This window comes from Prionailurus viverrinus, chromosome A1 (assembly GCF_022837055.1).
Source record: "Prionailurus viverrinus isolate Anna chromosome A1, UM_Priviv_1.0, whole genome shotgun sequence".
NCBI lineage: Eukaryota > Metazoa > Chordata > Mammalia > Carnivora > Felidae > Prionailurus > Prionailurus viverrinus.
The window spans coordinates 158,030,104-158,287,251 of record NC_062561.1 but is presented as its reverse complement, the minus strand read 5'-3'; the positions used below and the strand labels follow the sequence as shown (position 1 = coordinate 158,287,251).

Here is a 257,148-nt window from a genome sequence, read left to right as displayed (position 1 = left end):
AGACCCTTTCTACCTTCTCACTCCTTGGAGCCAATCTGCATCTTCCCCTATAACCTTCCTCCATTTGTTCTCTCATCCTTTCCTTTCCTGCTATTGACACCTAGTGGTAGCCCTGGCATGAGTTTTGTTACCTACCATGGAAAACTCCAGCTTTTCTTCTGTGAACTTGCTCACCAATATCTTGCTCTAAAAATAGTTTTTTGTTTTTTTTTTTAATGTTTATTTATTTTTGAGAGAGAGAGAGAGAGAGAGAGAGAGCATGCATGTGAATGGCTGAGGGGCAGAGAGAGAAGGGGACAGAGGTTCTGAAGCAGGCCAATGTGGGGCTCAAACTCATGAACCAAGAAGAGATCATGACCTGAGCTGAAGTTGGATGTTTAAGTGACTGAGCCACCCAGGAGCCCTAAAAATAGTTTTAAATGTCTCTTCTCACCATTGTGAGCCCCTGTTCTGTCCTCTGAGCAGCAGGCTGTTTCTAGGCTGACTTTTCTAGGACTAAGCTCTTCCTCTCAGAGAAGTTCAAAAACTGCCTTCAATCCTAAACCATCATCTATTTTGTGAATAATGAAGACCTCAGTGTGCTGATAGTTTCACTACAGGGTGATTTGAGGAGTATCAACCAATCAGGATTTCTTACTCTTTCAAACCTGAAAAGGGTGATAACATTGCCCTTATGAGGCCATTGTGATTCAGATAAGAGAAAGGGTGGCTTCAAATACAACCTATCTGCTCATAACATAAGTGAGAGTTGGTTGTGGATACCTATGTGACATTCCTACTTGTGGCAGATGTTCACCAAACATCCCATCCACTACCCCACATTTCCCACTCTGTTTACAGTTGGTTGAGGTCATGTGTCCCTTCTAGATTGAAGCATAGAAGAGTTCTTAACTCCACCTCCCCAGTCTCTCTCTCTCTCTCTCTCTCTCTCTCTCTCTCTCTCTCTTTTTTGTCACAACCACAGACATTATAGATGATGGACTTCTACTGACCTGGGTCCCTGAGTGACTATGTGAGACAGAGACCACCCATCAACCCCCACTCACTACCTTCCACCAAGCCATGAAAGATACGTAACTTAAGTGAGAAATTAACTGTTGTGTTAAACCACTGAAATTCTAAGGTTGTTTATGATTACACCAAAGCATAATTTAATTTGACGTCTCATAGCTATCATCAGTTTTATGTGTTCGAGGTTGAAATATTAATTTTCTCCTATAAACCTGTACTTCTTTTTTTCCTCCATCTCTATAAGTGACAACCCTGTTCATCCACATGCTTAAGGTAGAAACCTGGATGCCATACTCACATCTCCCCTTTTCTTCTCCTGTGCAGAAAAGAGTTAACATAGCTGACCAAAGATGGCTCTCCTTATAAAGCTCTGCTTGTAAAGTTGGCCCCTGGCTGACATCTGGGAACGTGGCTGGTAAAATAGTTCTCTCTACTGAAATAAGATTTCCCCTAAATAGTAAGGATACCTCGCTGTGACTCATCTGTTTGTACAAACAATATGGTTTATGCTGACCATGACCTGCTTTCCTTCTGGGAGTCAAGAACTTTGGTGCATGCTAAGCAGAAGTGCTTGCATGACCAGCCCTAATAAAAACCTTTGGGTACTGCGCCTTTAACGAGCTTCCCTGGGCAAAAACATTGCACACCTATTTTTGCATTTTCGTTGCTGGCAGAAGAGTCAGCTTTGTGTTATCCCTCCCCAGAGGGAGAGAACATAAGGAAGCCTGCACTTGGATTCTTCCATTTTCCACCTGTGTCCTTTTTCCTTACCATCCAGCTCTGTATCCTTACAATATCACTCTAGTAATCTTAGCATGAGAAGGACTATATAATGAGTTTCAGGAGTCCTTCTAGTGAGTGAATCCCCAAACACAATGTTGCCTTAGGACCCCTTGGGCTATCCCCCCATATCTAATCCAATTCTGAGTCTTGTCAATTCTACTTCCTAAAATGTACTTCAAATTACTTTTTTTTAAATTTGTTGCCACCATTCTGGAAGGTGCCATCATCTTTTATTTGTATTGGACATTAAGAGGACCCAATAGAAACCACCTTTTTTCCCTGCCTGAATTTGGAACCAACTCAGAGATATAGTAAGAGATCAAAGTGTAAACTTTAGTTAATGATAAAAATCTAGATTGGGATAGCTTAGATGTGCAGTCAAATGGATTAACATCGCCTGAACTAAATTTATGTGCCCAAATTGCTGCCCTCTACCTTCAAGCTATCTATCTTGAGAGGATGGACCACATTGTACTCTCTTTAGGAACACAGATTTGTAGAAAGGAGAAGGGAAGGACTGAACTGAGTATACAGAAGAAGGGAGTGAAGGTTGTAGATTTTAAAGATTTCTTGTTCACTCTGAATTTTATCTTCCAAGTGGAACTCCAAGTCTTGGGCATCCAGCAAATGATACACATGCTGACCCTAACTCTAAGTAGGCAGTAGAGAAGGGAGTGTGGTCAGTGAACACCAGGTTGTCTGCGGTGAGCCTCAAGCAAAACACTGGCCATTAGTAGTACCACGCCAGGCTGGGCAAATAGGCACAGGCCAAAGAGCCTTCAGTGATGTGAGCTTCAGAGTGCAGGTTGCCTTTCCTTGACCTTGAAGCATGTTTACAACATCTTCATTCCACTCCATTCATTCTCAGTAAAGGTAGGAAGGCCAAAAAGACCTCAGAAAGCAGGCATAGCTAAGGCAAGGATTAAATTGCAGAAAAAATGCCTTTTGGTACATTGACCTTTCAGACGGTACTGCCTAGAATATTTGCTGCAATTAGAGATAGTGAAGTTAATGAAACATAACTTCAGGTCCCCTCACACGTGTGGACCCTTTCCAAGGTCCTGAGCAACCCTAGTAACGTGTTCACATGGCCATCCTTTATATCCTTTTAATATAATTTGGAAGCACTCAAAATTACAGAAAAGTAGTACAGGGAACTCTATCCCAACAGCCATTTAAGAGTATGTTGCCAATCTGATCCCACATCAGCCCTTCATGCTCTAGTATGTGTTTCCTGCAAGCAAGGACATCCTTCTACGTAACCACCATACAGCCCTCAAAATCAGGAATTTAACACTGACATGTTTCTACCATCTAATCCTCAAATCCAGTTCAGAATCAAGTTGCATTTAGTTGTGATGTATGTTTAGCTTCCTTGTGTGGGACAGTTTCTCAGTCCTTCACCAGCATTCATGACATTCACGTTTAAAGATTATAGGCCATATATTTTATAGAATGTTCCCTAACTGAGGTTTGTCTGACACTTCTCTATGATGAGATTCAGATTGTGCATCTTTGGCAGGAACTTCACATAGATGGGGGCCTGAGCCCCTGTATGGCTGTACTTCTGTTCCCTTCTCACTCAGCTTGAGCCAACTCACTACACTACCATGTTGTCATCTACCTCACCGGGGCTCTGTCACTTCTCTCTAAGCCACTGCATGTCCTGCCAGTCCCCTAGCCAGCATAGATGTCTATCTACCCTGCTCTGTCCTTTCCTGCTGGCTTTAAGACTGAATTGTTCATGAAGGAAAGAGAAGAAAGAAAGGAATAATTGTCATATGTTTTTGTAAAAATGTTCAAAAGTAAGACAATTTAACTTCAGTGGATTAAGGCCATTGTCTCTTTTCCTTCTGTCACACAGGCATTTTGGGAATTTGGCTAAGAGGCATTTGAATTGGAAATGCATTTAGTTTGTGTTTGGTGGGGTATATTTATATGGTTTGCAGCCAGTTGTGGTGTATAGCTAAGTTTCTGCTGGCTGTCCCAGTGTAAAAACAACCTCCAAATATATTCCCAGTGCCCATTGTGATGGCTCTCCTTATATGCTAGATGCAGGCTATGGTTCTATCAAAATGTGAGTATGGGCTCTGGTGTCTGGAACAGGGAATATGAAACTCCAGGAGGAGAAATAAGATTTGAACAGATAGAGCTAGAAACTATTCTATGGAAATTTTTATCTTATCATTACATTTTTGGTAAAATGGCAAGCCCAGGATTCTGTTCTCATAGATAGTACACATGGGACATGCTCAATAATACAACATTAAAAACTATAAATTCATATATCTTTCTTGATGGGAAGCATATGACATAGAATTTATCATGATTCCCATAAATACACAAACCTGAACCAGGATTACCGTTTGTTTTATGCTTTCTGTCAATTAAAAAAAAAAATTATGCTATAAGAAAGATCGAGTTATCGTTCTATCCTCTTTATGTAAAATGTTTTAAAATTGTTATCATGTGAACAGATGAGTAAAGAGCAGGGAGCCAAAACTTGTAGGCAGAAAGTACGATAGTGGTGTGTGTAGCAATTAATTAATAAATGTCTGCTATTCTGTTAGGTTTTTAGTATTTGTGTTTTTTTTGTGATTATTTGCCCATTCTGAATATTCACTTTAATACCTAATTATTTATTTATTATTTTGTCTTCTTTTCCTTAAAGAGAGCCTCCCCCTCCCACCCATTGTGACCTAGATCTACCCTGAGCTACATTTAAACTGCAAGGCGGCTGAGCTCTGTGCCCGCTACAGAGCGCTAATGAGTATCTAACTGGAAATTGTCCATGACAGCGTGGGCAAGCGGCACTGCCTGGGCTGCTCCAAGTTCCATTTGCATTCTGGTCCAGAAAGAGAAGCATGGTAGAACTAGCCTTGGATTCGTGTAGATGTCACATGCTCAGAGTCATTCCACACCATCTCTTTCAGTCCAGATGGTGCTGGAGAAAGCATACCTAGAGGCAGATTGCTTAGCCAAAGTCGCTGAAAACAGGCACTGAGGCACAGGAGTGAAAATACATGCTCCAAGAGAGCTCCATGGCACGACATAGAGGCCCTGTTCCATGAAGTAGGAGGATTCAGAATGGAAATGGCAATGAAGAGATTTTTAATTTGTAAGAAGGGAAAGACACCTGGAGACTGGGACCTCCATCTTTGCAAATTTCTAAACTTGTGGGAAGGTGGATTCACTTGCTTCTTTTTTTTTTTTTATTTTATTTTTTATTTTTTAAAATTTACATCCAAATTAGTTAGCATTTAGTGAAACAATGATTTCAGGAGTAGATTCCTTAGTGCCCCTTACCCATTTAGCCCATCCCCCCTCCCACAACCCCTCCAGCAACCCTCAGTTTGTTCTCCATATTTATGAGTCTCCTCTGTTTTGTCCCCCTCCCTGTTTTTATATTATTTTTGTTTCCCTTCTCTTATGTTCATCTTTTTTGTCTCCTAAAGTCCTCATATGAGTGAATTCATATGATTTTTGTCTTTCTCTGACTGGCTGATTTCACTTAGCATAATACCCTCCAATTCCATCCACGCAGTTGCAAATGGCAAGATTTCATTCTTTTTGATTGCCGAGTAATACTCCATTGTGTGTGTGTGTGTGTGTGTGTGTGTGTGTGTGTGTGTGTGTGTGTGTATACCACTTCTTCTTTATCCATTAATCCATCAATGGACATTTGGGCTCTTTGCATACTTTGGCTATTGTTGATAGTGCTGCTCTAAACATGGGGGTGCATGTGTCCCTTCGAAACAGCACACCTGTATCCCTTGGATAAATGCCTAGTAGTGCAATTGCTGGGTCGTAGGGTAGTTCTATTTTCAGTTTTTTGAGGAACCTCCATACTGTTTTCCAGAGTGGCTGCACCAGTTTGCATTCCCACCAGCAGTGCAAAAGAGATCCTCTTTTTCCGCATCCTCGCCAACATCTGTTGTTGCCTGCGTTGTTAATGTGAGCAATTCTGACAGGTGTAAGGTGGTATCTCATTGTGGTTTTATTTGTGTTTCCCTGATGATGAGTCATGTTGAACATTTTTTCATGTGTCAGCTGGCCATCTCTTCCTTGGAGAAGTGTCTGTTCGTGTCTTTAGCCCATTTCTTCACTGGATTATTTGTTTTTTGGTGTTGAGTTTGATAAGTTCTTTATAGATTTTGAATACTAACCCTTTATCTGACTAACCCTTTATCATTTGCAAATATCTTCTCCCATTCTGTCGGTTGCCTTTTAGTTTTGCTGATTGTTTCCTTCGCTGTGCAGAAGCTTTTTATTTTGATGAGGTCCCAGTAGTTCATTTTTATACTTGCTTCTGTCTTAGGCAAATGCATAGATGGATCTTCTCCCCACCCCCAGGGTTAACATGATGCCAAAGTAACCTTTTATGAGAAGGTGTCTCCCGATTGTTATAGATTTGGACCTGCATCCACCAACTGACAGCCATCCTGGGTAGCCGAGACTAGGGTTTTTTTTATCTCCTATCTTAAGCCTATTCTAAAGAGTCTTTGGTGATACCAAGTACTGGGTTCTGGGAGTACGGTTTTGCTTGGCCATTGTTCCAGGAGTGGGGAGTGGGTTGTTTCCTAACTTAAGTAGGTAGATGAGGAACCAGTACTGCAATACAGTTCTGCTTCCTCTTAGCACTTTGAACTCTTTAAAAGAGTGAGGCTCATCATGAAATGAGAACTGATCAAGAGAACCTGAGAGGTCCTAAAGGACTACTCTGTTTCAAGGAGAGCAGTCTGCAGCTACCTCTACTGAAGGAAGGATTCACAAATCCTCATGCTTCAGGGAACTCGCCAGCAGAGGCTATGTGGAATTGGCAATCAAGGAGGTCTTTAAGTTTTTCAGATGAGATAGGAAATTTTGCTTTTTGAACCACAGTTCTTTGGATTTTGTTATCTTTGGGCTTTAACCTGCAAGAGGATTTAAACTCTGAACCTCAGCTTCTCCCCTAGACATTGGTTTAGAACTCAAATAAGGAGAATGTTTGTTTTGTTTTTATTTTTTGTTTTGTCTTTAACTTGGCCCCTCCAACCCCAACAGTGGAGGTAGTCCAGCAGTGCTGGTCTAATTGAAGTCCCTTCACATAGGCCAAAGGGTAAGGGCTGTGTGGTCCCCTCTAACACTCTGCTGAGCCTGATATTTCTGGCATGTGTGTGTTGCATTAAAGGTGGCTCTATCTAGTGTCAAAATCCCCATATCCCTTGTGAGCAGCATTTTAAGTCTTGAACATAGTGTCTGACTTCTCCCCATCTTGTTACAGAATTGATTAGGTTCATGCAAAATGCTGCTAGGGATGATTCCCCAGTAATCCTTACCTCTGCTCCACCTCAGGTATCCCTTGTGGCAGTGTTCTGACACTGCTGTTGATGCTTCTGATCTGGTTCCCTCAGGTCTTAGGCAGCAAGAATACCTCTGCCACATGCTCTTCAAAACACTGCTTTATTTCAAATCTGGAATATTCCAGGCTTTCCAAAGTGAGATCTATCTTCAATGCTTCCATCCCTTCAGCTGTGCCCCTGTTCCTTCTAGGGAAGCTTGGGTGAGTTTCTAACAGGTTAATTTGCTTCTTAGGTCGGTCTCTTTATCTGCCATATGCACTGCTTGCCAAAACTGAGTGCCTTCTTTCCTTCCTTTTACTTTCTCCTTGCTTTCTAGCATAGATCCCCCCCCCCCCCCAGATCTTCCCATAAGAAGCACTGTACAAAAACAAATGTTCTGGATGCCAAGAGAAGATAACCTTCCATCAGATCAACATATCTAAGCCAGACCTGTGCTTGCTCTGGTATTGTCCAACCTGGCTCTACTTTGACATGTGTCATCGTGGTTGTGCCTTTTCTAGGGCCCTTACTCAACACATTTCTGTTGCCCACTTCCTCGAGTTGTAAGCCTTACCAATATCCACAAGTGCAATAACTGTATCACTTCTGAACTCACCTAAAAAACTGAGTATTTTATCCTAATTTTCCTAATCTTTTCCCTTAAATCTGCATTAGTCTTCAAGGAGGTGTTTCTGATGGATTGCCCCAGAGGTCAGGCTACAAAGTCCATATGTGACTGCTGGAAGCCCTGTGTGTGTGTGTGTGTGTGTGTGTGTGTGTGTGTGTTGATGGTGGGGACAATTCCCAAAGAAAGGGTTATTGTGAAGAGGGCAGAGGTTCCTAAAAGGTGTTCACTTAGAGGGTCATTTTGCACTAAGCATATTGAAGCCTCTGACAGGTACTGCTTTAACAAACCTGGTTTTGAAGAGAGGAATCAGATAGAAGATATCTCTGAGGCAATACTCAGAAAAATGCAGAATGTGGGATATTCTGCAAGGCAACTGACTTGGTCTTTTCAAAAAACAGTAGTTTTTTTTAAAAAGGTCATGGAAGCTGTTTTAGAATGGAAGGGACTAAAGAGACATAACAATCAGAGGCAATGTATATACTGTAATTAGATTTTGGTTCAAAAGTAAAAAATCTATTCAAGTTATGTTGAGAAAATTTGAATATGGACGGAGTATTAGATGATCTCAGGGAATTGTTAATTTCCTTAAGTGTGGTATTGCTCTTGTGGTTATGCAAGAATGTCTTAGGAGATGCATGCTCAAGTATTCAGAGATGAAGTGTAATGATATCATGTTTGCAGCTAGTTTTCAAGTTATTCAAAAACAACAATATATACTGATGTATAAAAGCAAAGATGGCAAAACGTTAGCAACAGTTGAATCTCGGTGAATATGTGGGTGTTCTTTTGTATCCTTCAACTTTTCTGAGTATTTTATAATAATAAAAAACTAAAAAGAAAGACCTATTTAACCTAGTGTTCTAAACATTTAACTCTGAAACTCTTTTTTCCCTGATGATATATTAATATGGAAGCATCTGTTGCTTCACAAAATATACCCTGGAACATGTTGGCCTAGGTCAGGCTTTCAATGGCTACATTTAAAAAATATTCAGTAATGATAAATGCTCAGTGAAGAATACAGATCTTTTTTAAAAAATTCAGAATGCACTTAAAAAATTCCATCTGGGGGTGCCTGAGTGGCTCAGTCAGTTAAGCGCCCAACTCTTCACTTGATCTTAGCCAAAAGGCCGAGAAGCGATAAGCGCCCAACTCTTGATCTCAGTTCAAGTCATGATCTCACTGTTCCTGAGATCAAGCCCCGTGTCGGGCTCTGTGCCGACAGTGTGGAGCCTGCTTGGGATTCTCTCCCTCCCTCTCTCTCTCTGCCCTTCCCCTGCACACACACACTCTGTCTCTCTCTCAAAATAAATAAACTTAAAAACAAACAAACAAACAAACCATGAAACTCCATCCAGCTAGCTAAAGAAACGTTTGCTACCCGTTCGCTACATTGTCTACGATGGGGCAGTTCTAATACTCTGTTAACACAGTGGTGTGACTGGCCAGAGGAAGGGAAGTTCACAGCTTGCATAGGCATTCTTGCATGTCTAGAATTGCACTGTCCAAATCCTTTTAGTATAACCTCATGGTTGATGATCCAGGCTAAATTTTCAATCATCGGTATCCTTCTGTGCTTAAAGAATTAGCTGAAATAATAGATAGCTTAGAGCACTTTCAGGAATAGAGAGAAACAAAAATTTGCATGCATAATTGACAGTTCCTATCTGGGATGAAGTTTTAAGGAAACCCAATAGCTTCTTGTGATAGTTCATTTTATGTATCAAGTTGAGCCATGGAGTGCCTAGATATTTGGTTAAACATTATTTTGGGGTATATCTGAGGGTGTCTCTGGATGAGATTAGCATTTGAATTGGTAGAATGAGTAAAGCAAATTGCCTTCCCCTGATTTGGCTGGTCATCATCTAATCAACTGAAGGCTTCAATAGAACAAAAGAAGAGAGAGGGAGAATTCACTCTATTTGCCTGTTTGTGCTGGGATATTGGTCTCCTGTTCTCCAACTGGAACTTCATCACCTGATCTCCTGGGTCTCCAGCATGTAGATAGCAGATTGTGGGGCTTCTTAGCCTCTATAATTGCTTGAGCCAGTTCCTTATAATAAATATGTGTGTACATACACACTGTTGTTTCTATTTCTTTGGAGAACCCTGACAAATACATTCCTTATTTCCATTTGGATGACTTTAGAGAAAACAACAACTCAAATTTATTAAACAATGAGGAAATTTACTATTTCACATAGGACAGTCAGATTGGATGGCTTAAACTTTGCTTAATTCAGCTGCTCAACTACATAATCAAAGACTTAAGTTTTTTTTACCTTTCCATTCTTTGAGCCACAGATGTTGGCCTTCTCTTAACATTATCTCCCCTCTGTGGGTTACAAGATGGCTATAGAAGCTTTAGGTCACATGTACAAGCTACACCCTCCAGAGGAAGATAAAGAATGGCCTCTACTGATATCTCCTATTTAAGGTTACAAAACCTTTGCCAGAAGCCCTTACTTCTAGTTTGATTGTCCAGAACCAATCAATCAATCAATCCCAGGCATAATGGGATTATCATGGTTGATTTAGGTATCTCCCAGAACAGGGGCGGGGAGGATAGGGGTAAGGTTATCTTCCTTGATGGCTGGTATGGCAGTTGTGAAATGTGATAAAGTCTTTAACACTTCTTCCATTAGAAGGGGGGGGGCTTATGTCTTTGAATCTGGGCAGGTTTGTGACTGCTTCAGCCAATAGAGTACAGAGGAATCCATGTGACTTCTGCCACAAGACCACACAAAGCCATGTGGCTTCCACCTTGCCCATTAAAACATTTGCCCTTGGAACCTTGAGCTGCCTTAGGAGAAGTTTGACTGCTCTAAGGCTGCCATACAGTAAGAAAGCCAAAGCCACATGGAGGGCCAAGTTTAAGCACTCTGATCAATAGTTCTTGATGAGCCCAGCCTTTGAATATTCCAGCCAAGGCAGCAGACATATGAGTAGAGAAGCTCCCAGATGATTGCGGACCCCAGTCATTTGAGTCTCCCACTAAGGCCCCAGATCATGGAAGAGACACAAGCCAGCCCTCCTCTACTCTATCGAAATCCTGACCCACAAAATTCATAAGCATAATTAGATGGTTGTTATTTTATACCACAAGATTTGGGGTAGTTTGTTGCATAACAATAGGTAATTAGAACATGTTAATTTTGAACAAAATTTGGATTCTTTTAGTAAGGCAAGAGAATAATCAATGTAATTGCAGGCAACCACGGAGCCTGCTCCTTTTTTGATACCTGCTCTTCTACTGATGTCCATGGATATCAGGCTTCTCTAACATACTCAACTTTTAGCTTTTTTAGAAAACGAAAGTGTTCCCTAAGGCTAAATGACTTCCTTTGGGGCAAATAAAGGACATCCTACAGGCATGATTTGGCTTGGAATTCTTGGACCTAGGGTCCCTCCTCAAGCTTCTGAAGAGTTTCACATTCTAGACTTGGTTTAGATGCTACCATCATTGCATTAATCTTCCACAGATTGATTCCCCAAGATCCCCTGCTTCCCTTCATGTAATATACTGGATTTTATCCCTCACAGCCCAGTGTTAGAAAATAATAGTATCATATATTGAGTACTAGGGTGAATCTGAAGGCTGACAGGATTCCCCCCCCCCCCCCGACCAATCAAGTATTTTACATACATTAATCCTATGAAGTAGATAACATAAACCCCATTTAAAAAAATTTTTTTTTCAACGTTTATTTATTTTTGGGACAGAGAGAGACAGAGCATGAACGGGGGAGGGGCAGAGAGAGAGGGAGACACAGAATCGGAAACAGGCTCCAGGCTCTGAGCCATCAGCCCAGAGCCTGACGCGGGGCTCGAACTCATGGACCGCGAGATCGTGACCTGGCTGAAGTCGGACGCTTAACCGACTGCGCCACCCAGGCGCCCCACATAAACCCCATTTTTACTGATAAGAAAACCAAGACTCAGAAAGATTCAACAAACAGCCTAAAGTCACACAGCTACTAAGTGGTAGAGATGAAATTCAGGTCTAGGTCTGTAAGCTCTACAGACTACTCTTTTCTTCATTATACTGCCTCACAACTCAGCAAATTTAATTTAATTAGACTTCATTTTCTTTATAATATCTTTCCTTTGATCAATCAGAACATTTTAGGAATAAGAGGGAAGCTCCTCCAATTTTCTACTTTCTTTTGTGTTTCCTAGGAAGTGGCTTAGAAAAAAATCCACCTCCTCTTCCACAAATGAGCTAGACTCTTCTATTTTTAGTAAATGAGTTATAGCTAGTCACTAATTGTAGTTTTAGTTACACTTCTGGCTGTTTTCTTCATACTATCTGCTTCAAATTATGTAATAGGTCATATTTACTTATTTTAGCTGTATGTTACCATGCAGCTTTTTTTTTTTTTTTTTTTTAATATAGAATTCTTTGTATTTAAGCTTTAAAGTTCAGGTGCTGACATTTACATTGTCATCTATATGAATAGTGCCTCCTGGAGTCCTGCAGTCTGGGCCTGTGTGTGGCAGCTTAGTTAAAATCAAATTCCAAGGGGAACTGTGTGAGGGAAGTGGGCGAGGAGATGTAATTTGATTCCTCCCAAACTCCAGTGTGTGGTTTAATTTCTCCTCTGGTCATATCTTATTTGAGTGATACCTAGAAAAGAGATCAAGTCAGGGTCAACCATTCATTTACCTTTGCTGTGAAGTTTGAATGGTATGTCCCACTCAACTGAGAGTGTAAATTTAGAATAACCCTTGGGGCTTCCTCTATGGGGACAGAACTCAATCTCTGTGTTGTCTATAGCAATGCAGCTTCCTGGGATTGATGCTGATCATTCTGAGGGAATGCTTCAAATTTCTAATCTACAAATGCCACTAGAGATGGGAACTAAATCACCTCGATCTACCTTCAAGTGTCAGATTTAATTAAGGTTAGAGAAAGCTCCTTAGCCATTGAAGTATTTCAGTATGAATTGGGCTTAACCAAATCTTCCACAAAATCTAGGGAAAGTACAGTTTAATTTCAAATTAATTACATGAATATGTACTCTGTATTTGTTTTTAATGTTTTATTTATTTTTGACAGAGAGAGAGAGCATAAGTGGGAGAGGAGCAGAGAGAGAGGGAGACACTGAATCCGAAGCAGGCTCCAGGCTCTGAGCTGTCAGCACAGAGCCCGATGTGGGGCTCGAACTCACAGACCACAAGATCATGACCTGAGCCGAAGTCAGATGTTCAACCGACTGAGCCACCCAGGTGCCCCTGTATTCTGTATTTTTGACCCAGAGGGAGATTTCTCATAATTTCCAGATGGCACAGATTAACAGCTCTAATAGAATAAAACTCATCTCTTTAACAGTTTGGCAATTATATAAAAGTTTAGTCTTGCCCTCATACACATTTCCCCTTCATTTTTCTTCTTAAAAGGAAAAAAAAAAATGGAAGTCTCATTTTTTTCACCCCTTTCCTGTGCAGCTCATCTTCAGCTCCAGGTCTAAACCATTATGGTGGCCCCATTTCCCTTGCAATGGTCTAGATATGGATATATGATATAGTTCTGGCCAATGAGCCATGCAGGAACATCTGCTTGGGACTTCTGAGAAATGTTTCTTCATTCCTATAGAGTGAAGAAAACAAAACAAAACAAAACACAAGAGAAATCCTTCTTTTTCTGGATACTGACACATTTGAGTGTGATGCCTGGAACCATAGCAGTCATTCTGTGACTTCAAGGGATATCAACCTTAATGTCAAGTCCACCAGCTCAGGATGGCAGAATAGAAAACTGAAAAGGAGCTAGGTCTTTGATTGTGAAGTTATGAAGCTACTCAACTAACCACCTCTGGAGCATTCCTACCACTGGACTTATGCGAGAGAGCAGATTTAAACCAGCTGAATTCATTTTTCTGTTAGGGTGCTCTCAAATTACAGATGACAGAAAAGGTGACTTAGCTGGCTTAAATTATCTCAGTTGCAAGCATTCAAAGTGATACAACATACCAGGTCATATTTTTTTTTTTTTTTAACTTTTTTTTTTTTAACGCTTATTTATTTTTGAGACAGAGAAAGACAGAGCATGAACGGGGGAGGGTCAGAGAGAGGGAGACACAGAATCTGAAACAGGCCCCAGGCTCTGAGCTGTCAGCACAGAGCCTGACGCGGGGCTCGAACTCACGGACCGCGAGATCATGACCTGAGCCGAAGTCGGCCGCTTAACCGACTGAGCCACCCAGGTGCCCCACCAGGTCATATTTTGAGGTCTCTCAGAGCTTCTGTCTGATCCCTCCCTTTACACATTCCCCCCTTCCCATTACTTGGTCCTTCATACCATCATTGGAATGATGGCTTCAGTCTCCTGAGGTTGTCAGATGTTCTTTTTCATGGTGATGTGACACCATGACTGGGACCCTTGTTAAAACATATGTGATACTGTGTGGTAATTTTCAGATTGTCTCCTACATACGATTATAGGATCTTTGAGGGAAAAGATGTGTGTTATTCATCTTAGCATGTTCAACCCCTAAAACATTGCTTGGCACAAAATAAGGAATTAATGTTTATTAATGAAGAAAAATAATGATGAATAAAAATGTCCTAAAGACCACTGTGTTCTCTCTTTGACTGACTTATTCCCGGTATATTACACCCCATGGTATCCTAAGCAGGGTGGGGATGATTAAAAAGATGAAGGAAAACCTGTAACTCTAACATTTTTTGACAAAACTTTGGAGGAAGGTAAATCAAGCTTAATGAAGGTTTTTGTAAATCTTGTATACATTCTATCTTTGCCTGACTCATATTATGAGTCATTCAACATATATGTGTTGAGTGCCTAGTACACATTAAGCATTGTTTAAGTGTTGGGGATACATATGGGGTGCCTGGGTGGCTCAGTCGGTTAAGTGTCCGACTTCGGCTCAGGGCATGATCTAGCAGTTTGTGGGTTCGAGCCCCGCGTCGGGCTATGTGCTGACAGCTCAGAGCCCGGAGCCTGTTTCAGATTCTGTGTCTCCCTCTCTCTCTGTTCCTCCCCTGCTCATGCTCTGTCTCTCTCTCTCTCTCTCTCTCTCTCAAAAATAAAGATTTAAAAAAAAATTTTTTTTTTTTTTAAGAGTTTGGGATACATAGGCGAAGTAAACAAAGAAGGCTCTCAGAGAGCATTGGCCCTACAAGTGAACTCCAGCAATCATTTCCCCTTTCTGCATTTTAGTTTGACATTTGTGCTTAAACAGGAAACACTATCATGGAAAGCATGCTGATTCTCAGATGAAAGGCAATGGTAAACACATGGATATATTGTTGATAAGTGCTGCCACTTCTCTCTAGGACCAAGGACAGTTAAAAGGAGAAGGTCATCAATTAAATCTGCTTCTTTACCTTGTTCTTAGCAGCCCACACCAATAGGCATTGCCTTCATTTTTTTAAAGGTAGTTTTCTGCGTACATGCAACATTGGGTGGTTGCAGCGCCAGCCGGGACAGTGAGCCCCGCCCATAGGCACCACCTTGGTGTTTCCCTTCGCTAGTTTGCTGGGGACTCTGCTGAGAGGTTACACCGGAGCACAGCGTCTCAGCTGTAGAGGCTCGCGTGGGTAAGGGCACAATTTCCTACAGAAACTGGGCAAATTTGAAAGGGGCAAAGGGAAGCGTTTTTGTGTCCCTCCAAAACCCCAGCTTCTATTGAAGGGAAGACTGGAAATAAGTGCCTCACTGCTTTTCTTCTGCGAAAACGCATTACCATGTAACAAAAAGTACTAATTGCTCTGTGGGAAATGTTTTTATTTTACAAATACTCTGTGGCTCTGAAGTGACAGCACGATTATAGTTCTGACAGTATCGCTGGTACAATTTCCAGGCTCCTCAGGGAGAGCAATGTGGGGATTTTCCTCCTGGAAGCAAAGGCAAATTCTCTGGTCTGGAAGGTACACTTGATTTAAACACGATTCAAAATAAGTAAAAGCAGATGATAACACAGCAAATAATGAAAGCTTGGCAATTTCGCTAAAACAAATTATCTTATCCAGAACACTATGGGAGCGTCAAAGAGAAATGCAAAAATAACTCTGTGTATCTTTGACTGTTCTTAAAATTTCCAGTGGCTCAAACTCTCATCTCCAAACTGGGAAATGTGAGAGGAACTGAAAGGGAGAGAAGAACCTGGAAAAGTGTAGGGAAATGTAAACATTAGAAAGAGAGAGTGTAGGAAGGGGACAGCTTCAGGGTCAATCTGAGACTCTCCTGCCCGTTGTGATCTGGATAGACCCGGGCCCGCCGCGTGTTCCGTGGAGGCCGTGCGGCGGCGACGGTGACCTGAGTGGCCATGGAGCAGCTAGAAAGCGCTTTCGCAGGAGCAGGGCAGCGGCCGGGGGCGAGGCGGAGGTGGGCGCCAGCAGCCCTCTTCTGGCTGCTCGCGTCTAGCGTGGTGATAATGGGGGTGGGGCCAGCGGTGGCGGTGCAGCGCTTGGTGGCCCCCCGTCCCCTCATCGTCCTCCGCTGTTCCCTCCCACGAACAGCAGACTGCGCCCAGGCGCCTCCGCAGCCGCCGCAGGAGCCGGCAGTCGCCTGCCTGGAAGAAGAGGTAAACGAAGGGATCGAGAGCGCTGTTGGCCACTCCCACGAGGTGCAGCGCGGCCGCCACTTCCTCGGCCTCCCAGTCTCCCACCTGTCCCGACGACCACACGGCCGCCAGCCGGGCAGCGAAGTAGGGAAGCTCGCAGCTCACGAACAGCAGCGCCAGCGCCAGGCTCATCTTCAGACTCTGTACCTTAGCGCGTGGCAGCGCGCTGGGCGCAGGGGCTCGGCCGGGACTCGCCCACCAGGGCGCTGAAGGCGGCGGGGCCTGGGGCGGGCGCTGCCACCAGGCGCAGAGCAGGCGGCTGCAAGCTACGCCCATGACCGCGACCGGCGCCACGAAGCCCGCGACGGCCTCGTAAAGCGCATAGACCTGCAGGTGCCAGCGCGGCAGAGGCGCGAAGATGTCACGGCAGCGACGCTCCCCGGACCAAGCGCGGGGGGCCGAGGGCGCGGCGGGTGGCGGCGAGGGGGCGCCCCCGCGCACCACGAAGGCGGGGGGCAGCGCCAGCAGCAGCGCCAGCAGCCAGCCCAGGGCGGCGAGGGCGCGCGCTGGCAGCGGCGGGCCCTGCGGCCGGCGCACGGTGCGCTGGCGTTCGAGGGCAATGAGTACCACGAGGTGGGCCGAGGCGCCTCGGCCGGACGCCTGCAGCAGCTGCACGAAGCGGCACGACAGGTCTCCCGCCGCCCGGCGCGGCTCGCCCAGCAGCTCCCAGGCCAGCTGCGACAGCGCGGTGCCTCCGCACGCGTACAGGTCAGCGAGGGCCAGCTGCACGAGCAGGAAGTCCATCTTGCGACGCTTGGGGCCTGCCCACGGCCCGGCACCCCCGCACAGGCGGCACAGCACAGTGCTGTTGCCGGCCACCGCCACCACCAAGATGACCCCCAGGAAGACCAGGCGGACGCGGCGGCCGGGCGGTCCGGGAGGCGGCGGAGGCGGCGGCGGCGGCCCCGGGGCCGGGGCTCCCTGTTCCGAAGTGAAGTTGAGACCCCAGCCGGGAAAGACGGGTACGGAGACGTTGGGCGCCAGCGAGAAAGTTGAGGGGCTGAAGGGATCCTCCATCCTTAGCCTGGGGGGAGCGGAGGTAGGAAGCGAGGGAAACCCAGGTGGAGGCGAGGCTGCGAGGGGCGCTCAAAGTTTGTTGAAAACGCACACGCAACAGAGAGGGAAATGGATTCGGGTAGACTCGCGCTTAGTTGTTTTTATAGGTTGTCCTCGTCATTTGTCACTCAAATGTGGGTTGTACACTCGAGGAACACACATGATTCCTATTCTCCACCTTCTCCGTGGCTCTCCTCCCAGTCCCGGTGGATGCCCTTCCAATCTCTGCCGCGGCTCCCACAGCGCGCTCGCAGTGGCGGCGGGGACCACTGAGTTCTGGGTGCCTCTCCCGTTCGCTATTCAATTTACAGGAAGAGCACAAAACAGGGCAGAAGGTCGCTTTGCTCGGCCTTTGCAAAAGCGCATGCTAACCGGGACTGACACACCAGAGAGGAGGGTCCTGACCGAGACTGTACCTCTCAAAAACGGTTATGGATTACGGTTACGGATTGCTAGTAGGAAAAAAAAAAAAGACTAGTTTTGATTAAAAAAATAATAATAATCAGAAATGGTATGGATCTACATGCACTAGCATGAGACAAACAGGAACACAAGAAACCCAACAGCGTTTTGGGCAAAGAGGAGCCCAAGAGATGAATCTTTGATAAACATGTATCTTCCTCTGGCCATCAGTGAGAGTATTTACTTGGAGAGAACTAAAGTAATGATGTTGCTTGGCAATTAGAAGGAGCAGTGATTTGCAGATGTTTCAAATACTCCTCATTACTTGAAGCCACGGTTCACAGCTGCTCTCTCGGTGATGTAAAATTTGCTGCATTAGTCTGAAGGGGACATTCATAGGTTTTATGCATATGGTAGTGCATTTATTGATTTTCCCCTAATATTTTCATCCAGTGGAGGATGTGTCATCATGGCTTTTCATTCTCTTGATTCTGTTTTCCAAGCAGATGGAGGTTGCTGGGAGGGAGTACGCCCCCAATAAGCCTAGAGAAAAGGTGACTAAGAGAACGATAAGGCGGCCAATTTTCAAAAAAGAAATTCAAGTCACAGGAAATGGTTTAGATTAAATTCTGTCTTTTATTTTAGTCCTATCTCCTCCTCACAAACAAATTTTACTTTTCCTGTTGGAAACATCAATTTGTCTTTTATGTACCCTCTTATATTATTTTAAAAAATTTTTTCTTAATGCTTTATTTTTAATCAGAGAGAGAGAGAGAGAGAGAGAGAGAGAGAGCGAGAGAGAGAGACAGAGAGAGAGAGAGCGAGCAGAGGAGCAGTGAGAAGGGGAGACACAGAATCCGAAGCAGGCTCCAGGCTCCGCCGAGCTGTCAGCACAGAGCCCAACGCAGGGCTTGAATTCTCAAACTGTGAGATCAAGACTTGAGCAGAAGTCAGACGCTGAACTAACTCAGCCACCCTCTTACATTATTACAGTGTAAGTAGATTTCCTGTGTTTCTGGCCTGGGCATCTGCTGGGGTTCATATTCCCAGACTGAGGACACATTTGGCACTTTAAGATGCTCAGGATAGGAGGGGTTGGTAGATGCAGATGACAGTGCTGTTAGTTGCCTGGAGGAATCCTAATTCCTAAACTGTTGTCCTTTGGCCGGAGACCTTTGTCATTTTTATTATCCTATCTCCAGTGGCTAGCACTGGGCCTGATACAGGTTAGGTATCAGTAAATATGTTTTGAATTAATGAACTAGACGATATATGACACATTTCAGATAATTTTGAGCAAATGTTCCTGCTTTGACTATAAATCCATCAACCTAAGAAAAAACTACCTTTCATACCTATGCCAGTATCATCCAGAGGAGCCCAAGGAAGCTCTGGAAGAGGTGTAGGGATAGCCATTCTTGATGGAACACTTAAGGGAGAGGAAGAGCAATAGTCTTGGGAGATCAGACTCTTGGTTTAATTTTCACATTCTCCCCTCAGAGGATTTTGCTGGGGCCTTTTTCTTTGTAACATACACCATCCCAGCTTATGATCCACTTCTTCCAAGGTGCTGTCTGTGAGCAATACCCATAATTCAGTGATTCCTCTAAGCAATATCAGTTTAATATTTCTCAAGGTAATTCTATAATTTGTCTCAAATTTGTTGAAATGCTCTCGTATAGCAAAATAAGACTCTACCAGTGACATTACATTTCACAGAACTTTACTAAGACCTGATAAATCATTGATTAAAGAAAATGATTCTCAAAATGACACATGCACACGGTTTGGAAAGTCTAACAGAACTAGAGGGCCAACAACAATATCGTTTCCTATACACACATCCTCACTCCTCCTTCTAGAGGGAACCAATTTAGAATCTATTTGCTGTTTCTTCTGGCATTTACTTAATTCCAGAATTCTAAATCACAAATGTGTAATGCTATTTATTGACTCAGTGATTTCAGACACGATTATCTTCTCATGAGATACAATAATCTTGTAATTTCAGGTTAGATCTATGTTTAGTGTTTACATTATTATGAAATGAAAATATTCTCAGCTGAATGTTATAGTATATTTTGAGTATCAGTTTTTTGTTTTCTTGAAGTTAATAACCGCCTTAATTTTCCTTGTTATACAGCTAATTCTTCCTTTAAATGGTCCCTCAGTTCGATTTGCATAAGTTTGGTTTTGTAACATAATGTAGCAATTCCAATTTTTTTTTTTTTTCCTTTGGAAACCTTCTTATCAGAGACTCCCTTCTCTCTCCTATGTGGGCTGGTTTATTTCCAGGCCTGCTACACACTTATCATCCTGAAATATGTTTGTTGTCAACACTGAAACTCTCTGCCCTTCTCTTGGGTTGGAATTCCTGCCTCTTGGGTTTCTGGTCTTTTTTCTTGGTTTCTTCCTTTTTGGTAGAAAACATCACCTGACATGTTGTAAGGTTAAAAAGACTGTGCAGAGGCTGAGGACGTAGCTGCGAGAGTCTCACTGTGCCTATTATACCTGAGTCACGTAGATTCAATCACGTTTGCCCTCCAGGACACCTGTTACCCAGGCATCTCCCTTTGCCATCATCCTAGAGACTCCTTTCATTATCTCATGCTGTTTTTTCTGCTTTCTAATTTCATGGGTATTTTTTGTTCTTTATTTCCCTCCTTGGGTGGAAAGCATCTTCAGTGGCTTCTTGAGAAAGGGTATATTTGGGGGATCTTGTATGTCTGAAAATTTCTTTATTTTACCATCATGCTTAACCGAAGTCTTGGCTGGGGTTAGAATTCTATATTGGAAACATTTTCCTTCTGAATTTTGATGGCATTGTTCCATTACCTTCTGGATTTTAAGTGTGTTGAGAAGCTTAAAGCCACTCTGGATCCTCATTGGTGTAAACATGATCATTGTTTTTTCCATTTTTGAAGTTTGATTCTTTTCTTCTCTCTGAAAAATTTCACAAAGATGTGTTTATTTGATCCACTGCTGGGCATAATCAAGGGTCATGGGTTGTATTAAATTGCATTATGCCTCTAGTGGCCTTTAATCTACAACGGTTTCCCAGCCTTTCTTTTTCCTTTCATGATTCTGACAGGTCTGAAGGGTCCACGATACATGTTTAGTAGAATGTCTCTAACGTTGCTTTTTGTTTCCACATAATTAAATCTGAGTCAGAGTTTTTGGGCTGAAATACTACCTAGGTAATAATGTGTCCGTAGTATGTCATTTCAGGGGCATATATAGTGCTAGTTTGTCTCAATACCAGTGATGTTAAACTTGACATATGTTTTTTAAAACCTAAGGTTCTAGGTTCTGTGCTTGTCCTCCAGAGGTAGCCACTCTGCATTTGTCCACCTGTCCCACTGAGGGGCTCCATTAGGTCTCCAGCCCTGCCCCCAATCTTTCTCATGAGTGCTGCTTGAGGTCTATGACAAAAAGTTCGTGAGTGGAGGTGGTTTCCCTTGTGTGGGGGCTCCCAGAATTTGTGTTGTTATTTTCACACACATTGGGCTTTAAGAATTTGTCAAAATGGGGCGCCTGGGTGGCACAGTTGGTTAAGCGTCCGACTTCAGCCAGGTCACGATCTCGCGGTCCGTGAGTTCGAGCCCCGCGTCGGGCTCTGTGCTGACAGCTCAGAGCCTGGAGCCTGTTTCTGATTCTGTGTCTCCCTCTCTCTCTGCCCCTCCCCCGTTCATGCTCTGTCTCTCTCTGTCCCAAAAATAAATAAATGTTGAAAAAAAAATTAAAAAAAAAAAAAAAAAAAGAATTTGTCAAAGTATCCGTTGTTTTGTTATCCACTCTTTGGGCTACTGGTTTCCACCTCCACCTCCCCTGATGTTCTGCCAAAGGTGGACCAGTTTGAGTGTATCACCTTCCCAGAGGGACTTGCCACCCTTTTGAATTCAGTTTACCAGTTGCCTTGCAACCTTAGTCACTGATAGGCTCAAAAAAAGTTTAGATGATCTAGCCTTTTTTTCTTGATTTTTGTTAATGTGGGAGGAATATTCCTTGCAACTTTCCCTTTCCTATGGGAAAGCAAGACTCTCAAAATATTATTGAAGGATGGCAATCCTTTACTATAAATATTACAAAATTGATACTTATTTTGTTGTTTAACTTCTTGAACAGTTTATTTTTATTTCCTCTTAATAATTAAAAGCCTAAGGCCAAAAATATTCTTCTGAATATAGTTCTGATTGTGTCATATGTTCTATGTTTTCTTATTTTCATTTTAAAAGTAGCATAGGGGCACCTGGGTGTCTCAGTCGCTTAAGCATCTGACTTTGGCTCAGGTCATGATCTCAAGGTTCTGAGTTTGAGCCCTGGTTTGGACTCTCTGCTGTCAGCACAGAGCCTGGAGCCTGCTTCAGATTCTGTGTCTCCCTTCTTCTCTTCCCCTTCCCCACTCGTGCTTTGTCTCTCTGCCTCTCTCAAAAATAAACATTAAAAAGTATTATAAAAATAGCATAGAAGTATAATTTTTTGACCTAAGAATTCTTTAGGATGCTGCCTTATAATTTTATTTTTTTAAATGTTTATTGAGTTTTTTGTTTTGTTTTGTTTTGTTTTGAGAGAGAGAGACAAACCACAAGCGGGGGACAGGCAGAGACAGAGACGGAGATGCAGAATCTGAAACAGGCTCCAGGATCTGAGCTGTCAGCACAGAGCCAGATGCAGCGCTCAAACCCACGAACTGTGAGATCATGACCTGAGCCGAAGTTGAACGCACAATGTGACTGAGCCACCCAGGCGCCCCTAAAAAAGAAACTCTTACTGAGATTAAAATCAGGATTGTATGAAATTTCTACATTAGTTCTGGAGCAGTGACATTTTAAGATCTTCCCATTCAAGAACATACTATCATTCCATGTTCATATCTTGTTTGTACACTTCAGTAGAACTTTATAATTTTTTTTATCTAGGTTTGGGCCTCTTGCTAAAATTTATTTTATAGACTGTCCTAATGTGAGTGAGATATTTTTCCTAATTCCCATTTTTATCTAGTGATTATTCTTATGTATTGATTTTTATATATGTAGCCATTTAACAAGTTTCATCATTTCTAGTAGTTTTTATTAGGGTGCCCTAGGTTTAATGAGATGGAGACCTACAAAGAGTAGAAAGGATAAATACAAAATCCACCATTTTATTTTATTTCTTTTTTTTAACAGGGACAAATAAAAATGTATAAGGCTCCCAGTTGATGTGGATGTTTCTGGATTATGGTTTGAAGAACAAGTTTTCAGAACCTTGTTTCCCAAATCTGACTGCACATTAGACTCACCTGGGGCGCTTTGAAAACTCTCAGTGGTTGGAGGTGGGAGCCAGGCATTACTAGACTTTAAATAGCCTCCAGTAAATCCAGTTTGCAGTAAAGTTGTGAACCATTGTTCTACACTAGCCTTAGCAAACTATGGCCCGCAGGTCCAATCCTATGTTTTTGTAAACAAAGTTTCATTCTAAAGTAGCCAGGCTCCTCTGTTTACATATTGTCTGTTGCTGTTTTCATGCTACTAGCACAGTACTGAGTAGTTGTGAAAAAGACCATATGGTTCACAAAGCCTAAAATAATTCAGTATCTGGCCTTTTTCACAGAAAAAGACAAACATAGAGGGATAGAAAGTCCCTCTGTTGACCCTTTTGTTCAGGCTTTTGCTAGAATTTACTGTTTTTGGAAGGCTCTGCTTTATTGAGAAGGGTACTCCTTTTCAGCTCTGCCCTGCCATTGCCTAAAGTGTTGGTTTTCTAATCCATTGTGTTATCTGAAAAACTCAAATTCCTAGAAAATTAATAAGACAAGTATTTACTAATCTTCTACTATGTGTCAGGCACTTGGGATACCTTAAGCAACAAAAAGGACAAAAATCTGCGCCTGTATCGAACTTTCATCCTAGTGGGGTAGGAGGGGTAGGGGACAGTATAAGCAAATCATATATATAAAACATATACTATGTTGGGTGGTAATAATTTCTATGGAGAAAAATAAAGCAGGGAAGTCTGTGTGAGAAGGTAGCATTGGAGCAATGACCTGAAAGACGTAGCAAAGACAGCCGTACGGAAATCTGGAGAACCGTATGCCAAGCAGGAAGTATTGACAAGCACGAAGGTCTTGAGGTGGTGCATGCCTGGCATGCTGGAAAACAACAGGGATGGATGCCAGTGTGGCCAGAACATAGTGAACAAAGTGGGAATATGGAAGGAGAGCCGGTCTGTGAGGTAACATGCAGCGAGGTAGTTCAGGTGCTGTAGGCCTTTGTAAGGATTTTGGCTCTTACAGAGTTAAGAGGGGACACCAGTGGAAGGTTTGGAGTATCCAGTGAAGGGATGTGATGTATCTTAATAGAATCACTCTGGCTGCTCTGCTGAGTACAGACTGAAGAAAGTTCAGGGGCAGACTCAGGGAGACTTCTTAGGAGGCTATTGCAAAATTCCAAACAAGAGACTATGGCTGACAGGAATTACTGTGGTAGCGGTAGAGGTTGTAAAAAGGAAGCCCAAAGATTGTCTTCAATCTAGTTTATAATTGGTGTGGGTTTCTCTCAGATTCTGGCATTAAGTTTTTCTTCTTTTTCTGTTTTCATGGTTGTTAGATACCATTTTGAATTAGCTTTTGTCCTTAAACACTCAGTTATACCTAAGTATGATTCTGTATCTAATATGCTTAAAACAATGTGTATGCTTGGTAAATCGTAACAATGAATGTATCTTGAAGAGTTTGGGTAGGACAAGATGGATTATATTTATCTTCACATGCCTATGTTTTCAGAACCACATTGCTATTATTATTGCTTTATTTTTCCCCTATAATTAGCATATTCACCCACACAGTAGCTATTTCATGTTCTTTAGGCTTAACTAGGGAGGTAGATTTGTGTATTTTCATCTTAATCGCAACAGTTTAATATTGAGATCTTTTCCATAAGGGTTTTACTTCGAAATGTATCTGAAGTGAAGTTTATTTCTCAGAAATTCATACATAACTGCAAAGATAAGTTCATACTAAGTCACTGAAGAATAGCAAACAAAGGAGATGAACTGGCTTATTAAGAAAACTTCAAAGGCAGTTTGAAAAGGAAGTTAGGTAAAATTATTATTTGCAGATCAGCTTTTTAACTGAAAAAAAAATAAGATACCAACTGAAAAACTATTGGTACCAAAAAATATCATATTTTTGGCATAAAATAAATATATAGAAATAGAATTTGTATACATAAACAACCAGTTAGAAAAGATAATGGAAGAAAGGTCCACTTAAAATAGCATACCACCAACAAATGATGAAGCAACTAGGAATAAATTCATCTCTGCCTACACTTCAGGATCATCAGCTGGAGAGCTTCACAGAACAATAAGAATAAAACAGTGCCCAGGTGCCTTCCCTAGAATTCTAATTCTATCGGTGTGGGGTAGGGCCTAGGCAGTATCTTTTTAAAAAGTTCCTACTTTTCTAAAAATCTCTGAAAAAAATCGATCCATATGAAGAACGCTTGCATATTATGAGAGAGGGCAAAGAAGCCTTGAAGAAAGGGAAAAGTGTGCTATAGTCTTTAAAGTAACTGAGGATTATAAAGAGGTCAGTTCTCTCTAAACTAGGTGACAAATTTAATATGATTTCATAAAAAGACTAAAAAGATTTTTCACTTTTGAACTGGACAAACTTATTCTAAATTTGTGTGGGAAACGTAAGTTAGCAAGAGTATCCAGGGAAACTCTGAAAAAGTATTGGAAAAGGACTAGTTTGGCCAGATATTGACTACCACATTAGTAAACAAAGTAGTCGACTGGAAGATAAAAAATGTTCTGAAAGGACACAAATATAAATGAGACTTTGGAATATGATAAAATGGCATTTCAAAACAATAGAGAAAAAGATGATTTATTCAATAAAAGGTGTTATATAATGAAGTGGCATTTTTTTAACTAATGGGACAAATGTTAGTTTACTCAATAAAAGGTCATTTGGGTTGCCATCTTAAACAACAAACTAAAGTTAGATCTCTACTATGGAAGACATTCCAGATGGGGTGCAGATCTAAGGTCAAAAAATAAAACTCTAAAAGAAGGTAAATGGGGAAAGTGGAGAATACCATTCAGAATATGTATGACATAAAATCCCAAAGCCATAAAAGCAAAGATTCATAAATTTGATTGCATGAAAATACCAATTTCCACAGGTTGAAAATACCAATTTCCACAGGTAAAAAACACCAGAACTCCATCAAAAGACTAATTACAAAAAGGAAAAAAAAAAATATTTGCAGCTTCTCTTACAAGAAGCTAATATCTAAAAGCATGCCTAAAATAAAAAAGACCACCGGGAGTTCGAGCCCTGCGTCAGGCTCTGGGCTGGTGGCTCAGAGCCTGGAGCCTGTTTCCGATTCTGTGTCTCCCTCTCTCTCTGCCCCTCCCCCATTCATGCTCTGTCTCTCTCTGTCCCAATAATAAAATAAAAAACATTGAAAAAAAAATAAAAAAAAAATAAAATAAAAAAGACCAATAACCAATAGAAAAATAGGCAAAGAATAGAAATAGAAAGATCACAGTACAGTAAAGGAAATTCAAATGGCTGTGAGATATATGAAAATATGATCTTACTCATAATTAAAACAATTAAAAATAATATATATTCTTATCAGGTTGGCAAAGGATGTGAGGAAGTGCATTGCTGGTGAGAATTTTAATGGGTACAACTTCTTTAGGGGTAATTTGCTGTAATTTTGCTAGATACAATCCTGCCCCAGCAATTTCACTTTTAGGTATTTTTAAATGGGAGAGAAAAAAACAGAGCAATATGCAGAACATTTTGTATAGTAAGCTACTTTATGTGTGGGGGGAAAAATACAAAGTTTGTTTATAGATGTATGGTATGTCTCTAAAAGGATACTTAGGAAGATGGTTACAGTAGTTGCCCCAGGAAGGGGACCTGGGAAAGGAGGGAGACTTTATGCTCATTGTTAACTCTTTTGTGCCTTTTAAAACTTTTACCTTGTGTATATATTACCTATTAAAAAAAAACAAACAGTAATAAAGTCAGCCATATCCAAGATCTGTGTCCCACCAAATACTCTAAATACTCCCACCACAGACATCTAAATGGTCTATGTCCCATCAGATACAAATAACTCATCAGACACCATTAGATACTCATAGATAACTATTTAATGGTTTGTAAGTAATTCTAATTGTTAAGATACTCTATATTCCGTATTATTCACAGGAACATAACTTTATATTATACTACTTGCTTCCATCTTTTTAATACCTCCATTAAGTTGTTAAAAGTTGTTAAGAATGAAGTCTGGATAGTAATCATTTTTGAAAATATATAATTCTATAATGGTTAGTATTTTATTTTAAAATAGAATGCATTCTTAAAATTTTTTTAATGTTTATTTATTTTTGAGAGAGAGAGAGAGAGAGAGAGAGAGAGAGAGAGCGAGCATGCACATGAGAGGGGGAGGGGAGAGAGAGGGAGACACAGAATCCGAAGCAGGCTCCAGGCTCCGAGCTGTCAGCACAGAGCCTTGATGTGGGGCTTGAATCCACAGATCGCGAGATCACGACCTGAGCCAAAGTCGGATGCTTAGCCGACTGAGCCACCCAGGTGCCCCTAAAATAGAATACATTCTTTAAAAGTAACCAAAAATCAGTAAGTATTAGAACAGACATAAAAATTAATCACGATCTCTTAGCATATCTCCGTATGTTGCTCTAGAACATTATTTTCTAACCCATGTTCAGATTTTTTTTTGGATTAGAGTGGGTGTTAAGCCACTGATCAATTGCACTTTCATACTTCCTTGGTTTTTTCAGCCAGTCCTGATGCCACCTGAGGTTCCCTATAACATTTGAATAGTTTTGCCCTACACTTCGTCTCCACTTGAGAAACTGTTCTTTGTTGTATTGGTGGACAGAAGCAGAAACCTTAGGGTAGTTGATAATGGAACGAAGTTTTTGATCCAAAGAATAAGTAATCTCTGGAAATTTTGTAGCAATATTTGTTAGTTCATCTGGATCCGAGGAAAGATCTGAAAGAAAAAAATTAAATACCGGTCAAAATATTTATCTGCTTCAGAAACATTTTTTAGAATGTCATTACTCTATGACAGATAATGTATTTGAATTTATTTTTATTTTCATTTCCTTTTAGTATAAGATGAAAGATAGTATTAATGGTAAAATAATATACCAAAAGTTAAACACTCCTCTAAATGCATGTCCAGATTATCTTCCTACCACCATCCTACTGTCCCAATCTTTTTCTTATCCATTCCTGGATGGCAGAAATAAGTCAAACTCTTATCACTAGTAAGCTGGCTTAGCCCTAATTCTTCCTGGTTTTCATGCCTTGCTTACTTTGACATACATAGAAAAAAAAAAATAGTAATGCTTATATTGTCCCATTTCAGCAGTCCCAAACTTGCCAGATATAAGAATTCTTTATATGGTCACGGCCTATTTTTCCCAACTTCACTTACTCCTAGTTTTCTATATATTTTAGCATCTCTTGTGCTCCGATTTTTGAAAGTTAGATTTGTCAATACTGTCCACGGAGCAAATAGCCATGGAAATAATGATGTATCTTAACTGCTACCATCAAGAAAATAATGATAAATATTTTCAGAACACAAACATCCTTTTTACCTAGGTAAAAGGAAGACATAACTGGGATGCCGATCTAATTGGAAAAATACTAAGTCAAAGATCTTATGACAATTTACTTGAGATAATAAATGAACATTACATGTTGAGGAAAAAACCTCTCTGGGCCTATTTGAGTGCATTTGCCAGAAGAGCCCTAATGACATTTGTGACTTTGTTAGGTGACTTCAGATGACACCTCTTTGGTCAGGGAAAGTAGTCAATAAACCCGAGAATATAGGAAAGGCAGGCTCACTCACTGATCCTTGACTGTTACATCTGCTTTTTGCACAACATGGCCAATGAATGAGCAAGACATGCCCAAGACTCATCAGGATAAAAATTTAAGGACTTCCTTTTGAAGCCGAGAATCTCCTGCTCTTACAGTTATGGGGAGAGGCATAGGCCAATCAGTTTGGTCCCTGAAGAATTATTTGGAATTAATAATTTTGACATTTATAACTGGAAAGGAAACTTAGGGAGAAAAGAATATTAATAATGGTGTATTTTGTGTGAAAAGGGGGCAAAGGGTGAGTAAAGCCTTAATTTAATAATGTTGTTTTAAGATTAATTCATAGAGTAGTGAAGCTAGCAGGCATCTTTGTGGAGTGGAAGGAGCATGGATTTTGAAACTTAGACCTGGGTTAAAATCCCAGCCCTGCCACTTAGCTATGAGATTTTTCATTGGTATCTGAGTCCATTTAACCCCTAGTCTTCTCTACAAAATAAGGATAATGGTGTCATCTTGTAGAGTTGAGGCAAACATTAAATGATAGATGTAGAATGTCAGGCTCCACAACATATAAGGGTTATTTCTCCAGAATAGCTGAAACCATGGTATAATGAGAAGGTGATGACCACTGTTTGAGACAGATAAGCATGAATATGAGAAGACACCTTGATCAGAGAAAACAGTGGTTTCAATCTTGAAACTCAGATCAGAAGTTTTAGGGCACTTGCTATGGAATTCAGATGACTTACAAAGAAGCTTCACCTCAAATGGGCAACCATTTGTAGACTGTCCTGCCACAAAAAGCAGCAGAGATTTATGCATTTAACTAAAGATTACTAGATCTCTTGAACAACACTGTATAGGTCAACTCATTACATATAATACCACACTTACAAAAACATATCAACAGATTTACCAAAGAGTTGAGGCAGTACTGAAGTACCATCAGAGTATGCTATATACTTCCACTGGTTAGTCCGAAGCATGTAGGTGGAAGCATTCACATTGCATCCATGGAATTCACTTAGAATCCAGGGTGGATGTAGGTTTCTGAATTCATGTTCATTCTTAAACGTTTCTGATGATAATGGCAACAACGAGTATCCACTCAGGTTCTGAGGCAGAGGAACTCCAGCAATATCTATGTAACAAAATAACACAATATTTTAAAATAACTTTTCTTTTACTAGTTATTAGTTGAAACATTCACATATGACATCATCAAAGATTGCAGAGACAAGAGACCATATATGGATTTTGTAAATAGACTGCGTAGGTCTATTTGAAGTAAATGCTTACTTCACTACCCATGTGACCTTGGGCATGATATTAACCACTCCAAAACTCAATTTCCTCATTTGTAAAAGGGGAATAATAATCACACTTGTACTTCAAAGGCTTATATTAGGTGTAAATGTGATACTTATGTAAAATTCTGAGAACAGTGCCTGATAGGAAATCCTCAACATATATTATTTAATCAGTCATTTATTTCCGAATGATAAATGATCACAGTTGCTTCTCACATTTGTTCTACCAGATATTAATAAGACCTATATGAAAAAGGGGCTCAGAAGTCATACATGTTTACAAACAAGGATTAAAATCAAATAGGTAAATTTTTTGTAGATGTAAATGTATTGCTGATGTATCTCATAAACCTTTTTTTTTAAAATTTTTTTTAACGTTTATTTATTTTTGAGACAGAGAGAGACAGAGCATGAATAGGGGAGGGGCAGAGAGAGAGGGAGACACAGAATCTGAAACAGGCTCCAGGCTCTGAGCTGTCAGCACAGAGCCCGACGCGGGGCTCAAACTCATGGACTGTGAGATCATGACCTGAGCCGAAGTCGGACGCTTAACAGACTAAGCCACCCAGGCACCCCTCTCATAAACCTTTAATAGTGGCATGCCATGTGTCTCAAAGTTATTTGATGACATAATATTTTACTCTCAAGTAGCATCTTCAGGGGCTAGTATTTTGCAGAACATATGTTGGAAATCCTGGATTATACTGATTTAGGAAAAAATAACTTATTTTTCCCTTATCAAATATAAATATATAAGGCATGAGAGATGTCTAGTGTAAAAAGAAGTCTTTTTGGGGCATCTGGGTGGCTCAGTCAGTTGAGCGTCCAACTTTGGTTCAGGTCATGATCTCATAGTCGGTGAGTTCGAGCCCCGTGTTGGGCTCTGTGCTGACAGCTCAGAGCCTGGAGCCTTCTTCAGATTCTGTGTCTCATTCTCTCTCTGCCCCTCCCTCACTCATGCTCTGTGTGTCTCTCTTTCTCTTAAGGTATTTGGAACTCAAACTGTCTTTTTCCTATAGAAAAATTACCATTAATTATGGCTGGTACTTGGGACAGTTCCAAAATGATTTGTACTTGCCTCTCCACCCCTTTTCTAGTTTCCATGTTCCATAGTTTTTAAGTATAATTAAATATTTTCAATAAAAAATAGGAAGTAATATATCTGCAATTCTAGGAGTTAAGCAAAATTGATTAGGAAAATTAACTTGACTGTAAGTATTTGAGGAAAAATAGGTTAATTAAAGGAGAATAAGGAAGTAGACAAAAACCTCTATAAATTTTCTGAAGGTGCATGTTTTACATATGATGGAATTTAAAAATCTGTATCCTCCATTTCCTTGGGAGGGGCATTTTATAAGTACTGATCTTCTGCCAACCAATCATAATTATGGATTTTTTTTTTTTTGAGGAAGAAAGTAAGAAAGAAAAAGAAAGATCAGAGATAACTGGTTAAAAACAAAAGGAACAAAGACATTAAGGAGGATGTGCATGAGAAAAAGGAACAGCCTGAGATAAAACTCACTTGAGCTACAAGACAGTAGGCTACTACTGTGAGGTCTTACCGTAAGGAACCCAAGTATCGAGGGAACAGGCTGGGTCAGGCTGGTCTGCATGGCAGCCGTTGGGTGGCAACAGAAGAGGACTTGGAAGATGATTGGAAAGCAAGGACCAATTGGCATATACCTAGGCCCATGAAGTCCCTGTATTCAGCATTTTAATAACCTTTGATACTTAGAAATACCTTGTTTCAGGGGTGCTCAGTGGGTGGCTCAGTTGGTTGAGCGTCTGACTCTTGATTTCAGCTCAGGTCATGATCTCATGGTCGTGAGATCAAGCCCCACATTGGGCTCTGTGCTAAGTGTGGAGCCTGCTTGGGATTCTCTCCCTCTCTCTCTCTCTGCCCCTCCGCTGATGCAAGCATGCATGTGTGTGTGTGTGCGCACGCATGCGTGCACATGCGCACGCTCTCGCTCTCAAATTTAAAAAAAAAAAAGAAGAAATACTTTATTTCAGATTTATTCCAGGCTGAATTCTCCCAAAGAAGCTCGTAAGACTAAGAAAATTTACATGGGTCTCCTATGTTTATGAGAAGTCAGTAGTAAACTGGGATAAGAGTGCATTTAAATATTTTTAAAATTCATTCGATAAACTAGGTGCTATTCCAGGTGTAAGGAAACAACAGAGGACAAAGCAGTTAGCTCTCCTGGAGCTTACCTTCTAACATGGTGAGACAAATAAACATGTCAGATGGTGCTAGGTGCAATGAAGAAGAAGAAAGCAGAGGAAAGGAGACAGAGAAGGATGTCGAGTATGTGTTCAGGTGCTATTTTATATAGTGTGTTCAGGGAAGCCTCTCTGAGGAAGTGCCATTTAAACCCTGAGGAAGGGCTAGGCTGAGTCCTAAAGATATCTGGGGGTGGGGGTGGGGTGGGGGATGAGGGTGGTAGAGCAACCCCCCAGGGAATAGCATATGTATAGACCCTGAGGCAGGAACCTGCTTAGTTCATTCCCCAGACACCAAGGAGCCCTGAATGGCTGCAGCAGAGTCTAAGTGATGGATGAAATTGTAAAAGAGGAGTTAGGAGAGGGAAGATATCATGTTAGAATCTCAAGCGCAATAAGAGATTTTGAATTTTCACTCTGTGTGAAATGGGAAGCCAGTAGAGAATTCTGAGTAGAAGCATGACATGTCTGACGGTGACTACTGCGTGGTGAAATGACTGAAGGTGGTATGAGCAGGAGGTAGGTAGGCATCGGGAAGCTACTGTAGGAGTCCAGGAAAGAGAGAATGGCGAATTATTTCCAATCTATTAGTAGTAGTATAATATACCTTTGTAAACTGGTGAAGAATAAAAGCCATATCAAATATCCACCGTATTTAATAAATACATATTTATTTACTTTTCTGTGCCTCAGGAAACTGGGTATTCACTTCTCATATATTAATGGTTTCCTCAAAAGCACTTTAGTTTAAACTGCATTTCCAAAAGCTCTTTGATCTTTGCTTAAAACTATTTTTCGTAATTTTTTTTCTTCTAGCAAATCTGTCATTCTGATTACATTTTAGTAAGTTTCATCTTTCTTGGTAGCGTAAGAAAGATTAAAAGTAACTGCAGAATTCTTAATAAAGTGTCTTAAAATTAAAATAATAAATAAATGGGGAAAAATGCAGACCTGGATATATATATATATATAATGGTCTCCTGAAGAGAGATAAGATTATATATTTTTTTTAAGTTTATTTATTTATTTTGAGAGAGAGAGCACGCACACTTGAATGTAGGAGGGGCAAAGAGAGGAGGAGAGAGAGAATCCCAAGCAGGCTCTGCACTGAGCATGGAGCTGGATGAGGGGCTCGATCCCATGACCATGAGATTATGACCTGAGCGGAAATCAAGAGTTGGATGTTTTTTTTAATTTTTTTTTTTTTCAACGTTTTTATTTATTTTTGGGACAGAGAGAGACAGAGCATGAACAGGGGAGGGGCAGAGAGAGAAGGAGACACAGAATCGGAAACAGGCTCCAGGCTCTGAGCCATCAGCCCAGAGCCCGATGCGGGGCTCGAACTCACAGACCGCGAGATCGTGACCTGGCTGAAGTCGGACGCTTAACCGACTGCGCCACCCAGGCGCCCCAAGAGTTGGATGTTTAACCGACTGAGCCGCCCAGGCGCCCCGATATATTTCTTCCTGACCATATGAGTAGATAAAGTTTTAGACTGGTATGGCAATGATGCCAACCATGTACATTTTTGAGGGCATACCTAGGAATAAAAAATACTAATGATGATAATGTCTAACATTTAATTGTTTACAGTGTTCCAGTCATTGTTCTGAGCTATGCATTACCCACTATTATTTACATTTTATTGATAAGAAAACTGTAGACCACAGATGTTAAGTAACTTGCCCCAGGCCAACACTGAAGGAGGGATTTGAATTTAGGCAGTCTGACTCCAAGATCTCTGGATTCTTCAGGACTACAACACAAGTCTTACTTTACTGTAGTTATTCAACTTTGCAATATTTTTTAGGTAAAAAAAAAAAAAAAAAAAAAAAGTCTGTGTAGAATGCTTCTCCCAACCCTCCATTAAGATCTTGTAACAAGGACGGGTTTGCAGTTTGAATCCTTAGCAATTAAGTATTCTTTCAAACACAACCGCATTTTTATATAATTATATTTTCACAATCCAAAAAACATGGGTTTATCTTTCATATGAGAGGAAGGCAGGTGTTTTACAAAAAAGATCAACTTTTAAAAGAAAAAAAATTCACATGAAAATAAGTTTAAAGTTAAAACAATTTTAATTTACTTTCATTTCTGACTGAGCCAAAAGTGTTGGTACTAGGTTATTAGAGAAGAAAATATTGGGGAAGTAATTTTTAAAGAATAGTCTCTGAAATGGTATCAACTTTAATAGTATAAAGACTTCTTGTCCATAAAAATGGCACTTTTCTGCCAGTATTAGAAAATGATAATATGAGAGTATACCACAAAGCACCTACTAAGATAAACACACCAAGAATACCCACTTTATCATAAAATATCATTTTATAGAAAAGAAAAAAAACTCTTTTAAAGTAACTCTTTTATATTTTTCCAAGTTTTAATTTAAATTCCAGCTAGTTAACATAGAGTGCAATATTAGCTTCAGGTGTCATTAAATACCTTTTAAAAACTATTTGTATATTCAGACTTTTTAATAAAAGCATTGTAGCCTCTTAAATTTGAACAGCCTCTTCATAGTAAGGTAGGTTTATTAAAACAGGCAACCCAGCTGGTTTTTCCTATTGAATATCCTATTTGAGGTTTTTTGAATCACCAACTTTGATATGATATTTATGAGATCCAATAGACTGGAAGGGAAGAGGATGTCTGGCTTGAGGCTTTGCTCTAAAAATTTAATCCCATACTCTGTGTGTAATTTAGATTCATGCAAGATAATACACCTATGGTTAAGCTAATAAAGTGAGGGCTTTTCGAATCCTAAGAATAGATTGTCTTGTATCTATTGTAAACTCCTAATTGGTTAGCAAAATCACAAAACAAGAAGTGACTTGTAGATACGTTATTCCAATTTGTGTATATTATTTATTAAGCAGAGGTGAAATAGAATTTACTCTCCCCACAAATCTAATTTTTAAGTTAATTCTCACTGAGGTAGCTTTAAACTCCTCTAGCCCTGACCAATTTTATTTTACTATTTTTTGATATTTATTTATTTTGGGAGAGAGAGCATCTACATGAGTGGAGGAGGGGCAGAGAGAGAGGGAGAGAGAATCCCAAGCAGGCTCTGTGCTGCCACTGGAACCCCCCCATGGGGCTTCATCCCATGACTGTGAGATCATGATCTGAGCTGAAACCAAGAGTCGATTGATTAACCAAGTGAACCACCCAGGTGCCCCGATAAATCTTTGTATATAGTTATAGGTTATTTTCTAAAATTGGAATTTTTAGGTCAAAAAGTATGCACATCTCTGAGTAATTTGGAACATAATGCCACATTGCCTCCAGAAAATCTGTGCCAGTTTATACTCCCAAAAGCAGAATAAGAGAAGGCCTATTTCCAAAATAAGATTTTTTAATTCTTTTTAAACTTTGCAAACTCTATATGTGAAAGAAAATTGATATCTTTTCATTTTAATATTTTTCTACCAAGCTTGAATCTTTAAAGTATCTTGGCCATTTGTCTATCTTCTATTGTGAGTTGTTTGTTTATATCTTTTCGTCAATTTTTTAGTAGGGTATTTCTCTTTTTCCTATAGATTTGTAAGGGCTCTATAAATATTAACCTTTTATCATTTGTAAAAAGGTTAATCTTAGATAAATGCTAATGTTGCCATGTTGTTTCCTGGCTCCAACATAAGATTCTTCCTGTACATCTATGCTTCATTCTCTTTCTACCTTATCTCTGGCTAACATCCAGTCCGTAGGATGTTTCAGTGTTTTATATAAAAAGACACATACACAGATATTCTCCTTCCTGTCTCAACCACATAAATGTAAATTTTCCCTTTTGATAATAAAAATATTTTAATGACACATATTATAAACTGTGCTAAGCCTTAAGATGTTAATTTCCACTTTAGAATTAGACACTGATTTTTGCCTTCACTTCCTTTACTCTAGTTGGGCAGGTCTAATCAACACATGATCTAAATGCTGTTAATAAAATATATTCTGTAGGGAAATGTGATTCAGAGGGAGTCTATCACGAAGAATCAGTAAAAGATAAAAATAAGTAAAAATCTACACAGAACAGTAAGTTTTAAAAAACTGTACTAACTGACAAATAGTAGGGAAAAAGCTTGCAATCAGAGAGAACTTACATAATTTCCAGAAGAGTAGGGAAGGAATGAATGCAAGGAGTTTCCGGGAATGTTTGGTTTTGGAAATGCTTATTGTCATGCAATACAAAGTAGCCAGGGATAGGCAGGTGTTCCTCTAAGTGGGTAATAAATTCCCTCATTCTAACCAACTTTATTTAGTGTTTTCTTATATAATCTGTTAGGTAAATACATTGTGAAATCTTGCAGATGACTTTTAACTTCTATGATGCATGAAATGGCAGGTAGTAATAATGGTGTATCAAAATTATAAAGTAGAAAATTTGTGCTGTAGGCAAATGTAAAAGAATGTTTAAAGAAAATTGAATTAAGCAAAGCATATTAACCAACTAATATATTGGATGATAGAGTGACTAAGCATAGATTAAGACTCACTGCAGATAGTTTCCTATGCATAATGGTCTATTGAACTGCTAGAGTCCAAAAGACAAACAAAATGTCAAATATCACTATGAAACATATTGAGGGAACATTGATAATGAATCATCCCAACCTTTCATAATCATTTGGACTTTTGATCACTGTACCTCAAGAAAACAGAGAAGGCAAATTTGGAAGTGGGGTGGGGAGACCTCTGCAGGAGAGAAAACTAGAGGAGGAAACTATAAAGATGTCACCATCAAGAAGCACATATTCACAAAACTATAAAGATGATAAAAAGACACAAATATACATAATCATACATACATTTATTATCAAAACAGAAATGAGCAAGTAATAAGGGTTGCCTGAAAACTGATAGAGCAAGAAAGTGGCAGAGATATGACTAAGTGTGATAATTGCTTTGGGATAAAGGGGAGCCAGCAAATGACAACTAAGAAACTGAAGAGATTAAAAATATCACCAGACAAAAGGACAACAAAGAAGTGTGTTCAGATACAAGAAGTGATGTGAAATAAAAGAGAAAAGAAAACGATGAAAACAACTGTAAAGAAATTTAAGACCCTGGAGTAGCGTTTACTTAAATGAAGGGAAATACTCTGTACCAGAAGGAAGGAGAAAAAAAGAACTTTTCTTCTGTCTTTGCTTTTCAGATATATGTTTCTTTCACATTTTGATATATACATATTAAACATATGTTGTGTTATCTTTTTCTTTCACCAAAATCTATTTATAAATAGATGGTACTTTTTGCAATTGATGGTGCCTTAGAACAGAAGAATTTCAGTATTTAAATGTTATTTAATTTAAAGTACTCTGCTAAATTAGAAGAGACTAACAGTTCTATATAATTTCCTCTGAATTTGATGATGGTGTTGTTCTGTTATCTTCACAAAAACTGTTAACTACCTCTATCCAAATGTTGCTGTTCTTGACCTATCATTATGCTTATAGACATTAAGAAGCTAGTAAAGCACATAGCACAGAAAAATCTAAAGATTCTGAGGAGAAATATGTGCATACATTAGAATTAAGAGACTTTTCTATAATACTGTACAAAATTAGTAGTTTCAAAGTGGATGAAATAATCCAGAAGGGAAATGCTTATACTTTTGAGAGGTAGTGGTAGAGAATCAAATGATACACAAATCATATCTATAAAGTTATGAACCTGAATATCTTTGGTGCCTACTGTATAGTCATGTCCTGATTGTGAATCTTTTGAAGGGAAAAATAACTGTAGAGTATGAAGGTTACAGGATCCTGAGGAGTATTATCCTCATTTTTTAGATGTGGATTTGACTCACTTAAAATTGCTCAAGGTTATGAACAAGTCAGCAAAGCCTGTATTTTTGCTTAATCATTTTCCAATATCATTACAAATAAATATTTACAGAATTATGTTACTTACCAAGCATAGTAGGGTAAATATCCACAAGAGAAACCACATTTGATACTTGTAGGTTGGCCTTAATTCTTGGTCCCATTATCAACAGTGGAACATGAGCACTAGCTTCATACATACTCATTTTATAAAACTGACGATGTTCCATGGCCAGTTCTCCGTGGTCTGAGGTGTATATGACAATAGTTTTCTGAAGAAGGTCTAACTGGTGAAGAGCTAAAATAATTTCTCCTACAATACAAATCAAGTCTTAGTTAGCTTTTAGTTTGTGTCTTATCACAGTAAGTTTATAACAACCCTAACTTGCAGGAGTTTGTTAGGATAATTCTTAACATCTGAGTGTCATCTAGTAAGTTATGCCAAGTTTCATGTTCCTGCTCCTCAGATGACAGACTAGAGAGAGGAAGGAGAAAATATAGAACCAATAGAATAAGATTCTTTATCTGGAGATTATGCTGGCTTGCTTTCTATGTTTCTGTCAGAGATTGGGCAATTTTTTTCCCCCTTAGTGACTTGAATGAAAAAAGAGAAACAACTCTAGATGTCAGCACCACACATGTCTCAGACAATGAAAGGACTGATATTACCGCCACTCCACAATTTCTGCCCAGTGGGAAATCAGAACTCCTCCCTGCTACCCTTTCTCGAAATCCCCAATTTGCAGGTCAGACTTAGCATATTCTTGGATAGGGAATAACTGGACAGTACAATTCCTGTGACTAGTCCCTGTCTATTAGTGTCCTCTTAATCATAGATCACTGTTTTTTGAGAGAGAGAGAGAGAGAGAGAGAGAGAGAGAGAATCCCACAAGGGGTAGAGGAAGGGAGGGGGAGAAAGAGAAAAAGAGAAAGAGAGAAAGAGAAAGAGAGAGAAAGAGAAAGAGAAGCAGGGCTCAAGCTCACCGGATGTGGGACTCAAACTCAACGAACCATGAAATCATGACCTGAACCAAAGTCAGATGCTTAACCGACTGAGCCACCCAGGTGCCCCCTCTCCTCTTCATTGTAATTAAGAGAATTGCAGTAAGGCATAGTCCAGGGAGGAATCCTCCTGCTTTTGACAGTTCCTGAATCTGGCCTACAGGGGTCTGTATTATTAAAAACAAAATCCACAGGTGATTTTGAAGTCCAGTCAGAACTGAGACCCACTGCTCTATGGAGTTATTTACCGAATACAGACCATCAGGATCTTTCAACTGGACAACTGTGATGGCTTCCTAATTGGTCTCCTTTGCCCCCATCCCCCCTCCCCCCCCCCCCCACACCTTGTACCACTCTGGTGGCTATCTTTCTAAAATATCTGATCATGTCACACCTCACCTTAAAACTTTTTCAAAACTTTCCATTGTGTAATTCCCGAGCAAGCTCAGCACCTTCAGCTACCCCTAAGCCTTTACCTTTTATAGTCCTAAATTACTTAGAATTCCCTGAACTAATAATAATTAGTTAAGACTTTCTTGCACACACTCTGCCTTCATCTGTGTTGAATGCCTTTTCTCCTGCCAGCTACTTGGCAGATTCCCATTCTTCTTTTATGACCTAATTCAAGTATTATCTTCCTGGTGAAACATTCCCTCCTCCTCCAGGTAGACTGAATTGCTTTCCTCCAAGGCCCCAACAACTTGTATACAACTGTAGTTACAACAACAGGTTATAAATGATGTTTATCCTCATTCAGTAAATGTTTCCTGAGTTCTTACTATGTGCCAGGCATCATGGATACAAAGCTAGGCATGGATGTTGCAATTCTGAATAAGACTGAAGTCACGGCCCTCATGAGGCTCTCATTGTTCAAGGGAAGCAGATGTAAACAAGTAAATAAACTTAATAATTAAAGATTATATAGGGGCGCCTGGGTGGCGCAGTCGGTTAAGCGTCAGACTTCAGCCAGGTCACGATCTCGCGGTCCGTGAGTTCGAGCCCCGCGTCGGGCTCTGGGCTGATGGCTCAGAGCCTGGAGCCTGTTTCCGATTCTGTGTCTCCCTCTCTCTCTGCCCCTCCCCGTTCATGCTCTGTCTCTCTCTGTCCCAAAAATAAATAAAAAACGTTGAAAAAAAATTAAAAAAAAAATTTAAAGATTATATAAACAATCAGGATGATAAGGTATAGAGTAAGCAGGATGGTGGGGCTGGTATACTAACTTACGGTGGTGGGGAAGACATCCCTGAGGAGGTGATACTTGAACTGAGAACTTAAGACTGAGAATAGCCAGCCATGTAAAAAACAAATGGAGGGGCACCTGGGTGGCTCAGTCGGTTAAGCGTCCAACTTTGGCTTAGGTCATGATCTTGAGGTTCGTGAATTTGAGCCCCACATTGGGCTCTGTGCTGACAGCTCAGCACCTGGAGCCTGCTTTGGATTCTGTGTCTCCTCTCTCCCTGCCCCCTCCCCTACTCATGTTCTGTCTCTCTGTCTCAAAAATAAATAAACATTAAAAAAAAAATTTTTTTTAAACAAATGGAAAAGTATTCCAGGCAAAGGTGAAAAGCAAATATAAAGGCCCTGAGGTGGAAAAAGAGCTTAGTGTTTTTTGTTTTAAGTTTATTTATTTATTTTGAGAGAGAAAACATGAGCACATGTGGGGGAGGGGCAGAGAGAGAGGAAGAGTGAGAATCTCAAGTAGGCTCTGAGCTGTCAGGGCAGGGCCTGACACAGGGCTGGAACTCACGAACTGTGAGATAATGACCTGAACCGAAATCAGGAGTCAGTGGCTTAACTGACTGAGCCACCCAGGTGTCCCAAGAGCTTAGTGTTTTTTGTGGATTTAACAAGATACACCATATTCCATAAACTTTGTAACTAGAAGTCAGCTGCTGCTGCATTTTTTTTCTCTGAAGAGACTTCAAGAGGTATTCCCACACTCCCTGCAGTGACATTATATATATAAAGTATTTCACCTTAGTAGATACAGATGAATGGATAGCTGCAAACTTTAAGAAGCAATTTCCAGGGTGCAAATGGGTCAATATTCATAAACATCAGAAAATGTGAGGATGAAAGAAATTTACTTAAAATCTCATTTACATTTAAGATTGAGTACTTGGAAGATCCTTAGGACTTTTAAATCATATTATACTCACTATATATAAATAATTTACCCATATCTTTTTTGCTTTCTGTTTTATACTTTTCTATTTTTTCCCAACGAATGCTTTTTTTTAATTTTTATTTTTGCCCAATGAATGCTTTTTAAGAAACAGCCACTCCTTCACTCTCAAAGTATACTTTGTACAGAAGAGGTGCTTCCCGCATTTCACTAAAGCAATTCTGCTCCACTCCACAGTATAGCAAAATATGAAAAATAACTTGTTAGAAAAATATTTTTTTTTTAAACCAAGGGTTCTCCAATCTAAATTAGAAATGGCCATCAAGTAACTCTACAAATGAGTAGGCAAAACACTTTCTTGATAGGCATCTTATGGAAACAGGTAGGGTCTTGAAATGAGCTAGGGAAGGAAACTCCATATGATTCTGGACCAGAATACACTGATGGGAAACTGATGTCAGGTTTAGTTAAACCTTGCTCTAAAGGGCCTGGGAAGAATGGTTTTGTTTCGAAGTTATTACAAGCTCCTGGGAGAAGTCACAAGAATCTGTGACTAAATACTTAGGGCCACTTAGAACCTAAGCTGTCTTACAATTACCTGTCACATGGATCCCTCTGTTTGGTTAAACACTGATTCCTGTTTAAAGCAGGTAAAAAGTTTTGTTTCAAGCAGATACTAGCCTTGTATGCTCCTATCTTTATGAACAAATCGAGCATTTCTTAATTTATGAATAATCAAGATAGAAAAGGCTTTTTATTCCACAATTAATAATGCACATTATCCAATTTTTAATGTGTCAAGATTTTTATAATTTTAAGTTTTTAGCATCTAAGCAACTGTTACAAAACACTATCTGAGGAAGTTCATACAAGTCACCAACCAGCATGATCACAGTTTATTGGAAAAATATTATACATTTTCTTCATTTAATTGCTTACTAAATATACCACCTACCAAGCATGGCATCTGTCTCGGCACACATAGCATAATAAAAGGCCCTAATATTCTTAATTTCTTTTTCTGTAAACTTTCCAGTGCAGTTTTTTGTATAAGAAGAGTAATAATCTACAGGGTGCATTTCAGACAGAGGTAACCACTTGGGGATTTTGATGGCATCATAAGATACCTAAAAAGGAGAGAAAAACAAGGTAGTAATATTCTTCTCCTCCAACAAGTATGTATGGTGAACTAGACTGACTTAATTACTTAGGATAGTAGAAGAGAATAATTATGACTTATGTAAAAGTAAATCAAATACATAATTAGGAACAAAGTGTTAATATTCATAGTAACAACAAAAGGTGTATACTGATACTTGCATATATAGTGAGACAGTTATAAAAATTATTTTATAATTATACATGACAATAATAAACATGAGCTATATTAGGCATTATTCTAGTCCAGAAAAAGTATTCAAGCTTTTTAACATAGTGTGTGATCAACTCAAAATTCCAGAATCAGCAACCTGAGAATCTAGATCATTTTCCCAGCAGTTCACTAGAAAAATGCAAATATCGAGTGAGACAGCCAAATGTTTGCTAAAAACAAATACAACTTTTCAATACATATAAATGCTTACAGTTTTGGTGAAAAGATAGACCTAAGTCATACATTTCTTTTTTTAGTCATGTAACTAAAAAATCTCAAATTTCTACTTGCAATTTACTTAAAAGTTATTTGATTCAGTTCATTAGGCTAGTACTAATTCTAGACAAAATTTTCAAGATAGAGCTAGATACAAGTTTTTCAGAAGACATAAAGTATCTAAAAATTTTACATTGTTTCCTTTGAAACAGGGTTCACTAAACATTCCTTTTTTTTTTTTTTTTTTTTTTTTTTTTTAAGATTTTAGTTTTAAATAATCTCTACACCCAATGTGGGACTTGAACTTACAATAACAAGATCAAGAGTCACATGCTCTACTGACTGAGCCAGCCAGGTGCCCCTAGCATTTTTGATTAGAGATTTTGTTTTTGTTTTTTAATTTTAGAGAGTGAGAGCCAGGAGGGGCAGAGGGACAGACAGACTCTTAAGCAGGCTCCGTGCTCAGTGCAAAGCCTGACATGAGGCTCGATCTTATGAGCCTGGGATCATGACCTACGCCAAAATCAAGAGTCGGACTCTTAACTGACTAAGCCACCCAGGTACCCCCTGATTAGGTACGAACTTAAATTTAACTTGACACGTTTCATAACACAGGTAGTCCTCATTTGCATGGTCCAGATGTGTATGGATTTCAGTTACCACAGTTTAAGGAATACCAGTCCCTCAACACACAGTTCAAATTTTAGTTACCAAAGCACATTAACTGTAATTATACTGCATAAAGCGCAAAATTTCACAAATACTGCTAGCTCTTTAGTCTACAAATCACTATGTAAATTACAGATGTGTATCAAATCAGTGACTAATCAGGTCATTTTTAAAAGCGTCTGTCAGTGATTGGTCACTGCATATCTTTTCTTCAGTTATGTACCCTCAGCAAAGTGTATCCTTGTGCTGCCTCCTTGCCTCCCAGCGATAAATCCACGTGACGTTTTGCAAAAATGGATAATCAAAAGAGGGGACTTACCAAAAAAGATAAATGTAGAGTAAAAAAAAAAAAAAAATGAAAAAGTGGTAACACTAGACGTGAAATTTGAATCAAACATTAATTAGAGTTATAGAAAAAGTAACCAATCTGAGAATGCTGACACTGCTGCCATTTGATACATTCTAGCTGTGCAGCCAGAGGAGCTTGGCGAAGACACACTGGTGGATATAAAGGAGGAAGGCCGTTGCAAAAAAGGATGAGCGTGTCCTAGGGAAAGTGACACTAGCAAAAATCTGTACCTTAAGGGAGCTCTCAGAAATTTATCATGACATTGAAAGTGCAAAGGTAAAATGTTGGAAGGTGATCCATGTTTAGAAAGGAATATGACAATCTGCCAAGACGTAGAGCTGCTTGCTCCATGTCTTGTTATACAACGAGCAGGCAAGCACTGTTCAAACTCCTGATTTGTTTTTTTTTTCACAAAGACACAAAATACTTTAATTCTCAGTTTCTAGTGTTTTTAGTTATTAAACATTAGTGCATTAAACATTAGTGTTACTATTTTTTTTTCATTTCCCTATATGTTTATAACCCAGAAGAAGAGAGGTTTAATGTTTTGACAAATGTATTTAGGAGTCCTAGAAAAATAGTCATTTTCTCAGTTGATTATTGAGATCTCTTTGTACAGTTTCAGCTTGCATGGTCACTTTTACCACCCTGACCTGTGGCAGGTGAGGACTGCCTGCACTCTTAAGAGAGTATCTTTTAGTTTCTCTCTCTCTCTCTCTTTTTAATGTTTATTTTTATTTTTGAGAGAGACAGAGACAGAGACAGAGACAGAGCGTGAGTGGGGGAGGGGCAGAGAGAAAGAGGGAGACACAGAATCTGAAGCAAGCTCCAGGCTCCCAGCTGTCAGCACAGGGCCTGACTGGGGCTCAAACTCATGCACCGCAAGATCTTGACCTGAGCAGAAGTCAGATGCTTAACCTACTGAGCCATCCAGATGCCCCTAGTTTCTCTTTTTATAGATAAATTATATGCAAATGTGTTCAACTCAGAAGTAGTTTCCTGAGTTTTAATACTTATTTATTTCTGTAAAATTGTCCCTTTGGTTTTTGTGAACCAATTATTGGTCAAGTTTGATTTACTAAGGTAAACAATTTTTAAATTTTTCTTTAAAAGTGATAATAAAAAAAACCCTGGGCAAGTACCAATAACATACAGCTTCTAATGTTAACTTGTACTTTTGAGCACACAATAGTGTACTTACCTTTTTAAGCCAGTAAAGAGATGTGTGAAATGTTGAAGATCCAAAATTTTCTCCTGACGATGGTGAAGGATATGGATGTGGTAAATTTAATCCCAAGTATAGAACAAATGGTTGAGTGTAATTACTTGCTTCCTTTCTTAACCAATTTACTGCTCTGTCTGTATTCTTCCAGTCTTCTTCCATTATTCTGACTTTAGTCTTTTTAGGGATAAGATTAACCATAGGCCTGCCTTCTTGTCTGAGTAAGAAAGCAACATCTCTTGTCCATGCTTCAACGCGATTGCTGAGGAGGTCAAAAGACAGGTGTGTTAGAAGGTACTAAAAAAGATTTTAAAAAAACTGACTAAACATAAATATAAGAAATCAATATGGAAAACAATTTTTAGACTAGTCGTGTAAAGAACCAGGCTCACTACACTAGATCTCATTAAGAGGGTTACTGAGGCTTGCAAATACAAAAACCAGGAAAAAAAATGACAAAACGCAAATATTCACCCGTGTGTTCTTTAAACTAAGATAGATTATTTAGAAGGGTTACTTTTTCTTTTTTTTTTTTTTCATTTTAAGTGTACAATTGACTTTTAGTAGATTGGCAAAGTTATGCAACCATCACAACAATCCAAATTTTTTTTTTTTTTTTTTAGTGTTTATTTATTTTTGAGGCAGAGAGAGACAGAGCATGAGTGGGGAACGGGCAGAGAGACAGAAAGAGACACAGAATGCAAAGCAGGCTCCAGTCTTTGAGCTGTCAGCACAGAGCCTGATGCAGGGCTTGAACTTATGAACCCGTAATACCAAGCTGAAGTTGATGCTTAACCGACTGAGCCACCCAGGTGCCCCACAACAATCCAATTTTTTAAAGTAATTTCTATGCCAAGTGTGGGGCTTGAATTCACAACCCTAGATCAAGAGTCACATGCTGTACTGACCTAGCCAGCCAGGCACACAAACAATAATTTTAGAACATTTCCATCAGCTCCCAAGCAATTTTTGCTTTATTTGAAGTAACTCCTCATTTTCAACCCCAGCCCCAAAGTCTCCAAAGCCCATCATCAGCCCAGCTGTTTCACCTCTGACCTTAACCAGGATAACCTTATTGCAAAGCTCCAGGGGATAACATTCACTTATAGAAGGGTTACTTTTTCATATAAGATATTTAGTAAAATAAAAAAATGTTTCAAGTTCCTAATATCTCTCCTAAATTTTCTAGCATTTTGTCTTTTTTTCTGTCAGAAGAAGAGAGGATTTTATTTTTATTTTTGTTCCAGTGTAGTTAACATACAGTTTTGTTTCAGGTGTATAATATAGTGATTCAACATTTCCATATATAACTCAGTGCTCATCAAGATCAGTGTACTCTTTAATCCCCTTCACCCATTTCACCCATCTCCCTACCCACCTCCCGTATGGTAACTGTGTGCTTGTTCTCTATAGTTAACAGTCTGCTTTTTTGTTTCTTTCTCTCTCTCTCTCTCTCTTTTTTTTTCCCTTTGTTGATTTGTTTCTTAAATTCCACATATGGGTGAAATCATAGGCTATTTGTCTTTTTCTGATGGACTTATCTTGCTTAGCATTATACTCTCTAGCTCCATCCATGTTGTTGCAAATGGCAAGATTTCATTCCTTTCTGTGGCTGAATAATATTCCATTGTATATATATACCACTTCCTTTTTATCCATTCATCTATCAATGGACACTTAGGTTGTTTCCATAATTTCACTATTGCAAAGCTTCAATAAACATAGGAGTACATGTTTCCCTTTGAATTAGCTTTTTGGTTTTTGGGTAAATACTCAGTAGTGTGATTACTAAATCATATGGTGGTTCCATTTTTAACTTTTTGAACCTCTACACTGTCTTCCACAGAGGCTACACCAGTTTGCATTCCTATCAACAGTGCACCAGGTTTCCTATTTCTCCACATCCTCACCAACACTTGTTTCTTGTGTTTTGATTTCAGCCATTCTGACAGGTGTAAGGTGATATCTCATTATGGTTTTGATTTGCGTTTCCCTGATGATGAGTGATGATGAGCATCTTTTCATGCGTCTGTTTGGCCATCTGGATGTCTTCTTTGGAGAAATGGATACTAGAAATGGATACTAACCCACAGATTTTGGATATGTCATTTGCAAATATCTTCTCCCATTGAGTAGGTTGTTTTTGTTGGTTGTTCTTTTGCTGTGAGAAGCTGTTTATTTTGATGCAGTACCAATAGTTTATTTTTGCTTTTGTTTCTCTTGTCTCAGGAGACATATCTAGAAAGATGTTCTTATGGCCAATGTCAGAGATATTATTGCCTGTGCCGTCTTCTAGGATTTTTATGGTTTCAGGTCTCACATTTAGATCTTTGATCCATTTTGGGTTTATTTTTGTGTATGATGTAACAAATTGGTCCAGTATTATTCTTGTGCATGTAGCTGTCCATTTTCCCCAGCACCATTTGTCAAAGAGACTGCCTTTTTCTTATTGCATATTCTTGCATCCTTTATCAAAAATTGTGGGTCTATTTCTGGGCTTTCTATTCTGTTGATCTATGTGTCTATTTTTGTGCCAGTACCATATTATTTTGATTACTACAGCTTTGTAACGTAACCTAAGTCTGCAATTATGATACCTCCAGTTTTGTTTTTCTTTTCCAAGATTGCTTTGGCTATTCAGGGTCTTTTGTGGTTCCATACAAATTTTTTGATAGTTCTAGCTCTGTGAAAAATGCTGTTGGTATTTTGATAGGGATTGTATTAAATCTGTATACTGCTTTGGGTAGTATAGATATTTTAATAATATCTGTGGTTCCAATCCATGAGCATGGAATGTCATCCCATTTCTTTCACCATTGTCACCTTCAATTTCTTTCATCAGTGCTTTATAGTTTTCAGAATATAGGTCTTTCACCTCTTCAGTTACATTTATTCCTAGGAATTTTATTATTTTTGGTGCAACTGTAAATGGGATTGTTTTCTTAATTTCTCTTTTTCCTGCTTCACTATTAGTGTATAGAAATGCAATGGATTTCTGTACAGTGATTTTGTACCCTGCAACCTTACTGAATTCATTTATCAGTTCTAGTAGTTTTTTGGTGGAGTCTTTGGAGTTTTCTATATATAGTACCATGTCATCTGCAAATAGTGAAAATTTTTCTTCTTCTTTACCAATTTGGATGCCTTTTATTCCTTTCTTTTTTCTGGCTGCTGGGGCTAGAACTTCCAGTACTAAGTTAAGTAACAGTGGTGAGAGTGGATATCCCTGTCTTGTTCCTGACCATAAAGGAAAAACTCTTAGTTTTTCACCATTAAGTATGATGTTTGCTGTGGGTTTTTCACATAAGGCATTTATTATGTTGAAGTGTGTTCCCTTTAAATCTACTTTGTTGAAGGTTTTTAAAATAATGAATGGATGACATACTTTGTTATGTGCTTTTTTTTGCATCTACTAAAAATGATCACGTGGTTTTTGTCCTTTCTCCTATTGGTGTGATGTATCATGTTGACTGATTTGCAAATATTGAACCATCCTTGAATAAATCTCAGTTGATTGTGGTGAATTATTTTTTAAAATGTATTGTTGGATTTGGTTTGCTAATTTTTTTTGTTGAGGATTTTTACATCTATATTAATCAGAGATATTGGCCTGTAGTTTGTTGTTGTTGTTGTGTCTTTCTATGGTTTTGGTTATCAGGGTAATGCTGGCCTCATAGAATTAATTTGGAAATTTTACTTCCACTTCTTATTGTTGGAAAAAGTTTGAGAATCGGTATTAACTCTTTAAATGTTCAGTAGAATTCACCTATGAAGATGTCTGGTCCTAGACTTTTGTTCATTGGGAGGTTTTTGTTTTTGTTTTGTTTTGTTTTGTTTTGTTTTGTTTTGTTTGATTCAATTTCATTGCTGGTAATTGGTTTGTTCAAATTTTCTATTTCCTCTGGTTTCAGTTTTAGTGTATGTTTCTAGAAATTTATCCATTTCTTCTAGGTTGCCCAGTTTTTTGGATGTAATTTTTCAAAATATATCTCTGATTGTCCTTCGTATTTCTGTGATGTTGGTTGTTAATTCTCATCTTTTGTTTCTGATTTTGTTTATTTGAGTCCTCTCCTTCTCTCTCTCTTTTCTTTTTTGATGAGTGTGGCTAGAGGTTTGTCAATTTTGTTGATGTTATCAAAGGGTCAGCTCCTGGTTTCATTGATCTATTCTATTGTTTTTCAGTGTCTATATCATTTATTTCTGTTCTAATCTTTATTAGTTCCTTCCTTCTGCTGCTTTTGGGTTTTGTTTCTTTTTCTTTTACTATCTCCTTTAAGTGTAAGGTCAAGTTGTTTATTTGAAATTTTTCTTGCTTCTTTTTGTGGGCCTGTAGTGCTATAAAATTCTCTCTTAGAACCATTTTTTCCGCATCACAAAAATTTTGGACTCTTGTGTTTTCATTTCCACTTGTCTCCATGTATTTTTATTTTCCCTTTGATTTCTTAGTTGACCCATTCATTGTTTAGTAGCATGTTATTTAACCTCCATGTATTTGTGTTCTTTCCAGATTTTTTCTGGTGTTTTTAAAAAATTATTTTTAATGTTTGTTTATTTTTGAGAGAGAGTGAGCGGGGGAGGGGAAGAGAGACAGGGAGATACAGAATCCGAAGCAGGCTCCAGGCTATCAAAACAGAGCCCAATACAGGGCTTGAACCCACAAACTGCAGGAAGGAAAAAATCTGCTGACCTGAATCTTGTGACCTGAACCAAAGTCAGATGCTTTACCGACTAAGCCACCCAGGCAACCCTCTTATAGTTGATTTCTAATTTCATTGTGTTGTGATAAGAAAAGATATGTGGTATGACTTCAGTCTTTTTGAAATTGTCAAGACTTATTTTGTGACCTAATATGTGATCTATTCTGGAGAATGTTCCATGTACACTTGAAAAGAATGTGTATTCTGCTCTTTTGGGATGGAATGTTCTGAATATATCCATATCTATTAATGTATCTATTAAATCCATCTGGTTTGTCATTCAAAGCCACTGTTTCCTTTTTGATTATCTGTTTAGATGATGTGTCCATTGATATAAGTGGAGTGTTAAAGTCCCCTACTATTATTGTATTATTGATTAGTTCATTTGTACTTATTATTAACTGTTTTATGTATTTGGGTGCTTTCATGTTGGGTGCATAAATATTTACAATTATATCTTCTTTTTGGATTGTCTCTGTGATGATTATATAGTGTCCTTTGTCTCTTGTTACATTCTTGGTTTTAAGTCAATTTTGTCTAAGTATTGAAACCCTGGTTTTCTTTTGACACCTGTTTGCATGATAAATGTTTTTGCATCTCCTCACTTTCAGGCTGCAAGTGTCTTTAGGTATGAAGTGTGTCTCTTGTAAGCAGCATTTAGATGGTCCACCACCCTGTGTCTTTTGATTGGAGAATTTAGTCCATTTACATTCAAAGTAATTATTGTTAGATATGTATATATTTATTTTGTATTTATTTTATTTATTGCCATTTTGTTATTTGTGTTGTGTTTGTGGATCTTCTCTGTTCTTTTCTTCCTTGCTTTCTTTTGTCACCATAAGTTGGCTTTTCTTTAGTGATATATTTGGATTCCTTTCTCTTTATTTTTTACATTTCTATTACATTTTGTTGGTGGTTTCTATTAGGTCTGTATGTAACATCTTCTGCATAGAGCAGTCTATCTTAAGTTGATGGTTGCTCAAGTTTGAACCCATTCTTTACTCCTCTCCTTCCCACATTTTAGGTATACGATGTCATACTTTATTTCCTTTTGTGAGTCCCTTGGCTGATTTTTTCATATAAACTTATTTTTACTACCTCTGTGTTTCTCACTTTTCATATTCCTATTCATGGTCTCTCCACTCAGAGTCCTCTTTAATATTTCTTGTAGGGCTAGGTTAGTCATGAACTCCTTTAATTTTTTAATTTGAGAGAAGAAAGAGAGAGAAGGAAGAGAGAGATGGAGAGAGAAAGAATCTTAAGGAGGCTTCATGCTCAGTGAGGATCCCAATGTGGGGCTCCATCCCATGGCCCTGAGATCATGACCTGAATCAAAATCAGGAGTCGGCACTTAACTGACAGTGTCAGCCAGGTGCTCTAATGAACTCCTTCAATTTTTGTCTGGGAAACTCTTTATGTCTCCATCGATTCTGAATGATAGCTTGCTGAATAGAGGATTCTTGGCTGCAGATCTTTTTCCTTTCAGCACTTTAAATGTATCATGCCACTCCCTTCTGCAAAGTTTCTGTGGAAAAATCCACTAAGAGCCTTATGGGTTTTCCCTTGGATGTAACTGTTTTCTTTTGCTACTTTTAAAATTACTTCTTTATCACTGCTTTTTGCCATTTTAATTAGTGTATGTCTTGGTGTTGATTTTTGGGGGGGAATGTCTGGGCCTCCTGGATCTGAATTTACTTCCTGGGAAGTTTCATCTATTATTTCTTCAAATAGATTTTCTTCCCCCTTTCCTCTATTCTTTTCTGGGTCCCTATAATGCAAATATTATTATGCTTGAGTGAGCCACTGAGTTCCCGAAGTCTATTCTAATTTTGCATAAGTTTTTTTTTCTGTCATCTGCTCAGCTTGATTACTTTCCATTACTCTATCCTCCAGGTTGCTGACTTGTTCTTCTGCTTCTTCTAGCCTGCTATTTATTCCATCTAGTGTATTAAAATTTTTTTAAGTTAACTTATTTATTTTGAGAGAGTGTGTGTGCAAAAGAAGGGGAGAAGGAGAGAGAGAGAGAGAGAGAGAGAGAGAGAGAGAGAGAGAGAGAGAGAATCCCAAGCAGGCTCTGTGCTGTCAGTGCAGAGCCTGGCATGGGGCTTGATCTCACAAACCACGAGATCATGACTTGAGCCAAAGTCAGACACTTAACCGACTGAGCCACCCAGGTGCCCCCTCTAGTGTATTTTAATTTTTTTTTAATTTTTATTTATTTTTGAGAGAGAGAGAGCATGAGCAGGGAGGTGCAGAGAGAGAGAGAGAGAGAGAGAGAGAGAATCTGAAGCAGACTCCAGGCTCTGAGCTGTCAGCACAGAGCTCAACATGGGGCTCAAACCGCTAGATCATGACCTGAGCCAAAGTGGGACACCCAACCGACACCCACCCAGGAGTCCCCATCTAGTGTATTTTTAATTGGAATTATTTTGTTCTTTATTTCTGATTCTTTTTTTTTTTATGTTTATTTTTGAGATAGAGAGCATGTAAGTGCACATGTGCACATGAGTCAGGGAGGGGCAGAGAGGGAGACAGAAGATCCAAAGTAGCTCTGCATTGACAGCAGCAAACTTGACACAGGGCTTGAACTCATAAACCGTGAGATGATGACATAAGCCGAAGCTGGATGCTCAAGTGACTGAGCCACCCAGGTGCCCCATGATTTGTTATTTTTTTATCATTTTGAATTTTTTAATGGTCTCACGTCCTCTTCTCTTTTCTCAAGTCCAGTGAGTATCTTTATGATCATTACCTTAAATTCTCCATCAGGTGTAATACTTAGCTCTGTTTCACTTAGGTTTCTTGTTTCTCTTGCTGTGATTTTTGTCCTGTTCTTTCATTTGGTACATATTTCTCTGTCTCCTCATTTTGCCTAACTCTCTGTCTGTTTCTCTTTGTTAGGAAAGTCAGCTATGTCTCTTGCTCTTAAAAGTAGTGGTTGGGGTGTGCAGTTTTAACAAGATGGTTCTGGATCTCTTCCACAGGGTATTTACAGCTGATCCCAGAGACCCTGCAGAGACCTAGCAGATCCCAGAGACCCTGAAGGGCTGTCGGGGGGGTCCACGAGGTCAAAACTACTGCCATAACAGTAAGATGTTATTTGCTTTTTTCACATTCAATCTCACATGAGTGGACAAAGGGACACAAAATTATCATGTTTCTGATAAAGGCATTCACAATATGTTATAACTTGTCCATCCTCTACCTGAGGTCCAGTTCTTTATATCCTCACTACTCCAAAGTGGTCTATGGACCAACAGCATCAGCATCACCTGGGAGCTTGATACAGATGCAGAATTTCACGTCCCTCCCAGACTCAATGAATCAAAAAGGATATTTAACATGATGCCCAGGTGATTTATATGCATATTAAAATTTGAGATGTGTTGTTCTACATACCAGTCTAAGAATTCTTTTATGCAAAAACTTCTCAGTTTTTAGACAGGATAATCAAAATAGTATCTTCAGTAGCCCATCAATGGACTACCTTGGTTCAGTTCCAGAAACAAGGTGACGGCTAAATGCACTATCCAATTAGCAGTTTGGTTAATTCTTTTTAACAATAAACTATCCTCCAGTATGCATAGAAAAAGAAAACCCTAACACAATACCAACAAATTTTTGCAGAAATGTACATGTGTGCCATTGCTGTGCAGGTTTTCTGTGCCAATATGCCAAATTATGCTGCAGCACTGGATACAGTCCGTCTGCAGGTAGCACGGGATTAATTAACATAGCAATCACATGTGAAAAAATATGACACACTACAATTGATTACATGACTGTTTTCCTTCAAGATGAATTTGGAGAGGTTAGACTAACCTGCAGCTACCTAAGATAATTAACTCTCAGACTTCAAGAGTTCTATGGAGATCTCTTTCTCTCTCTCTCACACACACACATACAATTATTGTTTCTGATGGGATTTAAACAGCTAGATGTATCTCAGATAAGTCTCCTTAATGAAAACATTACAATTGTGAATAATCCCCTTGCAAATTTTGGTATCAGCCTAACATATTCTGTAAAAGAAAAAGAAATCCATATTCCTTTCCATTAAATGTTCTTTTCTCAAACTGGTAAGAAATACACATACCATCTCTTAAAGGACTATTATAAGGCTGTCATGTATCTTCCTCACATATACAAACACTCAAAAAACAGTCTGTTTTAGTGTAATGAATAAACTCTGGCAAATTTAGGTTGGAACATTCCTTTTTAATATATGTTATTTAAATGCTGAATATATGCATGTTTTTTCATTGATTACTTTTATTAATTCCAACCATTTTACTTTTTTGGTGAAATCAAAGTATCTAGTGCTCTTTAATCTTTTATTCATAGAGCTATTTGTAAATAAGATGAAAATTATAGATTTTTTTTGCCACTAAATAATATTATTTTTATTAATATTTATTATATGTAACATGAAATACTGATCTAATAATGTTAACATAATACTGTACTTTATATTCTAAATAATTTCATAATTACAGTTTTTATTATAAACACATTTTATACTAATAATACTAAATAGTCAATAAATTCTCTATTTTTCATGGCTAACTACAACAGAGTGTAGACAATATAAAAGACAACTGGAAGGATGGAAATACTTAAAGGAACACAAGGAAACTTGGAACAGATGACAAATTAGATCAATCAAGAAATTACATGAGAGGCACCTGGATGGTTCAGTCAGTTGAGCATCTGACTTCGGTTCAGGTCATGACCTCATGGTTCATGAGTTTGAGCCCTGAATCGGGCTCTGTGCTGACAGCTCAGAGCCTGGAGCCTGCTTCGGATAGAGTGTCTCCCTGTCTTTCTGCCCCTCCCCTGCTTGTGCTCTGTCTCTCTCTCAAAAATAAATAAACATTAAAAAAATAATAATAATAATAAAAAAGAAATTACATGAACTCCAAAAAAATTCATGTAAAATAATCATGGGACTTGATCAGCAAGCAAAAAATCTGTTCAAGAATGAAAAGAAAAAAAACAGAACCATTCCAAAATAGTTGTTGTTGTTGTGTTGTTGTTGTTATTTACAGAACCACACCTTTATGGAGATTCTCAAATTTAGCTTACCAGATGATGAAACATGCAGGCTATTTTCTGTGAGCTGCCTGAACCTGTTTCTGAAGCCTTTCTCACATATGAAAGCCTTACCTTTCATTGCTTCCCTGCAAGAATTCTGGTTTATCCAAAGTTCTCCAAAAGGTTTTTACCTTCCTACTTGGATGGCTTTGTTCAGAAGTTTCTCCCTCCTGTCCATTTTAGTCTAGTAATGTTCTACTTCTATGAGTTTATTAAATTTAAAATGCTATTAAAACTATACTGTTTATGTGTGTATGCGTGTGTCTATATACACATATACACTATTAAAAGTATTGCCAATTAAACTAAACAGAATTTTGTAGTCAATAGTAAGATAAATTGCAATTTCAGAGATAAATTAAATACAGTACTTTACAGCCTTTATTCCCATCCCCTGAAAAAAAATTTGAATGTGATCACTTCCTCTTTTAAACAGAAGACAACATATTTTGCCTGTACTTTAGTTATCTAGGCTTTTTTTTTTTTTTTTTTTTTTTTTTTTTTAACCTCCTTATTTTGAGTCTCTCCAGCTAGGTCATATCTGGCTAATGCTAATGTTAAACTGAAAAGTTAAATCTCCACATTATTAGAGAGCTTTAGGCTCTTCTCAAATAGATTGAGATAAATTTCCACAAATGGCTAACGCTGGCCAAAGTAGGAGATATAAACTTCATTACAGGCAGCTAAATACATAGTGCATTAAAATTTAGTAATTAAATAGGAAAAAATCCAAGCACAGTAATGAAGTTGTAGGCTCAGAGGTATCACTAGTGTTTCAAGAAACTGATCTAGGAATTATGGTAGATAGCATTCTGAAGATAGCTCTAGGGGCTGCCTCAGCTCGGTTAGTCATCAGAAGACTCTTCCATTGGGGCGCCTGGGTGGCGCACTCGGTTAAGCGTCCGACTTCAGCCAGGTCACGATCTTGCGGTCCGTGAGTTCGAGCCCCGCGTTGGGCTCTGGGCTGATGGCTTAGAGCCTGGAGCCTGTTTCCGATTCTGTGTCTCCCTCTCTCTCTGCCCCTCCCCCGTTCATGCTCTGTCTCTCTCTGTCCCAAAAATAAATAAACGTTGAAAAAAAAAATTAAAAAAAAAAAAAGAAGACTCTTCCATTATCATAAATTAATCTGGGAATGCATCCAGAATAATGCAAGGTGTTCTAGATAGTAAATTTCATTAAAGATAATAAGATGGTGGTAGTAGTAGTGTGGGTTCTACAAAGGCTTCTAAGATGACCAAAGGAATAGATCCCTTTCTCCGTTATAAGAATAAAACACTTCTTTGATATGGAGAAAACCAATGTAAAGATATATGTGATCTTAGATTATAAAATAATAGTGGATGTGAATGAGATATACACATGCTTACCACTAGGCTACAGAATTGAAAGGGGCTGAGAGAGGGCTCTACAGTTGCTATTCTGAGTTCTATCTCTTCCTTCTTAGTCGCTCTGATTCTGTTGAGAAAGTCTGTGCTTCTGATCTGAAAGCCTAACTGGGGACAGGAAGGGTGATGTCATCAGCTCATGATTTGCTTCACTTTGCTGTCTGCCAAGAGGTTCAAGCTTAAGAATTTTGCAAAGCAAGTCTCTCATTTTGGAAGTAGGACTTTATTTTTCATTTGTTTCAGAGGAGTGAAAATTGCCTATTCTGACTTGGCTTCAGAAAAACATGACGTTACATGAATTGAGAATGTAGATAAATTTCAGTAGTAGTAAGATAATAGAGGATTTGATTTTAGGTTTTAAACTTTTAAACTTTTAGCTGGGAAAGAGAAAACAGCAGCTTATTTAAATTGTCTTGTGATGCCTTTAGAATGTAAGTTCCACGAGTTTAGAGATTTTTGTGTTTTGATCACTACTCTACTCCCATCATTTAAAAATAGAGTCTGGGGTTCCTGGGTGGCTCAGTTAGTTAAGCATCTGTCTCTCGGTTTCACTCACATCATGATCTCATGGTTTGTGGGATCGAGCCCCATGCTGGGCTCTGCACTGACAGGGCATGGGATTCTCTCTCTCTGCCCCTACCCTGATTTCTGTTTGGAAAGTGGGGTGTCAAAACTGCCCTTGGTTGAGAATCACTGTGTTTGATATTGAGAATATACTGGCAAACAGTTTTACCTGATAGTAAAAATTACCAAAACACCCTATGAATTAAATACAAATGTTTCGGTTCAGTTGCTAATAAGATACAGCATATTTGAACTTAATCATATTATAGGTATAATACATACAATGTGAGGGGTGTTAAGGAGATACATAACTTGCATAAAGTCTTATAATTAGTAAGTAGAATCTTAATGAGTACTACCACCACTACTTGTTTAACAGTTGTCTGGAAGATACAAGTGTGAAGCCTTTAAAGATCCCAGGATGGTGTAGTATATTATGTACAGAAGGGACACATAGCTGGACTAGTGTTCCTAAACTGATACAAGAAGAAAGTATTACTTGATGCCTAAAAAAGAAAGATGGGATATTGTAGTAATAAACTAAAGAAATTTGTAATGCTGCCTGAAAATACAAGTAGGTTAAAAAATGGCCAATTTCAGTGGGAAAGGCAGCAGAGTTATAAAAACAAGTTTTGACTTTGAGAGTCAGTCTATCACAATAGTAAATACCCCTATTAAATTTGACATTGAGAGACTTTTTTTTCTGAGACCAATTTTTAAAATGGAATGGAAAATATAAAAGATAATGTAGCATAATTCATATAACTTTTGCAGATACACTATTAACAGCTACCTTGACCTATCTGTCAGCGAAATGACTGTGTGGGTACATACAGCACTAACACAAATAATCCTGAGAGGTTATTTCAATTTTCTAAGCTCTGGTGAGATATGAAAATTAGCTACAAGCAATTATTTTACTGGAAACCATCTTTGATGTCCTAAATATCAATGGTGAAGTGGCTCTTTTCCTTTTACTGATTTTAAACCATAATTTAAACAAAACATCAATGTTTATCAAATAATAAGCTATAGATAGATCAATGTAACTTTCTATCTCATTCATTTCAACAATTAATTCTGTGCCTACAATGCACTGGCACCATATTGGCAGTGGGAATAAAGCAATGAAAAAGAGAAACAGGGTCTTTATTATCCCACTGAGGAGTAAAATTAAAATCATATTTTAACTGTGTCACATACAGAATGATAGTTACAGGGAGTATGAGGCATTCAATCTTAGATTCTTTTTATTATGGGATTGGCTGAGGAAACTGAGAAAACAAGAGGACAATAGGATAGGATAGGATAATAAGAATAGTTACATTTTACTTTGGATTAAGCTTACTTTCTAGAAAGTAGAAGAATTTTAAAAAGAAATTTGTGAAACTGCACCAAATAATTAGCAGTGCAACACACTTTAGAAAAAAGAAGGCATTATGTAAATATTAAACTATAATTCTAGTTAAGCCATTTTTATAATAATTTTCCTCTTGATTAAACACTTATTCTGTGCCAGGCATTGTTAAATACTTCATATTACCTCATTGCATCTTTTTAAAATTTTTTTAATGTTTTATTTATTTATTTTTGAGACAGAGAGCATGTGCATGTGTGTACACAGAGGGGGTGGGGAAGAGAGAGAGAGACAGAGAATCCGAAGCAGGCTCCAGGCTTCAAGTTCTCAGTGCAGAGCCAGATGCGGGGGCTAGAACTCATGAACAGTGAGATTATGACCAAAGTTGGATGCTTAACTGATGGAGCCACCCAGGTACCCCCCCCCCCCCCGCCTTATTTAATCTTTTTACATGATCTCTTATATTAACTCATTTAAAACCCTAATCTTCCAATGAGGTAGGTATTATTATTATTTTTTTAAGATTTAAAAAAGTTTGTTAGTAATCTCTATACCCAACATGGGGCTCAAACTCATGACCATGAGATCAAGAGTCACATGCTCCACCAACCGAGTCAGCGGGGTGCACTCAGGTGTTTATTATTAATTCCAGTTTTCAGAGAAGCACACTGACACTTAGAGAAGTCAAGTAACTCTCCCATGATCACAAGGATGATAGGCAGGGAAGTTGGAGGTTTAACAGTTCTGGTGGGACTCAAAGTCTGTGCTCCTTCCACTACATTTACCTCTGCTTCCACCCTTTTCTTCTGCCGCATTACTGGACAGAGTGGGGGAAGAGCTTTGTGCACAGACTTGTGCGGTGGTCCAGAGCTAGTGAAGACACGTGAAAGAAATGAAGGAGCAACTGCATACTGAGGAGGAGAGCATGAGGTATGAAATGAGACAGGAGGCATGCAGGGACTGGATCATGTAAGGTCTTACAAACCATGTTGTGGATTTGGGATTTTAGCCTACTTACAGAGGGGGGAAAAAAAAAACACTGAAAGATTTTAAGCGGATAAGTCACTCGATCAGATGTTTATTTTAAAAAGATCACTCTGGCTGCCTACAAAAGGGTGAGATAGGGGAAACGTTAGAGGGCCACTTCAATATTTTAGGCAGGAGAGGCTAGTGGCTTGGTAGAGATTGTAAGTGAATTAGCTGGAGATCTATTTTAGAAGTAGAGCTGACAACATCTGGTGATGGATTACAAGACAGAGGTGGGGAGGAGATGTGAGGGTCCCTTCTGGGTTTTCAGGATGGGTATCTTTCAGATTTTGGAGGACAGAAAAGGAAAGAAATTTGACATTACCCAGAAGAGCAAGACTAATAATACTCAGATTATTCTATTTTAGTATCTGTTTACCCAAAACTCATTGTATTAGTTTCCTAGGGCTGCAGTAGCAAATTACTGCAAAAAGTGTGGCTTAAAACAACAAACTTATTTTCTCACGGTTCTAGTGGCTAAAAATCATAAATCAAGGTATTGGCTGGGCCATGCTCCCTCTGAAGGCTCTTGGGAAGAATTATTCCTTTTTTTTCCTCTTCTGTGGTTTATAGCTGTGATCATCCCAGTCTCTGCTTCCATCTTCATTCACACTGCCTTCTGTGTGTATTTATGTCCTTTTCTTTTCTAATGAGAACACTAGTCATTGGATGTAGGTCTCACTTTTAAATTCAAGATGACTTCATCTTGAACCGTTAATTAATTGCATCTGTAAACAGGATCTATTTCCAAATAAGGTCACATTCTGAAGTTCCAGGGGGACATGAAGTTTTGGGTAACACTATTTACCTCACTACATTCACTATTATTTTATTTAATTTATTTTCTGGTTCTTACCATAATCATTAGAATTATCATCATCACTACTACCACTGCCATAATCCTCAATTAGCACCTGGTAGGCAAGAGGTACTGCTCTAAGCCTTTAATAGGTATTTATGCCAGGGGTCAATGTGTTGGAAGACTCTAAGATCATACCCAAGTTCGCTAGGAGGATTCACAGGACTCAGCATGTAGTTGTTCACATGGCTATGATTTATTATAGTGAAAGGACACAAAGCAAAATCAGCAAAGGGAAAAGGTATTTAGGGTAAGTCCATAGCAAACCACTTACAAGTTTCCAAGTAGAGTCACAAAGAGCACACTTAATTCATCCAGCATCAAACATGACAATGCATGTGAAGTGTTGTCTATCAGGGAAGCTCATTAGTACCCAAGTTGTTATTGAGGCCGATCACCCTCTGCCTACCACATACCAAAATCCCAGACTCTCAGAGGGAAAGCAGGTGTTCAGCACAAATCACATTTTACACTCTAGGTACATAATAAGTCACTTTTATCAGGGAATAGAGGGAATACTCCTGAAATTCAAGTTACCAGATATAAGCCAAGGGCCATTCTTGGAAGCAGGCCTTTCTAAGGATAGCCATCTCAAATCTGCTGTGTTAGCCTTTTTTTTTTTTTTTTTCTGCAGATCTCATTCCATTTAATCCTCACAATAAAGAAATTAAAGTTAAGTTAGCTTAGATAATGTTCCCAAGATTGTACTACTAGAGGTCAGCAGTAAACAGAGAAACCAAGATTTGTAAGTATGGAATCTGATTCCAGATCTCTGCTCTTACCCACTATGCTTGGCCACCTGGTTTTTGAGGACTTAATAAAATGGAAAAAAAAAAGTTATAATAGGCTGACATTGGAGATAACTGACAAAAGCAAGTACCAAGAAGATTATGGTCTTTAAAAAAGAATGTAAAGTGAATAAGAAAGTAGACATTGTATAACAAAAACTCAGAATAAATTTTGGACTAAACAATTTTAAAGACCTTTGATGTTTAAGAAAAACAAAATTACTAGCGTATTAGCAACTTAATATTTTAAGAAGATTAAAGAAAGGTGAAATATTAGCCAAATTAACACAATCAAGGGATTAAGAGATTTACTTTCACCTTTGTAGAAAAATAGAAAACGAAAGTCAAAAAAGAGTACATGTATGTGCTATAGCAGAGGGTAGCATATTAGATTATTTTGTTATATATTTTTTTACCTAATGGAGTGATGTCCTGAAGTGTAGTCCAGTTTTCCAAACTTTTGTGTTCGGTAGCCATGCTTCTGCATGATATCCATCCATGTTGTATAATTTGGATCTAGGCCCTTAAAGTTATTCCATGATTCTGTTAAGTGAGTGAAGAGGCCACTCCACATTGCTGGGGGGAAACAAAGAAATTGGGACTGGTGTAAAGCTTATTGATTTGTTTTAATTATTAAGACAATTATAGCAAGAGAAAGAATCTACTACTTTAGAGCTCATGCTGTGGAGTCAGACATAACCTGTATTAGGTGCTTTGCATAACATCTCTGGTTGTTACCTCATATTATCAAGTGGAGAATTCTGCAAGGAGTTACTATTTCCATTTTACAGGTGAGTGTCTAAGGCTTACAGGTTAAGTTGTTTAAGGCAAATACAGCTGGAATTATGTATAAGGCCTGTTGGACTATAAAGTCTTCTTTCAATCATAAAAGTAATCACTAAGTATTTATTTTCCAAGTTAGTCAATTGAAGTATAGATCTTTTTCCAACATCATGATGGATTTTCCCCCATCCTTGTCTATGTACTATCTTTCTATGAAAAATTTAAGTGTACTATGTCTTTGTTCTTAATTTCTACAACTATGATTGTAACCAATAAATCCTTTTTCAAGTATTAACAGACCTACAGGGAGAAATAGGCAGCAATACAATAAGAGCAGGGACTTCAATGCACCAGTTTCAACAATGTATGGATCATGCAGGCAGAAAATCAATAAAGTAGCACTGGACTTAAGAATTACACATTAGGCCAGATGGACTTAAAAGACATTTACAGAACATTCCATCTAAAAGCAACAGAATATACACTCTTATTAAGTGCATGTGGAACATTCTCTAGGACAGATCATATGATAGACCACAAAAAAAGTCAATAAATTTAGAAGGTGAAATGTCAAGCATCTTTTCTGACCACAAAGGTATGAAACTGGAAGTCATTTATAAGAAGAAAATCAGAAAATTCACAAATATGTGAAGATTAAACCACATGCTACTGAACAACCAATGGGTCAAAGAAGAAATCAAAAGAGAAATTAAACAATATCTTGAGACAAATGAAAATGCAACAAAATATCAAAACTAATGGCATGCAGAAAAAGCATTCTAAGAGGGAAGTTCGTAGGAGTTAAATACCTACATTAAGAAAAAAGAGCTCAAATAAACAACCTAACTTTATATCTTTAGGAACTAGAAAAAGAACAAACTAAGCCCAACATTAGAAGAAAGGAAATAACAGAGATTAGAGTGAAGATAAATAAAATAGATACTAAAAAAGGAAATGGAAAAGATCAATAAAATTAAGATAAACATTTAGGTCAATAAACAAAAGATCGATTAAACAAAAAGATAAACATTTAGCTAGACCTACCAGGAAAAGAGACGACTGAAATGAATACAATCAGAAATGAAAGAGAAGTTACAACTGATGACACAGAAATATAAACAATTATAAGGCCACTACAGACAATTATATGCCAATAAATTGGAAGACCTAGAAGTGATATATTCCTATAAGTATACAACCTACCAAGACTGAATCATGAAGATATAGAAAATCTAACAGACCAATTATGAATAAGGAGACAGAATCAGTAATCAAATGCCTCCCAACAAAGAAAAGCCCAGGACCAGAAAGCTTTACTGGTGAATTCTACCAAACATTTATAGAAGAACTAATACCAATCCCTTTCTCCAAACTCTTCTAAAAAAGAGAAGAGGAAGAAACACTTCCACACTCATTTTATGATGCCAACATTACCCTGATACCAAAACCAGAAGAGGCCACCACAAAAGAAGAAAATGACAGGCCAATATTCCTGATGAACATAGTGCAAAATCATCTACAAAATATCAGCAAACTTATTTCAACAATACATTAGAAGGGCCATATGCCATGATCAACTGGGATTTATTCCAGGGATGCAAAGATGATTCAACATCTGTAAATCAATCAACATAATATACCACATTAACAAAATGAAGGATAAAAATCATATGCTCATCTCAATAGATGCAGAGAAAGCATCTGACAAAATTGAATATTCATTCATGATAAAAACTCTCAACAAACTGGGTATAGAATGAACGTAGCTCAATATAATAAAATCCACGTATGGCAAGTCCACAGCTAACATTATATTTAGTGGTGAAAAGCTGAAAGTTTTTCTTCTAAGATCAGAAACAAGACAAGGATGCCTACTCTCACAATTCTTATTCAACATAGTAGAAGTCCTAGATAGAGTGATTAGGCAAGAAGAAGAAATAGAAGGCATCCAAATTGTAAGAGGTAAAACAGTCTCTATTTGCAGATGGTGTATATATATATATATATATATGTGTGTGTGTATATGTATATGTATTTATAGAAAACCCCAAAGATTCCACCAAGAAACTGTTGTAACTATTCAATGCATTTAGTAAAGTTGCAGGATACAAAATCAATATACAAAAAATCACTTACATTTCTATATACTAATGATAGACTATCAGAGAAGTTAAAACAATCCCACGTATAATTGCATCAAAAAGAATACATTACCTGGAAAAACTTTAACCAAGGAGGAAAAGATCTGTAACCTAAAAATTGTAAGATACTGATGAAAGAAACTGAAGACACAAATAAATGGAAAGATGTTCTGTGCTCACAGATAGGAAGAATTGATATTATTAAAACGTCTGTACCACCCAATGCAACCTACAGATTCAAGGCAATCCTTATCAAAATTCCAATGGCATTTTTCCCAGAAGTAGAATAAACAATGCTAAAATTTGTATGGAACCACATAAGACACTAAATAGCCAAAGCAATCTTGAGAAAGAAGACTAAAGCTGGAAAGATTGCAGTTCTCAATTTCAAACTATATTACAAAGGTATAACCATGAAAAAAACATGTTGGCATAAAAACAGACACACAGATCAATGAAACAGAATAGAGAGCCCAGAAATAAGCCCACCCACATAATTCAATTAATTTAAAATAAAGGAGCCAAGAATATATGATAGGCAAAGGACCGTCTCTTCAATAAATTGTGATGGGAAAACTGGACCCTTGTCTTACGCCATACACAAAATAAACTCAAAATGGATTAAACACTGAAAGTAAGACTTGAAACCACGAAACTACTAGAAGAAAACAGGGGGCAAGTTCCTTGACATCGGAATTGACAATAATTTTTTTGCATTTCACACTACACTTGATCTTAGCCAAAAGGCTGAGAAGCGATTGCATTTCACACTAAAAGCAAAGGCAAAACAGGTAATATCAACAAGTGGAACTATGTTAAACTTGAAAGCTTCTGCACAGCAAAGGAAACCATCAACAAAATGAAAAGGCAATCTGTGGAATGGGAGAAAATATTTGCAAATCATAGATCTGATAATTAATATCCAAAATATAAAAAGAACTCATATAACTGAATAGCAAAAAAAAAAAAAATAGATTAAAAAATGGGCAGAGGAAATGAATAGTTTTACAAAGACCTAGAAATGGTCAACCAGCTACATGAAAATAGGCTCAGTATCAGTAATCATCAGGGAAATGCAAATCAAGACCACAATGAGGTATTACCTCACCCCTGTTAGAATGACTGCCAAAAATAACAAGAGATAACAAGTCATGGTGAAGATGTGGAGACAAGAGAACCCTGTGCAATGTTGTTGGAAATGTAAATTGATGAGGCCACTGTGGAAAACAGTATGGAGGTTCCTCAAGAACATTAGAACTAGAAGTACCATACAGCCCTGCAGTCCCCACTTCTAGGTATATACCCAAAGGAGAAAATCATTATCTCAAAAAGATGTCTGTACCCCTATGTTCATTGGAGCACTATTCATAATAGTCAAGACATGGAAGCAACCTAAGTGTCCATTGATAGATGAATGCATAAATGCCATGTATCTATATCTATATCTACCTTATATATATATGTGTATATATATATATATGTATATATATATATATTACATATATACAGAGAGAAATATTAGTCATGAAAAAAGGAAACACTGTCTTTTTCAACAACATAGATGGAACTTTAGTTCATTGTGTTAAGTGAAAGAAGTCATACAGAGAAAAACAAGTAGTGTATGATCTTACATATATGTGGAATCTAAAAAGATGGAACAAATAGAAACATAAAAGACTATGATGGTCAAAAGTAGGGGTGGGGATGGGAAAATGCATGAAAGTGGTAAACATGTACAAATTCACAGTAATAAGTAAGTTCTGGGGATATAATGTATAGCATGGCAACTACAGCTAACAATACTGGATATTTAAAAGTTGCTAAGAGAATTGGTGTTAAAAGATCTCATCAAAAGAAAACTTTTTAATTATAGGAGGTGATGAATATTAATGACACTTATTATGATAATCATTTCACAATATATACATATATGAAGTTGTTATATTGTATACACCTTAATTAATACAATGTTATATGTCAATTATCTCAAAACTGGGGGAAAATCCTTTTCTCTTTCCATTTTTGTGTACACACGGTAGGGTTAAATAAGCTTTCTGTTCTCATCCTACACAATGCTTTCTTTTTGAGAAGTGGGATGAGGGTTACCTGGGTTTGAATCTCAATAATGCCAATGACTGAGTGACCTTTGACAAGTTACTTAACCTTTTAGTACTTTTGTTTTCATATGCAAAAAGGAGGTAGTAACAATATCTACTTCATGGAAATGTTATTATTGTATAAATTAAGACATGTAAGGCACTTAGAATATTGGCAGGCACAGGGTAAGAATGCAACAAACATTAGTTTGTATTACTATTGTTCCTTCTCTGTGTTCAAACTCTTCAAAATATAGTTCTTTTAGGAAAAGCATCAGCTAACATTTCTGAAACCTTTGGAGTTCATTAATTGCCATTTTATTCATTATTTGATGCTGGGAACAACCCTGTGAGGTACACAGCATACACAACCTTTTGTAGATAAGGAAACTAAGTGACTTTCTTGGCCCACTGAAGATTAAAATCTAGGACAACACCTCACTCTAGTCCATTGCTCATTCCACTTGCTCAATAGAGAAAAAAAAAAAATACAAAACTGTTTTAATATACCTGGGCCTTCACTGAAATATCATTTAGAGTACTGGGTTTCCTTTAATCTGGGTTACTTTTAATCACTGGTAATTACATAGGTGATTGTGCTGGCAGTGAACGTGAAGGGACTTGGGACTCAAATCACAGAGAAGATCATGTCAGGAATGTCCTGACAGATGCAAACAGTTGCATGTGTTTTGTGTACCCCAAAGCAAACAACTAAACATTAGAAAGGTGGGAAGGAAAACAACTCTATCAGAGAATAGACAAAAAAAAAAAGGCATTTTCCCCTGCTTCTCCATTATTCATGGATTAATACTGCTGACATTTTGCCATTAAAACTATGCTTATTTGTTAAATTACGATAATAAAAGTGAACAAATATATTTGGGATAGAAGTGAATTGAGACTAAAGAGAAACAGTCTGTAATCTGAAATAATATGGAAAAATTCAGAGAAACCTGATGTATGAAAATTCTAACTACTTTGTGTATGCTCTGAAGTCCCTCCCAACCCCCTCTATTCTTACTGAAAATTTTCTTAAAGATACAACTTTTCTAGGAAATAGGAGTATTTCCTCACTTGCTTGGATAGTCCAGAGATTCTTAGTCACCAATCATAAGGAAATGAAACAGTAACACATGAACTCAACACCACTTTGGATAATAAAAATTACTCCTCCTGAAAAATAAATTAGAAATTCCAATAACCTCAATACATACCTTAAAATACACATCAGTTAAATTAAAATTTTTTTTTAATTAGATGAAAAATATAACTTACTATACTACTTTTGGGCATAATCTTTTAAATTGTGAGAACATTTTTATGTGTGTGGCCACTTCCATTAATCTTGAGCGTATTCATACCTGCACGTGATGGGCAACAGATTGGAGAGTTTGTGTAAGCATTCAGAAAGGAGGTGCCATGTGCTTTCATGAAGTTGATAAAAGGAAGTTTCACTACCTGACTTTCTGGATAAAATGTCAGCCTTCCATCCTGGAATAAAGAAATTTAATTAATACTGATTGTGTTAGAAAAGAATAAAATTATTTCCTTTAATTTTAACCATAAAGTTCAAAAGTAAGCAAAGGACTTCAATATGATCCTAAGGATCCTCAAAAGATAAACCAAGCAGGGGCGCCTGGGTGGCTTGGTCGGTTAAATATCTGACTTCGGCTCAGGTCATGATCTCACGTCCGTGAGTTCGAGCCCCGCGTCGGGCTCTGTGCTGACTGCTCAGAGCCTGGAGCCTGTTTCAGATTCTGTGTCTCCCTCTCTCTCTGCCCCTCCCCTGCTCATGCTCTGTCTCTCTCTGTCTCAAAAATAAATAAACGTTAAAAAAAAATTAAAAAAAAAAAGATAAACCAAGCATAGTGTTACTAGTATCATAATATTAAGAATTTAGTGTTGTACTCAGATTCATTTGAATATAATAAAGGACTCTCTGGAAAGTTCTTTTGGGGCATGATGGATTGATGGAATAAATATTTACTCAGCATTTACTGTGTGCCAGGTACTGTGAAAGATCTGGAAATTGAATGGTGAAAAGAAACAGAGTCCCTGGCCCTTGAAGCTTATGGTTTAGTAGGAGAAGCAAAAAATATACTGGTAAACAAACCATTAATAATTATAAATTGTGGGGGCACCTGGGTGGCTCAGTCGGTTAAGCATTTGACTTTGGCTCAGGTCATGATCTCATGGTTCATGAGTTTGAACCCCACATTGGGCTCTGTACTAACAGTGTGGAGCCTCTCTCTCTCCATCTCTCTGCCCCTCCTCCACTCATCCTCTCTCCCTCTCTCTCTCTCAGAATAAGTAAACTTAAAAAAAATTACAAATTGTGATATGTGCTTTGAAAAAAAAAAAACCCTAAGATACAGAATAATGAAGGATATATATTTTAAATGGAGTGAACAGGGAAAGTTTCTCTGGGAAGTGCAAGACCTAAAGAATGAGAAAAGTCCAGCAATTCTTTAGGCTGGACATAAGTGAAGATGTCTTGGCCACTGTGGATAAATAAGCATGAAGATTAGAAGAGGTGTTATGCATTTTGGAATTGAAGAAATCTTCTTGGTAAAGAGCAAAGACAGAAAAAAGAATATTTTAGGCCTGGAGTTGTATTTATTATATATTTTCACTATGAATTTAAGTAAAAATACACTTTTAAAAATGAGTTCATCCAAATATGGGATATACATAAACCCTTGATATGGCTGAGATTTCCAAATGGGTATATAAAGTAGGCTGTTGGTTACAGAGAGGAATCTGGAGCTTGGAAAGTCTACTCTGGTGAAATAAACTTGGGAATCTTAAGCATATTCATGGTATTGAAAACGATGTTACTGAATGAAAGCTTTTAGGAAAAAAGTGAAAAGGAGGAAAGCAAGGAACCCTGGGGATTCCCAAATAAGAGGAGGTGGGAAACAAAGAATGGCCAAAGAGGGAGGGAGATGATATAAGACCATGAAAACCAAGAGAAAACAGTGTGTCAAGAAAGAGGTAATGTCAACCGTGTTGAGAGGCTACCTAAAATAAGGCCAGAAAGTGCACAGTGGTATTGGTTGTATGGAGACAGGTGGTGATCTGAAGGGCACTTTAAGTGGTAGGAACAGCCAGCTAAACTAGAATGGGGAAGATAATGGAAGGTGAGACAGCAGGTAAATAAAACTCTTCTAAGAAGTGATTTTGCAAAGGTGAACAGAAAAATAGGATGGATGTCAGGAAATGGACTATTGGCTATAGGAGAATGGGGGATTAAAGTTCATTTTTTTTTTTAAGATGTAAAAAATTAGAGCATACTTGTATCTTGAAATAAAGAACCACTTCCAACAGGAGTATCACTGAATTCTAAGTAAATAACTGCTGATTTCCTGAACGATGAATGAGGAGGCCCAAGATAAAAGTGTATATTCTTCCCTCATAAGAATTTCTTTAACTCCACAAATTTAAATTCTTAGAAACTTATCTTCAGAAATCAGAAATGCCTACATGTTTTATTCTTATAATCTTTTGGACATAGGGGATAGCAACCATTTGTGGTCACTTCTTGGAATCTAGACAAATCCAGACTAATCTGGTGGGAGGACTGGAGCAGGAGATCACATGGCAGAAGCACTGTGATTCTATAGAATTCAAAGATTGAGGACTCCAAGTTCTGTAGGCACCGTTTAAACTGGTGTAACTACCACTGCAGATGACTACTGCAGTTTACCAGTAATTCATGCATCATATTAAAATCCGTGTTAGTGATTTCTTTATGCATTTATGTGACTGGCACAAGGATTTCATCTGTATTGAAAGTGTAGAGTGGTGGGGATGGGCAAGAGGGGGAAAGGATAACTGACCCATTTGGGGAAGTTTCTAATATGGAATGTGCTTAAGGTGATTAGAGCTATGGTGTCTTTGCAGATGCTCTTTACAGGTCAAGAATATTCTATTTCTAGTTGGTTGAGTGCTTTCATCATGAAGCGTTGTTGAATTTTGTCAAGTGTTCTTTCTGTATTTACTGACACGATCAGCGGCTTTTGCCCTTTATTCAATTAACATGGTGTATTATAAAACAACTGATTTTCAGATATTAAACCAACCTTACATTCTGGGGATAAATCCCATTTGGTTATGGTATATAATGCTTTATATATATTGCTAAATTTGACTAGCTAGTGTTTTTTAAACAAATTGTAGTATTTTATTTTTATTTATTTTTTTAGACAGCAAGAAAGAGCGAGCAGTAGAGGGAGAGAAAGAATCCTAATCAGGGTCCACGCCCAGTGTGGAGCCCTATGTGGGGCTCAATCTCACAACTGTGAGACCATGACCTGAGCTGAAATAAATAAAGAGTCGGACACTTAATTGACTGAGCCACCCAGGCACCCCTGACTTGCTAGTATTTTTGTTGTGGAGCTTCTATATTAAGAAGATATATTAGTCTGTAGTTTTCTTGTGATGTATTTGTCTGGCTTTGAAATCAGCAACACACTGATCTCATAGAAATAATTTGGAAGCATTCTTCTATTTTTTGGAAGAGTTTAAAAAGAATTAGTATTAATTCTTCTTTATTTTTTATTTTTAAAAATATTTTTAACATTTTTATTTATTTTTGAGAGACAGAGCATGAGTGGGGAAGGGGCAGAGAGAGACAGGGAGATACAGAATCTGAAGCAGGCTCCAGGCTCTGAGCTGTCAGCACAGAGCCCAACGTGGGGCTTGAACTCACAAACTGACCTGAGCCAAAGTCAGACACCCAACCTACTGAGCCATCCAGGTGCCCCAGTATTAATTCTTCTTAAAATGTTTGGTTGAATTAACCAGTGAAGCCATTTGGGTCTGAGTTTTTCTTTGTGGGTGTCTTAAAATCACCAACTCAATCTCTTTACTTGTTATAGGTCTGTCAGATTGTTTTTATTTTTGAGTTAGTTTCAGTAGTTTGTTCATTGGAACAAACTGGAAATTTGTTCATTTCATCTAAATTATCTAATTTGTTAACGTACAGTTGTTCACAGTATTCCCTGATAATTCTTTATTTCTGTAAGGTAATATTCCCTCTTTTTCTTCCTGATTTTAGTAATTCAGGTCTTGTCTCTTTTTTTCTAGGTCAGTTTAGCCAAAGGTTTGTCAATTTTGTTGATATTTTCAGTAAATCAACTTTTGGTTTCATTGTTTTTCTCTATTGTTATAGTACTCTTTAACTCATTAATTTCTGCTATTATTTCCTTCCTTCTGCTTGCTTTGCAGAAACTTGTCTGGTCTTTTGGATTGTCTCTCCTGGCATTAAACCTTTCCCCTACTAGTGATCTAGAGTAAGGGTGATTGGAGCCCTAGATACTATGTTTATGCTTATATATTATATATTTTTACCCAAATGTGTATAAAATATGTGTAAGTATATATAACATATACATATATTTAATAAAGTAAACAATTACATTAATGTAGAAACCAAAATAGTATAAAACAGATATAAGTGCAAAAATCAAATTAAATACATATACTTTCGGGGCACCTGGGAGGCTCAGTCGGTTGAGTGTCCGACTTCAGCTCAGGTCATGATCTCACGGTTTGTGAGTTCGAGCCCCGCGTCGGGCTCTGTGCTGACAGCTCAGAGCCTGAAGCCTGCTTTGGATTTTGTGTCTCCTCCTCTCTCTGCCCCTCCTCTGCTCATGGTCTGTCTCTCTGTCTCTCAATAATAAATAAACGTTAAAAATTTTTAATAAAAAATAAAAATAAATAAATACATATACTTTCTAGATTTGTCCATTGGAAAGGCCTGAAAGCAATGAAAAATGGGAACACCTGGATCTAGTCTCTACACACAAGATAGTACAGGAAATACACAAGAAGGATGTGGAAGTCTATCAAAGGAAGCTGCTAAAGATTATTATGAATGGGTCAAAAGGACTCAGGAACAACCTTAAGTGTCCTTCAAAAACCAAATATAGGACAGTTTGAACATTAGTAAGTATAATGAATGCAAAGGATTTAAACACAAATATATAAAAACCTATGTATTCATACTATAGTGGAAAAAAATATTTGTCATCTTTGGAAGTTTCTAGAATTCTGTGATACACCACTCAAATTCCCTCTAGGAAAGGAAGATTGCTGCTGCTAAAGACAGTTGCCTGGACCAAAATCATGTCCCTTTCCGGGAGCAGCGCACAACTAATGGCCATCCAACATGAGGGTATAAGGCCCTGGATCCCCTCACCCCAAATGGAAACAGTTCTGAAACATTTTACTAGTTTGAGAATTACCCATAAAGTCATCTGAGGCTTCTTTTGAGACAGTAACAGAACTCAAACTTCTCTATACAATCCTTCTTTCTTCCTTTCCCTTTGATCTCAGGAGCACTCTCTAAGAAACCTCTTTCATGTTAATCTCCAATATTGCCTGTTCCCTAAATTTAGATAATCATAAAGATTACTTTTAATAATTTTCTCAGCAAGTCCTACGGGCATATCCAGATTATGTGACTTTAATCTTCACAGGTTAATCAATGAGAAAACCAACAGAATACAGTGATTAAAAGCACTCTTTGGTGCAGACATGCTTAACACCAACAATCTATGTGACCACAGTAACACCCAGTGATAATAAACTAGATTTATCACTTTTAACCTAATATTTGTCCAAGCAGTAGTTTTTAAATCATGGATTATACTAAAAGTTTCAGGGAATGTTGATAGTAGTATTCTTTCGGATGATGGCTTGGGGAAGTACCAAAAACTGTTGAAGTCTGGGATTAAACAACAGCAATAACACATGCACACAATTTCTTTGTTAAAAGGGGGAGTGGGTCAAATGACAACTATTGCACTTAAATCAGCACTAACAGGATTATCAGATAACCTGGGTGATAAAAGTATTGACATTCCTGCAAACTTGAGATAAAGTGGGAAACGACCACTAGGAAGCTAACACCTTTTTATGGAGATGCAGAATGTTACTTTCCCCCACTATCGAAACAAACAAACGAGAGTATGGACAGAAAGTATTATTAGTAGTCGTAAAATAATTAAGTGGGTCGAGGCCAGCATTAATTTTTTTTTTTTTTTTTTGCAAAGATACTATCAGAGTACATTTTATTTACTGGAGTATTGTTTTAAATGTATGTGGTGTACGTGCATACGTGGGACCTCAAAATAAAATGGAATTCTTACTCTGCCTCGGGGAAAATACGTTTGGAAGTCTCAGATTCTGCTCCTCAAAGCTTGCATCACAGGAAAAGCTGTAGGACGGTCGCTAGTCTGGAGCGGGACGCCCCCTCCCTTGCCTCTCCGTACTTACGAAGGAGTCGCTCGCGACTAGCACCACGTTGGGTGCAACGGGCCAAACCCCAGCAGCTCCTCGCCTCTGCCCACCTGCCCCGGGGTCTGGGGCTGCCAGCGCTGTGGCTGCGACCACCGACACCCACAGCACCAGCATTGCAGAGAGCGGCTCAGCGGCGCTGGGCCGCCGCCTCCCTCTAGGCACGCCTCCGGAGAGAGGTGGGCGGGGATCACACAGTTCACAGTTTGGTTTCCTTCTAGCGTTTTACTGGCAGAACTACAATTCCCAGCGGGCTGCGCATGGGCACATGCGCACAGGGGGCATTCCTTAACTCACATTAAGGCCTTTTAAGCAAATACCGAGCGTGCTAAAACTTAGCTACTTTCAGTCACGTGAACGATGCCTGCGGAATGCGCATGCGCCCGGATTGCTGCCTTGGCGTTTGGAGGAGAAGCATCTGTCCCAGGTGGGTTTGGGTCGCTCGCTGTAGCTTTTGCAGAAGTTAGAGGCAGTACTCGGTTGAAATGATAACTGGCGAGAGATAGTGTCAGGGGCCGGGGCTGCTCATTTTGTGTCGCGCAGGCATGGCTGAGTATCAGCCGAGACCGTGAACTAGGCGATGATGAGGTGGCAGCGCGTCTGTCACTTAAGTTAGATGGGGCGGTTCTTTGTGGGGCTTCTGACTCTACAGCCTCAGGTACGTTGTGGATTCGTGGGGCTCTCGAATGTATTCCCTTGAGGAAATTGCTAGCCTGCCACATCTTATTGTCAGTGCAGTAGGATTGATCGTGCTCCGTGGAGTGGGGAGCGGGGCGCGGGGCCTAGTAATCATGTTCTAGACGGGGAAAAGCTTAGGTGCATCTTGCCTTCAGAGTGCAAAGGAGAGAAGGGGAACAGGTTCTCGCAGGAAGAAATGTTGAGCTGTGTGACTAGCTGGATTAATCGGCACAGGTTCAGAATACCATTGTTCTGCTGCAGAAAAATCACTGGTCTCTCTTGACTGTTGAACTACTTTGGAGAGTTCTGGAAGAAGACAATTTCTGCCCCAGAGCCAAATTTTTATTTCATTATCATAGTTTCAGTTATATAATTTGTTCGTCACGTTAGTCGTGTTAATATTTTGATAGGAAAAGGAGAAATTGCGGTACTTAACATAAAATCAACTCAATTTAATATTCTCTGTGATCCTCACTTTCATCATTTTGCAGACAGCAGAACTGAAGCTTGGACAGGTTAAATGATTTAACCCAGATTACACAGGGAGCCAGTCTGAGCGGGATTTGAACTTCAGTAGTCTGTGCCCTAACTCACTGCAGTTCTCTGTTCCTAGTTAGTTATAAAATTTCATGACTTTCTGTTGAGCCTAAACTCTATTTGTATAGACAAATTCTTAAGGAGCATTCTAAAGCCCTGTGTGAGAATACAAACATAAACATTAGTTCCCTTCCACAAGGAACTTACGCTGTAGGGAAACAAAACTAACATCCATGAAATTGTAGTTGTATGGTACGGGAGGTAATGTACATAGGCTACCTCAGGATCAGGATATGTTTCAAAAATTTGTTTCGAGTTAATTCTGAATGTGGAGTGCATCTTATCATAGAAACATTGTCGACTGACCTTTAGATTTGTAAAAACTATATCTGTGGTGTGGTACTATTTCTGTGAACAGTGTTTACTCTCTATGGCCTTGTTTTCACAGGACATATATTCTGAAGTCCTGGTTAGAATGACAGGGACACATCTCTTTTTTCCTCTCTCTCCCTTTGGCAGTGCCCGTGGGAGCAGGTGCTGCAGTGAGTTGGAGCAAGATGGATATTTTAGGGCCCCAGAGATACAGTGCTGGAAAAATCTTAAGAGGCTTCTAGTCCTACTTCCCATCTGACATTCACTTCTTCTTGCAACATTCCTGCCAAGTGAATTGTCCAGTTTGTGCTTTTTTATCTGTAGTGATGGGAATGCACTTCCTTTGAGCAGCCCGTTCCACATATGTCATGTTTAATTATTAAAAGTTCTTATTTTGAGCTGAAGTCAGTCTCCCTCTACTTTTAATCATTCGTTGGTCCATTTCTCTTCATTTTTACCTGGGTAATCGCCTTTTCAACAATACTTCTTGCTTCTTTCTTCACCAATTTTTTTTTTCCCCAAGGCCTTCCCCATTTCCTTCAGCTCATTATATAACTGTAACGTTTCTTCGTCATTTTGATCACTCTTTTGTGGACATAAAGCATTTTTACAAATCAGTAACTATCCGAAAAGGTACTTTTGTGGGGTGTTTGTGCACGTCTTTATGTGTGCACATGCCTACATATGTGTCACAGTGAGGGTAGGTACTCCATTACATGTACGTTTAAATCATCAGTTAAAGATTTGTATGCTAGAGATTTCTTACTTTTGTGAAATAACTGCAGTTCTGAAAGATCTTCAATTGAAAGGTCTTGGTATAGATTATGATTCTTTTTAGTTCTTTTAGTGTCCATTGTACCCACAGCACTATATTCTGCCTTAGGAAAAGGAGGCTAAGTGTGAAGTTAGTGAGTACATGGAATAAAATCAGGATTGTCTTCACCATTTGTGATTCTGTGAATATTTGCTGATTATCTACAATGTATTAGACACTGTAGGAAATAAAAGAGAGTAATAGAAATAGTATTTGCTTCTAAGGAACTTCCAGTTTAGTTGTGGGAAACAAGCACATTACCTTTAAATTTAATCACAGTATAAAAGGTATAAAAAATATAGTTAATTGCCAAGCATACAAAAATAAAACCCAGACTATCCCAAATTATGCTTTGGAGGATGCTCATCTGCTTCAAAATTAATTGCTGTTCGTTAAAGTAAATGTTCCATCATAACATAAGTTTTAGAAATGCTAGGTTAAAATATCTTTGGGCCTTTAGGACTTCTCAGAACCCTTAGAGTGCTAATATACATTTAGAATGACTGTAAAAGAGTGAGATATATAATGTGAGTATTAACAAAATTAGTAGATGGTGTATTGATAGCTTTAAGCATAGGAATATTCCTTGGAATACTTTTTGGAAATGTTAGTATACATTAAAAGTGTTAGAAGTTCAGGGGTGCCTGGTTGGCTCAGTTGGTTAAGTGTCTGACTCTTGATTTTGGCTCAGGTTGTTACCTTATGATTTGTGACATCTAACCCCAGGTCGGGCTCTGTGCTGACAGTGCTGAGTCTGCTTGTGATGCTCTCTCTCCTTCTCTCTCTGCCCCTCCCCTACTCATGCTCGTTTTCTCTCTCTCTCTCTCTCTCTCTCTCTCTCTCTCTCTCTCTCTTTCAAAATAAGTAAATAAACTTAAAAAAATAAAAATAAAAGTGTTAGAAGTTCAAACTAGTGAGATTCATCTGAGAAGCTTTTATGCTTGACACTTGAATTTGGCTTTGATTACGTGTACCATTTGAGTAGATAGAAGCAAGTATGAACAGGCTGAATGAGAGAAGCAAAGATGTATAAGTGGAAAGTATTGGGGGATAGTGAAAAAAGTAATGTGAGCTGATACTGAAAAGAGTTGCTTCCTTTCTCATTTTAGCAAATTGAGAACTACTGCCTTTTGGAAGGGGGAAAACTAAATATTTAGAGCAGGCCTTCGGAGCTGGATAATCCACCATTTATTGAGTACATATTACTCAATAGTTGTTGGGATGTAAGGAGCTCCGAAGATATAATACTTTTGTTTGGGGATTTATTGATCTGGGAGTCAGGAGACATCAGTATAGCATAGTAAAAAAATATTGGCTAAGTTTGAATTGAATAGCTCAACTAATAAATGTTTCAGTGGTTCAGAGGATGGAGTGATCTCTTTTGCAGGCTTTACTCTAGACTAGTAGTATTCATGTGCTTCAAAGAAGATACTTGTGTTTGGTGATAGCATCTTTTGAGGAACATTGGTGAGAAAGTTACTTCTTGATACACATTAGGGTTTTTAAATGTGTTGAGAAAGTTTGTAGTAACCATGTGGGTTAGGAATAGAAAAAAAAGTAGTGAAGTTGATTGATAAGGACAGTAAGTAGATAAGGAGAATAGAACTAATATGCAGTTGACCCTTGAACTATGTAGGAATTAGGAGTGCTGATCCCTACCAAGCAGTCAAAAATCCATGTGTAACTTTTACTCCTCAAAAACCTAATTACTAGTAGCCTACTTTTGACTAGATAATACATCGATATTATACTTATCGATAATACAAAGTTAACACATAATTTTGTATGGTATATATATTGTATACTGTATTCTTACAATAAAATAAGCTAGAGAAAAGGTTATTAAGAAATCATAAGAAAGAGAAAAAATCCATTTCTAAGTGGACCTCAAACCAGTGTTATTTGAGGGTCAACTGTGTAACATATTCAGGCACTGCATTTACATACATAAGAAGTAAGTGATAAAATCCTCACTTTACCAATAAGGAAATAGGCTTGGAGTAGTTAAGTAAGGTGTCCAAGGTCGGGTTGTACTGGAGTCCAGATGAGTTGTGGTTTTGTGAGTGGGTATGGTATCATGAAGGTGCTGACAAAATCTAGGGTATTTTGTAAGAACAGTGTTGAAGTGACTGAATAATAAATTACAGTCAGGTTGGTTTGGAGCTCAGAGAAGTTAGTATGATGGATAGAATCAGGTTTTTACTTTTATTTTACCTTCCCTCCTTGCCCATCTTGTTTTAACTTTTATTTTACTTTCTTAAACATTATTTAGATCACAATACTTTTGTTTTTGTTTTACATTGAGGCATTTTATTTGCATGCTTGTATTACATCCCTAGAAAAAGAATCTCAGAATTTTACCCTCCTGTGTATTTTCCTCTTGCTTCTTCCTGGTCCCTGATGCCAACTGAGGTTGTCAGTGCAGTGAAATAAAATTGGCAGGATGGGAGCAGATTATTCTGCCATTTTTCTAGATCTTTGAGTTGTACATCAAATCTGGAACTGATCACCCCACACTTGTTTAACCTGCTGGTGAGGTTCACAACAGTTTTCCCAGCTCAGTGATCATCAGTGATTTCAAATTTGCCAATGTAATCATGCTTCATCATCAGAGTTAGAAACCAGATGATGACTTTGGAGCATGGCCTAGTAAGAACCTGGCGTTTGTCTCTCTTTTGTCATTGTTAATGCTCTTGAGCATCTGCCAGGACATTCATGAGCACCATTGTGGTGGCATGGAAAGATGGAGGAAAGAGAAGGCCCCAGTACTTTTTTTCTTAATAGTAAGACTGTTTTCTCTGGAACTAACCACTCTATTTAAGTATACTGCCAGTAAACTCACTTTCTCTTTTTTGTTCACCCCCACCTGCTTCACTTAAATTTTATTTCCTTGTTTAAAGTAGCCTGGCTTTTTTTTTTTTTTTTTTTTCAGTTCTTTGAAGCCACTTCCATTCTGTCCATGAAACATTCTGAGTTAATTTTGATAGAATTTGTTCCAGAGATCCCATCAAAAGATACTTAGAATTATATCATGTTGAATTTGTGTGAATATTTCAGATGTTTATTTAGATGGGATTTTTGACATTTTAAAAAGTGCTCTCTAGTTTCATTAGATTATAAATTAATCTAGTTACATGATGTGGGCAACGTTTTACGTATTTATAATTTGATTTTTATTTTGATTTATTAAAATTTTTTTTTACATTTATTTATTTATTTTTTAAGAAACAGAGTGAGACAAAGTGTGAGTGGGGGAGGGGCAGAGAGAGAAAGAGACACAGAATCTGAAGCAGGCTCCAGGCTGTGGCAAGCGGTCATCACAGAGCCTGATGCGGGGCTTGAACCCACAAACTGTGAGATCATGACCTGAGCCGAAGTCGGACGCCCAACCAACTGAGCCACCCAGGGGCCCCTATAATTTGATTTTTAATTTAAAAATTTTTTAATGTTTATTTATTTTTGAGAAAGAGAGAGAGAGCGCGAGTAGGGGAGGGGCAGATTGAGGGAGACACGGAATCCAAAGCAGGCTCCAGGCTCTGAGCAGTCAGCACAGAGCCCAACATTGGGCTCGAACCCATGAACATCGAGATCATGACCTGAGCTGAGGTCAAATGCTCAACTGAGTCACCCAGGCATCCCTACATATTTATAATTCTTTACATGGCATAAAACAGGGTCACTTTAGTGTAGTTGGGCTCCACATGGGGAGTAAATAAGTGGTATTAATTGTCCTTGATTCAAAATAAAGTAGCATAGAAATAGTTGATACTCTTGTTTTGGCTCAATTTTTTATACTGTGGTTAATGTATTTTGAGTTTCTGGAATGTTTTTTGAGCATTTTTCTGATTGCTTATGGATGTCCTTTTATCACCAGAGTCTGTGGGAACACAGACCAGTTCAGAAAATTGGGGAAAGAAGAAAAGATGAAAAATTATACCTAATTATTTCTTGTGTTTTAAATTATGAATTATGAAAATTAAACCTGAATTTGGTATGTTAAAAAATTCACAGAGTTTTGGGTTATCATCCTTTTTATTTGCTTAACTACTTGATGTTTTACTTTATTTAGGTGGATAATGGTCAAGGAACAATCTGAAATTCAAGTCAAAAAGAAGGTAGAAGATAATAGGTAAAAGGTAAGTGTCCAGAATGCTGCATATGTAACAGGTAATTGGAGTCTATTTTTACTTAATGATTGTTTTTACCAATTCCTTTCAGAGGAAGGGTGGGATGATATACCTCTAGGCTGTTATGCCAGACTATAGGTCATCACAAAATACCTTTGGACTTTTGTTACTAGATTTAAAAGTATCATGTTTTGCTTTTGTGTAATTTGTTTCCATTGTCATTGTTATTTATTGTTTTGTTTTTGTTACTTTTGCTGTATGGAGTCTTTGTATGTGCACCACACAATGTAGTTGAAGGTTCCATAGCTTTAGCTGGGGTATGTAGCAATTCATCCACCTACATTTGTTAGTTTCGAGGTTTAACATTTTGGCATGTTTGATACTTTCTAACTTTTTTAAGTGCAGCTGTTGCTACTTTCTATGCTTGATATGTTGAATAAAAACCCTTTTGGTTTGGTACTATAAACCCTTTGAGTGAAAGTGTGCAAAAACGAATGCTTTTTTTTTTTTTTTTTAAAGAATGACATGAGATTGAGAAGAAAAAAATAGGAGAGATTGTCAGGGGAAAGTGGGTGCGGCTGTGGATGACCATTAAACACACTTTGTGGAAGAATATTAAAGACACTTAGAGAGCTAGATTTTACTTTGACATCTTGGATGTGCGTGAAACAGAGGGAAATGTCCCAAATACAGGTGTATGTGGTTACATGGAATCATTTTTTAAGTAGATTTTTACCTTTGTTTGTTGATACCTTGTGGAAGGTTAGTACTGAGGAAAACTTTTTTTAGAAAATGAATGGATGAGCCTCTCTCTTCTCCACCCCAGCTCCCAAAATAGGAAGAAGGTTTTAGGCCTAGAAAGGGACAGATTATTTTGTCTTCAAAAATAGGTTAATCTCCTGAAACTGATCTATGTCTATATATCTACCTTGTCCATATCTGTATATCTCTACCTGTATAAATGTTTTGTGAAGAGAGAGGGCCTCAGTGCTAGCATATTATGCTAAATTCCAAATCACGTGAAGGATTAGGAAGAGAAGAATAGCAATTCCACTGCAGCAAGAGTAATTGTAATTACATGTAGGGACATATAGGGATATGGAAGGGTATTAAACATTAATTGGTTACCAAGGGAACAATGGAGTTTATCTATTGTGGTCTTTAAAAATAACTCATGTAGAGGCATTTAACACCTCTGTGTTGGCTGCTGTATTTAAATCTAAACTTGTCTGTCTGTCTGACGTTTAAGGTCTTCTGTAGTCTAGTGCTCTACATTATCCACCAAGCCTCGTTTTCTTCTTGTCCTCAGCAAGTCCCTTTTGTTCCACACTGCTCAGTTTTCTCATTGTTTCCTACACGTGTTCATTCCTATTTCCCTGCCTTGGCTAATGCAGTTGCTTCTGACTGGAGCAATCTCTTTCCTCCCAACATTCTTAAATTCTGTGTTTTCCTAGTACCCCTTAATTACTTCACATCACACTTTTCCTTCTTTGAACTCCTATTGCAGTTGTACTCATTATCCATAGTTAGTGTTTGATTCTCTAATGACTCATGTGTTTTAGGTCTTTCTTTTGATTTAGATTATATTCTTTAGAACAAGAGCCCTTTTTTCTGTGTGTGTGTGTGTGTGTGTGTGTGTCATTTGCAGTGCATAGTTTGGGAGTTGCATGTAGGATAAGTGATGGCTGGTTTTACCTTGTTTTTATTGTCTTTTTAAATTTATTATTGTGAGAGACAGAGAAAGCAAGCAGGAGAGGGGCAGAGAGAGCGGGAGACACAGAATCCGAAGCAGGCTCCAGGCTCTGAGCTATCAGCACAGAGCCCAACAAGGGGCTCAACCCACAAACTGTGAGATAATGACCTGAGCCCAAGTTGGCCACTTAACCAACTGAGCCACCCACGCACCCCAGTTTTACCTTGTTTGAACGTGCTTCCACTCAAGTGTTGGATGATAGAAAAGATGGTGATCCTTTTCCTTGTAAAGTTGAATTTTTCCATTTGCTTTTGTTTAGACTTAAAACTGTTTTTGTTCCTTTTTAATTTTTTTTTTTCCTCCTTGGATGTCTCTTGTAATCCCTTGCTGTTGGTCCAGATTAGTTGTTATCATCATTGATTTATCTTCTGTTTTAATCTGCAGAGTTACCTAGCCAAGATAACTTTGGTGTGAGAAAATTTGAAATCAGCATTGAAATTTATTGCCTGTTCCGGTCAAAGTCTATAGGCTATAGAAAAAAGAAATACTGAAGTTTGCATCTATAAATGTATACCAAGATAAACTCAGGTAAGAGAGCAGTTTCTAAAATAAGACCATATGAAATATGCTGCTTTAATGTATAATTAACATAATTAGGCAAAAAGTCATTTTTCTGTGTATTTAAGGAGCCTGATTCTAGTTGTAGATAAATTGATTTATGACATGTTAATTTTTGTATTACTTTCCACCTAACATTTTTTAAGTCAAAAGGATTGGGTTTTTTTTTTTTTTAATTTTTTTTTTCAACGTTTTTATTTATTTTTGGGACAGAGAGAGACAGAGCATGAACGGGGGAGGGGCAGAGAGAGAGGGAGACACAGAATCAGAAACAGGCTCCAGGCTCCGAGCCATCAGCCCAGAGCCTGACGCGGGGCTCGAACTCCCGGACCGCGAGATCGTGACCTGGCTGAAGTCGGACGCTTAACCGATTGCGCCACCCAGGCACCCCAGGATTGGGTTTTTGTTGTTGTTGTTGTTGTTCTTTTGCTTTTTATTTCTTACTTTCTTAAACTCCTTTGATCTGCACTTCTGCTTTAGCCTTTTTGGGTATACAGGGTGTCACTGTACCATGTCAGTGAGCCATCTTCTTGGTTCATCTTGCTACTGTGAACATCTGCAGTCTATAATGACTTCATATTTACCCAGGTTTGTTTCCTGATGAGATTGGAGTTCAGTGGAGTTATCAAAAAATACAAGTGTTTCTTTTTTTCAACATTTAGTTGTGATTGAATTTGACTTGTTTACCCGATATCAGAGTAAGTTGTGAAATCTTAAGGTACGTTAGTTCATTTAAAATTAAATTAACTAGGGGCACCAGGGTGGCTCAGTTAAGCGTCCGGCTTCAGCTCAGGTCATGATCTCACAGTTTGTGAGTTCCAGCCCTGCGTCAGGCTCTGTGCTGACAGCTCAGAGCCTGCAGCCTGCTTCAGATTCTGTGTCTCCCTCTCTCTCTCTTCCCCTCCCCTGTTTGTGCTCTGTCTCTCTCTCTTTCAAAAACAAACATTAAAACAATTTTTTTAAATTAAATTAACTAGCTTATGAGGTACCCGAGTGGCTCAGTTGATTAAGTGGCCGACTTGGGCTCAGGTCATTATCTCACAGTTCGTGAGTTCGAGCCCTGCATCAGACTCTGTGCTGACAGCTCAGAGCCTGGAGCCTGCTTTGGATTCTGCCCCTCCCCTGCTCACACTCTGTCTCTGTCTCTCAAAAATTAATAAATGTCAAAATAATTTAAAATTAAATTAACATACCTTAAATTTAAATGAAGAAATATTTTACCTACCATTTGAAATATCTTTTTATGGTTCAAATTAGTGCATAATCCTCTAGCATTTTCATTGCCTTCATTTAAGTGTAAACATCGCATTTATTTCTCTCACAGAATTTATACTACTATAACTCTGCATGACACTTACCATGAAGAAAGTTAATTTATAATTTATAGAAACCAGTGTTAAAACAATATTTGGGCTTATTCTACTAAATCTTGCTTAATGTAGAATTGGATTGAGGTTGATGTGTATTTTGGGTCCTGTCCATTATATCATCTGTGTTTTATCCTACTATATGAAGAATGAGTATAACTCAAGTGCAACTCAATTTTAACAAATATTTATTAATGTGTCCAACTTGTCAGATAATAGGTGCTGGCAATAATACAAAGTAGTACACAACACAACTAGAGACAGAAATCCCTGCCTCCATGGAACTTATATTCTCCTGGGTTTGGGGGAACAGATAGTAAATAAAAATAAGTAAAATATATAGTGTAAAAGATGCTAAATGTTAGGGGTGCAGTTAAGGCAATATTGGGGTTGGGTGTTGGGGGTGAGGAAGTGTTGAAATTTTAATTAGCTTGGCTAACCAAGGTTTCACCAAGCAATGACATTTGAATAAAAATCTGAAGAGGTAGGGGAATATGCTATATGTACCTTAAGGTGGAAAGAATCTTCCAGGGAGAAGGAATTGCATATGCCTTTTTCAGATAATTAAGTTTGTTGGAACTATTATAATTAGGCAGGTATTATTATAGGTTCACTCAGGATTTTTATTTTGACAGAATGTCCAGCAAGGAAGTAAAGACTGCTCTAAAAAGTGCTAGAGATGCAATCAGAAACAAAGAATACAAAGAAGCTTTGAAACATTGTAAGGTAACCAATGTTTTGTTTTGTTTTGTTTTTCCTTCCACGGTGAAAGTGTGTTTCCCATTCACAAGCATTATGGATGTAATAAGTGTATCATTTATTGTCTAAATATAACAAAATGCCTGGGTTGTTTGGTAGCACCATTAGAATGGTTGTGCTAGGACAAACTACTTCACCATTCTTAATTTTGTCTCTCTCTGTATTGGTAACTTATCAAAGTCATGTTCTTAAAACCTGAATACCGGGGCGCCTGGGTGGCGCAGTCGGTTAAGCGTCCGACTTCAGCCAGGTCACGATCTCGCGGTCCGTGAGTTCGAGCCCCGCCTCGGGCTCTGGGCTGATGGCTCAGAGCCTAGAGCCTGTTTCCGATTCTGTGTCTCCCTCTCTCTCTGCCCCTCCCCCGTTCATGCTCTGTCTCTCTCCGTCTCAAAATAAATAAACGTTAAAAAAAGAAAAAAAAATTAAAAAAAAAAAAAAACCTGAATACCTCTGTGGTATCTTTTGATGGGCTGTACTATGGAGCACTACTGTATCATAAAGTTCTTCTTCTTTAATGGTATGTTGACATTGTAATTCTATTTGGTTTGTGAATGGGAGACTCAAGATTCTAAACCCCTGTGTATGCTGCTGATGGGAATGTGCCTGTCCAGAGGGAGGAATTGTATGTGCAGGAAGGAGAGAGTAGTGGTGGAAGTGAAGTCCTTGGGAAGGGAAGAGAGGATGGGATCCCAAGTTTGAGAGGAGAGTCTTGATACTTCTTCCATTTTAGCAGGAGGAAAGATAGGTGTAAATCCAGATTTGTAGATTTTCAGATTTATAGATTTGGGGGTAGGAAGAGGGGCATGTTCCCCTCTGATGTCTTCTATTTTCTTAGTGAGGTATAAGCTGAAAGTGGAAGAGCAATTGCATAGGAGGTTTGAGACGAAGGAAGGTACGAAGTAGTTGTTATTTATTGGGAAAACGAACTTACTAGTAAGGTTTGGAAAGGATTGCCAGGCCCTACTGAATGTCCATTTGAAGTTTCATGTTATTGAAGGGACATCAATGAAGTCAGTTGTGTAGCTTCTCCCTTCATGTTCAACTTCTTAGGCTTAGAAATGGGCATGTTGTGGGTCAAGTATGAATGTTGAGAAAGATGATGGAGAAGAGAGGAGAAGGAGTTGAGGATGTTTGCAAGGGAGTGATGACAGTGATGGGTCAGGGGAGTCTAAGCTGGGGAAGGAGGAATGAGAATTGAGAAGTGGGGCAGTAGTAGAAAAGAGGGTGGGGTCAACTAATTGGACATATCAGAGGTTAAAGCATTGTTAACTTTGGTAGTTACCCCATTTGTTGGGTTTTTGGGAGGCAGCATTGTTGGATAGAATGGAATTTGTGCTATATAGATTGGTGACAGGTTGCTAGAAGTGTTATGTGGATGTGTATAAAAATAATAATCTGGCTCAACTCATGTCAATATTCTTTTTTTCTCTAGAATATGTAAAATCTTAACTGATTTCATTTTAGCTACTAGTTTTGTTTTCTTACACTAGAACCTTTTGGTTTTCTATTTCAAACTTTTACCTTAGCAAATAGCTGTTATTTCTGAAAGCAGTAGCTCTACATATAATTTTTATTCCCGTTGACAGGTGGTGTTTAAACATTCATCACCACTATTTATTTTGAACATATTTGATATAGTCACATTGGGGTCAGTCTGCTTTCTTACCCTACAATTTCAGTGAAAACTCTCATCTGTCTAAGAGAGGGCAATGTTGTCACAGTGAAAGAAAATGTGGGAATTGGTTAGGGTGAAATGATATGGAAAACAGTTTTGTGAATTGACCTGTAACAGTGTGGAGTGGAAGCAGGCAGGATGGTTGGGTGGTGTGAATACTTTCACTCTTTTTACACAGCATTTTCAGGGAGCATGGGGAGGCATTTGATGGAGGCATCAGGATTACTTGGGCAGCTTTTAAAAAATATGACTCATATTTTTGACCTGTTAGATTTATTGATCCAGTTGCACTCCTCCTCTCCTTGAGGAAACTGAAGACCAGAGACGTTAAGTGGCTTTCTTAAGATTGCTCAATGGCAGGTCCAGATTTCCTGACACTCAAGTAGACTGTCTTTAGTTGCTTTTTACCCATTAGCTTCCAAAATGTAATGACCTGCTCTTTTAATTTTTTTAATCAGACAGTGTTAAAACAAGAGAAAAATAACTATAATGCCTGGGTTTTTATTGGTGTTGCTGCAGCCGAGCTAGAACAACCTGATCAGGCCCAGGGTGCCTATAAGAAAGCTGCTGAACTAGAGCCAGACCAATTGCTGGCTTGGCAGGTATGTACAAATTTTGTGCCCTATATTATAGTAAAGAAGTTTTTCCCCTTTTTTTAAAATATAGGTAACAGCTTTAAAATAGGCATTTAAACCTTTATTTAACCTCAGAAGAAAAAAAATTTTAATGTATTGGTTTTCTAAACCAGCAAGTTAGTTAAAAAAAAAAAAAAGTGAAGCTGTTTTCCATTATTTAACATCCAAGCCAATGGATTATTTCTAAATGTGAGGATTAGAATTGAAATATGATTATGTAAATCTCTAACTTAATTATGTGTGTATATGAAAGACTTATCAAGAATATTCTTTATGCTTGAGGGAAACATGTATATTAATATGTTTTGTAAAAGTAAAGTATAAAAAATGTGCAGTCTGTTTTGAATACGAGTGAAATTCTTTTTTCTTATTTAATGGTCTTCATGTTTTTTGTTGGCTTCTCCAACTTCTTCATATTTAATAACTTTGTTTCCTATCTAACCACATCTTAGAAACTGTGATTTCTAGTAGGTAGTAGGAGAACATGAACCTGTTTGCCTCATGTTATGTGAACAAGAACATGAGTGGGGGTATCTGGTGACACACTTAGGGAGATGCCTGCTTTTATTATGTATTGATTGATTTAGGATATGTGATCTTTAATTGAAGCAAAAATTACAGTCTCCACAAAACTCTTGGATTTTTTTTATTTGGCCATATAAAAGTAGGGTCATCTGGTAATGTCTTAAGAGTTAAGATTATATAATCATTCAGAAATATTTTTTGTTGTAAAACACTTCAGATGTATTTTCGGAAGTAAAGACAATGGTATAATGAGCCCCTCTGGCTATTACCTAGCTTCATTAAAAATCCACACATTTCAGTATTTTTTCATCTATACTTTCATCTATTTTCCCTCACCCTTAATTATTTGGAGGCAAATCCCAGACATATTGTTTATTTGTAAATTACATTTTTTTTAATCACGAATAATCTTTATAGATTGTCACTTTGTTTAGCAAAATGAATGTGAGAATGTTGTACTTTTTGGAAGAATAATCTCTATTGTTTCCTCTTTTAGGGGTTAGCAAGTTTATATGAGAAATGTAATCACATAAATGCTAAGGAAGACTTACCTGGTGTTTACCAAAAGCTCCTGGATCTTTATGAAAGGTAATCACTGTATGGGGAAAGGCAGTGTCTTTAAAGTTTTAATTGGAATAAACTGATAAAAACTTATATAGAAGTACTCCAGACATTTACTGGGAATTGAGAAGCATTTTTCTTTCATACTTTGGTTATAGAATTCCTTGATTGTGACTGAAACAGAATCAAAACACGATTAATAAGAGGACTGATTAATCTGGGAACTTTGATATAATTTTCAGTTAAGACCATGGAAGATATTATTTCTTAAACCTTTTATTTTTTAATGGGAGGCTCATTTTATAAAATTTTCTTATGGTGTGAAAGAGGATATGTTCTAATTTAAAGAAGATACGTTCTAATTTAAGATAATGCCTGAATGTATTACTGGGATTTATTAATTTTAGTATCTTAAGTCCTTGGTTGTTTTCAATAATCAGATTCAAAATCCTTTTTTTTTTTTTTATTCTAAGTGTTGACAAACAGAAGTGGTGTGATGTCTGTAAGAAACTTGTGGATCTATATTACCAAGAAAAGAAACACCTAGAGGTTTGTAAATGATTTGCTGGACTGGTAGGCTTCTTTTAATGAAACCATTATTTAAAAAAAGCTTTCAGGGTGCCTGAGTGGCTCATTCGTTAAAGGTCCAACTCTTGATTTCAGCTCAGGTCATGATCTCACTGGTTTGTGAAATTGAGCCCCATGCATCGGGCTCTGCTCGGTATTCTCTCTCTCCCTCTCTCTCTGCCCCTCCCCCACTTATGAGTGTGCGCTCTCTCTCTGTCTCTCTCTCTCTCAAAATAAATAAATAAACATTAAAAAAAAAGAAAACTTTGATTTTAGCTTGAGAGAAAATTTAAAAAATTACTATGTAGTATGATATTAAAAGAATATAGAGAAATAATACCAATTACAGTATTTTGGAACTTTGAAGTTTTAGTTGTCATAACTTCCAAACCCTTTTGAAACTAGGCAGGGATAAATAAATAAACAAAGGCATCATCTGTAGAATTTAGTGACGTGTTTGTAGTGCGCCCATAGTGGATGCTCTAAGTTAGGAAGTTTGGGGGGTGTAGTCTTATTCCAGTTTCTACTCTGGTATCTCAGTCGTACTTCTAAAGTAAGGGCTATGTGGATTTATCTAGTCACCTTTTTTGTAGAATTCAGAGTAAATGGAGTTCTGGGCTTTTGCTGTTTTATGTATTAGCGGATGAAAATATGGCTATTTGTAGATTTTATATTTTTTGCACTGGCGTTTTTGATATTTAAGATAAAATAATGATTTAAATCTCCCTCTTCATAGGTGGCCCGAACATGGCACAAATTGATAAAGACACGGCAGGAGGAAGGTGCAGACAACCAAGAGCTTCATCAGCTGTGGAGGAGATTGACTCAGTTGCTGGCTGAGAGTACTGAGGATCAGAATAATGAGACCCAGCAATTGGTATTAACCCATTTATTCCCTACAGTTTGTGTCATGAAAATTGATCATTGAATTGAATTTAGCAAATGGAAACATAATAGTGTAATATAGAAAAGTGCCGTATGTCAAAATTGTTATCAGAGTTCAGTTTTAAATTGATAGAAGTTCTTGCTGACACCGTCAGAATTATTGGCCTGCAGTCTCATACTAAGTCCGGACAGAGTGGAATTGGTACTTAGGGTATCATAATTTCCTTCCTTGTGTTCATAAGAATCCACAATAAATCAGTTATGCCATCACTGTGAAAAAGAAACTATGAGCTTGACTTTCACAAAACTATGGTAATTTCTAAAGTTGTACTTACTTAAAGATATGTTTCTTTATATTTTTGAAATAAGAGTACTGAATTATTTTGAGGTTTAGCAACTCGAGTATTTTGTTTATGGTATTTATTTAGGGTACTTATATCTAGAAATATTCCTTTTTGGTGTACAGTGTAGGGCACAGTGAAGTAATTGAAAAGAATTTTTAGAAAGATTAAAACAATTCATTGATTTTGAACTGTAGTTGGAAAATGTCTTATTCTACTTTTTTACACTTCTAAGTTTAAAAGTAAACTTAATTTCTTAAATAATCACTCACTGTACACTTGTAACTTGAATGGACTATTTATTTTAATTTTTTAAAAGTTTATTTTTGAGAGAGAGAGAACGTGCACAGTGGGGAAGGGGCAGAGAGAGAGGGAGACACAGAATCCAAAGCAGGCTCTAGGCTTTGAGCTGTCAGCTCAGAGCCCCATGTGGGGCTCGAACCCACAGACTGTGAGATCATGATTTGAGCCCAAGTTGGATGCTCAACCAAATGAGCCACCCAGGCACCCGAATGGACTTTTTAAATATAAGCAGTTATAGGGGCACCTGGGTGGCTCAGTCAGTTAAGCATCCGACCTCGGCTCAGGTCATGATCTCATGGTTTGTGGGTTCGAGCCCCACATCAGGCTCTGTGCTGACAGCTTGGAGCCTGGAGCCTGCTTCTGATTCTGTGTCTCCCTCTCTCTCTGCCTCTCCCCTGCTCACCCTGTTTCTCTCTGTCTCTCAAAAATAAATAAATGTAAAAAAAAAATTAAAAAAAATATATAAGCAGTTATAGACTGTAAAGGATGGGAAGTTCATTTTTTTTGTATGTTCATTTGTTCACTCATTAATTTATTCTTTTATTCAGAAAATACTTATTAAGAACCTACTATATTTGTCAGGCAGTGTCCTAAATGCTGGAGATAAAAATAACAAAAATAAGATTTGCATTTGTCTGTGTGTTGGTTTATCTGTGTATAGATTTAGTTGTGGAAAAAATTGAGCAGTGACAAAATTAAGTGGTTTGCCAACTTCTCTCTCTCTTTTTTTTAATGTTATTTATTTTGAGAGAGAGAAAGACAGAGACAGAGCGTGAGTGGGGGAGGGGCAGAGAGCGAGGGAGACATAGAATCCTAAGCAGGCTCCAGGCTCCAAGTTGTCAGCACAGAGCCTGATGCGGGGCTCGAACCCACCCACTGGGAGATCACAACCTGAGCCGAAGCCAGATGCTTAACCGACTGAGCACCCAGGCACCCTGCCAACTTCTCTTAAATGATATCTTTATATTATGACATCATGTAAGTATAGGTTACCAGAATATCAAACATATACCAAAATAAGTAAAAAAAAAATTTTTTTTTGAATTATCTGTTTTCTCCTCTATGAAAGAGAACTAATTATACTTGCCATGTTAAGACTTGATTCTTAACTGTTAAAATATGAAAAGAGGATTTTGGTGGTGGGGTTATTTTCACCTTGAATTCTAATGATAATTTTGTTTTATTTAAATGTGTTCATGAAAAAAGACATCACTTGTTTTCCAGATGATAATTTCATTACTATTTTTTTAAACCCCTTGTGCTAAACACCATAAGTTAGGCTTCCTTTTTTGCAAGATCATTAACTTAATCAGAACAGTAAAATTTTACTTATTTATGTAGACTTTATACTATACTGTACAAAGAAAATTGGAAGTAGTGAACTGTATTATGAGTTTTCAGTATGAAGTCATGGAGATTCATTTTTAAAAATGGTAGAACTTCTGTAATTAATTGAATAGTATCCTTTAAAATGCTTGATTTGGGTTCTAGTATTGCTATTCTTGCTCAAATACATTTAGAAAGCTTCTTTTGGTATTTTCTTCAAAATCACTTAGTAATACTGGATAAAAAGTGATTTCATTATAGTTTAGTCATATTTCTGGTTTTATTTTGATAAAAGCATAACTTCATAAAATTTGTTTTTTAAGACTGAAGATTTCCTACCATTGAAGATGTTCCAAAGGACATGCTGGTGATTTTGGTAGAGATATTTTAAAAATGATCTGAGCAGTAGCAGTTACACTGCTATTCATGATTATACCTCTCCAGTTGACTACTTTATAGGGAATAGCAAGCACTTACAAGAATGTTTTGTTAAATTCATAATGCTGATTTATATAGTTACCCTCATTAGTTCAGTGCAGTCTCCTGGCCAGTTGGGGTTAAACTGTATTCAAAAACCGACGTGCCATTTTTTTTTTTTCTTCATGAAATTGCCAAGGCCAGATAATAAAATACATTTGCAATTAGTTGAAGTTGTATCTTGTATAAGTGAGTCTTACATGTTCAACTGTTTACTACATTTGTCATTTCAATATGCTACGGATGATAGGTTTTTTGTTTGTTTCAGCTTTTAACTGCTTTTGAGAATGCACTGGGCTTATCAGAAAATATTCCTAGTGAAGATCACCAAGTACTTTATAGACATTTCATTCAGTGTTTATCCAAAGTAAGTTGATTTTTAAAAATCTCTGATGTGATGTTTATATTCTAATTAGGAAAGTGTTCACAAGTATATTTTACTATTACTTAGTTTATTTTACTTTGATATTTTCTAGTTTCCTCATGAAATTGCTAGGTTGAAGAAGGCCTGTGAAGGAATGATAAACATCTATCCCACTGTACAATATCCATTAGAAGTGCTTTGTTTGCATTTGATTGAATCAGGTAATTTCTTCTTTATTATATTGTGTGTCCTAAAAGTGTATGAGCATGTGAGAGTGATGTTGCTATCAATAAAAAAATTGTTTCAGTGCCTACAGTGTGCCAATGTATTGTTTGAATATTTCTGGACATAAAAGGAAGTACAGTATGAAGGAAGTACGCACATGAAGAGGCTAATAAATGTAGGAAAGTATAGTGACACAGAGGAATTATGAATTCCTGAGTTCATTGTAGATCATTGAAGTCTTTTGGAAGGTGGGAATTGAGGAGAGTCTTAAATTTTCCATACAAATTAGAAAAACTGGAGGAGGTGAAAGGAGCTCTGAGGGCATGAACAGAAGTATGGAGAGAGCTAGGTTGCAATTTTTCGGAATAGTAAGATAGTTTCACTTGCTCTACTGGAAGGAATAACTTAAGATAGATTTTGGTTGCATAGGTTAGACCATATTGCATAGGGCTATGAATGTCATGCAAAGGGTTTTGTGAACCATGCACATTCTCAGTGTTGATGTTATGTTGCAGTGTCACAGGTACATAGTTACACATGCTGTAATACTATAAAGTAATGGAGCTTATAAATGATCTCCTTTTTTAATGAAATAGAGTAGATTCAAATCAGAGATTATGTCTTAACGTATGCCTCTCCTTTCCTGGGGAGAGGAGAGAGAACTGATGATACCCAGCTTGCTAGGAGTTGTCAGAACCTGTGTCTGCCGACATCTTGTGCCCAGGGCTGGTGTTCAGTCTGTTTACAGGAGGTTGACCCAGTTGGTTTTCACACCAGTCTCTGTCCTTTCTGTCAGTATCTGTGCTAAGTAGATTGTTTTTCATATAATTTGACCATCACTTTTGTCCATGCCTGTATTCAACTGATGTGAACAAAGTTCATAGAAATTAGTCACTGAAATGGAAGTAATTTGTGTTAATGATTATAAATTATTGCAGAGCTTTACTAATTGTTTTTACTTTGTTGCTAAATGAGTAGACCTGTGGGAATGCTTTATGTATGAATAACCATCACATGTTTCATTATAGAAAAATTGTTGAAAACTAGGGCTAGAGGTAACCGAGGGAAAATGCCTGTTGGAAAAATATCATTGCATCTATCTTGGCTCTCCACTTTAAGTTTCCCTTCTAGTTCTACTTGTACTTTTTCCCGGCTGGTGTCTGAATTTAGATTCAGAACTGTTACCTTCAGTCTTATTTTTTTTGTGAGAATTAAGCAGATCCCCTTTTCTTTAACTGACTCAGAAACAGACTTGCAAGAGCACTTTTCACTAATGTGAGAGAAGAACTACTAATTGTTTCAGTCAGTCAACTTATGAAGTATAAAATCAAACTAATACGGTAGTATGCAGGATAGATTGTATAGAAGATAGACTAGATTGGGTAGACTAAATGATCTTGGGAATGAATGAACTGTGAACATATGTGAATATGTTCTACTGTAACAATAGAAAGTAACACCTGAATGAAAATAAAATAGAAGAGATTTGTTAGAGGTAAATGGAGGAAGAATATAATTTTACTTTTAGCTCTCTTGAAAAGTTGGTCTAATATAGAATGATCATCTGTAAGAAAGTTGAGTGGTGGAGAGGAGATGTTAGTGGACAAAGGGAAATGTCCATCTGGCTTACAGATGAGAGATCTATACTAAGACTAGACATAAGGTTTAGAGATCACTTGCATGTTGGTTAAAGTGAAGTGTGTGACTTCAGAGGATGACTAAAGTACAAAAAGCTGAAAACTGTCTTGGGTGGTGCTGGATGGCTTAAAGGGAAAGGGAGGAAGAAAGCAAAGAGGAAAGTAGAAAACAGAGATGCAGAGAAATCTCACAGGAACATGGAGGAAACTGATGTGAAGTAACAGAAGGCTCAAGGAAAGAACATTTCAGAAAGATCTTCATTGACATATTGAACAGCTAATTTTATGATTGGGAGGCCTTTATTTAGGGGTATTCTTTCTAACCAAGGTGATTGAATTGGAACTTAGATTTCAGTGATGGGAAAAGAGTCCAAAGAAGTGGTTAGCAGATATTAAAAGAAGCAATCTAGGGATTTGACCGATTGTGTTTAAGGGAAAGGAGGAGGAAGGATACAAAGGGGATGGTAAACTTTTAGAGGAGTAGGAGGATTATAGTCATGTTGCCTGCGAGGAGAGTTTCAAGAAGAAAGGGCTAGTTAACATTGTTAATTTGTATTGAGGTCAAGGAAGATGAGGCATAATAAGAAACTTTCAGTATGAGGAGCATACTTGTGAATTTTTGTGGGTTTTCTTTTTCCACTGACAGGAAACATAGTTCCAAAATTCACCTAGTTTCTTCAGATTTTAACATGAGACCCAATAGGTTCCCAAGATAAATGGGCTGATTTTTGTAGTTGGCCTCTGGTACCCATCCCTCCACCCCTTTTTCTACTCTTACAATTGCTATTGAGAAAGTAATGGCTATTGTTCACCCTTTTCTCTCTATTTTCTTTCAGCTATTAGGTTTTTATTATTCCCTTATTCTTGACCTGCTCATGGGCCAAATGGCACAAGACAATACTTGAAATTTCTTTTTGAAGACTGATTGAAAGCTTTCTCAATAAGCACATGTATGCCTATAATGTAGATTTGTTGAATAAACATGGCCCCTGTATTTCCAAAAGATTACAAAATTATAGAAGAAATTAGATCAACAAAGTCTGCAGTTTTGCACGTAAATTCAGTATTTGACAAAGCATTCTAGTAAAGAGAGAGCAAGTGGGTTATGCTAAATGATTAGAGAGTGTGTTGGTTTACGTGAAAAAAAATCATCCTTGGTGAGGGTATTTTGTAGAACTGAAAGAAAGAGAGGTTTATATCCTGGTAAAGGGGAGTGGGTAGGTGGATATTCACACATATGGTACATCAAGGAAGAGTTTTTTCTTTGTGGGATCTTTGGCTGTAAGAATTTGTGGGATGGAGTGGTTCAGGCTTAGGTACATTCTAAAGTAAAGCATCATTCTTGGCATAGAACTTTGACAGTTAATGCAGGACAGTAGGGAGCTGTGGTTAAAGATTTCTTGTTTTCTTTTCATTGCTTCTCTAAACCAAACTTTCTGTGTATTAAGAACTTGTGAAAATCTGTAAGGTCTTTCAAGACTGACCTATCCTCCTCCAGTGTGCTTTAGTATCTGCAGAATGTGGTACTTCACAGCAGTTAATCACTGGGTTCTCTTACACTGGGGACAAATAATATTTGGTTCTCTTTTGTCCTCCTTTGCATGTTGAGACTTGAAGATTCATTTTCAAAATGCCTCAGTTTATAAAGCTTCACATAACAAGTAGTGAATAGCTTTTACAGTTGTCAGCTGGTAAAATGTTATTTTGTGCTAAATGACCTCAATTTATTTTACTTTGCTTTATAGCTGAAATGGGGGAGGATAATAAAGCTTGGTTCTTCAAATCCAAACATGAAAAAGCTCAAGATTGTGTGCTCTGGAAATATTAGAAAATCTGTATGCAAATAAAAAAATGAGTACATGCTGTTTTGTTTTGTTTTTTCCCCAAGCTAGGTTTATTTAAAACAAAAATTCTATAGTAGTGATCAGTTTCTTTGTGATGTCAGCAATTGATTAGTTATTTTTAAAAATCACGTTGTTTTGGTGGTAAACTTTAGGAAACGGAATTCTCATCGGTATTACTGAGCATCTATCCTGAATCTCTTCAGAACACCTTTTATTCTTGGAGATTTAGCATTCATTGGCCCCAAATCTAACTTGTTTTATTGGCAAATAAAAATAATATTGTCAGACTTGTTTTCAGGTTGTTAAATCTGGAATCTTAGGCTCTTTTAAATGTTAAAAAGAGCAGATAAATAAATGATTTTCTATTCAAAAGAATTCAAGTTTATTCCTGTTTCTAGTCTCCACCTATTATTCAGCTAGTATTCTCAACAAGAGTTAGTATGGAGAAGAGGGGTGAGGATTGAAGCTTTGGAATATCCCTCATTTCTACATAGGATCAGTGATGTTGTTACTACCGTTGATGGTTTGGGGGAACACTAGAGAAAATTCCTCTTTGTCATATGTAGAGAATATGTTTCCCAAGGCTAGAACATAGTCTATTCAAATCTCTTGATTTCTGAAATTGTGCTCCCAGATGTTAAGGAAAGTTTATCTTGTTTTAAAAGTTTCTCTTGTTCATCTTAGCCTTTTAGAAACTGTTTTCATCTACCTACCCATACTTTGTTTACCTTTGTAAGTTTTCAGGTACCGCGCTTATGGATGATCTTGAAAGATGCATGGTTGGCTTCTCTTGTTTCCATCACAGGTGTGTTTTCTGTAATAAGGGCAGTTTATGTGGCCAAGGTAGTCTCTCACGAATTACATTTCTATGGAATAAGAGAGTTTTGATTCAGATAGGTAGAAATTTAAGAATTTATTTTTTTTAAATGTTTTATGCATTTTTTGAGAGACAGAGACAGACAGAGAGAGAGTGTGAGCATGGGAGGGGCAGACAAAGAGAGGAAGACACAGAATCCTAAGCAGGTTCCACGCTGTCAGCACAGAGCCTGACAGGGGGCTCGAACTCATGATCCGTGAAATCATGACCTCAGCTGTAGTCAGACAATTAATTGACTGAGCTACCCAGGCGCCCCTGTAAAAAATTTTTAAAAAATATTTATTTTTGAGAGGAAGAAAGAGAGAGAGAGAGAGCAAGAGTGTGCATGGGGGAGGGACAGAGAGAGAATGGGACAGAGACTCCCAAAGCAGGCTCTCTGCGCTGGCAGTACGGAGCCATATGCAGGACTCGAACTCAGCAACCATGAGATCATGATCTGAGCAGAAGTCGGAAGCTTATCTAAGCCACCTAAGTGCCCCTAAAGGAAAATTTTAATAGCTATTTTATTTTCTTTTCTAGAAGGGTGAACATTTTTATTTTTCCATAGTAATTCTCAGCTATTACTTATTAGCAGACTAAGTCTTTTGGAGGATCAGTTCATAATGGTGTTCTTAAAGGACCATTACAATATTTAATGGATGTCTATTGTATACAAGATACTATGCTAGTCCCTACCCTCCAGAAGTTACTGTTTAGCTATAGATGTAGAAACACAGGAGATATATATACATATGTATGTATATGTGTTTATATGACTAATAATAAAGGTGGTCTATGGTATTGAATTCTATAGGCCTGTGGTTCTTAAAGTATTGTCTCTGAACCAGTAATATCAGTATCACCTGAGAACTTAGAAATGCCAACTTTCAGGTCTAATATAGACCTACTGAAGTCAGAAACTTTGACAGTGGGGCTTAGCATTCTGTGTTTTATTTATTTTTTATTTTTTATTTTTTAATTTTTTTTAATGTTTATTTATTTTTGAGACAGAGAGAGACAGGGAATGAACGGGGAGGGGCAGAGAGAGAGGGAGACACAGAATCAGAAGCAGGCTCCAGGCTCTGAGCCATCAGCCCAGAGCCCGACGCTGGGCTCGAACTCATGGACCGCGAGATCGTGACCTGAACTGAAGTCAAACGCTTAACCGACTGAGCCACCCAGGCGCCCCATCATTCTGTGTTTTAACAAGTCTTTTGGGTGATTCTGATGTCCAGTTTAGACAATATCTCTGGTTGAAAAGGGGAAAAAATATCCCACTGGTGTGCTTGAGAGGAATAGGGTATATGGAACAAGGCATGTCTGTTTTTGGAAATTAACATTTATGGAAGCAATAGTGAGAACACATTGGGAAAAGAAAATTCATACCTAGAAGCGTAATAATAGCTGGCTCAGGTCTTTTTTTATAAGCTAACAAAAGTAGTATTTCTTCCAATTTGCTTTCATATCTCACCAAACAGTACTGAAGTTTTAATTCTTTAGCCGTTATGAATTTTTTTTACTAACTTGGACTGCTAAATCAATATATAATATCATAGATTATGTATTGGTGTGTATCTGGTTTTGAAAAATTTGAAACAGATAACCTAAATGGTAACATGCAAAGAATTTATCTTTGACATCTGTGACTGAAAGGGTGGCTCCACATGGGGGTATGTGTTTTAAATAGATTTCAAAAAAAAGCATCAGCCTGCTTTTTCAAATAAATTAGTTTAATTTAATTGTTTCAAATAAATTAGTTTAATATTTATTCTTCAGGTTGTAGTTTGTTGTAATTAGTTTTTAAGAATTTTCCTGTGTGATTAAACAATTTATCAAAGTGGTGAATACTATGCACAGTTTATTCTCAAGCAGAAGTCACATTTTCCACATGTTTTTATGCTTTTCTGGGAATGGAAATCCTGAGGTTGAGGTTGGAGAAAATGGAAATAAAACAAAATAAATAATATTTTCTAAACTAAATTATTTTACCAGAATAAATTTGAAATAAATATAGGCATTACATGATTGTTACATAAGCTTAACCATTAACGTATATAGGAAAACAAAATTTTTGAAAGAATGCAGAAAGGTGCTACTGGACTTGTAGACTTAAGAAGAATGTGACTAAGTTTTTGTATAGTGTCTTGACAAGAAGACTGTCTTTTAATCCCAGGTTCTGGAAGAACACTAGATAGGGCATCCTGGCTGTCACATCTCTAGCAGCACTTGGTTGCCCAGGGAGAGAGACTGGTGAAGACACTGTCCTTAGGGATTCCTTCATTTAACAACCGAAATTGTTAGTGCTGAACAGCAAAAGGAGAGCTGGCAAGCAGGAGGCTGTGTGTCTTAGCCTAATGGCAAGTAGCGGTAGGTTTCCTATTTGAAACCTTGAGTATGACTACAGGTTCAGTTTACCCATACTGCAGTGGGTAAAGTGGTTTCTACTTCCAAAATTTAAGATGAAGAGCATAAGTTTTTAATGAAATGTTAAAATTTTTGGTGTTTGTTGGTCTATTTAAGTTTTGAATTCCTGGAATTGATATGGTGAAAGATACGTAAAATGGTATTTGAGATTTAAGTATGTATGCTTTGGCAATTAGAAATTTGAAGTATTAGAGCCCCTGGGTGGCTCAGTCAGTTAAGCACCCCACTTTGGCTCAGGTCATGATCTCGCAGTGTGTGAGTTTAAGCCACAAGTCAGGCTCTGTGCTGATGGCTTGGAGCCTGGAGCCTGCTGTGGATTCTGTGTCTCCCTCTCTCTCTGCCCCTCCCCAACTCAGGCTCTGTGTCTCTCTCAAAAATAAAGAAACATTAAACTTTTTTAAAAAGTTTGGAGTATGTATGCTAATCATTTTTCCCTTTTAATTCCAGGCAGTCTTACTGATGAAGGACAGCAATATTGTCGCAGACTAGTGGAAATGGATTCAAAAAGTGGTCCAGGCTTCATTGGTTTGGGGATTAAAGCATTACAAGACAGAAAGTATGAAGATGCTGTTAGGAACCTAACTGAAGGCAAGTGTACAGCATAGAGCATGTAACATGAGGTGTAGCTGTAACCAAACTCAAGGGTCTCACTGTTTGGGGTGCTTTAAATTGAACACAACCCAAGGAAGTGTTGAAAGCAAAGAACTTTTATTATCACGGTAAGGAGACAGGGAGATAGCTTTCAAGGCGGTGTCTCCCCATGGGGTTTGTACAGAAAGTGTTTATTCAGTGTATTGGGCAGGGGCAGAGAGCTGGTGTAGACATTAATTTAATGTACACATATTCTCTTCCCCAACTTAAAGCTTTTCATGGGTTTCTGACTGCCCTTAGGATAACATCCAAACTTCTTCACAGGGTTTGCAACCTTCTCGAGTCTGATTTCTTGCCCCTTCCTTCATACTTTGCTAGCTCCCATGCTTCATTTTCAAATATAATGAATCCATATGCTGTTACTTAGGCACTTTGGTCGCGGTGTGCATGCTCAGTATATCAGCATGCTAGTACACACATTGTATGTTCAAAAAATGGCAGAAAATCCCATTCGAGGAAAAAAATCTTAGTATTACAATGAGCTCAAGGTAACTTCAGGATCACTCAGGTGGGCTTTGGTACAGGTCCGCAACTCCATATCTGCTCAGACTGGCTCATGCCATGGGCTGTCAGGTAAAACACCTAGCAGACTCCTGGGTAGGTAGGAACCACTGGTTCTGCAAAACAAAACACATTCTGTCCCTGATTTTGTCCCTTCCCCTCCTCTCTTCTGCTGATAGTTTTCAGGCCTCTGATCTGAGTAACTCCGCCTTGCATCCTAGCTAACATAGTCAGTAGGTGATTATCTTTGGGCCTTTCCTTAAGGAGTGTATATTTAAGGGGCATCTGGATGGCTCAGTCAGTTAAGCATTTGACCCTTGATCTCGGCTCAGGTCATGATCTCATGGTTCCTGAGATCAAGCCTTTTGTCCACCTCTGCACTGACAACACAGAGCCTGCTTAGGATTCTCCCTCTCTCTCTGCCTCTCCCCTGCATGCTCTCTCTCTCTCTCTCTCTCAAAATAAATAAACAAAAACATTAAAAACAAAAAGGAACATATATTTAAGATAGAAGTGGAAGAAATATGCTTATATATTCTGGATCTGCTTAGGTCTGAATTCCAAAACTGTCACTCACTAATTCCCAGACCATGAGAAAACTTATTAAATTATCTGTGTCTCATTTGTAAAATAAGGATAATTATATATGTTTTCACGCTGCTGCCGCCCTTAGGAATCTTTAACTTAGTTTTGCCAGGAAACTTTAACTTAGTTTTAACATCTGTCACAATGGATAGACTTACATTCAAGTAGAGATCTGAAAGACAAATGTAAGCTTGGGGTGGGAGGAGCTTTTCAAGCCAAGAGCTGAGATAGCCTGAGAGGAGAGCACAGCTGGAAATTCAAGGTGGTTCAGCAAGATGTGACAAGGATGTATGGGAGCAGGAAGAGTTAAGAAATGATACTGGAGAGGGGCCTTGCACACCTTGTGAAACAGTTTGCGTGTTAAGGGCAGCCAGGGACCTGTGGAATGTTTTGAGCAGAGGAATTTTATAATTCCATTTGTATTTTTAGAGACATTCTGGCTGCAGTGTAAAGAACGAATTGGAATGGGTGGCAAGCACTTGCAGGGATCTGGGATAAAGATGGTGGAGATGTGAAGTGAAGAAGCGATGGTAGAGAAATGGATTGGGGCGTGGAGTCAATGTAGGGAATGATCATGTATGAGAGACAAGGGAGAGGGGAGGCATCTGATTTGGGGGAGTAGATGGCGGTGCCATTCATCTCATTGGTCATAGTAAGTTTGGGTTTTGTGATTGCTTTTTTCCTTTTAGGGTTAAAAGAAAGCCCTCTTTGCACAACGGGGTGGTATCATCTGGCCGAAGCCCAGGTTAAAATGCATAGACCTAAGGAAGCTGTTCTTTCATGCAGTCAAGGTATTCTTGATATCTGCATTGGTGGCCAACTCTGTTTCTTTTCATGTTAAAGGAGAAAGTTGGTGGTTTAAAAAAACTCACATGCTTTATTTTGTATTTTAAGTTACTCACTAATTTAAATTTCATTGAGATGGTTAAATAATGCCTAGTGTGTATTTACTTTTTTTTTTTTTTTAATTTTTTTTTTCAACATTTATTTATTTTTGGGACAGAGACAGACAGAGCATGAACGGGGGAGGGGCAGAGAGAGAGGGAGACACAGAATCGGAAACAGGCTCCAGGCTCTGAGCCATCAGCCCAGAGCCCGACACGGGGCTCGAACTCACGGACCGCAAGATCGTGACCTGGCTGAAGTCGGACGCTTAACCGACTGCGCCACCCAGGTGCCCCAGTGTGTATTTACTTTTAAACTAACCATGAATATTTTTCAAAGGATTCCTTGGAATTTTGACATAGTCAGTTTAGGCTTGTGTGGAGGTGGTCTGTCTTTGTAATAAGGAAGTTTCTGGTGCATCCAGGACTTCAGGAGTTTTTGATTCCTCTCATGTAGATAAGAGCAGTCTTAGGCATCTTGGAGCCTATTTGAATGTGGTCAGATGGGTCAGGCAAGGGATAGGAAATCATAAAAAGTGATTCACTGCTCTTGACACAGCTGGTGGCCTACCTTCTGTAGTTGAGACACAGTTCACCCTGGTCCTTTTGAATCCAGCTTCTTTCCCCTTCCGGTGTTCCTAATTTGCTAAGTTTGTTACCAATGGTTTGGCTAACTTTTGTTATGTAGCAGATACAGATATAGATAGCCATTGTGTTTCAGAATGTTCACTTTTATTATATGTTATGTAAAGATAGATATTTTAAATTCAGATGTATTCTGTTTTAAGTTCAGATATTTCCTTAAAGAATTCAAGGAAGAATCTATCTTTAGCTCGGAATTATTCTTCATGTATATTATTTTGGCAATTTATTCTTACTGTATCTCCAATTTATTATTTTTTACCCTTAACGAGAAGAAATAAGTGAAGTAATATGGTTGTCTTCATTCAGATCTCCTTAATTTTGTCAGCTCTGAAGAACATAGATAATCTTGGTGTGTCTGGTGGCAGTCTTCATCAGAAGAATCTTTGTCTCCGTTTGAAAGCAGAGGCTTTGATTAAACTCTCAGATTATGAATCTTCAGTGGAAGCAATCTGTACTCTTGATCAGGTAGTCTTATCATCAGGTTTTTCCCTTCAACTTTATTTTTTCCAGTGAACCGGGCACCAACCACTCCCTCCTTCCACAAATACTTAAACAAATTTTGTGTTTGAGGTATGAATTCACCACATCTGCCTTTTCCAGATCACACACTTGGAAACTTCCAAAGTTATTTGTTTGCCTCTTGGTTAAGTACTTACAGCGTTTTTCATAGGTGTGATTTCTTTCTTTAGTATTGTTCTTATTCTCCTTTTCTCTTTTTGCCTTAAGTTATTATGACTTGATTATTTTTAATTTGGGACTCTAAATTTTTGCCTCCAGAAAAGATTTCATAGATTATTGACAAGAACAGTTAAGGACTCAAGTAGCTTCATAGTAGACAATATTATTTATTTGTTTTTCAATTTAATAAAATAGAAGGAGAATGATATTTAAGAAGGAATCCTATTTCTTAATGTTTTTAATTCAAGCATTTAGAAATTCTGTGTCAAAAAAACTATAAATTATGAATTATAACAACATGGTATTTTTAAACAGTTTTTTCAGATAAAAGCTATTTTTTATCCAAAATTAAAATTCTATTACCCAGTGTATTGTAGGATTTTGAATTTTTAAAATATCATTGTTTGATATATTTCAAAGGGCTTTACATTTCATTAAAATTAGAACAGTTGTTAGCATCCTTCAATAACTAATATGTTAATTTCTTATTTTCTACTTGCCTTCTACCAATAGTGTGTTTTTTAAATGCTTTGAGGTCTTTCCAATCTTTCCCCTGCCACACACACACACACACACACACACACACACACACACGCATGCACACACACAAAGAAAAGTTTCTTAGAGAGCTGGTGAAGTCCAGGTATGAAACAGAAGATGTATAGGATGAGCCCAGAACATCTTAGAATGCTAGAAAGCAAGGAAACTATATAAGGCTACCAGAATTATGTTAGAAAGGCTTAGGAACTATCATGGGTTGATTGTCACTGGCTAAAGGGGAGTTTGAGCACCAGTAACTGCAGTAGATTGAAAAATACCAAATATGTTTAAATCCATGTATTCAAGATGAAAAAAAATAGAACATTCTCAATAAAAAAAAAAAAAATCTTTGGAGGGTGCTGAGGAACCATTTGGAAAGAATCAAAGTATCTTACCTTTCCTTTATGAACTGTTCCTCAGGATAATCAAATAGATAATGAGGGGAGGGAAATTTTGTTGTTGTTGAAGTATTCCATTGAATAAGGAAAACCGCCATTTTGCAATCTGATCTAAGGCATTGAGGATCAGTGGTTGCTAACATTACCAAAAGAAAGTACCATACATAACAAGTGCATGTACACATGATGTAGTCTTACCAAAGCATTAAACTGGAATCAGATTAAGCTTTCAGGCCTAACTACTAATTTACAGAAGATATAGGGGACCAAGGAACATGTCAGGACCATGAGACTGCATTCGGTAAAATCCAGACTGTGTGAAAACTGTGACAATTGGCCCATATTTTTCAACAGTTAAATTGTGAGGGAGGAAAAAAGAATGGAAGGGAGCCCTATAGATTAAAAGAGACTTAATAGACATACCAGCCTTTTGAAATGTATGTACCTTATTCGGATTTGGTTAAAACAAATGAATTATTCAAATATTTTCTGAACCAACTGGGAAATTTGAACACTTGCTAATTTTTTTTCATGATACTAAGGATGTATTGTTGGTTTTGTCTAGGTGTCTATAATGGTAGTATGATTGTGTTATATAACAATGAACTTCGTTTTTAGATATTCGTACTAAAGCATTGATGAGAAGTTATCTGGGATAATCTAAGCAGGTGTGAAGTGAATTGAGTGTAGATATGGATGAGAAAAGATTGGATTTGAGTTAATTTTGAAGGTAGATAATGAGTATATGTGGGATTATTATACTATTTTCTAATTTTTTGAAATGCATTTGCAATTTTCTCTAATAAAAAGTTATAAAAATGAATGTGTTCATACTGATAGAAATCACTATGTCTTTATTTTGTGCTCTTCTATGGTTATTCTTTAATTAAAGCAAATATTGATGATCTGTGTTGAAAGAGACTTAACAGCAGTTCTTTACAATCATTTTCTAGGTTTCTGATGCAAATAATATCCCAGGACTTTTGGTTCTTAAAAGCTTGGCCTATCTGAATAAAGGCTCATTAGATGAAGCTTCAAAGGTTGGTTTTTTCCATTCAAACGGGGAATTTTTTTAAGTTACAAGTTACTTTATTTGAATAAGGAATTGACAGATATCTACTTTGTAGATTATGGAAGACCTTCTCTCTTCTTACCCTGACCTAGCTGAAGTTCATGCCCTGGAGGCTTTGATTCATTTTACCAAAAAGGACTATCCACAAGCAGAGAAATGGTAAAAATACATATAGATTGCTCATAGATCTAGTCATATCTTAATTTATTATATTTCTCAAAAATTCAAAATGTGTGGATTTGATACAGATCCATTGTGTATAAATTTGATCTGTGTATGCGTGAATATTTTTAAGAAATGTATTTAGCATGTAGCGCAGTACCTGTGAGAAAATTCTGTGAGATGGATTTGAATTCTGACTAGCTGATCATAATGGTCAGTGAGCATATATAATGTTTGGTGTGTGCTCCTAAACACTTAGCACATTGGTTAAGCTGAAAGGCCATGTGCTTTTATAAACTCCTTTTCAAATAATTTCCTCTCTCATTATAATCTAAATTATAAAGTAATAACTTGTTTCTGGTTTAGCATCTTTGAATCACTCAAACTTTGTCCCAACTAAGTTTTCTATATTGTGTGTATGCATATCTTTTTACTTCCCTTTGGTGACTTAGTTTCCAGAGAGCTCTGGAGAAAAATGCTGAAGTTGCTGAATATCATTACCAACTTGGGTTAACATATTGGTTCATGGGTGAAGAAACAAGAAAAGATAAAACAAAGGCTCTTACTCACTTTCTAAAGGTAAAACATGTGCTACTATTTAATTCTTAGTTGAAATGGATTCATTGTAAAATCATAAATAATAATCTTATAAGTTAGGTACTTAAAATTACTGTTTGTTGAATTGCTTTTTTTTTTAAACTGAAGTTTTTGGTGTTTGATCTCTGTCACATAAAGTTTTGTGAGAAAGTTATATGGGTAAGGAGAAAATAAAAATATAAAAGATACTTATCTAACTTTTTATATTTTAAAGTTTATTTATTTTGAGAGAGAGAATATGAGAGAGCGAGCGAGCACTTGAGCAAGCACAACCGGGGAAGGGCAGAGAGAGAGGGAGAGAGAGAGAATCCCAGGCTGGCTTCATACTTAGCACAAAGAATGTGGGGCTTGATCCCACAACCATGAGATCATGACCTGAGTCAAAATCAAGAGTCGGCTACCTAACTGACTGAGCCATCCAGGCACCCCTAAAAGTTACTTATGTAAGAAACAGACATTATACAAAATGAGACATAATTATCTTTGGAAAAGAATATTGTTTTTAAGTAATTTCTACTGTAGTTTTATGGCCATGTATACTTCCAGATGTATAATTTCTCATATTTAAAATGTTTAACAAGTACCAGTGTCACATTCTTACCTTGATGCATAAAAGAGGGTGAATATAATAACTCTAATTTCACATTTCTTTTTAATAAATATTATTTATATTTTTGCACTTGTTTTTTATAAGCAGTGATGACTAGGTTTCCTGTTGCTTTAAATCTTACATTAAAGGACGTGTTGGCATCTTTTTTCTATGTTTAATGAAAGTGTTCCATTTTTCTTTTAATCTGTGTATTTATCTTTTGTGTTTTTAAAGAGACCCACTCAAACAAACTTTAATTTTGTGTTGCTATCCATCTCTGTTTCAAAGGCTGCCAGACTGGATACATACATGGGCAAAGTTTTCTGCTATTTAGGTCATTACTACAGAGATGTGGTAGGAGATAAAAACAGAGCCCGTGGCTGTTACAGGAAAGCGTTTGAGTTAGATGATACTGATGCTGAATCTGGAGCTGCAGCAGTTGACTTAAGTGTGGAGCTTGAAGAGATGGTATGTCTAATAACTTAAATACCTTTTTCTTTTTATCCTGAGTATAGAAATAGAAATATTTTTATATATGTACACTTGGAAGTTATTATTTCTTTAAATTTTTCTTTGGAGATACAATAGAAATATTTTTGCCACTGTTTATGGAGAAACTTTTCTTTTCATTGACAGACATTACATCACTCCTCACTTATTGTTGAAACTGTAGTTCAGTATAAACTAGTATAAGTTTAAAGAATCAAAAGTGGTAAATGAAAATATATTTGGGTACTATACATAGGTGGTCTGTATTTTCATGATATTCACTATCTCTAATATTAGTCTTTCTTAATCAGTCTTTTCTTCCTTTTTTAAGGAAACTGCCTTAGCCATCCTAACAACAGTAACTCAAAAGGCAAGTGCTGGAACAGCAAAATGGGCCTGGCTGAGGCGCGGACTGTACTATTTGAAAGCTGGTCAGCATTCTCAAGCAGTGGCTGAGTAAGGCACCTTATTATATTTAAACTGTTAGACAGCCTGTTGGTTCCTTAAATTAAACTCCTGTTTATACCCAAAATGGACTTGACAAGTTTCCTCATTCCAGATTATATTTTGAGAGAAGAAATAGCAAAATTTATTTATAGTTGATTGGTTCTTATTATCTGGAAGGCACTGGAGAATGCAAAAATAGATTAAATGATGTCCTGTTGTTAAGGGAATAGCCAGTCTAATGAAGTGAAGTCTTCCTAGTGTTATACATGTAATAGGTTCTCAGTGGAAACTTAAGGAATGATAAAAAGCCAAGGCTGATACCTTTTTTGTTCTTCCAGTGACATGCTTTGTATCCCCTGGGGGCAGGGGATACATTTGACACCTTGAAGTCCATCTGGAGCAGCTCATTTTCAGTTATTTGGTTTGAATTATACTTGAGAATAGAGACACCTGGCTGCCTCAGTTGGTAGAGCATGCAACTCTTGATCTCAGGGTTGTGAGCTGAAGCCCCACGTTAGGCTCAGAGTTTACCTTAAAAAAAAAAAAAGAATAAAATATATTTAATTAATAGTAAATATATAATAAAATATTGTAATAACTTTGTATGATGACAAATGGTAATTACACTTAACCATGGTGAATATTTCATAGTGTCTGTAAAATTCAAGTCAGTATGTTGTACACCCAAAACTAATATAATATTGTATGTCAACTGTACTTCAGTTCAAAAAAAAAATGAAAAACAAAGGCAAGACTTTCTGTTTATAAGAAAGTGTAACAGAGCATTGGCATTTCCTAGTAATGAGATTATAATATCTATCAACTTAATTAGGTTTATAAGACCTAAGCCTTTATATAAGTTTTTTTGGTTATACTACAAGTGATAAAATTTGTTTATTACTACAGTCACCCCCAAAACTTAAAATGAATACTTAAACGTGAATGCCCACAATTAACTATAAGCCTTGTATGTTTTCTTTTTAGAAAGGATTAGAAAGTGCCTTTTTTCTGAACCTAACAAATTGTTGTAAACAGTTATTTTTTTCTTCTATTTGTGAAAACATTAACAAATATATATATATATTTGGATCAAGATAAAGTTTCTGATTTATGTAAATACCTAGGCTGCTGTGATATTTCTGTTTTGGTAACAGGATCAGTGGGAGATTACTAATTGTCATGAGGCATACTGAGATATATGCCTATTCTGGTAGGAAACTGGGATTCTTTCAGATAGTCAAGGAAGAAAATTCTGGTCAGCTCTTGTGCAAGAAAGTATTCTTATTCATTCCAAATTTGTAATAAAATTTCTTAGTATTAAAATATGAAAGTTATAAAAAAATTCAAGTTATAAAAGGAACAGGTATACCTGCTTTAAATAGCACTTTGATAAATAGAAGTAACCATGGTTGTATGTGATTCAACTGAATTCTTTATTTTATATTTTCTTGTCAAATGTGGAAGTAGTTCTTTTACATTTAGTTGTCTTACGGTTTACTGAAATTTTAGTTTACAGGCAGCATTAAGGGCAGACCCAAAGGACTTCAATTGTTGGGAGTCATTAGGAGAGGCATACTTAAGCAGAGGTGGCTATACCACAGCCTTGAAATCCTTCACAAAAGCCAGTGAGCTGAACCCAGAATCCACATACAGTGTGTTTAAGGTTGCAGCAATACAGCAAATCCTAGGCAAATATAAGGAGGCGATAGCTCAATACCAGCTGATCATTAAAAAGAAAGAAGATTATGTGCCAGCTTTGAAAGGTAATTTTTTCATAGCTCCTTTGACTTTTGTGATACTAGAGTATAAAATCCTTGTGTAAATTTCCTAAATGTATTTCATAACCTGAAAAGGACTTCTTTAGTCAACAGTGGCTTCTTTCATGAACCTCTTATAATATGGCTTGTTATATAGATTTGAATATAGAGAGATCAAATCTTATTTCCCAACAGTTAATCAATAGTAGTATGATAAAGATTTAATTTTTAGACAAACAGCATGATAGCTATTTGATCTAAAAATGGATCTCTAAAACAAGAGTTTTCCTCCTGTTATATTTTGGTAATTAATTTACCATATCTTCAAAATATCTCAATACCTTTTAATTGCTTTTTAACTTACAGAAGATTTTTTTTTTCACTTTTTGAACTTTAAGGGCAACTTACATTGTTTTGTAATTACCTAAATTAATTTAAGTTTCTCCATAGATACCTACTCCTTAACAAATGATTTTTTTTTTTTATTAAAAATTTTTTTTTTTTCAACGTTTATTTATTTTTGGGACAGAGAGAGACAGAGCATGAACGGGGGAGGGGCAGAGAGAGAGGGAGACACAGAATCGGAAACAGGCTCTAGGCTCTGAGCCATCAGCCCAGAGCCTGACGCGGGGCTCGAACTCACGGACCACGAGATCGTGACCTGGCTGAAGTCGGACGCTTAACCGACTGCGCCACCCAGGCGCCCCAACAAATGATTTTTGGTAGTACAAAGTAAAACAGCATCCATATATAATCCAAATTTTTTATGACTTTAACCATTTAAAAAAACTTGGAGCCCATTAATATGTCTTTTACTCCATTTCTTTTTACTTTTTAACTAAACAACTGCGGTTTAAATCATAAATAGTGGGGGCGTCTGGGTGGCTTGGTCGGTTGAGCGTCCGACTTCCACTCAGGTCATGATCTCATGGTCCGTGGGTTCAAGCCCCGCGTCGGGCTCTGTGCTGACAGCTCAGAGCCTGGAGCCTGTTTCAGATTCTGTGACTCCCTCTCTCTCTGCCCCCCCCCTCCCACCCTGTTCATGCTCTGTCTCTGTCTCAAAAATAAATAAACGTTGTTAAAAAAAAAAAAAAATCAGAAATAGTGTATGTTGTAAGCAATGCATAACTTAGGCCTTGAAAACTTTTGTTTTAATTTTGTAAAACTTTCCTCAAAAGAATTCACATTTATTAAATCTTTACTGGGTACTTTAGGAAATTGCTGTTTCATTTATTACATTTTTACTGTGTAGTTTGCTATCCAGTTTTGAATATAAATAGATGAAATCTTGCTTCACAACAGTTAATAAATAGTAATATGATGGAGAATAGCATTTAGGTAATATCACCATTTTCAAGGCTGAGGTTTTAAGAGTTAAGTAATCTGCCCAAAGTCAAGGAAATTCTTTGTATAGATTTTTATCACTTTTAGCACATGTTACTGCAACAGTACTAAGTGTATGCGAGACCATACTTAAAGATAATTTTTATAAAATACCGTTAAGTTTTGTTTTCTGAAAAGTGGCTTTAAAATAACACCGCTACATTTTTTAAAGTTTACTCTAAGTGTTTCTGTATGTGTTTTAATAACTATAAACTAACTGGTTTTAGGTTTGGGCGAATGCCATCTTATGATGGCAAAAGCAGCTCTAGTGGATTATCTTGATGGGAAAGCTGTGGACTACATAGAAAAAGCACTGGAATATTTTACTTGGTTAGTGTTATTCTTATTATTCATTGTGTTTATTTTCTTAGCATTATCTTAAAGCCAAATTTAGAAAATGTTTCTGTATTTTTTCTGTGAGATACAGCAATCAGTACTCAGAATATTAAACATAAAGAGTAACGGAGTAGCCAATGAATTCTATAGCACACATATTGTATTAACGTGGCACTGGAGAACAGATACAGTTTCTTGCTCTTGTTGACCTGCTGGCTGCATGGGGAAGGGTGGGAAGAAAGAAGCATTCTGCTAGAGGAGCAGCAGCTTGACTACTGTGCATCAGTGTTCCCTTGCAGGAGACCTAGAAATGCCAGTACCTCCAATGGAACTGATTGGGAACTAGGACTTGAGGTGAACAGTATGATTTATATTCAATGGTAAGGGCCGCTTCTAGGTATATCAGTAGGGTTGAAGGTGAGGGGAAACGAGCAATCTGCTCCTGGAGAGAATCTGTGTAGTAAAAAAAGTGATGTGTAATATTAAGGGAATCAGAAAAATTTGAGTAAACCTGGTATTTTTATCGAACTGTAAATTCACCAGCTAAGTAGAAGTGCTATTTGTGGTAGATGATTTTAAAAAGTCCACATGTTGCACATACGTTTGAAATTTTTTTCTTAAACACCTTTCTTGTGCTTCCCTTCCTTTCTTTTCTGACTTGTCTTCCCTTCTGTTTCCTGTTGATTTAGTTGCTCCAGAATGTGAACCAAATATGAAAAGAAAACCTTAGCCTTTTTTCTCCCACAGGTTTTTATTGCTGCTTTTCAAGTCTCACATTATATAGATCTTTCCAAAGAGGAGAGGGTATTGTGAACAGGGCATGCTTTGTTTGAACTAGTGTTTAAGAGTAATTGTGAACCTTTGATGATACTGGAGATACAAAAACTGCCTTTCTGAGAATGGGAAATTTTGTTCTGGGTAGCCCATAGCTTGTAGCATTCACAGCCAATTATATGGAGGTATATAAAACTCTTAAAGTGATAATCCCCAAATTTATATTTACTTCTGGATGTAAAAGTTCGTACTACCACAATTCTTGTGTAAAGGTGATAGAAGTTATTTCACCTTACAGATACTTTATTTTTTTATTGAAAGAGTTTAGGCTATTAAAATGCCCTCTGGTTCCCTTTTCTCCTTCTATTTTCTTCTTTCATATTGTAGATTTTATTTGCTTTTATTTTGTTTTATTTTATTTTATTTTACTCTTTTCATCACAACAAGTGTACTGTTTAACTCCCATTCTCTTTTCCCCCTCATCTCCCACCCTCCTCCCCTCTGGTAACCATTGTGTGTTCTGTATAGTTAAGAGTCTGTTTCTTGTTTCTTGGTTTGTGTCTCTTTTTTTCTTTTATTTTTCCTTTGCTCGTTTGTTTTGTTTCTTAAATTTCACATATGAGTGAGATCGTATGGTATTTGCCTTTCTCCAACTGACTTATTTCACTTAGCATTATCCTCTCATGCTGTCATTTTTAGAAGTTATGCTAAGATATTTAAGCAGAGGAACTACAAATAGTGTTGTCCTTCCTCCTGATTCTCACAGTGGGCTCTCAGTGATGACTGCAATAATTAATCTTATCTCTCAGAAAGATACTGGAAAATGATTTTTGGCTGGACTCTTTTAGTAGAAAAGGCTATGAGAAATGTTCCATCTGCTTGTCCATCTGCCAGTAACATAGCTGTTTGTGATGACTGATTATTGAGACTTGGCTTAAGTGAAATTGTCATGTTTTATTTATAAGATCTTGAGAAGAGAAAAATGAAGAGAAATAGTGAGATTTTTCTCATTTTAAGAAGAGGTGACCTTTATCACCATAATTAATATTTTTATTTACTCTTTTAAGCTTGTGCATTCAGTCATATTTCTTCAATAAATCATGAGTTTTCACATTTTCATATTTAGCTTTTTGGTAATCTTGGTCTTAGTAAAAATCCTTTGGACCACCAAATATATTTAATATAGCACACATTTACTAGTCATTTTTATTTGACCAAAGACCAACAAGCAAAAACGTGAGTTTACAATAATTAACTGAGAGAGAGCTACCAACTTTACTACTTTGGTTACTGTTTAAAAGACAAACACAGACAGCACAGTTCAAAAAAATTCAGTTAAAGGTGAATTGGTCCTGGAAAATGTATTGGTTTATTTATGTGATTTCTGCTACTTCTAATAAAAATGAAGAAGAGTACCAAAGAGGTGTTTGCAAAATTTCTGGCATTCAAAATAATCACTTCTTTCCCCTTCCCCCCTTCCTTTCTTCTTCCTAATAAGGGAGTGATAACATGTAACTTATTTGGAAAGAATTTAGTAAAGCATTCACTGCACTTAACCAAGGAAGTAATTCTTAATCAAGATTGTAATGCGAGAGATAAACTTCCTAGTTTTTGGAAATAACTTGTAAGTATAAAAATAAAATAAACACTGTTTATTTTTTTAGGGCTCTGCAGCATCGAGCTGATGTGTCTTGCCTTTGGAAGCTAGTTGGGGATGCTTGTACCAGTCTGTACGCTGTCTCACCATCTAAAGTAAATGTTAATGTTTTAGGAGTCCTCCTAGGTCAGAAAGAAGGAAAACAAGTATTAAAGAAGAATGAGCTCCTCCATCTTGGAGGAAGGTAATTTACAAAGTTTGCTAGTTAATGACATTTACTTTGAATTAGGACATTTTAACAGAACACAACATTTATTTTTATATTTCCACAGGTGTTATGGTCGTGCATTAAAACTGATGTCCACATCTAATACATGGTGTGATCTCGGAATTAATTATTACCGTCAAGCACAACATCTAGCAGAAACAGGCAACAACACAAATGATCTTAAAGAGTTGTTGGAGAAATCTTTACAGGTGGGGTTTTGAGAAATTTTTTATAACCTTTTTAAAAAAAGAAATGCAATTTACAATTTAAAAATGTTTTTAAAATGTTTTTGATAAATACTATCATGTTTTTACATAAAACCATGTTTATCTTGATATAAATACTGATGTTCCAAGATACCAAAATTAATCTAATTTTACTTTTTCAGTGTCTGAAAAAGGCGGTGAGACTCGACAGTAAAAACCATTTATACTGGAATGCTCTTGGCGTGGTTTCATGTTACAGTGGTAAGAATTGCATAACACTTCAATATTATTAGAAGATTGCCTGTTTCAGGTAATAAAGTTCAGTTTCATCAAACTCTGTATTTTTTAGGTATTGGAAATTACGCCCTTGCTCAGCATTGTTTCATCAAGTCAATCCAATCAGAACAAATTGTGAGTGTTTTATGTGTCTGTCTGTGAAAAAGAACTTCAAAATTTCATGTTAATAACTTTCTCAGGCTGCCATGTAGACAGGGACCTAATTTTATATATACATCTTTTAGAATCCTGTTGCATGGACCAACTTGGGAGTCTTATACCTTGCAAATGAAAACATTGAGGTAAATGTGTTGTCTGTTTTGTCATGTTAAAGAACATTCTTTATATATGAACGTTACCTCTTTGTAATAGCTTTATATATGAATTTTTTATATATGAATATTACTTCTTTGTAATAGCTTAGCTTCTTGTGGAGAAATACTTTGAATATTGTTACCTATTCAGTATGCTCACCTATATGCTAGATAGTTGATGGCATTCCATTTGTTATATTAAATAATGAACGTGTAAGATTTATTTTCCTTTTCATATCACTGAAGAAATTTTGGATTTATAATTATGTTTTTCATTTAAAGATTAGAACAATTTTGTTATGTTTTATTGGGGTGTTTTTCTTTTTATCTGTACATGTATAAGAAGAGTCCTGTGTGGGCTGTGTTAGGGATGGGGTGATGAAGTAAAAGAGGTGATTAGTAATGTCTAGCAGATTAAGTTTAGCCTATGTTGGGTGATTTAGATTTGGCTTTAGTGGATATTAATTCTTTTATATGCCACAATGTAATTTGTCATACTTGAACAGTTATATATTGGAGAATTAGAAATACAGTAAGTAATTAGAAGCATGCTTGTAGGTCATGTTTAGTAGTTTCCATAAATCTATAGATAATAGAACATCCGTACTATTTTGTGTTTCAGCCGTTATACTGAATATCATCCTTTTAAAATAGTTTCAGTAATACTCTCAGGGATAAAGTAAGTCATTGCCAAGATTGCTTCAAAAGCCTGTAAATAGAATGAAGGAGAATATTAAGTTAGATCTTAAGATATGTAAAAATATTTTTAAAAATTTAAACATAGCTAGATCTCAGTTAAAAAACTCTGAATGTAGTTTTATGATAGTACAACTCAGTTGCTGTCCAGGAGTTGTTGTTTTCATAAGAAAAATAAGACTGTTTCCTGTCACACATTGATTTTTGAGAAAACAGTATAAGGCAGCATATAATAAGTTTTTGTAGTAGAAAAATAAACATGCAAGTTAATGTGTCCAAGTGAGATATCTTTAAGGTTTCCTCACTGCTTAGCACATATTTATGCTGTCCATTCTTTTTTTGCCAAGTTTCAGGTACGTCTCTTTGACCTCCTTGCCGTTAGTTCTTATCAGGCCAGTTAAGCTTCAGGAGAGGGCAATAGATACTTCTGTCAAACCTGTGGCTAGCAAATGCATGGGTGATTGGTTAAAAGTTCTACAGACTATGAGGTGCATCCCTATTGCCCTTTCACTGGGGACCAAAACCCTTAAGCCTGTAGAGAGAGCTGTTGTACCCAGGAGTTTTCTAGGACTACGTAGTAAAACACTGTTTTAAGCATTGCTAATTGTGTTTAAACAATGAAGTTTTGGACTTGTAAGTATTTATGTTGACAAGTCTGACTTCTTCTTTTATGCTTTTTAAACATAAGCAATTTAATACTAAATTAATAAAATGACATGGCATGTTAATTTTTGCCTTTTTTTTTCCTAGCAAGCTCATGAAGCTTTCAAAATGGCTCAGTCCCTTGATCCATCTTACTTAATGTGCTGGATTGGACAAGTAAGATATATAACATATAGTTATTAATAATCCTAGGGTATAAACAACCAGTTAATATAAAAAATTACAAGTAACCTGTTAATATAAATAGCAATGATAATGTTGGATAACAGGTAACATACGAGGACTTCCTTTGTGCCAGTAATTGTGCTAGTCTCTTTGTATATATATTATTTTGGTTAATCTTTCATTGATCCTTTGAGATGGTGGTGGTTGTTAAACTCTTTTCACAGATGGGGAAATTGAAGATTAGAGATCCTTAGTATTGTGCCCAAGGGCATACAGCTTATAATGATTAAGCCTTGATTTGGGGGGCTTTGGGCTCCATCAGCCTGATATTATTATGCTAAAAAACCCTAGAACTCTGTTGTTTAAAGCACATTTACCAAAAAAATAAACATCGACAAAGATCATTTTGATTATGTTTTCCCATTTTCTGTAAAATCTTTATATTTGATTTGGTGCTTGTTTATGAGTATTCTTCCTCTGCTTCCCCAAAGTTCAGAGTTTTGTACTGCCAGACAGGAATCCAGATACTTGGTTATGAGTGTGAGTCTGTCACTGACTGATTTTTAACATATCACTGCTGGATTTCATTTTCTTTACCTGAAAGAGATTGGACTGAGTGGTCTTCAAGGTCTTTCTAGTTGAGAAATTGTAATGAATTAGTAAGTAGTTGATTGTTTGGGTTCAGAGAATAGCAGGAGCATCACCCGTATCAGAAAATCAGCCATCAGAGTTTAGAATCTTTTATTCTACCTTTGACTCTTGGATCTAATTCTAGTTAATTGGTGAAGCAAGCAGAGTTAGAAAAGTAACTCCTTTCTCTATGAATTGTGGTTAGCATCTGGGAGCTAATGGCATTACTACTAATCTCTGTGTAAGTTGGATGCAGGAGGCCCAAGAATTTGTATTTCTAACTGCTTCCAAGTGATGATGCTGATGCTGCTCCAGGGACTTGACTCTGAGTAGCACTGCTCTAGACCAGTAGATTTTGGATGCTAATCAGAGCCACCTCGTATTCTTTTTTTAATTTTTCAAGTATTTTATTCTCTTTTTTTAATGTTTATTTTTGAGAGAGTGTGTGTATGCAAGTGGAGAGGGATGGAGAGAGAGGGAGACAGAGAATCATTCAGAAGCAGGCTCCATGCTGCAGGTGCAAACCCTAATATGAGGCTTGAACCCACAAACTGTGAGATCATGACCTGAAGTCGGATGCTCAACCTACTAAGCCACCCAGGCGCCCTTCAGTTCTTTTTATCTAAAAATAATTTATTTCAAGAGTTAACTGGTAGATTTAATCAAAATGGTAACAACAGAAGTGAGACTTTATATTAATTTTTTGATAATATTAGTAATGTATGATAACTTAAAAAAACCTGATTTTTAAATAAAAGATATAGGAGCTTGAAAGTACTTTTATCTCATAGTCTATAAAGTTAAAGGCATAGGTATATTATTTAAATTCCTGACACACTTTTGAAAAATAAATATGTTGAGACTGTACTCCAGGTCTGTGGAAACTAGAAATCTAGAAGTAAGGACTTCCTTTTTTAAAAAGGTGAATCCCAGGTGAATCCAAGATGATCGTGTGATTAAGAACCCCTGTCCAGACAAATACCAGTATGAATGGATCAAGGGTGAAAGGGAAGGGAGAAGGTAGCACAGCTTTATCAGTGTTCTGAGGAATTTTATGTGGATTATTGCACCACTGCCTGGTTGCAGAGGGAATTCGGAAAGCATTTGTCAGTTTAAGGGCCAATTTGACAAGTTATTCTGGTCCTCTGAGCCATGGGAATGTAGTAGCCAAGATTGGAAAAGAAATTAGCTGTGCTTTGAAGCACAGCTAGTAAACCTTTGGTTCTGCCAAATAATTTCACTTTAAGAACCTCTTTTTTCCTTTTATAGGCTCTTATCGCAGAGACAGTTGGAAGTTATGACACCATGGATCTTTTCAGGCACACTACAGAGCTTAGTATGCATGTAAGAATTTGAACATTATTGAGGATTCATTCATGAATAAAGTATTATTCTTGTTAAGAAAACGAATAGAGTGGTATCAGATGTTGATAACAGCAATTGTCTCTATTCTTTATTCTATCTTAGAAATTATCTTTAAAGAACTTCTCATTTTCATCTTGTGTTATCTTTCATAAGCTCAGGAAGAAATGACATGGGATTCAATAGATACAGTAGTCATTTAGAATAGAAACTGGGACCCTAGAGAAAAATCAACATGAGATAAGGAGTAGGCCGGCATTTCTTATTTACAAATGTGTTTTAGAACTTCTTTGGTAATTATTGGTTTAATCTCTAAAAATGGTGCTTAGAGAAGGATATCAACCCATTAGGTGGGGCTCTGTTTTTTTGCACTTTATTTAATCCCATGTGATTCTCCTACTTAGGGTTGAAGCAAGTGATTTAAATATGCTCTGAGCTGTGTTGTATCACAGTGACTCTTTAATTAGAGACACTTTGCAGTTGACTTAAGACTAAGATGTGATATTTACTGTATTGAAACTTGCTGTTTTATAATTTTTATTGGTATATTTATTATCTTATATTCACTTGTTAACTTTGTCATTTTTAAAGACCGAGGGAGCAATAGGTTATGCTTATTGGGTCTGTACAACATTGCAAGATAAAAGCAACAGAGATACTGAGCTGTACCGGTACAATATCGTTCAGATGAATGCTATTCCAGCCGCACAAGTTGTTTTGAGTAAATACATAGGTAAGGTATTCAGTATTTGAATAACTCAATATTTGAATAAATTGTTGAAACAGTTGAAAGAAGTTTTAAAATTAGTTAATTCCAAGTAAAATAATAGTGTTCCTTAAGACATGAATTTGCTTTTTTTTTTTCTCCAATGGTCAGTCTCCTTTTCAAAATGTATAAGGCCTTTTGAAGAGTGATGAAAATTGCTGCTACCTAATGATCACAATAAAACTGATTTCCATGTTGTAGTGGAAAGCATTTTGGAGTGTAATGGGCCTGAGTTGTTGCTGTTCTATCTCTGCCATTTATTTCTCTACAGTCTTAGGCCAAGGATTTTACTTCTTTTAACCTCTGTTAACCTTGGAAAGTGGAGTTAGTTAATAATATCTAGATGGTAGAGATGTGAAAATTAAATGAGATAATATGCTTTAAATTCCAAAATTAGTGTTTAATCTCCCACTTTAACACCTGATTTTTCTTCAGAATACTGGAAAAATACATGTAGCCTTAGGAAAAGGACAGAATGGTGAAGTTTCATTAACCATCTATTGTAAAATTTTCCTTTCTTCCTTACTAAAACTACTAGTTTTATTACCAGCTTAATCTTGCCATTTGTAGCAACATGGATGGAGCTAGAGTGTAATAAGTCAAATTAAATGAAACAAGTCAAATAGAGACAAGAGTCAAGTAAGTCCAAAAAGAATAAGTCAATAGAGTCAAATAAGTCCAAAAATACCATATGATTTCACTCATATGTGGAATTTAAGAAACAAAACAAACTAGCAAAGTTTAAAAAATAAGAGAGGTGACAAACCAAGAAACACACTCTTAACTATACAGAACAAACTGATGGTTACCATAGGGAATGTGGGTGGGTGAATGGGTGAGACAGGTGATGTGGATTAATTAAGGAATGCACTTGTGGTCATGGGAGGTGGGGGGTGGAAAACTACCAGTGGCTTTTAGTCTCTGCTCCTCCTCTTAGCTATGATGAAACCTTGGTCATATTACCGAATTGGATTTTAGTTTTCTCATCTGTAATACAAGAATAAAAGCATCTATTGCTTAGAGTTTAAATGGGATGATTTATACAAAATGATATGCAAAGTACCCTGGATGCTCAAGAAATGTTAGTTTTGCTAGCCTTTTATTTATCCCTTGAGAAATTCTAATAAAGAAGAAAGAAGTTTAAGCAGGCATATGGGCAGTTTAGTAGTATGAAGAAACAGATAAACTGAAAAGCAGAAGAGAAAATTTCTCATCATAGGTATGGAGAGGATTGTAATACTCTTCCTGCATTGAGCCTGGGATACTTGAGCAGAAGGCAGTTAGTTTATAAACATCAGCACATCAGAGCACTAACATCTTATGCCATTTCCCAAAATGAATGACTCCAATAAATATCTAGAGCCTCTGTGAGAGTGTATGGATCAGAAGTTTTATTGATAAATTTCCGTAAGAATGGGTAACATTTATAAAGAATTTACACAGGGGTAAATATTTACCTTTCTACAAAATTTGGGTCCCTAGAACAATGAACACATAATTTCCTGACAGTTATGCGTAGTCTGGTTTTTTACCCTAGAGTGGAGTCGTATCTATTTGTCTGACTGACAATTTGCCTTAGGGTGAGTGTACTTGGAAGGCATGAATCTCTTTTTAGTGTGATTCAGTTTTGGTATTCCTCTCTTTTGTGACGTTAGGATTTTTCAAGAATAAGGTTGATTATGTGATTTTCACTATATGCTTTGATGTTAGAGCCTAACTATCATATAAATTGTGGTTACGTTGTACTTTGTTAAGCAATTTTAAGGGATTTTAAGTGATGGTTTGTTTCCCAATACTACTTTTATGTTTTTTTAATGTTTATTTTTGAGAGAGAGAGACAGAGACAGAGAGACAGAGCATGAGCAGGGGAGGGGCAGAGAGAGAGGGAGGCACAGAACCTGAAGCAGGCTCCAGACTGTCAGCTGTCAGCACAGAGCCCAACCAAGGCTTGACCTTGTAGACCACGAGATCATGACCTGAGCTGTAGTCGAACGCTTGATCAACTAAGCCACCCAGGCACCCCTCTCAATACTGCTTTTAAATAAATCAGATGTGTTTCTTCTTTGTGCATTAGTAGATAGATGATGTTTTTTGACATTAAAATTTCAAAGTTCTGCACTGAAAGTGCCCAAGTCATCCGTGTTTCCAGTGTATAATACTGAGTGAATTTTTTAAAAACACATAGAAATTGGAAGCAAACCAACAAGAAAATTTCAGGAAAGATTAAGTGATTAGCCAAAAAACTGAATTTCCTTATGAATCTCATGACTAGTGTTAATATAAGCTACAATTTCAAATTATTACACCTTTGGGGATAAAAATGTTTAGACTTTAAGCATAACGAGAAACTATAAATAATTATAAAATATTCAATAACTGAAAACAGTTATAAAATGATTACTAGTACTTTATAGTCAAGATAAAAATGAGACCATTTTTAATAGCTGTGATCTCAGGAAGTAATCTGGTGTTAAAGGCATTGAAAATAAGACTCATATTTTACAAATACGATCAACATGCACATGTAAAGAAAAGATATTTTTGGATTTCCAGAAAGAATTCAGAATTATGCTCCAGCTTTCACAATGTTGGGTTACTTAAATGAACATCTACAACTGAGAAAGGAAGCAGCAGGTGCATACCAAAGGTAAACTCTACATTTAATTAAGAGTCGTCTGTATTTATCACTTGGCTTTTTAAAATTTGTTTTCATTTCATGAAGAAGGTGCTACACAAATGTTCTGATTCCTTTCCTGATCTCTAATTATCTATCATTACATTTTTAAAAATTCAGTTTTAAATTTTCAGCTGTATTTTGGTTTCTGTTGCTCTATCTGAGAGAGACAGACAGGAAAAAAAACAAAAATCAAACTGAAAAGTCTCCCAGATTCTGTTTTAGAAAAATCTGTCTCTTTATTTTAAAAATGTGTAGGTTCATTCAGAGAAGAAATGAGAACATTATATTTGTCTGAATCGCTTTAAGATCTGTATTTTATTCATTCAATACATAGTTTTTGAATTGCTGTGTGCCAAACATTGTCCTTGACACTAGCAATTGAGCAGTGCAATAAAACAGACACAGACTCCATTTTCATGGAGCTTCTGACCTGGTGGTGGGGAGACATATCATAAGCTTATAGACATCTGTGATGGTAATTGCTAAGAAAGAAAATCAAAATGGGGTAGAGGGCCAGGGAGTGTTAAGGCAGGCAGTGAATTTGAGACAGGTTTAACAAGCATAGGCTTACTAAAGAGGCAGTTGAGGCTTGGCCTGCATGAAGTGAGGCTATAAGCCATTCAAGAGGGCAACAGCATTCCAGGCAGAGGAACGGCAAGAGCACGTGCTCTGAAACAGGAGTGCACTTGCCATGTTGAGAAAACAAGGACCGTGTGCTCGAGTGAAATGACCAACCAAGAGGGTGGTAGGCAATGAAATCGACTTGCAGGTTTATTCTCTGCAGATTAATTGATGGGTGAATAAAAAAATGACAATGTTGGGGATACTAGTTGAAAAGTTAAAAGACCTAACTGCATGTATCATTGCCTGAAAAGTAAAAAAATAGATACTTAGAAGAAACTTTGTCATACACAAAGTCATTGAGGTGTCCCAAACGCTTTGCCATGCCCTTTCATGGATCTCCTGGCAGTTCAAAGGGGTTATCACTAGATGGTACTGGAGGCTATATAATCAAGAAGTTCTTTTTTATTTTATTTTTTATTTTTATTTTTTAACATTTATTTATTTTTGAGAGACAGAGAGAGACAGAGCATGAGCAGGGGATGGGCAGAGAGAGAGAGGGGGAGACACAGAATCTGAAGCAGGCTCCAGGCTCTGAGCTGTCAGCACAGAGCCTGACGTGGGGCTGGAACTCACGAACTGCGAGATCATAACCTGAGCCGAAGTCGGACACTTAACTGACAGAGCCACCCAGGCTCCCCAAGAAGTTCTTTTTTAAAGGTATATGTGGAAGTTCATGAAAAGCAACAATTCTGTGTCTCTCAATGGCATGTTAAGCTTAATAGTAAACAAATTGTAGAAATATGGTAGAATACAACAGTGAGCAGGATTTTTAAACAAAGAAGATTAACTTCAGAGTGCTTGCCATTTTATTGTATATACTCTAATCACAAATAGTGTGAATCTAACAACTAGTTACACCTTCAAGTTCAAATAGCAACTCCACAGTCATGTGTATATGCACCAGTCTTCCTTGACCAATCACTGCTGTTGTTTTCTGCCTTAGACAAGTATTTGAGGCTTGAAACCACAAATTAGGTATAAATCTAACCAGTATAGTATAGTATAGTATAGTATAGTATAGTATAGTATAGTATAATAATGTGTAATATTGCCTTAGACTTCTTTAGCAAATATTTGTTTTTCATGTAACATCACTTGAGTGTTTCTCCCTAGATCATCCTTTTTAAACAGAAAAGAAAATAAAAAAAAAAACAAAAAAATCTTACTAAATATCCAACTCCTATTAGTTGTTAAGACATTTTTCTGCTTTCCCAAAGGGGACTGAACACAAGATAAAATGAGACATGTCACAGGTTGATGTATTTATTCTAAGCCTTTAGGGACTCCTGATAAATCTTTTCTTTCTTAACTAAGTATTGCTTAAATATTTTTCTATATGTAAAAGGTAAGTGCACATGAAAGCACTCAATTTCCTGGCTTCCTAACTTAAACCACTAGTATATAAATATTTTTAAGATTGTTTGCTGTATACTTGAGTTAATGTCAAAACTTAAAATAGTGATACCATTGTTTCCTGTATTTAGATTAAGTTTTTTTGGAATATTTAAAACTCACGTGTGATGAATGATTTCACTAAATAAGAGATCACCTTATTCAAGTTCCTTTCCTGATAGTCTAAAATCTACATATTAAGTGTTTTTGGTGTACCAACTTATTAATATATGAAAAAGTTGTTGTAGCTGACATTAAAGAATTAGATGAATGAAATGAAGAAAACAAGAATCTGTAGATTCAGTTGAAGAAGAGTAAAAGAATGCTGTTTCACAGAGCTAATTTAAAATACCTGCCCCCCCCCCCCCTTTTTTTTCCAGGGCAATGTTATTGTTACAAAGTGTGGAAGACCAAGATACTTATAATGTTACAGTAAGAAATTATGGCAGATTATTATGGTAAGCATATTTTTTTCCCCATTAATTCTGTGAATCTGTTAGACTTTTCTGGTGAAAGCTATGGGACTAGTGAGGTAGTGATGAATCCAGACTAATGGAACATGTAGAGATGAGTGGGCTGATGATTATGTCCACTGGATACATAATCTCCTCAATACTGGGCTCTGTTAATACTTTCCTGTTCCTCTAACGGTACCTAATGGCACTGTGCTTTAGTGAGAAGCAGATTTAGAACTGATGGTTGTGGACTATACAAGAGAACATTTCAAAGAGAGGCGTTGCTGTCTGTATAGTAGAACCCTTGTTAATTGGAAGAGAAATTGGACTTATTCTCATTTGCATGCTATATATATTTACACTGGGAATGGACTTTAGAGATCCGTTAATATATGTATTAATGTATGTATTACATACCTTAAATAAATTAATATGTCATTAATTTTTAATTAATATTAAATTAGTATTAAATAATATATGTATATATCCATAAACAATCTAAGGTAGCCAGCCCTCTTTCCTTCCATCAAAAAAGAAAAAAAAAAAAGGCCCTTTTAAAATTTTACAAACGGGCGCCTGGGTGGCTCAGTCGGTTGAGCATCCAACTTCCTCAGGTCATGGTCTCGTGGTTCATGGGTTTGAGTCCTGTGTTGGGCTCTGAGCTGACAGCTCGGAGCCTGGAGCCTACTTCAGATTCTGTGTCTCCCCCTCTCTCTCTGCCCCTCCTCTGCTCATGCTCTCACTCTTTCTCTCTCAAAAATAAATAAACATTCAAAAAATAAAATTGTGCAAAAAATTTTTTGTGTATGTATATTTTGGGATGGAGAGAGAGCTGTATAGCTTTTTCAGATTCTCAAAGACTTTTGACTGGAAAAGAATTTAAAAAAAAGATTAAAACCTAGGTATTTTAGAGAATAGAATTAGGTCTGGAGAACAGAAGTGTTATGGGGCAGTGGGGGGAAGGTTTTTGGCTTCAGTTAGAGAGGTGTTCCTCAAGCTGAAAACTGCCCCCAAATTGAATGATCAAAACTGTAGTTTGATATTTTGAGATTAGTGCCTACATCTTTTAAAGAGATACATGCTAGAGATCTGAGGTAGCCAGTTATTTTCATTTATATTTGTGTAACTGAATAATATCCATAGACAGGAAAATACTATTGTTCTGACTGCTCTTCCTTCCATTTCTTTTAAACTGTTTTGTTTAGGAGTTGATAGAGTGTTGTTATTTCTAAGATTTTGTTGTAGCAGAAGATAGGTTATAAGAAATTATATGGAACAAGTATCTGTTCTCTTTAGTTTTGATGTAATGTAAATATTTTAGAAGAAAATATCTCCTATTGAAAATAGATCATCTTTTTAATTTGTTTTATTATGAAATACATTAAACATGCAAAATGCAGTAAGTAGTATAGAACATAATTTAATGAATAGTCACTGCTCAAATATAACAGATCTTAAAATTGTCCATTGTCTTTAGGGTTTTTTTTTTTTTTTTCTTTTACCAAAGAAAAATTTACAAGTTGAAGCCCCTTGTGCCCTTTCTAGTTCTGTTCTTTTCTCTACAAAAGTAATCACATGTTTGAAGATAGTGTTTTTTTAAAATTAATATATGTATATATCCATGAACAATTTAAGGTAGCCCTCTTTCCTTCATTAAAATATTTACCAAAATTTGAGGTTTTTTTTTTATTTTAAAAACCTTAAATTTTTTTGCTTTTTAAAATCTTTCACCTTTATGAGAACTAATTTTAGAACCAAAGATTGTATTTTTAGCTCCCACACACACTCCTCAAGATTAAAAGGATTTTCTAAAAAGATTTCCAATAACACATTAAAAATAGAAACAGCTTGTGATTATAGTGATGGATACCAAGAATAAGAATCTCAAAGACACAGTGTATCATTTCCAGGTGATGGCAGCTTCTCTTCATCTTTAAATAAGCAAAACAATTATTTTTTTGTTGTTAAAAAGTATTGTACTTTTATCATATGTAACAAGTTTTACTTTTCTTCCTATTAAATACAGAAAAGGTAATCTATAGTTTTGTCTGTGGAATTTAGTGTATCTTTATACTTCCAAAAAAAAAAAAAAAAAAAAAAAAAGGATGTGCAGGGAAACACTTTACACAAAGGCTAGGTTTGATTTTGACTAGGTATTTTATGACTTTAGTTAAGCTTGTCAAAGATGCTCGGACAATACTCATAGGGTAATATTCAACCCACATATGTAGCTTAAAGAGTTCTGTATAGAAGTTAACTTGAAATTATTTTTATAACTTGGGATTTTAGTTCAAGTTCGTTAATAAGAAAGACTCTGTAATTTAGCCAAACTAATCACTTTCACATGTAATTTAAAGGAAGCTAATTTTGAAGTTAAATTACCCCAGTACATCTTATTTGAAATAAATAATACACCTTTTATTTTATCTTTTCTATAGCCTTAACAGTGATAGATGAGGTAGATGAAGGTATTAAAAGAACCTTAGTATCTCTCTGTATTTTTATGATGTAAACCAAAAAAAATTTTTAATATTAAAAGTAAGTTATGTTTTGCTTCTTAGTTCCATTGGTGAATATAATAAAGCTATCCAGGCTTTTAAGTCAACACCTCTTGAAGAGTTAGAAGACATCATAGGTTTTGCATTGGCTTTATTTATGAAAGGTCTATATAAGGAAAGCAGCAAAGGTGAGTATGTTGCTTGATGCTAAAGGACACATCTTACTTTTCTAGGGCTGAGTGGAATTTAATTACAACAAACTTACATATAGAAAGATGGAACATTGAAATGGGAACAGGACTTGCAATGTTTATTTAAATCTGACTAGTAACCAGGAATGACACTAGGTACTTTTTATCTGTTTCCTTATTTAATACATTATTTTGATGAATAGGCCTTATAGCAGTGTAATGAGCTGAGTATTTATCTTTATTATTTACATGAGGAAACTGAGGCCAAAGATCACTTAAGGTAGAAATACGCGTTACCACCTGAAAGCAGGTCTTTGCTTAAGTGTAAATTTCTGATAAATGAAGACCTTAACCGTTGTTAGTAATAGTGTGTTTTATTTTCTCCAGAAATGCTCATTGAGTACATTCTCATGTATATATAAAGACCCAATCTATGCGTGTGCAGCTCATTTTAAGTATCTACAGCTTGATGGAATTACTGGTATGCATGTGAGAATTTTCATGATATGTCATTGGCTACAAATCTTCACATCTCTTAAAGACTTCCTGTAAAGATAGAAGTTGGGGAATGTCCCACAATAATCCTAACGATATGCCCAGTATCACCTTGGGCCAGCTAAACCAAGTTAGGTTATTATAAATGTTTGTTCTGTCCACTTGAAAATAAGGGAACAATAACATGTAATTATAGTTAGACCTTTAAAAAGTAAGATTAGAAAGGGAGAAATTTCACTATTTGTCAATCAAAATTGTGTTTATATTGTTTTGTTTCTGTTTCCAACTCTGTGTAATAGCCTATGAGAGAGCCTTGTCTGTTGTTGAATCAGAGCAGGACAAAGCGCATATCTTGACAGCTCTAGCAATAACAGAGTATAAACAAGGAAAAATGGATGTAGCCAAGACATTGCTATTTAAATGGTATGTATGGTTGACATCACCACTTAACCAGATACTTAAACATTGGATTAAAAATTGGAACAATGTAAAATGAGGCTTTTAATGTTGGATCTTTTTGGTGAACAGAAAAGATGGGACTGAACCAGTTGTGAACTGAAAATCATAGGTGGAGCTAGAGATCATGGCTTAATTCTTAGCTCTGGATCCATCCAGTCCTTCAAAAGCATCCTGTACTCTCTGTGTATTATTGTTTTGTTTAAAGACTAATCGAGGGGCTCCTGGGCCTCGGTTAAGCTTCCACTTCAACTCAGGCCATGATCTCATGCTTCGGGAGTTCAAGCCCCACCCACATCGGCTTCTCTGCTGACAGCTCACCGCCTGGAGCCTGCTTCAGATTCTGTGTCTCCCTCTCTCTTGCCCCTCCCCCGCTCACACTCTTTCTCTCTCTCAAAAATAAACATAAAAAAAAAAAAGAGTAATTGATCACTTGATCTAATAAGATGTTAAATCTTTAATGAAGGCATTTCTAACTGGCTTTTTTTTGTTGGCCTCTTTGGTCCCCAAAGAGATTTCTTTCTCTTTCTTTTTCAAGTTAACCTGATAAAATAAAATTCATTTAAAATTAAAACTTAAAAAAAAAAAATCATAGCAGGGGCGCCTGGGTGGCTCAGTTGGTTAAGTGTCTAGCTCTTGATTTCAGCTCAGATTGTGATCTCATGATCATGAGTTCGAGCCCTGCATCAGGCTTCTGCTGAGTATGGAGCCTGCTTGGTATTCTCTCTCTCCCTCTGTCTTGCCTCGTCCGTGCTCACACTCTCTCTCCCTCTTTGTCTCAAAATAAATAAATATTTTAAAAAATAAATAATAAATAAAAATAGAAAAATTATACCAATATAACTTGTACCTATTTCTATATTTTTGGAATAAATTAATAAAATAACAGCCTATGGTATCTATGGTTATTTACACGGTTATATGGTTAATTATCTAAAACTCAAACCACAAAACGCTATTTGTACTTGTTTCTAAAACTTAGATATAATGAACAGAAAAGAAATTTGGCTGTTGCACTGTGGAAAGCTCTTGGTATTTTTAATGCTTTAGACATTCAGGGAAATTTCTGTCCCTAGAAGCCAAGGAATCTGTTTTATGTTTATCTTAAATTTGAACTTAGTTTGGTGAATCTTTAAGTAAATTGCTTTTTTACTAAATGTTAAATATGTTTTAATACTTACAGACTAGTGTACTTTGGCTAATAGACAATTAAAAATGTTTACAGCTCTATCTTAAAGGAACCAACCACAGAAAGCCTTCAAGCCTTGTGTGCTCTAGGATTGACAATGCAGGATCCTACACTGTCAAAAGCGGCGCTTAATGAATTACTGAAGCACATCAAACAGAAAGACAGTAATTATCACAAGTGCCTTCTTTCTTCAGCAATTTATGCACTGCAAGGCCGCAGTGTGGCAGTGCAGAGACAAGCATCTAAAGCTGTTCACAGGTAAGTTCTGTGCTTGTGAACTTGGAATAACTGTACTTGATGAGCTGATCTTTGACATTGGGAATATAAATATAAATATAAAATCAGGTAAACATATGTATTTGGATACCAGAATGTGGTTTTATGAAACTGCACTTAGGACCAGGTAACTAACTATACACATTATTTCATCTATAAATATATATTTTTTTTAATTCAGTTGATAAGGAGGTAAGAGAACAGAAATTTTGCACTTAGGTTAAGGCCTGAACCTCATTTTAATACAGAAGCCCTTGTTTATTCTTTCATTTATTTATTTTTGCCCTTATTTATGCTTAAGCTTGTGGTATTGCCCATTTGTTATCTGATACTGTCTACTTGGATGGTCTTAGGAATTTTTTGGCCACTCAAACATTCATTAATGTCTTCAAAATTTAGAAAATAGAAAGCTGTTATTACTAGTAACAGTAGTTATTTGTTTTATTTTCGGTAGTAAAGTGTTGTAAATGTAGTTTGTTTTCCTTCCACACTTTTCATCTCCTTGTGTTTTCCTTGAACACAACATATTAAATTTCCTTAGCTTTTCTTAGTCTCATGGCTTTGTAATCATCGTATTACTGATCTTCCCTCTTATTTTCATAAGGACTCTTGATGTATATAGGAGATATGTTTTCTAAAAATTAAGGCACTTTCATTCACACATAGACAATATGAACTTGTTTTAGATGTCGACAAGCTTTTGAACTTAGGTACTAAATAAAATGTTGGTTACTTTTACTTTTTGTGGTTAAAGTGTCTCCTATCTCTAAGCCTTCTGCTTTTGATTATCTCTGTAGTAACCCAGCTGATCCTGCTCTTTGGTCTCTGTTGTCCCGAGTAGTTGCTCAGTATACTCACCGAAGTGCAAAGGTGAGTAATGTTCTAAATTCTGGCAAGAAGATAAAATAATTTGTGATGTAGTGAATAATATAATTTTTTAAAGTATTAGCATTATCATTCTGGGAAACAACGAATACAGCCAGATTTTCGATTAGTCATTTAACAAGCAGTACACTGAGTTTTTTTCATGTACTATTATACTAGTTCTGGGCAGGCATTATGAAAGATACAAAGAAGTAGGTGGACTTTTTAATACCTACAAACTATGTTAATGGCTATGTAGTTAGGTTATGTTTATAATGTTGCTATTTAGGGAGAATTAACTATTGTGTTTCTGAATCCCAAAAGATGGTTTTATCTAAAAGTTCCTTAAAGATAAGAAATTAAGAATGAGCGGGGCGACTGGGTGACTCAGTTGGTTAAGCGTCTGACTTCGGCTTGGGTCATGGCCTCCCGGTTCATGGGTTCATGCCTTGCGTTGGGGTCTGCGCTGACAGCGTGGAGCCTGCTTTGAATCCTCTGTATCCCTCTCTCTCTGCCCCTCCCCTGCTCACACTTGCTCTCTCTCAAAAATAAATAAACATTAAAAAAAGACCTAAAAAAAAGAAATTAAGAGCTGGAACATTGGTAATGTCTAAAATCTAAAAATGTGAATCACAACATGAAGTCATTCTTTTTTTTTTTTTAATTTAAGTTTATTTTGAGAGAGAGAGAGAGAGAGAGAACATGTGAGTCAGGGAGGGACAGAGAGAGGGGGAGAGAGAATCCCATGCAGGCTCTATGCTGTCAGTGCGGAACCTATCACAGGGCTCAAACTCATGAACTGTGAGATCATGACCTGAGCTGAAACAAAGAGTTGAATGCTTAACCAACTGAACTACCCAGGCACCCCAAAGTCATTGATGTTCTATGAAAGGAATTATATATTATATTTTAGTTCACAATAACCAGATATTTTTAGGAGTCTATAAACTATTTTGTTAACTTCTGTGGTTACTAAGCCCTTTCAGAGTTACTTAACTGGTTGGTAAACATAATGGTAGTAGCTAATATATTTTGAACCTTATTACATCTAATAATTCCACTGTCTGGAGTGTGTGGGGGTCTGTTTTTATTTTTTATTCCTACTGGTTTTCACACATGGTAGTACAAAGAACCTAGAACATCATCATTATTACTAGAATAAAGTACTTATTATGCACCAACTACTGTATATATTTTGTCATTTAATCCCAACAACCATATGAAGTAGCTCCAAGTAATGTCCATTTTATAGAGGACACATGAGATGTAGATATTAAATAACTTGTGCAAAATCACAGTGTTTGTGGTGATGGATCATCCCAGATCTAACTCCTGAATCCTCCTACTTTCTGTGTTTCTTTTTTTCTTTTTAATTTCCTTTTTTAAATTTTTATTTATTTTGAGAGAGATAAAGAGAGCAAATGGAGGAAAGGCACAGAGAGGGGGAGACAGAATACCAAGCAGGCTTCATGCCGTTAGCGCAGAGCCCAACGTGGGACTCAAACTGACAAACTGAGATTATGACCTGAGAGCCAAAATCAAGAGTTGGACGCCCAACTGACTGAGCCACCCAGGCACCCCTGTGTTGTTTTCTTTTTTTTTTTTCCTCTTTTATTTTTTTTACATTTATTCATTTTTGAGAGACAGAGAGAGCAGAAGCTGGGCAGGGGCAGAGAGAGAGGAATACACAGAATCTGAAGCAGCTCCAGGCTCCGAGCTGTCAGCACAGAAGCCGACGCAGGGCTCGAACTCACAAACTGTGAGATCATGACCTAAGCTGAAGTAGGATGCACAACCGACTGAACCACCCAGGCACCCCTGTTTTCTTTTTAATCCATCTTCTATTTGTTTTATGTTGACGTATTTTTTAAAGTTTGTTTTTAGCGTTCTTTATGTAGTAAATATGATGTGCAAAACATTTCTGATACTCCAATTCCAATATAAAATGAAGACAACAGTATACTTCTGAAATAAAATGAAATCATTCTTATAATTCACTTTTTTTTTCCAGGTAAAATGTCTGGTTGAATTTTTAAAAATTAAGGATTTCAAATTGACTTTACAAAAACTATGATATATATATTTTTCTCATTTTTAGTATTGAGTTGATTATTGAATCAGTGATTAGTTTCAGGCTCTCTGAACTTTGGCTATTCATTTTACTAGGGACTACAGAAATTTTTAAAATACTAATATTTCCGTGGAGTGAAACCATGTTAATCTTAAGATCACTTTTGAGATTCTATGTCTCTTTCAATCTAATCACAATTGTTAGAAAACACGTACTTGTGTTTAGTATAAAATTATGTAACTTTTAGTATTTTAAAAGAGCAGAGTTGAGATGATCCTAGTAGAAAAGATTTTCTTTCATAAAAATACTTAACTTGTCTCTTAAAGCAATAATAAATTGATACTTCTAGAGTTTGGAAGTTGTAAATACGATAAAACTGAACTTTTCAAATGATTTAATGGAAAGAGTTTATCAGTCTTAATTTTTACTACTTGTGAAAGTTTATCTAAATAATTATTTTCTATTATAGGGAGGTGCTGTTGCAGGAAATGTGGCTCATATTTTGGACTCAAATCATGGAAAGGTTAGTTTTCCCCAGTACAAAGGAAATGTCCTACTTATTAAATAATATTATTGATAAACAATAACAATTTTTTCTCCCTAAGTTTAAGAGGTTACATTATACCCAATAGAGGCCCGCTTTTAGCCAGTTTGAAAGTCACTGAGCTATAAAGATAATTTGTTAACCCTCTTCTTTTCTCTTATGCAGAAGGCGTTACTGTATACTGCGGTAAATCAGTTAGCTATGGGAAGCAGTTCATCAGAAGGTGAAAAAAATATTGCACTAAAGACCATTCAGAAAGCAGCTCTTCTTTCTCCAGGTGAGTATAATATAATCCATTTCATTAATTCAAATTTTGTTGGTCTTGCATTTGCGGCTTATGGGTACAAAGTTTGTATTTTCATGAAATAAAAGGGAATTTTAAGAAAATAAGGTTTTGCATATTATTTGATTATCTACATTTGGCTGTTGATAATTAAGAGGTAATCAATTCTTGAAACAGGCTGAATGGAATATCTGCATAAGGATACTTTATTATCCTTGATTGAAAATCTGAATTCTGTATTTTCATGGAATAGTTTTATTTCTGTTTTGCATCTGTCTGGTTTAATGAGGTCTACCTATAGCTGCTAAATTATTTAATGAACATGTTTAGTCATTTTAATTATCTTTATGGGTAGTTAGCTACTTGAGGAGTAAAGGTGTGTTCTGTGGTAATGTTGGAATGCCAAGGTGATGGCCTCACCTGAGCAGCTCTTTTTGTGTCATGTGTATACCATTGATCACACTGAGGGAGTATATACGATTGCATCAGCATACTTCCATTATCACTGCTGGAGAAATGCCCCAGAGCACTGGAATACCTGTGGGCTTATGAGGCGTATTTTTACTAATATTATTTTTAATATGACATGTAGCATTAAATAATTTATTCCCACAGAGCACTTCAAACATTTGTTAGATCGGAATAGTTTTGCTTTTGGCTGGGGACTGTTAGGAAACAAATTGTACAAAATAAGTCCAATGTTGTCTTCACTATAAATTATAAAGATCCTAACTAAATGGCTAAATATCTAGTAATTCAGAGATTATTTTATAAAACAAGTAAACAGACCAATATCTTATTGCTTATTCTTTGTTTCATTTATGTAATAGAACAAAAAGAGACCCTAAACATTTCGATTTGTTTTTGTTATACATTGGATAAGTTTTTGACTTTTAGAGGTGTTTTCATGTAAGTATTGGGTTAAAAAAAAAAAAAAGGCAGGGGGTGCCTGGTGGCTCAGTTAGTTAAGCATCTAACTCTGGATTTTGACTCAGGTCATGATCTCAGGATTCATGAGTTTGAGCCCTGTGTGAGGCTCTGTGCTAACAGTGTGGAGCCTCGTTGGGATTCTCTCTCTCCTCTTGTCTTTCTGCCCCTCTCCTGCTTGCGTTTTCTTTTTCTCTCTCTTTCAAAGTCAATAAATTAAAAAAAAAAAATGGGTATAATTACTCTCAAGGATTTTTACTATGAATCTAGTATGATAAAAGATCTGTTAGGTTTTGATTGTATGAGGGGCATTAAATGTTAAAAAGGTGACATTGCCCATATAAGGTCTTCTGTAATGATCTTACTTTCCCATATTATCTGGAGAAATATATACTCAAAGATGCTTAAAACAGAGCCTGAGTGATGAAGATGAATGCCTGTCTGAGACTTGGTTTTGGAGTCCAATAAAAGTAAATGTAATTGTAGTTATGGGTAGTAGCATATACCTAGTCCTTGTAGCTGAACAAAGTATAGTTTTGACAGATGGTATTCAAAGGAATCTTTTTAGAAATTTAAATATAATCCCAAGAATTTAGAATCAAATTTTAAAAAATCCAATTTCTGCTAGATTAGTGCTTCTGTGATATTAAAAGATATTTTTAGCAAACTATATTTAAAAAATTTGAGGGGCGCCTGGGAGGCTCAGTTGGTTAAGTGCCAACTTTGTCTCAAGTCATGATCTCACGGTTCATGGGTTCAAGCCCTGCATTGGGCTCTCTGTTGACAGCTCAGAGCCTGGAGACTGCTTCAGATTCTGTGTCTCCCTATCTCTCTGCCTCTCCCCCTTCTCATGCTCTGTCGTCTCTCTCAAAAATAAACATTAAAAAAATTAAAAAATTGAGGCTTGTAATAAATATATTTTTATACTATCACTTTATTTCATAGGGAATTTGAAGTTGCTGAATAGTCTGGAAGACTAAATGAAAACAGCAGTTCTTTTGAAATGTGACAGAAGAAATTGCTGCCAACTAATGTCCATCTCCTCCCTCCTGTAATCTAAACTATAGAATACCCTAAGATCTCTAAGGGATTTCTTCACTTAATCTTAGAAATAAGTCAATGTTCAGAAATTATTAACTGGAATTTAAATAAAAACTTGAAACTACAAAAAAAAATTCAGAAATTGAGTCTACCTCAGTTGGAACTTTGGATTTTAGACCTGATGATACCCGAGCCATCATCCAGTTCATTTGTTTTATAGAAAAATGAGTCCTGAAGGGAAAGCTGGCAGAGTTAATTAGTGCCATTGTTAGACCTAAAACCCAGATCTAAGAGTCATGTGCCTTTCATTATACATTAATCAGATCTCATAAGTTCTGAGGGATGGTTCCCATTTCCTTATTCTAGAATTTGATTATATCTTTTGTTATTTAAATAGTCATTATTTCAGGCAGGAGTTATTTTATAATGTGGTATGCATTTAATTTTTTCGTAAAAATTTTTTATGTGCCTAAGATTTCTAATGATTCTTATACTATTATAGCAGTAATACTGATCCTCTATAAATGAAGTAGAGAAACATTTCAGACATTTGATAGGGGATATATATTAGATGGAGCAGTTAGATAAAAAATATAAAATTGAAGCTAAAATTTTTGTTTAAATGACACTCTTTTTAGCTAGCACCCCTTGTGGGATTAAAAAAAAATTTTTTTTAAGTGTAGCAGGACTAACATACAGGCCATGCAAATATTAACCTGCAAAATATGACTTATGAAATAAAAAGCAAAAAATAAAAACTCTTCTAAAGTTCCAAGTTCTTTTTCACCTTGTCTTCACAACTGCCTTTCTTAAAAAGAGGCATCTGTCTGCATAATCTCTATTATTACCATCTCAGTCTCAGTCTACTGCTTCCTCCTCTCCCCAGAAGAAGCTATCATGGTGTGAAGGAAGGAAGGAAAGATCAAATCGATGAAGAGATATATAATCATAGAATTCCTTCATTTGGAATGATAAAATGGCTTTCACGATTGGCTGTTAGAACATATGTAAATGGAGTTATCTTGAGCTTTTCCTTTGACTCAGACTTTTCTTAAAAACTGAGAAGGAGTGTTATCTTGCCTTTCCTATGATTGAACCTTTAATACAGAGATTGAATGATAAACATAAATGTCTCTTTGAGACTTGTCCTTGGTGTCCAATGAAAGTGAATATAATTGACTTTTCCTTTTTTTGTTGTTGGTTTCAGTAGTAGAATATAGTGAATCATCACTTACATGTAACCCAACAGTGCTCATCACAAGTGCCCTCCTTAATGCCCATCACCTGTTTAGCCCATTCCCCCACCCACCTCCCCTCCAATAACTCTTTTATTTTCTCTGTAGTTGAGTCTCTTATGGTTTACCTCCCTCTCTGTTTTTATCTTATTCTTCTTTTCCACAATAGAACAGTACTCTAGACAGCTGAGCTAATCAGCCATGGAAGAGCTTAATAGGATATTTCTCATCCTTTGCTGTATTTTGAAAAAAAAGCAAATCTTGAAGAATGAATATAGTAATATGCCTTCTGAAAAGAAGTATAGTTTTCCTTTAAGAAAATGATTTTTTTTTCTAGAGATATAATTTATTTTATTTTCAGTTTAATTTTTTGGTATTTATAAACTCGTACTCTCATTTTTGGTAGCTTTTCAGCAATATGTTGATATTAACAAGCCTTCTAACATTTCCTGTGTTTAGGTGACCCTGCCGTCTGGGCTGGGCTAATGGCAGCCTGTCATGCTGAAGATAAACTGGCTCTAGTGGACAACACTGAGCCGAAGAGAATGGATTTGTACTTGGCCCTGTTATCTGCTGTTTCTGCTTCAAGTAAGCTTAAACAACCATTTCATACATGATGAATTCAGGGCAAAGTACTCAGAAGGATATTGCCAAAAGGTAGTGGGCACACTTAGCCCTACACTAAAGGCTATTATGTTCTCATCAGACAAAGCTTAAAAACAAGCCTTGAAAAGATGAAATCATTTTCAAGGGGCTTAACTTCCTACAGAACAAAGCCCAAGAACATTACAGAAATACAAAAATGTTCAGCCTTCAACAAGGTAAAATTAACAATGTCTGGTGTCCAGTTAAAAACAGAATAGGCATGCGAAGAGGTAGAAAAATACCACCCATAGTGAGATAAATCACTCAGTAGAAACAGATCCACAGGTGACATGATAGAAGTCTCTTTAAAACGTAATTGTTCAAAGCACACATTACAACAATAGCACAAAGAATAAAAGGGGGGGCGCCTGGGTGGCGCAGTCGGTTGAGCGTCCGACCTCAGCCAGGTCACCATCTCGCGGTCCGTGAGTTCGAGTCCCGCGTTGGGCTCTGGGCTGATGGCTCAGAGCCTGGAGCCTGTTTCCGATTCTGTGTCTCCCTCTCTCTGTGCCCCTCCCCCGTTCATGCTCTGTCTCTCTCTGTCCCAAAAATAAAATAAACGTTGAAAAAAAAATTTAAAAAAAAAGAATAAAAGGGGAAAATGGAAGTATTCTGTTATAAAATTACACTGTAAGTGAAGTGGTATAATATTACTTAAAGGTGGACTGTGACAGGTTAAAGATGAATACTTTAAAGTTTAAAGTAGACACTAAATAGAGTTATAGTAAATAAGCCACCAAAGTAGATAAAATGAAATCATAAAAAATAATCCAAAGAAGAGGAAAAGAGAACAAAGACCAGATAAGACAAATAGAAAACAACACATTAGTTAAACCCAACAATATCGGTAGTCAACTTAAATGGTCTAAATACCCTAATTAAAAGGCAGAGATTGTCAGATTGATAAAAAAGCAAGAGCCAACTATAAACTGCCTAAAAGAAGAATAGATAAAATATAAATTTATATTTAAACATAAAGATAAAAATAGCCTAAAAAGTGAAAGGATGAAAAAAGATATTCCATGTCAACACTAATCAAAAACAGGTGAGGGGCACCTGGGTGGCTGAGTCAGTTAAGCATCTGACTTTAGCTCAGGTTATTATCTCACAGTTCTGGAGTTCAAGCCCTGCATTGGGCTCTGTGCTGACAGCTCAGAACCTGGAGCCTGCTTTGGATGCTATGTCTGCCTTTCTCTCTGCCCCTCCCCCACTCATGTGTGCACTCGCGCGCGCGCGCTCTCTCTCTCTCTCTCTCTCTCTCTCTCAAACAAGAATAAACATTTAAAAAAAAAAAGAAAGTTGAAATGGCACTGCTAATTTCAGGCAAATTAGATTTCAGAGCAAGGAATATTGCCAATGATACAGAAGGCCATTTCATAATGGAATCAGTTCATCAAGAGAACATAACAAATCTAAGCATTTAAGCACTAAGTAGCAGAGCTTCAAAATACAAAAAATCTGCATTGTATTTCACAATAAGATGGGTAGAAAAAATGAAAACTTATGGAAAAATGTACGAAGCAAAAACTTACAGAACTGAAAGGGATAGACAAATCCACAATTATAACTAGAGATTTAGTAATCTTTTGATAATTGACAGAACAATTGGACAAAAAAATCTGTAAAGATATAATAAAGACTTGAACAGCACTGTCAACTAACTTGACCTAATTGGCCTTTGTGGAATACTTCTAATAACAGCAGAAGGCCTATTGTCAAATGCATGCAGAGCACTTACCCAAATCTTAAATGGGCCATGAAACAGGTCTAAATAAATTTAAAGGGCTTCAAATCATGTATTTAGAAACTAAATAAATACTTTTAAATAATCCAGTTCAAAGAATAAGCTAGAAGGGAAGTGAGAAAATATTTTGAACTGAGTGAAAAGGGAAAAACAGCCTTTCAAAGTATTAAAAGCACTGCTTACAGAGAAATTTATAGCATCTAATGTCTACATTAAAGCCTTCAAATCAGTGATCTCATCTTCTCCTTAAGAACTAGAAAATGGAAGATGAAATTATACCCAAAGTAAGCAGAAGAAAAGAAGTAATAAATAGTAGTGATCAGTGAAATAGAAAACAAAAAATTAACAAATGTGAAAACTTGTTCTTTGAGAAGATCAATAGAATTGATAAACCTCTAGCCAGACATCAGGGATAAAAAACAATACCCATGTCAGAAATGAAAGAGGGTACATCGCTATAGCTATTTAAAGGCTAATAGGATCTTATGAACAAGTTTATGCCACTAAATTTGGCAACTTAGAAATGGACAAATTCTTTGAAAGACACAAAACTCACTTCGGAAGAAATAAACTGAATAGCTTTGTATCTCTTAAAGATACTGAATTTAGGGGCGCCTGGGTGGCGCAGTCGGTTAAGCGTCCGACTTCAGCCAGGTCACGATCTCGCGGTCTGTGAGTTCGAGCCCCGCGTCGGGCTCTGGGCTGATGGCTCGGAGCCTGGAGCCTGTTTCCCATTCTGTGTCTCCCTCTCTCTCTGCCCCTCCCCTGTTCATGCTCTGTCTCTCTCTGTCCCCAAAATAAATAAACGTTGAGAAAAAAAAAAAATTTAAAAAAAAAAAAAAAGATACTGAATTTATAGTTCTAAATCTCCCCACAAAGAAAACTCCAGGACCCAATGTCTTCACTGATGAATTCTACCAACCATTTAAGGAAGAAATAATGCCAGTTCTAAACAAATCCTTCCAGGTAATTTTAAAGTTTGGTAACTTTTTTCTATATGGCCAACATTACCCTGACACCAAAACCAGGCAAAGATAAGGATACTGCAGAACTACTGTGCAAAAATTCATAACACACTGTATCAATTCAAATGCAACAACACATAGAAAAGATGATACATCATGATCACCTGGGGTTTATCTTGGGAACGCAAAGTCACTTTAACATTTGAAAATGCATGTAATTTACCATATTAACAGCTGTGAACGTGCTAGACAAAGGGGGTCTATACTTTATGATTCTATTTGTATGAAAGTTTAGAAGATGCAGTCTGATCTATTGTGACTGAAAAGAATTAGCGGTTGCTTGGGGACAGAGGGTGAGAGGAGAGGTAGGTAGGGGAACAGAAGTGATTACAGAGGAGTAGGAAGAAACTTTTCATAATGGTGACTATGTTCATTATCTTGATTTTAATGATGGTTCATGGATAGACGCCCATGTCAAAAGTCTTCAGAATGTACTGTTTGAATACGTACATGTGTGTAATTTACGATACATCAATTATATCACAATAAATATTTAATTTTTTACAATGAATTATTTTTAATTTTGCTGTAAAGTGTTTTTTGTTTTTTGTTTGTTTTGTTTTGTTTTTATGTAAGTCACAAGTCTATAAAGTTTTAAGTTACTCAGCCACAAACATTCCTACCATGAAACTCTTCAGAAACCTGTCACGTGTCAGGATAGTTTATGGTATTTCGGTAGTACATGTAAGTTTAAAAAATTATAGATGCATGGTAAGTCTAATTGTAATACTTCTTAGCAACTAATTACTCCTTTGGGAAAATGTTATAAATCGCAGAGGAAAGTAACACTGACATTTTTGTTCACAGTTAGAGACAAAGAATTCCTTGAAAATTATAACCAATCTCTTGAAAAGTGGTCTCTCTCCCAAGCTGTCACTGGTCTAATAGACACAGGAAGACTAGCTGAAGCTGAAGGCCTCTGCACAAAGGTATTATTATTATGAAATTGAGCATTGAGATTTGTGGATTCTTATCCTACTTGGAAAATGACATTAAAAATAGAGTGCACATTATTTAAAGGGCATATGGTGATGGTGTGATGATAGTAATGATTATAATTACCCAACATTTATTGAGTACCTACTATAAGCTGGTCAGTACATTTAGCAGTTTGTATTTGAACTTCACAACAATGTATGACATGGATGTTTTATTATTATCCCCTTTTTATAAATAAGTAAACTAAAGCTTAGGGTAAGCGATTTATACAAGAGTTTGCAGCTAGAAATTGATTGAGTTGCCATTTGAACTCACATTTGTCTGATTCTAGGACCCAAGGACTTAATAGGTCTTTGGGAAGGCAGTACCATTATGGAAGCAGTATTTTCCTTTGATTTCTGGTTACTGCCTTCAGAATGCTATGTTTTCCAGCATCCCTGTATTTTTCCAAAGTTCTGAACCACATAGAATGACTGTGAGGATTAAGTGGGTGATTGGAGCTACTCAGTAGTCACCTTTTATAAACCTGGATTGTGGGCTCTGTGAGTAAATCCTTAGCACCTTGCCAGCACATAGTATGGGTTCAATAAATTTCTATTGAATGAATGAATCCATTTCATAAAGCTATTTAGAAATAATTTAATGGATAAGGACAGTTTTAAACATCTCCTTATCCTGACGTTTTCCTGAAAACATCTTTTTTCATAATTGCTTACCAGGAAGATTTTATTTTCTTTAGAAATGTGTTTTGTTTTTGTTTTTGAAAGAAAGTTCAATATAAATTTTACAGAGAAGGAAGAATGGATCTTTGAAGATCCCTTTGGTGTTTTAATTCTCCGAAAAAGCAGAGTAATAAATTTTCTCTTTTATTTAAGAAATTTCATCTATATTCAGGACAGATTAGTATTATGCAGTGAGTGTTTAACAAGCAACTGACAGTTGCTATGTTCTGTTTGACAGAATAAGGGATACTTTTATGATTTTTTTCTTGTCATTCTTTTGTTCCAATCTCTTACGTAGAAGAAAGCAATCACATACATTTAAGACTATAACTTAATTAATAAAAAATAGAGAAGCATGAGATTGAAGGACAAGCAATAAAGAAATGTTTAAAACAATAGTGGAAGGCTTGTTTAGAAAACTTTCTTTAACTTCTCCCCCGTACAGATATATATAGGAAAGGAGATGCATATACATATATATAATTATGTATGTGTGTGTTTTCATGTACTAATAATGGCTTAGGGAAATGGATAGATGGGTCATTTTTCTTACTACGTGTAGGAAGTCTTTGCCTAGAGAAGGACATCCAGTGAATATCTTTGTGAAGAGGTTGAAAAAGGAAAACATTTATAGCTCTTTTCTTCTTATATGGTCTAGTTTCTTCCAATAAGGCATTGTTTTAGCCTTCACTGTTAATATTATGTTTTCTTGGTTCAGCTATTTACATTCAGAACTTAAGTTTTTCAGGATATCACTTGAGAATAAAACAAGTCAAAGGGAAACTAAATCTAAAATAAATTCCTTATAAACTACAATTATAGCATTACCAATTTCAAAGTTTATTTAAATGTGGAGTTTTATATGTTCATCGTTCTATTTATTTTACTTTTGCAGTTATTTTTTAAATAAGAAAAAGGTTAAATTCAGATTTTTTTCCAACATTAAGAATAGCTTAGTTGCTATTTTAACATTCAAGAATCTGTGTGATATATTTGTATTTGGGGTTTAATTTTTAGAATTTAAAAAGTAACCCTAATCAGCCAGCTGTTATCTTACTTCTGAGACAAGTTCAGTGTAAACCACTCCTGGATTCACAAAACACTCTCCCAGATGCTGTACTTGAAGAGCTGCAGAAAACAGTCATGTCCAATTCAACTTCTGTTCCAGCGTGGCAGGTAAATTCTTTCCATTCTTACAATGAGTCCTTAATTAGAATACTTCATGATACTAGATGAGGTTAGGCGGTATGCTCCATTTTGTTTATCTTGCTTTTAAAGTCACCATATATGTTTCGTTTTCAATAACTGAAGCATGCTCTATTGGGATTAAGGAGACTAAGCAAGTTTAATACTAATTTAGGATCTGCAGCTACACCGCTTCAAAGGTTTTTAAGTTGTCGATTATGAATTTCCTCAATTTAAAACAATGTTGAAAATACTGCCTTTTACATAGGATTGATGTAACACACTAAAGGAGTGTTTCAAATATTTTGTCATAATGGTGCTAACTCCACCTTTAGGAAGGATGTGTGTGTTTTTTTTTCTAGCTACCTTATAGGGAACCCATATCCAGGATTTTAATGGGTGTTTAGTGCTTTTTGAAGTAGTTATGGATGCTTGAATGAATAGACTATCCTTTTAGCTGGCTCTGGTTATCTACAGTGACAAACACATAATGATCATTATATACTTTATTCTTATCGATATTAAAACACAAGAAAACATGTAATTACTTTATTCAGTGTATTATAGTTTCCTCTCTGCTCCAGAGAAAGTATCAAAGGGGCTTTTTGATATCGATTTTACAGAAGCTTATTTTTTACTGTAATTTCTTGCTCATTTTGATCTTTCATTATAACACCTTTTTGATGTCCCTGCTTAAAAAGATTATCCTATGGCATACAGTAGTTGGACTATGCAAGCTAAGCCTACTTTTTATTCTAATTATTGGAGAAGGGTGGTGCTTTTTTCCCCTCTTCTAAAGTTTGCCATATGAGAATTAAGATACTTTAATTCTAAGGTCAGATGGATAGTAATGATTTCATATTCTTCATCAAGACTTCATATGCATGTCAAACTAAAAAGGAAAAATTAAAAGATAAATTATATAGCATGTAGAGTCTTAAAAGATAGTGTGTCTTCTTTTATGATATAATTCACAAAGAATAGAGTATGAAAATCTTATAAGTACCATTCATTACATTTTTACTTACCTATATACCTATTTAGCCACCACCTATACCATGATACAGAATATTGTCAATAACCTGGTTGTCTCCCCCCTGCCTCTCTCTTTGATTTCCCCCTACCTCAAATAAAAAGGAGAACAACTATTCTGACTTCTGTCACTTCTCTCTAGTCTTTCTGCTTTTTGAACATCACATAAACAGACTCTTGTTTTGTGTGTGGTTACTTTCATTCAGCATCAAGTCTTTGGGACTCATTTAGTTGTTTCACGTAGCTGTAGTTTTTTTCGGTTTCATCTTATGAATGTATTATAAAATGTATCTCTTTTACAGTTGATGGACATTTGGATTATTAACAGGTTTTGGCTATCATAGTTAATGCTGCCATGTCCATCCTTAGATATGTCTTTTGGTGGGTGATAAGGGATATGTATGTTTACTCTAGTAGATCCTATCAAACAGTTTTATAAACCACTAACAAATTTTGAGCATTCCAATTGCTGGTATTGCTAGAAATGGTTATTATTTCCCCTTCTCAGTAGATAAGTAGATAATAGTATCTTGTGATAGTTTTAACTTGACTTTACCTGACTCATGATGTTGAGCCACTTTTCATAAGCTTAATGAACCTTTGGATATCCTCTTTATAAAGTGCCTTTTTTTTTTTTTTTAGTTTTTCGTGGGCTGCTTTTTAATTGATTTTTGGAATTCATTGTAGTTTTTGGATACAAGCACATTTTGAGTATTTGTATTACTGCACATAGTTCCTCATGTCTGTACCTTGGCTTAACACTGTTAATATTATTTTTTGATGAATAGTTGTTAATTTTAATTAAGTCTAACTTACCTTTTAATGGTTAATGTTTAAATTTCTATTTAAGAGTGCTTTGCCTCCTTTAAGCTCCTGAAGATATTTTTCGCTTTTCTTTCAGAGATTTTTGTTTTACTTTTCACATATTAGGTACATGATCCGTACAGGATTAATTTTTGTTGATGTTGCAGAGTCAAGGTTCTTTTTTTCCCAGATGTATATCTTACTGTCCCCGCATCATTCCTTGAAAAGACCATTCTGACCCCACAGAACTGTAGTGATGGTTTTACATGAATCAGGTGACTGTATATGTGGGTCGTATAGGGCTCCCTATTCTTTTCCATTCATCTACTTGTTTATTCTTACAGCTTTACAATTAGTTTTGATGTGTGGAGCTAATAGTAAGACCTCTGACTTTTTCTCCTTCAAGTGTCTCAGGTCATTTAGGTTTTTTGCATTTACATGTAGATTGTCAGTTACCCTGCTTCCTTACCGCCCCCTTCCCCCCCCCCCCCCCCAAACAAAAGCCCTGCTAGGATCTTGATTGGAATTACATGAATCTGTAGTTTAATTGGGGGAGGAATGATAAAGGAATACTACTGAATTTCTCTATCCACAAATGTGGTATATGCCTCAAATTATTTAAGTTCTAAATTTCTCTCAGTAGTGTTTTACAGTTTTCAGTGTAGAGTCTCTTACATTTTTGTGTTAAATTTATTTCTGGGTAGTTCATGTTTTTTGTTCTATTACAAATGGTATTTTTGTCTTGTATGTTAGCTCCAAACACCTAGAAATGCAGTGATATTTATATGTTGACCATCAACAACTTTGCTGAATTCACTTATTCTTTTGAAATGATTTTGGGTTTTCTGTAAACATAATTAAGTCATTTCTGTGAGTAGTAAAGTTTTACTTTTTCTTTCCAATATATTTATATTGATTTTTTCTTGCTGTATTGCACTGTTTAGAACCTTGAATAACAATATTAAATAGAAGTGGTGGTAAAATAAGTGAATGTTCTTATTTTCAACCTCACATAGAAAACATTTACTGTTTCCCAATTATGATATTTACTGCAAGTTTTTATAGATACATTTATCAGATCAAGGAAGTCTTCTATTCTAAATTGATAAAAGATTTTTTATTTTTTTCATGAATGGATGTTGAATTTTAACAGATCTTGTGAGGGGCATCTGTTAGAATGGTTCTTTTTTTATTATTCTGCTAATGTGGACTGTGTTGACTTTCAAATGCTCAACTAACTTTGCATTCTTAGTAGAAATCTTACTTGGTTTTCCTGGCTATGATGTATTACTCCTTTTATATATTGCTGGAGTTGATTTGTTAATGTCTTTTTAGAGAATTTTTAATACCTATATTCAGGAGAGAATGGCTTATTTTTCATTCTTATGAGGTCTGTGTTAGGTTTTGGCATCTATGTTGTTAATTCTCCTTTATTTTCTGAAAGAGTTTGTATGAGAGTGACATTTATTTCTTTAATGTTTGGAAGAATTCACCATTGAAGCCACTTGGGCTAAGGATTTTTTTTTTTTTTTAATTGCTGGTTAAATTTCTTTTCACTTCTTTAGCATTCATGAGCTATAGGAAATTTGTCCAGCACATCTCAATTTCATGTTTATTGGCATAAAGTTGTTCATGATATCCTCTTAAATGTATCATGGGGGCGCCTGAGTGGCTCAGTTTGTTAAGCTGAATTTGGCTCAGGTCATGATCTTATGGTTCGTGAGTTTGAGCCCCATGTTGGGCTCTGTGCTGACAACTCAGAGCCTGGAGCCTGCATCAGGTTCTGTGTCTCCCTTTCTCTTTCTGCCCCTTCCCTGCTCTCTCACACTCTGTCTCTCTCACAAAAATAAATAAACATTAAAAAATTTTTTTCACCGTTTATATAATCTGTAATGCTTTTTTTCCGTTTTCATTCTTACATTGGTAATTTGTTTTCTGAATTTTTTCTTGATAAACAATTTTGTTAACTTGTCAAAGAACCAACTTTTTGGTTTGATTTTCTTCATTATATTTTCTTTACACATTATTGATTTCTTTTATTTTTTATTTTCTTTACGTTCTTTGCATTTTGGGTTTTTTTTTTTTTTTTTTTTTTTACCTAGCTTCTTGACAGAGAAACTTACAGATTTTCTGTCTTTCTCCAATATATATATATGCATCCCCCAGGACTTTATGTAGTATTTTCATTGTCATTTATCTGAATATGTTTTCTAATTTCCATTGGGATTTCTTCTTTGATCCATGTTTTTTTCTGAAGCATGATGCAAAATTTCTAATATGGGAGAGGGTGAATTTTTTAGTTATTTCTCTGTTACTGTTTAATTTCACTTAATCAGTAAACTGTATGATTTTAGTTCTTTAGTTATATGGTTGGATTTGGTAAATATTGCATACACATTGTCACTTAATGTATATACTGTGGTTACTGAATGTAGTCTTCTCAATATGTCACTTAAGTCGAGCTAATTAATTATGTTTAAATCTTCTATGTCCTTATTGAACGTTTTGTGTTTCTTTAACCATTGCTAAGATAGGTGTACTAAAAATCTCCAACTTTGATTCTGCATTTGACTATTTTTTTTCATTTCTGTCAACTTTTGCTGCATAAAATCTATGTTATTAGGTAAATACAAATGTAGGAGTGTTATATCTTCCAATTAATTGATTCTTATTATGAAACAGCCCCTTTGTCTCCAATATTTCTTGTCTTAAAGTCTACTTTATTAATACAACTATACAAACTTCTTTTTGATTAGCATTTACATGATATGTCTGTTTTCATAGTCCATTTTGATTTTGTTCTTGACTTGCCATCTCAGAAAACTCTTTAAGACTGTCAAGTCAGGGGCACCTGGGTGGCTTAGTTGTTTAAAGCATCCGACTCTTGATTTCTTATCAAGTCATGATCTCATGGTTCTTGAGATTAAGCTGCACATTGGGCTCTGTGATGACAGCATGGAGCCAGCTTGGGATTCTCTCTCTCCCTCTCTCCTTGCCCTTCCCCTGCTCACACTCTCTCTTTCTCTGTCTCAAAATAAGTAGATACACATTTATATTAAAAAAAAAAACGACTTTCCAGTGATGTGGCTAGTAAGCTCTTGCTGATAGAATGGGCAAGATGGCTACTCCTTTCTTGACCTGTGATTTTTGTTTTTTGGGGGCACAAAATTTAGCAATAATGAAATAAAAAATTAACTTTATCAATGTGTATTGACTTTGTTGGAAGTAGAGTAGCAGGCTATGTACTAAATTGAAATCTTTTTGGTTCTTTTCTCTTTATGTTCCTCAGTGGCTGGCACACGTGTATCAGTGCCAAGGAATGATGGGTGCTGCAGAGATGTGTTATAGAAAGAGTCTACAAGTAGCATCCCAGCAGGGCAGTTGGAGTGGGAAGCTGTCAAGTCTGCTGAGACTAGCTCTACTTGCTTTAAAAGCCTGCATGGTAAGATCATGTTATAATCATGAAAAATTGATTCATTTATTTTTAAGATGATCGTGCTTTCTCTCAAGTTCCTGTTTTGTCACCTTCTCGTGAGGCCTCCTTATGGACTTTGTATTTGGGCTTTTGATGGAAATAATAGCAATGTAAATCCATAGACTCCAGCAGAACAGTGTCATTGTTTGGGGAAGAAAAGAAACAAAGATTGAAATTAAAAAGTTGAATTAAGGCAGAATATACATTTTTATTTCTTGTTGATAAGTTAGAATTAACCCAGCTACTCATCTGTGACAAAGGTGGCAATAATTAACATTTCAGCCCATTTCTCAGTTCAATTTAACATTCTGTAAGAGGATTTCTAGTAAGTTTTGATTTGACATCAGATTTTTGGTACAAAGATAGGTACATTAATCTGTAAGTCCTCTGTACTAGTATGGAAAACTCCTTAGATAAATGTTTAAGTGTGTGTGTGCTTTGGGGGGAAAACTGCAGAACAGTGTATATGATATCCTAGTTGAGTGTATGTATGTGTGATACATATATTTAAGAACATATATGTCTAAATATGTTGTGTTTGTGTGCACCTGCTTATGGGTACATAGAAAGATATAAAAAGATATAAAAAGAAAATTAATGAGGGGCATCTGGGTGGCTCAGTTGGTTAAGCATTCGAGTCTTGATTTCAACTCAGGTCATGATCCCAAGGTCAAAGGATCCAGCCCCACATGGGGCTCTGCACTGAGCATGGAGCTTGCTTATGATTCTCTCTCCCCCTCCCTGCTCTGCCCCTCTCCATCCCTAGCTCTCTAGCTGTCTAAAATAAAAAAATAAATAAAATAATAATTAAAAAAAGAAAGTTAATGACAGTTACTTTGGAGAATAGCACTGGGGGTTTTTAAAGGATGATAGAGAAGACGTTTTCATTTTATATCCTTTGATAGTATTTTAATTTTTATCATATAATGTTGCTTCTGTAATTAAAAGATAAACTGTCGTTCTTTGTTTTACATGGTTAGAAGAAATTGTCCTAGATAGGCCTGAATTAATTCATGCTTTTGTCATAGCAATCCATTGCCAATGTTATTTGCTTGCTTTAACTAAGCTTTCTGATAAAGATATATAAGGATTAGGAAATGTTTTCAGCTTTGGTGAGATGACTACAGAGCACATTTAAGAGCTCCTTAGGTCGGTGGCCATGTTTTGTTCATCTTTGCATCCTTGCTTTACCACCCTGCCTTGTACATAGGAGCTCTTCAATAAATGGTTTTGAATGAATGTGTACATAATAATGGTTGTCAAATTTGTGCTGATTTGGGTGAAAAAAAATGGTGGTTAATTGTAGACCATCAAATATTTTGTTTTGTTACATATTTATATTTAACAAATATCTTTGTGACATTGATAGCTGTGTGCTATGAAAGCCACACATAGTACTTATAAGTCTCTTGTATATGTGAACTGGAAAAGTAGAAACTCTTTTAGTCTAACATTATTTGTTAGTTAATAAATATTTTTATTTGGGGGGAGGGTGTTTTTTTTTTTTTGCCTGTTCTTAATGCTGGGAAATTAAATCTGACTTGGAATAGAACAATAGGAATAACAATAGCAAACATTATAGCACTTAGCCTGTGCTAGATACTGTTATAGTGATTTACACATATTAGTTTATTTAATATTTACAATAATCCTGTTTTACAGTTGAGGAAATTAGCTTGCAGTTTAGTAATACCCAAATACACCCTATCTCTTCTACCCTCCCTCCCCCCAACCACAAAAAGTATTTTCTCTAATAGCTTTGGTTCTGGTTCTGCCATGTATTCCTTGTGAAAACTTCAGCCAATTAAACTATTTAGAGTCTTTTTTTTTTTTTTTTGGAGTAGTAGTAGTAAAGATGATAATACTACTTTGCCTTCTTATAGGGTTAAATATCAAGTAGAATAACATTTACAAATGCCCTTATAACACTACTCATCTAACCTGTTCTTATTGTAATATTTGACACTGAACATTTATTGTAAAAGAATATAAGAGGGTCAGCTGGGTGGCTCAGTCGGTTAAGCATCAGACTTTGGCTCAGGTCATGATCTTGGGGTTTGTGAGTTCAAGCCCCACGTTGGGCTCTGTGCTGACAGCTCAGAGCCTGGAGCCTGCTTTGGATTCTGTGCTCCCTCTCTCTCTACCCCTCTCCCACTCACACTCTGTCTCTCTCTCAAAAATAAACATTAAAAAAAAAAAAGAATATAAGAGATGCCACATTTCTATGGTAAACAGCTGGTACAGAGCATGACTATATTAAAATTACACTTTTATGAGAGGCTACTGAATGTGTGATAATATATGGATAGGATATTAAACTCAGGTTCGGCTAAGATGCTAAGTATCAGATTTCAGAGATAACAGATTCCAAAGGAAGATATAAAATCAAGGTACAGACTTCTGCAGTAAGTAGAAGATTAACCTATAAGGAAGCTATAAATGGATTAGAAGTTAGAGAAGGAATATGGAGAAATTTTTTTGGAGAGCGCTTACCTCCCCCATCTTGATGGCACATTTCCACACACAGATGCCCACAAAGGTGAGGAAGGGAGAAAGTGTATATTTTTTGCTTTCAATCTATACGCAATTGGGTTTCATCCTCTAGAGTAACTGATTATGGGATAAAAATAAGAGTTAAAAAAAAAAAAAGTAAAACAAATCAGTAAGTAAAAATAAAAAAGAACAAAAACAAAAAAGAATCTTTTTGATTTCTGCCAAAGAAAGGAAGGTTTTGATGTATGGCCTCTGAGATCCTGGAGGCACATGTCTAGTAACATATAGACAGGTATCTGACATAACCTCAGAAGCTGTGGCTCTCCACTTGGTGTCTTAGGACAGAAAAAAAAAAGTGCTTTGGAAAGTATGTGCCCTGGCAGAGAGTGGTCAGTGGTGGGTGTATCCTAAAGGTGGGTAGCAATATACGCTCGGGTACAAGACAGAGGGAGTGAAGGAGAATTCCTGTGACATGGGATTGGCAACACTCCTAGAATTTGTTGGAGCCAGGAATGAGTGGTCCAGCGTGAAAGTGGATTGGCGTAGGAATTCTCTTAAATCCAATCCAGTAGGGCTACCTAGAAGAGTGATGGGGTTTCAGTACAAAAGAAACGAGAGGTCTCAAGATTGCTTTGAGGATGTGGATAGTAAGTGAAATAGAGTATATTCATCTAGTGGAACTGTGGATGAACAGGACTGCTTCACAGGTGTGCATTCTGTGCAGTTGCTCAGGGCTCCACTCTTGCTTTAATCCTTGTAGTCGCCATCTTGAAATTCTTAATTATTTTTGAACAAAGGGCCATACATTTTTGCAGTGATTTTGCACTGGGCTCCACAGAGTACATAGCTGGTCCTGCAGATAAGACACTACCCATGAAGTTAGGATAAAGCCAGGAAAGTCTGGATGAGAAAAAGATTTAAATATCTGTCAGGCTTAGAAATATCATCTTACAGTGACACCAGTCAAATACAGACTTCTAGTATTTCAGTAGCAGTTTGAAACTGCAATTAACAAGAAAAGGTAGGAGTGTTGGGAGAAAGAACAGGCCAGGTGCTGCTACCTGTAACCATATCCAGTCTGGGAGCTGTGGTGGGATCGGGTGCAAACCGTACCTTTAAATGAAGATTGAAATACTGAAAAGAAGAGGATATTCTAATTAAGATTATTTGTGATGACTGTAAGAAAAATGGATATCAGAGTCATGGAACCTGCTATAATTTCTATCCAGGGAGAGAGGAAAAGTGCTTTCTCATATAATCAGTTTTAAAGACACAATGGAAGTCAAAAGTGTGCATTCTACTATTTAATATACCAGTTATGCATAGAAACTTTTTCCTTCTATAATAATCTTTGGGCTAACTTTACAGAATATTTTATGAGAGTACATTATAAAAGTAACCAGTAAACGTTTTGTATTACTGGTTTCTAAAATATATCAGGGATTAAGTTTGTTAGTTTGGGCTTTGCCTTATTTTCTTTGCCAGATGTATCCAATGGTTCATTGCTCCCATCTTTATAGAAGGTGCCTTACTACCTCTGTCCTCTGTTTTCAGATTTATTGTCTTTATAGCTTCCTCTTCCTTGATTACACTAATATACTGCATGCACTGTTTATTGTCCTAACATTAAAACATTTTTTTATACTTTAGTGTTTGAAATGGACCATGTATTGACTCATTCTATTGCCTTTATTAAAATGTGTATTCTAGATGCCTGTAATTATGAAATCTTAGTTAAAGTCTAAGGGTTTTTTAATTATTTAATATTATTTTCTTAATTTTTTTTTATTTTTAAAAATTTACATCCAAATTAGCATATAGTGCAACAATGATTTCAGGAGTAGATTCCTTAGTTAGCCCATCCCCCCTCCCACAACCCCTCCAGTAACCCTCAGTTCTCCATATTTATGAGTCTCCTCTGTTTTGTCCCCCTCCCTGTTTTTGTATTATTTTTGTTTCCCTTTCCTTATGTTCATCTGTTTTGTCTCTTAAAGTCCTCATATGAGTGAAGTCATGTGATTTTTGTCTTTCTCTGACTAATTTCACTTAGCATAATACCCTCCAATTCCATCTCCATAGGTGCAAATGGCAAGATTTCATTCTTTTTGATTGCCGAGTAATACTCCATTGTGTGTGTGTGTATACCACCTCTTCTTTATTCATTCATCCATCGATGGACATTTTGGCTCTTCCCATACTTTGGCTATTGTTGATAGTGCTACTATAAACACAGGGGTGCATGTGTCCCTTCGAAACAGCACACCTGTATCCCTTGGATAAATGCCTAGTAGTGCAATTGCTGGGGCATACAGTAGGTCTATTTTTAGTTTCTTGAGGAACCTCCATACTGTTTTCCAATGCACCAGCTTGCATTGCCACCAACAATGCAAAAGAGATCCTCTTTCTCCACATCCTCACCAACATCTGTTGTTGCCTGAGTTATTAATGTAGCCATTCTGACAGGTGTAAGGTGGTATCTCATGGTGGTTTTGATTTGTATTTCCCTGATGGTGAGAGACATTGAGCATTTTTTCATGTGTCGGTTGGCCATCGGGATGTCTTCTTTGGAGAAGTGTTTCTTCATGTCTTTAGCCCATTTCTTCACTGGATTATTTGCTTTTTTGGGTGTTGAGTTTGATAAGTTCTTTATAGATTTTGGATACAGTCTCAGGTTTTTAATGAAAGATTTTAAGTGTGTATTTTTTTCCTTCTAACATAATTCAGCAGACTGTTCACCATATTTAACTCCAGTTATTGTTCCTTAGGAAATACTTATCTATTATTTCTGAATCAGCCCATATTGTAAGACACTAAAGTTTGCCTTAACATTTTCCTTATAAGGTGAAATTCTTTAAAAAAAAGTTCTCAGTATTGATGAGTTCAGTTTAATTAATTGTGCTTTGTACCTTTTTTCTGTGTTGGGATTTCATTAAAATATTTTATTTTAGTCTTTTCTTTATCCTTAGATAATTTTTGAATGTGGGACTTTATCACTACCTGTTGAAGTCATGTTAAATTGAGTTTTGTATATTTGGTAAACAAGAGGCTTAGTAACTGATAGATTTTATTCACCTATATAACAGAATAGTGCATTTTGTTTTAATAAATATTTTAGTGTGTTTTAAGTGATGTCTTCTCTTTGAAACCTTTCTTTATTCCAGTCTGCCCTGTTCTGTAGCTATTTAAGGACAGAAATCAGATCTTAATCATTTTGTAGAATCATGGTCCCTGTAGCATTTACATGGTGACTTGGACAAGTAGGCATTCAATAAATGAGAGTTGAATTGCATCCTTTTAAGGTAAACATCCGGAAAGCTTTGATTTAATATGTGTCTTATATTTTCGCAGGCTAATATTCCCAATAATCACTGGTCATCTTTGGTTCAAGAAGCTACAACTGAGGCCTTGAAACTTTGCTTTTGTCCATTGGCTGTCTTTTTACAAGCTTTGTTACAATTCAACCGCAAAATGGGGGCAAGGTATGAAAAATCGTTGTTCCCTTTTTTTCTTGGAAATGTTTCTTCACTTTCAGTCCTTCTAGGAAACAGATTTAAAGTTAGTCTAACAAACTTGGTGTTATTCATATATTCGTTACTACTTTGGGAAAGGTGTTCTAGTACCATATAAAGAAAATAAAGTCTTACATTTGTTTTACAAAAAATAGTTTGGTACATACAGTATGAGAGGTTGGGCATGACAGGATTTCAAGTAAAGAAGGGCTGGGAGTTTTGCTGTCTTAGGATGCACCAACATTGTAATGTGGATTCTAGAAACCAAAAAGACACAAGTTCAAGGCTAGATTGACCCAAGTTCATGCAAGGCAATAAGCTATGGAAAACTAATGAATATTTAAAAGATAGAGACATATTATAATAGTGTGGTTCTTATATCTAGAAAAGCTCGAAGCTTCTGAGATTAAAATATAATAATTTTGGTGATCTTTTTATTGGAGGGTATGGATGGGGTCAGAAATAAATTTGAAGAAAACTACTTAAAAGTCCATATGGATGAAAAAACAAGCAAGAATATTTTGAAATTCTGAGAATAATATCTCTCTCTAATGGATATCACACATAATACAAAGCAACTGTAGGTAAGACAGCCATTTAGGAGCATATGTTACTAGAACAAGATAGGTAGTGAAGTTACAGAGTTTCATACATATAAATATGTGGCAAAGGGCACATCAACATCCCAAAATAGGAGTGAAGGAAGAACTAAGACTAATGGCTCATCACCAGTTCCAGCATCATTTATGATTTATTCTTGGTCATTTTTTTGTATGGCAAATTTCACCCAGAAATGTTTTAGCCTATAATTTATACTTCCTCATGAACTCTTTCTGCTGAAGCTCAGTGTAGATTACTTAAAGGCCTTAGTCTCCACCTGCCTGTAATCTGTTAGCACATCCCACAACGTGATCACCACCAAAAATCAGCCCGAATCAGCACAGACTCAAAGAAAAAAGTGTGTGCCTATTATATGGTGATTTCTATGTAGAAGCATCTTCAAGACAGGTTCTTTACCTTCTACCTCAAACCAGTTACTTCTTATAAGATCCTCCTATTCAAAACTTCTGAAGTTACAATTTGTGTTGTTTCTACAAATACGGAAGTCTGTGGAGTCACAGATGCTAGTAAATTAGGAAAGAAAAACTTACAACACAACTGTAAACCACCCTGTTCTATTATATGTGTTCACATATTGTATACGTCCTTTTAAAGCATATACTAAAAAGCCTGATATAATACACTTTTAGTCTTGTGTAAATTATCTTTGTATTTTTTATGGACTTAATTGTTTTCTATCTGTTTTCAAAAAAAATTAGAGGTATGCTCTAATCAGAAGTGCTCATAAAATAGGAGCCTTTCCCCTCTTCTATTTGGAATGAGCCATACTTTTCTTATATGCAAAGTGGGAATAGTAACAGCAACCTAACCTTACAAGTTGAATATATTAAATGTGACCACATGTGTAAACCACTTAGCATAGTACCCAACATGTAATAAACACTTAATAAATGTTAGCTATTATTATTACCTTTATTCTATGAAAAAAATCATGAAGTAATCAGTACCATGTGTGCAAAAGAATGAGAAAGATAATATGTGTGAGACTAGTAAATGAAATATCTTGTGTTAATTTAGATGCTTTGAACTCTTTTTCAGAGAGACACGGCGACTTTTGGAAAAAGTGGTGTATCATCAACCGGGGTTTCCCAAGTCTATTGTATCAGCTGCACGTTGGTACCTGCTGAGACACTTACATGCCAAAAATGACTACGAACTTATTGATGTAAGGCATTAATTTTATTCACAATATTTCATTTCGGACCTTTGTTGGAGGAGGGTGAGGGTTCCTGTCCTGGGCGTTGTAGGCTATTGAGCAACATCCCTAACCACCCTAAACGGTAGATGCCAGTAACACTGCCTTCCTCCCTTTACCCAACTTGTGACAACTAAAAATATCTTTAGAAATGCCAGATGATACCAGTAATTGCCCCTCGTTGAGAGCCACTGATTTAACCTGTAGGAAATAGATTCTCCTAATGTGTCATGCAGAATAAGAAAGTATTGATGAAGGTGCTAGGTGCTAGTTATAGTATTTTTTATAAGCATTGCACTGGAGGCAAATAGGGTAAGTTTGAACGTAGCAGAATTTAATGGGATCTTCATATTATCTTTGGAAATATTATTTTACTTCTTGTTTTTTCTGTAAGATACATGTGACAGTTTCTACTACTCATAGCATGGCACTAGTATCTAAATGTATAAACATATTTGTTTGTATGTCTAAAATTCTTTTTAAAAAGGTAGAGTATAATAAATAAATAAATAAATAAATAAATAAGGGGGCACCTGGGTGGCTCAGTCGGTTAAGCATCCGACTTCAGCTCAGGTCATGATCTCACGGTTCGTGGGTTCGAGCCCCTTGTCAGGCTCTGTGCTGACAGCTCAGAGCCTGGAGTCTGCTTCAGATTCTGTGTTTCACTCTGTCTCTGCCCCTCCCCTGCTCACACTCTGTCTCTCAAAAATGAATAAATGTTAAGAAAAAAAAAAAGGTAGAGTATATAAAAACATACATTGTTTTCTCATAATTTGAGCCTGTAATTTACAAAATACAATGAGTATAAATGAGAAGCTTTTTAAATACTTACAGCATTTGAAATACTGTTTGCCTTTCAGTGAAACTTATAATCTTAAAGAAATATTAATAAAAACAATGCTTGGAGAAACGCATTATAATTATCCTATTGCAAAGCAAAAAGGTAGAACTTGTATGAATGCTGGGAATTCTCCATGATGTTCTTGTATTTCTAAACATCCTGTGAGCAGATGGCCTGACTGCTCTTTGTTCCAGACCATCTTTTCAAGGATGTTTTTATAGTGACAGCCTTGGGAGACTGACATAAGTGTCTTCCTCCAGACCAGAGGTTAGGCCTATTTATTGCCCATCATAAAAGATTCAAGTCTCGGGATGTGTGGGTGGCTCAGTCGGTTAAGCTTCTGACTCTTGATTTCGGCTCAGGTCATGATCTCATGGTCATGAGACTGAGCCCCGTGTTGGACTCTGCATGGAGCCTGCTTGGGATTCTCTCCCTCCCTGTCTCTGTCTCTCTCTGTCCCTTCCCTACTCATGTTCTTTCTGTCTCTCTCAAAATAAATAAATAAACATTAAAAAAATTAATAACAAAAATAAAAGATTCAAGTCTCCTAGTATCAGGGTTTTTTTCTTGTAATGTGATCCACTATGTATGTGGGAAACTATGTGCATCCCTACATGTCACCCCTGTGAGTCTTAGGGGCTAAGGGAAACAAATGTAAATGTCTTGATGTTCATGCGGTTTACTGTACCATGATTGATAAAAACTTTTGACCCAGGAGAGCCATGTCTTTTGGCAGTATCCAAGGCTAACTTGTTAGCTTGCAAGTAGATCAAAATCTCAAACCCTTCACAGTGTTTGAAAACGGAACAACCAAAAGTTTTAGTAGTCAAATGAACAACCGAAATTAAATCTTCTAGTTTGTAGAATTGGTGAAAACCTTGCAAAGTTTCTTGATAGAGCCTAGAATCTAGAACCTCGATTCTAAACTGTGGTTTTAAAGGAGAGGAATACCACTTGCACGGTTCTGTGTATAAAATGGTCTTTTTGGGTAAGGGATTAGAGATGACAGCATTGTGAACAAAACCACCAAACGAAACCTTCAGTTTTATACAGCGCTGACAATGGTAACAATCAAAATGTTGCATCTTTACTAATTGAGCATTTGAATAAATTGTGCTTATCTTTGATGTTGGCTTTGGCTGAACAATTTATTTCAGCAAAAATGACTGGAAGGATTGCACGTAGTCCCTTTTTCTTGTGTTGTTTGATATTGCCTGCTGCCTTTTGGCATACTTGGCTTCCATGGATTTAATTACAGTTATTGTGAATAAACAAAATACTAATATTTCTGTATGTGATTTCCCGTAGGTGCTGGTAAACAATGCCAAAACTCATGGAGATACAAGAGCATTGGAATTGAATCAGAAATTGTCCTCACAGTAACAGTGCATTATTTTATAGTAAACAAAGAAAAAGCTGTTAGAAAGAATGAATCAATGAATCAAAACTTTTCCCCAAAGCAACATTTAAAAAAACAAAAAAAAAACAGAGTTATAATCATCCATTCCTATTTTGAATCTGAAAACATTTAAGTTCTTAAGCTAGGGATTTAATTTTCTGAAAGCTCTTAATGTAACTTTAATTTGAAAAATATCTTTGATTTTGAGAAATCCATAATGAAAGGAAAAAACAGGATTCCCTTAGGTGGTCATCAGTAATTTGTAAACCATTCTTTTCTCCATCTTGCATTAGGCACAATAGGATATTTTTTGTACCCCTCTACAATAAAGCCTTAATAGCCATTTTCCAAATAATATGCAAAAGCAGATTAGCACAACGCTGAATTTTATTTGTTAAAAAGTAAATTCAAAGATGTAATTCCTTCTGTGACCTCTGGAGTTCAGCAGACCTATTCATCATCACAGCTAAATAATCTTACAGTCTGTTTTACTAGTGGCTCATCTCAGATTCTGTTGAAGAAGCATAATGTAAATGTTGGTGAGTCTTAGACTCCATTGGATATGTTTGTGTAATTCAGAGCACTCAGGTGTATGGCTGCATTAAAAAAATTAATGGAGAATTTTGGAAAACAATGCTGACAGTATTTAATCGATCATGCAGTTCCTTCAATTATGATGAAAAGACTTGAAGTTTCTGAAATGAAAAAAAAACCTAGTGTCTTATTTTCTTTATTAAAATCAGATATAATTTCTAAGTTTCAAATTTTAAAACTTGAAAGCACATTTACCTATTTTATTTTTTCAGAAAACCTTTTATATATCTGAAGAAGCTGTATGTTGCTTACTTTGGATTTGTGGTTTTAAAAGTTTTCAGACATTTACATATATTATTTGTTTTATGAAAATGTGTGGTTGTACAATTCATGTGTGTAGTTTTTTTAAGTCAGCTTTGCGTGTTATTTTGTGAGATAATATAAATTGACAATGTTCTGTAATTAAATTTTACTCCAAAGGTTAATCTAATCTATTGAACTGACTGTAATTTGATGAATTCCCAAATTTAGCTAAGTATTCTCATTATTCAGACCTATGCAATCAGAATCTTTAAGGAGAAGGGCCTAGGACTCTGCATTATAAAGGCATGCCTAAGAGATTCTAATGTTCATTCAGGTTTCAAACCCCTGGATTACTGCAATGATGATTCTTCCCTTTACTTTTTCTTTAATAGGATCAGGCACTTGCCAGTCTCTGCTCATCTCTTCTTTACCCTAACAACCGATGATGATTGAGTGCTTTTAACAGCCTGGCCCACAGACTTAGCCAGAGGTGAGCACGAGTTGATCTCTGGTGCCCATGCCCTCTTGCTTCCTCTGGAAAGTACTTTAGCCCTTATCCAGAATGGGCTGGATCCATCTGCTTAAATGCTTAGAAGTCATTTCTTGTTTTCTATCCACTTTCTGGGGTGTCACTTGCTTCACAAGGTTACTTTCATCTACAGGGTGGATTTGGTCAGCCTTTCCTCCAGTCCTGTGACCTTTTGACTAAGTGACCTTTTGACTAAGTTGCCTAGTTCTGGCCTTCAGTGACCTCAGACCCAGGTTTTCTAGAATGGAAGGTTCGAAAAGATGATAGTTATACCATCTCAGGTAATTCTTTTTGCATGGATGTATACACATCCTCTCTTTTGTTACCCTCTCTTCAGGTTACTGCCCAGTTATCGTGAGGCTCAAATAATAAATGTATGATTTTTATAGTGCTTACTTCATACCAGACCTATGCTAAATGTTTTAACATTGTCATGTAATCCTAGTAAGTAAAGGAGAATAGTGCTAAACAGCATGCTCAAAGCAAAGAAAACCTGAAATGGAATCAGTGTTACCAGAGTCTAGGAACTTTAAGGTAGCTGGAATTTCCCTTCATTTTATATGTAAGTTTAGAGGAATTACATAAAAAGTTATTTCCTGAAGTGTCAATATTTAGCATTCATAGTGTTTCATTATTTGAGAATTATAGTGCATTTTCTGCTAATTTTTATCTACCCATTTGGCTATTATTGTTTAATTAGGTGTTTATAGACCAGCTTGGTATCTGGTGATCATTTTCTGTGGAAAAAATATATTTTGGCTTATAATTAAACTTTCAAAACACAATCTATTTGTTTGAGATCACTTGTCATATTTCTAGAAATGCCCCTTGCATTAATTTCTAGTCAGGATAAAAAATATAAGCTTTAGTTTAAAATGCTGTACTCTTTCTTCACTTTACAAAATGAGTTGACAAACTTCCTTTAAGTTAGGAATCTACACAGAACAGAATTGGACAGGGGATTAAAAGGTACAGTTATCTAAACTAACATGAAACATTAGATGAACATTAATATTATTGATATGTAATATATGAATATGAAAACCTACATGTTTGGTTGCTTCATAGAACATTCGATACTTGTTTTGGGACGTTTTATACGGACACAAAAATGAAGTATATTTAATGTATGAGTGAGAAGGGCTTGTAGATCTATTCCCATTTTTGCACACTTTAAAAAATGTGGAAACTGTTTTGGCAAAGTTGACCCTTGTCTCTCTACAGGTCTTCTTTCTTCCACTTCAGTTACTAGTGGATAGAAAGTTTCTCAGACTCCCATGTTACTTGTTACAAGGTGTAGCATGCAGCTGTTGGTTGTAAACTGACCGTCAATTTCAGGAGAGGTCTTTTTGTTTTATTGTGTTTTCCATTAGAAAAATATATTTGTGTATCAGATACAAGTACAGTAGTCTTCCCATATATTTGTTTTTTAAGACTTTTTACACAGAGAAGGTAAAAAGTCACAAAATATCCTTATTTAGAGTTTGTTTTTGGTTTAGCAAATAGAGTCACTTAAGACCTATTGCACTGAAAGCCCGCTCAATGTGTCTAGCTGTCCCTTTGCCATATAATAATGGGTTTTTCCTCTTTTTGGCTGATTAGAATAGGAACTTTTTGGATAGCAGTGTTTTAAAACCCTATGCAACTATAATTTTTAAAATGAATGCTAAATTATATTTAGACCTCAAAATGCTTTGGAGAAACTTAAGAATAGGGTCTCTTTAACAAACAGCTCTTATGAAACATTTTAAATTCTTTTTTTTTTTTTTTCTATTTTGGACTTAGAATTGAAAATACCTATTTGTTTTAGTGAAGGGAAATGATGCCAGGAGAGGGATAATTAAAATTGGAGTATCCCATGAAAATTGGGTTTCATATGACATCACTCCAGTGTTGAAATAATTTTCATGCCATGGTCTCTCCTGAGTTTGAATCAGTACAAAAGTTCATTTGGGCTACATACTTCCCCTGTGTATAGTACCTATCATAAGAAACATTTAAATTACATGAATTTTTCTGAAAGATGGACAATAAAAAAATGTTTATCTTGCTGTTTCTGCTTATATGTAGGCAGAATAATGGTCCCCAAAGGTGTCATGCCCTAATCACCAGAACTTGTGAATATGTGGTAAAGGGGCTATGCAAATGTGCTTGAGGGTATAGACCTTGAGACAGAGAGATTATATTGGATTATTGAGTGGACCCAGTTTAATCACAGAAGTCCTTAAAAGTGGAGAGCCTTTTAAAGAATGACAATGGAAGGTCAGAGATTCAACATTACTGGCTTTGAAGATGGAGGAAGGTGGGTCCATCCTTGGACTAAGGGCAGGCTCTAGAAACTTGAAGAAGCAAGGAAACTTTCTCCAGTGGAGTTCCCAGAAAGGGATGCAGCCCTTCTGGGACCTCGATTGTAACCTGCTGAGACCCGTGTTGGACATGTGACTTACAGAACTGTAAAAAATAAATTTATGTTGTTTTAAAGCCACTAAGTTTGTGGTAATTTGTTATGACAGCAGAGAAAATTAGTACATTGCCCATTGTGTCTATTGTTAAAATGAATTTGCATTCCTTTGAATCTGAATTTTACTAGATCACTGAAATTGGGGATTACCATCTTAATTGTTATAAAAGGAGTCATCAGATAAAGATGATGAGTTATTAAAAATGGTTACTGTGAAAATATAAACATCATAAGAATTTGACTCTTAACATGTGTGGCTGTTTATTTCTATAATAGTTTCTGAACTATTCTCACTCAACATGCTGCTTAGAGTACAGTATCACCAATGTAGCTGACCAGGTACTTCACTCTCATCCTCTTTAAAAGAACTGCATTAAACTATACTCCCAGAACCTCAGTGGTATGTTTCATTCTGGGTTTCACTACTGAATGGGCATGTAACTGGTAAACTTATGTCTTGACCTTTAATTTTTATGTAAATTTGTGAAGTCAGGGCCTTCAGCTAGATTTCTAATGGCAGCAATATGTTGTTCTAAGGTCACCAAAGTTTTCCAGGTCCAAAGTGAGCTGGAGCAAAATACTGAAATCAATTGCTTGGTGCAGCACCTGTGAAGCAGCACCTCTGATTTCCACTAAACAGGGGGCCCCTCTTGTGCTTACCAATCTTAGGGTAGAACCCCCCTTCCAAAGAGGCCTCTGCTGTAGAAAGGTAGGTAATCAGTTCCAAGTATTAAGACTGAGCAGGAAAGCAAACCTACGCTCAGAAAATATTTTAATGGAAGCCAGCATCCATGAATAGTTGAGTGTAATTACATGTGACTTCTACATACCAAATACTTACGCTTCATACAAAAAGAGCACCCGCATTAAATAAAATAAGCACATTGATTATCTGACTCTTAAATAACTTGAGTTTCTAAGACCCTGCCTTTTTAAATGTCATTTCCTCTCCTTTAATCATACAAAATATGGTTGTTGCTTTCTCTGTGAAAAAATATGCCACACAGTTTAATATCATTCAGGAATTTTGGGGGGAAAACCACTCTATAGTAGTTTACAAAGTCCTAATCTTAATTCTGTTTAATAGATCAAGAAATAGTGTGCAAATAGTTTTTAGAAAAGGATTATTTGCTGTCTTCAGAAGTTTGGAAATTAGCCTAAAAAGTCAGGTGGTGTGGGGAAAAAAAAAAAGATGGTTATAGGTTCTATCTTTGCAGGCAGAGTTATGTATCTCTGGGCACAAGAGAAAAGCCAGATGGAGCAGAAGATTTTTCGTGTGCAAAGAAGGAAATTAGAGTGAAAATACACCGCTGAGAAGGCAAATTTATATTGTTATAAGCAGCTTCAGTATTTGTTTCTGAATTGCCTGAGGCCAGCCCCGTGGTGCCCCAGAACAAGTGCTATTTATATATGGTTGGAAGGCTTCTCTGTCCAAGGACTAGGCTCAGAATAATTTATTAACTCACTAGAACCAGATTTACAGTAAGCAATGGTGAGTACTTTGTGAACATGGGGAAATATGTAGGCAGCAATAAGATTTTATGCAAGTCACGTAGTTTCTAACGAAGCCAAATAAGAGCCAGCATTACAGAGCATCTTGGCACCGTCTTTTGCTTCAGCAGAGGAGCATTCTGTGCTTCTGGGGTGGTGATCATTACCCACCAGAGCTTCAGCAACCAAGGACTTAGAGGCAGGGGTAGGTTAAATGATTTGCCAAACTCTTTACACCATTATTACCTCATTTAATTCTCACATCATTTTTTACAGTAGATGCTAATTTTACAGACAAAAAAAAGAAAGAAAGCTCAGCTTTTCTCTATATTCTTACGCACATAGAATCAGGCTCCCAAGATCAATTCCAATACTACTGTTCAATTTTTTTAACAATTGGTGACACCTCGGGAGAGAGGAGAAAATGGATGATGGGCATTGAGGAGGGCACTTGTTGGGATGAGCGCTGAGTGTTGCAAGCGATGAATCACGGGAACCTACCCCCAAAACCAAGAGCACACTGTATACACTGGACGTTAGCCAACTTGGCAGTAAATTATATTTAAAAAAAGAAATTGGTGACACCTCAAAGACTTGAGGTATGTGTCTTTGCGACTGACACAGTTGCCCTACCAGATAGTATGCTGAGGCTGCCATTTACCTAGTGCCACTATCTGAATTCTAGAAAGAACCTTAGAAGGAACCTCCTCCAAAAGACTAACTTGGCAAAGTTATTTTTCCCTTACCTTTATTCACAAATTTAAACCTATGCAATGATAGGGAGTGCTCCACCCTTGTTAGATTTTGAACTTAATAGAAAGTTCCAATAGAGAGGCCACAGTGAGCTAATTGTTTCAGTTAGTCCTTGATAAAATCACTTGGTTTTCTCCTTGGTGTTAATCTCTCTTCCATCAACTTCCTTTCAGCCCTCTCATGTCTTAGTTATCTAGCACTTCTTAGTTTTTAAAGACCTCTTTTACTTACCAACTAATCCCTGCAGAGGAGGTAGTTGATAAAAGTTCCTGGGTGTGTTTTTGTTCCTTTTTGAGGGTTTTGTGTTGGTTTTGTGAATATGTAAAAGCCTTTAAGTGCTCAGCAGTGGAATTTAGGCATAAGGACTAGATAGATTCCTCAATATGGAGTTGTTCTGAGTTGCAGAAGTAGGTTTTGTCCACCCCCATTCACATGTCTCCATATGGGCCCCACCCACCTGAAGTCCATCCCTGAGTGTCTCCCTTGTGAAAGCGGTGCATTACCTTTTTGGAGAAACATCTGTTGGATACTAATGACTTTTACCTGACAGTAATGGCTCTTGGGTAGGCTTTGGTGGCCAGAACCTACAGAGGAAATCTACTTCACAGGATGTTGGCATCAGCACCTTGCCCGCCTCCAGTCAATGTCCATAATGTTTCTTCATTATGTTAGCCTCCCTCCCCAGAGACCGGAGAAAGAAGTGCTTTTAAAGTAGAGAAATACTTCCTCATTATAATTTTGTTCCAGGAGAAATCTATATTTTGTACTTCTTTCTGCTTTCATCCATTGCTGGAATTATTGCTAGCCAAGGTATTTCTTCTCACACATAGTGCAAGGACCTTTATAAACTCAAGTATTTTTAGATACTACTCTGAATCAGAATTGGATGAAAGAGTACCATGGGACTTGTCTTTCCCATCAAAATCAAAAACTCTGTTTATTATTAGTAATCGGTACCATTTATTAAGTACAGTACCTACTATGTATGCAATACCACATTAGATGGTCTACATCTAGAGAAACAATATAATAGAATGTTTAAGAGCTCTTCTCTGGACTAATGAGTTCAAATTCTGGCTGTACCTGTCATGAGTGGTATAACCTCACAAAAATTACCTAATTTCTCCTCATCTTAATAATAGACATCTCTTTGGAGGATTAAATGAATTAATCCAGGTAAAATGCTTTGAGAAGTCTCTGACAACTGGTAATAGCTCAACAAATGTTTTTCTAATTCTTCCAATAACCTACAAGGTAGGTGTAGTCTTGTCCTCATTTTAAGTGAGGAAACTAAGACTCCAAAGTTAGACAACAGATCCAAAGTCACACAGATAGTGACTGGTGGGACTCTGGTTTTAAACTAAGGTCTGTCAAACCTCAAAACCCCTCAAGACCTAGCATAGATGTTTGGATTATTTTTCTGTTTCCTCAGTTTGTGTCTGTGGGACCGTAAAAGAGGACCTGGTTTCTGACGTACTGGTGAACACATCAGTCATTTTTTTGTCACAACGTTAGTCACATGTGTAAATACCTTCTGAAAATGAAGTTACAGAACCAAGGAATGGGTTTATGGAAAATTTAGTCTCTGAAGTTAGAATATTTCATGACTGTATACTAAGGGAAAGATCTGAAATAACAACTTTACCACAAATGAGTGTGACTCTAATCTCCTGGAGAGGAAAATGCCAAACTGGGTAGGGGCCAAAACAGTCTAATATTTTTCCTGATAATAATCCTGCCTCTCTCTGGGAGGGCTTACCACCCTCTCTGCATCTGAGAAGGCTCAACACATTTATTTCATGCCTGGAAGGGTAGTCAGGAAAGCATTGACAACTGTTTTCCTACTGCATTGTGTAATGTACCCACTTTTGGACAGGGTTCTCTTCAATAGGTGGGGATCTAATGCTTGGTCTGAAATCATTACTGGAAGAACTAACTTCAAGTTGACACCATCTGCCAGCAGGAACTCACCGAGAAGACTGAAATCCTCAAGAGATGATGTTCCCTCTCCTACTTTGCTGTCACTGTCTTCAGATGCTCACCTAGGAACTTCTAGATTCCTCCTCTGCCTGTCCCCTCAGTGTTAGGTGTCCTCAAGGGTTTCCCCTGGTCTCTGTTTCTCACTGAACCCTTCATGTCCTCCACTCCCCCGGTCCCAACTCCAGGCTGTCTCTTCCTCCCTCACCCATGAAGTCCAATGACTATTTCCATGCCAGAGCTTCAGTTTAGATCTCTCTCATGCTCCAGGTCATCTCTCTCACTCGCCACTGGATACCTCCACCTGGACATCCCATAGATGCTTCAAAATCAATTAGTTTAAACCTGAGCTAATTATCTCCACTCTTCTCCTTTATCTCCCCCCTTTCCCATCCAGATTTGCTTCTCACACTGTATCTGTAATCTATTCTCCACACTACAGCCAGGGGGATCTCTCTAAAACGCAAATCTGATAAAGTCACTTGCCTATTCAAAATCCTTCAGGGGCACCTGGGTGGCTCGGTCAGTTGAGCGTCTGACTTATTTCAGCTCAGGTCACGATCTCATGGTTCATGAGTTTGGCCCCACGTCCGGCTCTGTGCTGACTGCATGCAGCCTGCTTGGGATTTTCTCTCCATGTCTCTCTCTCTCTCTACCCTCTCACACACTGTTTTCTCAAAATAAATAAACTTAAAAAAAACAACATTAAAATCCTTCAAAGCTATTCTGGACCCCGAAGATCAAGCCCAAGTTCCTCAACACGAGTTATAAAGTCCTCTGTGATCAGACACCCTACTCCCCCTAATCTCTCCAGTCTTCCTTTTCATTATGTACATCCTCAAACCTTCTCTCCCACCTCCCACCACATACACTGTATCTTGCAGTTCCTGCCGTGTTCTAGTCTCTTGGCCTCCGGGTGTGTGCCCAGGTTGCTCTATCTCCCTGAGCCCCCATCTCTACCAATTATCCCCCTTTCCCTAGGCTAACATCTGCTTATACTGCAGAGGTCTCAGTTTAGATATCCTTTCTTCTGGAAGATCCCTCTGCCTGATTCCCCAAGTTTTCCTAAACGCCTCTTTCAGGTGCTCCATCACACCCTTTCCTTACCCATGTATTGGAAAGTTTAATTATTAGTCTTTTCCACTAAATCATAAGTTCTCTAAGAGCAGGGTCCATGTTTAGTTTACTCAACATGGTATCCCCAGTGCCTAGCACATGAATGAATGGAGACCGCAAAGATGTAAAAAGTAGTATCTCACATGGGTTTGGAGATCCTTACCTTCCAAAGGTAAAAACAGATATGTATGCACGTGTATATATTATAGTTTTCCCTCGATGTTTTTGGGTGTTACTTGCTGCTTTCATACCGATAGAAGTGAGGAGACATTTGGTAAGTTTCTGTAGAAGATGGGGAAGCTGCTAATGTCCAGTGAACTCTGGGGATTTTTTTTTTTTTTTTTTTACCTAGGGCCTTATTGCTCTCCTGCCTATCAGGTGGTGAGCATGTCCCCCCACTGTGGGGCTGAGAAGGTGTTAACCCATGTAGCATAAGGTGAGGCATTTGTCCTTCATCTTTAGCAGGGAAGCAAAGTACTTGGAACATTACCATTTAGTCCTCAGTGTAAATAATTTCATATGATTTTTACCCCTAAAAGCAGGTTGCACAAGAGGAAGGAAATGGCAGGAAACACTGGGAGGCAGCAGGACCCTTGGGCTATCCAAACCTGTTTAGGTGGTGTTTGGGTCTAAATTGAGAACTCTCAGAGATAACTTAACATATGCCCCAGGTCCACAGGGTGGATCTGGATTGCAGACTCTGTGATGTTCAAACATTCTCCTGTATATGTGGGAGAGAAGTCTGACATTTCCCAAGGGATTAAGTGTTGCTGCTTGACAGAGAATAAAGTGTATACTGAGGTTCTCTAGGGGGATTGTTTGTCCTTGTCATCTTCGTGGATCCGTGGCAAAATAGATGCAAAGGGAAAGAGGCCCAGGGTTCCACTGGTCCCGGAGCAGAGGTGAATTTGTTGAAAACGGTGGCTCTTAAGTTCCAGGGTGCCTCCCTTACTTAGACCTAAAAATGTGTTTACGAGGTTGTTGTAAAATACGAAGAAATGAGACACTGTAACTACGATAAGGCCGGTGATAAAGATCATCATCTCAACTCCCCCTTCCCTTGACGTCAGGTACCCCGGGAGGGGCTATGGGCATGTCTGGATCCAGCAAAAGAGAAGTTGAGTTGGGGAAACATTGGATTAGAGGGATATGTTTCTGTTGTTCATAGTCACTTCTGTAGGGAGGTAAGTTGCGGCTGCTCTGAGGTAGCCATGGCTTTCAGGAATATTCCTACAGACTTGTGTGCCAATTCATCAGGATGGGGCATTAATAGTAAATCAAAACTGTATAAGCTTTAAGCCCTACAAAACCTGGATCCACCTTCTCACTAGGCATAGCTCTCAGGTTATCTAGCATCTATGTACACCTGTGAACACCTCAGCTTGGGATTCCAGGCAAGAATACTGCAGAAGACCTCTTGATTCCCCTCCTATCCTCTTGCATTGCATTCATTTCTACATGGTACTACCCTGTCGCCACCAGTGAGAGCGATCCATTCTGAAAACCCTTTGGCTTGATTATAGGATCGTTACAATAATAGTGTAGCTATGATTTCAACTTCAATTTAGAGCATTTTTGCTCACAAGGAAAAAAAAACTGTAGAGTAAAAATGGGTATGAGTGAGATGACTTGGCTGTCTGGATTCCTAATTTAATCCTTCCTACAATCACTTATTTTGTTCACTAGAAAGAATTACTCTTTCAATCTAGTAGTGTATTTGTTGTGGTGAATGTTTTTAAAATATATTTTTACTGGAAACATTAATGTAAAACATTAATAAATTCTTATGTAGAAAGCAAAGTTCCTCATAATTCATTCACGGCTAAGTTTGTTGTAAATTCCTACATTTTTGCATCATAGAGAGTATGCATATTCTGTTTAACATATTTAAAAACATATATATTTTTAAATGCTTATTTATTTTTGAGAGAGAGAGAGAGAGAGAGCCAAGCAGGGTAGGGGCAGAGAGAGAAGAGAACAGAGGATCCCAAGCAGGCTCTGTGCTGATAGCAGAGAGCCTGATGCAGGCCGAACCCAAAAACTGCAAGACCATGACCCGAACTGAAGTTGGACATCCAACCAACTGAGTGACCCAGGTGTCCCTAAAAATATTTTTGACATAAGTGGGATCATACCCATATTGCTTTTCAAGTTACTTTTTTTTGCCTAACAGTGAATCTTGGATATCTTTTTGTGTTCTTTTTTTTTTTTTTTTAATGTTTATTTTTTTTTTTAATGTTTATTTATGAAAGAGACACAGAGACAGAACACAAGTGGGGGAGGGGCAGAGAGAGAGACACACACAGAATCCTAAGCAGGCTCCAGGCTCTGAGCTGTCAGCACCGAGCCCCAAGTGGGACTCAAACCATGAACTGCGAGATCATGACCTGATCCAAAGTCAGACAATTAACCAACTGAGCCATTTGGCACCCCTCTTTTTGTGTTCTTTTTAAGGGTTGGATAGCATTTTTATCGGTGATATCATTAATTTAGTCAGGCAATTCCTAATATTTGTGTTGTTTTCACTTTGTTTGTTTTACTATAATAAATGGTGCTGTAATAAGCATCCTTGGTCATACATCTTTGCATATTTTGGAAGGTTTTTTATTCCAAAATAAATTTCTAATACTAAAGTTTCAGGGTCAAAGGATAAATACATTTTAAAATGTTAATAGATGTTTCCAAATTGCCCTGTTAGTCACTCCCAATTTACAGACTAACCTATAATATAGGAGTGCACATTTCTCAATAGCCTTGCCAACCAATATTATCAAGTGTTTTAATTTATGACAATATGAAAATGGTTCCTTTAACTTGTATTTAATAGGTTGAATGTCTTTTTGTATCTTCATTTATTATTGTATTCTTCTGTGACTTGCCTGTTCACTATTATTTTCTTATCAACTTATAAGAATTAATTAGTATTACTTGAGGTATTGACCCTATGTCTTAGCATGACACTTGTTTGCAAAGAATACTTGCGATTGCATTTTAAACTCTTAAATTCTGCTTTGAAAATCCCGTGAAATATAGTCCACGATGCTTTGTGTAAATTAATAAAAATAAATGGAGATGTTTCATGTAACTAAAAAATTAGGTGGGCACTGGTCAAAATTTTATTTGGAAGGTAAGTTTGTACTTTCTTAGGGGAAAAGTTATCACTTCTCCCTAAACCAAGGCAGGAGACTAAGTCTGAAGCAAGGGTCCTCTTACCAGATTTACAGAAAGCTCTGTGATTAAGAATTAGTCTTTGGGGGTATCTGGGCGCTCAGTCGGTTAAGCATCTGACTGGATTTCGGCTCAGCTCATGATTTTATGAGCTAGAGCCCCTCATTAGGCTCCGTGTTGACAGTGTGGAGTCTGCTTGGGGTTCTCTCTTTCCCTCTCTCTCTCTGCCCCTCCCTGCTTGTACATGAGCTCTTTCTCTCAAAATAAATAAATAAACTTTTAAAAAAAGGAAACAGTCTTTGTTTCCAGCAGACAGTATATGACATGAATAGCTTATTTTTACCTTTAATGATTTTATTGCCTAATACTAGACTCTACATTTAACATGTATGTCTAGAAAAATTAGAAATATTTTAATTTTATAGGAAACTAATTTGTGTTTTTGAAGTACTCCCGAATTTAGCACCTAGATCAAATTATGTTGGATGATTTTTCATGGAAACTGGTGTATTTTCTTATTTTGCATAGTCAGCTCTTACTTGCTCATATTTCTGATACATCTTGAGTACAATGAATCAATCATTTAAATATGAATAAGTTAGACTTGCTATAAATATTGGGATTGTTAGAAGACAAGAATCTCTGGATTTGAAGTTGTAATTTGATAGCCTGCTAGTTGTATCTGTCCCGCAGATATTCCCTCCTAGTGTAAGAACCGTTCTGAACTAGTTGCTAATGTTTATAAATGGCTTCATATACAACCAGATTTCTAGGGGCGCCTGGGTGGCTCAGTTGGTTAAGCGGCCGACTTCATCTCAGGTCATGATCTCACGGTCCGTGAGTTTGAGCCCCGCGTCGGGCTTTGTGCTGACAGCTCAGAGCCTGGAGCCTGTTCGGATTCCGTGTCTCCCTCTCTCTGACCCTTCCCCGTTCATGCTCTGTCTCTCCCTGTCTCAAAAATAAATAAAACGTTAAAAAAATAAATAAAACCAGATTTCTAGTTTCTCTTGAAAAATGAAATCTTGGCACCAATGGATTATATGCATATTAATGATGAACCAGGATTGCATGGTGGCTATTCCTTTGTAGACAGGGTAAGTGGTCCAATTTGCCACAGTTCCTGCCCTCGTTTTATGTTTACACCAGTCCCATTTCACTTGTATATGTACATTTTGTTGAATGCTCTTTTCTATAGGCAAATAAAAATATGAAAAGGCATGTATGTAAAAAATTCCTTAACTTTTTCATTAATAAATTAGTGAAGACATCATAAACTTCTCTGCTTTATTGGGTTTTCTGGCACATTAATTTCCTGAAAAAGGTGATAAGAAATACAGAGGTATAAGAAGCAGTCAACATCCCAGAGATATTAACTTCTTCCCAACTTTTGCCAGCAAACCACTATATTGGCTGGTGAAAAAGATGACAGAAAAGTTTTATACTTCCTGGAGTTCCACTAGCTTACGCTGCAATTTCTTTAGGTCTTTCTGTACTTTATATTTCTCTAAATCCATCTTTGTTTTCTGTATTTGTTGGAGGGAGCTGAGAGAGTCATGAATTGATTTAAATCCTGGAAGAGGATATGAGAAAAGGTATACTGAAATTAAACAATGCATTGGAATTTTTTTTTTAAACAAAAGTTGCTAATGAGCGCTTCTGCCATAATTGATCATCATTTAAAGCATATTAAATTCCATTAAGACCAGTGTAAAAATGTACAATAACCCATTTCTTCTATGTCATGAAGATATATTAGCGATAGTGTTTCCGCTTGTATCTGGCTTCATCGGGAAAATTTAATTCAATTCCTCTCCTTCTCCTTGCCCAAATATATTGCATAGCTAAATAATTCTATATTTCAAGAGAGAAATTTAAAATATTTTCTGCTCTCTGTATGCTTTTTTTTTTTTAACTTTTTTTTTTTTTTCAACGTTTATTTATTTTTGGGACAGAGAGAGACAGAGCATGAACGGGGGAGGGGCAGAGAGAGGGAGACACAGAATCTGAAACAGGCTCCAGGCTCTGAGCCATCCGCCCAGAGCCCGACGCGGGGCTCAAACTCACGGACCGCGAGACCGTGACCTGGCTGAAGTCGGACGCTCAACCTACTGCGCCACCCAGGCGCCCCTCTGTATGCTTTAATAAGAGATTTGGATGATCTCTTTTTTAATCCTTGTTACCAAATTGAAGACAAAGAACACAGGTGAGATTTAAAAACTTCTCAGAAAGTGACCTGTTGAGGGACCTAAGGAGTGGCCACCAGCTGTTCCCCCTGCACCTCCCACCGCCAGCACCTTCTCTTTTATGCAGGTCTAGTCACTCATGACCACAGACCCACCAGACTGCAAGCTTCTTAGGGTACAGCCCATTTCTTATTCACTGGGCCTTTCAAATAGTCATTTCTCAACACATTTTTATGAAAGGCATAAAAGAGCACACCATTAATTTGAAATTCTCCTTTGCTAGAACTTCCAGTTAGTAAAATGCAGAAAAAAAGCAGAATGCAAATTCCTCTTTGGCTCATCCTGGGGTTATACTAATGGGATGAATATAATGAAACCTCTGGTATTTAAGGAGAAAGCAGGGACCTAAAACAAGGGCCAGTTAAGTTTGGAATGTGATTCCTGACCAGATAATTCATTATTTTGGTTTGACAATGGGAGATGGGGATAGGGGCAGTGTGGGTCAGATTTCCAGGCAGCAAATTTTACTTATATGCTACAAGCATCGAGCATCGGGGAGAATGAGACCATAATATCTTCCCAGGACACCTTCAAGGCATCTCTGTACAGGATCAACATTTGAGAGAATTTGCAGGCATTTTTCTGAGAACTAGAAGACGGAAAATGAGTTGGGACTTTCTTTAATAAAGGAACCTCTGGTTCTGGTAATTTGCTCAGAATTGTGACTGGAGGCAGATGGCTGCTCCCCAGCTCCTATCCCATGTCCTTCCCTTTGACAAATTAGATGAGCTTTCAAATTAATCCTCTTTGATGTTAGCTCAGCTTGACACTGCTGCCATTAGCCTCCTTAAGAAGAAAAGCAGTCATTATACCGGACTCTGTTAATTCATCTCTCTCTCTCACTTGTAAAGGTCAGGTCTCCAGTCTGACATCCGTCCAGGCTCATTACCTGCAGTTCAATGAGGGGCATTCGATTTCAAGTCCTGATTTCATGACATACCACAAGTCAGGTCTTGATCTCAAGGACGTTCCAAGTCTAACAATTCTATGATTCTATGATCTCCGTAAAAAAACAAAAAACAAAACAAACAGAAACAACCTCACAGTGTTGGCAAGCTTGTGACACTGCCCAGTCTGAATGAAGAATGTGAACTTGTATATCTACCTTCCAATGGCATGCTGACATTCTATGGGATATTGAGAAAAGTGAGATTAAATACGGAAGGATATCAATACTGACAAGACTGATCCATGGCCATGAGCTCCAAGTAGACAACTCTGAGGAATTGGATAAGCAAGAGCTAGTGTTCTTAATCAAAGGTGTCTGCTCACCTGATTGATATTCAGTCTGAATTTTCTCTAATTCACCCCAGATGTGCTTTTCCAGTTGGTTCATCTTTTTGGACAGTTTATTTTCTATATGCTTTACTGTACTTAGTTCTGCTTCCTGTTTCTCTGTGTTAACGAAATTCTCTAATTTGCTTGAAAGCTTCAGTAATTTCTCTTCCATTTTATTTTCAGACTTTTCCTATAAAAGATATCATGAAATAAAACTCTGCAGAAAAGAAAACTTAGGTGGATATGTACTTCAGCTTAAGGAATGTTTTTAACAAGTTCACTTTTATTTATTTTATTTTTTTAAATATTTATTATTATTATTATTATTATTATTTGAGAGTGAGAGAGAGAGCATAAGCAGCGAAGGGGCAGAGAGAAAAGGAGACACAGAACCTGAAACAGGCTCCAGGTTCTGAGCTGTCAGCACACAGCCTGACTCAGGGCTCGAACTCATCACCCGTGAGATCATGACCTGAGCCAAAGTCAGCCACTTAACCGACTGAGCCACCCAGGCGCCCCAACATGTTCATTTTTCCATATTAAACATGAAAATTCCAACCAGGTTCCTTTGTATCTAAAACTGTGTTCACACGTGTGAGAGTTCATCCCTTTGCTTGGCTTTGTTTGCAGTTTCTAGAATTCTGCATGTGATAGGAGAAAGAAAAGAAAGGACTGTGGTTTTGCTGAAATGCCTTGAGGAGTTGGAATTACAGTCTAGTGTTTAAAGAAGTGTGGTCAAGGAAGGCATTTTATTTATTTTTTTAATTTTTTTAATCTTTATTTATTTTTGAGAGAGAGAGAGAGACAGAGTGGAAGCGGAGGAGGAGCAGAGAGAGAGGGAGACACAGAATCTGAAGCAGGCTCCAGGCCCTGAGCTGTCAGCACAGAGCCCTATGCGGGGCTTGAACTCACGAACTGTGAGATCATGACGTGAGCCGAAGTCAGACTCTCAACTGACTGAGCCACCCAGGTGCCTGAAGGGAGGCATTTTAGACTCTTTAAGCTCCTGGGTCATGTTCCTGTTACACATTCCTATTCCCTCGAGCTTCGTATCTCCACGTGGACAGAGTTCAGCTAGAATAGTGATTCTTGACCTCTGTTGTCTATTGATATCACCTGGACCATCACAAAACCACTACCACCAACCCGCCCCTCATTAAACTGATTTAATTGGTCCACAGTGGAACTCAGGAATTTATCTAGTTGAAAAACTCTCCAGGTGATTCTAATTGCAGCGAGGTGGGGACTTCATGGATGCCCCAAGCTCAGGAGCTTCTCTGCTCCTCCTCACCCTCTCACAGGGAACTTGCCAGCAGGAACTGGGTGACAGTGACTTGGCCCCATTGTTCCTCCTATTTTTTATTATTATTTTTTTAACATTTATTTATTTTTGAACAACAGAGCATGAGCAGGGGAGGGGCAGAGAGAGGAGGAGACACAGAATCTAGAAGCAGGCTCCTGGTTCTGAGCTGTCAGCGCCGAGCCCCACGTGGGGCTGGAACTCATGAATCACCAGACCATGACCTAGGCCAAAGTCGGACGCCCAACCGACCGATCCACCCAGGCGCCCCCCTCCTATTTTTGGCCCTGCTTGCATCGGGGAAGTGGATTCCAGCCTCTTTCTTACTTGTGGTGGAAAGCTTCTGCCTGCAGGTGACCCTGTGGTCACCTAGTGCTGCCTATAACTGGTGGATGAGTCTGTCTAAATCCTAGAGAACTAGCAGGCCCTGTTGGCTGCATGTTGGACCACACAGACTTCAATAGCCTTATCAGTGATAAAGCTGGAACGGTTATCTACATCTCTTGGATTCCTGCCTCTGTCAGCTGTCTACAAACTCAGCTGCCCAAAGCCCCTCTACCGAAATTCCAGAAACATCTTATTTGAATCACCAGCAAGGCTGGCAGTCACTGATGACACGGATGGCCCTGTGTTGCTCTCCCATTGGGGCTAGCAGCTGGTTGGATGCGCTGCTTGGAGTGAGGGGTACCTGCAATCAACAGATTTCCCCTCCATCCTGGTAGTCTTGCCCCAAAGCTGGGAGTTTCTCTATGAGGTTGCCTCTGGAAAAGAAGTTTTGAAAACCTTTGATCGACGGATGGATCTTCAGAGAGGTAAACTGACTTGTCTATGGCAGAAGTTTTCAGGTTTTACTGTGTCTAAGTGTCCTCCAGGAGGCTTGCCTAGGTGCACAGATCTCCAGGGGAGGCCCCAGGGACCTCAGCTCTGGGTTGGAACCGAGAATATGTATTAAAAAAAAAAAAACAAAACACCTCTCTTTAGGTTATTATGGGTAGAGCACACTCAGAAGTGTGGGTTCTGAGAGAGTAGCACACAGAACCAAAAGGCAGGCTTCTGGATTCCCATTCTGGTGCCAGAAAAGGTTAATTACTGACACAGTGAAGGTTACTGTGAATGTCCCAGTGAAACTTTCAACATCAAGACAATGACTATGCAGCTGTTTACTTACCAGCTTCTCCTGTAGGAGCTTCAGACATTGATTTACATGGCCAAGGTGGTTTTTTTCATAGTTGAGGAACTGTTTCTCTGTCCATTTTTGATGGTTCTCAACTGCCTCATATAGGTTGTTTGAAACTGAATTAAATCTAAGGGGGAAAATAGTTATATTTTAATAAAGTAAATTTAAACATAAAACCAAAATTTAGTATTGACAAACTGCAGTTTTTTCAGATGATGAGGTTCAAGATGTCTAACAAGTACTTATGGGTTGATGTGGGAGGTAGGGAGCAAGGGAGCACATTTTGGGTCCCTGCCCCAAGCTTGCATTCAACCCGGCTGCTGACAACACCCCTCTGCATACATTAAAATACACATAGACACAAAGACAGACACATGGACACACAGAAACACATGTATCATCCATCCATGCAGGTTTCCTCTTAGGGCCTGGGGTACATTGTATATGTGGAAGAAACACCTTGACAAGCCACTTGGATGGTGATATCACTCCGGGGTACGTAGGGGTCAGCAAACTTCTTCTATGAAAGGTCGATAGTAAATATTTTAGGCTTTGTGCGCCATATGGTCTCCATTGCAACCAGTCAATTCTTTAACCACTCAGTGCTGCCATTGCAGTGGGAAAGCAGCCACATACAATACAAACAAATGAAAAAAGAACTTGGTTGTCTAATCTAACTTTACATACACTGAAATTTAAGCAACATATAATCACATCATGAAATACATTTTCTAATTTAAAAAATTAGTAGAAAGTGTGCAAATCATTCTTAGCAGTGGGCAGATTTGGCTAAGGGTGGCAGTTGGTGGAATCTCTGTCCTGCAAAGGTCACTACCTGGCTGGGGGAGGAGCTGGGCCAGAGAAAATCATAGGTAGGATGTAGAAAGACCCAGAAGGACTTTGGGAAAGCACAGTGCCCATGGGAGACAGTCCTTGGTTGTCTTTTCTGTCTCAGGTGAGATCCTCAGTAAAGTCCCTTTTGCCTCCAGTGGGTCTCTGTGGATTCTTTAGGGAGTAGGGTTCGGGGAGGGCTTAAAGAGGTACTGAGTTACTCATGTGGGGCAAAAACAGATATATAATACGCTAAGGTGCAGGAAAAGACCGCTGGCATAAAAATGATGCACCATAGGAATATTAAATAACAGAGAATGAATGATTTTTTAAAATGAAAGTGGATGTTATTACAGAGATTGAAAAGATTGGAATCATATAGCTTCAACATGAAAAGTCACTCTAGAATGGCTGAGATTTGAGTAAAAAGGAGAATCCATACCTGGAATGACTGAGAAATATGGTCTGAGAAGAGGAAGGATGAGGATGGGGACTGGCAAGCGGCCTCTGTATGTTTTCTGCATGTGACTAGCTTGTAGTAAAATGTCAGTTTCAAATTCCCTTCTAGAATAGGCACTATATTAGACAGGCAGGAGTAATGCATGTTGTTTATTATTGAAAATATTCAGACTAACTTACAACATGTGGATGGCTTGAAGTAATCATTGCTATAATGCTGTAATTTTTCAGGAAAAAATGTTTCAATAATTTTGCGGTATTTATCACTGGAAATTGCTTAAGACATGCTGGACATATATTGCATGTATGTGTCTCTAGCTGCCTTGAAAAAGTGTTTGGACTAGTATTTGGAAAAGACAAATTATATGAGACCATTTCCAGTTTTTATTTAGAGCAGTGGCCCTCTAACAATGTATGGAGACATTTTTTTTTTAATTTTTTTTTTTAACGTTTATTTATTTTTGGGACAGAGAGAGACAGAGCATGAACGGGGGAGGGGCAGAGAGAGAGGGAGACACAGAATCGGAAGCAGGCTCCAGGCTCTGAGCCATCAGCCCAGAGCCCCACGCGGGGCTCGAACTCACGAACCGTGAGATCGTGACCTGAGCTGAAGTCGGACGCTCAACCAACTGAGCCACCCAGGCGCCCCGAGACATTTTTGGTTGTCACAACTTGGAGGTGCTACTGACATGTGGAGTGTGTAGACGCCAGAAATACTGCTAAACATCCTACAATGCACATAACAGCCTCACAGAAAAGAATTACCCATCCCAAACGCCAATAGTGCCTACGTTGAGAAACCAGAATTTAGATGATGAAATCAAGGAATGGGAAAAGTTAATTTGCCAGTAGCTGTGTTAGCTGTGGTATAATACCTGAATTCTAATCTTCATCGCTTTGAATTATCACATGTTTTGATACGGAGAGAGATACTTTTCACATAGAAAGCGTATCTTGATTCAGGTGAGTATTTCCACATTGAGAAGATACCATCGGCCACAGTTCCTGCTAATCTAATCATGATTTCCAAACACCTGTGTTACTGACTAACAGCTGATGGATCTCAAATAAGTTCCCAACTCACACATGGACAGCCTCATTTTAGCCAACTGTTTTCTATGTCTGGAACACTCTTCCTTAGAATACCCAGTGGCTCCTGCCCTCATTTCATTCAGATATCTTTTCAAGCACCATTTTCCTCCTTAACATAGGACTGACTTTGTTTGTTGGTTTATTTTTATTTTTATTTGAGAGAGAGCATGCAAGCACACAAGTGGGGGAGGGGCAAAGGGAGAATCTTAAGCAGGCTCCATACCCAGCAAGGAGCCCGACTCAGGGCTTGATCTCACGACTGTGAAATCGTGACCTGAGCAGAAATCAAGAGTCTGATGTTTAACTGACTGAGCCACCCAGGCGCCCCAGGACTTTTTTAAAACCACACTTTAAAAAAAAATTTCTTTTTCCCCATCTGACCCTCCCTTATTCCTTTACCCTACTTAATTTTTTCCAAAATGCTGATCACCATGTGATATATACAATTTGTGTGCTGTCTACTTCACTAGAATCTAAGCTCCATGAAAGCAAGGAATTTGCTTTGTTCATGGCTCTGAACAGTGGCTGGAATTTAGAAAGCGCTCGATGAATAGTTGTTGAATAAATGATTCATTGTTTCTCATTTAATACCCTTTACTAGAGCTGAATAGTTGTTGAATAAATGATTCATTGTTTCTCATTTAATACCCTTTACTAGAGCTGTTCACAAATAACAAATTGTACATTTGCTTAGATATTTAGATATCTAATCTTCAATTTTCATCTTGTCTTTCCTATCTGTGGTGGAAATATTAATAGTGATTGTTAAGAGGGACAGTAAATCCCCAGATAATCAAGAGGTAGCTTTGCAATTGGAAATCCAGCCTTCAGTGTGCACTTTTACTGTGTATGTAAATAAGAACATTTACTACTGATGTGATATTAACATCCCTCTGAAAACCAGGGAACCATTAAATGTGACCAAGTAATATCTCCAGAAGTGCATATCAGTAATTAGAATTCTGAAATTAAAATAGTCATAAAGAATGAGTTATTACCTGTGATCATTTTATTATAAGGTTTTGCCTGCAATTAGAGACTGACTTTACTGGTTACCATGAAAAAGTCAGAACTGGTAGTTTATGAAAATATGAAAGCATTTTTTAAAAAGCATTCTCCTTGAAAGATAAAAAAGGATAAGCTAAAATAAAGGTTTATATATGTCTCCTTTACTTAGACTTTCTCCTAACATAATGGGCATGGCTTTCCATGAAAGAATGACTTTTCTGTGAATTACAGTATTTATAATTAAAATTTCAACAGGATGAAATATGACATTCACATTTTAGTTCCCAAATCCTCTATTCCAATAATTATGGTAGTATTTCTATCAGATGTAGATAGATATAGGGTGCCTGGGTGGCTCAGTCAGTTAAGCATCCAACTTCGACTCAGCTCATGATCTCACAGTTCGTGGGTTCCAGCCCCACATTAGGCTCTGTGCTGACAGCTTGGAGCCTGCTTCAGATTCTGTCTCTGTCTCTGCCCCTCCCCCACTTGCACACTTTCTCTCTCTCTCTCAAAAATGAATATTTTTAAAAATATGTAGTTAGATATAGATAGGTAGGTAGATGAGTAAGTAGGTAGCATAGATAGCTGATTTTCTTTTTCAAAAAACACAAAAGTCAGACTTTTAAATTATGGCCACAGATCTTACTAGAATAATGCGGGATACAGTTAAAAAATTTTTTTATATTGGTGGAATCAACTTAATATACACACCAAGGGCAATTATAAGGGAGAAATTCACAAAAGCATAAAATAAAATTTAATGGGGAGTCATAGACACAGCAGATGGCTGTGATGAACATGAATGGTGAGGACAGAGTGTAAGGCTTGCAACAGTCATCCTAGTGACCGCTGTGGTTATGGTTGACATATGTAAATGAGGACATAGCTCCAATCTGGGGCTTTTTTTTTTTTTAACCAGTTCTCTTAAGTCTCAAACTCATTGGCTTGCATTTAATAATCAATTGAACTTTTCCAGAAGACATGAAAAGTTTGATTTCTTGAAAAATGTTACTCTTAATAGGCTCTCAAGAATTCAGATAGTGGCTTTAACCAAGTCAGTTTTGGAGACTGAACCTAAGATTTTAAATTTCATGTCAGAAGAAAGAAATTAATTTTAAGAAAATTATTTCTAGTAAGTTTGTGCCTATCTACTTCAACTTCTTCTTTATGTCCTAATGACGCAAGTAAAGAGCAACTCCAACTCCATTCTGATAGGAAGCTTTTTGCTTGTTGTTCCATATTGTACTTGAGCTTAAATCCCAATACCTTCATAGCTTCTTACCTTCATAGTTTCAAGGAGATGTGATCTTCCCATTCCCTAAATTTCTGTAGTACAATTAGCTTACTAATGGCTGGAGTTGTGAGATGGAGGTGTCATAGATTGACAAAACAACCTGAGGTTTGGAGTCAGATATTTTCTAGCGATGTAACTTTGGGCAAAGTATTTAATTTCTATGATTGTGTTTCCTCATCATTAAAATGGGGAGAAGACTTACACTGCAGAGATGGACGCACCTGAATATCTTGGTCACTTAGGGATTGGTAGACATTCAGAAATAACAATTAGTACATTTCTTATTTCTGTCTACTGATCTATTTCCTCTAACACTGTCTTAACTTTTACTTCGTGTTTAGCTTTTCACTTATTTGTATATTTCCCCCCAACTGTATATGGCTATGATGTTGTCTTTGAGTATTCCAAAACACAACTTACACATTATTGATTTTCAAAATATTCATTGGCTATTTGCATCTGAATGTGCTGGGTGCTGAGAATACGAAGATGGATGAGACATATCCTCGACTTGAATAGTTTGTAACATAATACTGTGGTAGCATTTTCAAAGCTGTATGGGAAGATTTGAGTCTATGCATTTGCTTCATTGACCATATACTTTTTCTTTTCTAATAAATCACTATCAATTAAACATTGTCAGCAGCAAGAACTATCTAGGGAGTGACTAATAGGTACTTCCCCTGCTAAACCCTTCCTAAAAAGACAGCCATATTTTATGATGACTAAGACTCTTGCTCTATAAGCACTAAGTTGTTAGCTTAGGAAGTTATTTAGCTGAACATGTGACTAAGACCTTTCTGGAAAAAGGAGTCTGCATATTGGTGTTCAGATGAAGAGCCTGTACATCTCCTTTGTTAGGTCTAGGGTTGAATGCCAAAGTCCTAGGAATTCACTAGAAAACCACAGACATTATTGGGGCTTTTAAGTTGTATATAAAACATAAATTTAATTGGCCATTAAACTTGAAATTGTTAAAGTTTCTAAATGGTAAGACTGTCCACTTAAACACATTTTTGAATGCTATTAAATTTTTTTTAAATCCCTTTTCTCAGAGACAGTAGTTTCTTAAAAAAGGAAAAGCAAATACTATACCCCATCTACTTTAATTGGAGAAATGCTCTGAATGGAAAAGAAAAAAAAGAGAGCCCTACTTGCCTTACTTTCTCTTTGAAGAAAATATATTTGTAATAAATATCTCAGTCAAAGGGTTAATATCTCTAATGTGAAGGAATCCTACAAATTGATAAGAATATGAGGAAAGTCATGATATAAACTTTGACAAATGATAAGAATGGGTAAATTCACAGAAAAGGAAATTCAAATGGTGAAGGGAAAGCAAATAGAAACAAAACATTCAATCTTCATCCTTGAATTGGCACATATTAAAAAGAACATCCAGTGTTGATAAGAATGTAGAGAAAGCCTTCTCATATATTGCTGGTGGGAGTGTGCATTGCTACATTAAAAAATAATAATAATAAATTTATAAAAATTAATAAATGAACTCTTTGACCTAGGAATCTTGCCGGTAGAAATAAAAACATCTAAATTTAAGGATATTTAAAGATATATACACACAATAATTTTGGGGTTTGTTTGGGGTAGCTGTAAACTGGAAAGAATCAATATAATAAGTGATTGAATTAGCTATAGCACCTCTGTAAGTTAAAATATTACACAACTATTAAACTAATGTTAGATCTAGAGAGATGATTACAATGCACTATAAAAAAGCAAATTATTGAGTAATGTGTATAGGGTGTATTTTAAAAAGCCATGTTCTTTCTATACAAATAGTGTATGATACATAAAATATATATAAACATCCTTTTTCTGTTAGATATTTATATTAACAAGGAGGACAGTGTTGGAGGACATATCTCTGGTGTTAGCATTGGTTACTTTAAGGAAGCTGAGATGGAGAACTTTTTTTCATCTTTGTTTTATTTTGTTACTTTTTATTTTATTAAAAAATTTTTTTTTTAAGTTTATTTATTTTGAGCGAGAGAGAGCGTGAACAAGGGAGGGGCAGAGAGAGAGGGAGAGAGAGAGAGAATCCCAAGCAGGCTCTGAGCTGTAAGTGCAGAGCCTGATGCGGAGCTCAGACTCATGAACCACGAGATCGTGACCTGAGCTGAAACCAAGAGTTGGAGGCTTAACCAACTGAGCCACCCAGGCGCCCCTTTTTCTAAATTTATTTTTAATGTTTATTCTTGAGACAGAAAGAGAGAGAGAGCGTGCAAGTGGGGGAGGGCAGAAAGAGAGGGAGACACAGAATCTGAAGCAAGCTTCAGGCTCTGAGCTGTCAGCATAGAGCCCCACGCGGGGCTCGAACTCACGAATCCGTGAGATCATGACCTGAGCCAAAGTTGGACGCTTAACCAACTGAACCACTTAGGTGCCCTGATTTTCTATTTGTTAACGTACTTCATCCATTTAAGCCAGTATTCCATTCCAGATTATAAGTCCCTTTTCTCCCCCAGGAAAATCATTTCTTAAAGTGTACCTCTAGAAACAGTTTACTCTTCTACTTTGGACACTTTATTTAATTCTAAGCTAATGGGATTAGACCAAGCACCACACAGATATTTACTGGGCATCCTCATTGTACTGGAATTTAAGTACCTAGACATGCTTTTTTATTGTATGAAGTAAGTGGCTATATTCTCTTTACACAAGACATTTACTTCTTTGAATTTTAGAGATGAGTATAGTTTTTCATCAGTGTCTAGGACACACGTATTTCCCAATTTAACATCTCTGAAATCAGGAGGTATCTTAAAAATTAGATTTGATGAAATACTGTAAGGATGGGGGAAAATGGAGCAAGCAGAGTATATTCAGAACACTGGATTTGACCAAGTCACTAAACCCAAGTGGAAAATCCAAGAGGAAAAAGAACAAGGAGAGAAGAGGCAGTAAGGTAGTATCATCCAAGAGACTAGAATTTTCCTTTGCCTGTGCCAGGATTCCAGGAAATGGTGGTCTTTTATACAAGAAAGGAGGATTGGGGAATAAGGAGGCCAATAATTTGAATGTTTGTGGAGTCTTGTCTCTTTTACTGTGCGTAGGGGAGAACTCAGTGAAGATAGGACAGAGACCAGTCTTAAAAAAAGGATAATGTAAAGAAGGTAGAGAATCTTAGAAGAAATTTTAAAAAGAAAGCTTGTAAATCAAAGTTGTTTTAATAATTATTTGGTAGTCTTGGGGAATTGATGTATATTCAATGAAGTGTGTTACATTGAGACATATAGTTGATGATAAGTTCAAATTACTCTTTGGAAAAGGTCAGGATGTATATCAATTCAGTTGCAATACATAAACAAAGAGAATTACAATATCCATTCTTTAAAAATTTTTTATTTAAATTCCAATTAGCTAACATACAGTGTAATTAGTTTCAGGTGTACAAATTAGTGATTCAAGGCTTACATATAATGCCCAGTGCTCATTACAAGTGCCCTTCTTAATCCCCGTCACCTCTTTCACACATCCTCCCACCCACCTCCCCTCATATTTCCTTTATTATGAATATTGTATGAATTACTTTAGTGTAGAGTATTCTCTCTAACAGTTTGTTGCTTTATGTCTTGGCCAGTTTCAAATTCCTGGGATAGATTTTCATTTAAAGCCAATGCTTTCATTAGGCAAAACCTTTTGGAATGTACTTAACAGAATTAAAAATCTTCCATTCACTTACTTGAACTCCAAAAGGTTCATTTCATGGCGATAATCCCCCTGGACCATCTTTAAATTTGAGGTTTGCTCAGAACCGGAAGCCTCAATCTTTCCTAAGAGCTGCATTACCTAATGAAAGTACAAAAGGGAGCTTGTGTGTGTGTGAACAAAATCACTAGCACTTAAATTAATTATACTTTATTCCTAAAAGAGCCAAGAAACAGACTTGAGCCTAAATTAAAGCATATTTTCATTTGAAAATGATCTTTTCTAAAGGAATGATTCAATAGTTACAGAACTATCTTCAAGGAAAGATTTATAGGGAAGTGTTCCATTCTGCTGTCTATAATATTCATCTTGATAATAGGCTACCTAATGATATAACAAAAGCCTGCTATTGATATTGGCTTATCAATTGTTTAATTTTATTGCTTCTTTACTTTTCCCCCAATCACTGTGTAAGCTGGTATGTATCCTCTATCATCACTACAACCTTAGTGCACATCAGTTGACCAATGATAAATATCCACCAAATACTTATTGAATACATGTTTAAATGTACAATTAATTGGGCTCTGAGGAAAACACATGAGTGGCCTAAGATTAGGCCTTAGGAATTTCCTTAGATGAAATGACTTTAGAGCATAGAAAGATAGGAAACAACAAGTTCCAGGTCTGGAAGTTAGGATAAGAGGGCCTTCTACACATCCAGAAACATTGAGGAAGTTCCTTTAGGTAAAAGGACTGGTTTGGAAAATAGACACAGAATTGTAGCACATAATCACACATAAACTAATCACCGTCCAGGGGAATGAAACTACATGATGGGCTTTGGCCAAACAGAATTCAGCTCCTGAAACAGTCGCATGGAGGAAAATGGGCAGTTAACAAAATCTAAGTTTTGTTTTTTTGTTTTTGTTTTTTTAATTTAAATTCAAGTTACTTCACATACAGTGTAGTACTGGTTTCAGGAGTAGAATGTAGTGATTCATCAGTTAGATATAACACCCGATGCTCATCCCAACAAGTGCCCTCTTTAATGCCTATTACCCATTGAGTCAATCCCCGAACCCACCAAAATCTAAGTTCTCTTAGAAAAGAAAGAGATGAATAACAGAAGGGTTTGAATAGATAAATGTTTGGTGGGCAACCAATAGCACATGAATGGCTATTTATAGGAGATTCACTTAAAATAGGCTCCTTATAGGAGGTATACTTAAAGGCAGAATTCTTAACAATAAAATATCAGGCAAATATATCACTGGCAAAAGCAAAGGAAAAGAAAGCCAGGGCGCCTGGGTGGCTCAGTTGGTTAAGCATCTGATTCTTGATTTTGGCTCAGGTCACGATCTCACATTTTGAGTTCAAGCCCCATGTCTGTGCTGTCAGCATGGAATCTGCTTGGGACTCTCCCCCCGCCCCCCCCTCATTCCCTCCCTCTCTCTCTCTCTGCCCCTCCTTTGCTCTCTCTTTCACTCTCTCTTTCAAAATAAATGAATAAATAAATAAATGTAAAAGAGTCTTAAAAAGGAAAGCTAGCAGAACAATATTGTTAGATAAAATGTTATTTGAGGCAAAATATGTTAAATGAGACAACGGTGGTCATTTTTACAGATGAAGAGTAGACTGCACAGTGAAGAAGTTTGAACCTTTATTTACATTATATATTGACTAAAAAGTAACAGCTATAGAATTACAAGGATAAACAGAGATGATATATTAATGATTTTAAATGATTTCTCTGTCACCAACAAAGGCCAAATAAGTAAAATATAAATAAGGATATAGGAAAATATGAAAAGTATAGCTTATTTAGTCAATTTATATACCAAGCAATCCAACTTGCAAACAGCAAGAAACACTCATTCTTTCCCAGTGCCCAGTCAGCCTTTGCAACAACTAAGTAGATATGTGACAATAAAGAACTCACGTTATTCCACAAAGTAGGAGAAGTACAGATCATGACTCTATACTGCCCAGAAAGTAGAAATTAATAAGAAAAGTATAAAGAAACAAAAATCTGACAATTTGTATTAAAAAAAAAAACAAACCTCTTTTAATTCTATTGTTTAATTCCAGTGTTTCACATGGAAATGTGCCTCTCAGGTCCCCTACTAGGAGGAGCATAATTGGCCAAGGGCCCGACTGCTATGTTTCATACATATTACCATGTGTGGATATCATACTTCCCATTGGCTGCTTCCAGTGAGTGTCTGAATAGTATTCCTATGATGAGGGACTTTGGTTCAAAGAACTTAATGAAACTATTAGTAGAATGGCTGTCTAAGACCTTCTCTCTTTTTCACTGGAGTCAGAACTATTTTGTAGTCTGATGGCTCTTTCCATCTCTTCCAGCTCTCTCCCCATTTTCCTTCACAGTTGGTTTTTTTTTTTTTCCTTAGTAAATCTCTTGCTCATCAGCTCTTTTATGGCATATGCTTCTCAAAGGACTAACACAAGTGTCAAAGAATAACTCAACTCTGCAATTACAATTTACTTAGGAAAGGATAATAAGACATTATATATCAACAGGACACAGCCACATCTATAATCAGTGGTAAATTTGTGGCATTAAATGTTTCCATAATTACATAAAAGTCAGAATAAAGCTATGTAAACCAACACCTAAAGAGAATAAAGCTATGTAAACCAACCATTAAAAAGAATAACAAACCTAACCAAGGGAAAGCAGAATGAAGAAACTGACAAATTGTGATAGGTGGACTGGCTCCTTTAAGATGTCCATTCTCTAATTCCTAGAACCTGTGTATATGATATGTTAGATGGCCAATGGCATTTGTAGCTGTAATTGAGGTTACAGACCTTGAAATAGATTATCCTGTCTTATCCAAGTGGGTCCAATTATATCACATGAGCCTTTAAAAGCAGAGAACTTTCTCCAGCCAGAGTCAGAGAGATTTGAAGCATGACAAGGACTTGGCCTGTTCCTGGAGAGAGGCCACATGGAAAACATGAGAAAGAAGGCTGGCAGCTGGGGGAACATGTCTCCAACTCCAGCAAGAACCTCAGTCACACAACTTCAAGAAACTGAATTTGGCCAAAACTTGAATGAGTCTGGAAGAGAACTAATTCCCAGAGCTACCTCAAAGAAACATAGCCCTGCTGATATCTTGATTTCTGTCTTGTGAGACCCTATGCAGGGGATTTACTCTAGCCCACCAGGCTTTTGACTTGCAGCAACTATGAGATAATATATTTATGTTGCTATAAACTACTGAGTGTGTGGTCATTTGTTATGGCAGCAATAGCAAACTAATATACAAACATTAAAAAAATTGAGAAGTAAAAAAATTATAGGATTGATAGGTAAATCCCAGGGTTGTTTCTTTGAAAAGGTAGTAGACAACATTTTTCTTGGTCTAAACGTAAAGAAAACAAATAAATACTAAAATTAAGAATAAGGAAAGATAGAGTAGTTATAAATACGATCCAAATAATGTAGTGAGAATATTCACAAAGCTGAAGTGATAGACGAAATGGAAGCCAAATAATTATAGATTTTAATTCACTTTTCTCAATCCAAGACAGAAGAAAAAACCAAAAAAATATGTAAGGATACAATAGACCTAAACAATAAGCAATGTTTTAGATAGCAACTGAACTTTGTGCCCTAAAAATACAGAATATATTATTTTAGAACGTGTAGAAAATTTTTCTATCCAGATGCCAAAATAAATCACTCAAAGTATTCCAAAAACTGAAACTGGTATATACATAAAAATTTCAATTACAGGGAGATAAAACTAAAAATGAATACTAGGATAACAAAAAATCCTTAACTCAGGAAAAACAACAACCCCTCTTAATCTGTTCAATCAAAGGGAAAAATACAATATACAACTGCAGAATTTCTAGGAAACCATGAGAACACTATATCAACCCTAGGGGATACAGGGAAGCAAATAAATGCTCAGGGAAAATTCATAGTCAAAAATGCTTCTGTCAGCAAAAGATTACAAATATGTTTGGTTCAAAAAGTTAGAAAATTAACAGCAAAACAAATCACAGGAAAAGGGGAAAAAAAGACAAAAACTTGAATTGCTGAGAACACATGGAGAACAAAATAGAAGAACTTAAAAACACATAAAAAGAGTGGCTCAATGGAGAGGAATCAATATAATTATTAAAGCACAAATAGCCTAACTAATCAAAGGGTCAAAAAAGCACAAATAAAATGGTGAGGGGGAAAATATAAAAGCAGAAGGAATGAAAATAATCTTCATAGTATTTTGCACAATTTTATGCAAATTAATTTCAAAATCTGCATGAAAAAGGTACTTTTTTCCAAGCAGAAGTAATTTACTAAAGCTGACCCTTGAAAAGATTTTCCATGGAAAAAACTGAGCAAAGATATCAAAGAACTCTTCTTTCCACGAAATCGTTAGGTCTAAATGGCTTCAGAGGCGAACTACTGAATCTTTAAAGAATAAGTCATTGCAATGTTTTTTAAACTGTTTCAGAGCATAGAAAAAGAAGGGAAACTTCCAAATTATTTTCATGAAGTGAGCAAAACATCGATTCTAAAATCTGAAAAAGGTTGCACAAAAAGACTAATCTTGTTTATAAATATTGATGCAAACTTCTTAAATAAAATATCAGCAAACAGTATCAGCACAATTTTAAAAACATCATAATCAAGCACAATTTATTTTTAAAACAAGAATCGTTTAATAAGAAATATATTAATACAAATAATTATTCCAGCATAGTTGAGGAGAAAACTCACATGATTATCTCCACAAATAATGTTGAAAGGCATTTGACAAATTCGTAATCATTCTGGATTACAAACAAAAACTCAATATAATAGGAATAGTGCATCAAACATGTTCACTGAGGAAACTAACTTCCCTCACCATAAGGGAAACCCTGGGGGAATTTCCATTAACGTCAGGAACAAGAGCAGGATGACCACTATTCCCACACTACTATTTAATACCATACTGGAGTTATTAAGGCAATTATAGCAGGGAGAGAAATTGTGTGTATGAAAGTGAAAAAAAAATGAGTAAAATTATGATTTAAAAATCATATGATTGTGTGCCTGGAAAAACAACAACAAACTGGAAAATTTCTATAATCAAGAGGAGAATTCACTAATAGAAGATGAAATTAATATAGCTTTCATTATATACAACTAACAACTCATCAGAAGATATAATGAGACCCCACTACAATAAACTAAAAAAAAAAAAAGATAACAAAACCCCAAAATATATTGAAGATGATGTGAACATGAGAAAAATTTCAAACTATTCTTGAAGGATAGAAAAGCAAACCTGACAAATAGGAAGCACACTATGTTCTTGGATAAAACACTCAGCATTATGATTCAGTAAATTCAAAAGTTAATTTATGATTTAATGTGATTTCAATAAAAATTAAAAATGAGTTATTATTTGCTGGGAATAGACAGACTGATTTTAAAATCATATGCAAAAACAAACAATTATCACCAGGGAAAGGGAGAAAAGAAAGCAATGAAAGGCATTTGCTGTACCAGATACTAAAAGTACTATAAGGTCTCAGTGATTAAAATAATAATTAAGGCACATTCTATATTAGAAAAACTCCAAATGGATCAAGAATCTAAATATAAACAGTAAAGCCATGAAAGTGCTAGAAGAAAACATGAGTAATTATTTTGAGAGGGGGAGACAGACAGTGCAAGTGGGAGAAAGGCAGAGAGAGAGGGAGAGAATCCCAAGCATCTCCATGCTGTTAGTATGTAGCCCAACATGGGGCTCAATCTCATGACTGAGATCATGACTTGAGCCAAAATCAACTTAGCCACCCAGCACCCCTAGGGAATTTCTTTTTAAGTGTGACTTAAAAGAAGCTACAAAAAAAAAAAGCTGATAAATTTAGCTAAAAATATAGAACATAAGCATGACAAAAGTCAAAAGAACATATAAAGAGCTCCTAAAAATTGAGAAGAAAAAGAAAAACAGACCAATAAGGAAATGGATAAAAGAGATGAACAGATAACTTGCTGGAAAAGAAATGAAAATGGCTCTTGAAGATGTGAACCTCATTCACAATGAGAAAGGCTAAGTGAAGGGGTGCCTGTGTGGCTCAGTTGGTTAAGTATCCGATTCTTGATTTCAGCTAAGGTCATAATCTCATGGTTGTTTATCAGTTTGAGCCCCATGTTGACCTCTGCACTGACAGCTCGGATCCTACTGAGGATCTGCTCTCTCCCTCCCTCTTCTGCTCAAAAATAAATAAATAAATAAATAAATAAATAAATAAATAAATAAATAAATAAATAAAATTTAAAAAACAGAAAGGAAAGGCTAAGTGAAACACAGAGATTTTAGCTTTCTTTTTCCTATAAGAGTGGCAAAATTCAAAAGTCAACACCATTGGTGAGGCAATATGTAAAATGTCATTTTTACATTTTACATATCGCCGATGGCTATGTAATATGATCAAAACCCTACAGACAGCAAGATACCTCAAAATAACAAACATGTATTTTGACCCAGCAATCACACTTCTGGTAATTGATCCTACAAACATACCTATGGACATACACACAATGATATAGGTGCAAGTTACACCTTGCAGCATTGTTTGAAAGAGAAAAATACTAAAAATGTCCAAATGTCCATCTGTGAGAGATTGGTTAAATGAGTGAGCTATGAACATGGAGGAGAATATGCAGTTGTAAAAAAAAGAATGAGGAAGCTTTCCATGTATTAGTATCACTGATCTCCAGGATGTGTTTGTTTAGTTAAAAAAAAAAAAAAAGGTACATATTAGTGTGTGTGTGTGTGTGTGTGTGTGTGTGTGTGTGTAATATGCTACCTTATTTGTAAAAAGGAGAAAATAGGAATATATTTGCATTTGTTTGTATCTGCATAAAGGCATACTGAAGAATCCACAACAGAATAATAAAAATGGCTTTCAGTGAGGAAATGAAAGAATGTGATAATGGTGACAGAGGTGGGCACGAAAATTCTCAGTGTATATTTTCTTATGTAGTTTTGATTTGTGAACCATACATATCATCTGTATTACCTTAAAAAAAACTAAGAATAAACTTCAGTCAGTGTCACTTTTTTGAAAAAGTTTTTTAAGTTTATTTATTTAGAGAGAGAGAGTGGGGGAAGGGGAGGGAGACAGGGAGACAGAGAATCCCAAGCAGGCTCCCCACTCTCAGCGCGAACCCCAATTCAGAGCTCGAACTCATGAACCATGAGATATGACCTGAGCTGAAATCAAGAGTTGGAGGCTTAATTGACTGAGCCACCCAGGCACCCCAAATCAAATTTTGAACCTAGATGCAAAGTCAAATGCTGAATGGTTATACAGTGACTGTATGGCAGAAATGCAGGAATGTTTCAGTATTGGGAAATGTATTGACATAGCACATTAGAAGTCCAAAGAAATAAACGAGTGAACAAACCCAAATTAAAAAAAAACCCAATATGATGATGTAGGCATTTGTTGATGTCTACAAGGCATTTTTTAAGGTGAAATGTTCAGTCCTAATAAAAACTGAGCACTAATAAAAACTACTGGAAGTAAGTAGGAATTGAAGGTTACTTTAACATGGTTAAAAATATATCACACCAACATCCAACAGAAAACAACAAAGACATCTCCAGTATAATAAGAAACTAGATAAATTGCCTTCTATGACCACTTTTATTTAACAATCATCTGGAGATCTGGTCATGGCTTTAAAGCACTTAAAAAAAAAAAAGTACTGAGGTGTTACATCAGAAAACCAGAGGTAACATGGTTATGATTTGTTTTTGATATGACTAGGTATTTTGGAAAACAAAGAGACTCAACCAAAAAACTATTAGGACTTAATTAGATGGGTGCATAGGTGTGGGCAAGGTGAGCCCAATGGGATTGGAGTAATCTATGTGCCCCTTTGAACCTTCTGCTCTTGATTTTTTGGTCCTATGAACAAATAATCATACACCAAACTTTACATGTCCCCCTATTCTCAAAGGATTTCCACTTTGTTCTGCCTAAATGACTTCAGAGAAGTGCTTATTGTCACATAAGGTACATGACAAAATAAGGCACAGAATACTTTGCATTGGCTCCTTTAGTTAAGGCATTGGGAGGGTGAAAAAGGAAAGGCATTTCAGGCAGAAAAAAAGCACAAACAATATGGAGGCTGTGTAATGTCTTAGAGTGAGTACAGACCTACCTCCAGGTTGTTCAGTACCACTGGGTATGAGGGGTGAGCCAGGAAAAATGGGGTGAGCTGAAAAGATAAGCAGGGGGCCAGTGTAGAGATGGCCTTTAAAACCAGGGCAATGGATTTGTACATTATTTTGTGAGAGACGTAACCTATTGTAGGGATGTAACATAATCAACTCACATTTAGGTTGGATATTTAATAATAATAGTCCGTGAAAAAATGTTTTGCTTATAATCTTTGGTTCTACAGTCTTTGAGCAAATCCCAGAGAGTAAAAAGAATAGCAACAGTGGAATCAAGTAGCACAGGCTTATAATGGGTGGCTACATTGGAACATAGGAGGTACTCATTAAAGTTTTGTTAATTCAACTGACAGTGCTCATGGTACATATGCATGCCTGTCATATTTAAATGCTTTGGAAGTAAAGAGTTCTTTTGAAAAATTTCCACCCGACTAGGCATTTTGATAAGCTATAATGATCTTCTGGCAATAACACATAATGTAAGAGTTCCAAATATTTTTGGTTACCTTCATATCCAAGTTCTTAGAAACAGTTTCTAGGGCAGACATGAAATTTTGAATTGTTTTCTCAATTTTCTGGTGCTCATGCCTGATGAACTGAATGTCTCCAGAAAGCTTCACAATGCTGGAGTCACATCTAGTGGCAAGACGAAAATTGGTTGTGAGATCAATAGGCTCAAACATTTTTAATACTACAGTAGGATGTGTGCATTCATTCATGGCAAAAGTTCTAAAGTTCTTTGAATAATGAGTTAGTAGACGTAGGAACATAAACAGAAATCTTCACTTTTCTCTCTTTTTTCTGATGAGAGAGAAACCAGGTTGGATAATGATACATCAGTCAAAATCAAAGAACTGGGTTGGGGTAGATGAAGACATTGGGAGAAAATGGGGGGAATTTTTGATTTTCAGTCTGATATATTAATACGGTCATAGGAGTTCCAACAGGTTTTGATATTGGGGGAGTACTCCCTACTGCCTGTGGTTAGGTAAAATTGAAACTTTATCCTGTTCTATATTGCATTCTGAATCCACTTTCCTGTAGTCTCTTTGTTGGATCCAAGATTGTCAATTCTCCTCTGGCTACAGAGTCTTAGCTCACCATCATCTTCCAACCCATCTTCAAAAACCAATTTCCCTCCTCTTAGCCCCAGTCACAACTCCTGCTCCTGGAGTGGGCTCAGTCAAGGGTCATATTAGGACAAAAACAATTCACAGTAACATGTGAATGAAGTTTTGGCTCATAAAGTTGCACATGGTATTTTAAGAAGTAATTCTAGTGAAATGGGGTTGGAGTTGAAGATTAATCATCTTTCCAGCATGTCAGGGAAGCCCACCCCATATCACTACTCAAGGCTTCTCTTGGGAGACGGCAGGTTACGTACTGTGTTATCAGTTTCAATACACTCATATATGCATGAAATATATGCACTCATAAATGCATGGAAGATATGGAGAATGCTGAAGGACTGTGTTTTTTGTGTAAAGTTATCAGAGATCACTGTTAAGTTTGTAATTTTTTTTTTTTTCAACGTTTATTTATTTTTTGGGACAGAGAGAGACAGAGCATGAACGGGGGAGGGGCAGAGAGAGAGGGAGACACAGAATCGGAAACAGGCTCCAGGCTCCGGGCCATCAGCCCAGAGCCCGACGCGGGGCTCGAACTCACGGACCGCGAGATCGTGACCTGGCTGAAGTCGGACGCTTAACCGACTGCGCCACCCAGGAGCCCCTAAGTTTGTAATTTTATAAAACAATTCTTTGTCCTCAAATAATATTTGTTAGGAACTACATTTTCATGCTATTATGCAAAGTGCTATAAATATAGTTTATTTTATGGCTGTCAATATTTTTTTAGGATCTAGAAGTGAATTTTTTTTCTTAAGATTTTTGGTACCAAAGTTGAGCCCAAAATGAGTATGGTGGTAATTTTGCTTGAGAAATCCTTAGAAGAGAAACCAGGGGACTGTGGTAGGGGAGGGGATACTGCTGGGAGGAAAAATTAGGAATTAATCTGATCAAAAATGGGAGCTGGCTTGTAATGCAGCAAAGTCACAGGCAAAAGCCATTTCACACATTTGTACATAAAACCTGTTGTCAAAACAAGCTCTGTTGTCAGTTAGTTAGGCTACTATGTGAATCCACATCAAGATCCCCAAAGATTACATAGAAACAGTTGCTGCTATCATTGCTCCCAGCCACTTGTCACCCAACTCCCTCCTTGTTCGACCTTCAGAGACAGCTGGCCTGTACATTGTAGGCTAACGGTTAAGAATTTGTCTCTGATGTCACATTGACCAGGCTTTGAATCTGGCTTCTGCCGTTTCCTAGCTTTGTGATCTGGGAAAAATTTCTTAACGGTCTATGAGCTTCAGTTCTCCTTAACTGAGAAAAGGGAGTAATGACCCCAAGGCCACTGAACATAGCTGCACGATTTGTCTACCACACAACACCAGACTTGCCAGCAACATGGGCAGCATGAACACAGGAGCCATAGATAGTATCTCCTGGAATGCTTTATGCTCAACCTTCAAAACCGTAAGTGGCTATCCTGAAAAAAATGTCACTTGATAGGGTTATTTTAAGATGAAAGGAGGTAATGAATCAAATGATTTAGCCAGCACCTAGCACTGAGGAAGCACCCCTACAAGATCAGTAGCTATTATTTATTAATTCCTATCTCCCCATGCAAAAACACAGACTGCCAGCCTAACACCACATGCTGGTTTGTTTTGTCCACCTGGTTGTCTAATGATTCTTTATTCCTGATGTTCAGTAACTTCAACCAGGATTTTTTGTTTGTCTGTTTGTTTTGAGAGGGAGAGAGAGAGAGCACACCCTTGAGCATGAGTGGAGGAAGGGCAGAGAGAGAGGGAGAGGGAATCCCAAGCAAGTTCCACACTGACAGCACACCAGCTTGATCTCATGAACAGTGAGATCATTACCTGAGCCAAAATCAAGAGTTGGACAGGATGATTAGCCAACTGATCTACCCAGGGGCCCCTCAACTGGTATATTTTGATTCAGTTGTTCTTATAGCAATTTTTCTTGAATTCTAGTTTTGATTTATGGATTCAAATCTCCGTTTCAAGGAAGTTCTCTTTTCTTATACCCATTCTTTTTTCCTGAAGAATTTGTTCTCTTTCTTCTTCAGGCGGTCCTACAGAGTCTATGTTGAATGAGTTTTACTTGTCTGCTATATACATCATTTTTCTACAACAATTTTTATGTTAAAAAAACATTTTCTTTTCATTTTTTTGTGGTTTTCTCATGTTAGCATTTAAAAAATAATTATTTTTAGTTGTATTTATTCCATGGGGGGGGGGGCGCCTTCCAAAACAGATTTGATCTCTGTGATATTTTAATTTTTTTTCCCCACCTTATCCCTGAGCAATTCCAGTATATCCATCTCGTTCTGTTAGGTGATGATCTCTGTTTTGGGGAAGGCCTTTTATTTCATATTTATTCAGTATTTTTATTGTATCAAAGTAAAACATGCCTATAGTTTAGAAGTCAATAAAAACTAAAAGGCTAATAATAAACTGTGGGAATTAAGCTTAAGAATTCCCCGAGCTTGAGCTGAAGGTTTAACAAGGCATGAAGAAATAGAAAGCCACAGGATGAAAGTATCCAAGAATAGGTAGAGATTAGGTATTCAGGGCAGCAGTGCCCCCCAATTTAGTACAATAGCAGAAAACTGCTTTCAAGGGAAGGAAGGATCAAAATAGGTAAACAGGTAAAAGGGGCTAGAGACCACCCCGGGCAAAGTTGCCGGGAGTGGAGCTAATTAGCAAAAGAAAGGTGCCTTGTTGACCCTGAGGTAGCACGTTCTTTCTTGTCCCCCTAGGCAAGTTTAGGTAAACAGACAAGGCGCCTCATGTCTGCTGTAAACAACCATCTGCTCAGCACCTGGATTTTGTTTTGTATTGACCCAAACCCCTAACACCACATATCTTCAAAACCCCCTTTCCATCACGCCCGTGAGTTAATGTTCACAATTTCATTGTCTCTTTGTGCATGTCCATCATGCTGATAAACCTTCTGATCCTAATAAAAACGGAGCAAGGACACTTACTGGGAGCTCTTGTCTCCTCTCGGACTTGGAATATTAATCCTGTGACTTGCATATTAATCCTGTGTCTGCTCTCTTGCTGGACAAGAGAACTCCAGACCCAGAGTCTGCGACAACAAACTACAGTGGTTCTTTGCTCTCCCTCTTCCTGCTTTTCCCAGTTCTCCCTAGAGACAAGAGCCTGCCTTTACCTAGTTTCAGAGTTTCCTAGTGCTGCCAACACCTAAGCCTTTTGAGAATTGTGTGGTGTAAAACCAGATCATTCTCAGTTTATCCCACAGGTTTAAAACTGGTTTTATTACATCTGCTAAGTCAGTTTCCACATGTCTGTTTTCTTCGTCCCAACATTTCTATGCTGATATCCTCTGTTTTGGTGGGTCTGTTTTAAAGAGAAACTTTTTTTTTTTTTTTTTTTGCAGTAGATTTAGTGGGACTTTGGGAAGGAGCAAAATTACAGCTGATTGCTGTTCAATCAGCAATCTGCTTTAATCTTTTTCCTTTGTTCTTAACTTCTTTGAAACCAAGAGAACCTCTGATTTGAACCCCTCGTGTGTGTTTATGGGTAATTCCTCTCATTGAGGTTTGCACATCAGCCTCATAGATTTCTCTGTCTGACTATCGATATTGGTGGTGCCGATTTTTATGCACAGGCTAGATTCTACCTATCATGCTTACATTTTGGCTGATTCTGACTACCTACAGAAGATCACCAAGTGTGTGTGGGGGGGAGGAGTAGACCACATCCTCCGCTCAGGCTTGCAGTATCAAATCTATTCTTTTCTTAAGCCCTACGGGCTGTAGGAGGGCACATCTCCCCCTTTCCTCCTCAAAAACGGGATTGGTGTATTTTACAGCCAATCACTGAATCCTAGATTTTCTGTAGTGACGCTATAGGCCCGCTCTACTTCCTCTGCCTGTAGCACGTCAGCATTTCTCTCGGGTATGAATTTGCAAGCATAGAGCTTCCAAATGATAAATAACACAAATGCATCCTCAGCTACACTCCTCAGCTGCTCTGTGTTACTGACCTGATTCCCTGAAGGGACATTTCCTGTGTGTCCTGTGACCCGCCTGAGTCCCGAGTAATGGAGTAATATTACTCCATTCAAATTATTTAGGATTACGACTCTTGTTTTGGCGCAAGTCATTAATATCTAAGGTCCGAGGAAGACAGACATGACAGTATTTGTAAGTGTACTCTGTTTGTGGTTGTGGTTAGCAGTTGTGGCAACTTCCAAGTTCTATTAAAGATGGAATTTTTAGGGGCGCCTGGGTGACTGAGTCAGTTGAGCATCCGGCTTCCGCTCAGGTCATGATCTCGCAGTCTGAGTTCAGCCCCGCTTGGGACTCTGTGTTGACAGAGCCTGGAGCCTGCTTCGGATTCTGTGTCTCCCTCTCCCTCTGCCCCTCCCCCGCTCATGCTCTATCTCTCTTTGTCAAAAATAAATAAACACTTTTTAAAAAAAGATGGAATTTTTGCTTCCCTTCTATTTTTAACTGGCTTTAAGAGGTCGCAAGTGAGAGGAGTGGCGTAAAAATATCTTTATTCAATTATCTTTAGCCAGAAGTTTCTACTCTTAACTTTTCAAAAGTTGACAATATCCATGATATCATTCTTCCAAAGAATATGATTTTTGCTTTTAATTTCATATCAACACAATTTTTAATTTTTTTAATAAGAAAAATCTGCCTTTGGGTCCCAAATAGCCAAATGTAGCTGGAAGTCCTGCGTCCTCTGACTGCTACTGCAGACTGTAAATCATGGCCATCCCTATGGATGTTATTTACATACTTGCTTTTCCTCATTTGCACCTGAGATTATCATCTACTGAATAGAGGAGAGGGTATCAAAAGCAGACCAGACACCTTTGAGAACTTTGTCTCATTGGAGTTACTTGCTTTTATACTGCCCCTGTTTTGGAGTAGGAAATACGGTGTAAAATTCAAAGCACGTTGCCATTATTAAATATTGAGTTTGATTTATGCAGCAGTAAAATGTTTCCTAGGAATTATGTTAAAATAATCAACTTAATCTCAGTTATGCCAAAATACTCATTAGAATTAAGGTCAATATGTGGAAAGACAGTAATTAATCTGTCTCAGCTTGTCTATGAGTCCCTTGCCTGGCAAAAATACACAGAACGGGAGAGGAAGGGTGAATTTAAGTCTCATGGCTTTTAGCCAGATTCTGTCTCGGATTAACAAATACAATAAAGAAATTTTCATAATAAGGAGATATTTCAAGGAAAAATAAGACCTCGTCCTAAAATCACTACCTAAGATTCAAGGGGAAGGTAAGCAATTGAAGAATAAAATGGAGGGATAGGAGGCTCTTGGTTTCCCCTTCTCTGGATGTACCGAATAAACAGCTACACACAGATCAGTTTCCTCTGAGAAAAACCCAGAAACTAATTTAAAGACTCATGCTTATCAGGCATCTAAGAATATACCCACACTGAAATGGGCAGGAAAACTGAGACACATTCATGCTGTAAACCCCATTCTTGGCACAGTGCCTTCCTTACAGTTGGGAGGGGACCCCCAAATCTTAGCTTCTTCCTGAGGAGTGAAAGGTTTGGACCATACATTGAGCACTTCAACTTTTACAGCTGCCACCTGAGAGACTGGCTTCCAAATCACCTAGCTCTGAGAGCTGATGGGACTCATTTGCAAGTCCCCTAGGACCACAGAAAAAAGAAGTAGCTGTAAATGACCACAGATTAAAAAATGGACAAATGTGGGGGTGCCTGGGTGGCTTAGTCGGTTAAGCAGCCCCTGACTTTGGCTCAGGTGATGATCTCACAGTTCGTGACTTGGAGCCCCACATCGGCTGTCTGCTGTTGGTGCAGAGCCTGCTTCGGATAATCTGTCCCCGTCTCTCTCTGCCCTTCTCCCATCTCAATCTCTCTTTCTCTTTCTCTTTCTCTTTCTCTTTCTCTTTCTCTTTCTCTTTCTCTTTCTCTTTCTCTCTCCCTCTCTCAAAAATAAATAAATATTTTTAAAAAACAGGCAAAGCATCTGAATAGATATTTATCCACAGATGACATACAAGTGACCAGCAAGTACATGAAGAGGTGCTCAGTGTCACTGATCATCAGGAAACTGCAAATCAAAAGCACAATGAGATATTACCCTTCACCTGTTAGAGTGGCTATTATCAAAATAATAAAAATATAACAAATGTCGACTAGTAGGTAGAGAAAAGAAAACCCTTATATATTATTGGTAAGAATGTAAATTGGTGCGGCAATTATAGAAAACAGTATGAAGGTTCTTCAAAAAACTAAAAATAGAACTATTACATCATTCAGCAACCCCTGTTCTGGATGTATATCCAAAGGAAATGAAATCAGTACTTGGAAGGAATATCTGCACTCCCACACTCCCATGTTCACTGTAGCAATATTCACAATAGCCAAGATATGGAAACAACCTAAGCATCTGTTGACAGATGAATGGAAAAATAAATTGTGACACACACACACACACACACACACACACACACACACACACACACATTCCGAGTATTATCCAGACTCAAAAAAAGAGATATTGCCATTTGTGAATACACAGATAAAATTGGAGGACATTATGCTAAGTTAATTAAGATAGACACAGAAAAAAAACCCTGCATGATCTCATATGGAACCTGAAAAAGTCAAATACGCAGAAGCAGAGAGTAGAATGGTGGTTACCCAGGGTGCAGAGGTAGGGGAGATGGGGAAATGTTGGTCAAAGAGTACAAAGTCACAGTTAAATGGGAAGAATATGCCTAGAGACCTAATATACAGTGTGATGACCATAGTTAATAATGTACTGAAGAATGGAAATATGCTAAGAAAGTAGATTTCAGTTGCTCTTACACACATAAAATGGTAACCATGTGAGAAGATATGTTAATTAGCTTGACTGTAGTAATCATTTTACTATGCTTGTATATATCAAATCATGTTGTAGACTTTAAACCGAAACAATTTTTATTTTTAAAAAAGGAAACAAAAAAGAAAAAAAGAAATTGAAGCTGATCCATCTTGTTCTAGATATTATTCCTTTCATATCTTGGTTTCATTGAAATCTGTTATTGTGTCTTATATGTAAGGCAGGATTTAGAAAAATAGAATACTGGGTTTGTAATGGTTTGCAGAAAAAATAAATAGTTCACGTGTCATCAGCACACCACCAAGTGGAACCAAATTCCAAGTTTTATTCAAGACAGATGTTTGGTATTTGTCTTTGAGAAATCATGGCACATCTAAATAGGATGGTGGGTCTGTTCGTGTTTGTTTTATTACCTTGCTTCAAACTTACCCAAATACTATAAACTTTCTTTTGTGTGTATCAGATATTATATAAGGAAATATATAATTTTGTGTATTTTAGATGACTAAACATGTATTTATACATAGCATAGTTACATATCTATCTGTGTGTGTGTGTGTGTGTGTGTACACATAGGTACTATTCCTGAAGATTCTATTTTCCTAATGTTTGCTACCTGGTCTGGACTTTCATGGCTAGTGTGTTAGTTTAGGCCCTTGACATTTCCCACCTTGACTGCTGCAGTAGGCTTCCTTTCATTTTCATTTTTCCTTTCTGTACCCCACCAACTTAGCTAATACTAGAATGTTCCTAAATATGTCATCCCTCTTACTTATAATCAATCTTCCCATGCTTACTTATAACTTTTTATATAAAGTTCAAACTTCTTACCTCGACCCACAAGATCTCTCAGCATCCAATTTGGACCACTTGTAAGCTTCATCTCCCAATCTCCCATCTCTCCCTAAAAGCAAACGCCCAAATACCAAAACTAAAACACTCTTCTTACAGGTAGCCCTTTGAACATGTCTCAGTAATTCATCCCTCGGTTCATTTGCACTTATTATCCCTCCTATGTAAAGTGCATTTCCTGTTGTCCTTCCTTGTCTAGATATCTGCTATGGATCCTTCAAAACTAATTTCAGTGTCACCTCCTCCAGGAAGACTTCCCTATGCCTCAGTCTGATTTGGATATTCCCATAGCACCTCAAGCTTTCATTACATTGTTTATCTAATCACTTACATTTGGAGCTTGTTTTCCCAGGTAGACCACAAATCTGGGGTCATGAGGAATTGGAAGTGGACCATGTTGCTGAATCCCCAAATCCCAGTACACTGCCTGCCATGTGCTTATGTGGCATGAAGCTTAATACCTTTTTGTTGTTGTTGAATTGAATGGATAGATGCTCTAAAAGGAGTCTTAGGTGTTAATCACCTAATTGTTATTTGGTCATTAACACTACAGAGCAGATTAACAAGATGGAGATTGAGTATTCCAGGAGAGAGTAAAGATGTGCTGGCAGAAGATGCTGAGTTGCAAAGGTGACTACAGTCAGCCATTCACAGGTGATCTTTGATATGTCTACTAGAGTGGTCCTGCCATTGTCAATACCCACAGGTTTTTGTTAAACTGTATAGCATTAATTCTTTTGATTTAGAAATATCATATGAACCATATTTTTCAAAATTTTATCGATTTGGAAGTAAATTCCTTTTGTTAGACTTTTATATGTAATTCTTACATATTTTAAATATTTTAATTAATTATTAAATTAAATTATTAAATTAAATTAAATTCAAGTATTTTAAATATTTGTAGGTGTTCTTGAGGGTGTGTCTTTGTATAGATATTGGCATTTAGACAGTTGAGGGCTGCAAATATAATATGATTCTCATCACTAGCAGACGGAACCAAACTGGACATTCTGTAAAAGGGGCTTTTTAGAGAACCCTTGATTCTCAAGGTAGCATGAAGCTTTCAAGGTGTATCATAGACTTTCTCAACCTCCACCTCATCAGTTTAGCGTAAAGACAATATCTACTTTTTTACTATATGGAACTTAGTTGGGAATGAGAATTCAATGGGCAAGAACTGACTGCCATTCATTGATATGCTTCTTCTCACCTGGCTACTCTTCCTCGAAGATCTCCAACTCCTTGAAGGTGTCTGGTGTTTAGCTCCTGTACTGCAAAATTAGTTCCTGTGGCCGCCTGGTCTCGCGCTCTTATTTGGTGTTCTAAAATCTGTAATTTTAAGTAAAATTCCCATTAATTTCCTACCCCACATGATAAGAAAGTATAATTTAAAGCAGAGGTTGCAAAATCAAAAGCCTTTCCTAATTAGGCTGACAGTGTAAATGAGTGAGAGAGTCCTATGTCAGAGAGAGGCAGTCCCTACTTTATCTGAGAAGGTAGTGATGGCCTGATTCCAGCTGATTATTGCCAGGTAGGAATGATGGCTCAACAGTGTTTCAACACAAGCCAGAAATCTAGATTTTATGTTAAATCTTTCAATTTTTAAATATTGACATCTTAGTCAAAATCTTACATAAACACACTATGGGCCAAGTAAAATATACTTATTGTGCTGTTATGGCCACGAGTTGCCATTTGGCCATCATTGATACAAAAGCTTTTCACGAAAACCTATTTCAGAATTGGTGGCAGAGTTTAGAAAGGGATCTTTACTACGGCATCAGGCAAGGCCCTTTGCAGATTGAATCAGAACCACAGTGAAGCTAATACAACTAACATGAGTAAATGTGAATCAAACTGTTCCACTCGAAAGGAGTGAAGAAGGTTTATTCTAGATTTTTAGAGAACACGAGAGATTTATGGCTTGAAGTATATTCAGATTTTGTCCTTGGGTATTCTTAGTCATGTCTTAGGTAGGTCTTGGTATTCTGAAATAGAGCTGACTATCTTATACTACCAGGTCGGTGGTCTCAAGAACAGCGGCTTAAAAATTGTTCACACTTAACATGTAAGCATTAATTTAAAACTAAAAAAAAAAAAAATCTGCTTGTCCACAGCAAAAATTTCTATCTTAGTTGACACTCAAGCAAAATCCAAAGTAAAGTGAAGACATATATTAAAAAAAAAACATATTTATTTGTAAAATAAGTGAGAGTATATGACAAGTTCAGGATTTGAGGAAGCATTAAAGTTTAGTTACTATGTTTGATCAAGGCCTGAACTATGTCTAAATTTATGTTTATCAATTTTTTGAGGAAAGAAGGATTTTTGTAGCAAATGAATCGTAGAAATTTTAAATACCATATACAGGATCTTTCTCATTTGTAAACTGGCAGATTGAAACAACCCAAGAGCAAAAACAAACAAAAAAACCTTTAATTGAAAACTTAGAAGTGTCAAGAATGCTAGTTGGAGTTTTTTTGTTTTCATTTGTTTCTGCCTGACTCTAAGTGTCTCAGTCCATTCACGTTGCTCTAACAAAATACCACAGACTGGGTAGCTAATAAACAACAGACATATGTTTCTCACAGTTCTGGAGGCTGGAAGTCCAAGGTCAGGGTGCCGGCTTGGTCCAGTTCTGGTGAGAGCCCTCTGCTGGGCTGCAGACTGTCTACTTCCTACTGTGTCCTCAGGTGGTGGTAGGAGTCAGGGGTATCTTGTGGGAGGGCACTGGTCCTAATCACGAGACCCCACCTCCTAACACCATCACATGGGACATTAGATTTCAACATATGAATTTTGGAGGAGCGGGGAGAGACCCAATATTCAGACCATAGCAAAAGATGTTACTTTGCTTTGTTTTGGTAAAGTATAGTGATGAAAAGGAATTTGCCCTACTAAACACTAAAACATATGAGATGATAATAAATAAATAAGTGTAGCAAAATAGATATGCATATGTAAATAAATCAATGTAATGTAACGAAGACCTCGGTAAACATAAGAAAGAAATGTGCTGGGGCGCCTGTGTGGCTCAGTTGGTTGAGTGTCCGACTTTGGCTCAGGTCATGATCTCGCTGTTTATGAGTTTGAGCCCTGCATAGGTCTTTGCGCTGACAGCTCATTGCCTGGAGCCTACTTTGGATTCTGTGTCTCCCTCTCTCTCTGCCCCTCACTCCCTCACACTCTGTCTCTCTCTTTCAAAAATAAATAAGCATTAAAATATTTTTTAAAAAAGGAATGTACTATACTTGAGGCTCACAAATTAGTGGGGGAGGAATTTCACGAATGGTGTTGGGATCTCTGGTTGTTTATTCAGAAAACAATCAGTTTAGATCCTTACCTCATGACACACATCAGTATAGATTTTAGAAAAGTAGTTTAAAAATATAAATAGTTAAGCCATAAAAATAACAGTTAATAAAGGTGATTATTTCAATTCTAAATGAAGACATATCTATTCTTAAAAATAATGAGAGGAATCACAGAGCAAAATATTGGAATGCTTAACGAGAGCAAAATAATGGAAAGTTTAACAACCTTATATAAAACTTGACAGAAACCTTGTAAATATAACTGAGATATAAACAATGAACTGAAAAAAAACATTTATAACAAATGTTACTGCCACAGATTTCAGCCTAGTACTGCAATCAGCATGCATTTGTTGGCAAAAGCCAGTTGTGCGTATCTTTTCCCATCTTTGTGTTTGGTGTTTTGATGTTTGAAATCAATCACAGTGAGACTATTAACACCATGGAAATAGGCGAACACTCCAACCAATTATTCTCCAGAAAATATTTGCTTGCTGGTCGCTAACCATTTGCCAAGCTACCAGCAGCTATTATCCTCAATTAATAAAAAAGCTCATCAAATCAATAAGAATTAAAAAGCACTAAAACTCCAAAAGATAAATTGGCAAACGACATTAATAGATGATGGACAGAGAAAATGAAAAGCGTTATAGTCACTTTTAAAAAGTGAAAATGAGGGGTGCCTGGGTGGCTCAGTCGGTTAAGTGGCCGACTTCGGCTCAGGTCATGATCTCGCGGTCCGTGAGTTCAAGCCCCGCGTCGGGCTCTGTGCTGACAGCTCAGAGCCTGGAGCCTGTTTCAGATTGTGTCTCCCTCTCTCTGAGCCTCCCCCGTTCATGCTCTGTCTCTCTCTGTCTCAAAAATAAATAAACATTAAAAAAAATTTTTTTTTAAAGTGAAAACGAGAGAAAGATCTCATCTCTATCCCATTAAATTAGTGAAGTTAAAACAATACATCTCAATGCTGGTGTAGGCCCATGAAAAAACACTCTTGTGTAATGCTAATGGAAGTGTAAGTATAAACTTTCCGGAAACCAATTTGGCAACATGTATCAAGAGCCTTTACAGTGTCCACACCCTGGAGTTCTACTTCTAAGAATTTATACTATGGAAATAATCCAAATACAGACCTATACTTATGAGCAAGGGTATTTTAATATTAACAGAATGACTTAGCAAATCATGGTGTGTGCACTGTACAAAGAACCTTTAATGACATGAGAGTGTATGATATAATTTTATATTAAAGATTATGCTTACAAATGTAGTCCCAGCCTCCTAATGGAATATGTGGAAGGACTTGAAGGTAATGAATCTGGGTGTTTGTAGAAATTGCCATTTGGTAGTGGAATTGAGAATTTTTTTCCCCCAGGTTTAAACATTTTTTTCTTAAGCTTTCAAAATAATTACAATGAACAAGTATTGCTCTTACAAGTTGGTGGGAAAAAGAAACAAAATAAATAAACAAAATAAATGTGATACATAAAATTCTCTTTCCTTGAGTTTAAAATAAATTAATTTTAAAATTTGTAATTAGCTGCCAGCTTGAACAACAAATAGTTTGAATATAAAAAGGAACAAGCAACTGCTGTAATTATGGTTGATTAAAAACATTTTTTTTTTTTAATTCCTTTCATAGGTCCAAGTCAAGCTTCAGCTCACACTTGAACCTGTCTTGCTGGTCAGTTTGCAATGGACTGACCTCGTTAATGAGTTTAGGCTTTTAAAAAATACTTGAATAGCACCTATTTCACTATAAAGAGCACGTTATAGTATTAGTTATTTACTAAAGATAGCCTAATAGTTTCTTCTTTATGATGTTTAACTATGTTGTCTACAGACTTTAAAATATTTTCTGATATTTTAGAAACTCATAGACCAGTCCTCCTCATCCCCTTAACAGGATGGCATATATTTTGAGATTTTATAGTTTTGGGAAAATATTTTGTCTTTTTTTCAGAGCTAATCTAAGACAACCAATTATTATAGGAAAAGAAGCCCTTAACAAGATTTCTAATGGGGTGCCTGGATGGCTCAGTCAGTTAAGCATCCAACTTCAGCTCGGGTCATGATCTTGCCCTCAGTGAGTTTGAGCCCCACATCAGGCTTTGTGCTGGCAGCTCTCTCTTTCTCTCTCTCTCTCTCTCTCTCTGTCTCAAAAATGAATAAATGTTAAAAAAAAATTAAAAAAACATTTCTAGACTTCTGGAAATAATTTCCCTTTTAAAATTAAGATTATTTTACTGAGGTATAATTAATAGTATTAAAAGGTACCAATCAAAGTATATATCTGAATGGATTTTGACAAATATAATCAACATGTAACAACCATTTCTCATTTCTGAGAATGCTACTCTCTTTTCAATTACCAGCAAGTTTTGACTTTTAAATGGTATCTTGTTTAGTGCGAGTGCTATACTTGGTTTGGTCATCATGTCAAAGGCGCTGAGCCGCTAACCTCATCATTTTCTTACCACTGTTATGCTGGAAACACCTTTGACCACTTTGAGAAGTGGTACTGACTTTTAGGCACTGGGGTCAATTCAGTATGTGTTAAATACCAATGAAGTACCTTTTAAAAGTTCACTAAGATTTTTTTTTTTAACTTCTATACTCCCTCTAATGCATCCTAGGGTTTGCCAGACCCTACAGATGGAAAATAAATTAATAAATATCCTTAGCTTTATAAACAAAGTCCTAAGGAAGTCTTTGCTGAGTTAATTGCATGAGTTTTGTTTGTCTGTTTGTCAGATCCACTATATTATATTCTCTGACAGTAAAAGAGGACATTTGTTGTGGGAATTTTAATGATAATTCTGCAAATTTTTAGTCAGTTTCCCAAAGTATATTCTCTGGGACTCTTGCTTGAAAGTTTCAACCCCAGATTCATCATGCCTATTGGCACCTTAAAAATGCTGAAAGGCTTGTAGTGAAAATCTGTTTATTTTGGTTTAACCAAGATAGATATTTTCTTTTGTGATCAGAAATTCTATTTTCCCTTTAACATCTTAAACATCATTCATTCGGGAAATATGTAGAGTGATGACTACCTACCATGTGCTGTTGTCATCTGTTGTGTTATTTAATAATGAAGAAAAAAGAATCTTCACCATTATATATTAGAATATATATATATATATATATATATATATATATACACACACACACACACACACACACACATACATATATAGGTATATACACACATGTATATATATATTCATATATTAGAAGGGGAAAACAAGCAATTAACAAATATAGACTATGAGTTTGCTTATCACATGGATACATGCTATGAATATCTATAATGTAAGATTTAACGAAGATTGTGACTGCTGGGTAGGGAAGGGTGCTTTTTTACAGAATGCTGAGGAACTCCTCTCTGATAGGGTGATAACTGAGCACAGACTTCAAGGCAATGGAGAACATTTCACAGGAATGTCTAGGGGAAGATGATTCAGCCAGAGTGAATATTAAGTGCCAAGGCCCTGAAGCCAGAACATGCTTGGTGTGTTCTAGGAAGAGCTGGGAGCCAGTGTGGTCACAATGAAAGAAGTGAGGGGGTGGGAGATGGGGAGAGAGATGGCTTGGGTCAGACTGTGATGGGCCTGTGAACCGTCATTGCCAGTGCATCATGAAAAGCTCTATTTGAAACAATTACACAAAAAGAATCTCAGAAATTGAGATTAAAATAATCACCTTAGCACAATGTCTGACATACTGTTAAACAATTCTCTCTGCTGTCACAAAATAGATATTAAATGCTTTTTGAATAGAATTTCCTTCTACTTTTTAGCATACATGAGCAGTTGAAAAGTTGAACTGTTTTCCTCTGGGGCTACATGTTGTAGTCATTTAAACTTAAGCTCTAGTGAGTCATTTCTGTAGTTGAAAATGATATTGGTGGTTGATCATCATTGTCAAGCAATGATGCCAATGTATGGGAAATGAAGAATTACCTCAATATTTTGGCTCAGTTTTTTGACAATGCTCGTGATGGTCTGGATGTGGCTTTCCAGTAGCTTCCTGGCAAGCAACTCCTCTTTTTGAAAGCCATGGGCCCCTTGAAGACAAGCAGAGATTTCCTCCTTGATGCGGAAGGCTTGTTCAAGGAGGAAAGCGATGGTACGCTCCTGGGTGTTCAATCTGTCTTCTAGCTGCCTTCTCTGGGTGTTTGGAATCACAGGAAGAAAAGAATGACCCCTAGTCAGGAACAGGAAACAACACCAGGGATGTTACAAGAATGAGTTGGAGGAGCCAGAACCAGAACTTGTCTCTTCACTTAACTTCTGTACCATCTCCCCTGTGAGAGGTTTGGGAGGACCTTAAAGGAATCGGCCTGGTTGGATTACTGGTTTGTCTCTCATCTCACAAGATCTGACTTCTGCCTTGGTCTTACATTATGCATTTTTCATGTTTCTAAGCAGGAATCATTTTATATTTTACCCACTATTCTAACAAGCCAAGTTGGATCCACATACATTTAATACTTGAGAATTCTACATTGAGGAGAGTGCTGCCTACTAACTTTGAGGAAATGATAGTTCAAAGGCAGAGATTCATGAAAGAGTCAGAAGTTCAGTGAAAAAGTAAACACAATAAATGAGAAAAAAAGAAATAGGCTAGAGCTCTTAACAATTAGGGTAAAGTAGCATGTAAAATCCTGATAGGCCCTATTGGCATTAGTATATTACTCTTTCCCTTCACTGATAAGCCTCTTGAAGGACAAGCTACTTTGTTGTGTCTTTTTCTTCATTGAATTCACTTTGCTTGGTTCTGTGACCCAGACTCTGAAGAAAGAAATGAGTTACACAGTTCCTCAGGAGTAAAATTTCCTGGGTGTCCTATGGTCTTGACCAAAATGCTCAGCTAGCATGACTGCTAGTTTTCTATCCTCTCTCCCTCCTAAAACCTTGGAGTGACTAGAAAGAAAAATTAGAAAACTGCCCTCCTTGGGCAGCAGGGGCTATTTTAAACTGGTGAGGGTGTGGGGTGGTGCAGGGGGTGCCCTGATGTGCCCCCCAGCTCACTTTTCAGGAAGGTGAAACACCCTAAGTGTTGGGTGAGCTGCTGGCTGACAGCCCTCAGCTGATAGCTTCTCTGGGAACCGCCTTGGTGAAGACAGTCACTTTGCTCAAGGCCATGCCCATTTCCTGGGGCAGCTTGAAATCAGTGATGGGTCACTGTATGGCTATAAAGGCCTGGCACACTTGTTCTATCTCAGAACAAGTTGGAAGGGCTATCCCAGCTTCAGGGCTCCCTGTGGAATTGTATCACAATATTTTTTTTCCTTCCATTCCTGGAAGTGACCCCAGAGCACTCCTTAATGAGCCTTCTGTTCACCAATCTCTGTCTCAGAGCCTGTTTCCTGGGCAACCCAACCACAGTCAGGTGGCCACTTTGGCCTGGGGCAAGAGAGAATTCAGCAAGGCTGTGGGAGGGTAAAATGGGGAAGAAGGACTGTTGTAGTTCTACTCTTGCTTCTTCTAGATAGTAAACTGCTCTAGTTGTGTGAAATTCAGATTCTTGTTTAAGTGTCCTCAAGAGTCAGATCAGGCAAGGCAGAAGACCTGTAAGAACCTCAAACAACAGTAAGAAAACTTGGGGTAAAAACAGACCTTGAGCATTTGCTTTTATACCTTCCTACCTCCACAGGCTCCAGGGGTGGGAAAGTCACTGGTCTCCTAATGCTACTTCTTTCTGAGGAGCAAAGGTGAAAACCTGACAGGACAAGTTATTTTGTAGGATGGGGAGGTTTTACTGGGCCTGGGGCTCATCCATGCCAGCCCCCTGAGTTTATTGGAGCTGACAGGACTCCAGTGGAGAACTGGGTCTGGCCAAAACCCCCAGGGGAAAATTAACTCACAGGCCAAGATAGCAAGACATTTGAGGAGCACGGTCTCTTCCAAAACCAACTAGCCAACAAATAACCTACTGGATTATAGATTTCTACAGAAGATAAACACTAAGATATATGCAGTAAGACATTTTTTAAAAGGCTAATAAACATTAAAAGAAGGGAAGATGTTAGCAAAATGAAAACAAAAAACTAGAAAATGTTAAAAAATAAACAAGTGAAAATATAATGGTTGAAATAAAGAAAAAGATGGGATAATATGAAGGAGGAAATAGCTGAAGAATGAACTAGTGATTTAGAATACCAGAATGAAAAAAATTAATCAGACAGAAGGAAGGGTTACACAACTTAGTTATGTCAGGGTCAAACTTTGAAACTCATCTGTGTGACTCCAAAATCCAATGTTAAGCTTAACTCTCCTACATTCCTAGAATTCCAAGAGATAATAAGCAGAAGCAGGGGACTCACTTTGATGCTACTCATGTGACCTAATAGAGTGGCAGCAGTAAGGACACACAGAAGTGTCCCCAGGCTTCATATACACTCTTTCCTTAGTTGTCTCTTCCTTTCTTGGTCCTGGCCACCATTATCTCCTCTATTTCTGCATCTGAACAAAAAGTGCATCCTCCACATGGAAGCTAGAGTGGTCTTTCTCAAAGTCTGAGACCCTCCAATGGCTTATCCATTTTCTGAGAATAAAATCCTTGTTCCCCTTTCCAACCTCATCTCCTCCTGCTCTTCCATCCATTTACTCTCATTCAACCACATGCATCTTCTTTCCATCCCTCACCCATGCAAAACTAGGACATTGTTCAGAGCCTTGGTGCTTGCTATTCTTTCTGCTTAGACTGCTCTTCCCTGAAGTCACTTCACGGCTGCCTCCTTCTCATTGATTTTGTCTCAAATCTAGTATCCCCTCCTCAGACAAGTCTTCCCCTAGGTCACTTTCTATCATAATACCCCATTTCTTCTTCTCCCCAGCATTTGTCATTATCTAAAATGATCTTAATTGTGTTTATTTTCTGCCCTCCATCACTAGAATGAAAGCTCCCCGTAGACAGGTGCTTTATCTAAGTTGTTCTTCACAATGCCTCCAACACTGAGAAGAGTGCCTGACACACCATAGGTTATCAGTAAATGTTTATTGACTGACTGATTTTTCTGGCTGTACTGTTTGTTCCCTTAAGGCTCTGTTGTTGGAAATTGGGGGTGGAGGAAGGTACAATGAAGACTACTGTTTGAGCTTCAAGGTTTACAGTTTCTTCTCTTGAGCAGTACAAAATAGCCTCAGCCTGGGTGAAGTTCCCCTTTCTTGTCACCTGCACATTTTAGGAACAAAGAAGGCTTTGTTAAGGGTTTCATTAGATTCCCTCTACCACTCATTTGGCTTAAAAATGTTCTTCTGGAATATTACCAAATGGATATGGGGATATATATATATATATATATATATATATATATATATATATATTCCATTTCTCTAAAACCCCAGCATGCTGACAGTGCTCTGTCGATTGGATGTATGAGTCACAGGCAGAAGGGAAGAGGATGTCAGGCCCTGCTGATGGTGACACATAGCCTAGTGGCAGACGGCAGATTTACTTGTTACCTTCCTTGAGCTAGTGCTGCTTTCTGACCTCTCCACAGTCTGCAGTCTGGATGTGCCAGGGAAAGAGAAGTTGGTCCTTAGTCATCAGTCCTATACAGATACTTATAAATTATGCTACATTCTTCTCAAAATTTAGTATTTGTGTTCTCTTAGGTGTTCCCAGTGTGTCAGGCATTGTTGGTTAACTTCCTAATAGTTAACCCCCCAACCCACACCACCACTGCCTGATTTGGTTCATCCTCCCACCCCCCATGTCATTTGGGAGGGGGGCAAATCAATCATGGTGGTCTAATTCTTCTGGGTTGAGATGAAGCTGGTTTAGGTAGGACTGACCTGGCCAGTCAGGTGAAAGGAAAAACCTATTGTGGGGTTTCTGGATAATGTTTCTTTGCTTTCAAGAAAAAACACCTAAGAAGAAACTTCTCTCTTGTTTGCTGGATGTTGTCATGCCTGTGTGTGATGTCTGGAACTTCTGAAGCCATCTTGTGACCATGAGGGAAAAGAAGATAGCGGAAAAAAAGGATAGAAAACATTTGCTTGATGATGCTAAGTCTCTAAATTAACTAAACTCTAGATTTTTAAAAATGTGAACTAATCATTTTGGTTGTAGTCTTTGTTCTGTGTAGCTGAAAGCACTGTATCTATATCTAACAATCTACCGATAAAAATGTCAGTTAAAATAAAACTATATTAGTATTTACTAAATGTCTACTCTAGTCCATGCATAATAGATAATGGTCTGTCCCTCAAGGAACTTAGTTTAATTCAGGGTTTCTCATAAAGAAAATTGAATTAATATCATGGGGGGTGGAGAAGGGAGGGAAGTTGTTACAATGCAGATTCCTTAGCTCTGTCATAGATTTGTTAGATCACAATCTTGGGTGTTGAGGGGGACAGAGCAAGAATAAACATTTTACGTAAGCACTTAGATGATTCTATGTCTTCTAGATATTGAAACCCATTTATTTATTTAAAACTGGTCATGTGAATCAGTGAGTGATTCTCAGTTTGTGATCAGTGAGTGATAAGGCAGAATATATAAAGTGCTGAGGTGTGAAATAGAGAATATGAGCTCTCAAGTTATATGGAGAGTCAGAAGCAATTTAGCAAGGTGGTAGGCAAGATAGACTGATGGCAGAACACAGGTTCCACCACTGACCAACCAAGTGTTTCAATTAATTCATCCTTGAATGGGGCTAACAGGCCTACTTCACTGTGTGGTTGTAAATACAGAGATAACATGTGAGAAGCATGTGGTAGGGGCGGCAAAACCAATGCAGCCCAGGGTTATGGGGAGCCCCTGTTCACTCACTTTTTGGGTGTGCTATTTATTGGCTGGTGTCAAGATTGTGTCCAGAAAGAACTTGAGGAATCAGACCTAAGGTGGCAGAGAGACCAGTGGAACAAAGCTGCCACCTCTGCTCAGATGCCAGTCTGTGGTCCCATTTGCCATGATTGGCCTCAATGATGTTGCTATTTGGCACATGGAAGGAACCCGGTAAGGAGGGCAGCACCTAGTGTTATGCAAATGTATTTTCCTGCAACAATAGGGACATTAAGTGACTTATATAAGTGATAGATATATAGTTTCCTTTAGTTTGTAAAATTTATTTTTAGAAGTTATTTTATATTTAAGTGGAAAGCATTCCTTTTTGTGCCTAAGGTTTACTATAAATTGGGAGTTTTATTATTTTTTATTAATAAAAAATGCTTAGTGAAGCATTAAAGATGAAGCTTAATGATGCTTAATGAAGCACAAAATAATGCTGTTTCATTCTATTTACACGATTCCTGCAAGATAAACACAGAGCTTATATATTTTTCCATTTCCATTACCATAACAAAAGAGAATATCATGGGGGTGCCTGGGTGAATCAGTCGGTTAAGTGTCCAACTCTTGATTTTGGCTCAGGTCATGATCTCTCAGTTTGTGAGTTTGAGCCCCGCATTGGGCTCCACGGTGTGGAGCCTGCTTGGGATTCTCTCTTTGTCTCTCTCTCTCTCTGCCCCTCTCCCATGCGCATGTGTGTGTGTGTGTGTGCACTCTCTCTCTCAAAAATAACTTAAAAAAAGAGAATGTTATTTTGCAATTGACTTTCTAAATCACCAACTGGAAAGACACATGTATGAACAGTCTCAGTCTTCTAAGAGAGTTTCCTGATACCATTTTTCAAAGATCATCCAAATGGTTAAAAACTGAGTAACAAGATGTGGTCACTCTAATTTTCAGTAAATAAAACAAAAAAAAAGAAAGCACTGTTTTATTAGTGTATTGTATCGGTGGGACTTACATCTAAATTTAACTGTGAGAGGAAAGAAATGACTGAATATTCCAGACTAGTCCAGATGGAGTTACTAAGCACAGGAGAAAGAATTCCCAGGGGGCCTTTTCAGAGAGATATTTGGGCTTTACATAAATCATTGATTATGTAGCTGACAACTGAATCTGAACAGATTTTCCACAAACTCTGAGTTCTGTTTCTCTGTGATTCGGTGTGACTTGTACCAGCTGTGCTGTTGCTGGCAGAGGCATCCGTACCTAGAGCCTCTCACTTCTCTGCCTGTTCTGTTCTTGTGAATCGAGCACTAAATTTACTTAGGAGATTCTGATAACTATTTTGTCAGCCTGTAATACTCAAGATGCAGAAATTTGAAAATTTGAGTTCTTTTCTAGAAAAATGAAGAGTATAACTGAAAAAAATTTTCATTTTTGGGAGATCTTCTATGCCTAGTTCCATTCTCAGTGCATACAGTCCTGCAACACACACAACACACACACACGTGAAGTGAAATTTTAGAGAACATTTTGGTGCCTCACAAAAATAACCTGTAAGTTTATGGAACAATGAAATTGAAAAAAATATTTTCCGTAGTTTCTCTGTTGCTTATTTCTAACCACCCTGGCGAATGGATTTTGGCAGCTAGACAAGCCTCCATTGCTGGGTTTTACACAAGACTGAATGCTTTAGGATTGAGATGGAGGCAACTCCAGGTTCATGGGTACAGGTGGGGAAGAGGCAGACCAAAGCCAATAGGGTTGTGCCAGCATGAGGTCTGCCTAAAGGAGCCTGGAGGAGAGGACTCTAAATAAGGACATGGCCAAGAGAGACTGGAGAAGGAGACTGGTTGTAGATAATTTCTAGCAAACCAGTTATATGCTATATGAGGCAAACACTTTGTTAGTAAAATTTTCATTAAAATTACAGAATTAATGATGCACCTGTTGTGATTGGCTTCCTTGTGGGAGGCATTCAGTTGGCAAGTGTTCCAGAGTCTCTGTGTGAATGAGGGCATGATGAGTTATACTTATAGGCAAAGTGTATGTAAACTGCTCTAGCAAGTAGTTTTGATGATATTTGGAGTTCTTACAGGATTTGTAGTTATTTTGTGACACTTTTCCATATTGCCTTGCTATTTTGGGGATGTACATGTTATTTATGTCAGTCTCCCGGGTAAAGAATACCGTATTTGGAGTCAGAAGACCAGGGTTCAAGGGCTGTCTTTGCCACTTATTATCTTTAACCTTTCTTAGGTTGTCCAGAGGAGAGATCTTTGTGTCCTGTGGAGATCATGACTCCTGCCCTACCAATTGACTGAAGGATATCAATTTACTTAATGTACTTGAAGTGCTTTGCAACATCTATAAGTGTCATATACAAATGTTCTTACCATAATTATTAGTAATTATTAGATGGAATCATGGGCTGAATTGTATCCCCACAAGGAGATATGTTGAAGTCCTAATTCTTAGTACCTCAAAATGTGATCTTATTTGGAAGTAAGGTCATTGCAGATGTAATTAGTTAAGATGAGGTCATAGGGGGGAGCGTGGGGCCATAATCCAATATGACTGATGCCCTTATAAGAAAATGGCTATGTAAAAATGGAGACATATGGAGAATACCATGTGAAATGGTGGTAGAAATTGAAGTGATGTATCTAGAAGTCAAGGAACACCGGCAATCACCAGCTGTCACCAGAAGCTAAGAGAGAGGAATGAAAAAGATTCTTCCTCAGAGTCCTCAGAAAAAAACCAACCCTGATGACACCTTGGTTTTAGACTTCTAACCTCTAGAAATGTGAGGCAATAAATATCTGTTGTTTTAACCTTCCCAGTTTATGATACTGTGTTATGGAAGCCCTAGGAAACTAATACAGATGGTAAGTTATTTAAGGGGAGTTCCTAGCCATGGAGAAATGTAAGGAATTTATTATTACACAGTCTTATTTTTATATAATGCTCATAGTTTACATGTCATTTAAACAATTTTTTAAGTTTATTTATTTATTTTTGAGAGAGAGATAGAGAGGACAAGTTGGGGAGGGGCAGAGAGAAGGAGAGACACAATCCCAAGCAGTTTCCGCACCATCAGCACAGAGCCCGATGGGGGGCTTGCTCTCACGAACTGTGAGATCATGACCTGAGCTGAGATCAAGAGTTGGATGCTTAACAGACTGTGCCACTCAGGTGCCCCTGACGTGTCATTTTTATATACATCATTTCATTTCATCCCCACAACTACCCCCATGGCATAGGTAAAATTTTTCTCAATTCAGATGGAAACTGAGACTTGGAGATTGTCAGTCACTCAGCTGGGAAATATTTTAATTTGCTTCTTTGACTCTTTCCTACATCACAGCAGCTTTGCTTAGACTACTTAGTAGCTCTTCCTGTTATATTGTGTTACCTCAGAATATATTATGTAATTACCAGTTACCTTTCCTCTGCTTGGCTCACATCTCATGTGGAATCCTAAGGATCCTCACTGAAGCCCAGAGGCTGGAGGGGCTCCCTCTCTGCTCTAGAGAACTGAGTCTGGCTCAACCTGACCTCAGTGCATTTCTCAGACTTGAGCAGAAGCTCATAGGTGTGGCGGGAATCCAGGGGGCATCCTGGGGTGGGAGGGACTGAACTTCATCTGGGCAGGCCCTGCCTTGAGCAATATGTGGGTGTTGTGGGTTGTGCCCAATTCCTGTAGCTGTGTCCACCCACAGCCAGAGTCTTGCCCATCACAGGTTGTGGGGCAGGCAGTGAGAAGATGCTAGAGAGGAATAAGAGACTGCACTGTGGCTGATGGCAGCACCTCCCAGGCACAGCTAGGATGCTGTGAGTCCAGGTTGGCCACTCCTCCCAGAGGGGCCCTAGTGGAGGAAGACCAGAAATCTATGGTTGAATCACATCTTCTATGGTCCAGGGATGGGCTGGAGGTTAAATGTCTGTGTGTGTGTGTGTGTGTGTGTGTGTGTGTCTTGAGGGGATAGCTGGCAGGGAATGTGGATAGAGGGGTGGTTAAGAAAACAGGCTTTGGAATAACTTAGACATAGATTTCTGGATTAGAATCTTGGTTCTGTCATAGTATTATGTGCACTTGGACAAATATTTGACTCCTTTGAACCCCAGGGTCTCCATATTTAAAATAGTGACACTATGCCGCTGTTAGGGTTATTGAGAGGATTAAATGAGAAGATTAACATGGACTAAGAACTGGACTCTTTAACAACAAATATGGTCAGTGAGACCAGGGAGTTGTGCAGGGTGTAAGAGGGTTTTCCAGATCATAAAAAACCTTGCTAATGAACCCAGAGTGCCCCATGTATCCCTTCCTTCCCAAGCTGCCCAGACTGTTTTGAGCTTTCTCACCTGGGAGCTGGTTGCCCTCAATGATGGATATGATGTTGCAAAACAAAACCAGAAAGTCCTCCAACCTAACATGACCTATCCCATAGAAAGCTCAACCAACAGTGTTTTGTCTTCCTTTCTTGTGTACTGTAATGTGAAATATCTATCATCATCTTGTACCAAGCAAAGCAATGCATCACAATACAATAAAATGTCTGCCATGGTAGTAAGAGAAAACCTTGAAAATAAATACTTCACAGGCCCTGAATGCCATATCCTACTCACAAGGAGAAATCATCAATCATGTATGCTTTTGCCTATTTCACTTAGAGTTTTATGTATCCCAATTTTAAATACCATTCTTTGGTTGTCAGCCAGACCCCTCATCTTCCCAAACTGTACTCCTGAGAGAATTTCTGAGATATGTACTGGACAACTTCTCCATAACAAACAACTTCATTTCCCTGGCCCAGGGGGCATGGTGGTTCAAGTTTATACTTCCCTATTTTTTTTATTCCAGCCATCTTTGCCCCCTTGCCTTTTCAGCCACACCTCGGGAAGGTTCCTGCCTTGGAAACGTTACTCTTCCCATACATGTCCACATGGCCAACTCCCTCATCTCCTAGTTTTTGCTCACATCTGATGTCTCAGTGAGGCCTGCCCTGACAGGCTATCTAACAATATGTGTCCCTTCCTTCTGCTAGAATGGAATCCCCATGAGGGTAGGGATCTTTGTCTGTTTTGTTTGCTAATGACTACCTAAGTGCCTAACATAATGCCCAGCACATAATAAATGCTCAGTAAGTATTTGTTAAGTGCATAAAAGGTAATAACCAGTTTTAGAAGACCAAAGAATTTGAGGGATGGAAGAGACCTTAGAAATTATTGATTCAGTGTTAAGAATTTTTTTCCAGCAGTCAGTTGAAGAAAAATAAAAAGAGATTTATAGGCAGAATTTGTTTTTTATTCAAAATTAAATCCCAAGGGGTAATAGTCCATGTTCTTAAATCTTAGCCATTTGCCTTATTACATAAAAGAATGCTTATGAGAAATTATGGCCAGAGTTGAGAAAGTAGCACATAGAGGCAGCTTTCTGAGCTGCATCCTGGAAGTGAAATCTGGATTTGATTTTGAACACAGACAGCCCTTGGGACTCAGGCTGCTCATCATCACTTAAAACTCCACCCCATTTTAGAGAAGAGGCAGAGATTGCCCACAAAGAAAAGGCATTTCCTTTTTCTCAAGGTCCCATAGCTAATTAATTAGAGGCAGATTCAAGAGCGGACCTGAGGCGCCTGGCCTCAATGCGGTGATCCTTCCACCAGCAGGGACAAAAAGAAGAAAAAGAAAAAAAAGGCTTTGGTGCTTTCCTGTTCAATGAAGCTTAAATGAGCATTGGCCACACTGCCACTGTGAATCCACGAACACATTGTGGAAATCAGAATTATTTACTGCCTTTAATATAATGTCACCGTACTTGTCCTATAAATGATTGCAAGCATTCCGCCTCCCCCTGTTCCATGGATTATTAATATGACCTAATATTTAACAAGTACTATAATGTGTGGGTGTTGTTCCAACTGCTTGAGGCTGGGAAGAGCCTTGTCAGTGCTTGGTCTGCCAGGTCTTTTAATGTGCATGTCTCTAGACAAACCTTTTTCATAGGGTATGTATCACCCATTTTATTGCTCATTCTCACTTTTTTGGGGCTGTTATTATTGGTTTTGTTGTTTTTTTTTTTTTCAGTATTTCCTATAAATATTCCCATATAGATTTATAAGGCAGAACCTCTGAGAATATGTAATATAGATTCTGGTAGCTTAAGTTCATAATGACTTTTGCTTCTGTTATTACCCTCTCTGCATATCAATAAATCTGTTGTTACTCGATGAATACTATGACTTGAAGGATGAAGCTATTTTTTGAATTGTTTTTTATGTTTATGTTTTTGGAGTTAGCATGTCAGTTTGAAGTACCTTCACTGATTATTGAAATGCCTGTGTGCCACCTTGCTTTTCCAGTTAATCAGCTACCCAGGAGTCTACTGCATGAAGCAGAGTCTTAAAGATTCGGCTGTTCCACTAGACTCTCCATTCAGTCTGTCCACTATGGTTCTGAAGGAATCAATATCCAATACTCCGTGATAGGCTACGACTGTAGGGGGGGGAGATCAGAAAGCATAATATCCTATAGTCCCTGCATTTCGGGAGCTTGCAGCCTGCTCTGGGAGATTAGAGGGGAAAGATCAAAACAAAACAAAACAAAACAAAACAAAACAAAACAAAACAACCCAACCATCTTAGGTGGTACCTAGGAGTTACCTTGGCTTAGACCGCAAGAGAGTGGTTTTGGAAGAGATCAAGGGAGAAATGAATGTTGGCACCAGATAATCTTCATTATACTTTTGCTTTGAATTACATAATATTTCTCCCCTTTTGTCTTAATTTTAGTTTCTCTGGAATCCAAGAAAGGGCAAAAATTTCCTTGAATTTCTTTGTAGGTTTGTCATTGTCTTCCAGGAATTTGTTCTGTCATCTCCTGGTATGTAGGTCAGCAGCCTGGGCTAAAGAAATCCACTTGGGTTCATACTGGAATTTGACAGATCAGAAGAATGAATTCTATTTTCTATTTGTCATGTGTAGATTCAAGTAAGAATAAGTCTCCCATTCCTCCTTGGATGGCAAGTGTAGCTAATATGTCCCTGTAAAGTAATTATTTTTATGCACACCACAATCATTGTCTTTAGCTCAGAAAAAATGTCACCTGTCCAAATACTGTATTTTTAAACATTAAAAAATCCTTTTCCCTTGTTTGGTTTCATTTTCCCTTGATTATGACCTTATTGTCACATAAACAAGTACAAGTTATGGGCAACATGAAAAGAGGGGCTGAAATATCGTGGTTGAACTCTGTGTGGTGTGTTCATTCGATTGGCAACGGATCAGGGAAATCCTTCATGTGAACAGACTGTGATAAAAAATCAGTGAATTTAAAATGTTTGTCATCTTCAAAAATTGTATATCATCTTCATTGTTAAAGGTAATTTAAAAAAATGAAAATTCAGTATTTAGACTTTTCTCATGTTGTTTGATCATTTCTTTTGTTTGATAATTTTTCTTCTTTGTCATAATGTATATTTTACGACCAGAATTTTTAAAAAACTATAGTGGGTTCTAAGAGCTTCTAATCAAACCTCTTCATTTGGCAAATGAAAGAACCAAAGCAAAGACACATGATGGGCCTGACTGAGGTCATACAGACAATTAGTGCAAGTCCCGAGACTAAATCCCAAGTGTCCAAAAAGCATTAATTGTTGCATCAGACCAAATCTCCTGACATACAAAATAGAAAACAATTCAAACAAATATGTGTCACCTCTGTGATCCCACCTTTACAAACTAGAGTTCTAGTATCTTTTGGACATTGCACTTTCATTAATAATATGTCCTATTTCCAAGTCCCCAGAGCAGACCCTCTTCTGCAGTCCTTCCCTGGATGAGCTCCAGGTGTGGCACTGGACAGCAGAAATAAAATTTTCTGATGATTAATTTAACATACTTACAAATTCTCTGAGTTTTAATAATGGAATTGTTAATAGATTTATTGGTTTACTTTGAAAGTCGTAGGTACCTGTATTGATCTTTTCATGTCACTCGTTGTGTGGCATTATTCATAATCTATAGGAACCTATGGAAGTTATTTAAAGAGGAGGCTTTAAATAAATTAATAAAATAAAACTGGCTTGTTTTCTGAATCAGAAAGGAATAGCATAGAGAGGTTCATCTTCTGACATGATTTAATACGTCTCTTCTGAATGAAGAGAACTAGTTTAGATGAACTCAAACATCTCATTCAGGCACTTGAATCTCTAGCTGAATCATTAAATATAGTAAGTAGTTAAAACACGTTGTAATTTACCAACTTACCTGTCAACATATTCAACTAGATCCGTAGAATTCTTAGCTGACATTGCGGCTGGAGATAATCTTACCTAAAATAAAGGTCACGGGTTTAAAATGTATCATCATCTACTTTATACGGAAGTCTTATCCATATTATTTTTATATAAATATTTTAGTTTTAAACAAAATATATACCATAGACTATCAGCCCAGTTAAACTCGCACATGCTCCATCTGTGTTTCTGGAGACTAAAACCAAAGTCAAGTTCTGGAAAGATACTAGAGAGCTGCATTTCATTGATTGGTATCACAGTCAGAAAAAAACTTTTTAGACAAGTCAAACCATGGATTATTCTTAGAAAATTTTTAAAGTGAAATATCCAGTGATTATTGGCTGAGTTACTAAAGAAGTTCTCACAGAGTAAATTATCCCATCATACCAATTTCTGCAGGGAATCACCTAATTTTCACAAACAAACTCCAAAACTAGAAATCTGGTCTATCCAGATAATTTTGTTTTCTAGGAAACCTGGATGTCAGATTATTATAGTCAATGAGAAATAAAAGTAGAGCACAGTTATGTACATTACTTACTAGTATTAAATAGAGCTGACTGTATGAACACTTAACTAATTCAATAACATGGTGCTACTAGAAAGAAAGTTCCACTGCATCAAAGTTCATAATATTGCAGCATTTCTGGGAGGAGAGAGTTCACCAAATGCACTCATTGTTTGGCATATGCTAAAACTGTTTTAAACTCTAATGTTCTTTATTTTTAAGATTAAAAACAGGACACAGATTTATGTTAATTTTGATAGCCCGTCACTGAACTGGACTCAATAGGGAGAGTATGAGTAGTATTCCACCTCTGCTTAAAACTTAAACAAAATATTTTCCTGGGATATTTTGTCTTGGTTTATATTATTGTATACTGTAATGGTGAGCAGAGTAAAATTTAAGACCTACATACAGGAATCATTCGTTTTGCAAATGCCTAAGGAATTACCACGTCTTACTTCTTGATGTAGGGCCTAAGAGACTTAATTGGAAAGCTCTCCCCTCCAATAAAACTTAAAAAAAAAAAAAAAAAGAAAAAAGAAAAAGAAAGAAATGTATTATCAAGGAAGCTAATAAAGAATCCTGACAATAGGCTCTCCTGACCCTGCTGACTTGATATTGGTCAACCAGCACAGGCTCGAGGATGCTCAGAATGGAGCCAGTGATCGCCATGATAGTGCTGTAGGCCCTGCCTCCCCTTTGCTGACTGGAGTCTGCAATGGGTCTGATGGCCTGAAGCTGAGTCTTCCCCTAGAGGATGTATATACACTGATTCACAGGGCACTCATGTATCCATGTTATGGAAACCATCCTAACTCCCTAGAGAACATGACTGGCCTTCTGCCCTGGTTTGTGTTTTGACGCCAGTTTTGAGCTGGAACAGCGCTGGGTCCTGGGCTCCCGACCTGTGCCAGCTCTTCCTTTCTCACCTTGCCATGGCTGTCCTGGCCTGTGTGAGGGAGTCTGTGGTATTTCCTCAGCAACTGGCTGGTCCTGGGCCTTACATCTTTGGCACCTAGTAGTTCTTTCATTCCCTTTTGTGGGATGAAAGAGTCTGTGACTATTGTGTCCAAGGACACTAAATTACTGGTCTATTGTTTCCTTCCCCCTTCTCAAGTGAAACAATTGGATATATATCTTTTACTTTTATATTATTAATTTTTAAGTCTTATTTTGAAAACTGTAAATAGCATCCTCTTAACACAACTCACATACTTTTAAAGTAATAAATGTTAAACCTGATAATGGAGGAGAATTTGGGAAAATATAGAAAAGTAAAAGTTACAGAAAAAAGAAATCTTATTGTAATTGTACTACTTACATAGAGCAAAAGTCATTACCATTGTGACATATGTTTCCTCTTTCTTCTCTGCAATTTTTGATGTATCTAAGGTAATATGTAAATTTCTATATCTTTGGTAATTGAATATAAGAGTCAGCTCTGTTTCATCCCTATTTCTACAAGCAAGAATGTAATTATATTAACAATTCTCAGGAACAACATGGGATTTTTTATGTGTGTCAGTTTTCATCGGCTTTATAAGAATACCTTAAAATGCTATGATCCTTTATGGCTTAATGGCCTAAAAAATACTTTCACATAGGGGCGCCTGGGTGGTTCAGTGGGTTGAGCATCCGACTTCGGCTCAGGTCATGATCTCACGGTTCGTGGGTTCAGGCCCCATGTCAGGCTCTGTGCCGACAGCTCAGGGCCTGGAGCCTGCTTCGGATTCTGTGTCTCCCTCTCTCTCTGCTACTCCCCTGCTCACACTCTGTCTCTCTCTCAAAAATAAATAAAGATTAAAAAATTAAAAAAAAAACCTTTCACATATATGATGTCCTATAAGGTGGGAATCGTAGTTACTGAGATCCTACTTCATCACAGAAAAATTTAAGATGATTATTGTTTTTTTAAGTTTATTTATTTTGAGAGAGAGAGAGAGAGAGAGAGACAGTGTGAGAGAGTGTGACTGGGGGAGGGGCAGGGAGAGAAGGAAGGAGAGACTGATAATCTCAAGCAGGCTCCACAAGGAGCCCCACATAGGTCTCAAACTCATGAACCCATGAGATCATGACCTGAGCCCAAACCAAGAGTCGGACCCTTGAACAACTGAGCTACCCAGGCATCCCTAAGATGATTTTTTTTTTTAATTTTTTTTTCAACGTTTTTATTTATTTTTGGGACAGAGAGAGACAGAGCATGAACGGGGGAGGGGCAGAGAGAGAGGGAGACACAGAATCGGAAACAGGCTCCAGGCTCTGAGCCATCAGCCCAGAGCCTGACGCGGGGCTCGAACTCACGGACCGCGAGATCGTGACCTGGCTGAAGTCGGATGCTTAACCGACTGCGCCACCCAGGCGCCCCCCTAAGATGATTATTTTTATAGGTGACGAATGTGAGGATTAGAGAAATAGTGGACTTGCTCAAGATCCTCTAGATGATGATAATAATTATATTACAGCTATTGATGGAGTCCCTTTTACTTGCTAAGCCCTTTTTCTTAGGGCTCATTCAAATCTCACATCTTTGTATGTTAGGCCTAATTAGCCCATTTTGTAGAAGAGGAAACAGAGAAGTTAAGTAACTGCTAAAAGTCACACAGCCTGGGTATGGTACAGCCATCAGATACCAAAGATCAATGCTTAATATTGATATTGTGCTAGCTTTCCAGTGCTCTTTCTATCACAAGAGGCTTCATCCACTGATGAGGGCTAAAACTACTGCTTCTTTGAATGTTCTTTTTCATTAATGACAAGTACCAATAAAAGAAACCTATTTAGCTCTTCTCTTTTTCATGTTAGAGATAAAGTCTGTATCTCGAATTTATCATAGTTTCTTTTGAATCTTTATAAAAAATAATTGTCAAATTTTGTTAACACCTAGCCCTGCCTGTTAAAAGTCAGTCCAATGAATGTATCCACAAATTAAGCCCCTTTTCTTTTCAGCTTGTGCTGTCATCAGTCACTTTGTAAAAAGCAGAACAAATAAGAAATATAGGTAGAGTGAAAAGAAAAACAACTCTTCTAGGACCCCTTAGAACTCTCTGAATAACGCTAAGCTTTAAAGAAGCTGAACAAAATATTCTATTTTTACTATGAATGTCTAAAAGTACTTGCTTTCTTTTCTTGGTCACTGACTGAGCCAGGAAGGTGGCCATCAGGTTCATTCCGCTGTTCCTCTGCAGTCGGAGAGGCATTTTTGTTTACATCTGTATCTAGGCAACCAGAATGCTGAATTAGATCAGGAACTAAGGCAAGTGAATTTTTGCAGTGGTATTAATCTTCTCTTTAAAATTAAGGGCAGTTTCTGTACCTATGGCAAAAGTTCAGGGAGGCTTCTTTTTTTTTTTAATGTTTATTTATTTTTGAGACACAAAGAGACAGAGCTCTAGCCAGGGAGGAGCAGAGAGAGAGGGGGAGACACAGAATTTGAAATAGGCTTAGGCTCTGAGCTGTCAGCACACAGCCTGATGCAGGGCTTAAACCCACTAATGGTGAGATCATGACCTGAACTGAAGTCGGCAGCTTAACCAACTGAGCCACACAGGTGCCCCAAGGGATGCTTCTAATTGGTTTTACACCCTCCTCTTCTGTCCTCCCCTACATCATTTCTTCACCAGGCCCCCATCACACCCATAGTCAGCTACAAAAATTTATCATCCCAGGTACTTCCATTAGACATTTAGGAAATTTTGTTGAGACACACTTATTTAGATCAAACTGTTATGAAATAATGGGAAAAGATTTCTCACACTATTGTGCCCAAGCCACCCAAGGATCTTCCTTGGGATTTATTACCTTGCTTATATGTAATAAGAAATATAAGTAAGGTAGTAAAGAATGAGAATTTAGAGACCTTGGGTAATCATGGGTTAAATACCTGCACTCATGATGCTTGATTTCCTGGCTTTATTTTTTGCTGATTTGATTTTTTTTTTTTAAAGGGAGCAGAACTTTTTGTTTTGTCTTTCAGAAAGCCAGAGCACTAAGGAAACTGGATTACAATCTGACTAATGTCTTTATGTTTCCAGGGCATCTTCCCGGTGTGGCTCAGTAGCATTGTGACTGCAGGAAGGATCTGTGATGTCAATGGGGTTGACCCCCACACTTTAAGTCAAGCCCCCAGGGATTCAGAGCTTCAAGGGTTTTCAGTTAGTGCTCATTGTCATAAAATCACTAGGTCCTTCACCTCTTGGTCTCATTGGATGGGAAGTGGTTATTTTTAGGCTGACATTCACACCTTCCCCTGATTTCACCTTCCCATTTGATGGAAGACCAGTTTTCATCAAATTAGATCGACAAAGAGAATGAACTGCTGCCATACTCCCCAGTCTTCCTCCAAGTGTACTCATTCAGGAAGCTAACTCTTGTAGGCCACTAGGGGGAGTCTCACAAAAAATGCAGCAATAATGACGGGAGTGGTAGGTCCTGGCTTTAAACAAATTAAAATCTTGAGTTTTTTTGTTTTTTGCTTTTTGTTTTTTTGTTTTTGTTTTTTTAATAAATAAAATCTTGAACTTTGGGTCTGTAGAGAAAATCTTGCTTGGGTACTTGGTCAACAAGATGTTGATTGTTTCAGCTCTGAAATATTCTCCTGAATTCTAAAATTGGAATGTGTACATTTTGGTAATACTACTTGGCCCTCATATACAGAAATTATATTATTGGTTGAATTACTTTTCAAATTATGGTGGCAGATTTGCCTTGTTCTGAGGACACATAATGTTCAGGATGCCAAATGACAAACTTAGATCCCACAGATAAATACTGCCTATGATTTTTTTGCTTCAGGGATATGTCTTCTAGTGCTTAGCCCTTAACACTTAGAAATACAGTATTTCATGGTTTGTAAGCTGTCCAAACAGCTCATTACACCATCCTAATCATCATTTTATCAAGCACCAAGGGAAATGGCACACCATGAGTGAGAGCCAATGGCTATGGATACCAATAGAGTGGGTTAGAACCCTGACTCCTCAACCAACTGGCTACTTGGGCAAAATGACTTCACTTTTTCAAGACTCAGTTTTCTCATCTGTGAAGTGAGTTAATAACATTGATCTCATAAGGTGGTTGAGGATTAAACACAATGATACACTTAAAGTACTCAGCTGAGTGCCAGACTGGGAATTCACTAAAAGGTAGCTATTATTAGTGATTATCTCTCAAGTTGGCAATTATCCAAGAAATAGATACAGGCTCTGTGTGAGAAAGGAAAACTGGATTTGACCTTGCTAAGAAACTTTTTGTGGTTCTCTCCCTCCTTAAATTCAGCTTTTAGTCGATAGCACTTGACTAGAAAAATGGACTCCAATGAAATAAGAATCTAATTTGTTTGTTCTCTAAATGGTTGCTTGGTTATTAACATAGCAGTGCAATAGGATATTTGTACCACTGGATTCCCACCTGACCAATGTGTACGTAAAATCCTTCCTAGAAGGCAGTAATCTTCTAAGGTCTATTCTAATCCAGGCCTACCGAGAGTAGAGCCCAAAAGCACAAAAACCAATAACGTTCAGTTTAGATCTTAAAACTTAAAAATGACATTATATTCTGATATAACTCTAAATATAGGCATAAAGAAATAATTGTGATGTGGTGGGCAGTTAAAGGGGTTGGTGAGTGTTGAGGGTCAGTGGAGACAACCACTGTGTGCTGTGCACGACACAACCCTAGGGGCATCTTTCATGCGATAAAACTAGATTTCCTATTTTTTACAAGTTTTCACATATATGTAAAGAAAATGTCTTCTCAGGGCACCTGGGTGGCTCAGTCAGTTAAGTGTCCGATTTTGGCTGAGGTCATGGTCTCGCGGTTTGTGAGTTCAAGGCCCGCATTCGGTTCTGTGCTGACAGCTCAGAGCCTAGAGCCTGCTTCGGATTCTGTGTCTCCCTCTCTCTCTGCCCCTCTCCCACTCACGCTTTGTCTCCTTCCCAAAAATAAACATTAAACAAATTTAAAGAAAATATCTTATTCTAACAAGCTCAGTATATCAGGACAATTTTCTAGTAATCTCTGTTGTGTTGAACATTTCACAGTTTAGAAGATGTTCCTCAGGTGCCATCTCTTGAATCCTCTGAGGAAGGCAGTGCAGACACGAATATCCCAGTTTTACAGATTAAAATACAAGGAGGTTCAGAGAGATTGACTCACATACGTGGATGGTGAAACCCTGACTGACCAGACCCCAGGGCGGCTAACACTTAGCCTTGTGTACAGCCCCCCTGTGATGATCATACTGGATTCTGCTAAGCTGTAAGTGTTGGACTTCCATTGTAAAGGGTGCTCAATGCAAAGGGAGTCCTTAATGCTCCCTCACAATTATATTGGATTTCCTCGCCACAGGACTCTCCTACTCTCCTAGATGACTCTCTTACCTTCCCTCTGTGCTCAAACTGCCATCGGCTGCTGCCATCCTCACTCTCGGCTCATGACCTTTCCTTTATATGTAATCAAGAAAACAAGTTATCGGAACAGAATTTTGATGAGCCCACATGCTACATCTACAGACCCACGTGCATCTCTGTCCAAAAATTTTGCTCTCGCTCCTCTTCCAGCGAATGAGCCATCTGTGTTCCTTGTTCAGGCCTATCCCCCAGTTGTCCTTAGGTCCTACTCCCTCTCAACTATTCAAGGACTGTCTTCCCATTTTGCTAGATCATTTCCATCAGGATACAAACACATTTCCCCCCTTCTATCTACCTTAAAACCAACCAACACCTTCTTTCAATCCTATATATCAACTACCACTCCCCCTACCTTTTGTGGACAGGAAAACTCTCTGAAAGTGTTTTTATTTTTCTCATTCTAATTTCTCTCTTTGATGTGGTCTAAATTGTGTGTCCCCTACTTCTTCTATCCCCTTCATATGTTGATGGCCTAACCTCAAATGTGACCCTCTATGGAGATAAGGACTTTAAGGTTAAATGAAGTCATAAGGGTGAGGTCCTAACCTAATAGGATTGATGGCCTTATAGGAATAGAAAGGAATCTCAACCTCTCTGTCTCTATCTGTCTTTGCGGGCGTAAACACACACACATACACACACAGGAAGGTGAGAACCCAATGAGAAGGTAGCTGTCTGCAAGCTAGGTAGAGGGGGTCCCCACTAGGAACTGAATCTGTTAACACCTTGATCTCGGACTTCCCAGCTTCCAGAACTATGAGAAATTAATTTCTGTCATTTATGCTACACAGATTATGATATTTTTCTATAGCAGCCTAAACAGATTAAGATCCTCTCGTATAACCAGAATCAGGCTTTCTGTCCCAGGTGACTTCCACTAAAACTGCCCTTGTCAGGGTCCCCTGTGATTCTCTGTTGTCTTTCCAGTGGTCAGCTGTCAGTCTTCCTGTCATTTGCCCCATCAGCAGCATTTAACAGAGTTGAGGGCTGTGTGTTCCTTACTTGGCTCCCCGGGCAACATGTCTCTCATCACCCTGCTATTCCTTCCCATGGGTTTCACATTCATCTCCCTGACCTCTGAACAGGTGATCAATGATTTCAGTTTTCTCGGAGGCTTCCTGAAGGTCCCATGTTCTGGGAATCCTCAGCCTTGGGAAAACCAGAATAGCTGGTCACCCTTCCTGTGAGTGTTGTGCCCCAGAGTTCAGTCCTTGCACTCCCACACTCACCACCTTAATGAGCTCAGCCAGTCTCATGGCTGTAAGCTGGTGATCCCTCAAATCTCTTCCCCCTCCCAAAGTTGCTCCCCGTACAGCCGTCCCTATTACAGTAAAATGGCACCAGGCTTTTTCTAGTTGCTCAGGCCTCAAACCTTGGAATTCTCCTTTACTTCTTTCTCTTTCTTTCATCCCCTATGTTTGTTGCACCTTAAAAATATATCCAGAATGGGTCACTTCTTGCTGCCTCCTCTGCTGCCACACTGGTCCAAGTTATCATTGTTTCTCCTTTGGACTATGCCAATGGCTTTCTAAAACCAATCTCCCTTCTGTCAATCAAACTTGCCACCCGTTAATTATTCTCAACGAAATAGCCAGTGATGTTTTCAAAGTTAAGACCAATCATGGAATTCGTCTGCTCAGAGTCCTTCAATAGTTTTCCATCTCATAACGGATGAAACCTGTGTTTAGATCTTGTGTCTACATGAATTTTCCTGCACTGTAGCAGTGCTAGGGGAGCTTTCTCCTCTGGAGACAACTGCCTCAGCTCCTAATTACCATCGGCACTCCCCCAAGGCCACACCACATCCTACTAGGAAGTCTCTCCTCAGGTGCCACCCATGAATTTGCTATCATTCCTACCTTGCCGTTTTTATCCGTCTGCTCCTCCTCCTTCCACTTGCCAGCAAGGCGCCGTTCTTCCTTCATCGGTTTTTCGTTACCCCTTCTGTCTCCCCTACCTCTGAACAAACAGCTTCTCCCCAGACACCTAATTGTAGCCAAGCTCTATGGTGAATTCCCACCTTGCTTAACTATGTTTCCTGCCTACAATTCCCTCTGCCCTTTGTCTGACTTTGGCTGATATCAGCCAAATGAGTTGACTAGTCAAATTAAGAAGTGCTCGACATTCAAATGTAGGAAGTTTGAGCATTACAATGACATAAAATGGCAAGGGAAAATATATACTCAGGAGAAGGGGACTCATCTTTGTATGTCTAGCACACATATTCATACGTATAAATAGAGTTTCAAACTAACAAGCAAAACACAACACCTAAGAATACTGACAAAATCCCACGTGGCTCATAATGCAGAACCAAGGTAGATAAAATAATAGTTCAAAGGCAATGACAAGTGAGGGCACCTGGGCGGCTCAGTTGGTTAAGCTTCTGACTCTTGATTTCGGCTCACATCATGATCTCACAGTTTGTGGGATCAAGCGCTGTGCTGGGCTCTGTGCTGAGCATGGAGCCTGCTTAAGATTCTCTCTCTCTCCCTCTGCTCCACCCCTGCTCTCTCTCTTGCACTCTCTCCCTGTAAACTAAAACAATAAAATAAAAGCATGAAAAGTTCTAAATAAAAAAGGCTATGACAATGTGGGTGAAGATTTATTGTGTTGCTGCCAGATATGGGAGCCATAAATTTTGGTGGAAGCAATAAAGGCTTTTGCTCATTGTTAAATTAAAGAATCTTTATGATACTGGCAGCAGGAATGTTTATTCTTGCTGCTCTAATCCCATGGCTTATTTTCCTTTTTTCTCAGCAAAAAAACTCTTTTGCTGTGGCAAATTTTCTTGCTCTGCCAGGGAGGCCCCGAGTGAGGCTTGTGGATGCAGCATTCTGCTCTAGAAAACTCACCTTGATGTCCCTGATGGTGCCAGCTCACCAGGAACAGGCTGTGGTGGGCCGCCCTCCCATGTGTGGCTCTAATGACCTCAAAGAGCTGATTTTTGTTGTCTAGTAAGACCAGTGTTCCCAACCATCCAGCCTAACATGAGCACCAGTGCTTCAAGGTGAACAGAAATGTCTGTTTGAAAAGCATATTAATAGAGTCTAATCCCAAAATCGATGAATGTATTTTTGGTTCTAGACATCCACACATTTAGCCAAATGGCTCTAGGACAGAATTTAATATTGCATGTGTTTGTCTCATCAACAGAAAGGGTAACAAAACCCATAAGAGAGTAGTTTTCCTGTGTTCTGGGAATACTTCTTTGCTCCGTCATTAAAGTATATAAGGTGAGTTCTGTACAAAACTCACCCCTGAGTGACCTCTGGGGCCCCCTCCTTCAGTATGGGTCACATTAAAAGCATCTCCTTGTGGTTGTGATGCCTAACCTTGTAAGAGTTTGGGCATCTTCCCTTTACTGTTAGAATGACTTATCTTGAAAAAATTATAGTAAACATAATTTTATCCAGTGCATTTTTTCTTATGAATTTGTGACCAGTTTTTCATAGGTATCTAAACAACTAGATCAAACTGGAAGGGGATAGGGAAAAGGTCAAACATTCACTGAATGCTGGGGCATCTGGGTGGCTCAGTAGGTTAAGCTTCCAGTTTAGCTCAGGTCATGATCTCATGGTTCATGAGTTTGAGTGCTGCTGTGGGCTCTGTGCCGACAGCCCACAGCCTGGAACTTGCTTCATGGATTTGGTATCTCCCTTTCTCTCTGCCTCTCCCCCGCTCATACTTTTTCTCTCTCAAAAATAAATGAAACATTAAGAAAATTTTTAAAAAATTCACTGAATGCTTACTACATGCAAGGCACTGTGTGTGCATTTATAAATATAGTTCAGTTAATTCTCAACCAAATGAGTATTATATCCCATTTTACAAGTGCAAATTGAGGAACTTTCTCAAAGTCACATAGCAGTGTTTCTGGTGAGAGTCTATGCTTTTTCCACATTGCCAATCTACTTATCTTTGAAGTCTCTCTATATCTTCTTCCTTTTCTGCCTCCTTTTTGGCATTACTTCTGCCCCTTGCTGGATACCTTGTATTTTAGACACTGAAGTTTTCTGCTGAATCCATTCAATCATTCATTGACTCGTTGATTCTGTAAGTCAGTCAGAGAAACATTCAAACATTGATTGGGTACCTCTAAGTACTTTTCTGGACACTGGGCATTCAGCAGTGAGCAAAACAAGAAAAAAAAATCTGCCCTTGCTGACTTTTTAAAAGGGAGGGTATAGTAAGTGTGATGAGTACAATTATCAAGAATTGCAAAAGTGAAGGCATGCTGACAGTTCAAAGGAAGGACACGCAGCAGCCTGCGGGAAAGGAGGGAACAGAAGACTTCTCAGAAGTGACATCTCAGGAGAGTCTTGTGGCCCTGTAGGAGTTGCCTCTATTGAATGGATGAAGTATGTTTCTGCTTGGCGAATGCCCATTCCCATGGCCAGGAGGGCAGAGTGTTGTGAATTGGGAGGGTTGATAATCAGGAGGCTGTGTAGGTGAGTAGAAGCCAGATTCTGAGGGATCTTGGATCTGTGTGGGCATTTGAGGAGTTTGGAATGTACCCTGTAGACAGAGAGCTGAGTGGTCACATAGTATTTACTTGAGGACTTTGGATGTGTTTAAATATAAGAACTCAGCCTGAAAAATTAATCAGTTTTTCTATTCAAACAAAATAGACCAAAAATAAACCTTAAAAATTTATTTTGTAAGAATTGGAGTATCTCTAATTATTTTTTTGTTTTAAACAGTCTATTCAATCTGTTCTTTAATATACACATATATACTTTTACATAAATGTGATAGAACATGGAAATGCAATAAAGGATTAATAGTCTGAATATGTAAAAATATATATTAAGGTATACAACAAGGAACACTTATAATCATCCCTTATGAAATAATCATTGAAAACAATCTTGTATACATTTTGATGTGTTTCTTTGTGGACATTTTTCTGTGAACACATACATATAATTATATGTGTATATGTATATAATTAGGTATATAATTGGCATATATGTATAATTTTATATTCTAGTTTTTTCATTCAGTCTTAATTATATGTATATTTTGACATGTTGCATGTTTTTACATATTTTTTGAAAAAAGGATTTTAAGGGTGTATAAGTATATTCTATGGCTATCATAATTTTCTTCTAACTGCTTTTTTAGTTTTGACATTTAGATTGTGGCCAACTTTTTTTAATGGAAGAAGTACTGCAATAATACTGTAAACAAAACCATTTTACGCATCTCTGATTGTTCTCTAGGAAAATAATGGAATATTTGTGAGGATCTTGATACACACTGTCAAATTGCCCTAAAAAGAGACTATTACGCTTTGTAAAGCAAACTGGAAATATGTCACAAGAGATGTAAAGTTTTTACACCCAAATGCAGAGACTGCCCATCTTAAAATATATTCTAGGGAAATATTCCAAAATACAGAAGAAGACTCACATATAAATACATTAGCCACAGTGATAACAAAATATTGGAACCAGCTGAATTGTCCAGCTCTGGGGATGCAAGAGTATTACTTTTGTCGGATTTAATTATGACAACCATAAAAACGTTTATTAACAATTATTTATGATTTGTAAAACATATACATTACAGTAGTTAAGTGGAAAACTGAGATACAAAATGTTATATATGGTTTGATTTCCACGATGTTAAGAAATATTCGAGACTAAATTTTATCAATGCTTTTTGGGAGGAAGAATTATGGATAATTTTTTTCTAGTTTACCATATTTTTATTTTGTTTTTAAATTTATTTATTTAAACTTTTTTTTTTTTTAGTTTATTTATTTATTTTGAGAGAGTGAGAATCCCAAGCAGGTTCTGCACTGTCAGCGTGGAGCCCAACGCGGGGCTTGAACTCACAGTGAGATTATGACCTGAGCTGAAATCAGGAGTCGGATGTTCAACTGACTGAGTCACCCAGGCATAGCTTTAAACTTATTTATTTAAATTCAAGTTACTTAACAGAGAGTGTATAGTATTGGTTTCAGGAGTAGAACTTAGTAATTCATCACTTGCATATAACACCCAGGGCTCATCCCAAGTGTCCTCCTTAATACCAATCACCCATTAGGCCATTCCCCTCCCACCTCCCCTCCAGCAACCCTCAGCTTATTCTCTGTATTTAAGAGTCCCTTATGCATTGCCTCCCTCTCTGTTTTTATCTTATGTTTCCTTCCCTTCCCCCCGACATTCATCTGTTTTGTTTCCTCACCATATTTTTATTAGTGAATTGTTTTTATATTTTAAAAAGTAAGGTAAATCTTCTGTTGTGCAATTGTGGGTTTTTTCCCTCCTAGATGTCCTTACCAATGTCAGTTTTTGGATAAAATTTCAGCTATAATTTCATTTTCTAATGGCATGAACCAATTTTAAGGTTTGCTTAAGAAGTCACACTAGAAATCACTGGAGCTTCCTAGCTGCAGACTGCTTTGAAGAGAGCAGGCTGAAAGTGGCTCTCCTTCCGAAATGCTTCCACAGACTGCACTTGACAGAGATGGATATGGGGTTTACAGTCAAGAATTCTCGTTGGGTTCCCGACTTGCCCAGTTTTCTGCATCTCTTAGAAAGTAGCAACAACAAAAGTTCTTGTCTGATCTATTATTGATTCGTGGAGAAGCAGGCAGGGAAGCACTTTCGGAGCAGAATGTTCAGCTGCAGGCTGAGAAAGCACTTTTCACTCCAAATCTCAGACTCTATTTCCATCAGTCAATAATCTCTTCTAGATTGTAGTTTGTTTTTATTTTTTAAGATGGACGAGAAAGTTATTTGATGTGACATAAAACTGGAAATGTTTTGAAGGGAGTTCACTAGGAGACTTTTAAAATTTTGCAAGAATTGAGGTCTGTGTAATTTTTTTTTTGTATTTTAAATTCAACTTCCACATATGTACATACATATGTATAATTTTACATAAGTACATGAATGATATGTATTTTACGTGGTCTTTTTTCTTTCCATTTTTGCTTCCTCCCTCTTCCAGTCTTCTTGCCAATGTGAGCTACCTACCATGTAGCCTTAGTACGACCTTTATAACTTCAGGATATATCAAGTAAGCTAAAACATTCCTTTCCCACTCAGATTTTTGGGTGAATGTTACACTTCAAATGTTAGCCATGTTTGAAAGTACTATGGCAATGTCTTCTCATTAGTAGTTAGTTCATGCTAAAACTATGCTGAGGGAAGTGTTATCTGATTTTATGTTAAGGATTTAAGATCTAAATGTTTTTTTCTGGCAAGTGAACAGATTCTTCTTTATGCTACTCCAATTTTAAAAATGTTCAAATAAATGTTCTATGGCTTATAAAATAAAAAATATTTCCTGTGGCCATTTCTGGGGAAGGGCACAAGGGAACTTTCTGGAGTGATAGAAATGTTCTATAATCTTGACCGTGGTGGTGATTACAGAAGTGTGTAGCATTTGTCAAACTCTATAGAACTATATGTTTAAAATATGTCCGTTATGGGTAAACTCCACATAAATAAAGTTTATTAGACAAAAGCATTTCTATTCACTGAAGCTGTGGTTTTAGAACTTGTTTGAAGACATTGTCATTTATCGCTACAGGCCTCCTCCCTCCCCCATCTGTGATGACATGTGGGTTTCAGATGATTAATTCTCTGTGACCATTTTAGGACTGGGGCGTGATCGAGAAGCAGAAGTGGCTTTTCAGGTGGCAGGGCACCACTCAAGGAAATGTCATCAGAGTTGTTTGCATCACAAACTCAGTCTGCCACAGAAACTGCTCTGCTCTGTCTTCTGCCAACAGAGTCTCCCAGGTGGTGGCGAAAGATGGAGAAGGAGGCAGTTCTTAATTTGGTGTCATGGAGACAGAGTCCAACTCTCTGTGTCAGTACTTCTTTCTCTTTCATTACTGCATCAAACACAGTTCAGGAAGAGTGATAGGTACAAGTTAATAAGACAAACAGTATTATTTCTGAGCCAAGCATCTCTCCAACTGCTTGTTGGGGTATCTCTTAAGGCAGTTTTGGGCTGAACTTAATTATGCTTTTTATTCGATTGTTTACTTTAATCATGGTGATGACTAAACTCGACTATAAGAAATGGCTAAAATACCCTTGGTTAGAAAGAGTAAAATTTAGATTATGAAATGGGCAAAGCAGATTATTTCCTTACTGCCCCCCCCCGCCCCAGCAACATTTGGCCTTATAATGGACACTGTTCTTGAAGTTGTCTGTTGTTGGGGAGACCCAGCCTTCCATCTGCATCTTGCTTCGTATTAAACAGTACAGAGCTGGTGTTCATGTGCACTCTTCATTTGTATTACTAAATCCCACAGAGGGTCTATTCATTCTGGCTTCACCCACAGCTGAGGCGGGCGCAGAGTAGTGTTCACCGGGGAGATCATATGGGGCTGGAAAAGGCAGAAGGTAGTGGAAGTGTGGCAGCGAGAGGGTCTGATGGGGAGCCAGCTGGGTAAGTCAGTGGGACGGAAGTGTCTGGGTGAACCTGTGACCTGTATGCGAAAGCACGCTATCTACCAAAATGTCTCCAGTCACCTCTGTCTCTACCTTTAAACCATGTTTCGTACTTACTTTTTGTATTCGCAAATTCAGTTTAAAAATGCAACTTTTAAGAAACAATGCAAATGTAATCTAATATTAGGTTTCTGACATTGAATAAGTGAACTTATGCAAATAACACTGAGTAAAACTGGACTAATTCAAATTTATTGTATAGAATCTGGGATAGCTTATGAGGGTTGAAGTTTTTGATAACTTTTTTTAGTAAACTCTTTTTAAAAAGCTCAAGAGTCTAAATGCTAATGGTATAAATAAAGTTGAAGAGGGAAATTGAAGATACTTATGAGGGAAACCTCACTACTTTGAAGAAAGTCAGAAGAATGGATTTACGTAAGTATGTCTGGTATGTATGTATGTATGTACATGTATTTATTTGCTTACTTATTTTAAAATCTCTTCAAAAAGTCCTTGGGAATTCTACTGGATAATTCTTTGTTAGCCTAGTTTGTTTAAGTAATAAATAAATACTACATAAATACAAGTGTATTGAATTACGAATAAACCTACATTTTCAATAAGGTAGTTTGAATGTATTCGAATTGAAAGAAGGAGAACAAAAGATGTTCACATTATAACATTAACATGTGTAATAATGGAGTGCCTGGGTGGCTCGGGTGGTTAAGCATCCTACTCTTGGTTTTGGTCAGGATCCTCTGGTCAGGATCTCATGGTTGGTGAGTTAGAGCTCTGTGTCAGGCTCTGTGCTGACAGCATGAAGCCCCCTTGGGATTCAATCTCTCTCTTTCTCTCTCTCTGCCCCTCCCCCACTTTTGTGCGCACGCGCGCTCTCTTTCAAAATATAAATAAATAAATAAATAAATGTGTAATAATGGAACTGAATAAATGATGAAAACTGCAGAAAGTCATCCAAATACCCAATAGGAGTTTGTCCTTAACATCTCTCGAGGTGACACACGCAAGTGGAAGGATCTGGAGTCTGACCCCACACTTGGTGGGAGGAATAGGGGACAATATGGCCCCAGACTATGTTTCAGTCCCTGCACGGGCCCTTCCCCTATTAGCTGAGTGTGGTGAGTATGCCTCTAGGTGGAGCAAACCAGTTTTTAGAGGGAAATGCCTCCATCATCTCCTGGGGAGCATGCCTACCAGTGCCCTGGCTTTGGACAGGAGAGGAAAAGCCAGTGAGGACTGGTTTGCTCCTGAGGGAGGAGAATCGCTGGGACGTGTGGGAGATTGAGAGAGTATCCAGGTGTGGACCATTTTGGGCTTGGGGTGACCTCTCCTTTGTTTGCAAATCTTTAGCCCTTTCTGATTCTTTAAATGCTGGGTGAGAATGGTGTTTTTGGTTGTTTGTTTTTGGAAGCCAGTGATCAGTCAGGGATTTGTGACTGGTTTACACTAGTGTAACAGAAATCCAAGCACTAACACTGGAGCTGGAAGTGAGAAATAAGGCCTGCAGATTTCACTTGATCCAATTTGTGACAAAAAACAACCTTTGTTGGGGGTAATGAATCCAGTCTTATGATGAAGCAAAACCATGAAAAGTAGGGCAGACAATGAAAACAATAGATCCTGGATGACTTCACAGAGTGCTGTCAAGCCTCTTTTGAAAACTTCCCAATTTTAAACTTCCAAGTTTTTTGAAACAATACAATCCCTTTATTTTATAAATCAGCTGGAATAGGGTTTTCTGTTACTTAAAGTAGATACATCCTAACTAATATAAGTAATAAAAAGAGTATTACTACCTTATGTGTAGATCATACTCTTTAGGTCTTAGGTCAGGAAGCTGTGACTCAGCCAAATAGTTCTAGAAGGAACCGTATCAGACCAGAAGAGTTTATCAACCCCACTGGTCACAAATAACAACTAGGTAGAAAGAACATAAGTATTCCTTTAATGAACTTGCCATCCATCCCAGGGACCATTTGATTGTGCTGACTTTATGCCCAGACTCAAGGGAGATAAAGTCTCCAGGTGATTCCCCTTATTAGAATGACTTACTAATAAGTCATATTATTAGTAAGGAAATAATAAAGTAGGACATTCTATGACCAAGACTTGAAGGACAAAAGGATAGAAAGAGGAGGCTCTAGGAACTGCTGGGAGGTGCTAAAAGGGAGGAGGGGGAGAGGAGAGGAGCCAGACTCCTCACTGGGTCTTTATCCTGGCTTCAGCTGCTTACTAGCTTCCTAGAGACAAGAGTAGGAATCACTAGAGAGGAGGTTCTGCTACCCTGACTCTGTGCTCCTATCAGGAAGGACTGCTGTCAAAGGTGCTTTAAGAACAGAGTGACCAATCCCAATTTGTCCAGGACTTTCCCAGTTTTTATCCTGAAAGTCCCGAATTTTGGAAAACCCCTCAGTGGTTGGTCACCCTAGAATCCTGTGGAATTTGAGGTGGGGCTAGAGGTTAGGGGCCTTGCAGGAAGTGGTGCTCTCTTGGACTCAATATTAGTACCAGGGCAGGATAAAGTCAGAGCAGTGGAAGCCAGTTTGGAAAGTATGTTTCATATAAGAGATTTACTTTTTTCTCATTTCAATTTGGATTCCAGGATTCCTTGATCCAGAGAAAGGACAGAGCTGTTACTACTAAGGTTCCCAATCACACTTAGATATCCGGAGGCCAACAGACCTGAATTCTTGTTCAGGGGACAGGGATAAAGGGATTAGAAATATGAGGTGCAGGGGGTTGGCAATAGAGGCCTGGCTATGGAGTAGGTTTCTTCTACCCCCCACCTCTGCCACAGTAGGAAGCTGGATGTTTACTTTCTTCTGACAGGAAGCAAAGCACATTCCTTATTTCCTGATGGAAGAAGCCATCACTTTTTGAAAACAAATATGGGAGAGGCAATTGAATTATGTTTAAAAAAATTCCACTGATTTCAATTCAAAATATGTGTACATGAGGGAAAGACACCAGGGGAAAAGTCTAAAGAGATAAAGTAGTGCCATGGCACACGTTAGGAACAGCTACCCGTCCCTTTGCAGGAATTAGAAAATAAGGCAATTACACGCTTTCATGACAGAAAACCCTTTCCAACACATGGGGTAAATATAGGCTGATGTAAATTCATAAAGAACAGAGCTGAAAGGGTAGAAGTATCTACAGAATTGTCAGTAAAACTGTGGAGGTAATGTTAGGGCAGGACATAAAAGAAGAGACAATTGACCTTTGATGCTGCCTTGGTGGATTCAAATTCTTCACTGGGACATTTATTTTTTATTTTTTTTTTTTTTTTCATCTTTTTTTTTTTTTTTTTAATTTTTTTTTTTTTTCAACGTTTATTTATTTTTGGGACAGAGAGATACAGAGCATGAACGGGCGAGGGGCAGAGAGAGAGGGAGACACAGAATCGGAAACAGGCTCCAGGCTCTGAGCCATCAGCCCAGAGCCCGACGTGGGGCTCGAACTCACGAACCGTGAGATCGTGACCTGGCTGAAGTCGGACGCTTAACCGACTGCGCCACCCAGGCGCCCCTTCACTGGGACATTTAATAGTTTGTTTTTTTTTTTTTTTTTTTTTTGGAAGAGTTCATGGTCAGATAAGCTTTGGGAGCCACCATTTGCCTCTCTACCCCTTCCCTTCTTCAGCAGGTAATTTAGCATGTTGAACGGCTCACCTTTGCTTAACCATTTCCAAAACTGTATAATTAGGTAATCTTGTTTTATTTTAAACTGAGAAACAGTTATTATCATCCTAGGGTAATTGTGAATCACAGAACACACTTTCAGAAATACTGCCTCAGAAAGTTTGTTTTTGAGACTAGTCCCCATAAAAAGCTCAGGAAGGAATTGCCTTGAAATTCTTTTAGAGGTGAATGGTATCTTCCTTGGTAGACTTCCATAGTGGAGTCCCCTCCCCCAACAATGGTACAGAGTCAGTGTCACTACCAACTGCTCAGGAGGTGGGTTCTTCCACTAAAACTCAAGGTCAACATTGGAATACCTGGCCTTTCAGAAAAGAAGTTTTGTTTTATTTCATTTGGAGCTCTGCATGATTAAATCTCTGTGAATCTTCTCTTTGAACAGACATTTAAAATCCAAAAAAGACCAGCCCTTTAGAAATGCTGCCAAAGAGTTAAAAAGGAAAGTGTGAAAATGTAAGTGGCCACTTGAAGATCAGAATATTTCAATTAAAAAAATTTATCACTCAACACAGGTGTTGAAATTCTTTCTAAAATTTAGATAGAATTAAAAATAAAGACTATGACTGTGTTGAGTAAGGACCCAATTGGGAAAAGATTGTTATTTGTTTGGGAAAATTGTTGAACTGGTAAGATATGAATGTAGTTCCTACCCAAACACTATACTTATAATCTCAAACCTGTTGAAAGGGCAAAACATAGGAAAATTACTTTATAAATATTTTATAACTAGAGAACATTTTAGCTGAGCAACCTAAACATAGCCTTTTAGGTTAGAAGCAATATACTCTCACTTTCATATGATATAAATAGGTCATCCATCATTATTAGAGAACATTGTTTTTGCACTGAGTTTAAAAAAAAGACAGAATTTTATTCTGATGGGAGGAAACAACAGGCATTGATTAAGAAAGAGAAAGGGTGTATTATATTAGCTTTCAAGAATTCTTCTGAAGATTTGTTTTGATGAATTGTCCTTTCTATGATAAATGAAACACTGAAGAGGTTTATTATTACTAGACTGAAGTCTTTCTAGAAAAGTAACTTCTAAGAGTTATGGGACACAGAGAGGCGAGTGGATGTGTTAGCCTTGGGTGAACCTTTGTGCGCTTTCTGGGGTTGCCACATCTGTACACGTACCATGTTTGGGAACATTGTGACTGGTCATTTTTACTTGGGGATTTCCACATTTCCTGAAATATTCCTCCTCCCCATCTTAGTATCTCCATAGGGGCCTGGTCTTTCAATTCTCCAGCTCGCAAGGGTCCCTTCTTTGGTACTGAATTGTGGCCTGCTTATGTAATGCACCTTTCCTGCATGTTACTGACATTTCATATCTTACTCTCTTTCCTATTCCTAGAGCAAAATGTTGGAAACAACGTAAATGTAAAAAATAAGAAAATGTAAAAAATAGATTCTAATGAGATACAAATCAATCATTAAAATGGTTTGTTTCCCTCTCTCTCTTTTTCACCCCCAATCCCTTATGTTCATCTGTTTTGTTTCTTAAATTCCATACATGGGTGACATCATACGATATTTGTCTTTCTCTGCCTGACCTACTTTGCTTAGCATAATACACTATCTCCATCCATGTCATTGCAAATGGCAAGATTTCATTCCTTTTGATGGCTGAGTAATATTACACACACACACACACACACACACACACACACACACACACACCACATCACACACCACATCTTCTTTATCCATTCATCAGTTAATGGACATTTGGGGTCTTTCCATAGTTAGGCTATTGTTGATAATACTGCTATAAACATCAGGTACATGTACCCCTTTGAATCTGTACTTTTGTATCCTTTGGGTAAATACCTATTAGTGTAATTGTGGGGTTGTAGGGTAGATCTATTTTCAATTTTTTGAGGAACCTCCATAGTGTTCTCCAGAGTGGCTGCACCAGTTTGCATTCCCACCAACAGTGCAAGAAGGTTTCCCTTTCTCCTCATTCTCACCAACATCTGTTGTTTCTTGTGTTAATTTTACCCATTCTGACAGGTGTGAGGTGGTATCTTATCATGGCTTTGGTTTGTATTTCCCTGCTGATGAGTGATGTTAAGCATCTTTTTATGTGTCTGTTACCCATTTGTATTGTATGTTTTCTTTGAAAAAAATGTCTATTCATGTCTTCTGCCCATTTCTTAACAGGATTATTTGTTTTTTGGGTGTTGAGTTTGATAAGTTCTTTATAGATTTTGGATACTAACCCTTTGTTGGATATGTCATTTGCAAATATCTTCTCCCTTTCTGTAAGTTGCTTTTTAGTTCTGTTGATTGTTTCCTTTGCTGTGCAGAAGCTTTTTATCTTGATGAAGTCCCAATAGTTCATTTTTGCTTTTATTTCCCTTGTCTCCCTTACCTTTTTTTTGTTTCCCTTCCCTTTCATTGAAAACAATGAAAACATTATTCTGCTATATATATATATATATATATATATATACACACACACACACATAATATGTATATATATATAGTTGAGTATATGTATATATGTATATGTACATATATATGTGTATATGAAAACATTATTCTGCTATATATACATATATATGTAGTGGAATATACGTATATGTATATGTACATATACATGTATATGTATATATTATTCTACAAAATATTTTTGTGCACATATTTGCACATATATGTGCACACACTAAAGCTTAAAAACACTTTTCTTGGTATTTTTTGTCTTTTTTAGGAGTTTTATTAATTCCAGTTTCCCTACATGAATGTGTATTAGTTTCCTAATACAAAAAAACCTGCTTAGAAACACAACTATTTTCACTATAGTCCATGTTTTTGAATCCCTTTTTTTCGCTAGAGGAACTGAATTTGTTTGTGTAGTTGGTTAGTATTTGTTGCCCAGATCTTGAATTTGTGTTAAGAAGTCTAAAGACTAGATCTTGCCCTCCGCTGATCAGCTCTGTGATCTTGGACAAGTTCCTTGGCCTTTCTGAGCCTCAGTGTTTTCATCAACAAAAGAAGGGGTTTGGAGGAGAAAGATGCCTCAGGTACCTCTGGTGAGTTTGTGGCTGTGACTTCCCCAAGTAAGATATGATCACTTTAAGGGGTTTGTGCATTAATCGCAAGAAATACATTTTAATGATAAACACTTTTATAACATAACTGGCAGTCTTGTATAGGAATATTTGTGGGGTTTTCCAGGCTCTTACTTACTACTTTAGAACGACGGTTCTCAAACTTGAGCCTGCATCAGAATCACCTGGAGCCTTGTTAGAATATAGGCGGCTGGGCCCCAGCATGAGTTTCCGATTGGGTACGTCTGGGCTGGGGCTGGAGAAATTGCATTTCTAACAAGTTGCAGGTGCTGCTGGTCATCTGGAAGAAACCTACCTAAAGAAAATATCCCAGTTAGGAGAAGGCATTTCCAATACCTGTAAGTGTTTTGAATTACTTTTTTCCTCCCTTTCCAAAATTCTTAGAAAAGTGTCCTGAAGGTCACTGAAGGATACCTTCAAGTCACTTTTAATTTTAAAATACATTTATTTAAAAACAATGAAAACATTATTCCACCAGATGCTCTAAGTAGGAACAAATGAGGAGATTAACGGGAGGCTTGGGTCTAAGGGAAGGGAAAAGAAAGGGAAGAGAAAGTATATTATTTTGGTTGACCAGAGTCTACTGCACGTAGCACACACGCATTTTCATTCATAAATTAGACAACGTAGTGAGATGGCTTCTCTGTGGAGTACATTTAACTTAAATACCAAGGTGATCTCAGGATGTCTGTTACTGGCTTGGTACATGGGTAAGCCCTCACAGACATTTTCCCTTTCTTGTTACTTAGCTTATCAAATCCATGGGAGCCAGTAGGTGTGTACATCAGACTGCAGCAAACCAGACAGAGGCACTGACCGGGCAGGCTGCCCTGCCTGTGGAACTAGTCTGCATTCCAGAAATAAATCCTGTATTGTCACTTCTTGTATCTTTTGCACACACCACTCTCTATGCCTAGAGTGCTTTAGACTAAGCTACTTCTTAGGGGGGGTTTTGTTGTTCCAATGGCCCTCTGTAAGTGACTCCACTCTCGGATTTACCACATCTTACTGTCATCGTGCATTAATGCTGCTTTCTCCATGGAACTGGAAATATCTTGGGTACACAGTTGGCCTTGGGTTCGTCTCTGTATCTCCAGCACCGATCAGATCATTTGCCAAATGTTTCCTGTTGAAAACAGATCCATGGATATTCCCAGATAAATTTTTATCTTTAATATAAGTAAAAGGATCAATAAAATAAGACTGAACTTAAAAGAAGGCAAACAAAGTGTGAAAGATCAAATATCTTTGAATTTTCTTCATGTTCAACATAACAAACCAGCACACTTCCTTTGCTCTCCACGCACTCTCAGCTCCCAGCCTGTCATAGCCTCTGTCTGCTCCAGGAATCCACCTTGGATTCCACATTTACCTCCTGCTTTCTCCCTGGCAATCTCTGAAGGGGGTTTCTGTTTTGGTTTGTTTTTTTTCTCCCTTCTTAGCGATAAAACAGAGCCCCAGTATTCTCGCAAACAAATAAAATGGAAGATAAAATACTCGGTGCTTTGAAAGAAATGTGGAGGCATTTGATGCTATGTTAGATGTTATGCTTCCTTTTAAAAGAAAAGGTCTTACTCTCCATTTACCTATCTAGCTATTTAAGCTAGCAAGCTATCCTTATATTTCTATATATGTATGGAAAACTATTTTAAAAAGTATTTAAATGGTATTTACGTGTTGTTAATCACCGATAGTTTAGATAGAAGAATTCAAGTGACTTTTAAAACACTGTTCGTTATTCTGGTCATTACTAAATCTTTTTTTGGGGGGAGGGGGCACATTATTTACTTAAATTCAGTTTAGTTACATACAGTGTAGTATTGGTTTCAGGAGTAGAACCCAGTGATTCATCACTGACATATAACACCCAATGCTCGTCCCAGTAAGTGCCCTCCCTAATGCCCATTACCCATTTAGCCCATCCCCCCACCCACCACCCCTCCAGCAACCCTCAGTTTGTTCTCTGTATTCAAGAGTCTCTCAGGGTTTACCTCCCTCTCTGCTTTTATCTTATTTTTCTTTCCCTTCCCCTATGTTCATGTGTTTTGTTTCTTAAATTCCACATGTGAATGAAATCACATGATATTTGTTTTTCTCTGATGGTCAGTACTGATTCTTAAAACTATGAGGATGTGTTGGGGCACCTGGGTGGCTCAGTTGGTTGGGTGACCGACTTCAGCTCAGGTCATGATGTCACAGTTTGTGAGTTCGAGCCCCATGTCGGGCTCTGGGCTAACAGCTCAGGGCCTGGAGCCTGCTTCCGATTCTGTGTCTTCCTCTCTTTCTCTACCCCTTCCCTGCTCATGCTCTGTGTCTCTGTGTCTCTCAATAATAAATACACGTTAAAAAAAATAAAGAAAAAAACAAAAAACTATCAGGATGTATTACTTATACAATTGCTATCCCAAAAAGTTCTGCCTCTCTAAGTATTGAGAAGATCCTATGCCTCTTCTAATGTCAACCATGGATTTATCTGTCTTGTTACTTAGAAGACACAATTGTAAAGGTTCGTTGACTCAAGTTATCACACCCCAGATTAGATAGGTGATTTGTATTTATTTATAGCAGTTTTGACTCTTGAAATCTTGCTGAGCTGAATTGTGTGTCTTTTCAGTCTGCAGTACACCGAACACTCTTCAGTGAATGAATCGGACACTGTTACAGGTAGATCAAGGAGGGTGTTATTTCAGGCAGTCGAGGTGGTTCTGCCTTTGCTATAAGTTAAAGCAACACTGTTTGCCAAGTTTTCCTAAAAATGGCATGGAACCTCAGAGATGAGAAATAGAGCACAAGGTGGTCGTCATCCAATTGTTCTCCACGTAAGACATGATGAAGGGTAGGTGTTCTAAATATTCTCAGCAAAGAATCTTTTCATTTTTTATCTGGATGATTTTACGAGGTTTTCTAAAGGTGCTGTAGGCCAGCTAGAGCAGGCCTTGCCAAAACAGGAGATTAAAAGGGAAGTTTTGGAGGAACCCTCAGGTGATAGATAACAATATGATCTGTGAGACAGATTTCCAAGTTAAGTGTCTGAAATGTAGTTACACATACATCAGTTACAGGATTCTATACCTCATCCACCTCTAGGATAAAAAAGAGTTTTTTGGGGATCAAGGAGAATGTGTGAGAATATCCTTAGAGACCTACCCCCCAAGGGGAGAAAAGTTATATGTGCTTAGGTTCAAAAGAAAGGGGCTTCGGGGCACCTGGGTGGCTCAGTCAGTTAAGCTTCTGCCTTTGGCTCAGGTCATGATCTCACCATTGGTGGGTTCGAGCCCTGCATCAAGCTCTCTGCTATCATTGCAGAGCCTGCTTTGGATCCTCTGTCCCCTTCTCTTTCTGCCCCTCCCCCTCTTGCACTCTCTGTCTCTCTGAAAAAATAAACATGAAAAAAACTTAATAAACTAGACTGCTTCACTCTTAAGAAAAGAGGGAGAAAGGGGTTTCACTTGGAGAATTTGATATGTGTCCCCTTAAGTGAGAAGCACACAATGGACAGGTGTGTGACTCCTACCTGGGAAATGTTCAGAGTGAGAGATGGGCTGACTATGTGCTGTGGTCCTACTGAGCCTATGGGATGGGATAAAGGGCACAGGCCAGGATGAGAGGCAGTGAAGATGACCTGGAGGTACAGCTCTGCGAGCTCCCTTTGGATTAGTGGCCGAATGCACATACCTCAGGAAGTGAAATGCCAGAGAAAACATTTCGAGGCTCAAGGACAATAGTTACCCCAGTATTAGGATTTAGTCTAAGTGGTGGCCTGCTCCAAATGATGGGCCAAAGGCAGGATCAGAGAGCAGGTTAGTCAGGTCACTAGTTTTTAAGGCATGTTAAGATACAGTTGGGATAAGTCAGAATTATGGCACCAGTTACTTCGGGTTTCCGTATGCAACGTCTTACCTACTGACAGACACATTAATTAGTCCCATTCCTGCTGCAGAAAGCAATGACCTCAAGTGGAAATTAAAACAGCAGCATTCACAACATGGAACCAAACAACAAATAAACAAAAACTGCCTGCTGCCAGATCACACATCATTAAATGTTGAACAAATGTAAGGAGTGTCAATTAGGAGGGGGGCCAGATGATTGGTTTGGCCTGTCACACCCACATCTACCTGTGGTGGCTTAGCCTTGTTCCTGAGACCTGTTGACTCATAAGGTTTGTTCCTAAGTGTATTCCTTCACCCTTGTGGAGTCTTGTCCCTAAAACTTTATCAAAGTCTACTAGCATCTACTTGCTTCACGGGGAAACACAAGATTGGGGCATTTCAGGTACAGACCTGTAAAATTAGATGATTATAATTCCTTACTTAAATCAGTTTTGGTTAAAAAGTATAACTGAATGTTATGGATTTCTAGTTCCAACTAGAAATTATTTATAAAGAGCTGGGAAAGAAGGGAGTCTGTTGACCCATGAGATCTGAGATGACCAGACTTGAATCATCCATTCATTACATGGTAAATGGATAAGGTGAAGGTGACAAATATTTTCAAAACAGTGACTGTAAAATGTAAGTTACATATAAATTTATTCCATATCTTACCATAAAATTGTATATTTGTCTCTGTTTGCTATGAAGGACATTCAGCTTTACTAAAATATTGTAATGCTGATTTGAGTAGTTAAGGATTGTTAACTCGTAAATTCCAGACTAGACTACTAATGTACATAGAAACCCAATTTATTGTAATGTTTGTTGCAGAAAACTATGGGGTTTTTTTCCACTTAAAGTTGTAAACTAAGTTTTTATCAGAGATTGATTCACCATAGGAGGTTAAGTGTTGCTAAAAATTAACTGATGGTATAATTACTCTCGCTCAGTTTAACTCAATTAGCAAAAAAAGTTTAGATTTTCTTAAAATTAGGGACCTAGTTAAAGGCACCAATTCTTCTTTTTGACATTTGTTTTCAAATAAAAGGAAAAGTCTAACATAGTTACTTTGAAACACTGAAAATCTCAATTTCTTTTCTATAGCTTAGGGTAACCTTTACCGCTTTTGACTAAACCAGGTCTCCCACAAGAGAAGGGACAGTAACAGATCTGACAGTGCAACCTAGACAATTTCACTGACTCATTTGGGCTTTGCCACTTGTCTGTTATTCATAATTCTTTTTGTTGTAATTTATAGATAATTCAACTCAAAATGACTCAAGCATTAAGAGTTCATTGGTTCCCACCACTGTGGTCTATATAATATGTGAGGTAAGATCCAGTGTTCACAGAATGCCATTAGGATTGGTTCTCTTCCTTCTGGAAAGCCTTCCACGTTGGCTTCCTTCTCAGGCAGCTTCTCCCCTCAGTATAGTAGCAAGCCTTAGCAGATCTAGACTCACATCTTGGCAGTTTAGCATTCTCACTGGAAAAAGAGCTTCTTTCCCAACAGTTCCAGTAAAAGTTCTGTATCTAAAGGATTTTGGGTTTAGATTGGTCCAGTTTGGGTTCCTCAAAGCAATCACTTTTTCAGAGGGTTTCACGGCTACAGCTGGTAAGGCCTGGGTCACATCTCCCTTCCCCACCAACAGATAGACCTAAAGTGCAAATGGGCAGATTTGGGGGTGGAGGGAGTGTTTGGAGTACAGACAAGCCCTCCTTCACATGTGGACAGCCTTCTCAGGTCTTTCCCTCTTTTATTCCTTCCTTCCTGGGTGAGGTTTGTCAGTGTGCACACATTGTGCCTTCACACTGTATGCTTAGCCCCTATCTTCTCCATTCCTTTCTCATCGAAACCCTCTGGCTTCACAATCGTAGCCCCACATTGGAAGTTACATGGAGCACTTTAACTTTAAAAAGTACTGGTGCCCAAGCCCCACCCCCAGAGATTTTGATCCAATTTGTCTAAAGTAGAACCCTTTCAATCATGTTTTGTAAAAGCTTCCTAGGTGATTTTAATGTGCAGGCAGGGTTGAAGGCTACTGCTTCAAACTAAACTTGATGCTGGGAAGAAACTGTCCATCCTCCACACAGAAGAAGAAGAAGTTTGAATGCTAACCTGCCCCAAGGGTGTTGCACTTTAGCCACATTCAGCTGTTATATTGAAAGAATGAAGCACTAATGGTGACATGTCAGTCATTTACCAGTACAAAGAAAGCATTTGGAGAAACATCAGCCCTTCTCATGACTCCTGATACAGTATTAGCTCTAGTTCCTCATTTTGCCCTGACATATGGTTTCATGGTCATGGTCATGGTGCCATGACATATACCCAGTTTATAATTAACCTGGATGAGATGAGCTACCAAATAGATGTCGGTCACTGATTTTTAGAATGAGAGATGTTTTAAAGTGCAGGCTCGTGTGTGTGTGTTGTGCGTGTGTTTCCTTCACCAAAAAATGATTCACTTAAAGAAGAAATTGCCTTTACCATTGGGTTTTTATACTGATTGCTTTTGCATTTTCTCTGCCATAGGATTGAATTGTCATTGCTTGGCTCTCAAGAACAAAGTTGTATATTTTCTGCTACATGATTCATTATAAACAACAGCTTTGGGAAGGCACTCGAGGGCCAGTAATTATACTGATGAAACAGAAAGACTGTATTCCAAGTGAGGTTAATTTTAGCAGAAGTCAGATAAAAATGTTGTCAACTAACAGCAAACATGCTGGCAATGGAGCCAGATTCATTGGTGGCAGTGACTGGTTGTCTGGTCTGAGTGGTTTCCAGGGTCACCATGGAAAGCAGACTAGACCTCTTGGCAGTCCCAGGTTGTTTAAATTTTGAAGTAGATATATGAAGCTGGTTATGTAATAAACTTTATAAATCACAAGTGGAAAGTAATCTTGACTTAGAAATGTTACTAAGAATATGGAATGCTGAAAATTTACAGTCGTGTGTGTGTGTGTGTGTGTGTGTGTGTGTGTGTGTATGTGTGTGTGTGTTGGAGTGGGGAGAGGCGCATAGATCTGTGTAGCTGATAATTGATCCAAACTTAATACATTTATTTCTCCATGGAGTAAGCTAGTCTATGGAGAAGATCCCTACATGGCAAAAAATAGTATTGCATCTTATGATGAAAGCAATTTTAATGTTTCTACAAAAAAAAACCACCAAAAAACCATACTTAAATGTTGTTTAGAATTCTGTTTTCTACAAAGAATACATCTCTTTTAGGAAATGACTTAGGGCTCCTTATAGCCAGTATCTCCACTCATGCAGAAATGAGTGTTAGTGGATAATTAAACAAATGAGTCCTTCTGCAAAGAAAATTAAAGCTAAAAAAACAAAGGTAATTGGTAAAGAAGTCTGCTACTGAGGAGAACTTTAGCATAGGAGGAAAGTTGCTGTTATATTTCCATTGGAAAGATGCTGCATGTATCCTTTTCTTTTCCTTTCTTTCTCATGTGGAGAAAAGCAGCAGAAATTCTAACCACAAAAAGCTTGAGTACAAAATAAGGTCTTCCCTATGATTAGTTTGATCTTTTAAGCCAGAGTAATATACTGACCAGGGGTTTTTGACCTAGAATTTAGAGATCAGTTTATAGATAAGCAATTAAATGAGTAAGGGGGAAAAAAAACATTCAAACTTGCTTAACCAATAAGAGAATGAATTGAACCATGGTACTGAGATGTTTGTGGGTGGAGACACTATTTCAGAATCTACTTGGTAAGGGAAGTTTAAGGACATTTCTAGGGGTGTGGCCTTCCCCAGTCTCTCCCCTGCACCTGTCCATTCCTTGCTTCTGATTGTTCCAGACTGACTGGAGTCTGCTTTAATCTCTTTCCGTGTGTCAGGCAAGATGGACATTCACAGAAGTTTTGATAAACAACAGTGGTAGGAAGAGATGAATTTCTCAACATCTACATATCAACCTTTGAAAATTCTCTCAATTGTCTCTGATTGGGCTGTGAGCTCATTCTTCAAAAATCTCTGTGGCCTGAGCTATTGGTATTCAAACTGACCCAAACTGACCCAATGTGGCAGGCTGAATTCCTGGAATTTATGAATGTGTTACCATATTAAGCAAAAGGGACGTTGCAGATGTGATTAAGGATTTTGAGCTGGGGAAATTACCCTGTGTTATTTTGATAGGCTCAGTGTAGTCACAGGGTTCCTTATAAAGGGGAGGTAAGAGGGGCAGAATCATAGAGAAGGAAATGGCAGAGTGGAATCCAAGGTCAGAGAGAGCCTGATTGGAAGAGGCTATGCTTCTGGCTTTGAAGGTGGAGGATGTGGCCATGGGGCAACGAGTTCAGGCTGCCTCTAGAAGTTAGAAAAAGCAGGGAAATGGATTTTTCCCCCGAAGCCTCTGGAAGGAATGCAGCCTGGTGACACCTTGACTTTAGAACTTCTGCTCTCTAGAACTGTAAGAGAATAAATGTGTATTGTTTGAGCCAGTAAATTTGTAATCATTTGTTATAGCAGCAATAGGAAACTAATATACCCAGTGTGTACCCAACCCACTAGGGTTACAGCAACACAATGATTGATAGCCCAACTAGGAGCACATGAAGGGTGGGGGAGAGGTGATTTTTCCAGAGGGATACTGGAGGGCAAAAACATCATGTATATCACATTAATCAAGCGAAATTTGATGCTGAGCAATCTGGAAGTTGGAGAAAGAATTCCAGAAGTATAGTTGGTAGAAGAAAAAAGGAGCTGGGACCTTTTCAAATAAAATTAATAGAAAGCATTTCTAAAGCTCCTGCAGAGCTTGTTCTGTCTAGTCTTTGTCCATATTTTTCTCCTGTCTTCCTCTGGGAGGGAGGATCTTCTGGAATGGTTTGCATTATTTTAGTGGACTTCTTGGAGGAATCAGTAATACATACCCTTGCAAGAAAGTATCAGTTATACTCTACTTCTAAGGCAAATCTCTATAAACTTATAGATTTAGCTATTCCTAAAGTATTCATTTCCTATGCAAAGTTTTTGCTGTCTGTATGTCTTGGAACGTTTATTTAAGGTAGTTTGAAAATGTAGCTGGCTTGAAGCTAGGAACTAAAATGAATAATTAATTTATATTTTGAATAAAGCCAGGAAAGGAGTCTCTCTCCCGTTTCTTTATTTGCCAATGATCAATTTTTAAAATTCAGACTGTCAAACTGCAGTTATATGTGAAAGGTATCAATGATTTTTGCCACATTAAGGCACTGACTTCTCTCTCATTAATGTTTTTCTTCAAATCAACTCATTTTTTAACTTACCACAAAGAAATTTTTAGCACTTAATATATAATTGTGAAAATACAAAAGTCCATCACCTCAAATCATTTAATGTACCATCAGTTTTTCAGACTTAAGATTTTTGAGTACTGTTTTAGTTTACAGAACAGCTTTAATTAACTTTTACCATAGCTGTACTAGCAATCTAAAAGCATAGACATCAGCCTTTGGCTTCCAATAGAGACTGAAAGGATAATTTGGACTAATATTGCCATTAAGAACAACTAAAATGGGTGCAAAAATATGAAAATAACCTTTTTGAAAGTATCAGAGAACCACCAAGGCTGCAAAGAATTATGGGACTAAGATCCAGGATAGTAAATCCAGAGGGATGAGCTCAGAATTTTTGAGCTGTTTTTGCCACAGCTTTGCCTGCCATGTTCAGAAACATGGGTTGAGGACCTGAAAAGCTGAGCAATATTTTAACAAAATCATGTGACTGGGTGGCGGGGAGAATGAAAACAAGAAGGTCCCTGACAAACTCCTAGACACTGGGTTGGCACCCCATAGATGCATCCATTACCCAAGTAAGAGTGTATAGAAGTTAGGCCAATGTTCTCAGGTACTAAAGCCCAGGTGATTCAAATAATTTTAATCCCTTTGTGTGTTAAGCAAATCCAAAATTGCAGTTTTCATGGTCCCTACCAGAAGTAAAAGTGAATTCTCTTGGGGAAAAAAGATTGTATTCTTATAGGGCTCAAGTTGCATCTATTATTTTTAATGTGCAATATCCGGCACTCAATAAAAAATAAAAGGTGTATCAGGAAACTAGACAGTATAATTAAAAACTACAAACAGAAACAGATTCACAGAGAATCTAGATAATAGAATTCAAAACTATGTGTATAATTTGATTAAAGAGATAAAAGACAAGATCAATAACTTTTGCAAAGAATGGGAAGTTCAATGAAAAGAAATGAGAAATATAGTATCTAAAATTAATGACACAAGGGTTTGACTTAGAAGATCATGTGCTACCCAGGAGAGAATTAATAAACAGAGCAGCAGGTAAGAGAAAACATCTAGAATGAAGGGACAAGAGGTTGGGAATTCTAAAACAAGAGAAAGATGTAAAAAAAGATATAGAAAAAAGTCACATATGTTTCATTGAAATCTCAGAAGAAGGAGAAAAATTGAAAGGGGCAGAAGAAATATTTCAAGAGATAATGGCTGAAAAAATTTCCCAAACTGATGAAAGACATCAAGCCATAGATTTGACAAGCAATACAAGCCTCAGGCAAGGTAAATTCAAAGAAAATCACAGCTAGACACATGATACTAAAACTGCTGAAAAGAAATGTCAAAGATAAAAATCTCTTACAAAGCAGAGTATTGCCTAATTTGTTGGCATATAATTTTTCATAATATTCTCTTATAATTTTTTGTATTTCTCAGATGTTGGTTGTAATCTCTCTCATTCATGATTTTATTTATTTGGGTTCTTTCTCTCTCTCTCTCTTTTTGATAGGTCTGGCTAGGGGTTTATAAATTTTATTAAACCAGCTCCTGGTTTTATTGCTATGTTCTACTGTTTTTGTTTGTTTCTGTATCATTTATTTCTGCTCTAATCCTTATTATTTCCCTTCTTCTGCTGCGCATTTAGGTTTCATTTGTTGTTCCTTTTCTAAGTCCTTTCACTGTAAGGTTAGGTTGTGTTTTTTAAATTTGTCTTTCTTCTTGAGGTAGTCCTGTATTACTATATACTTCCCTCTTATGATCACTTTTGCTGCATTCCAAAGGTTTTTGGACCATCATGTTTTCATTTTCATTTGTTTCTATGTATTTTTAAAATTTCTTCTTTAATTTCATGGTTAGTTGACCATTCATTCTTTAATAGGATATTCTTTAACCTCCATGTATATGGAAGAAATTGATTAATTTCTAGAAACATAAACTACCAAAATGGAAATTGGAAGAAATAAAAAATTTGAACAGACCCTTAACCAGCAAAGAAATTGAACCATTAATCAAAAATATCCCAACAAACAAAATTCCAGGAACAGACGGCTTCCCAAAGGAATTCTACCAGCCATTTAAAGAATTAATACCTATTCTTCTCAAACTGTTCCAGAAAACAGAAATGAAAGGAAAACTTCCAAACTCATTCTACAAGACCAGCATTACCTTGATTCCAAAACCAGACAAAGACCTGACTAAAAAAGAGAATTATAGACTGATATCCCTGATGAACATGGATGCAAAAATTCTCAACAAAATACTAGCCGATTGAATCCAACAGTCCATTAAAAGAGTCATTCGCCACCATTAAGTAGGATTTATTTTTGGGCTGCATGGGGGGTTAAATATTTACAAATCAACATGATACACCACATTAATAAAAAGAAAGGATTAGAACTGTATGATCCTTGCAATAGATGCACAAAAAGCATTTTACAAAGCACAGCACCCATTCTTGATAAAAACTCTCAACAAAGTAGGGATAGAAGGAACATACCTCAACTACATAAAGGCCATATATGAAAGACCCATAGCTAATATTCTTTTTTTTTTTTTTAATTTTTTTTCAACGTTTTTTATTTATTTTGGGGACAGAGACAGAGCATGAACGGGGGAGGGGCAGAGAGAGAGGGAGACACAGAATCGGAAACAGGCTCCAGGCTCTGAGCCATCAGCCCAGAGCCCGACGCGGGGCTCGAACTCACGGACCGCGAGATCGTGACCTGGCTGAAGTCGGACGCCCAACTGACTGTGCCACCCAGGCACCCCTCATAGCTAATATTCTTAATGGGGGAAAACTGAGAGATTTTCCTCTACAGTCAGGAACAAGAAAGGGGTGTCCAATTTCACCATTGTTATTTAACATAGTACTGGAAGTCCTAGCCTCAGTAATTGGATAACAAAATGAAATAAAAGGCATCCAAATTGGCAAGAAAGAAGTCACTTTCACTATTCACAGAGGACATGATACTCTAGAGAAGCAGAACGATTCCACCAAAAAACTGCTGGAACTGATACATGAATTCAGTAAAATCACAGGATAAAAAATCAACATGCAGAAGTCTGTTGCATTTCTATACATTAATAATGAAGCAGCAGAAAGAGAAATCAGGGAATCGATCCCATTTACAATTGCATCAAAATCCATAAGAAAGCTAGGAATAAACCTAACCAAAGAGGTAAAAATCTGTACTCTGAAAAACTATAGAACACTTATGGAAGAAATTGAAGATGATGCTAAGAAATGGAAAAATCTTCCATGCTCATGGATTGGAAGAACAAATATTGTTAAAATGTTTGTGCTACCCAGAGCAATCTGCAGATTTAATACAATCCCTATCAAAATACCACCAGCAGTTTTCACAGAACTAGAACCAAAAATCCTAAAATTTGTATGGTTCCACAAAAGTCCCTGAATAGCCAAAGCAATCTTGGAAAAGAAAAGCAAGGCTGAAGACATTACAATTCCAGACTTCAGACTTCAAGCTATGTTGCAAAGCTGTAGTCGTCAAGACAGTATGGTACTAGCACAAAAATAGACACATAGATCAATGTAACAGAATGCAAAACCCAGAAATGGACCCACAAGTATATGGCCAACTAATGTTTTACAAAGCAGTATAGAAAATCCAATTGAAAAAAGATGGTCTTTTCAACAAATGGTATTGGGAAAACTGGATGGTGACATGCAGAAGAATGAAACTGGATCACTTTCCTACACCATACACAAAAATAAACTCAAAATGGATGAGAGACCTAACTGTGAGACAGGAAACCATCAAAATTCTGTAGAAGATCACAGGCAGCAACCTCTTTGACTTTGGCTGTAGCAACTTCTTACCAGACACCTCTCTAGAGGCAAGGGAAACAAAAGCAAAAATGAACTACTGCGACCTCATCAAGATAAAAACCTCCTGCACAGCAAAGGAAACAATTAGCAAAACTAAAAGGCAACTTATGGAATGGGAGAAGATACTTGCAAATGACATATCAGAGAAAGGGTTAGTATCCAAAATCTATAAAGATCTTGCCAAACTCAACACCCAAAAAACAAATAATCCAGTCAAGAAATGGCAGAAGACATGAATAGACATTTTTTCAAAGAAGACATACAGATGGCTAACAGGTACATGAGAATATGCTTAACATCACTCATCAGGAGGGAAATACAAATCAAAACTACAATAAGATATCACCTCACATCTGTCAGAATAGTTAAAATTAACAACACAGGAAACAACAGATGATGGCATATTCATCCATATTTGGAATTTAAGAAACAAAACAGATGAACATGGGGGAAAAAGAGGCAAACCATAAAACAGACCCTTAGCTGAGAACAAACTGAGAGTTGCTAAGGGGGTGGTGGTTCTTGGGGCGATGGGTTAAATAGGTGACGGGGATTAAGGAGGGCACTTGTGATGAGCACTGGGTGTTATATGTAAGTGATGAATCACTAAATTCTACTCCTGAAATTAATATTGTACTATATATTAAGTAATTGGAATTTAAATAAAAACTTGAAACTGCAAACAAAACAAAATAAAGTAAGCAGAGTAAAAAGACAAAGTTTAGAAAAACAATTGACTCTAGAACACAGTTGGGCAGTATTTTCCAAATTACTGAAATAAAATAATTTCCAGCCTAAAGAAAATGAGGATAAAATAAATGCTTTTTCAGACAAATAAAAACTGGCAGAATTCATAACCAGAAGATCTGCACTAAAGGAAATACTAGGTTTTCAGGTGGAAAAACATCCCAGATGAAAGCTTAAAGATGCAGGCAGAAATGACAAGCACTGAAAAAGGTAAATCTAAATGAGTATTGATAGTATGAAACAATAATACTACATAAACATATAAACAAAATACATATAC

General features: G+C 37.4%; 4 protein-coding genes and 2 pseudogenes across 8 annotated transcripts; 1 reads left to right on the top strand and 5 right to left on the bottom strand.

Annotated features, from left to right (window-relative positions):
- Window positions 1-15,825: 15,825 nt before the first annotated feature.
- Window positions 15,826-17,348, bottom strand: GPR150 (G protein-coupled receptor 150). Its single transcript, XM_047857706.1, has one exon. The coding sequence runs from the start codon at window positions 17,346-17,348 to the stop codon at window positions 16,044-16,046; it is 1,305 nt and encodes a 434-aa protein (XP_047713662.1). The 3' UTR covers window positions 15,826-16,043.
- Window positions 17,349-27,303: 9,955 nt separating this feature from the next.
- Window positions 27,304-73,227, bottom strand: ARSK (arylsulfatase family member K). Of its 2 annotated transcripts, none has more exons than XM_047857704.1 (8): window positions 73,047-73,227; window positions 67,127-67,256; window positions 61,162-61,321; window positions 44,955-45,237; window positions 42,103-42,274; window positions 38,109-38,333; window positions 29,576-29,800; window positions 27,304-27,814 (listed from the first exon to the last, which is right to left on the bottom strand). In XM_047857704.1, exons 1-8 carry the CDS (start codon window positions 73,182-73,184, stop codon window positions 27,513-27,515), a joined length of 1,635 nt encoding a protein of 544 aa, XP_047713660.1. In that variant the 5' UTR covers window positions 73,185-73,227; the 3' UTR covers window positions 27,304-27,512. The 2 variants fall into 2 exon arrangements, with proteins under 2 accessions (XP_047713660.1, XP_047713661.1); XM_047857705.1 differs by lacking the exon at window positions 73,047-73,227 and adding an exon at window positions 72,920-73,042.
- Window positions 52,657-161,023, top strand: SKIC3 (SKI3 subunit of superkiller complex). Of its 3 annotated transcripts, XR_007151985.1 has the most exons (44): window positions 52,657-52,760; window positions 79,538-79,604; window positions 81,733-81,876; window positions 83,909-83,999; window positions 86,166-86,309; window positions 87,364-87,455; window positions 87,902-87,977; window positions 88,732-88,872; window positions 91,596-91,694; window positions 91,804-91,912; window positions 99,125-99,265; window positions 101,104-101,205; window positions 102,269-102,408; window positions 104,513-104,599; window positions 104,687-104,790; window positions 105,246-105,372; window positions 106,268-106,447; window positions 106,800-106,924; window positions 108,425-108,678; window positions 110,283-110,385; window positions 112,830-113,006; window positions 113,095-113,239; window positions 113,419-113,497; window positions 113,586-113,647; window positions 113,758-113,814; window positions 115,273-115,341; window positions 117,250-117,324; window positions 117,934-118,075; window positions 120,662-120,755; window positions 123,182-123,259; window positions 125,818-125,942; window positions 126,740-126,863; window positions 128,122-128,343; window positions 129,159-129,231; window positions 131,766-131,819; window positions 132,006-132,117; window positions 135,786-135,914; window positions 139,548-139,669; window positions 141,419-141,577; window positions 146,712-146,864; window positions 152,739-152,869; window positions 154,559-154,685; window positions 156,865-158,282; window positions 158,455-161,023. XR_007151985.1 is itself a non-coding variant. In XM_047857702.1 (43 exons), the coding sequence occupies exons 4-43, from the start codon at window positions 83,910-83,912 to the stop codon at window positions 156,937-156,939; spliced, it is 4,698 nt and encodes a 1,565-aa protein (XP_047713658.1). In that variant the 5' UTR covers window positions 52,657-52,760; window positions 79,538-79,604; window positions 81,733-81,876; window position 83,909; the 3' UTR covers window positions 156,940-161,023. The 3 variants fall into 3 exon arrangements, 2 of the variants coding, with proteins under 2 accessions (XP_047713658.1, XP_047713659.1); XM_047857702.1 differs by having other exon boundaries at window positions 156,865-161,023; XM_047857703.1 differs by lacking the exon at window positions 52,657-52,760 and adding an exon at window positions 73,449-73,494 and having other exon boundaries at window positions 156,865-161,023.
- LOC125147664 (uncharacterized) lies at window positions 64,286-64,428 on the bottom strand (annotated as a pseudogene).
- Window positions 77,826-78,194, bottom strand: LOC125165187 (40S ribosomal protein S15a-like; annotated as a pseudogene).
- Window positions 161,024-170,557: 9,534 nt separating the features above from the next.
- FAM81B (family with sequence similarity 81 member B) lies at window positions 170,558-225,538 on the bottom strand. 2 transcript variants are annotated; one of them, XM_047865381.1, is made up of 10 exons: window positions 225,412-225,538; window positions 224,649-224,746; window positions 220,995-221,059; window positions 207,942-208,185; window positions 201,879-201,997; window positions 192,370-192,499; window positions 183,676-183,782; window positions 175,277-175,412; window positions 172,803-172,998; window positions 170,558-170,857 (listed from the first exon to the last, which is right to left on the bottom strand). In XM_047865381.1, exons 1-10 carry the CDS (start codon window positions 225,419-225,421, stop codon window positions 170,724-170,726), a joined length of 1,239 nt encoding a protein of 412 aa, XP_047721337.1. In that variant the 5' UTR covers window positions 225,422-225,538; the 3' UTR covers window positions 170,558-170,723. The 2 variants fall into 2 exon arrangements, with proteins under 2 accessions (XP_047721337.1, XP_047721346.1); XM_047865390.1 differs by having other exon boundaries at window positions 224,649-224,740.
- Window positions 225,539-257,148: the final 31,610 nt, after the last annotated feature.

What these genes read in the sequence shown, in the direction of transcription:
- ARSK (XM_047857704.1), bottom strand. Translation starts at nt 73,184, where the DNA reads ATGCTGGTGCTGTGGGTGTCGGTGGTCGCAGCCACAGCGCTGGCAGCC. An exon ending in TCAGGACATCACTCCATTAG is followed by an intron (nt 45,238 to 61,161) that starts GTAAAAAAATAT and finishes TGACCTCCTCAG; the next exon opens with CAATCGCGTTGAAGCATGGA. An exon ending in TATTTACCCTACTATGCTTG is followed by an intron (nt 29,801 to 38,108) that starts GTAAGTAACATA and finishes TTTGTTACATAG; the next exon opens with ATATTGCTGGAGTTCCTCTG.
- SKIC3 (XM_047857702.1), top strand. Translation starts at nt 83,910, where the DNA reads ATGTCCAGCAAGGAAGTAAAGACTGCTCTAAAAAGTGCTAGAGATGCA. An exon ending in CTCTTACTCACTTTCTAAAG is followed by an intron (nt 105,373 to 106,267) that starts GTAAAACATGTG and finishes TCTGTTTCAAAG; the next exon opens with GCTGCCAGACTGGATACATA. An exon ending in ATGACTACGAACTTATTGAT is followed by an intron (nt 154,686 to 156,864) that starts GTAAGGCATTAA and finishes GATTTCCCGTAG; the next exon opens with GTGCTGGTAAACAATGCCAA.
- GPR150 (XM_047857706.1), bottom strand. Translation starts at nt 17,348, where the DNA reads ATGGAGGATCCCTTCAGCCCCTCAACTTTCTCGCTGGCGCCCAACGTC.
- FAM81B (XM_047865381.1), bottom strand. An exon ending in CTAGTTGAATATGTTGACAG is followed by an intron (nt 208,186 to 220,994) that starts GTAAGTTGGTAA and finishes GTTCCTGACTAG; the next exon opens with GGGTCATTCTTTTCTTCCTG. An exon ending in AACTGAGCCAAAATATTGAG is followed by an intron (nt 201,998 to 207,941) that starts GTAATTCTTCAT and finishes TTAAAATTACAG; the next exon opens with ATTTTAGAACACCAAATAAG.